Source organism: Bos indicus x Bos taurus, chromosome 2, assembly GCF_003369695.1.
Source record: "Bos indicus x Bos taurus breed Angus x Brahman F1 hybrid chromosome 2, Bos_hybrid_MaternalHap_v2.0, whole genome shotgun sequence".
In the NCBI taxonomy this organism is placed as follows: Eukaryota; Metazoa; Chordata; class Mammalia; order Artiodactyla; family Bovidae; genus Bos; species Bos indicus x Bos taurus.
Genome location: NC_040077.1, coordinates 25,074,746 through 25,344,858, shown reverse-complemented (window position 1 = coordinate 25,344,858; position 270,113 = coordinate 25,074,746). Strand labels below are relative to the sequence as shown.

The 270,113-nt window shown below is 38.0% G+C and overlaps 1 protein-coding gene, 2 long non-coding RNA genes and 1 pseudogene across 5 annotated transcripts; 3 read left to right on the top strand and 1 right to left on the bottom strand.

The window, feature by feature from the left end:
* Nucleotides 1-54,520: 54,520 nt before the first annotated feature.
* LOC113880844 lies at nucleotides 54,521-56,787 on the top strand. Its single transcript, XR_003507849.1, has 4 exons — nucleotides 54,521-54,793; nucleotides 55,193-55,340; nucleotides 56,605-56,659; nucleotides 56,761-56,787. It is a non-coding gene; the product is annotated as an uncharacterized LOC113880844 (long non-coding RNA).
* A 152-nt stretch (nucleotides 56,788-56,939) lies between these two features.
* Nucleotides 56,940-68,123, top strand: LOC113902540. Its single transcript, XR_003513856.1, has 5 exons — nucleotides 56,940-58,017; nucleotides 58,728-58,867; nucleotides 59,462-59,573; nucleotides 65,433-65,641; nucleotides 68,004-68,123. It is a non-coding gene; the product is annotated as an uncharacterized LOC113902540 (long non-coding RNA).
* TLK1 (tousled like kinase 1) lies at nucleotides 61,134-243,462 on the bottom strand. 3 transcript variants are annotated; one of them, XM_027557899.1, is made up of 21 exons: nucleotides 242,754-243,462; nucleotides 174,611-174,729; nucleotides 149,536-149,607; nucleotides 126,954-127,029; nucleotides 123,625-123,671; nucleotides 121,592-121,687; nucleotides 119,526-119,615; nucleotides 118,413-118,505; nucleotides 114,168-114,278; nucleotides 113,744-113,880; nucleotides 110,179-110,367; nucleotides 91,213-91,279; nucleotides 79,348-79,445; nucleotides 77,109-77,190; nucleotides 73,629-73,720; nucleotides 73,456-73,545; nucleotides 73,130-73,299; nucleotides 72,715-72,850; nucleotides 68,169-68,280; nucleotides 66,426-66,533; nucleotides 61,134-64,226 (listed from the first exon to the last, which is right to left on the bottom strand). In XM_027557899.1, exons 1-21 carry the CDS (start codon nucleotides 242,890-242,892, stop codon nucleotides 64,050-64,052), a joined length of 2,301 nt encoding a protein of 766 aa, XP_027413700.1. In that variant the 5' UTR covers nucleotides 242,893-243,462; the 3' UTR covers nucleotides 61,134-64,049. The 3 variants fall into 3 exon arrangements, with proteins under 3 accessions (XP_027413700.1, XP_027413721.1, XP_027413710.1); XM_027557920.1 differs by lacking the exon at nucleotides 123,625-123,671 and adding an exon at nucleotides 148,430-148,498 and having other exon boundaries at nucleotides 242,754-243,046; XM_027557909.1 differs by lacking the exon at nucleotides 123,625-123,671 and having other exon boundaries at nucleotides 62,959-64,226; nucleotides 242,754-243,009.
* LOC113902531 lies at nucleotides 220,153-220,733 on the top strand (annotated as a pseudogene).
* Nucleotides 243,463-270,113: the final 26,651 nt, after the last annotated feature.

Below are 270,113 nucleotides of genomic sequence, written 5' to 3'. Positions count from 1 at the left end.
TTCAGAAGGTGATACTCAGAGGTTTATTCTTTTGCTTATAACAGGTTGGGAGAATTCATAAAACGTCTTAACACTGAGAAAAATAAAAACCTTGAAGTATCTGTACATGTGAGAAACTGGTAGCTCTTTGTTAGCTTAGGAGAATGGAGTGGTGTCTGGAAAGAAATGCATTAGATGGCAATGGCACCCCACTCCAGTACTCTTGCCTGGAAAATCCCATGGACGGAGGAGCCTGGTAGGCTGCAGTCCATGGGGTCACTAAGAGTCGGACGTGACTGAGCGACTTCACTTTCACTTTTCACTTTCATGCATTGGAGAAGGAAATGGCAACCCACTCCAGTGTTCTTGACTGGAGAATCCCAGGGATGGGGGAGCCTGATGGGCTGCCATCTATGGGGTCACACAGAGTCGGACACGACTGAAGCAACTTAGCAGCAGCAGCAGCAGATGAATATTGGCAAAAGTATCAATAACATAATCATGGAGGGATTTAAGTTCATACTTGTAATAAAAATGACTCAAATTATTTGAGTACCTTTTTGGAGAATTACCAGGAAAGATTTTTGTCTTAAGTGATTTCCAATTTTTCACAACTAAGATTTGTTTAGAAGTTTCTCTTGTGAAGAGTCAGGGAGAATGGATATCATTATATCTATGAGCTGCTTCAGATTAGAATTCCCTAAACACCCAGAGTATTGTCAGCTATTATTGTCAATATTCTCAGCTTTCAGCTCAAAGTATGCTTTGGTACATTTGATAATTTGGGGGGTATGACTCTGTCACAGTATTTCATCTCCAAAGTGAAGAGTTTTTAAAGTGTTATTTTAGTTATTTTATACTAGAGTAGCATAGACTTTGACTTTTTTACATACTTCTTTTTATTCTTTTCAGTAGCATTTATCACATTATCTTACCACAATGGAGTTGCACTTTTGTGTGTGTGATCTAGTGTGTTTCCTCTGTTGGATTCTGTGCTCCAGAAGGACACTTTGCTTTCTTCCGTATTGTCAGACTCCAGAGTGTCTGACATGCACTGTATGCTCTGTAAATTCTTATTGAATGAATTAGAAAGGTCTTTGAGGAATTTCTAGACTAGGCTAGATAAGAACCCATTTTGCAGCATCCCTGATGCTTCTGAACTGTGGTGTTGGAGAAGACTCCTGAGAGTACCTTGGACTGCAAGGAGATCCAACCAGTCCATCCTAAAGGAGATCAGTCCTGGGATTTCTTTGGAAGGAATGATGCTAAAGCTGAAACTCCAGTACTTTGGCCACCTCATGCGAAGAGTTGACTCACTGGAAAAGACTCTGATGCTGGGAGGGATTGGGGGCAGGAGGAGAAGGGGACAACAGAGGATGAGATGGCTGGATGGCATCACCGACTTGATGGACGTGAGTCTGAGTAAACTCCGGGAGTTGATGATGGACAGGGAGGCCTGGCATGCTGCGATTCATGGGGTCGCAAAGAGTCAGACACAACTGATCAACTGAACTGAATTGTGTTATTTTCTAAATACTCAAAAAGCATTTGTAAAGGATGGGATTCTCATGTAGTGGTTTATATCATTTGAGAGATATCTTTTCATGGTATAAAATTTTTATGGTCTAAAGGTTTTGAAATCATACAGAGTCTGTTCTCTTATCACTGTGGAATTATGTTCTTAATCAATATAAAAAGATATTTGAAAATAATCCACATATTTTCAAGTGCAATGTGACTTTTAGCAAGACAGATCTTTGGCTTAGCCATTGAAAGCCTCACCAATGTTAAGACTGAAAAAACAAAGGGTAATTGCAGAGAAGAAAGCATTTAAATGAGAAATTAATATCAAACATATTTTTTAAATGTTTCACTTTATTTTATGTTTACAGTGTCACCTTGCTTAAGTCTGTGGGAACTTGAATTTGTATCCTGCTGTTATGTAAAGATTGTATAAATCTTAATTGTGTTAAATTGGTTCATTGTGCCTTTTAGGTCTTCTGCTGTATCCACTGTATCTTCCTGTTTTTCTATCATTCTATTAATTTTTGAGAGTTGGATAATGAAAGTCCAACTAAACTTCATTAAAATAATTGTAGTGGAACTATATGTAACTTTGTTCTGTATTTTCCAAGTCTCCTGTAAATGTGTTACCATACTTCCACAATTTAACAAATAAAAGAGAAAAATAACTTATTTAAAATACCTTGTAAATGATACAAGCTGCAAATCCTTGTTTGACTTACTTGAATTCACTCATGACTGAAACCAACTAGATATGTTAACTTGTCTGATTTTTCCAAGCAACATTTTTGCCTTAAAGAAAAGAATATATGACACTTTGACTTTATATCAAGATGAAAATTGGGGCAAGGTAATATTTAAGATTCAGTTGATATATTAGTTACAAATGTACAATACAATGATTCCATATTTGTACATATTGCAGAGTGACCACCAGTGTCTAGCTAACATCTGACACCATAGTTAGAAATTTTTTTCTTCTGATGAGAACTTTCAAGAGGTACTCTCTTAGCAGCTTTCAGATATGCAATAGTATCAGCTGTAATCATCATGCTGTGGTGTCACCTCCCCTTATTTTTTTTAAAAACTAAAACTTATACCTTTCGACCCTCTTCACACCTTCATTCACTCCTTACCCAGACACCTTTGGCAACCACCAGTTCTCAGTATCTATGAGCATGGTTTTTTCTTCATTGGTTTAGATTCTGTGCATAAATGAAGTCATACAGTGTTTGTCTTTCTCTGTCTGCCTTATTAATAGTTCTGCTGATGCTGCTGCTAAGTCGCTTCAGTCGTGTCCGACTCTGTGTGACTCCATGGACGGCAGCCCACCAGGCTCCCCTGTCCCTGGGATTCTCCAGGCAAGAACATTGGAGTGGGTTGCCATTTCCTTCTCCAATGCATGAAAGTGAAAAGTCAAAGTGAAGTCGCTCAGTCGTGTCCAACTCCTAGCGACCCCGTGGACTGCAGCCTACCAGGCTCCTCTGTCCATGGGATTTGCCAGCCAAGAACACTGGAGTCGGTTGCCATTTCCTTCTCCAATTAATAGTTCGTTAACCATAATTCCCTAAGGTCCATCTATTTGTTGCAGTTGGCAAGATATTATTCTTTTTATGGCTGCATAATATTCAGTTACAGATATATGTATCACATTTTCTTTATCCTTTCATTCAGCTGGGTTGCTTCTGTGTCTTACGTATTGTAAATAATGCTGCAATAAACATCTTGGTGCAAATACCTTTTCCAGTTAGTGTTTTCATGTCCTTTGGATAAATATCTAGAAGCACAATTGCTGGATCATAACAGAGAGTAATTTTTTAACTTTTGGAGGAACCTCCATGCTGTTTTCTATAGTGGCTGCACCAATTTGCAATCCCGCCAACAGGCATGAAGGTTTCCTCTTCTCTACATCTCACCGACACACTTACTGTCTTTTTGTAATTGACACTCTAGAGGTATGAGGTGATACTGCAGTTCTGATTTCCTTTTCCCAATGATTAGGGATGTTGAGCACCTTTTCATGTACTTGTTGGCCATCTGAATGTTTTCCTTGGGAAAAAAAAGTCTATTCAGATCATTTGTACATTTTTTTTTAAACTGGATTTTTTTTTTCTGCTGAGTTTTGAGTTCTTTGTATATTTTGGATACTAACCCCTAATGAGGTATATGACATCTGCAGATATTTTCCCCACTTGGTAGGTTGTCTTTTCGCTTTGTTCATGGTTTCCTTTGCTGTGCAAGAGCTTTTTCATTACATGTAGTCCCACTTGTTCACTTGTGTTGTCAAGTACAGAAAGGTCCTCACCAAGACCTATGCTGAGAAGCTTATCACCTGTTTATTTCTGAGAGTTTTATGATTTCAAGCATGTTCAAGGCTGTCATCCATTTTGAATTACTTTTTGTGTAAGATCTAAATTAGTGGTCCAGTTTCATTCTTGTGTGTGTGGCTGTCTAGTTTTCCCTACATCATATATTAAAGAGATGACTCTTTCCCCATTGCATATTCCTGGCTCCTTTGTCATAAATAAATTGATCATATATGCATGGGGTTATTTATGGGCTCCATATTCTGTTATGGTGTGTGTTTTATGCTAATGCCATACTGTTTTGATTACTAGAGCTTTGAAATATAGCTTAGAGTCACAAAGTATGAAGACTTAAGCTTTGTTCTTTCTCAAGATGGCTTTGGTTCTCTGGGGCTTTTCTGTTTCCATATGAATTTTAGGATTTTTTTCCTCTATTTTTATGAAAAATACCATTGAAATTTTGATAGGGATTCATTGAATCTTTAGATTGCTTTGAATAGTATGGACATTTCAACTCTATTCTTTCAGTCCATGAATGTGAAATATCTTTCCATTTATTTGTGCCGCCTTCAGTTTCTTTCATCAATGTCTTAAGTAGATTTCTGTACATGTTTTTAATTGGTTAAATTTATTCCTAGATGTTTTATTCTTTCTGATGCAACTGTAAATGGTTTTGTTTCCTTAATTTCTCTTTTTGATAGTTTGTTATTATTGAATAGAAACAGTAGATTTTTGCTTATTGTTTTCATATCCTGCAAGTTTACTGAATTTGTAATTCTAACAATTTTGTTTTTGTGAAGTCTTTGGGGTTTCTATATATCCTGTCATCTGCAAATAGTGGGAGTTTTCTTCCTTTTCAATTTAGCTGCCTTTTATTTTTCTTGGCTAAATGCTCAGCCTAGGCCTTCCAAAATTACATTGAGTAAGTGGTGAGAGTGGGCATCCTTGTCTTATGCCTAATTTTAGAGGAAAAGCTTTCAGGTTTTCACTGTTGAGCATGACGTTAGCCATGGACTTCTCATATATGGCCTTTATTATGTTGAAATATGTTCCCTGAAAGCCACTTTGTTGAGATTTTTTAATCATAAGTGGAAATTGTATTTTATCAAATGTTTTTTATGTGTATTGAGACGATCATAAGGTTTTTTATATTTTATTAGAGTCTAGTTAATTTACCGGAGAAGGCAATGGCAATCCACTCCAGTACTCTTGCCTGGAAAATCCCATGGATGGAGGAACCTGGTAGGCTGCAGTCCATGGGGTCGTTAAGAGTTGGGCACAACTGAGCGACTTCAGTTTCATGTTTCACTTTCATACATTGGAGAAGGAAATGGCAAGCCACTTCAGTGTTCTTGCCTGGAGAATCCCAGGGATGGGCGAGCCTGGTGGGCTGCCGTCTATGGTGTCGCACAGAGTCGGACACAGCTGAAGCGACTTAGCAGTTGATTTACAAGATTGTGTTAGCTTCAGGTGTACAGCATAGTGATTCAGTTATTCATATCCATATATCCATCTTTTTCAAATTCTTTTCCCATATAGCTTATTATACTATATTGAGTAGAGTTCCCTATGGTATACAGTAGGTCATTGTTGACTGTCTATTTTATATATAGCAGTGTGTATGTTAATCGCAAACTCCTGATTTTTCCTGCCACACCTTTCCCCATTGATAACCATAAGTTTGTTTGTGAACTGAGTCTTGTTTCTGCTTAGTAAATAAGTTCATTCGTATCTTTTTCAGCTTTCACATATAAGTGATATCATATCTATCACTTGATATGTATCATATTATTTGTTTTTCTCTAATTTACTTCACTTAGTGTGAATCTCTAGGTCCAGCCATGTTGTTCCACATGTTGTGGCCAAGTAATATTCCATTTTATGTGTGTACCACATCTTCTTTATCCATCCATCAGTATTCTTGCCTGAAAAGTGCCATGGACGGAGGAGCTTGGCAGGCTACAGTCAGACATGACTGAGCATACAACACCCGCACACAACATCTTTATCCATTCATCTGTCGATGGACATTTAGGTTACTTCCATGTCCTGGCTATTGTAAATAGTGCTACAGTGAACACTGGAGTGCAGATGTCTTTAGAATTGTGGTTTTTGTAGAATATATGCCCAGCATTGGAATTTCTGGGTCATATAGTAGTTCTATTCTTGATTTTTAAAGGAACCATGTACTGTTCTCCACAGTGGTTCTACCAGTTTTCATTCCCACCAACAGTGCAAGATGTTTCTCTTTTCTCCACACCCTGGCCAACATTTATTGTTTGTAGATTTTTTTTCTTTTTGATGATGGCCATTCTGACTGTTGTGAGGTGATACCTTGTTGTAGTTTTGATTTGCATGTCTCTAATAATAAGCAGTATTGAGCATCTATTTATGTGTTTACTGGCCATCTGTATGTTGTCTTTGGAGAAGTGTCTGTATAGGTCTTCTGTCCATTTTTAGTTTGGATTTAATGCTTTTTTTGGATACTGAGCTACATGAACTGTTTATTCCCTTGTCAGTTGCTTTATTTGCAAATACTTCCTACTGTTCTGAGGGTTGTCTTTGATCTTGCTTATGGTTTCCTTTGCTGTGCAAAAGCTTTTAACTTTAATTAGTTCTATTTGTTTATGTTTGTTTTTAGTTCCATTGCTGTAGGGGGTGGATCCAAAAAGATATTGCTGCAGTTTATGTCAAAGAATCTTCAGCCAATGTTTTACTCTAAGAGTTATGTACTGCCAAAGCATTACATTTAGGTCTTTAATCCATTTGGAGTTTACTTTTCTGTATAGTGTTTGGTAGTATTCTAATTTCATTCTTTTACATGTATGTGTCCAGTTTTCTGAGCACCATTTATTGAAAAGACTGTCTTTTCTCCATTGTATATTCTTGCCTCCTTTGTTGAAGATGAACTGATCATAGGTGTGTAGGTTTATCTCTGGGATTACTATGTTGTCACATTGATCCATATGTCTATTTTTGTGCCAATACCATACTGTTTGATTATTGTAGCTTTGTAATAGAGTTTAAAGCCAGAGAGCCTGATTCCTCCAGCTCCATTTTTCTTTCTCAGGATTGCTTTTGCAGTTTGGGGTCTTTTGAATTTCTGTTCCATTCCATTCCAAAATTTTAAAATATTCTAGTTCTTTGAAAAATGCCATTGTTAATTCAATAGAAATTGCACTGAATATGTAGGTTATCTTGAGTAGTATGGAGAAGGCAATGGCAACCCACTCCAGTACTTGCCTGGAAAATCCCATGGACGGAGGAGCCTGGTGGGCTGTGGTCCCTGGGGTCACTAGGAGTCGGACACGACTGAGTGACTTCACTTTCACTTTTCATTTTCATGCATTAGAGGAGGAAATGGCTACCCACTCCAGTGTTCTTGCCTGGAGAATCCCAGGGATGGGGGAGCCTGGTGGGCTGCCGTCTATGGGGTCTCACAGAGTTGGACATGACTGAAGCTACTTAGCAGCAGCTTGAGTAGTATAGTCATTTTGACAAAATTGATTTTTCTAATTCAAGAACATGATGTGTCTTTCCACCTATTTCTTCATCTTCAAATTCTTTAATCAGAATCTTATAGTTTTCAGAGTATGAGTCTTTTGCCTTCTTCAGTTCAGTTCAGTTGCTCAGTCATGTCTGACTCTTTGTGATCCCATGGACTACAGCACACCAGGCCACCCTGTCCATCACCAACTCCCAGAGTTTACTCAAACTCATGTCCATTGAGTCAGTGATGCCATCCAACCATCTCATCTTCTGTCGTCATCTTCTCTTCCGGCCTTCAATCTTTCCCAGCATCAGGGTCTTTTTGAATGAGTCAGCTCTTCGCATCAGGTGGCGAAAGTATTGAAGTTTCAGCTTCAACATCAGTCCTTCCAATGAACACTCAGGACTGATATCCTTTAGGTTAGACTGGTTGGATCTCCTTGCAGTCCAAGGGACTTTCAAGAGTCTTCTCCAGCACCACAGTTCAAAAGCATCAATTCTTCAGCACTCAGCTTTCTTTATAGTCCAACTCTCACATCCATACATGACCACTGGAAAAACCATAGCCTTGACTAGACGGACCTTTGTTGGCAAAGCAATGTCTCTGCTTTTTAATATGCTGTCTCCGTTGGTCATAATTTTTCTTCCAAGGAGCAAGCGTCTTTTAATTTCATGCTGCAGTCACCGTATGCAGTGATTTTTGGAGCCCAAAAAAATAAAGTCTGCCACTATTTCCCCATCTATTTGCCATGAAGTGATGGGACCAGATGCCATGATCTTCGTTTTCTAAATATTGAGCCTTAAGCCAACTTTTTCACTGTCCTCTTTCACTTTTCATCAAGAGGCTCTTTAGTTCTTCATTTTCTGCCATAAGAGTGGTGTCATCTGCATATCTGAGGTTATTGATATTTCTCCTGGCAATCTTGATTCTTGATTTGCAGTCTTGATTTGCCTTCTTAGGTAGGTTTATTTCTAGGCATTTTATTCTTTTTGATGAAATGGTTAAAGAGTTATTTCCTTAATTTCTCCCTTTGATATTTTGTTATTAGCATATAGAAGTGCAGCAGATTTCTGTATGTTCATTTTCTCACCTGTAACCTTACCAAATTTATTGAAGAGCTCCAGTGGTTTTCTGATAGCATCTTTAGGGTTTTCTATGTATAGTATCATGTCATCTGAGAACAGTGAGAGGTTTACTTCTCTTCCAATTTGAATTTCTTTATTTCTTTTCCTTTGATTGCAATAGTTAGACTTCCAAGACTATGTTGAAAAGTGATAAGAATAGACGTTCTCATCTTGTTCCTGATCTTAGAGGAAATGCTTTCAGTATGGTGTTAGCTCTAGGTTTTTCATATATAGCCTTTATTATGTTGAGTAAGTTTCTGTCTTTGTCCCCTTCTGGAGAGTTTTTATCATAAATAGATGTGAAGTCTGGTAAAAAAAAAAAAAATCTTTGTGTCTACTGAGATGATCATGTGTGTGTTTGGTTTTTTTAACTGGGGTACTGTTGCCTTACAATGTTGTATTGGTTTCTGTTGTACAAGGAAGTCAATCAGCCATATGTGTACATATATCACCTCCCTCTTGGACCTTCCTCCAGCCCCTTCCATCTCACTGATTTAGGTCACCACAGAGCACTGAACTGAACTTCTGTGCTGTATCAGATTCCTACTAGTGATTTATTTTACACATGGTAGTATATGTCAATCCCAATCTTTCAGTTAATCCCAACCCCCTTTCCACCCTCATCCCCATGTCCACATTTCCAGTAACCACTTCTGTATCTCTCTTCTTGCCTTGGAAATAGGTTTATCTGTGCTACTTTCCTAGAGTCCACATACATATGTTAATATTCAATATTTGTTTTTCTCTTTCTGACATAGTTCACCCTGTCTGCCAGATTCTACAGTGAACCAGTTTTGTTCCTTCTTATGGCTAAGTAATGTTCCATTGTATATATGTACTGTATCTTCTTTATCCATTCATCTCTCAATGGACATTTAGGTTGCTTCCATGTCCTGGCTATTATAAATAGTGCTGCAGTGACCATTGGGGTGGGGGCATGCATGTGTCATTTTGAGTTGTTTTTTCAGGTTATGTGTGCAGTGGTGGCATTTCTGGGTCATATGGCAGTTAAATTTTCAATATTTATACTGTTCTCCACAGGGGCTGTACCAATTTAAATCCCACCAATGGTCCAAGAGGTTTGCCTTGGACATGATCCTCTACATAGAAAATCCTAAAGACACCACCAGAAAATTACTAGAGATAATCAGTGAATATAGTGAAGTTGCAGGATATAAAATTAACATGGATAAATCCCTTGAATTCCTATACACTAACAATGAGAAAACAGAAAGAGAAATTAAGGAAACAATCCCATTCACCATTGCAATGAAAAGAATAAAATACTTAGGAATGAATTTACCTAAATAAACAAAAGACCTATATATAGAAAACTATGAAACACTGATGAAAGATATCAAAGATGACACAAATATACCGTGTTCATGGATCAGAAGAATCAATATAGTGAAAATTAGTATACTACCCAAAGCAATCTATAGATTCAGTGCAGTCCCTATTAAGCTACCAATGGTATTTTTCACAAAACTAGAACAAATAATTTCACGATTTGTATGGAAACACAAAAAACCTCGAATAGGCAAAGCGATCTTGAGAAAGAAGAATGAAACTGGAGGAATCAACCTGCCTGAATTCAGACTATAGTACAATGCTACAGTCATTAAGACAGTATAGTACTGGCACAAAGACAGAAATATAGATCAATTGAACAATATATAAAGCCTAGAGATGAATCCATGCACCTATGGACAACTTATCTTTGACAAAGGAGGCAAGAATATACAATGGAGAAAAGATAATCTCTTTAACAAGTGGTGCTGGGACGACTGGTCGCCACTTGTAAAAGAATGAAACTAGAACACTTTCTAACACCATACACACAAATAAGCTCAAAATGGATTAAAGATCTAAATGTAAGACCAGAAACTATAAAACTCCTAGAGGAAAACATAGGCAGAACACTCTGTGACATAAATCACAGCAGGATCCTCTATGACCCACCTCCCAGAGTAAAGGAAATAAAAGCAAAAATAAACAAATGGGACGTAATTAAAAGTAAAAGTTTTGCACAGCGAAGGAAACTATAACCAAGGTGAAAAGGCAGCCTTCAGAACAGGAGAAAATAATAGCAAATGAAACAACTGACAAAGAATTGATTTCCAAAATATACAAGCAGCTCAATACCAGAAAAATAAATGGCCCAATCAAAAAGTTGGCCAAGGAACTAAACAGACATTTCTCTAGAGAAGACATACAGATGGCTAACAAACACATGAAAAGATGCTCAGCATCACTCATTATCAGAGAAATGCAAATCAGAACCACAATGAGGTACCATCTCACACTAGTCAGAATGGCTACCATCAAAAAGTCTACAAGCAATAAATGCTGGAGAGGTTGTGGAGAAAAGAGAACCCTCTTACACTGTTGGTGGGAATGCGAAGTAGTACAGCCACTATGGAGAACAGTGTGGAGATTCCTTAAAAAACTGGAAATAGAACTGCCTTATGACCCAGCAATCCCACTGCTGGGCATACACACTGAGAAAACCAGAATTGAAAGAGACACATGTACCCCAATGTTCATCGCAGCACTGTTTATAATAGCCAGGACATGGAAATAACCTAGATGTCCATCAGCAGATGAATGGATAAGAAAGCTGTGGTACATATACACAATAGAGTATTACTCAGCCATTAAAAAGAATTCATTTGAATCAGTTCTAATGAGGTGGATTAAACTGGAGCTGATTATACAGAGTGAAGTAAGCCAGAAAGAAAAACACCAATACAGTATACTAATGCATATATATGGAATTTAGAAAGATGGTAATGATAACCCTGTATGGGAGACAGCAAAAGAGACACAGATGTATAGAACAGTCTTTTGGACTCTGTGGGAGAGGGCGAGGGTGGGATGATTTGGGAGAATGGCATTGAAACATGTATAATATCATATAAGAAATGAATCACCAGTCCAGGTTTGATGCAGGATACAGGAAGCTTGGGGCTGGTGCACTGGGATGGCCCAGAGGGATGGTATGGGGAGGGAGGTGGGAGGGGAGTTCAGGATTGGGAACACGTGTACACCCGTGGAGGATTCATGTTGATGTATGGCAAAACCAATACAATATTGTAATTAGCCTCTAACTAAAATAAATACATTTAATTAAAAAGTCTACAAACAATAAATGCTGGAGAGGGTGTGGAGAAAAGGGAACCCTCTTACACTGTTGGTAGGAATGCAAACTAGTACAGTCACTATGGAGAACAGAGTGGAGATTCCTTAAAAAACTGGAAATAGAACTGCCATACAACCCAGCAATCCCACTGCTGGGCATACACACTAAGGAAACCAGAATTGAAAGAGACATGCACCCCAGTGTTCACTGCAGCACTGTTTACAATAGCCAGGACACAGAAGCAACTTAGATGTCCATCAGCAGTTGAATGGGTAAGTGGTGGTACATATACACAATGGAATATTACTCAGCTATCAAAAAGAACACATTTGAATCAGTTCTAATGAGGTGGATGAAACTGGAGCCTATTATACAGAGAAGTAAGCCAGAAAGAGAAATACCAATACAGTATATTAACACATATATATATGGAATTTAGAAAGATGGTAATAATGACCCTATATGCAAGACAGCAAAAGAGATACAGATGTAAAGAACAGACTTTTGGACTATGTGGGAGAAGGCAAGGGTGGGATGATTTGACAGAATAGCATTGAAACATGCATATTACCGTATGTAAAATGGATGACCGGTGCAGGTTCCATGCATGAAGTGGTCACTCAAAGCTGGTGCTCTGGGACAACCCAGAGGGGTGGGCTGGGGAGGGAAGTGGTAGGGGGATTCAGGATGGTGGGACACATGTACACCCATGGCTGATTCATGTCGATGTATGGCAAAAAACACCACAATATTGTAATTAGTCTCCAATTAAAATAAAGTAATTTTTAAAAAGAGAAGGAGGTTTGCCTTTTCTCCTTACCCTCTCCAGCATTTACTGTTTGTAGAGGTTTTGATGATGGCCAAAGAGATGGGAATACCAGACCACCTGACCTGCCTCTTGAGAAATCTGTATGCAGGTCAGGAAGCAACAGTTAGAACTGGACATGGAACAACAGACTGATTCCAAATAGGAAAAGGAGTACATCAAGGCTGTATATTGTCACACTACTTATTTAACTTATATGTAGAGTACATCGTGAGAAATCCTGGGCTGGAGGAAGCACAAGCTGGAATCAAGATTGCTGGGAGAAATATCAATAACCTCAGATATGCAGATGATACCACTCTTATGGCAGAAAGTGAAGAAGAACTAAAGAGCCTGTTGATGAAAAGTGAAAGAGGAGAGTGAAAAAGTTGGCTTAAAGCTCAACATTCAGAAAATTAAGATCATGGCATCCAGTCCCCATCACTTCATGGCAAATAGATGGGGAAACAGTGACAGACTTTATTTCTGGGGGCTCCAAAAATCACTGCAGATGGTGAATGCAGCCATGAAATTAAAAGATGCTTACTCCTTGGAAGGAAAGTTATGACCAACCTAGACAGCATATTAAAAAGCAGAGACATTACTTTGCCAACAAAGGTCTGTCTAGTCAAGGCTACGGTTTTTCCAGTGGTCATGTATGGATGTGAGAGTTGGACTATAAAGAAAGCTGAGCACCGAAGAATTGATGCTTCTGAACTGTGGTGTTGGAGAAGACTCTTGAGAGTCCCTTGGACTGCAAGGAGATCCAACCAGTCCATCCTAAAGGAGATCAGTCCTGGGTGTTCATTGGAAGGACTGATGTTGAAGCTAAAACTCCATTACTTTCGCCACCTGATGCGAAGAGCTGACTCATTGGAAAAGACCCTGATGCTGGGAAAGATTGAGGGCAGGAGGAGAAGCGGGTGACAGAGGATGAGATGGCTGGATGGCATCACTGACTCAATGTACATGGGTTTGGGTGGACTCTGGGAGTTGGTGATGGACAGGGAGGCCTGGCGTGCTACAGTCCATGGGGTCGCAAAGAGTCGGACATGACTGAGCAACTGAACTGAACTGAATTCTGACTTGTGTGAGGTAGTAATTGTACTGTAGTTTTGATTTGCATTTCCTAATAATTAGTGATGTCGAGCATCTTTCCAGGTGTTTTTTTGGCCATCAGTATATTATCTTCTGCCCTTTTTTTACTGGGTTGTTCCTTTTTTTTTGGATACTGTGCTACATGAAGTGTTTATATATTTCAGAGATTAAACCCTTGTCGGTCGTTTCGTTTGCATATATTTTCTCCTGTTATGAAGGTTGTCTTTTCTTCTTGTTTATGGTTTCCTTTGTTATGAAAAAGCGTTTAAGTTTAATTAGATCCCATTTGTTTGTTTTTATTTTCATTACTGTAGGAGATGGATCAAGAAGATATTGCTGCAGTTTATCTCCGAGTATTCTGCCTATGTTTTCCTTTAATAGATTTTTAGTGTCTAGTATTACAGTTAGGCCTTTAAACCAGTTTTAGTTTACTTTTGTGTGTGGTGTTTGGTGGTTTGCTAATTTCATTGTTTTATATATGGCTGTCCAGTCTTCTGAGCACCATTTCTTGAAAAGACTCTCTTCTCCATTGTGTATTCTTGCCTCTTTTGTTATAGGTTAATTGATCATAGGGATGTGGGTTTATCTCTGGGTTTTCTATCCTGTCGTATTTGAGATATATATACACACATACACCAGTACCGTACTGTTTTAATTACTATAGCTTTGTATTAGTTTGATGCCAAGGTGCCTGATTCATCCAGCTCAAATTTTTCTTAGGATTGCTTTAGCACTACGGGGTCTTTCGTGTTCTCATACAAATTATAAAAATTTTATTCTAGTTTTGTAAAAAATGCCATTGGTAATCCAATAGGAATTACACTGAATATGTAGATTGCCTTGGATACTATAGTCATTTTGACAACATTGATTTTTCCAATCTAGAAGATTGTTTTTCCATCTATTTCTGTCATCTTCACATTCTTTAATTAGTATTTTATACTTTTCAGAGTACAGGTGTTTTGCCTCCTTAGGTAGGTGTTTACTCCTTGTTGTTTTATGCTTTTTGATGCAATGGTAAATGAGTTATTTCTTTAATTCCTCCTTTTGATCTTTTGATATTAGTCAACTGAAGTGCAGCAGATTTCTATGCTTTAATTTTCTTTCCTGCAACCTTATCAGATTTATTGATGAGCTCTAGTGGTTTTCTGCTTGCATCTTTAGGATTTTCTATGTATAGTGTCTGGTCAGCTGCAAACAGTGACAATTTTTCTTTTACAATTTGAATTCCTTTATTTCTCTTACTTTGATTACTGTGGTTAGGATTTCCAAGATTATGTTGTATAAATGTGCTAAGAGTAGACATTTTTGGGTTGTTTTTGATTTTAGAGGAAATGCTTTCAGCTTTTCACCATTGCATATGATGTTATTTATGGGTTTTTCATATATGGCCATTATTATATTGATGAGGCATCCCTCTTTACCCCTTTCTGGAGAGTTTGTATCATAAATGGATGTAGAGTCTGGTAAAAAGCTTATTATATATCTCGTGATCATAAAATTTTTTATTTGGAGTCCAGTTGCTTTACTATGTTGTATTGGTTTTTGTTGTATAACAAAGTGAATCGGCTATATGTGTACGTATATACCTTCCCTTTCGGACCTTCCTCCAAGCACCCTCCATCTCACCCACCCGGGTCACTGCAAAGCACTGAGCTAAGATCTCTGCTATAGCAGGTTCCCACTAGATACTTATTTTGCATACTATAGTATATGTCAATCCCAGTCTTCCAATTCATTCTACCCCACCTTTCCAACCCCCTGCCCTGGGTCCACATATCCATTCTCTAGGTCTCTGTCTCTGTTCCTGCTTGGAAATAGGTTTATCTGTACCATTTTTCTGGAGACTACATATATCTATTAATATATGACATTTGGTTTTCTTTTTCTGACTTCTCTCTGTATTTCAGACTCTAGATCCATCCACATCTCTACAAATAACCCTGTTTTGTTCCTTTTTATGGGTAATATACCATTGTATATATGTACCACGATTACTTTATCCATTCATCTGTCAGTGAACATTTAGGTTGCTTACTTATCCTGACTGTTGTTACTCATTTGTCCTGCAGTGTACATTGGAGATGTATGTGTCTTTTTGAATTATCATTTTCTCAGGATATGTGACCAGTCATGGGATTACTGGGTTATATGATAATTGTATTTTCAGTTTTTAAGGGAACTTCCTTGCTATTCTCCACAGTGCCTATACCATTTTACATTTCCAAAAGTTCAAGAGGGTTCTTTTTTCTCTTCACCCTCTCCAGCATTTATTTTTGTGGAATTTTGATGTTGGCCATTTTAACAAGTGCGAAGTAAAAATTGTACTGTAGATTCAATTTGCATGTCTAATATTAGTGATGTTAAGCATCTTTTCAGACGTTTCTGGCCATCTGTACATTGTCTTTGGAGATATGTCATCTGCCCCTTTTTTCGATTTGGTTGTTTGATTTTTTGGGATATTGAGCTACATGAAATGTTTTTATATTTTGGAGATTAATCCCTTGTCAGTCACTTCTTTTGGTAATACTTATCCTGATCATTGGAAGGACTGGTGCTAAAGCTGAAACTCCAGTACTTTGGCCACCTCATGTGAAGAGTTGACTCATTGGAAAAGACTCTGATTCTGGGAAGGATTGGGGGCAGGAGGAGAAGGGGACAACAGAGGATGAGATGCCTGGATGGCATCACCAACTCAATGGACATGAGTTTGAGTAAACTCCGGGAGTTGGTGGTGGACAGGGAGGCCTGGCGTGCTGCGATTCATGGGGTCGCAAAGAGTCAGACACAACTGAGTGACTGAACTGAACTGAACTGATCCTGACCTGAGGGTTGTCTTTTTGTCTTGTTTATAGTTCCTGCACTGTGCCACAGCTTTTAATTTTAATTGGGTCCCATTTGTCTGTGTTTATTTTAATTTCATTACTGTAGGAGGTAGATCCAAAAGATATTGCTGGAGTTTATGTCAGACAGTATCCTGCCTGTTTTCCTCTGACAATTTTATAATCTCTAGCATTATATTTGCACATCACCAATGCAATGGACATGAACTTGGGCAAACTTCGGGAGATAGTGAGGGACAGGGAGGCCTGGTGTGCTACAGTCCATGGAGTCACAAAGAGTTGGAGATGACTGGGCAACTGAACAGCAGCAGCATTATATTTAGGTCTTTAATCCTTTTTGAGTTTACTTTTGTGTATGGTGTTTTGTACTGTTCTAGTTTCAATCTTTACATGTAGTTGTGTGGTCTTCTGAGCACCACTTTTTGAAGAGGCTGTCTTTTCTCCATTGTATATTCTTGCCCTCTTTGTTCTAGGCTAATTGATTATAGTGCTGTGAGTTTATCTCTGGGTTTCCTATCCTATTCCATCTATATGTCTATTTGATGCCAATACCATACTGTTTTGACTTCTGTAGCTTTGTAGTATAGTTTGAAGCCAAGGAGCCTGATTTCCTGTAGCTCCATTTTTCTTTCTCTGAATTTCTTTGGTTATTGGGCATCTTTTGTGTTTCCAAACAAATTTTTAAATTTTTTGTTCTAGTTCTGTAAAGAATGTCATTGGTAATTCAATAGTAATTGCGCTGAACATGTAGGTTGCCTTGGTTAGTATAGTCATTTTAGCAATATTGAGTCTTCCAATTCAGGAATGTGGTCTATCTTTCCATGTGTTTGTATCATCTTCAAGTTATTTCATCAGTGTCTTATGGTTTTCAGAGTATAGCTCTTTTGCCTCCCTGGGAAGATTTATTCTAGTATTTTATTCTTTCTGATGCAGTGGTAAAAGAGATGTTTCCTTAATTTCTCTTTTTGATCTTTTTATGTTAGTCTCTAGAAATGCAACAGATTTCTATGTATTAATTTTCTCTACTGCAACCTTATCAAATTTATTGTTGAGTCTAGTGATTTTCTGGTAGCATCTGTAAGTTTTTCTACTTATTGGATTCTGCCATCTGCAAACAGTGACTGTTTTGTTTCTTTTTTTACAATTTGAATTTATTTCTTTTACATTGATTGCTGTGAATAGGACTTCCAATACTATGTTGAATAAAAGTGGTAAGAGTAGACATTCTTGTCTTGATCCTGATCTTATAGGAAATGTTTTCAGCTTTTCACCATTGGGTTGATGTTATCTTTGGGTTTTTCATATAAGGCCTTTATTATGTTGAGGAAGATTTTCTCTATCCCCCTATCATGAGAGTTTTTTTTAATCATAAATAAGTGTGAAATTTAGTCAAAAGTTATTTTTATATCTATTGCCAAGATTATGTGTTTTTTTTTTTAATTGGAGTAAAGTTGCTTGACAATGTATCGGTTTCTGTTATACAACAAAGTGGATCAGCTGTATGTACAATATATTCCTTCCCTCATGGACCATCCTCCAGTGCCCCTCCATCTCGCCAATCTAGGTCATAACATGCACTGAGCTGAGCTCCCTGTGCTACAGCAGGAATCCACTAGCTATTTATTTTACACGTGGTAATGTATGTCATGGAGAAGGAAATGGCAACCCATTCCAGTATTCTTGCCTGGAGAATCCTGTGGTCAGAGAAGCCTGGTGTGTTGCTGTCCATGGGGTCACACACAGGCGGACATGACTGAAGTGACTTAGCAGCAGCAGCAGTGTATGTCAGTCCTAATCTTCCAATTCATCCCACCCTCATTCCCAGCCTCATGTCCAAATATCCATTCTCTAGGTTTGCATTTCTATTCCTACCTTGGAAATAAATTTATCTGTACTGTTTTTCTAGAGTCCTATGTGTGAATATACGATACTTGATTTTCTCTTTTGGACTTACTTTACTATGTATGCTAGACTGTCGGGCCAAATCTCTGCATATGACGCAGTTTCGTTCATTTTTACGGGTAACATGCCATTATAGATATGGGCCGCATCTTCTGTATTTGTTCATCTGTCGATGTGCATCTAGGTTGCTTCATGTCTTGGCTGTTGTAAATATTGCCGCAGTGGCTTTGCAGGTGCACGCGTCTTGCTGAATCATGGTTTTCTCAGATTATGTGTGTGGTGCTTGGATTACTGAGTAATATGATAGTTGTATTTTCAGTTTTCACAGGACCCTCTCTATACTGTTCTCCACAGTGGCTTTAGCAATTTTTATTCCCACCCACAGTCTAAGAGAGTTCACCTTTCTCCATGTCCTCTCCTGCTTTTATTGTTTTTAGATTTTTGATGATGTGCATTCTGACTGGTGTGAGGTGATAATTGTACTGTAGGTTTGACTTGCATTTCTGTAATAATTAGTGATGTTGAGCATCTTTTCATATGTTTTTTGGTCATCTGTACTTTGTCTTTAGTGAAATGTTTATAAAGATACGTCTTCTGTCCGTTTTATTGGGTGTGATTTTTTGAATCCTGAGCTACGTAAACTGTGTGTTTTGGAAACGAATCCCTTGTTGGTTGCTTCAGTTGCTAAAACTTTCTCCTATTCTGAGGGTTGTCTCTTTGTCTTGTTTATGGTTTCCTTTGCTGTGCAAAAACTTTTAAGTTTAATTAGGCCCCTTTTGTTTATTTTTGGTTTTTTTTTTTCAGTACTATAGGAGATGGATCCAAAAACATATTGCTGCAGTTTATGTCAAAGAATGTTCTTTCCGTTTTCCTCTAAGCATTTTATAGTGTCTAGCATCACATTTTTGTCTTTAATACATCCTGAGTTTACTTTTGTGTATAGTGTTTGATAGTGTTCCATTTTCATTATTTAATATATAGTTGTCCAGTCTTCTGAGCATTTCTTCTTGAAGAGACTGTCCTTTCTCCATTGTATATTCTTGCTTCTTTTGTTGCAGGTTAATTGATCACAGGGATGTGGGTTTATTTCATGGTTTTCTATCCTGTCCCATTTGATACATATCTGTTTTTGTACCAATACCATGCTGTTTTGATTACTGTTGTTTTGTTGTTCAGTCACTCAATCATGTCCAACTCTTTGCAGCCCCATGGACTACAGCATGCCAGGCTTCCCTGTCCTTTACTATCTCCTAAGTTTAGCTCTAACTCATGTCCACTGAGTCGATGATGCCATGCAGCCATCTCATCATCTGTGGCCCCCTTCTTCTCCTGTCCTCAATCTTTCCCACCATCAGGGTCTTTTCCAATGAGTCAGCTCTTCGTATCAGGTGGCCAAAGTATTGGAGTTTCAGCATCAGTCCTTCCAATGAATATTCAGGGTTGATTTCCTTTAGGATAGACTGGTTTGATCTCCTTGCTGTCTACGTGATTCTCAAGAGACTCCTCCAGTGCCACAGTTTGAAAACATCAATTTTTAGGCACTCGACCTTCCTTATAGTCCAACCACATAGCTCAGTTGGTAAAGAATCCGCATGCAATGCAGGAGACCCTGGTTCGATTCCTGGGTCAGGATGATCTGCTGGAGAAGGATTAGGCTACCCACTCCAGTATTCTTGGGCTTCCTCTATAGCTTAGCTGATAAAGAATCTGCCTGCAGTGTGGGAGACCTGGGTTCGATCCCTGGATTGGGAAGATCCCCTGGAGAAGGGAAAGGCTACCCCCTCTAGTATTCTGGCCTGGAGAATTCCATGGACTGTATAGTTGATGAGGTCGCAAAGGGTCGGACACAACTGAGTGAGTTTCACTTTCACTCACATCCAAACATGATTACTGGAAAAACCATAGCTTTGCCTATACAGACCATTGTTGGCACAGTGATGTCTCTGCTTTTTAATATGCTGTCTAGGTGTGTCATGGATTTTCTTCCAAGGAGCAAGCGTATTTTAATTTCATGGATGCATACCTGTCTGCAGTGATTTTGGAGCCCAAGAAAATAAAATTGGCCACTATTTCCACTTTTTCCCCATCTATTTGTATGAAGTGACAGGACCCAGTGCCATGGTCTTAGTATTTTGAAAGTTGAGTTTTAAGCCAGCTTTTTCACTTGCTCTTTCACCTTCATCAACAGGCTCTTTAGTTCCTCTTGGCTTTCTGCCATTAGGGTGGTGTCATCTGAATATCTGAAGTTATTGATGTTTCACCAGCCAATCTTGTGATTCATCCAGCCCAGCATTTCACATGATATGCTCTGCATATAAGTTAATTAAGCAGGGTGACAGTATACAGCCTTGATGTACTCCTTTCCCAATTTGGAACCAGTCCATTATTCCATGTCCAGTTCTAACTGTTGCTTCTCAATCTGCATACAGATTTCTGAGGAGGCAGGAAAAGTGGTTTGGTATTCCCATCTTTTGGAAACATTTTCACAGTTTGTTGTGATCTACACAGTCAAAAGGATTTAGCGTAGTCAGTAAAGCAGAAGTGACGTTTTCCTGGAATTCTCTTGCTGTCTCTCTGATCCAATGGATGTTGGCAGTTTGATCTCTGGTTCCTCTGACTTTTCTAAATCGAGTTTGTACATTTGAAAGTTCTCAGTTCACATACTGTTGAAGCCTGACTAGAAGGATTTTGAGTGTAAGCTTGCTAGCATGTAAATGAATGTAATTGTAGGATAGTTTAAACATTCTTTGGCATTGCCCTTCTTGGGATTGGAATGAAATTTGAGCTTTTCCAGTCCTGTGGACACTGCTGTTTTCTAGATTTGCTAGCGTATCGAGTGCAGCACTTTAACAGCCTAATCTCTTAGGATTTTAAATATCTCATCTGAATTCCATCACCTCCACTAACTTTGTTTGTAGTAATGATTTCTGAGGCCCACTTGACTTCACACTCCAGGATGTCTGGCTCTAGGTTTGTGACCTCACCATCGTGGTTATCCGGGTCATTAAGACTTTTTTTTTAAACAGGTCTTCTGTGTATTCTTGCCACCTCTTCTTAATCTCTTCTGCTTCTGTTAGGTCCTTACTGTTTCTGTCCTTTATTTGGCCCATCTTTGCATGAAATATTCCCTTTTGTTATTGTTGTTTGGTCACTCAGTTCAGTTCAGTTGCTCAGTCATGTCCGACTCTTTGTGAGCCCATGAATTGCAGCACGCCAGGCCTTCCTGTCCATCACCAACTCCTGGAGTTCACCCAAACTCATGTCCATCGAGTCAGTGATGCCATCCAGCCATCTCATCCTCTGTCACCTCTTCTCCTGCCCCCAATCCCTCCCAGCATCAGGGTATTTTCCAATGAGTCAACTCTTCACACGAGGTGGCCAAAGTATTGGAGTTTCAGCTTCAACATCAGTCCTTCCAGTGAACACCCAGGACTGATCTCCTTTAGGATGGACTGGTTGGATCTCCTTGCAGTCCAAGGGACTCTGAAGAGTCTTCTCCAACACCACAGTTCAAAAGCATCAATTCTTCGGCACTCAGCTTTCTTTATAGTCCAACTGTCACATCCATACATGACTACTGGAAAAACCATTGCCTTGACTAGACGGACGTTTGTTGGCAAAGTAATGTCTCTGCTTTTTAATATGCTGTCTAGGTTGGTCATAACTTTCCTTCCAAGGAGTAAGCGTCTTTTAATTTCATGGCTGAAATATCTGTAGTGATTTTGGAGCCGCCAAAAATAAAGTCTGTCACTGTTTCCCCATCTATTTCCCATGAAGTGATGGGACCAGATGCCATGATCTTAGTTTTCTGAATGTTGAGCTTTAAGCCAACTTTTTCACTCTCGTCTTTCACTTTCATCAAGAGGCTTTTTAGGTCCTCTTCACTTTCTGCCATAAGGGTTACAGTCACTCAGTTGTGTCCAACTCTTTGCAACACCATAGATTGCAGCATGCCAGGCTTCCCTGTCCTTCACCATCTCCCAGGTCTTGCTCAAACTCATGCCCATTGATTGAGTTGGTGATGTCACCCAACCATCTCATCCTCTGGTATCCCTTGTTTTCTCAAAGAGATGTCTTGTCTTTCCCATTCTATTGTTTTTCTCTATTTCTTTGCATTGTTCCCTTAAAAAGACTTTCTTTTTTTTTTTTTCTAATTTTATTTTTAAACTTTACATAATTGTATTAGTTTTGCCAAATATCAAAATGAATCCGCCACAGGTATACATGTGTTCCCCATCCTGAACCCTCCTCCCTCCCCATACCATCCCTCTGGGTTGTCCCAGTGCACTAGCCCCAAGCATCCAGTATCGTGTATCGAACCTGGACTGGCAACTCGTTTCTCACATGATATTTTACATGTTTCAATGTCATTCTCCCAAATCTTCCCACCCTCTCCCTCTCCCACAGAGTCCATAAGACTGTTCTATACATCAGTGTCTCTTTTGCTGTCTCGTACACCGGGTTATTGTTACCATCTTTCTAAATTCCATATATATGCATTAGTATACTGTAATTATGTTTTTCCTTCTGGCTTACTTCACTCGGTATAATAGGCTCCAGTTTCATCCACCTCATTAGAACTGATTCAAATGTATTCTTTTTAATGGCTGAGTAATACTCCATTGTGTATATGTACCACAGCTTTCTTATCCATTCATCTGCTGATGGACATCTAGGTTGCTTCCATGTCCTGGCTATTATAAACAGTGCTGCGATGAACATTGGGGTACACGTGTCTCTTTCCCTTCTCTTTTTTCTATTCTTTGGAGCTCTGCATTCAGATGGGTGTATCTCTGATTACTATAGCTTTGTATTAGTTTGAAGCCAGGGACCCTGATTCCTTTAGCTCCATTTTTTTCTTCTCAAATTACTTTGTCTATTTGGTGTTTTTTGTGTTTCCATACAAATTTATACAGCTTTTGTTAGAATTCTGTGAAAAATGCCATTGGTAATTCAGTAGGATTTGCATGAGTATGTAGATTGTATTGGTGGTATAGTCATTTTAACAGCGTTGATTGCTCCCATCCAAAAACATGATCTACCCTTCCATTGTGTCATCTTCAGATAGAGTACAGGTCTTTTGCCTCCTTAGATAGGTTTGTTCCTAATTATTTTATTCTTTTTAATGCAGTGGTAAATGAATTGTTTCTTAATTCCTCCTTTTAGTCCTTTGATATTAGTCTGTGGAAGTGCAGCAGATTTCTGTGTATTAATTTTCTCTCCTACAACCTTATCAAATTTATTGGTGAGTTCTAGTGGTTATCTGGTTGCATCTTTAGGATTTTCTATGTATAGTATCCTGTCAACTGCAAACAGTGTCAGTTTTTCTTTTCCAGTGGAATTTCTGTATTTCTTTTCCTTGATTGCTATGTTGAATATGTGGTAAGATACGATCTTCTAGTCTTGTTCCTCATCTTAGAGGAAATGACTTCAGTTTTTCACCATTGAGTATGATGTTAGCTATGGGTTTGTTATATGTGACCTTTAATATGTTGAAGAAGGTGCCCTCTGTACCTCTTTCTGGAGAGTTTCCATCATAAATGGTGTAAAGTCTAGTAGAAGGTCTTTATGTATCTAATGAGATTATCATTTTTTTTCAATTAGGGTACAGTTGCTTTCCAATGTTGTATTGGTTTCTGTTGTACAATGAAGTGAATCAGCCATGAAAGTGAAAATACGTGAAAGCGTTAGTTACTTGGTCATGTCTGACTCTTTGCAACCCCAGGACTGTAGCCTGCCAGGCTCCTCTGTTCATGGAATTCTCTAGGCAAGAGTACTGGAGTGGGTTGCCCTTCTCTTCTGCAGAGGATCTTCCCCACCCATGGATCAAAACTGGATCTCCTACATTGCAGGCAGATTCTTTACCATCTGAGCCACCAGCTAATCAGCTATATGTATACACATATCTCCTCCCTCTTGTAAGTCTCTCCAGCACCCCCTGGATCCCACTGATCTAGGTTACCACAGAGCACTGAGCTGGACTTCCTGAGCTGCAGCAGGTTCCCACTAGCTATTTATTTTACTATTGGTAGTGTATGTCAATCCCAATTTTCTAGTTAATCCCACCCCCCTGCCCAGTATCTACATATCCTTTCTCTAGGTCTGCATCTCTATTCCTGATGTGGAAATAGAGTACCATTGGAAATTTGTACCATTTTTCTAGAGTCCATGTATTTGAATTAATACACGGCATTTGCTTTTCTCTTTCTGACTTTCTTCATTCTGTTTGCCAGATTTTAGATTCCTCCAGCTGTCTACAAATGACCCAGTTTAGTTCCTTTTTATGGCTGAGTAATATTCCATTGTATATATGATCACATCTTTATCCATTCATATATTGATGGATATTTGCTTCCTTGTCTCAGCTTTGTAAGTAATGCTGCAGTGAAAACTGTGGGTACGTTATCTTTTTGCATTATGGTTTTCTCACATTATATGAGCAATAGTTGGATTGCTGGGTCATATGATAGTTGTATTTCCAGTTTTAAGGAAACCTCAACAGTGGCAATACCAATTTCTATGCCCCCCAGTAATCCTAGAAGGTCCTGTTTTCTCCACACCCTCTCCTGCATTTGTTGTTTTTGGATTTTTGGTGATGTCCATTTTAACTACTGTGAATTGATAATTGTATTGTAGATTTGATTTGACTATCTCTAATATTTAATGATGTAGAGCATCTTTTCACATGTTTCTTCATCATCTGAATTTCATATTAGAGAAATAAATGTCTGTATAATTCTTCTGCCATATTTTTGATAGGGTTGTTTGATTTTTTTTGGCTAGTAAGCCAGAAACTGTATGTGTATTTTGGAGACTAATCCCTTGTTGATCACTTCAGTTGCAAATACTCTTCCCTATTCTAAGGGTTGTCTTTTCATCTTGTTTTTTTATTTTCTTTGCTATGCAAAAGCTTTTAAGTTTATTAGGTCCAATGTGTTTATTTTTCTTTTTATTTTCATTACTGTAGGAGATGGATCTAAAAAGATAATTCTGTTCAGTTCAGTCACTCAGTTGTGCCCGACTCTTTGCAACCCTATGGACTGCAGCACGCCAGGCTTGCCTGTCCAATCACCGATTCCCAGAGCTTACTCAAACTCATGTCCATCAAGTCAGTGATGTCATCCAACCATCTGGTCCTCTGTCATCCCCTTCACCTCCTGCCTTCTATCTTTCCCAGCATCAGGGTCTTTTTCAATGAGTCAATTCTTTGCATCAGGTGGCCAAAGTATTGGAGTTTATCAGTCCTTCTAATGAATATTCAGGACTAATTTCATTAGGATAGACTGGTTTGATCTCCTTGCAGTCCAAGAGACTTTCAAGGGTCTTCTCCCACACCACAGTTCAAATACATCAATTCTTCAGTGCTTAGTTTTCTTTATAGTCTGACTCTCACCTCCATACATGACTACGGGAAAAACCATCACTTTGACTGATGGACCTTTGTTGACAAAGTAATGTCTCTGCTTTTTAATATGCTGTCTAGGTTGGTTATAGCTTTTCTTCCAAGGAGTAAGCATTTTTAATTTCATGGCTGCAGTCACCATCTGCAGTAATTTTTGAGCCCGAGAAAATAAAGTCTCTCCCTGTTTCCATTGTTTCCCCATCTATTTGCCATGAAGTGATGAGACCAGATGCCATGATCTTAGTTTTTGAATGTTGAATTTTAAGCCAACTTTTTCACTCTCCTCTTTCACTTTCATCAAGAGGCTCTTTAGTTCTTCTTTGCTTTTTGCCATAAGGGTGGTGTCATCTGGGTATGTGAGGTTATTGATATTTCTCCCACCAATCTTGATTCCAGCTTGTGCTTCATCCAGCCCAGCATTTTGCATGATCTATTCTGCATATAAATTAAATAACAAGGGTGACAATATACAACCTTTCCCAGGTTGGAACTAATCTGTTGTTCCATGTCCAGTTGTAACTGTTGCTTCTTGACCTCCATACAGATTTCTCAAGAGGTAGGTAAGGTGGTCTGGTATTCCCATCTCTTTAAGAATCTTCTAGAGTTTGTTGTGATCCACACAGTCAAAGGCATTGGCATAGTCAGTAAAGCAGAAGTAGATGTTTTTCTGAAACTCTCTATCATAGAAAAACTGCTTTTTCTATGATCCAACAGATGTTGGCAATTTGATCTCTGGTTCCTCTGCCTTTTCTAAATCCAGCTTGAACATCTGGAAGTTCATGGTTCACATACTGTCGAAGCCTAGCTTGGAGAATTTTGAGCTAGCATGTGAGATGCGTGCAATTGTGCAGTAGTTGAGCATTCTTTGGCATTGCCTTTCTTTGGGATTGGAATGAACACTGACCTTTTCTAGTCCTGTGGCCACTACTGGGTTTTGCTGGCATACTGAGTGCAGCACTTGCACAGCATCATCTTTTAGGGTTTGAAATAGCTCAACTGGAATTCCATCACCTCCACCTGCTTTGTTTGTAGTGATGCTTCCTAAGGCTCACTTGACTTCATTTTCCAGGATGTCTGGCTCTAGGTGAGTGATCACACCATCACGGTTATCTGGGTCATGAGATCTTTTTTGTATAGTTCTTCTGTGTATTCGTGCTACCTCTTCTTAATCTCTTCTGCTTCTGTTAGGTCCATACCATTTTTGTACTTTATCGAGTCCATCTTTGCATGAAATGTTACCTTGGCATCTCTAATTTTCTTGAAGAGATCTCTAGTCTTTCCCATTCTATTGTTTTCCTCTGTTTCTTTGCACTGATCACTGAGGAAGGCTTTCTAATCTCTCCTTGCTATTCTTTGAAACTCAGCATTCAAATGGGTATATCTTTCCTTTTCTCCTTTGCCTTTAGCCTCTCTTCTTTTCTCAGCTATTTGTAAGGCCTCCTCAGACAACCATTTTGCCTTTCTGCATTTCTTTTCCTTAGGGATGGTCTTGATCACTGCCTCCTGTACAGTGTCACAAACCTCCGTCTGTAGTTCTTCATGCACTCTATCAGATCTAATCCCTTGAATCTATTTGTCATTTCCACTTACAATCGTAAGGGATTTGACCATACCTGAATGGTCTAGTGGTTTTCCCTACTTTCTTCAGTTTAAGTCTGAATTTGCAATAAGGAGTTCATGATCTGAGCCACAATCAGCTCCTGGTCTTATTTTTGCTGACTGTATCGAGCTTCTCCATCTTTGGCTGCAAAGAATACAATCAGTCTGATTTTGGTATTGACCCATCTGGTGATGTCATGTGTAGAGTCTTCTCTTGTGTTGTTGGAAGACAGTGTTTGCTGTGACCAGTGCTCTTTCCTGGCAAAACTCTGTTAGCCTTTGCCCTGCTTCATTTTGTATTCCAAGGCCAAACTTGCCTGTTACTCCAGGTATCTCTTGACTTCCTACTTTTGCATTCCAGTCCCCTATGATGAAAAGGACATCTTTTTTCAGTGTTACTTCTAGAAGGTCTTGTAAGTCTTCATAGAACCGTTCAACTTCAGCTTCTTCAGCGTTACTGGTTGGGGCATAGACTTGGATTGCTATGATATTGAATGGTTTGCCTTGGAAACGAACAGAGATCATTCTGTCGTTTTTGAGATTGCATCCAAGTACTGCATTTCGGACTCTCTTGTTGACCACGAGGGCTATTCCAGTTCTTCTAAGGGATTTTTGCCCACAGTAGTAGATACAATGGTCATCTGAGTTAAATTCACCCATTCCAGTCCATTTTAGTTCATTGATTCCTAAAATGTCGATGTTCACTTTGCCATCTCCTGTTTGACCGCTTGTAATTTGCCTTGATTCATGGACCTAACATTCCAGGTTCCTATGCAACATTGTTCTTTACAGCTGGAGAACAGCTGAAAAAGATACTGCTGACAAAGGTATTGTTGGAGTTTATGTCAAAGAGTGTTCTGCTTATGTTTTGCTCTAAATTTTTATAGTGTCCAGCATTACACTTAGGTCTTTATCCACTTCAAGTTTATTTTTGTTTGTTTTCTAATTTCCTTGTTTTACATGTTAGGTGTTCAGTCTTCTGAGCACCACTTCTTGAAGAGACTTTTTTTTCCATTGTATATTGTTGCCTCCTCTGTTGTAGGCTGATTTATCACAGGGATTTGGGTGGTTCTTCGGTTTTTCTGTCCTGTCCCATTTCACCTGTGTGTCTATTTTTGTGCCAGTTCTGTACTGTTTAGATTATTGTAACTCTGTATTTGTTTGATGCCAGGCTGCCTGATTTCTCCAGCTCCATATTTCTTGCTCAGAATGTCTTTGGCAATTTTCGGTCTTTTGTGTTTTTATACAAATTTTGAAAATTTTGTTCCAGTTCTGTGAAAAATGCCATTGGTAATTCAATAGAAATTGCTTGAATATGTAGATTATCTTGGATAGTATAGTCATTTTGACAACTTTGATTCTTCTAATCCAAGAAGATCATCTATTTGTGTCATCTTCAAATCCTTTCATTAGTGTCTTATACTTTTCAGAGTACAGGTTTTTTGCCTACTGATGTAGGTGTGCTCCTAGGTGTTTTATTCTTTTGATGCAATGGTGAATAAAATAAGTTTTTTCCTTACTTTCTTTTTCATCTTTTGATATTAGTCTTTTGAAGTGCAGCAGGTTTTTATGTATTAATTTTCTCTTCTATAACCTTATCAATTTATTAATGAGTTCTAGTGATGTTCTGGTAGCATCCTTAGGATTTTCCGTGTATCGTATCTGGTTAACTGCAAACAGTGACAGTTTTACTCCTTCTTACACAATTTGAATTTCTTTATTTCTTTTAATTTGATTACTGTGATTAGGACTTCCAGGATTATGTTGAATAAGAGTTGTGAGAGTAGACATTCTTGTCTTGTTCTTGATTTCAGCTTTTTACCATTGAGTATGATGTTAGCTGTAGGTTTTTCGTATATGGCCATTATAATGTTGATGAAGCTTTCCTCTCTACCCCTTTCTGGAGAGTTTCTATCATAAATGGGTGTGAAGTCTAGTAAAAAGCTTATTATACATCTGTTGAGATCATATATTTCTTCATTGGTGCACAGTTGCTTTATGTGTTGTAGTGCTTTCTGTTGTGTAACAGAGGGAATCAGCTCTATGAATTCCCTCCCTCTTGGACCTCTCTCCATCCACCCTCCAGCTCACCTACCTGGGTCACCGCAGAGGACTGAGGTGAGCTCACTGTGTTATAGCAGATTCCCACTAGCTCTTTATTGTATACATGGAAGTATATGTCAGTCCCAGTCTTCCAACTCATTCCACACACCCTGCCAAACCCTTGTCCTCTACCCGCATATCCATTGTCTAGGTTTCCATCTCTATTCCTGCCCTGGAAATAGGTTTATCTGTACCATTTTTCTAGAGACCACATATATCCATTAATAACCGATATTTGTTTTTCTGTTTCTTGACTTCCCTCTATATTTTAGGTCTAGGTCCATCCACATCTCTACAAATGGCCCAATTTTGTTTCATTTTTACGGGTGGGTAATATACCATTATATGTATGTACCACATCTTCCTTATCCATTTATCTCTCAGTGAACTTTTAGGTTTCTTCCTTGTCCTGGCAGTTGTAAATACTCCTGCAGTGAACATTGAGGGTGTATGTGTCTTTTTGAATTATTATTTTCTCAGGTTATATGACCAATAGTGGGATTACTGGTTTATATGATAATTGTATTTTCAGTTTTTAAGGGAACGTCCATACTGTTCTTCACGGTGGCTGTACCAATTTACATTCTCACCTACAGTCCAAGAGGGTTCTCTTTTCTCTACACCCTCTCCTGCATTTGCTATTGTGGAATTTTTATGATGGCCATTCTAACCTGTGTGGAGTGATGATTGTACTGTAGGTTTGATTTGCATTTCTCTAATATTAGTAATGTTGACCATCTTTTCAGATGTTTCTGGATATCTGTACATTCTTTGAAAAATGTCTATGTAGATATTCTGCCAATTTTTTTGATCGGACTGTTCAGTTTTTTTTTATACTGAGCTATATGAGCTGTTTGTATATTTTGGAGATTAATCCCTTGTTGTCACTTCATTTGGTGATACTTTTCCTACTTTGAGGGTTGTCTTTTGTCTTGTTTATGGTTCCTGGGCTATGCAGAAACTTTAACATTTAATTAGTTCCCGTTACAAAAGCTCTTAATGACCATGTAATTGTGATGGTGTGATCACTCACCTAGAGCCAGACATCCTGGAGTGTGACATCCAGTGGGCCTTAGGAAATATCGCTAAAAACAAAGCTAGTGGAGATGATGCAATTCCAGCTGAATGGTTTCAAATCCTAAAAGATGATGCTGTGAAAGTGCTGCATTCAATATGCCAGCAAATTTGGAAAACTCAGCAGTGGCCACAAGACTGGAAAAAGCCAGTTTTCACTCCAATCCCAAAGAAGGGCAGTGCCAAAGAATGTTCAAACTATTGCACAATTGCACTCATTTCACGTGCTAACAAGGTCATGCTCAAAATCCTCCAAGCTAGGCTTCAACAGTATGTGAACCTAGAACTTCCAGATGTTCAAGCTGGATTTAGAAAAGGCAGGGGAACCAGCAATCAAATTGCCAACATCTGATGGATCATAGAAAAAACAGGAAAATTCCAGAAAAACATCTGCTTCATTGACTACGCTAAAGCCTTTGACTGTGTGGATCACAACAAACTGTGGAAAATTCTTAAAGAGATGGGAATATCAGACCACCTTCTTGCCTCCTGAGAAACCTGTATGCAGGTCAAGAAGCTACAGAACCAAGCATGGAACAATAGACTGATTCAAAATGGGGAAAGGAATATGTCAAGGTTACATATTCTCACTCTGTTGTTTAACTTTTATGCAGAGTACATTATGCGAAATGCTGGACTGGATGAAGCACAAGTTAGAATCAAGATTGCCCAGAGAAATACCAATCACCTCAGATATGCAGACGATTCCACCCTTAGGGCAGAAAGCAAAGAGGAACTAAAGCGCCTCTTTGATGAAGGTAAAAGAAGAGAGTGAAAAAGCTGACTTAAAACTCAACATTCAAAAAACAAAGATCATGGCATCTGGTCCCATTACTTAATGGCATATAGATGGGGAAACAGTGGAAACAGTGACAGATTTTATTTTCTTGGGCTCCAAAGTCACGGCAGATGGTGACTGCAGCCATGAAATTAAGAGATGCTTGCTCCTTAAGAAAAGGAAAGCTATGACCAACCTAGGCAGCATATTAAAAAGCAGAGACATTACTTTGCCAACAAAGGTCCATCTAGTCAAAGCTATGGTTTTTCCAGTAGTCATGTATGGATGTGAGAGTTGGACCATAAAGAAGGCTGAGCACTGAAGAACTGATGCTTCTGAACTGTGTTATTGAAGACCCTTGAGAGTCCTTGGACTGCCAGGAGATTAAACCAGTCAGTCATAAAGGAAATCAACCTTGAATATTCATTGCAAGGACTGATGCTGAAGTTTAAGCTCCAATACTTTGCCCACCTGATGTAAAGAGTTGACTGATTGGAAAAGACCCTGATGCTGGGGAAGATGGAAGGCAGGAGGGAAAGGGGACGACAGAGGGCAAGATGATTGGATGGCATTACCGACTCAATGAACATGAGTTTGAGCAAACTCTGGGAGATAATGAAGGATGGAAGCCTAGCATGCTGCAATCCATGGGGGTCGCAAAGATACATGATTGAGTGACAGAACAATAAGTCCCATTTGTCTATTTTTGTTTTAATTTTATTACTGTAGGAGGTAGATCAAAAAGATACTGCTGAAGTTTATATCAAAGAGTTCTGCCTATGTTTTTGAGAGTTTTATGGTGTCTAGCAATAATTCTAGTTTTTAATCCATTTTGAGTTTACTTTTGCATATGGTGTTTGTTAGTGTTCTAATTTCATTCTTTTATATGTGGCTCTCCAGTCTTCTGGGCACTACGTTTTGAAGAGAGTATCTTTTCTCCATTGTATATTCTTGCATCCTTTGTTGTAGATTAATTGATCATAGGGGTGTGGGTTTATCTCTGGGTTTTCTATCCTGGCCCATTTGATCTATACGTCTATTTTTGTGCCTGTACCATACTGTTTGATTACTGTGGCTTTGTAGTATAGTTTGAAGCCAGGGAGCCTGATTCTTCCAGCTCCATTTTTCTTTCTCCAGATTGTTTTGGCTTTTTCTGATCTTCTGTATTTCCATAAAAATTTTAAAATGCTTTAATTCTGTAAAAAATGACATTGGTAATTCAGTAGCAATTGAACTGAACATGTTGACTGCCTTGTGTAGTAGTCATTTTGACAGTATTGGATCTTGCAATCCAAGAATATGATTTCTTTCCATACATCTGTGTTGTCTTCAAGTTCTTTCATCTGTGTCTTATCATTTTCAGAGTATAGGTTTTTCCCTTCCTACATAGGTTTATTCGTTGGTATTTTATTCTTTTTTATGCAATGATAAGTGAGTTGTTTCTTTAATTTCTCCATTTGATCTGTTGTTATTCATGTATAGATGTGCAACAGATTTCTGTGTATTTTCTCTCCTACAACCTTATCAAATTTATTGATGACGTCTAGTGATTTTCTGGTAGCACCCTTAGGAGTTTCTACATATAGCATTTTGTTATCTGCAAACAGGGACTGTTTTACTTCTTTTACAGTTTGAATTCTGTTTCTTTTACATTGATTAGTGTGACTAGAATTTCAATACTATGTTGAATAAAAATGGTAAGAGTCGACATTCCTGTCTTGTTCCTGATCATATGGGAAATGCTTTCAGTTTTTCACCATTGAGTTGATGTTATCTTTGGGTTTTTCATATATGGCCTTTATTATGCTGAGGAAGGTTTCTCCTTCCCCCTTTCTTGAGAGTTTTTATCATAAATGAATGTGAAATGTAGTCAAGAGTTCTTTCTGTATCTATTCCCAACAATTTTTTTTTAAAGTTGGGATAAAGTTGCTTGATGATGTTGTACTGGTTTCTGTTATACAATGAAATGAATCAGCTATATGTATATGTATATCCCCTTCCTCGTGGGCCACCCTCCAAAGCCCCTCCATCCCACTGATCTAGGTCATGACAGGCCATTGAGCTGAGTTCCCTTTGCCATAGCAGTTCACACTAGCTGTTTATTTCACCAATGGTACTGTATGTCAATCCCAGTCTTTGAGTTCACCCCACCCTCCTTCCCAGCCTCATGTCCAAATATCCATTGTCTAGGTCTGCATTGCTATCCCTGCCTTGGAAATAAGTTCATCTGTGCCATTTTTTTAGAATCCACACATATGTGTGATATATATTTGTCTTTATCTTTTTGAGTTACTTTACTATGTATACCAGACTCTAGGTCCTTCCACATCTCTGCATATGACCTAGTTTCATTCCTCCTCGCGTGTGTGCTAAGTCGATTCTCTCATGTCCAACTCTTTGTGACCCTATGAACTGTATCCCACCAGGCTCCTCAGTCCATGGGATTCTCTAGGCAAGAATACTGAAATGGATTGCAATGCCCTCCTCCAGGAGATCTTCCCAACCCAGGGATTGAATCCGCATCTCTTGCATCTTCTACATTGACAGGTTCTTTAGCACTGGTGCTGGGTGAGTAATATATCATTTTTTATATATGTACCACATGTTTTTCATGCCTTTGCCTGTCAGTGGACATTTAGGTTGCTTCCATCCTAGCTGTTGTAAATACTGCTACAGTGACCTTTGTGGGTGCTTGTGTCTTTTTGAATCATGATTTTCTCAGGTTATATATGCAGTAGTTGGATTGCTGGGTCATATGATAGTTGTATTTTCTGTTTTCAAAGGAACGTCTATACTGTTCTCCACAGTGGCTGTCGCAATTTTTATTCCCACCCACTGTTCAAGAGGGTTCGCTTTTCTCCTGCTTTTATTATTGGTAAGCTTTTTGATAGTGGCCATTCTGACTAGTGTAAGGTGATAATTGTAATAGATTTGATTTGCATTTTATGTAATAATTAGTAATGCTGAGCATCTTTTCATGTGTTTTTTGGCCATCTGTACTTCGTCTTTAGAGATATGTCTATATAGATCTTTTGCCCATTTTTTTTGATTGGATTGTTTGATTTTTTTTGAATACTGAGTTTCATGAACTGTTTGAATATTTTGGAAATTAATCCCTTGTCAGTCATTTCAGTTGCAAATATTTTCTTCTATTCTGAGCCTTGTCTTTTTATCTTGTTTATGGTTTCATTTGCTATGCAAAATGAGGTGGATTCAAAAAGATATTGCTGCAGTTCATGGAATAGTGTTCTGACTATGTTTTCCTCCAGGAGTTTTATAGTATCTAGCATTATATTTAGGTCTTTGGTCCATTTCAACTTTATTTTTGTGTAAGGTGTTTCTTAGTTTTCTATTTTCGTTGTTTTATATGCAACTGTCCAGTCTTCTGAGCACCACTTCTTGTAGAGACTATCTTTTCTACATTGTATATTCTTGCTTCCTTTGTTGTAGTTAATTGATCTTAGGGGTGTGAGTTTATCTCTGGGTTTTCTGTCCTGTCACATTTGATCTATATGTCTATTTTTGTGTGAGTTCCATACTGTTTGATTACTGTAGCTTTGTATTAGTTTAATGCCATGGATTCCTCCAGCTCCATTTTTTTCCTCAGGAGTGCTTTGTCTATTTGGTGTCTTTTGTGTTTACATACAATTTATAAAGTTTTTGTTTTCTGTGAAAAATGCCATTGATAATTCAATAAGAATTGCACTGAATATGTAGATTGCCTTGAGTAGTATATTCATTTTGATAACATTGATTCTTCCAATCCATGAACTTGATCTGTCTTTCCATCTGTTTGTATCATCAAATTCTTTCATCAGTGTCTTAAAGTTTTCAGAGTATAGGTCTTTTTGCCACCTTAAGTATGTAGGTTTATTCCTAAGTATTTTATTCTTTTTGCTGCAATGGTCAATGAATTATTTCCTTCATTTCTTCCTTTTGATCATTCGTAATATTAGTGTATAGATGTTTTGTTATTAGTATATAGATGTGTAACAGGTTTCTGTGTGTTAATTTTCTCTCCTGTAACTTTACCAAATTTATTGATGAACTCTCGTGGTTTTCAGGCTTCCCTGGTTTGCAATGCAGGAGACCCTAGTTTGATCCATGGGTTGGGTAGATCCTTCAGAGAAGGGCCGGGTAGATCCCCCAGAGATGGGTCAGGAAGATCCCCTAGAGAAGGGAATGGCTACCCACTGCAGTATTCTAGGCTGGAGAATTCCATGGACAGAGGAGCCTGACAGGCTACATACAGTCCATGAGGTCGAGAAACACACACTGCCCATCAGTGGCTTTCTGGTATCATCTTTAGAATTTTCTAACATCCTAGTTATATATAGTATAATACATATCGCCATCCTGTAGTCTCCTGTCATCTGCAAACAGTGACAGTTTTACTTTTCCCATGTGAATTCCTTTATTTCTTTTTCTTTGATTATTGTGGCTAGGACTTCCAAGACTAAGTTGAATGAAAGTGGTAAGAGTATGCATTCTTGTCTTCTTCCTTGAGAGGAAATGCTTTCAACCTTTTTGCTGTTGAATATGATGTTAGCTGTGGCCTGTCATGTATGGCCTCTATTGTATTGAGGAAGGTTCCCTCTTTGCCTCTTTCTCTAGAGTTTTTATCATAAATGCATGTCATATCATCAGTCACTCTTTCTGTATCTAGTGAGATGATCATATTTTAAATTGGGGTATAGTTGCTTTCCAGTGTTGTACTGATTTCTGTTGTACAACAAAATGAATCAACCATTTGTATATTTATTTATACATCCCCTTTCTCTTGGACCTCGTCCAACCCACCTCCATCCCACCTATCTCGGCCACCACAAAGCGCTGAGCTGAGCCCTCTCTGCTATAACAGTTTCCCCCTAGCTATCTGTTTTACACATGCTAGTGTCTGCCAGTCCCAATCTTCAGTTCATCCCACCCCAGCTCCCTCGTGTCCACATGTCATTGTGTATGTCTGCATCTACACTCCTGCCTTGAAAATAGGCTTATCTGTACCATTTTCCAGAGTCCACATATATGCATTAATATATGATGTTTGTTTTTCTATTTCTGACTTACCTCAGGATTTCTATGACAGACTCTGAGTCCATTTCTGTCTCTACAAATTTGTAGAGACATATAAATAGAAGAAGCATAAAAATTTGTAGAAACATAAAAATACAGTTTCATTCCTTTTTATGGTTGAGTAAGATATTGTGTATATATGCCTTGTATTTTTTCATTCATCTGTCAACAGACATTTAGGTTGCTTCCACGTCCTGGCTATAACCGGAATTGTGCTGCAGTGAACTGTGGGGTGCTTCTGTCTTTTTGAATTACGAGTTTCTCAGGATATATGCCCAAATGTGGGAATGCTGGGTCATATGGTAGTTCTATTTTCAGGTCTTAAAGGAACCTCTGTACTGTTTTACACAGCGGCTGTACCAATTTATGTTCCATACATTCGTGCAAGAGGGTTCCCTTTTCTCCACACCCTCTACAGCATTTATTTTTCGTAGATTTTTAATGATGTCCATTCTGACTTTGAGAGTGATACTTATTGTAATTTTGATTTGCATTTGCTTAATGATTAGTGATGTTGAGCATCTTTTCATGTGCCTCTTGGCCATCTGTGTATCTTGTTTGGAGAAATGTCCAGATCTTCCACCCATTTTTTGAGTAGGTTGTTTTTGTTTTATATTGAGATGCATTGAGCTGTTTGTATATTTTGGAAATTAATCTTTTATCCTTTTTTTATTTGCAAATATTTTCTCCCATTCTCAGGGTTGGCTTTTCATGTTGTTGATGGTATCTTTTGCTCTGCAAAAGCTTTTAAATTTAATAAGATCCCATTTGTTTATTTTTTATTTTCATTACTCTAGTTGATGAGTGGAAAAAAAAATTATTGCTTCAGTTTATGTCAAAGAATATTCTGCCTATGTTTTCCTCTAAGAGTTTTCCAGTGTCTGGTCTTACACTTAGGTCTTTAATCCATTTTGAGTTTATTCTTGTGTATGATGTTAGGTTTTGTTCTAATTTCATTTTTTTACATGTAGCTATCCAGTTTTCCTAGCTGCTGCTGCTGCTAAGTCGCTTCAGTCATGTCTGACTCTGTGCAACCCCATAGACGGCAGCCCACCAGGCTCCCCCATCCCTGGGATTCTCCAGGCAAGAACACTGGAGTGGGTTGCCGTTTCCTTCTCCAATGCATGAAAGTGAAAAGCTCAGTCAGTCCAAGTTTTCCCAGCACCGCTTATTAAATAAACCGTCGTTTCTCCATTGTATATTTTTGCCTTCTTTGTCAAAGATAAGGTGACTATAGGCGTGTGGGTTTATCTCTGGGATTTATATTCTGTACCAATGATGTTTTTGTACCAATACCATACTGTCTTGATCACTTTAGCTTTGTTGTACAGTTTGAAGCCAGAGAGCCTAATTCTTCCAGCTTCATCTTTCTTCCTCAAGGTTTCTTTTGCTATTCAGGGTTTTTGTGTTTCTATACACATTATAAATAAATTTTGTTCTAATTTTGTAAAGACTGCATTGATAATTTGATAGGAATTACATTGAATATGTAGATTGCTTTGGATAGTATAGTCATTTTCCCAGTGTTGATTCTTTCAGTCTAAGAACATGATATCTCTTCTGTTTGCATCATCATTGATTTCTTTCATCAGTGTTTTATAATTTTCTGAGTACAGGTCCTTTCCCTTCTTAGATGGGTTTATTCTTAAGTTATTTTATTATTTTTCTTTTTTGGCTATGGCATATGGGATTGTTTCCTTAATTTCTCTTTCTGATCTTTTATTTTTAGTGTATAGGAATGCAAGAGATTTCTGTACATTAATTCTGTACCCTTCAACTTTACCAAATGCATTGATTATCTCTGGTAGTTTTCTGATGACATCTTTAAAATTTTCTATGTATAGTATCATGTCTTCTGCAAACAGTGACAGTTTCACTTCTCTATTTCCAATTTGGATTCCTTCTATTTCTTTGATTGCTATCTCTAGGACTTCCAAGATGATGTTGAATAAAAGTGGCAAGATTGGACATTTGTCTTGTTCCTGATCCTAGACCCCACAGAGACTGAGCCAGACCTGCCTTTGAGTGTTAGAGTATCTCCTGTGGAGGTACAGGTCAGCAGTGGCCTGCTGCTGGGTCTCTGGGTACAGCAGACCTGGGTATGGCATAAGCCCTCTTGGAGGAGGTCACCATTAACCCCACCATAGAGCCTACAGAACTTACACAGGATTTGGGAAACAGACTCTTAGAGGGCACAAAGAGAATCTTGTGCACACCAGGACCCAGGAGAAAGGAGCAGTGACCCTACAAGAGCCTGACCCAGACTTGCCATGAGTGTCCAGGAGTCTCCAGTGGAGGCATGGGTCGGCGGTGGCCTGCTGCAGGGTCTGGGGCACTGAGTGAAGCAGTGCATGCATGGGACCTTTTGAAAGGAGGTCACCATTATCTTAATTACTTACACCATATTTTGGCCTCAGGTCAAACAACAGGAAGGGAGTAGAGCCCTGCCCATCAACAGAAAATTGGATTAAAGATTTACTGAGCATGGCCCCGCCCATCAGAACAAGACCCAGTTTCCTCCTCAGTCAGTCTCTCCCATCAGAATCTTCCATAAGCCTCTTATCCTTATCCATCAGAGGGCAGACAGACTGAAAACCACAGTCACAGAAAACTAATCAAACTGATCACATGGATCACAGCCTTGTCTAACTCAATGAAACTGTGAGCCATCCCATGTAGGGCCACCCAAGATGGATGGGTTATGGTGGAGAGTTCTGACAAAACGTGGTCCACTGGAGAAGGGCATGGCAAACCACTTCAGTATTCTTGCCTTGAGAGCCCCATGAACAGTATGAAAAGGCAAAAAGATAAGACACTAAAAGATGAACTCCCCAGGTTGGTAGGTGCACAATATGCTGGTATGTTCTCCAATATGGCAAACAGTGGAGAAATAACTCCAGAAATAATAGAGACAGAGCCAAAGCAAAACAACACCCAGTTGTGGATGTGACAGGTGATGGAAGTAAAGTCCGATGCTGCTGACCTGTACCTCCTAACCTGGAATGTTAGGTCCATGAATCAAGGTAAATTACAAGTGGTCAAACAGGAGATGGCAAGAGTGAACATCGACATTTTAGGAATCAATGAACTAAAATGGACTGGACTGAGTGAATTTAACTCAGATGACCATTGTATCTACTACTGTGGGCAAGAATCCCTTAGAAGAAATGGAGTAGCCCTCATAGTCAACAAGAGAGTCTGAAATGCAGTACTTGACTGCAATCTCAAAAATGACAGAATGATCTCTGTTTGTTTCCAAGGCAAACCATTCAGTATCACAGTAATCAAAGTCTATGCCCCAATCAGTAATGCTGAAGAAGCTGAAGTTGAATGGTTTTATGAAGACTTACAAGAACTTCTAGAGCTAACTGAAAAAAGATGTCCTTTTCATTTAGGGGACTGGAATGCAAAAGTAGGAAGTCAAGAGATACCTGGAGTAACAGGCAAGTTTGGCCTTGGAGTACAAAATGAAGCAGGGCAAGGGCTAACAGAGTTTTGCCAGGAGAACACACTGGTTACAGCAAACACCCTCTTCCAACAATGCAAGAGAAGACTCTACACATGGACATCACCAGATGGGTCAATACCGAAATCAGACTGATTGTATTCTTTGTAGCCAAAGATGGAAAAGCTCTATACAGTCAGCAAAAATAAGACCAGGAGCTGACTGTGGCTCAGATCATCAACTCCTTATTGCCAAATTCAGACTTAAATTGAAGAAAGTAAGGAAAACCACTAGACCATTCAGGTATGACCTAAATCAAATCCCTTATGATTGTACAGTGGAAGTGACAAATAGATTCAAGGGATTAGATCTGATAGAGTGCCTGAAGAACTATGGACGGAGGTTCGTGACATTGTACAGGAGGCAGTGATCAAGACCAGCCCCAAGGAAAAGAAATGCAGAAAGGCAAAATGGCTGTCTGAGGAAGCCTTACAAATAGCTGAGAAAAGAAGAGACGCTAAAGGCAAAGGAGAAAAGGAAAAATATACCCATTTGAATGCTGAGTTTCAAAGAATAGCAAGGAGAGATTAGAAAGCCTTCCTCAGTGATCAGTGCAAAGAAATAGAGGAATACAATAGAATGGGACAGACTAGAGATCTCTTCAAGAAAATTAGAGATACCAAGGGAACGTTTCATGCAAAGATGGGCACAATAAAGGATGGAAATGGTATGGACCTAACAGAAGCAGAAGATAAGAAGAAGAGGTGGAAAGAATACACAAGAAGAACTATACAAAAAAGATCTTCATGACCCAGACAACCACGATGATGTGATCACTTACCTAGATTGAAGGCGGGAGGAGAAGGCGACGACAGAGGATGAGATAATTGGATGTCATCACTGACTCAATGGACATGAGTTTAAGTAAGCTCCAGGAGTTGTTGATGGACAGGGAAGCCTGGCATGCTGCAGTCCATGAGGTCACAAAGAGTTGAACATGACTGAGCAACTGAACTGAATTGATCTGAGAAGAAATACTTTCACTTTTCATTTTTGAGTATGATATTATCTGTGGGTTTGTCATATGTGGCCTTTGTTATGTTTAGGAAGCTTCCTTCTTTGCCCAGTTTCTGGAGTTTTTTTTTTTTTAATTATGTTTTTCAGTCACCCAGTCGTGTCAGACTCTCTGCGCCCCTATGGACTGCAGCATGCCAGGCCTCCCTGTCCCTTACCATCTTCCAGAGTTTGCCCAAGTTCATGTCCATTGCATAGATCATGCCATCCAGCCATCTCACCCTGTGATGCCCTCTTCTCTTCTGCCCTCAGTCTTGCCCAGTGTCAGGTACTTTTCCAATGAGTCACTGTTTGCCTCAGGTGACCAAAATACTGGAACTTCAGCTTCAGCATCAGTCCTTCCAATGAGTATTCATGGTTGATTTCCTTTAACACTGACTGGTTTAATCTTGCTGTCCTAGGGACTCTCAGGAGTCTTCTCCAGCACCACAGTTCAAAGGCATCAAAACTTTGGCGCTCTGCTTTCTTTATGGTCCAGGTCTCACAACCATACGTGACCACTGGAAGGACCATAACCTTGACTCTGTGGACCTTTGTCGGCAGAGTGATGTCTCTCCTTTTCAACACACACTCTATGTTTGTCATAGCTTTCCTGCCGAGAAGCAATCATCTTCTGAGTTCATGGCTGCAGTCATCATCTTCAGTGATATTAGAGCCCATGAAGAGGAAATCTTTCACCACTTCCAACTTTTCCCCTTCTACTTGCCATGAAGTAATGGGACCAGATGCCATGATCTTTTTTTTTTTTTTAAGTTTTAGTTTTAAGCTGGCTTTTTCACTCTCCTTCTTCACCCTCATCAAGAGGTTCTTTAGTTCCTCTTCACTTTCTGCCATTAGAGTGGTGTCATCCACATATCTAAGGTTGTTGATGTTTCTCCCACCTGTTTTGAGTCCAGCTTGTAACTCATCTAGCCCTGCATTTCTCATGATGTGCTTAGCATATAGGTTAAATAAACAGAGTGACAACAGACAGCCCTGTCGTTCTCCTTTCTCAATCCTGTACCAATGAGTTGTTCCATGCAAGGTTCTAACTGTTGCTTCTTGACCTAAATACAGCTTTCTCCGGAGACAGGTTAAGATTGTCTGGTATTCCCATCTCTTTTAAGAGCTTTCCACAGTTTGTTATGATCCATAAAGTCAAAGGCTTTAGTGTAGTTGATGAAACAGAAGTAGATGTTTTTCTGGATTTCCCATGCTTTCTCTATGATCCAGCGAATGCTGGCAATTTGATCTCTGGCTTCTCTTCCTTTTCTAAACCCAGCTTGGATATCTGGAAGTTCTTGGTTCGCATAATGCTGAAGCCTAGCATGCATGATTGTAAGCATGACCTGACTAGCATAGGAGATGCCTGCAATTGTCCGATGGTTTGAACATTCTTTAGTGCTGTCCTCCTTGGGAATTGGGATGAGGATTGACCTTTTCCAGTCCTGTGGCTACTGCTGAGTCTTCCATATTTGCTGACATGTTGAAAGCAACACTCTGATAACATCATCTTTTAGGGTTTTGACTAGCTCTGCTGGAATTCCACTGCATCCACCAGCTGTGTCCACAGCAGTGCTTGCTGTGGCCCACTTCACACTCCACAATGTCTGGCTCTGGGTGACTGACCACACCATCATAGTTATCTGGTTAATTAAGATCTTTTTTTGTACAGTTTTTGTATTCTTTCCATCTCTTCTGAATCTCTTCTGCTTCCACCAGGTCTCTACCATAATTTCTGTCTTTTATTCTGCCCATCTTTGGGTGAAGTATTCCCTTGATATTTCCAGTTTTCCTGAAGAGATCTTTAGTCTTTCCCCTTCTGTTGTATTCCTCTATTTTATGCGTTGTTCATTGAAGAAAGCCTTCCTGTCTCTCCTTATTATTCTTTGGAAATCTCTGTTTAGTTGGATGTGCCTTTCCCTTTCTTCCTTCCTTTTTGCTTCTCTTCTTTCTTCAGCTATTCGTAAAGCCTCCCCTCAGATAACCACTTGGCCTTCTTCCTCTTCTTTCTTTGGGATGGTTTTGTTTGCTGCCTTCTGTACCGTATTATGGACCTCTGTCCATAGTTCTTAAGGCACACTGTTTACTAGATCTAATCCCTTGTATCTATTCATCACCTTCATTGTATATTCATCAGTTCAGTTCAGTTGCTCAGTCGTGTCCAACGTGCAACCCCATGGGCTTTAACCCTCCAGGCCTCCCTGTCATCACCAACTCCTGGAGTTTAGTCAAACTCATGTCCATTGAGTCAGTGATGCCATCCAACCATCTCATCCTCTGTCGTCCTCTTCTCCTCCTGCCTTCAATCTTTTCCAGCATCAGGGTCTTTTCCAGTGAGTCAACTCTTCACATCAGGTGGCCAAAGTATTGGAGTTTCGGATTCAGCATCAGTCCTTCCAGTGAATATTCAGGACTGATTTCCTTTAGGATGGACTGGTTGGATCTCCTTGCAGTCCAAGGGACTCTCAAGAGTCTTCTCCAACACCACAGTTCAGAAGCATCAATTCTTTGGTGCTCAGCTTTCTTTATAGTCCAACTGTCACATCCATACATGACCACTGGAAAAACCATAGCTTTGACTAGATGGACCTTTGTTGGCAAAGTAATGTCTCTGCTTTTTAATATGCTGTCTAGGTTGGTCATAGCTTTTCTTCCTTCCACGGAGCAAGCGTCTTTTTATTTCATGGTGGCTGCAGTCACCATCTGCAGTGATTTTGGAGCCCCCCAAAATAAAGTCTGTCACTGTTTGCATTGTTTCCCCATCTATTTGCCATGAAGTGATAGGACCAGATGCCATGATCTTAGTTTTCTGAATGTTGAGTTTTAAGCCAACTTTTTCACTCTCCTCTTTTACTTTCATCAAGAGGCTCTTTAGTTGTTCGCTTTCTGAGATAAATGTAGTGTCATCTGCATATCTGAGGTTATTGATATTTCTCCTGACAATCTTGATTCCAGCTTGTGCTTCATCCAGCCTGGCATTTCTCATGATGTACTCTGCATATAAGGAAAATAAGCAGGGTGACAATATACAGCCTTGACGTACTCCTTTCCCAATTTGGAACCAGTCTGTTTTTCCATGCCCAGTTCTAACTGTTACTTCTTGACCTGCACACAGATTTCTCAGGAGGCAGGTAAGATGATCTGATGTTCCTATCTCTTTAAGATTTTTCCACAGTTTGTTGTGATTCACACAGTCAAAGGCTTTGGCATAGTCAATAAAGCAGAAATAGATGTTTTTCTGAAACTCTTTTGCTTTTTCTATGATCCAGCAGATGTTGGCAATTTGATCTCTAGTTCCTCTGCCTTTTCTAAATCCAGCTTGAACATCTGGAAGTTCATGGTTCACATACTGTCGAAGCCTGGCATGGAGAATTTTGAGCATTACTTTACTAGCATGTGAGATGAGTGCAATTGTGTGGTAGTTTGAGCATTCTTTGGCATTGCCTTTCTTTGGGACTGGAATGGAAACTGGCATTTTCAAGTCCTGTGGCCACTGCTGAGTTTCCCAAACTGGCTGTCATATTGAGTGCAGCACTTTCACAGCATCATCTTTTAGGATTTGAAATAGCTCAACTGCAATCCCATCACGTCCACTAACTTTTGTTTGTAGTGATGCTTCCTAGGGCCCACTTGACTTTGGATCCCAGGATGTCTGGCTCTAGGTGAGTAATCACACCTTCATGATTATCTGGGTCATGAAGATCTTTTCTGCATAGTTCTTCTGTGTATTCTTGCCATCTCTTCTGCTTCTGTTACCATTTCTTTCCTTTATTGTGTCCATCTTTGCATGAAATAGGGGATTTGATTTAAGTTCTACCTGGCTGGGCTAGTGGTTTTCCCTGTTTTCTTTAGTTTAAGCCTGAATTTTGCTATGAGAAGCTGATGATCTGAGCCACAGTCAGCTCCAGTCTTGTTTTTGCTCACTGTATACAGCTTCTTTAATTTGATTTCGGTATTGATCATTTGGGGATGTCCATGTGTGAAGTCATCTCTTGTGTTGTTGAAAAAGGGTGTTTGCTATGACCAGAGCATTCTCTTGGCAAAATTCAGTTAGCCTTTGCCTTGCTTCATTTTGTACTCCAAGGCCAATCCTGCCTGTTGCTCCAAGAATCTTTTTACTTCCTACCTTTGTATTCCAATCCCCAATGATGAATAGAACGTAATTTTTTTTTTTTTTTTTTTGGTGTGTGTTCTAGGAGGTCTTCTAGGTCTTCTGATCAACTTCAGCCTCTTCAGCATTGGTGGTAGGGGCATAGACCTGAATTACTATCATGTTGAATGACTTGCATTGAGTCATTCTCAAACGAACTGAGATCATTCTGTCATTTTTGAGGTTGCCCCCAAGTACTGCATTCCAGACTCTTTTGTTGATTATGATGGGTACTCCATTTATTCTATGGGAATCTTTACCCACGTAGTAGATACAATGGTCATCTGAATTACTTTGCCCATTCCCGTTCATTTAGTTCACGGATTCCTGAGATGTCAACATTTATTCTTACCATCTTCTGCTTGACCACATCTAATTTACCTTGATTCATGGACCTCACAGAGAAGGCAATGGCACCCCACTCCAGTACTCTTGCCTGGAAAATCCCATGGATGGGGGAGCCTGGCAGGCTGCAGTCCATGGGGTCGCTAGAGTCAGACACGACTGAGTGACTTCACTTCACTTTTCACTTTCATGCATTGGAGAAGGAAATGGCAACCCACTCCAGTGTTCTTGCCTGGAGAATCCCAGGGACGGGGAAGCCTGGTGGGCTGCCATCTATGGGGTTGCACAGAGTCGGACACGACTGAAGTGACTTAGCAGCAGCAGCAGCAGCAGCATGGACCTCACGTTCCGGGTTCCTGTGCAGTACTGTTCTTTGCAGCATTGGAAATCACGTTCATCACCAGACACATCCACAACTGAGCGTTGTTTTCACTTTGGCCCAGCCACTTCATTCTTTCTGGGGCTATTAGTAGTTGCCCTCCACTCTTCCCGAGTGCAATACTGGATACCTTCCGACCTGGGGGACTCGTCTTTTGCTGTCACCTTTTATGTCTTTTTGTACAGTTCATGAGCTCCTCGGCAAGTATACTGGGGTGGTCTGCCTTCCCTCCTCCACTGGATTGCGTTTTGTCAGAACTTTCCAGTATGACCTGTCCATTCTGGGTGGCCCTACATGGTATGGCTCATAGCTTCACTGAGTTATGCACATCACTTTGCCATGACAAGGCAGTAATCCATGAAGGGTTTTGTTTTTTTTTAATCTTCAGTTCAGTTCAGTCGCTCAGTCGTGTCCGACTCTTTGCAACCCCATGAATCGCAGCACGCCAGGCCTCCCTGTCCATCACCATCTCCCGGAGTTCACCCAGACTCACGTCCATCGAGTCGGTGATGCCATCCAGCCATCTCGTCCTCTGTTGTCCCCTTCTCCTCCTGCCCCCAATCCCTCCCAGCATCAGAGTCTTTTCCAATGAGTCAACTCTTCATATGAGGTGGCCAAAGTATTGGAGTTTCAGCTTTAGCATCATTCCTTCCAAAGAAATCCCAGGGCTGATCTCCTTTAGAATGGACTGGTTGGATTTCCTTGCAGTCCAAGGAACTCTCAAGAGTCTTCTCCAACACCACAGTTCAAAAGCATCAATTCTTCGGTGCTCAGCCTTCTTCACAGTCCAACTGTCAAATCCATACATGACCACAAGAAAAACCATAGCCTTGACTAGACGAACCTTTGTTGGCAAAGTAATGTTTCTGCTTTTCAATATGCTATCTAGGTTGGTCATAACTTTCCTTCCAAGGAGTAAGTGTCTTTTAATTTCATGGCTGCAGTCATCATCTGCAGTGATTTTGGAGCCCCCCAAAATAAATTCTGACACTGTTTCCACTGTTTCTCCATCTATTTCCCATGAAGTGATGGGACCAGATGCCATGATCTTAGCTTTCTTCCTCTGCTTCTCTTCCATTCATCTCCAGCTTCTTGGGGTGTGGGGGTGGGGTTCATTTTGCAGGATCCTCAAAACTTTTGCAACAGTATCATGTTTTGTAGCCTGTCTTGTCTTTCCCATTAAATTGTTGTCCTCCAACAGAAAGTTCGATAAAGTAAAGATAGTACTGGAAATGGGTAAAAGTACCTGAGGGGATAAGCACTTCCTCTCATGTTGTAACTGTAGGTGGACTGCATCCAAGAGTAAGGGTTGACAGGCTTACCCATTGGCTTTCCCCCCGAGTTTCACGCACAGTGCACGCAGCTCTACAGTAGGGGTTACGCTTTCTTACAGTGAACTGGACCTTGCTCACACTAAATCTTATACTCAGGCTGAATCTGGTTGAAACGGGCTAACTCATTCACAAGACACATTGGTGCTTTCTCTTTGGGGTGTGCCAGGTTAGAAGGAACTGTCTGTTGTCCCAAGCTTGTCCCCTGGCTGGTGGTCCCGGGTGGCAAAGTGATGGTGAGGGGAAAGAGGGAGAAGGAAGGGATGGTGGGTGGGAAGCAGAGTGTCCTCAGAGGAGACCAGCGCCACCAGGCCTGGGATCAGAGGAAGGTGCAGTCAAGCCAGATGTGGCCACTGCCGGCACAACACCGAAGCTATGAAAGTCTTAAAGTCAGTTTCAATTTCTGTATTTGTGATTGGTTTGTTCATATTTTCTCTCTCTTCCTGGTTCAGTCTTAGAAGATCATATCGTTCTAAGAATTTATCCATTCCTTCTAGGTTGTCCATTTTATTGGCATATAGTTGCTTGTAGTAGTCTCTCATGATCCTTTGTATTTCTGTGTGTCAGTTGTAACTTCCTCTTTTTCGTTCCTAATACTACTGATTTGAGCCCTCTCCCTTTTTTTTTTTCTTGATACTGGCTAAAGGTTTATCAATTTTATTTTTTCTAGGAGCCTGTGTTTAGTTTCATTGATCCTTTCTATTGTTTTCTTCATCTCAGTTTGATTTATTTCTGCTCTGATCATCATGATGTCTTTCCTTCTACTGACTTCAGGTTTTGTTTGTTGTTCTTTCTCTAGGTTGCTTTAGGTGTAAGGTTAGGTTGGTTGGTTGAGGTTTTTCTTGTTTCCTGAAGTAAGGCTGCGGGCAGCGGCCTGGCCGTTCTGCCTCTCCCCTCCAGCCACCCCTTCCTCCTCTGTCCTGCCCTCCTCATTGCTTCAGTCACCCACGGTTACTGGCTGGGAGATGAGCTCGGGGCAGCAGCCATTTCCTTCTAACATGGCACACCCCAAAGAGAAAGCCTCAATGTCTTGTGAATGAGTTATCCCACTTCAGCAGAATTCAACCTGAGCATGAGCTTATAGCCATAGAAGTTTATGGCAGTCTATAAACTTCCATCTTAGAACTGCTTTTGCTGTATCCCATAGATTTTAGATTGTTATATTTTCATTTGTCTCAAGGCATTTTTTTAATTCCCTCTTTGATTTCTTCAGTGATCTATTGATTGTTCAATACCATATTGTTGGCCTTCACATGTTTTTCTTTCACAGTTTTTTTTTTTCTCTTGTAGTTGATGTCTAATGTCATAGCATTGTGGTTGGAGAAGCTGGTTATTTTGGTGTCAGTTTTCTTAAATTTACCCAGGTTTACTTTGTGGCCCAGCCCTGGAGAATGTTCCATGTGCACTTGAGAAGAATGTATATTCTGCCACTTTCAGATGGAATGTTTTGTAAATATCAATTAAGTCCATGATGTTTTTTATGTCATTTAAGGCTTGTATTTCCTTACTGGTTTTCTGTCTGGATGATCTGTCCATTGATGTTAGTGGGGTGGTATCAGTTCAGTTCAGTCGCTCAGTCATGTCCGACTCTTTGTGACCCCATGAATTGCAGCACGCCAGGCCTCCCTGTCCATTACCAATCAATAAACTGTGGAAAATTCTGAAAAAGAGGTGGGGTGGTATAGTCCGCCATTGTTATTATGTTACTCTTGATTTCCCCTTCTACGGCTGCCAACATTTGCCTTCTATATTGAAATGCTCCTTTGTCGGGTGCAAATTCAATAACAATTGTTATATCTTCTTAGATTGATCCCTTGATCATTATGTATTGTCCTTTATCTCTTTTAACAGTCTTATTTTAAACTCTATTTTGTCTGATATGAGTATTCCTACTCCAGCTTTCTTTTGATTTCCATTTGCATGGAATATCTTTTTCCATCCCTTCACTTTCAGTCTATATGTGTCCCTAGATCTGAAGTGAGTCTCTTATACACAACATATATACGGGTCTTGTTTTTGTATCCGTTCAGTCAGTCTGGGTCTTTTGGTTGGAACATTTAATCCATTTACATTTAAGGTAATTATCAACATGTATGTCCTTCAGTTCAGTTCAATTCAGTTCAGTCACTCAGTCATGTCGGACTCTTTGCAACCCCATGAATCACAGCATGCCAGGCCTCCCTGCCCATCACCAACTCCCAGAGATCACTCAAAGTCACCTCCATTGAGTCGGTGATGCCATCCAGCCATCTCATCCTCTGTCGTCCCCTTCTCCTCCTGCCCCCAATCCCTCCCAGCATCAGAGTCTTTTCCAATGAGTCAGCTCTTCGCATGAGGTGGCCAAAGTACTAGAGTTTCAGCTTTAGCATCATTCCTTCCAAAAAACACCCAGGGCTGATCTCCTTTAGGATGGACTGGTTGGATCTCCTTGCAGTCCAAGGGACTCTCAAGAGTCTTCTTCAACACCACAGTTCAAAAGCATCAATTCTTTGGTGCTCAGCTTTCTACACAGTCCAACTCTCACATCCATACATGACCACTGGAAAAACCATAGCCTTGACTAGACGGACCTTTGTTGGCAAAGTAATATCTCTGCTTTTCAATACGCTGTCTAGGTTGGTCATAATTTTTCTTCCAAGGAGTAAGCGTCTTTTAATTTCATGGCTGCAGTCACCATCTGCAGTGATTTTGGAGCCCCCCAAAATAAAATCTGACACTGTTTCCACTGTTTCCCCATCTATTTCCCATGAAGTGATGGGACCAGATGCCCTGATCTTCATTTTCTGAATGTTGAGCTTTAACACAGCCTTTTTCACTTTCCTCTTTCACTTTCATCAAGAGGCTTTTTAGTTCCTCTTCACTTTCTGCCATAAGGGTGGTGTGTCCTTATTGTTTTCTTAATTATTTGGATTTGTTTTTATAGGTCTTTCCCCTTCACTTCCTCTTTTGTTTTCTTCTCTTGTGATATCATGACTATCTTTAGTGTTGTGTTTGGATTGCTTTTTCTTTTTTGTGTGTGTATCTATTACAGATTTTTGGTTTACATGATGTTTTAATATAGCAGTCTATGTATATACAATTTTTTTTAAGTTGCTGGTCTCTTATTTCAAATGCATATGCAATATCCGGCATTTGTATTCTCCTCCCCTCACAGCTGCTGGTTTTGATATTGTATTTGTGTATGCTGATGATTTCCTAGCTTTACTGTATGTTTTATCTTTACTGGTACGCTTTCCCATTAGTAATTTTCTTTGTCTCTAGTTGTGTTCTTTTCCATCAGAGAAGTTCCTTTAGCATTTGTTGTAAAGCTGGTTTGGTAGTGCTAAATTCTCTCTAACTTTTACTTTTTTGTATAACTTTTCATCTCTATGTTGAATCTGAATGAAACCTTACTGAGGTAGTGTATTCTTGGTTGGTTTCTTTTTTTCATCACTTTAAATATATTATGCCACTCTCTTCTGGCCTGCAGCATTTCTGCTGAAAAAATGAGCTGATAAACTTATGGGAATTCCTTTGTATGTTGTTGTTTCTTTCCTTTGTTGCCTTTAATATTTATCTTTGTCTTTAATTTTTGTTAATTTGATTGTCTTAGTGTGTTCCTCCTTGGGCTTATCCTGCATGGGACTCTGCACTTCCTGGACTTGAGTGTCCCTTTCTCATGTTAGGGATGTTTTTTGCTATTATCTCTTCAAATAATTTCTCAGGCCCTTTCTCTCTCTCTCCTCCTTTTGGGACCCCTATAATGTGAATGTCAGTGCATTTAATATTCCAGAGGTCTCTTAGGCTGTCCTCACTTCTTTTCGTTCTTTTTTCTTTATTCTGTTCTCCAGCAGTGATTTCCATCAGTCTGTCTTTCAGCTCACTTATTCATTCATCTGTCTCAATTATTCTGCTATCAATTCATTCTAGTGTATTTTTCAGGTCAGTTATTGTATGGTTTAGCTCTGTTTGTTTTTTAAGGTTCTAGCTCTTCATTAAACATTTCTTGTATCCTCTCAGTCTGTGCCACCATTCTTTTTCCAAAATCTTAGATTACCTTTACTGTCATTACTCTGAATTCTTTCTCAGACAGATTGCCTGTCTCCACTTCATTTAGTTGTTGTTCTGGGATTCTATCTTGTTCCTTCATCTGACACATATTTCTCTGCTGTCTCATTTTGTCTAATTATCTGTATTTGTGGTCTTCATTCCTCAGGTTGCAGGATTGTAACTCTTTGGGTTCTGGTGTTACCTCCATAGTGTGTGCAATTGGTCTTGTGCAGACTTTCTGGTGGGAGAGACTGGTGCCTGCCCACTGGTGGGTGAAGCTGGATCTTAACCCTCTGGTAGGCAGAGCCATGTCAAAGGGTGTCTTTATAGGTAGTTTTTGGCTCAGGGAAACTTCAGGCTGTGAAGAGATACAGCATGTCCAAGGTAAGAGAAACCAAAGTGAGATGGTAGGTGTTTCAAGAGGGCATCAGAGGGCAGACACACTGAAACCATAATCACAGAAAACTAGCCAATCTGATCACATGGACCACAGCCTTGTCTGACTCAATGAAACTAAGCCATGCTTTGTGGGGCCACCCAAGACAGACGGGTCATGGTGGAGAGGTCTGAAATGTGGTCCACTGGAGAAGGGAATAGCAAATCACTTCAGTATTCTTGCTTTGAGAACCCTATGAACAGTATGAAAAGGCAAAATGATAGGATACTGAAAGAGGAACTCCCCAGGTTGATAGGTGCCCAATATGCTACACGAGATCAGTGGAGAAATAACTCCAGAAAGAATGAAGGGATGGAGCCAAAGCAAAAACAATACCCAGTTGTGGATGTGACTGGTGATAGAAGCAAGGTCCAATGCTGTAAAGACCAATATTGCATAGGAACCTGGAATGTCAGGTCCATGAATCAAGGCAAATTGCAAGTGGTCAAACAGGAACTGGCAAGAGTGAACATCAACATTCTAGGAATCAGCGAACTAAAATGGCCTGGAATGGGTGAATTTAACTCAGATGACCATTATATCTACTACCGTGGGCAGGAATCCCTTACAAGAAATGGAGTGGCCATCATGGTCAACAAAGGAGTCCGAAATGCAGTACTTGGATGCAATCTCAAAAACGACAGAATGATCTCTGTTCATTTCCAAGGCAAACCATTCAATATCATGGTGATCTAAGCCTATACCCCAACCAGTAACACTGAAGAAGCTGAACGGTTTATGAAGACCTACAAGACCTTTTAGAACTAACACCCAAAAAAGATGTCCTTTTCATTATAGGGGACTGGAATGCAAAAGTAGGAAGTCAAGAAACACCTGGAGTAACAGGCAAATTTGGCCTTGGAATATGGAATGAAGTAGGGCAAAGGCTAATAGAGTTTTGCTAAGAGAACGCACTGGTCATAGCAAACACCCTCTTCCAACAACACAAGAGAAGACTCTACACATGGGCATCACCAGATGGTCAACTCAACACCGAAATCAGACTGATTATATTCTTTGCAGCCAAAGATGGAGAAGCTCTATACAGTCAGCAAAAACAAGACTGGGAGCTGACTGTGGCTCAGATCATGAGCTCCTTATTGCCAAATTCAGACTTAAATTGAAGAAAGTAGGGAAAACCACTAGACCATTCAGGTATGACCTAAATCAAATCCCTTATGATTATATAGTGGAAGTGAGAAATAGATTTAAGGGACTAGATCTGATAGAGTGCCTGATGAACTACGGACGGAGGTTCATGACATTGTACAGGAGACAGGGATCAAGACCATCCCCATGGAAAAGAAATGCAAAAAAGCAAAATGGCTGTCTGAGGAGGCGTTACAATAGCTGTGAAAAGAACAGAAATGAAAAGCAAAGGAGAAAAGGAAAGATATTCCCATTTGAATGCTGAGTTCCAAAGAATAGCAAGGATAGATTAGGAAGCCTTCCTCAGCGATCAATGCAAATAGAGGAAAACAACAGAATGGGAAAGACTAGAGATCTTTTCAAGAAAGTTAAAGATACCAAGGAAACATTTCATGCAAAGATGGGCTTGATAAAGGACAGAAATGGTATGGACCTAACAGAAGCAGAAGAGATTAAGAAGAGGTGGCAAGAATACACAGAACTGTACAAAAAAGATCTTCATGACCCAGATAATCACGATGTTGTGATCACACACCTAGAGCCAGACATCCTGGAATATGAAGTCAAGTGGGCTTAGTAAGCATCACTACGAACAAAGCTAGTGGATGTGATGGAATTCCAGTTGAGGTATTTCAAACCCTGAAAGATGATGCTGTGAAAGTGCTGCACTCAATATGTCAGGAAACTTGGAAAACTCAGCAGTGGCCACAGGACTGTAAAAGGTCAGTTTTCATTTCAATGCCAAAGAATGCACAAACTACTGCACAATTGCACTCGTCTCACATGCTAGTAATGCTCAAAATTCTCCAAGCCAGGCTTCAGCAAACGTGAACCATGAACTTCCAGATGTTCAAGCTGGATTTAGAAAAGGCAGAGGAACCAGAGATCAAATTACCAACATCTGCTGGATCATCGAAAAAGCAAGAGAGTTCCAAAAAAATATCTATTTCTGCTTTATTGACTATGCCAAAGCCTTTGTGTGGATCACAATAAACTGTGGAAAATTCTGAAAGAGATGAGAATACCAGGCCACCTGACCTGCCTCTTGAGAAACCTATATGCAGGTCAGGAAGCAACAGAACTGGACATGGAAAAACAGACTGCTTCCAAATAGGAAAAGGAGTACATCAAGGGTGTATATTGTCACCCTGCTTATTTAACTTATATGCAGGTACATCATCAGAAACGCTGGGCTGGAAGAAGCACAAGCTGGAATCGAGATTGCCGGGAGAAATATCAGTAACCTCAGATAAGCAGATGACACCACCCTTATGGCAGAAAGTGAAGGGGACCTAAAAAGCCTCTTGATGAGAGTGAAAGAGGAGAGTGAAAAAGTTGGCTTAAAGCTCAACATTCAGAAAACGAAGATCATGGCATCTGGTCCCATCACTTCATGGGATATAGATGGGGAAACAGTGTAAACAGTGGCTGACTTTATTTTTCTGGGCTCCAAAATCAGTGCAGATGGTGACTGCAGCCATGAAATTAAAAGACGCTTACTCTTTGGAAGGAAAGTTATGACCAACCTAGACAGCATATTAAAAAGCAGAGATATTACTTTGCCAACAAAGGTCCATCTAGTCAAGGCTATGGTTTTTCCAGTGGTCATGTATGGATGTGAGAGTTGGACTGTGAAGAAAGCTTAGCGCCGAAGAATTGATGCTTTTGAACTGTGGTGTTGAAGACTCTTGAGAGTCCCTTGGACTGCAAGGAGATCCAACCAGTCCATCCTAAAGGAGACCAGTCCTTAGACCATACTGATGCAGAGGCTGAAACTCCAGTACTTTCGCCACCTCATGCAAAGAGTTGTCTTATTGGAAAAGACCCTGATGCTCGGAGGGATTGGGGGCAGGAGGAGAAGGGGACGACAGAGGATGAGATGGCTGGATGGCATCACTGACTCGATGGATGTGAGTCTTAGTCAACTCTGGGAGTTGGTGATGGACAGGGAGGCCTGGTGTGCTGCAATTCATGGGGTCGCAGAGTTGGACACTGAGGGACTGAACTGGACTGAACTTCAGGCAGCCTGTCTGCTGGTGGGTGGGCCTGTGTTCCTATTCTGTTGGTTGTTTGGCCTGAGGTGTGTCCCAGCACTGGTGCCTGCAGGCTGTTGGGTGGGGCTAGGTCTTGGTTATGCCAATGGATATTCCAAGGCAACCACCAGTGTCTTTGCCTCCACAGTGATCCACAGCTAACCCTCACCTCCCCAGAAGACCCTCCAAGACCCGCAGGTATGTCTGGCTCCATCTCCTATCAAATGACTACTTTGCCCTGAGACCTAGTGCACATGAAAACTTGTGTGCACCTCCAAGAGTGGAGTCTCTGTTGCCTCTAGTCTTGTGGAGCTCCTGTGGAGCTCCTTTGAAGGCCAGCTCAAGCCAACTGGCCTTCATAGCAAAATGCTTTGGGGGCTTCTCCTCCTCCTGATGTTAGACCGCCAGGCTGGGGAGCCTGATGTGGGAGTTCCTTTTGGGAATTCTTGTGGGAGATCCTCTGCAATATAATTATTTTCCAGTTTGTGGGTTGCCCACCTGGCAGATACATTATTTGGTTATATCAGAACAGTGCCCCTCCTACCATCTTGTTGTGGCTTCTTTGTGTTGTAGAATAACTTTTTTTTTTTTTTGTAGATTCAAGTCTATTTTTGTTGATGATTGTTCAGCAGTTAGTTGATTCTGGTGTTTTGTAAAAGGAGGCGAGCTCAAATCCTTCTACTCCACCACTTTGTCTCCAGCTCCTGAATCACTGCACATTCTGGAAATCAACAATGCTAATCTCGTAAGCCCATCTAGAAGTACCTTCAATCATTTTTATTCATTTGGTTAATACTGTGTATTATATTGCATGCAGATGATTTATTCCTTGCATTCCTGAAGTAAATCCCACTTAGTCAAGGTGTATGATTATTTAATGAGTTGTTGAATTAGGTTGGCTAATATTTTGTTGAAGATTTTCATATTTTATGTACATTAGGGATGTTTGCTTGTAATTATTTTTTGTGTCATCATCTGGTTTTGTCATGGGGGTAAGGTTAGCCTTGTAAAAGGAATTTGAAAATATTCTCTCCTGTTCTTTTTGAAAGAGTTTGAGAAAGATTGGTATCATTTCAATATTCAGTAGAATTCAACAGTGAAGTCATCTGTTCCCTTTCATTAGGTTTTTGATACTGATTCAGTCTTCTTACTAGTAATTGGTATGTTCAGATTTCCTATTCATTCGATTCAATCTTGGCCAGTTTTATGTTACTAGGAATTTATCCTTTTCTCTAGGTTGTCCAATTTTTTGGTGTATAATTGTTCATAGCAGTCTCTTATGATCCTTTGTGTTTCTGTGGCATCAGTTTTAACACCAGTTTTTCACTTCTGATTTAGAGTCCTCTTTTTTGTTGGTCAGTCTAGCCAAAAGTTTGTCAATTTTATCGTTTTAAAGAACTGGCTCTTAGTTTCATGTTTTCTTAAGTCTGTTTTATTTCTGATGATTTCATAATTTCCTGTCTTCTCCTAACTTTGGTTTGTTTTGTTTTTCTTGAAGGTAAAGTTGTGTTTGAAATTTTGAGGTCCTTGTGGTATGAAGTTAGTATTTGAAATTTTTCTTGTTTATTGAGGTGTAGGCATTTATCACCACGAGCCCCTCTTAGAACAGCTTTTGATGCATCTCTTTAAGTTTTGCTGTGTTGCATTTTTGTTTTTATTTGCTCAAGATATTTTTAAAACTTATTTTGACTCATTTTTGTTTTTCAGTAGTATCTTATTTAATCTTCACATACTGGTGGATTTTTTTTGGTTTTCTTCTTATAACTGATTTCTAGTTTAAAGCCATTGTGGTTGGAAAAGATGCCTGTTACAATTTCAGTCTTACATTTATTAAGACTTGTTTTGTGACCTAATATGATCTGTCCTGGAGAATGTTGGATGTACAACTTGAAGAATGTGTATTTTGTTGCTTTTGGATGGAATGTTCTGTATACAGTTGATCCTTGAACAACATGGGTTTGACTTGTGTGGGGCACTTATAGATTTTTTTTTTTCAATTATATCTGTAGAACATTGTGCACAAGATGTACTGAAGTGGATAGCCTGTCTTTACATAGACATAAGGTGAGTGGTATTTATTATGAAACCAACGTGTTAGTTTTCTCACTGCTTTATAACTTTGCATTCAAAGAATTATATTACTATACAGTCTACCTCTCTTGCAGAGTAGGAAATAGCAACCCATTCCAGTATTCTTGCCTAGAGACTCCCGTGGACAGAGGAGCCTGGTGGGAGTCGCACAGAGTTGGACAAAGCTGAAGTGCCTTAGCATGCATGCATACATTGGAGAAGGAATTGCCAACCCACTCCATTCTTCTTGCTTGGAGAATCCCAGGGACAGAGGAGCCTGGTGGGCTGCCATCTGTGGGGTTGTACAGAGTTGGACACGACTGAAGCGACTTAGCAGCAGCAGTGGCTACCTCTCTTGTAATTGGAGAAACTGCATAACAGCCTATCATCATAGGTAAATTTTTTTAAAATGTGTAACAGTGTTTCCAATACTATGTTATGAATATGACTACTAGTTTGTGCCAAAAAATTTTCACAATGATTCATTCATAGTGTATAGGCTAGTTAAGTCTTTCTATGAATTACAGACTACCAGAAAGCAGTATTACTGCTTCATTACTGATACATGATTATACCTGTAAATAAATGTTTTTCATTTTTGATGTCTACTGTTGATAATACATGTAATATCTACAGTGTTACACAAAAGACAATATTGATCTAGGTACTGACAGATGATTTGTCTTGTAAACTTGTGTTGACAAATACAGTAGTAAATGTATATATTTTCTCTTAGCATTTCTATAGCTTTATTTTAGGAATACAGTATATAATTAACATACAAAATGTCTTGATCGATTGTTTATTATCAGCAAGGTTTTTTGTCAATACAAGGCTATTAGTAGTTTTGGAGGAGTGAGAAGTTTTGGTGAATTTGACTGCATGGGGGGGATGCTGCCCTGGCCAGTGTTTTTCAGATCTATTAAGTTCATCTGGCCTAACATGTTATTTAAGGCTGATGTTATTCCTTATTTTCTGTCTAGATGATTTACCTATTCATGAAGGTGGATATTAAAATTCCCTGTTATTGTATTACTGTTTCTCAGGTTAGGTCTGCTAATACTTGCTTTATATACTTAGGTGCTTCTATGTTGGCTATATAAATATTTACAAACATTGTATCTTATTGGGTTGATCCTTTTATTATTACATAGTAACAACCTTGTCTGTCTCTTACCACAGCCTTTGTCTTAAAAATCTATTTTGTCTGATACAAGTATAGCTACTCCAGCTTCTTTTTGTTTCCACTTGGATGAGTATCTGTTTTCAGCCCTTCACTTTGAGATGTGTGTCCTTACATCTGAAGTCTCCTGTAGGCAGCATATATTCAGCCACTCTGCATCGTTTGATTGGTAAGCTTAGTCCATTTTCATTAAAAGTAATTGATAGGTATGTAATTATTGCTAATTTTTTTCTATTTGGTAGTTCTTCTCTTCGTGACTTTTATATAGTGGTATGCTTAGATTCCTTTATCTTTTGTATATCTACTGTAGATTTTTGCTTTGTGGTTACCATTAGGAATAAAGGTTTTTTTTTTTTTTTTTTTTAACTAATAACTGCATATGAATATATTATGCATCTCTGGGAAAAGAAGCCCACAGGGATGAAATTCTAAAATATTCCTACTGAAGTTTAAATTGTCAAAAAGTAACAGTAAAATATTTTTTTAAATCACTCCAGCAACCACCAATGACTTTATTTAATACTCAGGGTGGCCTGAACAGAAACAGTCTTGAGATCCAAACAGCATTTCTAAAGTGAAGAAAACAAGAGTTCTGAGAACAAATCGATTAGGCCTCCAACCCACAGCAGTCCTGCACCTAGGATGTGCAACTTCCAAAACGGCTGCGTGTGCTGAAAGGAAGGGGATCGTTCATGGAGCTGCACGTGCTGGAATGAGGGGAATCGTTCATGGAGCCCTGTCTTGTCACTGCTGACACTCAGGCTCATCCTAAGCACTTATGCACAGATTCATGGGTTAAAATACAGAAACAGCTCCATATTGATAAATGGCTGCTGCTTACTGGACTCCTCACCCCAAGTGTTCTTATCCCTTCCTCAGGGTGTCCTACAATTACTCTTGAGCCTCTCAGTGCACTACGGCCAGCATTTGATCTGCTTGGTCAAAGCTCATGCCGTGTTAGTTGGAGGAACTTCCTGCAAGGTGGTACTCTTCATATACACACTTCACAGATATGGAAGGTAAGCCAAGAGAGGCTCTCAGTGACTCCTCTAAGGGCACTCAATTATTAAGGAACAAAGACAAATGCACAGTCAGGTCAGGCTTCAAAACCCATGCTTTCCCTGCTTTTCACTCTTCTGAATACCTCTGTAAAAGGAGGTTATGAATTTTGTTCTAAGCAGACCAAAGTTATAAAGAGATGAAATAGGATCAAAATGAATGATATATATGAGCCATACTCATTCTTTAGATCAGGTAGTTTTAGAATCTTAAGTTTGTCATAGTTTTAGAATCTAAGTTTGTCATATCCTAGAAATAAATCATGATCTCTCATATAAAGTATTTACACCAAATAAACCATATATTAAGAACAGGACAGTGCTGGTCATGCACATCTACTCTTTAGCTTAGGTATCTGGCTATGGGAACAGCCTAAGTTTTCAGATGAAAATGGATCACATAAAGAAAAATTTACATCACAAGCAGGCTTTTAAAAAAATCAAGAGTCACATGAAGTCAGGATTACTCACTTGTGATCATGGCACTGGAGCAGCATTCATGGATAATTTCATTAGATTTGTAAGACTTTCTCAAGTTTTTTACTTAATAATCAGTTTTTCCAGATTTCTTCTGAGACCAGCTGGTACCACTGCAGGGAGAGGAAGGAGAATATACCTTCTACCTTCATGAAAGTTGGCTGAGAATGAGAAAGGTGAACTGATCTCTGTAAGTTATTAACAAATTTAAAATGCAATGAAAAACAAGTGTGAGAATAGGAAAAGGCTTGTAACCCCACTCTCTGCCTTGCCTAGGACGAGTCTGGACAAAAAGCCCTCTCTCAAGTGATTCTCAGCCATCCCGGCTCAGCTCAGACATCATTCCTGATCTAACAACTGAAGAATTCTCTTTATTGCTCTTTCATGGTGACAGTTAGATTTGTATCTGTTCATTTTTGTTATTTTGAACAATCATGATTTAACACACTAATGTGTTCTAATAAAGCAGCAAGATGTTAGCACAGTTAAGTACTTTGCTTTAGAACTCCAGGAGCTGTGCTTTAGTTCTGATGTCATTTACTAGTTAATGTGGTCTTACCAAGTCATTCTTTTCTCCAAATGTTTCTCCTCTGTAAAACTGGTATAATAGTACCTATTCTACCTCAGATGACTTGTACTATCAAGGAAAACCCCCTGGGATGTATGGTAGAATTTGCTCTGATGAAATAGCCTGAATAGTTAGAGTGTGATCCTTTTGGTAACTACAGTTGAGAACGTTACTTTTTGTTGCCACACTCCACCACCTTCCCTTTTCAGGTAGTCTAATTGCTTAAAACAAGTAAAAAAATACTACAGAACTTGTTTCTTAAGGGGGAAATAGTATTTCACAGGAAGCAAAGTGGACTACAAATGTAGGATAGAAACAACAGAGTAACCTTTGAGTCTTAAAGGAGAATAATAGCTTTATACACATGGTATTACAATGAGCTGGGTGTGGTTCCAAGTGCTTTATGCGCATGAACTCATTTATTCCTTGCAACCACTTTGTGTGGTAGGTACTGTTATCCCCATTTTCAGAGGATGAACTTGAAACACAGTGGCAGTAAATGGCAGTCAACATTTAAACCCAAAGAACCTGGTTCTAAACTGGGTTCTTAACCAGCATTCTTGCCATTGCCTTTTAAAAACTGTCATATGTATGTAGGTAATACACATTTCTAGTATGTTAAATGAGTGAGAATTTCCAGGTGAAAATCATGCATCTTGATCCTAATGAAAGATAACTCCTCTGAATTCTCCTCTGGCTCTATGCAGTTGTTTTGAAGTTAGTCGATACACATTTACTCAAATCTTTCCCATTCAAAAATCCAAGAATTCTCAACAAGAAGAATCTTCAAAAAAAGAACAGGGAAATGAAAGCAGGGGAAGGTAAATGGAGATATGTATGTTATAATTCAAATCAACGGAAAGTTGTAGAAATTCTAAGACTTTTACAGCATTCCTGGAACCCAAGAACTAGAATTCTAATAATTTTATTCTAAAGCTAGCTGCAAAAATAATTTTTAAATAATTAAGCCTTAAGAACATTAAAGTTTAGTATATTTGGGAGGAAAATGATCAGGTAACATGTCAAAATTTAAAGTGGGATTATTTTAAGACATGCCCGTGTGATGTTAAAATGTGTGTTAAGTCTGCCTTTTCCACACACAAACAGTAATGTAAGTTAAACTCACAATCTAATAGGACTGGACAGTCTGCACTACTGCTGCAAAACACAGCTAATAACATCTGATGGTAATCAGCATTATTGTATTTAATCAGTAACAACAGCAAAACACACAATATACTCTTTAAATTTGTTTCACTGAAATTCTACCATTTTGGTTTCATGTAATGAGGTATTTGTAGAAGTATTTGTTCACATTTTATGTACCATTTAAATTGAAAATTATTTTTTTAGGAGAAGGGGATGGCAGCCAGTAAGTAAAAAACAGACTTAAAACTTCATTTTTGAAAAACAACCAAGTAGCTACCCAACTCCAGACTTAATAAATTAGTGTGGTTTCTACACTTATTTCCTCTCAGCATGCATGCACTAAAGCTAATTCATATCAGAGAAATATTATAAATTATATGCAAAAACTATACATTTACCTTGCAGTGCTTCTTAAAGGGAGGAGACCTTGGCTACTGTCTAAGGGTAAAGGAAATGCTTTAATTTTGAGGATAGAATTTAGACCAAAAAACAATTTAAGCCTCAAAAGCTAATTAGAGTAAAAGATTATCAGCGTGACTGAAATTAGTGATAAATAGAAGTGTCCCAGGTAAAGGTAACAGTTCTCACTTTGGCTCAGTTAGCTATCTTGTACTTGCTGGGGTAGGGACATACTATCCCAAAGCTGTGTCATTTCTGTCATTTCTTTGGAAAAACTTTAAGAGGAATAGAGGGTCTCAAAGCTGGCTTATCACTCACACACCTTGGATTCTAAACAGATGATTACCTAAGCCCAGGGAAGCAATTTTATTTTATGGCTTATTCTCCTCCTCTTCTGCATTCTGACAGTAGCAGTCACTTCCATTTATTTGAAAATGATATGATAAAGGCCAGTGATCTAAGTCTGTACCTCTTCTTCAATCTCATGTTAGACATACACATCCACTTATATACCTCACTAAAATTTTAAAACTGGGTATTTTAATTGGGGACTTTAAATAACAGTTACTATAATGAACATAGTATTTCAGGATTCAGAAGGATGAAAACTCAAACAACAAAACTGAAAAATTTGCAGACAGCACCTAAAGCACTCAATTAATGCTAACATTCCATTACTATGTCAATAATTTTTAAAATAGGATTTCTATCTTGATCTACAGAGGAACAGGTACAGCCCTTAAGCCATTCCCAATAGGGCTAAGTGTTACTTACCTAGGATTAGCCTTGATAATGGTTATTAGGTATACTTTAACAGCTTGAAACCCCTTCATACTTATCTTGAAGTATACTTCAAGAATTTACTCAGCTGATTCTTAAGTAAAGGAGCCCAGTCAATGTCCTAAGTCTTGAAAGCTCCCTTCAAATGTAATTTCATAGTCTTTAAATTTTAACTGTCATTGTTTATTACTGTTTTGGCTACATTCTCTACAATTTCAGCAGCATCTTAAAGAGACAATGTGTCTATGTACAATGAAAGAACAAAATGGCTTGCAATATCAGAAATTAGAGCCACCATTTAACTGTACAATATTAAGGAGAATCTGTGTTAAACATAGCCTCCTTTTTCAGCAACATGGACAATTTACATGTAAGAATCAGCATTATGAACGTGATGATAAAGAAATTTCTTAAAGGAGTGAAATACAGCATCCTGAAAAATAACGGTTTCTACCATACAAGGCAGTTAGAAAATGTTCACATTTTAACAAATCTGTACAAACCGCAAGAAATTTGTTTAAGGGACTGTCATCCCACCTTGCTGATTAGAACCTGCTAGAAATGTAGAATTACCATGAACAATTTATAAATCTACTACATATGTGCTCCCACAGCCCTAGAAATCAAGAAACTGATTTCAAGAACTCTTTATGTCCAACATGGATCATTTTTACATGCCTTGATTGTTAACAAATGCCTGCTTTTAATAATCTTTCTATGATGTACAGTCAACTTGCACCTTTTAAGGAGGTCATTTGATTTTTTTTTAAGCAAAGAAGCAACACCATTTAGCAGCAATTAAAGCGCCTTCAAGAAGACTTAAAAAAAATACAATATCCAATTAGAAAAGCCATATTTTTAAACATTTGTACAAGAATAAGCTGCTGAAACTTGCTAGTTGAAATATGACATCTGTACAACAATTTACAATAGAGCTAGAAGGGAATTTATCATTATCCTGCATAGAACTGGCCTGCATTTGGTTATATATTGTCACTTGTTTGAATGAACAAGGCCTGGTAACAAAATAAAAATACCTGTTAACAGTTCTAACATGTTGAGAACACTGGAGATACCATAATTTAGTGACTTCAATTGGTTCCAAAATAAGCAGCGCACTTTGTCAGAGGTCTAAAGTATCTAGGAACAGTTCTCCCTTTAACAAAACCAGTGAAAAGAGCAGACATGTGATTTCGAGGTACAACCTGGTACAAGCCAGAATAGGCAAATGACGAAGTCTAACTTTGCCCAAAGATTCTCTCACATCCTGTTACTGTAAAACACAACGGCCACTATCATTCCGTTCTTACTTTGGTTGCAGCAGATAAACTGCTGAATGCTGAATAATGTATCCAGGCACTGTATAGTTCTCGTGTTAGAAATATGTCTCATTTTCCATGTGTTTTTAAATAATGAAAAACTACCCTTCGTATTAGAACTCTCGAGTAACAACCAAATGTACTGAAGTATTATAAACGTTATTTACAGTGTTCCCCTCCCCAACAAAACCCACTTTTCTTCAACATGGTATTCCTGTTTCTGTGCAACAGGCAGTCACCCTTCACTGCTTAGGTTACAGTCAGAAGTGTACATTTATTCAGGGTCCATGATCCACTCTCATACAAACGACTCTATGAAAAACTTCAGTTCACAAACAGTTCTCAACCATATCCTGTGTAAAAAAAAACAACAAAAAACACTCAGAAGCTCTCAAACTCAAGTGTGCATCTGGAAGCAATTCAAAGACATCATGCCGATTTTGGAGGAAAGTCAGTAAGTAAGTATGCTTGAAGAAGGGGGTGTGGGTGATGCTGTCAGCCCAGCCATGTGTAAGTTGCCTGAAGAATTGGATCTTCTCATGTGTGGGAGAAGGTAGGGGTCATTTGCCAGTTGGTGCACATCAAACCTATCTTCTTTTCGGTATGCCAAACAGCGTCTTATAAAGGCCTTAAAAAAAAAATTAAAATCTTTTCTAAGTATTAATAAACTGAATAATACAGATGATGGACACATTTCAGAAAATAGATCTCATTTCACTAGGGAATCAGATTAAAAGAAACCAGCAATAAAATTATTGCAAATCCAACTCTCAATTCTCAGCCTCTAATTGTTCACAGTACTAAATATTATTGCTACCACTTATGGCTGGAAAGCTGTTATTTCTTTTGTTTAAAACAATTTTTATGGAGAATAAAATAAACGTAACATAAAACTGAGCATTTTTAACCCAAGTATACAATTCAGTGACATTAAGCACACTCACACCGCAGTACACCATCACCACTATCCATCTGCAGAACTTTTCATCATCCAGAACTGAAATCTGTACCCATTAGGCAATATCTCCTATTCCTCCTTCCCCCAGCCCTTGGTAACCAGTATGTTCTTTTATGATTCAGCTATTCTAAGCACCTTATGTGAGTGGAATCATACAGCAGTCGTCCTTCTGTGTCTTTCACTTAAGTGTGATGCTTGAGTCATCCATGTCGTAGCATGCATCAGAATTTTGTTCCTTTTTAAGGCTAATATTCCATTGCGTGTATATGCTACATTTTGTTTACCCATTTATCTGTTGGTTGACTTTTCGGTTGTTTTACTTTTAATTATTGTGAAGTTGGTATACAATATCTGAGTCCTTGCTGCCGCGTTTTTTGGTCTACATATTTAATATCATTTTATATATAAAAACCCTTGTCTACCATTAGTGACAGTTTTACTTCTTTCTGATTTATATGCCTCTTATTTCTTTTTCTTGCCTAACTGTTCTGGCTAGGACTTCCAGTACAGGCATACCTTGTTCTATTCCACTTTGCAAATATTGTGTTTTTTGTTTTTTTCAAATTGAAGGTTTGTGGCAACCCTGCGTCAAACAAACCTATTGGCACCATTTTTCGAACAGCATGTGCTCGCTCTGTCACATTTGGTAATCCTAGCAGGTTTTGACTTTGCATCATGATTTATTTGTGGTGGTCATCAGTGACTTGTTACTTCTGTAACTGTTTGGGGGATGCCATGAACTGTGCCCATATAAGACCGCAAGTTTAATTGCTGAAATGCCAATAAAGGATTTAGAATATTAAATAAACTTAGTTTCATAAGGCAGTGGCAGGGTTTGAGAGGACTGACTCAATTTTGAAATCATTTTACTCACAGAAGAACTTCTCTCAAAAGCACTGTACACTACAGAAAAACTATTCCCGAAAGGAAGAGTCCCATCAATGTGAAGCTGCCTGAGCATCACCACCATGCCCAGTCAGCAGCCATCAACAGCAAGGCAAGACCATCCACCAGCAAAAAGACTGGCTGAAGGTTCAGATGACGTCTATTTAGCAGTTTTTAGCAGGCAAGCATTTTAAATTAAGGTATGTACAGTATTTTTTTAGGTATAATGCTACTGCACTAATTAACAGACAACATTACCATGTAAACATAATTTTATGTGCACCAGAAAACCAAAAATTGTGTGTGACTTCCTTTATTGCAATATTCACCTTATTGCAGTGGTATAGAATCAGACCCACGCCATCTCTGGGGTATGCCTGTAAACTGTGTTGAATATGGAATACTGCATTGCTCCCTACAAAACTCCAGAGTCCTCTTTTTCTGAAATTTGTCTTTCGTAAAACAGTCATTCCATTTTCCTGTTAATTTAGTTTAGCCCAGAGAATGATGCCATTTTTTGCTGTAATATTTTCTCCCTAAGGGAGCATACAGCACAAAATGAATGTAGCTATATAACTGGCAAATGAATCAAGAAAAAGAACTTTATCAGAACCACCTAAGACTCTTCATGCCCACCTTTGGTCACGGGCACTGCCTCTGCCCCAGTCTACTGGAGTAATAAGCTATCTGACTTCTAAACACCATAGTTGAGTTTTGTGTCTTTTGAACTTTATGTAAATATAGTAATAGATTATGGTCTCTTTAGCCTGCCTTCTTAAAAGAAATCATGGACTATACTTGGGTCCTTAAAAACTATCACAACCAAAGCAGCTCTTCTCCAGAGCAAATCGCCCACCCCTATTGGACAGACTTGCCTGTGGCTGCAGTCCCTTTTGCTTTACTTATTAATGTTTACTTTGTTTTAACTACAACTTATGAAATAAAAAAATCACTTCACAAAATTTATTTACATAAATTTGGTACCTTTGCTTCACTGCTTACGACAGGTTTTACAGGGAATTGGACATCAGTGGCTTTTAATATCGTATTTTCTTGAAGAATGTCTTGCTGAGATTGATTGTGACCAAATGGCTTTAAAAGAAATGAATAAAATGTTGAAAAATTTATCTCACAAAATATTTAAACAGATGTTATCACTGAATCCCTGCAGTACAAATGATTTGTGTTTTAAAAAATCTTATTCTTAGTTACTTCCAGGTTGGGATGTATTCTCATAGGCTATAATTGATATAGCAGGCTGAGAAAGACCATCTGATCAATCCTCCACATAGCCAAAACACAATAAATAAGCAATTAAGATAAAAACATTAAATATTTTATTCTGTTTAAAATGTTTAAGAACTACTTCTTAGTAGAAGAAACTATAAGGTTACAGCTGGCACCTGCTAGCAGATATAGTTTTGAAAACAGCTAGTGGAGAAGGCAATGGCACCCCACTCCAGTACTCTTGCCTGGAAAATCCCATGGACAGAGGAGCCTGGTAGGCTGCAGTCCATGGGGTCACTGAGGGTCAGACACGACTGAGCGACTTCACTTTGACTTTTCACTTTCATGCATTAGAGAAGTAAATGGCAACCCACTCCAGTGTTCTTGCCTGGAGAATCCCAGGGACGGGGGAGCCTGGTGGGCTGCCGTCTCTGGGGTCACACAGAGTCGGACACGACTGAAGCGACTTAGCAGCAGCAGCAGTGATGTCCTTCAGTTTGATACAGTTCAAACTAGTTTGAAAAGTAGTGGAAACATCTGTGAAAAGTCCAGAGTAAAACACCTTGAGCATGACAAGTTAAATGAAACAGCTCTGGCTTTGGTCCTAACATGCAGTGAATTCCCAGAGAAGTCCCTGGATCACTTTTCACACTGATGAAGGGACTGAATGGGATAAGGATTAAATATCCATGGTAGTTTGTAGTTCTGACTTCAATATAAAAAGAAGTTTGAGAAACATTAGGACTAGGTTTGACAGAATTTCCCTGAAGAAGCACGGGCGAAACATGCTCAGGCCAATGTGTGTGTGTTTTGGGGGGTTGGGGGAGAATGGGGGTAGAGGATGTGAGAAAGTGAAGAAAATAGTTTTGACTCCATTATTTCTAATGCTACAGAAACATTAGCAGTGTTATTAAAGTAATTCCGATCCATAAAAATTTTAGTAAGTGATGATATATTTAAGATCACCTAAAAAAATTAACATGGGTAACCATGGTTCAGGCATCCAAAATGGAGCTGGGTAGCCATTATGGGTGTGGTTTCAGACACATCCCTGCATCACAGAAAACCTGAACTTTCCAAACTGTATCAAACCAAAGGACACTACTAGTTGTTTTCAAAACCAATTAGCCAATGCTAGCTGCAACCTTGCAGTTTAGAAGTCACCCCCATTTTGCAACTATGTGAACAGCACAGCACCCTTACTTCTGGCCAGCTCCAATCCTAATTCTTAACAATTTATGTAACCTTGCAGTTTTTTTGCCTATAAGCACCCCTCCCTCCTTTGTGTAGAGCTGCAACACAGTTCAAGTGCTTTCTTGGATTATTGCTTTCCAGGCTGTTCCTAACCCCAATGGTTATTTGGGGTTTGTTGTTGCTGTTGTTCCTGCCTTAACCAGGTCTCCATTCTTGACTAAACTGACTTCAAATTAATGAAACTTCAAGAAGAAGAGAAAATTCAACTTCTCTCCGTATGGCTGAATCTGCTATACTTTAACTTACCTTTCTACCATAAAGACATTGAAAGAAGATGACTCCAACTGACCACACGTCAACCTTGTTGGAAATCTTTGGCGGTTCCTTTCCAACTACGAAACATTCGGGAGGTAAATACCTAGTTTGGGATGGGGGGAGGCGGGGAGACAGAAAAAAGGAAAGGATATTAACAATTTATAACTTGTAAATGTAAAATCTTAGAACTTTCGTTTTATCCATACATTGAAGGATGTCCTAAACTTTTAAAGCATTTGTATCATCTGACTCTAGCGCCAAAACAAACAACTTTGTGATAAAGTGTGTAAGATACAGTTAACCCTTTAACAACACAGGTTAGAACTGCATGGGTCCACTTGCATGAGGATTTTTTTTTTAATAGTAAATACTACATACAGCACTACACAATCCCTGGTTGGGTGAATTTCGGGCCTTTGGAGGAACCATGTATATGAAGGGCAACTCTTTAAGCTACTCTCAGATTTTTGACTGTGTAGAGGGCTGGTGCCTCTCATCCCTGCATTGTTTAAGGGTCAATTATAAATGTGTATTATCTATAGAAATGACAAATTATTGTTAAAACTACAGTGTTCTGAGTAAGTATCCACTAGGATGAAAAAACTCTTCCTATCCCCCTCTTCACCAGTGTTCAAACTCTTCCTAAAACATACATCTGATCAGCCAGTTCTTTTGTTTAAAGAACCTCAACATCACTGGCTAGCAAGGTAAGACCTTGTATCTCTTGCTTGTAACAAACAACCTGTCTTAGTCTAGCAGCAACTTAAATTTCCAAAATCTCTTCCCCTGACCCCCGCAAACTGGCTGCTGCTAAGTCACTTCAATCGTGTCCTACTCTGTGCGACCCCATGGACTGCAGCCTACCAGGCTCCTCTGTCCATGGGATTTTCCAGGCAAGAGTACTGGAGTGGGGTGCCATTGCCTTCTCCGCTCAAACTGGCTAGGCAAAGCCAATTCATTTGGTCCCACACTGTGCTTCCCCACATGCTTCTGAATATGCTTTTTATGCTTTTATGAATACCTTTTACGCTTGCTTTTACCCCAGTTTGGGCTTCCCCAGGGGCTCTGAGGTTAAAGAATCCGCCTGCAATGCAGGAGATGGGGGGGTTCAAACCCTGGATTGGGAAAATTCTCTGGAGAAGGGCATGGCAACCCACTCCAGTATTCTTGCCTGGAGAATCCCATGTACAAAGGAGCCTGGCAGGCTATAGTCTATAGGGTCACAAGGAGTTAGGACTGAAGCGACTTATCATACTCATTTGACATGGTAGCCACCCTTTCTTCAAAATCTGCCTAACTATCACAAGCCTTCTCTGCTTCCCTCCAGGGACCTCTGTTACATTAATTCATTAATCTTTGTGCAGTTTTGAATGGTTGCAGCAACAGAAATATATGGAGCATTCAAAAATACTATCTTTTTAATTTATAAAGTCATAATTTTAGACAAAAGGTAAAAATAGATTGTAATATTTACTTTTACCTTTTAAATAAATTTAAACAGCTCCACCAGGACGCAAGCATCTCCCCCCATCTAAAATTTGGATAAACTACAAAGTCCTTAAAAGCAATAATACAGCTAAATGGGAATCTATGGTTTTTTTGTTTTATACTCACTACACTAATAATCACTTAAATTTCAGCAGAACGTTCACAGATGACCAATAGCTTGTATGTGATGTAATCCTTTCCTACCTTCCAAATCAAGTAAAAAGCCAGGTTTGTTCTATGAAAAGTATGTGTTTTCTGTAGGTTTATGTGTGTGTGTGTAACTGAAAACAAGAATGCCTCTCAAACACTATGCTATACTGTCCCTCAAGGTAAAAGGGTGTAAGCAAGGAGAGAAAGTATAGGAATAGATACCAAAGCTTTTCAGGAAAAATGACCAACAGGATTTAGTGAATGCTTGTATTTGAGACCTGAGAGGCAAGAAGAAATAAAACTCACTTTCTTCTAAGTGATACTGACAGGGGATGAAAGGCAATTTGTAAAGGCACCATGACACATATTTTAAAAGTTTGTATAGGACATTGTTTACCAAATACATATCTTAAAAAACTAATGATTAGAAACTAACCATTTTGGGAAACATTGTTTCTATAAGAAGTGTAATTCCAGGTTCCTAACATGGAAATGCCATGACTTTACCACAGAGTACCCTAAACATAAGCGTCCCTGCTGCCCATCTGCCAGGGAAATTCCATTGCCTTGCCCTACACTAGGGAAACCGGAGTGAGAGGAAAACGGCATGTGGGAATCTCTGCAAAGGATTATCTATTATATAGAACATGGTTTCAAGCTGTTTTCCACAGAATTTAGGGTTCTACCAAGCAACTAGGATTCTAAGATTTTGTGGTGAAAAAAGGAGTCTTGTTGCTAAAAGAAGAAAGACTCAAGATTACTTACTGATTGAGGGTTCCGACCTTCAAGGAGTTACCAGTTTGAATGATAATTTTCTTTAAACATGTATTTTAAAAATCTATGACATACTGTATTATATTCCTTAAAAAATGCCACAAGCATAATTTTAAAGCTCTAAAATGGCTTTACATGAATACATGGATATGACTAATCCCTATTCTGAAAAGTAAAAATGCATACAAACTTGTAGCATTTTCTATTGCCCAGGCTAACTATATTCTAGAAACCCTAAAGTCACATGTATGTTTGTAATCACCATCCTGCTCAGTGAGGCTGAGTACAGCTATCTCCCTTCCAATTAAGATTTCACTCCTTTTGCTAAATTCATTCATTCTGAAAACTAAATTTTTTTTGAAAATTCACAATGAAGTAATTTTTGTCAACACCTAGGTAACTGTGAAGGAATGGCATTCATTTAGACTCATGTCCAAAAGATCAAGATTGTACCAAATTTCTCTTCTCATTCATGATCAACAAAACATCCATCTCAAACAAAAACTGTAACCACAAAACCTGTACAGAGAGGGCTTAATACTTACTGCTTTTAATAGCTAAGATGTTATATTAAGTATTATTATTCATAGTAAAGTAATGCTCAAAATTCTCCAAGCCAGGCTTCAGTAATATGTGAACTGTGAACTTCCAGATGTTCAAGCTGGTTTTAGAAAAGGCAGAGGAACCAGAGATCAAATTGCCAACATCCACTGGATCATGGAAAAAGCAAGAGAGTTCCAGAAAAACATCTATTTCTGCTTTATCGACTATGCCAAAGCCTTTGACTGAGTGGATCATAATAAACTGTGGAAAATTCTGAAAGAGATGGGAATACCAGACCACCTGACCTGCCTCTTCAGAAACCTATATGCAGGTCAGGAAGCAAGAGTTAGAACTGGATATGGAACAACAGACTGGTTCCAAATAGGAAAAGGAGTACATCAAGGCTGTATATTGTCACCCTGCTTATTTAACTTATATGCAGAGTACATCATGAGAAACGCTGGGCTGGAGGAAGCACAAGCTGGAATCAAGACTGCTGGGAGAAATCTCAATAACCTCAGATACGCAGATGACACCACCCTTATGACAGAAAGTGAAGAGGAACTAAAGAGCCTCTTGATGAAAGTGAAAGAGGAGAGTGAAAAAGTTGGCTTAAAGCTCAACATTTAGAAAACTAAGATCATGGCATCTGGTCCCCATCACTTCATGGCAAATAGATGGGGAAACAGTGGCAGACTATTTTTGGGGGCTCCAAAATCACTGCAGATGGTGACTGCAGCCATGAAATTAAAAGACGCTTGCTCCTTGGAAGAAAAGTTATGACCAACCTAGACAGCATGTTAGAAAGCAGAGGTGTTACTTTGCCAACAAAGGCCCATCTAGTCAAGGCAATGGTTTTTCCAGTGGTCATGTATGGATGTGAGAGTTGGACTATAAAGAAAGCTGAGCGCTGAAGAATTGATGCTTTTGAACTGTGGTGCTGGAGAAGACTCTTGAGAGTCCCTTGGACTGCAAGGAGATCCAACCAGTCCATCCTAAAGGAGATCAGTCCTGAGTGTTCACTGGAAGGACTGATGTTGAAGCTAAAACTCCAATATTTTGGCCACCGGATGAGAAGAGCTGACTCAATGGAAAAGACCCTGATGCTGGGAAAGATTGAGGGCAGGAGGAGAAGGGGACGACAGAGGATGAGATGGTTGGATGGCATCACCGACTCAATGGACATGAGTTTGAGTAAATTCCAGGAGTTGGTGATGGATAGGTAGGCTTGGCGTGCTGCAGTCCATGGGGTCACGAAGAGTCAGACACAACTAAGCAACTGAACTGATTCAAAATAAACATCACTCACTCTAACATTACAGAACAAGATTCACAAATTCTTCACATTAGGAATTTCTGGCTGGTAGTCACTGATGCCAAATTTCTCTTCCTCCAGTTTCCTGATACTTACAGTTAAGGCAGGATGAGAAAAGAGGGCTGATGCCAGTAGTCTCAACTCAGAGACTTCGTATCACCACCCTTATCACACCATAGTACTCTCAAAGGCACACGAAAATAAACTCTCTTTGAAAAGACTGGGCACTGACCTAGATAATTTTGGTGTTTTTAATAATATACTTACCAGTATGTGCCTGCCCCCTGGGATGTTAGATCCATTCCATCTACACCATAGCTGTCATCATCCATGATCTTGGACAGACCAAAATCCGTGATTTTTATTTCTCCACATGCTGTTCCATCTACCAGGAGGATGTTTCCTAAAACAAAGTTTATTTAATGATACAAAGATGAAAAACATTATGTTTACTACGAAAGCTGATTTGGGGGAAATAAATAATACATTTAGTATACATATGTAAAATTTTTAATTAAAATACACATTTAAAATATAATTGCAAAATATAGCAATGTTATTTTAAAAACACTTCAGGTTCTATTAGTATGCCACTGTCTCTTAAAAACTACATCACAAAGCATATTTTCAGATAATTATATTCTTTAAAGCTTAAAAACTTAAGACAAATTTTATTAATTACCTGGCTTAAGATCATAATGTATAATAGGGGGTTTTATTTCATTGAGATATCTTAGTGCATTTACAATTTGCATTACAATAGACCTAGCTTCTTTCTCTGACATTAACTTATGTTGCTTCAGATAGAAATCCAAGTCATTGCCTTCACAGTATTCTAACACTGTACAAAACCTACAATGGAGAAAAGAAAAAAATCAGACACAAAATATTAGCCAATACTTCAGAGTCACAATGGACAAATGAGTATTTGTATCATCACTACAGAATAGGGGAAGCAAATGCCAACATGTCTTTTCTTAAAAACTAAGTCTGTTTACATTCACTTACGTATCTGTATCCAAGGAGAAATAGTCATAGAGTTTAACTATTCTGGGGTGATCCAGTTCTTTGTGTATTCTATACTCTCTGCAGGCATGTCTACGAGAAGGAGAGTGTATTAATTCTCCATGGCCATTAAATGTATTTTCAAAATTGATAAAAATCAAAGAATTAATATTTACTTGTGGTAGTTTTCCTTCTTCTCATCCCTCCAGCTTTTATTAAGCTGGTGGATCTTCACAGCAGCATATCTTTGTTCATAAAGGTCAAAAGCCTAGGATTAAAGGAACAGAGAAGACTTTGAACCAAAGACCAACTGAAGAGCTCACTTTTTTGGGGGGGTAATAATTTTGCAGTAATATGGAACTAGAATATACACTTTTATACTATAAAATATACTACTTTTGGTAGTCATCTCTGCTAAGATTATAGTTCAGTGGCACATTTATTATCAGAAACAAGATACAAATTTCATGATGTTAAATCAGAGTAAACCTTAATATGAATTTTCATGTTCAAGTTTTATAAATGCCAATATACTGAATTAAGATAAAACAATAAAGCTTTTTTTAAAAAAAAAGAAAACATAGAGCTTCTCCTCTATACCAGCAGCAGCAGTAAGCAGCCAGGAAAACAGGTGACTTTAATACTTTTTTGGTGGATTGGATGAAGTAAACTTTTTCCTCTATCTTTTCCTACAGACTCCATGTTTTTTCCCCACTTGTTTGAAAATTAGTTTATTAAAGTTCTAAACTTTTATTACAAAATTAAACATAACCATATATAATTATACCATATCAGCAATTATTCCTTAATCTCATCTCAAGATACGTTTTTATACTGGTTTGTTCAAATTATCAGCCTATTTCTTAAGAATGAATGATCAATATTTTTTAAGGCTTCAGGTGACTTTTTCTTTTTTTCTAAAAAACACTGCATATCATGAAAAATTTAATAGTTTAGGTTCTACTGTAACTTATATACAAAAAGTGCTCCTTTAAGAAAACACTTAAATAGCTTACATATTTATTAAGAAGAAGGTTCATAGCTTCCACTCCCTCTATCAATTTAACCTTAAAATAAGCAGGGGGGTAAACTGCTTGTCACAAAATTATAAAAGCATGAGATCTGAAATCACAAAGGATGCAGTAATTAAGAATATTCACTTTGGAGTCAGATAAACTTATTATTAGATGTGTTACTTTGTGCTAACATCTCAAAGTTTGGATTGTTGAAGAGAATTAAATGGGGTGAAACATATAAAGTGTTTAGAATAATACATGATTCACAATAAATACCCAATAGACATTAGCTAAGTTTTAAACAACAGAAAAGAAAAAAAGTTCAGGTAGGAGAAAGCAAAAAGAACATAATAAGTTTATTAAAGAACTTACAAGCAATCACAGTAAGAAGAAAAAAAGTAAAAAATGAAATTCTAAAGTTATCATTAGTGTATACTGATTATAATGTAAGACACATCTTTCAAAGTATACCTTCCCATAAAGCTAAGATGGTAATCACTAAGCAACTGATTCAATATTTTCCACAAAGTCTATTTTTTGATTTACAATCTGCTGCTTTGTTTCCCAAGGGACATGGCAAGAAAGAAAGGACTTTGAAGGGGTCAGAGGCAGCTGTCATTAGTATTTAAATCAACAATAGGGATTTAAGACATTAGGGCCCCAACAATCTGCATTTTCTAATTTCTATGTAAGATTTTCTTCAAGAGAAAAGTCTCTTTTAGCCCCTATCTGTGAGACTAAAAACAGTGGAAATACTACTGGGCAGTGGCGGAAGACCGCCATGAAAGCTATTAGAAGCAACAGAGACTGGGCTACTTTTAGGATAAGCCAGTGCTAGCTATGGTGATTTTAGACCCACCATGAGCTATTATGATCTTCTTTTTTCTACCTTGTGGCCTGGGTAAGACTACTCAACACTTAAGTGCCCAGATAAACTACCATTCGAATCAAAGAAACAAGAACTGGAAGAGGGCTCACAAATCACTCTTGATGGGTGATACTAATGCTTATCCAAGTTAACAAAACAAAAACTAGTTCATGGTTGAACCAAGATCAGAAATTAGTTCTCTGAATCCAAATCCCATCATTTCTCCAGAGTCAGAACTGGATACAGGTTGTCTCTTGAACAGAGAGGATTTCTAATAACACTTTGATAAGCTTACATTTACTCAACACCAAAATTCTATGTGATTTACCTGATAGTTCATTTAATCATTACAATGATCCCATGATGTACGTAACTGTTAAACAGTCCCAGATGAAGACAGGATGATAAAGCAATAAGCCAAAGTTTAGACAGCTGGTAAACAGCAATCAGAATTAGGATTCAAACTCAGCCTGTTTGGCTTCAGAACCCGAGGTCTTAATCACTGATTATACCAATACATAATGAAGCTCGAAGTGTTACAAAGAGCTTATAAAAGGCAGATTAATAGGGAAGCCAATAGGAACTAAAGTTTAAGGTGAGACTATTACCTTCATTATGACTTCATCCTAACTAAGAGCAAATGGGAAAGCCACTGGGGCTTATAAGGCAGGGGAGTGAGATGATCAGACTGCATTTTCTAACAAGGCCATTCTAGCTGCAGCATACACACAAATGGACTGGAGAAACTCAATGTCCAGCAAGAGGTGATTGGCTAGGAGATTAGAGCAGCAAAGCAAACAAGAGACAATGAGGCTTTGAGCTGAGATAGAGAAGGGTCCTTGCTGGATTTAAGAGAGCTTAATGACACTAGTAATGACATACACCAGAGACTGGTTATGCTGGAGGAAGGGGGTTAGGGGAAAGATGTAGTGAAAAACGGCTTTCATTCAAGTTTTTCAGGGAAGGAACTGGGTAGATAAAAGGCAGTGCTGTGTATTAAAGTGGGGAGCGGTGTTTTTTTTTTTTTTTTTTAAGGGAGGACGGTGTGGGAGGAGAGGAAGATAAGCTTCTATTTCACATGTGAGTTTGCAGTACTTAGGAAGCATCCACATGAGGTCATGTAAATCCGCAGGTATGGGGCTCAGAAAGAAGTGTGGGTAGATAGCTACATATATACTTATGTATACATATGTATCTATATCTGAAACCAAATAGGTGATAACTCAGTGAAGAGGAGGGGGATATATTTGAAAAGGAGATTAAGAATGATAAAGAAATTTGGGAACACAGTATTTAAAGGTTGGTCAGAAAGACAATACAGAGCAAAAAAAAAAAAGGTATAAAGTATTAAATGTGATGAATAAAAATTTCTGCATTCATATATATTTGAGAAACACTGGCCTTGAAATAGGTAGAACTTAGGGTAAATCCAGGAAATATAAGGACTTGTAACACATGTTTAAGGGATATAACCTTATCATATATGTACTATATTAAATGGCTACCTGCCCATCTTGATTCTAATGGCTGTTATTATTTGTATCAGGTTGGTCAGTGGTAATCAGCTACCAAATATCAGAGGGTCTGTAAAGGCACAAGGATAGTTTATAGACTCTCGAGATAACATAAGCCATCACAGACTCTTTTTGCAATGAGAAGACATAATTTCCCAGTCAAAAAATCATAAAAACAATAAACATGTACTTCTTAACCACATACTCCTATATCTTTGCTATATTAGTGTGAAGAACAGAAAAAAATATGTACATTACCTTATATACTTCACTAAAGCCACCTCTACCAAGCAGATGGAGCAATAAATATCTTTCATTTAACGTTGGGTGATCTTTGAACCTTAAGGGTGGGGAAAAAAACACTCATGCACATGAAAACACACACGAAAAGGTCCTGTCCACAGCACAGCTGTGCTCTACCCTACTCCTGGCTCTCTTCCCTGCTATTCTGAATTCTATTCCATACTTCTTTCTCTACCTGCATGACTATCACCCATCTCAGCGCTTTGGTGTTCACGAAGCCCAACATTCAGCTCTTAAGCTGAATATTCAAGTTCAATGACCAATTATAGCACTGTGATAAAGACCTACCAACTACTGTATTACTAAGAGCTTTATAAAATCCTGTATCTATTCATCAGGAAATACTTCCCTTATGAAAACATACTTTTATCTGGGAGTTTTAATTAAGTTTTATAGTACTGACAGAGGATTAAAAATAATTATAAGCTGACTTTCATTCATGGTTAAATTTTATAGTCTTTGCCTTCTACAAATAAAATTTTAATTCCCAATCAAAAAAGAAATGCTTAAAAAAAAAAATAAAACCCACCACAAATAAAATGATTTAAGGTTTATCACACCTGCTACACACTAAGCACTCACATGTATTATCTCATTTGGTTCTTAACTAACCCTCTGAAGTAGGCCCTGCTACTACCTCTCTTTTACAGATGAGGGCACTACTGCACAGAAAGGTTAAGTAACTGTCCAGGGTCAACAGCTAATACATGGCAGGGTTTCACAGAAAAACATGGTTCCAAAATGTACACTCTTGATTCTTAAACGGGAGGGGGAAAAGTCAATGACAGTTTTATAGTCTCAGATACAAAATATACATGGTATTTTATTCAATGTCAACACAACTTTGACAATTTAAGTTTTTCTTGAGAATTATTAGAGATTTCTGTTTAGTTTTAAAGCAAAATGTAGGAAATTTCCTGGTAGTCCAGTGGTTAGGACTCAGTGTTTTCACTGCCGTGGCCCATGTTCAATCTCTAGTTGGGGAACTAGAATCCCACAAGCCATGTAGCCAAAAAAAAAAAAAAAAAAAAGAAAGGGAAATATAACAATTCATTTAATTTTCATCAAGTGGATTAAGTTATATCCACAAACAAGCTTGGGCATAATTTTCAGAACAGTCAACTATAAATTAGCTTTGACTTATCTGCTTTATTAGAATTTATCTGGTATAATTAAGTATATTCCATAACTATGTTATTTCATTTACCTTATATATTGGAATGATTATGTTCATAAACAGGCCTTCTTTTAAGCAAGATATTTCATGGCAGAAATAGGCCACTTCCAATTCTGACACTCATTTAGGTCATGAAGATTTAAATTATATAAATCTGAAAGTGTAAATAAGACATCCTTCCTGTCCTCGACATAGACTACATCCAATTAATGCCTTTCTTTATTTCTGTCTTCCTCATAAAGCTCCCACCTGTCCACAGGCATTTTCTCTTTGAATTCCTTTAGCGTTTAAATAAATTTGATTAGGGATTAAGGACAGAGACTATAATTTAAACTGCTCTTCTATTTCTTCTTTACACAATGCTGGATACACGGTTTAATGAAATCCCTTTAGCTGAAACGATTTCTTCTTCACTACTGTAACACTAACTTTGGTATTTAGTCAACAAATATTTATTCTGTGCCTACCATACGCCAGAAACAGGTTTAGGTTTGGGGGATATAGCAAGAACAAAACTAAATCCCTGCTCTCATGTAGCTTACATTCCAGTGAAGGAAACAGATAAAAGAACTGGAAAAAAAATGTAATTCCAAATACTGATAAATGCCAAGAATAAAAAGCAAGGTAAGGATACTGAGAGAGGTGATGGAGTAACGCCAGGACTGATATTTTAGACAGGGTGGCCTTTCTAGTGACCACCTGGAGTGAAATAAGTAAGCCACTCATATGTCTAGAGGAAGAATATTTCAGGCAGAGAAAATGGAGAACAGAAGAGCCTTGAGATACGAATGACATGTGATCAAGGGAGCCAGTGTATATATGACACATAAGTGAGAGGCAGATGAGAGAGGTGGGGTGGTGAGGTGCCTGAGACCGGATCATACAAGGCCTTCTGAGTCATGGGAAGGACTTTATTTCTATGATGAAGTCCCTCAACAAGGAAATACTGTGTTTATGATCTCCAAGGGGAGATAATCTTTTATCATGTAATCCTGTAAAATACAAATAATGACTTACTGTGAATTATCTTCATTATTTATTCTTTTGAGCTCTCGAATATGAAGATTTCTGACTCTTTCCAAACGTTCAAGTTCTGCCTGGATTTCTGCCTCTTCCTGAAAATGAAAAGAGGGGACTATAACAAGCTCAATCTATTGGTGATATAAAAAAGATGTTTTTACTCATGCACCAATTTTTTTTTTAACAGTGATGGAAAGAATAGTGTATTATAAAGTACCACTGAGTTAAAAGATCGAAGTGCTCTTTTCAATGCCTGAAAGATAAGAAAGAGATAAGGCAAAAGCCTATTTCAAGAAACCAACCTCCACATGAAAATCTCTGTACTACAAGAAATCTATTTTTATAATGTCTAAACTAAAAATGACTGCAAGGTAGTCTGAAACTGACTTATAACACAAAATGAGCTTAAGTTTTATTTCTGATACGTTCAAATTTTAATTTATGAGGGAATAATTTACTAATACAAAATAAATGAAGATATTTCACAATAGATAAAAGAGGAAGAAAGGTAAAACACAAAACTACTGATTATTCAGAGACCTCACAACATTTGGAATACACAAACACACACGTACAATCAGACCAATCACTTTGGATAAATTCCACTACAATTTTAAAGAGCCTCTTAAAACAAAAATTATGTGACTAGCTGTGATTTAGATCCTTAGTCATCAGAGCACACCTAGGCAAATCCTAAAGGAATTTACTTTAACATTCATTAATCTAAAAATTCTGATATTTTCATGTCTCAATATATACAATTTTTAGAACATTTAAAAGATACCAAAACAAACAAAACCACCCATTACACACACCTCTTTGTCAATATAAATACTATTAAGACAAGAACATAACCAAATTTCAGTGAAAAGTTCTAGAAATGCCCATTTTATAATATTTTTGAAGAACTATTAAGTAAACACAGACTGCCTTGGCCTAAATGTATAACCATTATAAATCTATATACAACATGGAATAGGGATCATTTCTGAATATTATACTTAAATATTTCTGCTTTTCATTAGCACTGTCTCATAATGATTTATCTTCTAAAATTAAAAAAAATCCTTTGTCTCAAAAAATCAACAATTCTGAAATTTACTCTGAAAGTATATTTCATTGTAAGGCAAGATAACAGAGGTATAAAGTCTATTACGCCATTATCTATAGTCTCAGTGTCATAAAGAAAAACAAATGTTCACAGATTAAAAAACTAAGTATGTTTATATTCTACTTGACCTTAAGATTATATTAGTTATTTAAAAATGAAACGCAACCCCTACTTGTTGCAGATATTTAATGTAAATTAGGCATTAGATAATACATGCTGCTGCTGCTAAGTCGCTTCAGTCGTGTCCGACTCTGTGTGACCCCATAGACGGCAGTCCAACCAGGCTTCTCTGTCTCTCGGATGCTCCAGGCAATACTGGAGTGGGTTGCCATTTCCTTCTCCAATGCATGCATACATGCTAAGTCGCTTCAGTTGTGTCCGACTCTGTGCAACCCTATGGACAGCAGCCCACTAAGCTCCTCTGTCCAGGGGATTCTCTAGGCAAGAATACTGGAGTGGGTTGCCATTTCCTTCTCCATAGATAATACACAGAAACCACTGAAGATGAACTTTTCTAAAATTTGTGGGAGAGTTCTCTAAAATACACTAAATTCTCTGAAATTTCCTCATTTAGTGTAGCTTCAGTCACAAATATTTCTAATTTTAATGAAAATAAGAAAAAAAGGTAAGATAATGTTCCAGGGGATTAAATAGTTTCATTATAAGGACAGGAAATAGATTCAAAAGCTTTGCAACAATAAAGTCAAACCATAGTTCAGTTATCTCAATTCAGTTACATAAAGCAGAATAAGAAACTGGCTATATAGGTGTGTCCATAAATATGAAAAAATTCAAATTCAATTATATCACAGAACACAGAAAGAGGTAACTTACTTTTTTCAGATTACTAACATTTGCTGCCTTAACATTTGCTGTTAATTTCTTACACATGTATGAAGCTACTAAACACTTAGTAAACTGGTATAATTTTAAATAATCTGATAAAACGGTGAAATGCTTATTAGAATTGCCAGCAAAAATACTTGTTTCAACTTTTACTTGAAATTGTGGTATGGGGATACTTATTTGAAAAGTGAATTTATAGAAATTCTATTATAAATATATAATTTTGAGACAACTAGATTGTTCACACATAATTACATTTGTTTTATAATTTTTGGTAATCTTCAAATGTTTATACAATGGCAGTAATCAATATTACGAAACAGTTACTAAAGAAAATAAAATACATGTATGTGCCAGTTAAACAAGCTTTTATTCCCCTATAAAACATGCCAAGTATGGGCTTCCCTAGAGGCTTATATGGTAAAGACTCTGCCTGCAATGCAGGAGACCAGTCTGATCCTTGGATCAGGAAGATCCCCTGGAGAAGGGAATGGCTACCCACACCAGTGTTCTTGCCTGGAGAATCCCATGGACAGAGAAGCCTGGCAGGTTCCATGGGGTTACAGAGTCAGATAAGACTGAGCGACTAAGCACACACATACACATGCCCCATAAGATCTTGTAATACAAAAGGACAGGCAAGCTTCATTCAGTCTGAACTGTAAAATTTACAGGAAAAAAACCCCCAAATGTCAGGAGGACTAGTTAAAACAAACAGCTGGATCCTAGCTGTTTAAGAGGAAAGGTCAAGGGAAGGAACTATAACTGATTATATGCAGATACACGTAAATCTTCCATAGTCATCAGTAAATATATTTACATATTCCATATTGTAATTCAGTATTTATTCCAGTATCTTGGATCTCAAAACAAACTGACATATTTCTAGGGGAAAGATAATTCAGCAACTCTAAGTACCTTCTCTCAAATCCCACTGAGTAAAAGTATATATTCTGTTATGGATTGAAGGCTTTGTGTTCCTCCCAAATTGTGTATGTCTAAGCCCTAACCCCCCAGTGTGATGGTATTTGGAGAAGGGGACTCTGTAAGTTAAGCGTTAGCTTAGGTAATGAGACTGGAGCCCTCTTGATGAAATCTAGTGGCTTTTTGAGTAGGAAGAAAGAGATCTCTCCTCCCAACCCCACCACCTCTTTGTGGCAGCACAGAGAAAAGTCACATGAGGATGTGAGAAGATGACCATCTACAAACTAGGAAGAAAGCTACAGAAACTAAACCCGAGGCTCCCCTGGTAAAGAATCTGACTGCCAATGCAGGAGACACAGGTTCGACCCCTGATCCAGGAAGATCGCACATGCGGCAGAGCAATTAACCCTATGCGCAGCAATTATTCAGCCTGTGTTCTAAAGCCAAGGAGCCGCAACTACTGGAAGCCTGCATGCCCTAGAGCCCACAAGCCACAACGAGAAGCCACCGCAAGGAGAAGCTCACAAAGCAACAAAGACCCAGCACAGCCAAAAGTAAATGAATGATTAAAGAAAAAAAAGAAACTAAACCCCAAGGGACCTTGATCTTGGATTTCCAGCCTCTAGAACTATGAGAAATAAGTTTCTGTTGTTGGTATTCTGTTACAACAGCCTGAGCCTGTTACTTATTCTCTCCTTATAGAAGGGAATTCCATTATGGAATGGAATCCTCAAACACATGGGAAAGGTAGGTCAAATTACTAAAATAAAAGAGAGGTAGTCCAGAATGGAGATCATGCTTAGTAAGAACACTAAAGTTCAATACTCTAGTCAGCCACTAGCTAAGCAATTTACAGCAGAAAAGGTCTAAGAAGAAACAGCATCTCTGGAAAAGAATTGGTCTCTGTAGGCAATTATGGTGTTGAAGGAACACGAATAAGAAAAGATCCTACTAGAGAGAGGGAGGTAGGTTTGGTAATCACATACAATAAAAGGACACCGTTCTTTCCCGGTTTAGACAAAAAGATATGGCAATAAACCTTAACAGTACATACTACAGCTATTTTAACGGTATTTTAAAATAAGATCTAATATCTGAATTACTTGAATATATATTTTTAAAAACCCAGGTTAGACAAGTATACAATGACCTCAATATTGCCTCATTTAAGTAACCTGCAAAACATAGCACCTTCCAAAATTTTTAACTTTAAAAATTTATATGCAAAGTAAAACCAGTTTGTCCCTCAATAGATATTTAGCATACAAATACTTTCTATTTGTACTCAAGAGTCCCTTCCGGCAACTTAATATCCCCTTGGCTCAACATTCTAAGCTAAAAGTATGCTACAGCAATGTAGAATCTTCGTAAAATGCCAAGTTAAATAAAATGCAGGTTAAAACTGCTAGGCAGACTTGGGGTATTTTTTGAGCATTTCTCTTAATGGCAGTTTTTAAAAGGGCAATTATTTTCTTTTAAAGTAGGGGTGTGTAGGCATTAAACTATAAAACTTACAAGTTATATAGTAATGCATTTTACCAGTAAAGCTAATGCATTTCCTGTAAAAGTTGAACATACTATTGAATAGTTTAAACTTCTTTAGCAAATCTTTAATATATTACATGTTAGCCCCACAAAAACCCCTCAATTTTGAAAAGCTGCCTTTCTATAAAAGATAAGATAGAATTTGAGAATCTGAGAATTTCTGATGTATCATTCTCAGCTTGCCTATAATCCATGTGAGTTGGGAGAAGAAAAGAGTTTGTGTGGTATATTATGAAGATAGTGGAAACAGGGAAAAGCTTATCATTTACAATAGTATATTTGGGAGCACCATAACAACATTAGTCCGTTTGAGAAAACTATTAATAGTTCAGAATGAGGTTTCAACATATTTAATACCAAATTAATTTCAGTAATGTAATGATACAATCAAGTTAGTATCTCCAAGTCCTCAAATAAGTTTTAATTTCATAAAATATTTATAATGTCATTCTGAAAGTCTATCACTAGGAAAGTGAAAGGTGAAATTAACAAAAGGCGCTATTAAAAGCTAACAGAAAGGGCAGTGCAGAAAAGAATTAAGAAAATTATTACCAATTTACTTCAAATTTGTAATTTTTCTCTATTATATTCTTTTATATATCCTACATATGGATATAAGAGACACGAACCATTGGAAATATGAACCAATAAAAAAACTACATTGAACGTATAGAGATCAGTTTTGAAACTACTGCCCGTAATACTCTCTTTGCTCAAGTATGACCGTACAGATCGAGGGAGTAGGGTAGGAAGAGGAAAAAGGACAAATACTGTGAAATTCCTGGTGGGGGACTCTTTCCTAACTATGTATATGATGTCTCTGTCGATCCTGAGTCGCTGAGCTGGATATTACCGAGGGGAACGTACTGGGTCTCCCTCAAGTGTGTTTAACTGGCTTAGATAATTACTTTAGAACTTTAATGTTTTCCTCTCTCTATTTCATTTCCTTCTTTGGTGGGCTGGGGGTCATTCGCCTCTCCTTGATGAATAAACACACACATCAAAAACCCTAAATGGGAGTAAGTGTTAAAATGGACAATGGGATTGTCAGTTCCCCCATTCTATTTAAACAAACCAAACCCTATATTCTCAGCAGCAAATAAATATAACAGTTCAACTGACTGGCAAATTATAAATATCCAGTACACTTCCTGAAAAAGAAATCACAGCTTCTGTATTAAGGGGATGAAATTTCTTGATGTTGAAACTAGCTAAGATGCTGACACCAAACCCTAGCACCTACAGGTACGATGCCTTACTACATTTTCTTCCAGCTTTCTGCCTCCTTTTAACCTTTTGCAGGGTTCTGGTGGATTCCATATTTTTTAAAAGTATGGAAAGGTTTAACATTCTATACAATAATGAGAAGAGCCTAATCTTCTAGACTCTATGTATATGCATATAAACAGCATGGAGTTACAGTTTTTGGCCACTGGCCAAACAACTGCCTTCTCTTTTTTGTGAAATTATGACCTCTAAACTGAATTTACAAACCTGAATAAACTCTGCCCAATGGTTAACATGACTTCTAAGATTCTTTCCAAAATTCAAAGAATACCATTGCTTACACAACTGGATTAATATAAAAATCTACAAACGTGAAATACATTTTATCACTAAATTTTCACTCTGGTAAGTGAACACCATCTATTACCGGGTAAAGATGTGTAACTACAGATGGGGTGAGCCAGAACTATGCTTGCAGGTTCACAAGGAGAGCAGGACGCAGAGTACACACACCAGTAGCTTTCCTATCTACAGCTAGTGACGTGCTCTCTCAGGCATCGCTTTCACAGACTAGCACTCGTTTTTAAACAGAGGCAGAACTATGCACAAGGTGTCAAGTTTAGAATTCCAACACTCTTGGCACTTTTCTTGCCCACACATACCAAGAACTTGGGAACCTCGTATATTCTTTGTGGGCTTAACGGTGACTTTTTCTAGCGTAATGAATGCATTTTCGCTAGACTTCACTGAAAACTACTTCCTACACAAGTAGCGTCTTGTGTATTGTTCTAGAGAAATGTAACATACAATGTGGTTGGCTTTGAGAGAAAATTTTCTTGAATATAGAGGTGCACATGCAGTTTAAGCCCTCTAGCATTAACTATTTTCACATTTTTATTCATACCTAAAGTGACAAGAGGTGTCACATACACAAACGTATTCTTTGTGGTCATACTAAGGATTTGATAAATCAGATGACAATGGTATTCTAGAAAGAAAGACCAAAGGAGATATCAAACTTCAAGAATATTTGGGGATTAATTCACCTAAAACCAATGCCCTGTATTCTCCACTGTTCAAAAGGCTTGCAGACAATCCATTGTCTTCCATTTCAACTAGTTGCATGGTCCACTGTGAAGGAGTGAGAAAAGAGCTGTGTGCTTGTTCTTGACCTGTAAAGATTTCATCATGGAAGATTAATACTGATGCTGCTGCTGCCTGTTACTGGTTGTTTCTCTTTGCAGGTGCCAATATCGGTCAGAGAACAGGATTTCAGTGGCAGAGTTGTTGCTATACTGTTATCTCTTCAGAACGGAGGCACAAGGAGAGATGAATGCCACATCGCAAGGAGCAAAGGAGAAAGAGAGAAAGAAATGGTGTCAGGTGGCATGTTGGATGCGATTTTTGTTTTAGTAGAGATTGAGATGACCGTAATTGTTTAGCTGATTCCTTCGGTCTGCAAAGATACACTTGTGTTGGTGCTGATGGTTCTTGACTAATCCTGTTTCAATTACAAGTTGGTTATGTTTTTCCTAAAAGCTTGTGGTATTTAAATTCAGGGTTTATAACTCTCTCTCTCACACACACACCCCAAAACACATACATTAAAGTCAATCCCTACTACACTATCTAATATTCCATACTGAGACGTCAAATCTTCTATATGCATTCTCTCCAACTAATCAAATATTTTAAATCCAGAAGACCAAAAATTCGAACACTAGAATAAACACCTCCACACGCTGTTCACATCACAAACTTGGGTCAAACAGCAGTGGTGTGATGTAGTTATTGGTCCTGATAACTTTCAAAATTCTTACTTTCTCTTTATTTTGGGGTATTATGATTGGTAATTTATATTTTTAAAATAATATTATGACTAGAGAGAATCTATTACAAGGAAGATGGTTTACCAGGGATTTTTTAAAAAGTTGTTTATGTTAGTTTAGTAATAATCCTTGGAAAGCACATCCACATAGTTTTGTTCAATTCTAGAATTAAGATTGGAGTTATACAAACAACCACCTAGTAGAACTCCTCAAATTACAAAGATAAACGACTTTCTCATAACTAGAATTTATCAAGACCGGTATCAAAACAGGATCAACTATAAAAGCTAACTGGTACACAGCTTATTAGTTTTTCTTAAAGCCAGAGATGCCACATGTGGCACAGGTACATTATCGGATTTAGTTGCTCTACCTTAAAGAAACAAAATTTTAAACATAGGAAATTATTCTCATTACAACTATAAGCTTATAAGCGATAATCAAAGAAGTTTATGCATAATGACTAGTAGCAAAAAGTTATTTTGTGTAAGTTTCAGGAGTAATCTGTATAATATACATATATTTGACTATATACTTCCTTTACGTTCTAGTAAATCTTTAGCTGTATAAAGGTAAAATTACACTAGAGAGTATTTACACATTTTACCTCCCAAAACATGCTTTTCCTCTTGACCTTTAAAGATAAATTTATAATGAAAAACAGTGAACCAATTAATAATAAAGAAATATTCTAGTTGATAGAATAGTCACTAACAGGCTACCCAAGGAAAGTAATATATGAGAGAAAGAGAGAAAGAAATACGTGTGTGAAAAATTTAATTGCTCTACTTTATCTGTGATGAAAATAAAACAGTCTATTTCTGGGGGAAAAAAGGAAAGCAAACATTCCTACTACTCTAAGAAAAATGCAAAGCTACAAAGGAATCAATTCTGAATACAGAAGGATCAACCTGCTCTCCATCTACAACTAGAGAATTGTAGGAATAAAGTGTAAGGATACTTCCACTGAAGTAGCAGTGAGAAAAGGTTCAAGTCTTGGCTTTGCTAGTTACTAGCTATATTAATTTAGACAAAGCAAACAGAGAAGAGCTTGGCATTCAAATTTAACATTAATGTTCACTCTAGAATGGTTAAAAATTCAAAGTGTATAAAATGTAATATTATGTAATTCTCCTGAAATGTGGAAATAAATCACTTAGTGAATGAGTGAGCAATAATTTCATAAACTGATAACTAAAACAATATTAATTCTTAATATATTAAAAAAGATGATGCTGAACAATAATTTTCCTAATTTCAGAAGACAGTAAGCCCTTAAGTAAGTTTACATTTACTATTTGGTGGTAACAGGAATGAGAATTTATTTTAGCCATGGACTTACTGCTGAACTCTCATTTGTTACTCTATCACACTAACAGATTCACTGGATTTGGATCATTATGTTTCTAGCCCTACAGAATATGAACTGAACTTTATGATTTACTCAGTGGTAAATACTTTTTCATATTTCGGTTTACCTATTCAGTTATGATGATTATCTTTATAAAATACAATGTATATCATAAATTATCTCAAGAAAAAGTTAACTAGGCCTTCTAGTCTTCTATGTCCAAATGGTATGGGCTTCAGCAATGATGGAAGTTTTTTCCTTTGGTGCCAACAAATTTAATAACTCTATCTAACTTCAAGAGTTTTTACTGAAGGGAGAGTGAAAGTCACCTTTGGTAATGCAGGAGGTATACTGGGCTCCACATCTAAACCCTAATCTGATGTAGGTCACATGATTAATTCCTGCACAGGTTACATGGACATCAAATATTTACAGATCAGATCCAGCCTATGGTAGAAACTATATAGTTACATGTCGGGGTATGGTTCATGTTGGCTTAAGATAGAGGTGATGAAGTGTTCAATCTACTTGTGTTTTAGAAACCAGAATGACCTATTTTTAATGACCTACTTTCCAACTATGCTTTAGAATGCCAAATAACTTATTTTTAACACATGTAACTGAATGCCTATTATTCTTAAACTGTACAACTAAAAAAAATAATACCCAGTGGAAAGCAGACTACTACTATTCATTTGTACTCTAAGGTGACACTACTTACTCAATTTTGTTCTCTGTATGTACTACTAGCAACTTTCTTCATAATGCATTCATTCTTCTCAACCAAAAAAGTCAGAAGTAAATGTGAGAATTCAAAACATGAGAGTATATTTCAGCATTAATTCATCAATTCTTCCAAAATATTCCATGATGGAGATCAAAGAAAAGTAATGTTGTAAATTGGTTAAGAAGAAGATAAAGTTAGAAATATAAAACTGCTCAGTAAATTTGATAAAAGCTGAAACAATAAAACAGGAAAAGGATTATGGATGGGACAATTATTAGAATGAGTAAATACAAAAATGGAGAAGTCAAACACTGGGAAAAAAGATAATATGGAAGTTAGAATAGAAGGTGTAGTAAACTACAAAAGCTTACAACTGTTTATATAATATCTAGACATTTAAGTATATGTACCTTACTTTATAAAATAGAAATGTTTCAGAGAAATAAAATATTTTCAATGTACCAGGAAAGCTTTAAAATCAACCAACCACCCACCAATCAAAAAATAAAAACAAACCACCCTCTGAATCCTTTTAAGTATTTTTGTGATACAAACAGCCGATTCCTAATTTAACTACTTTATCATTTCAGATTTTATAACAGGTTTCCATAAGACATGTAAAACTCATCATTAGAAAGAGTAATCTGAAATTTACTATTATGTGTGAAAATTATAATCCTCCAGTTGACTATACACTTTAGCATCCCATTATCATGAAAGGCTGGTCAGAAAATAATTGATAAATCTTTCTTTTTATGGAACATCAAACACAGGTCTCTATCAAAATAGCTTAGGTGGGCAGACAAATACTTGTATGAATTCTGAACTTCAAAATCCCCACTTCCCTTCTATAGTCCCGTTACAACTCCATCAGTTACAAAACAGGTTGAAGTTGTCTACTTATATCAAAGGACAAGAGAAATATCAATAATTACAACAGAACAGAAAACAGAACAAAACAGATCAGAATAAATTCATTTTAGAATTTACTGTTCAAGTAGTTGGGCTGAAACTTTTCTGAACAGGGGCACAGTAAAGAACACTAATACAAATTACATGTATATGTATGTGTCTATATATACACACATATACACAAAAGTGAGGTGAAAGTCGCTCAGTTGTGTCCGACTCTTTGCGACCCCATGGCTCCTCTGTCCATGGAATTCTACAGGCAAGAATACTGGAGTGGGTTGCCATTCCCTTCTCCAATATACAAATATGTATGTATATAAAATATAATTTTTTTCTGTTCCCTGTACCTAAATGGCAGGACTCTGAAGCATGTTGATAGCATTCCAAAAATAAGCACATCTATAATGAGATGGTGGCTGCTACAAGAATGGGTTTCTCTGACATACCTCACCCTACCCCAGGGAGATGACTTGATAGATACTATCCTCAATTAGTTCACTAACTTAGTTTTAGCTATTACTCAGCCTATTTAAACAATGTAAGTAATGTGATAAGCAGACCAGACAATTTAAAAACTGGATCAAAGAAAAAGAATTTTACAGCTGTCAGTAATTTCATTTTGAGGGGGAAAATCTATTATTTCTCTGAAATGGTTTGAATTAAAAATATGAACTAAAAAACAATGAACTGAATATAATTTCAGAGTTTACAAACAAGTACACAGTTTACATTATAAAACTTACTAAAATATAACAATGTTTTTCTGAATTATATCACTTCATATTATTACCGATGATCAGGCTCTTCTAAATTTGCCAATGTATATGTTTTAACTGAAACATTTAATCAGGTATTTGGTAACTTTAAAGTTAAGTCAAAAAAACCTGTTATTAATTTACAATTGTTTCAATTTGTTATGAAATGGACACAACAACATAGAATATTACATTTTATCTTAAAAATAAAGCTTTTTTTTTTTAAAAAAAACAGTATTTAACAGTAATCTTAAAAACCTGGAGTTCTGTCCAGGATCATTCCTCCACTATAGGGACATGGGTTTTTGTTTTTTAACTTTTTGACCACACACGTCATGTGGGATCTTACTCCCCAGACCAGGGATCGAATCAGCATCCCCCTGCATTGAGAAGTCCCAGGGACACGGTATTATCAGCATCTGAAATGTTTGTAAATTACCACAAGGTAAAGGAACGTTATTTTAATGTATTCAACATAAAAATGCAACTTTTATGCCCCTCTTTTATTTTTTGGTCTGAAGTTTTAAATTTGGGTCCTTTTTCTCTGTAAGTTTTGCCTTCTTTAATAAGAAACGGAAAACACAACTTTCCACAACCTCTGGTAAAATGAAATGGCCAGCATATGCTTCACGTACCTTTTTGAGATGTCCTAGTCTAAGTTTGAAAATTTCTTCCTGTTCATGATATTCTGCCAAAGTCAACCTGTCAAAATGAAATTGTAATTCTAGATATTAAGATTAATACTTATTGTTTCTTATTAACAACCAGCAAAATAAAATTAATCAAATAAAAATACTAAAAATGTTGACAAATTTCAGCCCCGAACACATAAGCCTAAAGTGCCTGAAGGTATTCTTCAGAGTATATCTAATACAGATGGAAAAACTGACTGACTTATAAATTCAACAACTATTTAATCAGTACCACGAATTTAGATCCTAAGGATGCAATGAAAAGGACAGTTTCTCAATATACTCTGGTTTGAACTTACACTTCATAGTGGGAGTATAGGGGGTAAGGAAGCAGAAGAGAAACAATTTAGTCCAGAAATGAAACAATCCCAAGTAACAGTACGTTTTATAAAGGGAATCAGAAAGGCTGGTGTGATAATAACTGTCTGTACTACACTAATTTGCACCAAGTTTTAGGGAGATAGTCTTGATCTGAATGTCAAAAGGACAGCCACAAGAGGACCTAGGGGAGTACGTTCTAGACACAGGTTAAAGCAGGTACAAAGACACCAAGATGGAAATAGACTGATACTGAGAAGAGGAAAAAAAAAAAACACAAGTATCAGAATATAGTCAAAGAGGCTGTCAGCAAAAGAGATAAAGCAGGGGCACAGCATCTAAAAGCAGGATGGATTTTAGACCAAGAAATGAATTTCATTTTACTTTAAGAGTACTGGGAAATCACTGCAAAGGTAATTGGTCCAATTTGGGCACTGGTTTAAGAAAGAAAGAAATGAAGACATTTTTCTCTTCTCTGCTTCCATGTGCTAGTGAATAAGTGAGACAGGGCTGCCAAAACCCACCAAATTATTAATAAATACAAACATATACACACGTGAGAGTACTTTATGGTTGTGGTATTATTAATTTCAAATATTCTCCTGTAAATTAGAAAAAATCACTGCAGCTGACCCTTGAATAACAAGGGTTTGAACTGCACAGGTCCACATACATGAAGATTTTTAAAATAAACACGTATTACAGTACACTACATAGTCTGGAGTTGGTTGACTCTGTGGAGGTGGAACTGCAGATACAGAGGCCAGCTGTGAAGTTATATGCAAATTTTCAACTGTAGGGAGGGTTAGAGTCCCAAACCCTCATGTTGTTTAGGGTTCAACTGTAGTTTAATGTATGTAGAACTTTAGTAGGATATGTACCTATTATAATATTTCATAAGAAAACATGATTCTGTATCAATAAAGTGAAAGAGGAAAACACACACACACACAGACACCCCCCCCCACAACAAAACAACTTCCATTCATACCTATTACTGAAAGAACTGCTTTTATCTATCATATTTAGGCCCTTGTTTACTTATGTATTCTGGGTTTATTTGGTTAAGCTCCAAACCCCAAGGACAACTTATTTATGCTTGGTTTATATCCCTCGGCAACATTCAGTATAAATGCTATTTCCCTTAAGCTAGATGGTAATTAAAATATTAATATCATAGAAAGGGCATTCAAATGAAATAATCAAAAACCTCCAAGAAATTCAGTTAGTATTCCACTAGAAATATCTTAAGAGTAAAAAACAAACATTTAAAATTAACTCTCTCTACCCAGTCTTAGGTTAACATAACCATTGGATTTTATTATACTGAATATAGCAATATAGTTCCAGCAGTTGCCTAACATAAATTTAGAGAACTAAACACTGCACTGTGAATGTGAAACATGTATGCAGATGCAATGAAACAAGAAGAGGGAAACATGGTATTTTTTTAAAAAAGAGGTTTGGAAACTAAAGCTGATAATATCTCAACTAGTTCACTAAAATAAAGCCATAGGAATTTTGGCAAATAGTTTCTGGATATGCATATATGCCATCAATGGAAATTACCTGTATAACAATATAGTAATTTACTACTCTTAAAATAAGGTTTTAGGCCCACCAGTAGACCATAGGATGGGCTCAGAACTAATTTTTTTAAATATGTAAATATTTTGTTTGTTTCTGTATAGGAATAAAATACAGTTCTATACTTTGGTTTTTATTGAGTTAAAATGCAGCTAAATTTACTATTCATAAGGTAAAATTAGTATGGCTAAAATTTAGTTTACTAAAATTTTTGACTGTCTTAAGTTGGCAGTAGTTTTCAATAGCTATTGTTCTTCTGAGTTAATAATAAATCAGTGTCAATTAGTTCCATGGTATCTTAGTCTGTTGAATACTGCATGGTATACATTTTATAATGTAATACATATTGGCTATTAACTAGCATTCAGTTCCAGTTGTTAATATGTTTGTGTTGTGGCTCAAATATACATCATCTACATACCTTTAATAAAAGCAAATACACACAAATAGTCCCTTCCCTAAATTTACTTAGTATAATGATACCTCATTGATTTCAAAAGCTTTGACCCCAGAGCATTATTTTATAGGTCTAATCCTAATATGAAACACATGCAATTCTCAGTAAAGATTAATGGTAACTTTCGGCAGCAACAGAACTTTGCTTTCTTTACTGCATTTGATTACTACCACTATAAAGCTCCAAATAAACAGCAAAATACATACATACTAATTTCTCTCTGCTGGGTTTGAAGCATCAATAAACAAATGTACAGATAGTACTAAATACTAGGCTACTGACTTTCTTGGACAGTGAAAGTGAAAGAAAGTCGCTCAGTCGTGTCCAACTCTTTGCGGCCCCATGGACTGTAGCCTACCAGGCTCTTCCGTCCATGGGATTTTCCAGACAAGGATACTGGAGTGGGTTGCCATTTCCTTCTCCAGGAGATCTTCCCAACCCAGGGATTGAACCCAGGTCTCCTGCATTATAGGCAGACGCTTTACCATCTGAGCCACCAGGGAAGTTCTTGGACAGTAATTCTTACCATTTTATGATCATGGTATCCAATTTCACATATACGTAACTTTGCGGTTCAAACAGCAGTTTAAGAATTCCTATTCCTGTCTCACAAAATAGAATGCAAACCACCAAACAGCAAAAGACATTTCTTACATTTCTTTGCACTTCCTTATCAGAAAGCACCTGACATATATTAGCACTTTAGAAATTGAAAAGTGAAGTTGCTCAGTTGTGTCCGACTCTTTGCGACCCCATGGGCCATTTAGCACTTTAGATATCTGCTATTTATTTCCACTGAAAAATACTTATAGATTAAATTTATTTAGATAAAATTAATTGGATCTTACTTAAAGAAATTGGATTTTATTTTATATATGGAAAGAGGTAAGCTAGGAAAATACTAATTTTGATGACTTTTAATTGCCACATCAATTAATTTTATGATGTGCTTTTTAAGATGCTTAAAAAACATCCACCCTCTTAAGCAAGTCAATTGCTTAAATTACTTAGCAAATCTCTTGTTCACAGAATGCAAAGTCCAATTTCTCCCTTTATGAATCATATCTCATATTATAGATTGAATATTAACTTTATTACACATTTATGTATATATATTTAGGAGAAGCTAAAAATCATAAAAACTGTTCAGGAGGTTAACACAAAATTATTCAAAAAGCCAAGAAATTTAAAACTCAAACATAAAACTTAACCACTGATAACCTTTCACAGTGAGTATGAATGAATAAAGAAAGCTGAGTGCTGAACAATTGATGCTTTTGAATTGTGGAGTTTGAGAAGATTCTTGAGAGTCCCTTGCACTGCAAGGAGATCCAACCAGTCCATCCTAAAGGAGATCAGCCCTGAGTGTTCACTGGAAGGACTGATGTTGAAGCTGAAACTCCAATACTTTGGCCACCTCATGAGAAGAGCTGACTCATTTGAAAAGATCCTGATGCTAGGAAGAAAGATTGAGGGCAGGAGGAGAAGGGGATAACAGAAGATGAGATGGTTGGATGGCATCACCAACTCAATGGACACGAGTTTGGGTGAACTCCAGGAGTTGGTGATGGATAGGGAGGCCTGGTGTGCCATGGTTCATGGGGTTGCAAAGAGTCGGACACGACTGAGTGACTGAATTGAACTGAATGAATGAATGAGAATTTTATTTTTAATTCAAAAATTGTTTTCCAAGAGTTTAATAGAAATGTAGGGTATCTGCAGAAAACAGAGATTACTCATTTCAAAGAAACTGATATCCAATTTTTTAAGGGTATTCTGTTTAAGCAGGAAACTAATCTGAAGTCTCAGAGTTAAGGAATACAAGATCTGGTAAACAGAATGTTAAAGGCACTTAAGAAAAAAAATATCAAGCCGGTTTTTGGGCACAATTTAGCAAACCTTTACAGAATACTGAACTAAGTCACACATTGAGGAGTAGACTTTTTTAAATGAGGGAGGAAATAGATGAGACTACTCTGCCTTTGAAGAGCCCTAAAAAGACACTAGAAATAGAAAAAAAAATGTCCTTAACATGGTAAAGGGCATTTATTTAAAAAACCATAACTAACATCATACTCAATGGTGAAAGAGTAAAAACTTTCCCCTTAAGGCCAGGAACAATTTTCACCCCTGCTGTTCAATATTGTACTGGAAGTCCTCTCAGAGGATTTAAAAAAAAAAAATACACTGAAATTGGAAAGGAAGAAGTAAAACTATTTCTAGTCACAGATGACTTAACTCTACATGTAGAAAATCTCTAAAAATGAACAAGAGCTAAAAAGTTCAGCAAAGTTGCAGGGCATGAGATCGACACACAAAAATCAAATGTGTTTGTATACATCAGCAATGAACAATGTAAAAACAATACTAAGAATACAATTCAATTAATAATAGAACTGAAAACAGTAATATACATAGGATCAAGTTACTCAGGAAGTGACTTGGATGCTAAAAACTACAAAATATAGCTGAAGAAATGAAAGCATACTAATTAAATGAAAGAACATCAGTGCTCATGTCCTTAAGATTAGCAGACTCACTATTGTTAAGAGGGCAATTCTTCCCCAAAGTGACCCACAGACCCAACATAATCCTGATCAAAATTATCAACGATTTTGCTGAAACAGGAAAGCTGATTCTTTAGTAAAATGCAATGTGCAAGGGTCCTCAAATAAACAAAACAATATTGAAAAAGAAGGACTCATACTTCCTATTTAAAAAATTAATACAGTTATGGTTATCAAAAGAGTGTGGTACTGCCTTAAGGACAGACATCTACTGTATGATTCTCTTTAATGCACTATCCAGAAGAGGCAAATACATAGAGAAAGGAGATTATTTGTTACCAGGAGGATGCAGGGAGGCAGGAATGGGGAGTGATTAATTAACGGGCATTAGGTGTTCTGGATGAATAAAATGTTCCAAAACTAAAGGGAGGTCTTGGCTGCACAACACTGCACAGCACTGTGAATGCACCAAGTGCCACTGAACTGTATGCTTTTCAATGGCTAACTGTATGTTATGCAAATTTAACCTAATTTTTTTTCTTTTTAAGTACCACTGGGAAAAAGAAATGGGGGAATATGGGAAGGATGAAACTAGTTTCCTCTGAAGAGCCCAGGATTCAATATACAAAAAAAAAAAAAGAGGACTAATGACTTATGCCAAGTGCTGGTATGATGTGTAGAATAATGGCCTCATAAAGATGTCTACATCCTAATTCCTGGAGATGTGAGTATGCTAAGTTACACAGCAAAGGAGAATTAAACTAGCAGATGGAATTAAAGCTGTTAATTAGCTTACTTTAAAATAGGGATTTATTCTGGATTACCCTTTGTGGACGCAATGTAATCACAAGAAGCCTTAAAATGCGAGGAGATGGGCAAAGGTGTTGGAATCACAGTGACATGACACGACAAGGGCTTGACTTGCTTCTGCTGGCTTGCAGTTGGAAGGGGATCATGAACCAAGGAATGTGGACAGGCTCTAGAAGCTGGAAAAAGCAAGGATTGTTTTCTAGAGCCACCATGAGTAATGCACCCCTGACAATACCCTGATTTTAGCCCAGTGAGATCCATTTTGGATTTGTGATCTCCAAAAATATAAGATAATAAATTTGTGTTGTTTTAACTCACTGAATTTGTGGCAATTTGTTACAGCAGCAGTATGAAATTACTATAGATCCTGGTACCTAGAAAGGGGATATTTCCATAACAAATACCTAAAAATATACAAGTGACTTTGGAAGTGGGCAGTGAGCTTGGAAGTGGGCAGTGAGCAAGAGGCTAGGAGAATTCAGAGGAGCATGATTTTAAAATAACCTTAGGCTGCCTTGAATAGGCTATTAGCAGAAATATGAATATTAACAACTCTGCCAAGTGAGGATTCGAGGAATTCCACAAGGAACACAGTGTGGAAAACCTATTGCCTTAAGAGAACACCTAAATTGTCATGAATGGATCATCTGGTAGATAGGAGAGGTGCAACTGGTGAAAACTCAGAAGGAAATGAAAAATATGTTATAGAAAACTGGAGGAATCCTTGTTACAATGGAAGAAAGCTTAGCAAAACTGTATCCTGTAGTTATACAGAAAGCCAAGTATGTAAGAAATGAACTCTGCAGATTTCCAAACAGTGTTCAAAGTCTGGACTGGTTTCTTCTCACTGTTTACACTAAAATGTGAGGAAAGATAAATCAAAGGTAAGAAATAAGAAATGTTCAACCAAAAATTTAATGGGTTTAATCCAACCAAGATTTAATGGTTTAAGAAATTTTCATTTTATTCAGAGTGCAAAATACACCAAAATTGAGATTCATGGTCAAAGCTCCTCTTAAAAAGGAAGGTGTAGTTGAACAACCTTTTGCTAATATTCCAGAGAAGCCAGAGTATTCCTCACATAAAGTCTTTAAAAAGATGAAGTGTGTGACTCACAGATCCCTTCAGCCTTCTTAGCAGAAGTCAAAAATAGTGATAAAATTATCTAGGGAAAAAAAAAAAAAAAAAACCTGGAGGAGCCCCTTGTCTAATGGAATGAATGCTTGTGTCACACATGAGAGACCCACAAGATTCTTGAGAACTTTATACCAACAAAAACACTGCCAGCTTGGATTTTAAGGGACACAGACAGCACAAAGTGAAAGGCTGTCAAAGAGTCAAAACTCTACAAACAAGAAACTGGTTGTAAAGCTACTCAGCAGCAAATACATGCTAACCTTCACGAAAAAGAAATCTTTATAAAAAAATGGACAGAAGCTTGAAAAGTCACAAGCTACAGAAAAATTATTACCAGATCTTGAAACCTGAGTTTGCCTGGATGGATTCTGAAACTGCCAGGATCAGTGACACCTTTAATCTTTTTCTGTTTGAAAGGAAATGTCTATAACTCTTATCCTATGGCTGTCCCCATCACTGTATTTTGGAAAGAGGTAGTAACTTGTCTCTTGATGTTCACAGGTTCATAGGTTAAGAGGAATTATTTTCAGGGCAGATTATACAAAAGTCTCACTCATAATTTATTTAGGTAACAAAATTTAGAATCTCTAAGTTGATGAGATTTAGGTAAGGTTTTTTAACGTGGAGTTAAGGCTATAATGAGGTTGACAAGACTTTGCAGATAGGATAAATGAATTTTGCATGTGGGAAAGAAGTGAATCTTAGGTCAGAGGGGAGGCTGTGTAGGTAGAATAATGACTTTCCAAAAATGCCACATTTTAATCCTCAGGACTTATGAATGTGCTCAACAGAAAGGATAAAATGGGATTAATATCACTAATTAGCTGACCTTAAAATACAGTGATTATCTTGGATGATACAGCTATGAGTACACAGTGTAAAGAAAAACAACTTTTATCGGAAGGAAACTGGGAAAAGGCACGTAAGTGGTAATATCTGAACCGGTTTAACAGAAGCAACAGAAAGCAGCCAGGAGGAAGAAACAGGGCACACAAGGACATGGTGACCCATAAACACAGCATGTAGACATGCAAGCCAAAAGAAAACTGGATGTATACTGCACATTAAGGAAATTATCTTTTATCAGTTGCTTGCTAAGAGTTTAGACAGATCGATGCTGAATTTTACCTATTATTTTTTATTTTGGAATCTATTAAGATAACCATATAATCTTTCTCTTCATGTGAAAATTACACTGATTTTTCTTATTTTAAACCAAGCTATCATACCTAAAATAAATCCAAACTGGTCTTGATAAATTCTCATTTTTATGTATTATATGTGGGGTTGCTAATATTTTATTTAATATTTTTGCATTTACTTTATAAATGATATTAGACTATCATTTATCAATAGGGCTTCCCTGGCAGCTCAGTGGTAATAGATCTGCCTGCTAAAGCAAGAGGTATGGGTTCGATTCCTGGGTCAGAAAGATACTCTGGAGAAGGAAATGGCAATCCACTCCAGTATTTTTGCCTGGGAAATCCCATGGACAGAGAAGCTTGGCAGGCTACAGTCCATGGGGTTGCAGAAGAGTTGGACACAACTTAGGCTTCAGCAATATGTGAACCGTGAACTTCGAGATGTTCAAGCTGGTTTTAGGAAAGGCAGAGGAACCAGACATCAAATTGTCAACATCTGCTGGATCATCGAAAAAGCAAGAGGGTTCCAGAAAAACATCTATTTCTGCTTTATTGACTATGCCAAAGCCTTTGACTGTGTGGATCCCAATAAACTGTGGAAAATTCTGAAAGAGATGGGAATACAAGACCTGACTTGCCTCTTGAGAAACCTATATGCAAGTCAGGAAGCAACAGTTAGAACTGGACATGGAACAACAGACTGGTTGCAAATAGGAAAAGGAGTACGTCAAGGCTGTATATTGTCACCCTGCTTATTTAATATATATGCAGAGTACATCATGAGAAACGCTGGGCTGGAGGAAGCACATGCTGGAATCAAGATTGCTTGGAGAAATATGAACAACCTTAAGATATGCAGATGACACCACCCTTATGGCAGAAAAGTGAAGAAGAATTAAAGAGCCTCTTGATGAAAGTGAAAGTGGAGAGTGAAAAAGTTGCCTTAAAGCTCAACATACAGAAAACTAAGATCATGGCATCTGGTCCCATCACTTCATGGCAAATAGATAGGGAAACAGTGGAAAACAGTGGCTGATTTTATTTTTGGGGGCTCCAAAATCACTACAGATGGTGACTGCAGCCATGAAATTAAAAGACGCTTGCTCCTTGTAAGGAAAGTTATGACCAACCTAGACAGCATATTAAAAAGCAGAGACATTGCTTTACCAACAAAGATCCATCTAGTCAAGGCTATGGTTTTTCCAGTAGTCATGTACAGATGTGAGAGTTTTACTATAAAGAAAGCTGAGGGCCAAAGAATTGATGCTTTTGAACTGTGGTGCTGGAGAAGACTCTTGAGAGTCCCTTGAACTGCAAGGAGATCCAACCAGTCCATCCTAAAGGAGATCAGTCCTGGGTGTTCATTGGAAGGACTGATGCTAAAGCTGAAACTCCAATACTTTGGCCACCTGATGCGAAGAGCTGACTCACTGGAAAAGACCATGATGCTCGGAAAGACTGAGGACAGGGGAAGGGGGCGACAGAGGATGAGATGGTTGGATGGCATCACCAACTCAGTGGACATGGGTTTGAGTAGACTCTGGGAGTTGGTGATGGATAGGGAGGCCTGGCATGCTGCGATTCATGGGGTCGCAAAGAGTCGGACACTGATGAACAACTGAACTGAACTGAACTAGCCACTAAACAACACCATGACAAATTAGGCTATAACTTTCCTTTCCGGTATGGTCTTTCTTGAATTTCAACACAACTGCTGGCCTAAAATTAAGTTGAAAGTATTTCTCCCTTAGCTGTTCTTCAAAAGGTTTTGAAAGACTGGCACTATTTCTTCCTTAAATGGCTAGTGGAATTCATAGATGAAATCATCTGTACCTGAGTTTTTTATGATCAAAGATTTTAATTATAGATTCAATTTTTTTAACGTTACAGAACTATCTGATTTTGTTTGTTCTAGTGTCAATTTTGGTAACTTGTATTTTTCTAGAAATTTATCCATTTCACAAAAATTTTAAATTCAAGTCATTTATAATATTTTTTTCTTTAAGTATGTGTACATTCTATAATAACATTGTTTCTTTCATTCCTGATGATGATTCTTTTCTCTCTTTCTTGTTTTCAATTTTATTAGTCCTTCCTCACCCACATAAAACCCATAGACATCCCTTTTGGACTGGCTGATGCTCTGTATTTTATGATTATTTCCTGTATCAAAATTTCTGCTCTTATTTTTCTCTTCCTCCTTTTCTTGGTTAATTCTGCTCATTCTCTGATAAAAGTTTTACCTCAATAATTTTTGCCATGTAGCACTTTCACCATCATTCATCTAAAAATATCTTCTCATTTCCGATGAGACTTTTGCACTATCTTTGTTTCTGATTTCTAGTTTAATTCCACTGTGATGAGAGAACATATTTTATATGATTTCAATCCATTAAGTTTCACCCATGAGTCCTATCTAACATTTAAAGGAAGAAACAATGTCAGTCTTACATAAAACTCTTTCAATCCTTTGAACTTTGCTTAGACCTGTTCTACGACTCGACAAGGTCAATTTTTATAAAAGTCCATTTTTAAAAAGAACATATATTCTATAAATGTTAGGGGGTAACATGCTCATTAAGTCAAGCCTGTCAATCCCACTGAAATTTTCTATACTCATGCTGTGTTTCTATTTTATATTGTTTTATTTTTATCTATATGTTCTATTACTAAAAAATGTATGTGTTGAATTCTCCCATTATAATTTGTGTATATGTCCATATATCCTTAAAATACTGTCAATTTTTTATCTTGAGGGCATGTTGTTATGCATACAAATTTAGAATTATTGTATGTTTTGGTGATTTTAAACTTTTATAGTTATGAAATAATCACTATTTCTTATAATTTTTTGGTTTAAATTTTACTGTATCTGCTATAAATATGGTTTTCTTTCAATTGCCATCTGTCTAGAATGTTTTTTCCCTTAATTTTTACATTTAATATTTTTTTCTTTTGGTGGCCCCCTTTTTTTTTTTGCTGTGCCTCATGGCCTGTCAGATCTTAGTTCCCTAATCACCTAACCAGGGATCAAAACTGCATTCCCTGCAGTGGAAGCAGAGTCTAAACCACTGGAAGTCCCCCTGTTTGGCCGCTTTTGAGAATTTTTTCTCTTTTCCTTGATTTTCTGAAATTTCATTATGATGTGTTTGAGTACTTCTTTTTATTCATCCTACTTGGAATTCTCTGGCCTTCATGAATCTATAGACTGATCTTGCTCATTTATTTAAAATATTCTCAGTTACCTAATCTCCAAATATTGCTTCTGCTCCATTTAAGATCATTTTCTACAGAGTCATCTGACTCGTCAATAGTAGTAATTTAAGTTAGAAGACAGTAAGATTCTATCTTCAAATAACCACCAACCTAAAAGCAGTAAAAATATTTCAAGAATGAAGGCAAAAGAGTTATTTTCAGACCAACCAAAACTGAGAGACATCACTACCAATAGACCCACACTAAAAGGAAATTACTAAAGGGTATTCTTAGGCAAAAAGATCTCACTAGAGGTAAAAATCAGAGATCCAGGATCAATGAAACAAAGGGAGAAAAATCAAATCAATAAAATTAGAAACGAAAATGGAGAGATCACAACAGACAACACAGAAATACAAAGGATCATAAGAGACTACTATCAACAATTATATGCCAATAAAATGGACAACGTGGAAGAAATGGACAAATTCTTAGAAAAGTACAACTTTCCAAAACTGAACCAGGAAGAAATAGAAAATCTTAACAGACCCATCACAAGCATGGAAATTGAAACTGTAATCAAAAATCTTCCAGCAAACAAAAGCCCAGGTCCAGACGGCTTCACAGCTGAATTCTACCAAAAATTTAGAGAAGAGCTAACACCTATCCTGCTCAAACTCTTCCAGAAAATTGCAGAGGAAGGTAAACTTCCAAACTCATTCTATGAGGCCACCATCACCCTAATACCAAAACCTGACAAAGATCCCACAAAAAAAAGAAAACTACAGGCCAATATCACTGATGAACATAGATGCAAAAATCCTTAACAAAATTCTAGCAATCAGAATCCAACAACACATTAAAAAGATCATACACCATGACCAAGTGGGCTTTATCCCAGGGATGCAAGGATTCTTCAATATCTGCAAATCAATCAATGTAATACACCACATTAACAAATTGAAAAATAAAAACCATATGATTATCTCAATAGATGCAGAGAAAGCCTTTGACAAAATTCAACACCCATTTATGATAAAAACTCTCCAGAAAGCAGGAATAGAAGGAACATACCTCAACATAATAAAAGCTATATATGACAAACCCACAGCAAACATTATCCTCAATGGTGAAAAATTGAAAGCATTTCCTCTAAAGTCAGGAACAAGACAAGGGTGCCCACTTTCACCATTACTATTCAACATAGTTTTGGAAGTTTTGGCCACAGCAATCAGAGCAGAAAAAGAAATAAAAGGAATCCAAATTGGAAAAGAAGAAGTAAAACTCTATTTGCAGATGACATGATCCTCTACATAGAAAACCTAAAGACTCCACCAGAAAATTACTAGAACTAATCAATGACTATAGTAAAGTTGCAGGATATAAAATCAACACACAGAAATCCCTTGCATTCCTATACACTAATAATGAGAAAACAGAAAGAGAAATTAAGGAAACAATTCCATTCACCATTGCAACGGAAAGAATAAAATACTTGGGAATATATCTACCTAAAGAAACTAAAGACCTATATATAGAAAACTATAAAACACTGGTGAAAGAAATCAAAGAGGACACTAATAGATGGAGAAATATACCATGTTCATGGATTGGAAGAATCAATATAGTGAAAATGAGTATACTACCCAAAGCAATTTATAGATTCAATGCAATCCCTATCAAGCTACCAACAGTATTCTTCACAGAGCTAGAACAAATAATTTCACAATTTGTACGGAAATACAAAAAACCTCGAATAGCCAAAGCGATCCTGAGAAAGAAGAATGGAACTGGAGGAATCAACCTACCTGACTTCAGGTTCTATTACAAAGCCACAGTTATCAAGACAGTATGGTACTGGCACAAAGACAGAAATATAGATCAATGGAACAAAACAGAAAGCCCAGAGATAAATCCACGCACATATGGACACCTTATCTTTGACAAAGGAGGCAAGAATATACAATGGATTAAAGACAATCTCTTTAACAAGTGGTGCTGGGAAATCTGGTCAACCACTTGTAAAAGAATGAAACTAGAACACTTTCTAACACCATACACAAAAATAAACTCAAAATGGATTAAAGATCTAAATGTAAGACCAGAAACTATAAAACTCTAGAGGAGAACATAGGCAAAACACTCTCTGACATACATCACAGCAGGATCCTCTATGACCCACCTCCCAGAATATTGGAAATAAAAGCAAAAATAAACAAATGGGACCTAATTAACCTTAAAAGCTTCTGCACATCAAAGGAAACTATTAGCAAGGTGAAAAGACAGCCTTCAGAATGGGAGAAAATAATAGCAAATGAAGCAACTGACAAACAACTAATCTCAAAAATATACAAGCAACTCCTACAGCTCAACTCCAGAAAAATAAATGACCCAATCAAAAAATGGGCCAAAGAACTAAATAGACATTTCTCCAAAGAAGACATACAGATGGCTAACAAACACATGAAAAGATGCTCAACATCACTCATTATCAGAGAAATGCAAATCAAAACCACAATGAGGTACCATTTCACACCAGTCAGAATGGCTGCGATCCAAAAGTCTACAAATAATAAATGCTGGAGAGGGTGTGGAGAAAAGGGAACCCTCTTACACTGTTGGTGGGAATACAAACTAGTACAGCCACTATGGAGAACAGTGTGGAGATTCCTTAAAAAACTGGAAATAGAACTGCCTTATGATCCAGCAATCCCACTGCTAGGCATACACACTGAGGAAACCAGAAGGGAAAGAGACACGTGTACCCCAATGTTCATTGTGGCACTGTTTATAATAGCCAGGACATGGAAGCAACCTAGATGCCCATCAGCAGATGAATGGATAAGAAAGCTGTGGTACATATACACAATGGAGTATTACTCAGCCATTAAAAAGAATACATTTGAATCAGTTCTAATGAGGTGGATGAAACTGAAGCCTATTATACAGAGTGAAGTAAGCCAGAAGGAAAAACACCAATACAGTATACTAACGCATATATATGGAATTTAGAAAGATGGTAACAATAACCCTGTGTATGAGACAGCAAAAGAGACAGTATTGTATAGAACAGTCTTATGGACTCTGTGGGAGAGGGAGAGGGTGGGAAGATTTGAGAGAATGGCATTGAAACATGTAAAATATCATGTATGAAACGAGATGCCAGTCCAGGTTCGATGCACGATACTGGATGCTTGGGGATAGTGCACTGGGACGACCCAGAGGGATGGTATGGGGAGGGAGGAGGGTTCAGGATGGGGAACACATGTATACCTGTGGTGGATTCATTTTGATATTTGGCAAAACTAATACAATTATGTAAAGTTTAAAAATTAAATAAAATTTAAAAAAAAAATTAGTTAAGAACCAGGAACCATGCAAGTACTATATAAGCTTCATCTCATTTCATCTTTTCAACATTATGACATAGGTACTTTCACAAGGAAGTGGAGGCTCTAAGACATAAAACAGTTTACCAAAAAATAAAAAATAAAACTGGAAAAGTCAAGGTTGGATTCCACATCTGACTAAAGAGCTTAAAATCCTAAGCACTACACAGCAGTAACCTTCTTTAATAGTACTTACTTTCTGGCTGCACTGGGGCTTTGTTGCTGTGCAGGCTTTCTCTAGCTGCAGTGAGCAGGGGCTACTCTCTAGTTGTGGTGTGCAGGCTTCTCACTGCGGTGGCTTCTCTGTTGCAGAGCATGGGCTCTAGAGTGCACAGGCTCAGGAGCTGTGACACACGGGCTTAGCTGCCCTGTGGCTAACTGCCCTTAGTCGAATCTTCCTCGACTAGAGGCTGAACATTGGCAGGCGGATTCTTAACCACTGGACTACCAGGGAAGTCCTATTTTCTACTTTAATTTCTTGATAAAGAAATAATGAAAGATTCATGACCTCTATTCTAATTACTTTACTAGATGTTCTGCACAAACAGATATAAAAGAAGTTTTAGAAGACTACTGCAATGCATGGCTGATAAAATCAAATTAATATATATGAATCAAAGTGTTTCTGTCACTTTTTTCCTTATTTAAATCTGTACTTATGTAAGGATGCAATACAACTGCTATGTTGTATTACTTCATCTGCCACTCTAAGAACACAGCAGTATAACTTCAGAGTTAGTTCTAAGTCAACATATGCAATTAACTGAGATGGAAGTGAGATAATCTACGACTAATAAACTACTGTTAGAGCTAGAGAAGCAAAACACCTGTGGCAAACTAGAAAAATGGTCTTTTGAGAAGGAGAAAATGAAATTCAATCATATGCTTATGTACTATAATTTAGTATTTACTGACCATTTTCTATATGCCAGGCACTGTACTAGATACTGGGGGCATAGAGAGAAGATGGAGAGATAAGAGCTCCACTACTGACAGGCGCAGGTACAAAAGGTACCTAACTCGAGGGGAAATGGGGAAGAAACTAGGACGAAAAAAGGTCAAAAAGGATTTACTACTGGAACTGACATACAAGGCAAGTCATAAAGGATAAATACAAAATGGAACAGGTAAAGAAAGGCAAAGAACAAGATATACAAAGGTGCAGAAACAAGTAAAGCAGAGTCCATTTAAAGCACTGAAAGAATTTAATGCAGATGCCTAAGGAAGACACTGGAGGAGAGAAATCAGAAGGCCTATAAAGGGTCTTCATGAGAGTGAATTTTATCTTAAACGCTGGTGAAGGAGGTTAGACATGAAAAAGACATCAGGTGAAAGGTAAGAAACAGTAACTGATGTTAAAAAAGAGAGAGAGCAGCAGTCGTACAGTAAGATAGTGGTAGTGAAGATGGACAAGATACAAAAACGTTATGTAAACAGACACAGAGAACAAGGAAAAGGCAAACATCTAGGATGTTTCCAGTGTCATTAACTGAGTGGATGATGATGCTGTGACTGAATACAGAGGTATGAGTATCAGGTTATCACTGAATACCTCAAGTGATAACTGAGTCCTATCCTTCAAGGGTCAAGGAGAAGCTTTCAAGAGGAATCAGTATTTAGTATGGGATTTAAAAGATGAACAGAAATTATGACAATGGGCTGGAGTTTAAAAGTTGGTGGTGAATGGGAGGCACTGGTCAATGATAAAAGATGAGGCAAGAGAGGTCAGAAGCTGCCAGGTCAAAAGTACTTTCTGGACTATATTATCCAAGCAATGTAGAATTATGTTAGGTTTACAGGGAAGAAAAAGAAAGGATTGTATTTTTATTTTGGAAAAAAAAGGACTCTGACTATAAGATGACCTAGACCAAAGTTGAAAGATGTCAGAGTGGGTGGGGGTGGGAAGAAAGAACCCAAGTGAGAAATGGCAGTGGACACATTTGAGTGAAGACTGGATGTCTATGGGGTGGAATTAAGCTTACACACCACCTTCTGTATAATTGCTCACCTATCCATCCACTCTTTTAAAAGCAACAAATTTACCCATCTTTGAAAATGAAGTCATGTTATTTTTTTAAAATATCAATAGCCAAAGGATTTAATTGCAAGTCACAACCACCCCCTCCCCATCCTTGCCCAAATCAGGAAGGACTTAAAAGATGGAAGCACATTTTGGACTTTAAAATATAAGATTATCACCACTTATTTATTAACTAAAAGATAATAAAAATGGATTAAGAAAAATAAATGGAATCCTGATTTAAAACCTGTAACAACCAAAATTCTGGTATGTGGAATTGAGAGGATGGTGGTACCATTTACTAACTAAGAAAACAGGAGGAGGCAAGGAGTGTGTGTATGTGTGTGCATAGAGAGAAAAGAGAAAAAGAGAGGGGGGGGGAAAGGGGGTTGGGGAGGACAGAAATGGGAAAGATAATAATAAATACCATTTTTGTTTTGTGTGTTTAGTAAATACAGTTTTGAACAGGCTGCCATTAGAGGCACTTGTGAGGCATTTAAGTACCAATACCAATTAAGCAAGGATATGACATTCAAGACTGAGATATAAACATTTGACACTCAAGAGAGAAAAGTAGGCTGGAGACAGAAGTTTAGGTGTCAGCAGCATAAACAGGGCAACTGAAACCCTAGGAGTAGCTAATACTCATGGAGAATACACAGAGCAAGTGGTAAGATGGCCTAGGACAGAGCCTTAAAAATCCTATGCTTTACAAATTGATAATGTAAATGATGTCCACAGAAGAGACTTAAAAGATGTAGTCAGATTAAGTTAAAATGAAAATCAGAAAAAAAGGTTCTCAAAAACTATGGCAAGAAAGTGTCTTTCCAGAAAAAATAAGTAGTCAACAATATCCAATGTTGCCAAGTTAAAGACTCAAATGTCTGTGGCATTTAGTATCAAGGACATAATCTTTAAAAGAACAATTTCAGTCAATAAAAGAGAGAATGGAAAGTGAGGTAGCAGAGACTATAAGCAACGGAAAGTCTTTCAGGAAACCTAGTTATAAAGATGACAATATGGAGACTGGAGAGATTTCTAATTGATAGAGAGTTTTTTGTTTTGTTTCCTAAAAGGAAGGAACCAGTGGACAGCACAAGGGTGAAGATATACGATAAAGGAGGTATCAACAGAAGAGGTCCCTGATGTGGCAGGGGATGGGCTTCAAAGCACAGATGAAACAGTATCTTTCAACAAAGGAGAAGCATATTAAAACATAAAGCAGAGGGTGTGTGTATGTATTTTCCACTCACATAAACTTATATAAAGTCTTATAAAACAGAAAAACTATATAAATTAGGTTGCATCTATATACAGAAAGTATAACAATGGTGTTTTTTCCAGTGGTCATGTATGGATGTGAGAGTTGGACTATAAAGGAAGCTGAGTGCCAAAGAATTGATGCTTTTGAACTGTGGTTTTGGACAAGATTCTTGAGAGTCCCATGGACTGCAAGGAGATCCAAACAGTCTATCCTAAAGGAGATCAGTCCTGGTGTTCATTGGAAGGACTGATGTTGAAACTGAAACTCCAATACTTTGGCCACCTGATGCGAAGAGCTGACTCATTGGAAAAGACCCTGATGCTGGGAAAGATTGAGGGCAGGAGGAGAAGGGGACGAGAGAGGATGAGATGGTTGGATGGCATCACCAACTCGATGGACAAGGGTTTGGGTTGACTCTGGGAGTTGGTGATGGACAGGGAGGCCTGGCGTGCTGTGGTTCATGGGGTCGCAAGGCATTGGACACGACTGAGTGACTGAACTGAATTGTTCTCTGTGAGATAGGATCATGGTCTTTACTGTTTTATTGTTTTTTCATATTTTTCAAATTTCCTATGATAAGCATATAATTATTTTTTAAATGTCTCCAACTTCTGAATTATAAAAAGTAGTTCACCATTAAAGCAGGAAACCTAGAAACTAAAGCAGGAAGGGGAAAAACAATACCTATAACCTCTGAATGTGCTGCCTTCATAGGTTGACAAAAATATGTCAGCTTACTTAAGCCAACAGTTTCTCAGAAAAAGGAACATTAAGAGGAATACTGAACTAGAATAATCAAAATTGACAAGTGACTCTACTTCATTCACAGACACAGAAGAAAAAGTGAACTCTAGCTTCCTCTTAGCTACCCAAGTCTCCATTTTAAAACAGGATTACTAAATCTCCACTTAGGTAGAATTCAGATTTGGAGGCTTATTATTCATTTAGAAGTAAATTTTTGCAATACTGTTTTCCTTCCTGGCCATGATGATTTTTACTATTTAATTATTAATAACACCCACTACTAACATTCATGCTCACTGGCAACACTTAAAAAAAAAGAAATTAAAAATGCAAACTTACAGTTGTGGTAAATTTGGTCTAACGAAGGGATCATTTTCTGCTCCATTGACTGCTTTGTTTTTCCTTTGTTTTGATTCAGAATTGGTAGAGGGTGCCTGAGAATTATTAGCTGTGGGAGGTTTGCGTTTGGCTAGAAGTTTCCTTTGCCTTTCAATATCTTCCCTTTGCTGATTCACCCATTCTTGTTGCCTACATAAAAATAAATGTGGAAAAAAATTAACCTTCCTTTACTTTTCACATTTAAAACATGAAAATACATTAGTAAACATGAAAAATCACATAATATAAACATGTAACGTTATGGTCCCACTCTTGTTAACCAACACCTTCTCACTGTCCTTTTCTCATTGGGAACATACATTTTTAAATGAGGTCTTCCCTAAACCCCCTGGATGAGAAAGATGTGTTGCCACATATAACTTCACAGTACCTTGTAGCTCCCCATCTTCTCTTTTCTAACACATATATCTATGGACACTTGATCTCAATATGTGTGGTTAGACTAAATCACTCCATGAGAAGACAATTATTTTATACCCTATTGTACCCTAAGTGCCCAGCACAGTGACTGGCACATGCTAGGCATTCAATAAATATTTCTTGAATAAAATAAATCAACTATTGAAAAAAAGAAATAACAGAATTAAGGAGGTTTTATACATTCATCTCACCACTGTTTAAAGAAAAACTTATAAAAGACAAATGTGAATTTATTAATAAAGTGTTATTTTCTAAATGTATCTGTTAAATTTCAGGGAAGGCTAAGTGGTATATTGAAATGAAACAAAAACTGACCTTAGAAATTTAGGAAGAAAGAAGGAATTTTGACACTTTAAAGAGAGAAAACACCAAGAAAAATTTAGATGGCATTGAAAAATGGGCAACTAATTTAACTAAAAATATTACTGTTTCCAATTGAAGCTTTTAAAAACCATCCTCTCATACAACATCTTAAGCCTGTTCTAATATAATTATCTTCCCTCTTAGGTCACCTTACCACACTAGGAAAAATTTTTAAAAAACTAAACGGTGATTGTGACAGGATGTGGAATTTTGTCTAATTCTTTAATTGTATCGAGATGATTTTGTTTTCCTTCATTGTATTAGGTGACATATCACACTGATTTTTTCTGCTGACCCATTCTCAAACCAGGAATAAATCCCACTTTGTCACAGTGTATAATTCTTTTAATGTAAAAAAAAAAAAAAAAAAAAAAAACCCAAAACACATAACCTCCATGGTGATGGTACTCAGATTTAGAATAAGTCAAAAATTTCAGTTCCTCACTCCTTCACCCCTATTCAGACCAGGACTAGAGAACTTCCACTCTACCGACAAAGACTTGTTTTACACATGTTTCAAAGTCCCATGATCCCAGTTAAGGCAATGCAGAACAGGAAAGAAGGGAAGGAATGAAGGAGCACCCAAGTAAAAGAGCAAAATGTTGGAGAAAAGTCTCAAGAAGAGCAAGGTTAGAATGTGACTTTAATCCAGTTTTCTACTGGAAGTAGGAATAATTTCAGTTTATTTAAAAAATTAGTTTTAAAGCTAGTTTAGGGTACAATCAAGATTAATAAAAATAAGCAGCAATAATCCTACTGAAATAATGAAAGAATTACTCTAATGGATATATACATATACACACACACATATATATATAGTGACTGATTATTCAGTAATGACCATACAGTTTAGAGATTATTAATTTAGTATTACTAATTTTTATTTCTCTTCTTATCCTCCAACTATTTTGGGTTATATCACAGCTTAAAAAATATACACTGATTAACCGTTTGATACTAAATATATATGTAACAACATACAGTAGGCCCTCAGTAAATGCTTATTAGTAAGAAAAATATACAAGCAATTCCTTAAAACTGGGTTATTGCTTTATTATAAAAGGATATAGCTCAGAAACAGCTCCAGTACTCTTGCCGGAAAATTCCACGGACGGAGGAGCCTGGTAGGCTGCAGTCCATGGGGTCGCTAAGAGTCAGACACAACTGAGCGACTTCACTTTCACTTTCATGCGTTGGAGAGGGAAATGGCAACCCACTCCAGGATTCTTGCCTGGAGAGTTCCAGGGACGGAGGAGCCTGGTGGGCTGCCGTCTATGGGGTCGCACAGAGTCGGCCACGACTGAAGCAACTTAGCAGCAGCAGCAGTCGCCACCAGATGGAAGAGCTGCACAGGGCGAGGTATGGGGGAAGAGACACGGAGCTTCCATACCCTCTCTGAGCCTGATAACCTTCCCAGATCTCCACACATTCACCAATCCATAAGCTCCCATTTTACTCTCTGACAGCTTAATGGAGAAATTTTAACAATTGGCAGCATTTGTATTTTAGTTTATATTTAATCTTATACTATGTAACCTTCTTTTATTCATTACCAGGACAACTGTAGATCTGGGTTTAGCAGCTCAGAAAAACACTAAAAATTTTTAAGTTGTATCTCAACTCTCTTACTTTCTACTTCTACTGTTAATATTTTAGCTCAAGCCTAATCACCTTTCATTTGGATGCTTCTCCATCTAAATTGTCAACAATTTATGTTCTTTTAAGTATTATTCCCACATTACTATCAGTTATCTTTCAAAAACTCAAATTTGACCCCACACTATATAAAACTTTAACAGCTCCCTTTTATCAACAGAATTAAAATCCAAACTTCCTACCATCACAAAGACACTGTCCTTCAATACCTAACACCCAGAAACAGTTCTGTTGAACATAAGCTGGGTAAATCAACCGAGATAGGTACAAGACCATTCTATACTTAAGTCCTAGGAACTAATGTTTGAAACAGCAATGTTTATGTGATACTATGTGAAATAAAGCTTTGCCTACATTCTCCATTTAACTGGACTGACTCTGGGAAAGCTGATTTAGATGCTGGCACTACTCTTGCTTTGCAGGTTTTTATGTTTTCCAGCAAAAAAAGAGGGGTAGGGGCAGCAATAGATCCTGGCTCCTTAACACAGAAATAGTCAACCTACCCTTTCCTACCACCAACTTGAGAAAATGGATTTCTCCATTTTAAAGTTTACCTCAGAAGTGCTAAAGCCACATACATGTTCAGTTCAACTGACTTTTGAGTTATTATGTTTGACACTGGAGAGAAAACATGTCTCTCTTTCCCACAAGAATAATGAGCAGACAAATGCCAAAGGAAGGACTGAAGAATGGGAGAGGGGAGGGAAAAAAACCCAAAAAACTAAGCAGAAAACCCCAAGATACACAGATACAAATCTTGCAATTAAAGTTAAAAGTTTTAACAATTTCCCTCTCAACTGACCTACAAAAGCTAGGTCAGTTTATGTTTTGGAAAGTCATATTTAAAATAATACATCATACTATACAGATGAATACTAACTAATCAAGGAGTGTGCTAAAGCTAAAACTGTAATGCCTCTTTTATGTTCCTTTCAAATGTATTAAGTTCTATGATTTCAAAGAGTAGTGAGGAGTAGATATAGAACATAATTTCAAATCTATAATCTTTGAAAATAACAAACACCCAAAGGAATACTAAATCTTTCAAAATGTAAGAGTGACTAACTTTACAAGATTCTGAAATGCAAAACCATCTGTCCATTGTTCAGTAAATGAAGCACCATGTCTAACTGTTGTGAAATGCCCAAGGCGTAATCTGTCTTGCATGCTCTTCTCTCGGCTTGACAGTTTTTCTTGTGTACTCTGAAAAAAAAGGGGGGGAAAATCATCATTCAACTTTATTCATTTAAATTTTAAAAACATAGGACTAGTGAAAGGAGAGGGAAAATTTATTGAACTTTTTTTTTTTGACATGGACTTTTTTTAAGCCTTTACTGAATTTGTTACAATACCGTTTCTGTTTTACCTTTTGGTTTTTTGACCACGAGGCATGTGGGGTATGTGAGGATCTTAGCTTCCCAACCAGGATCAAACCCACACTCTTGCATTGGAAGGTGAAGTCTTAATCACCGGACTGCCAGGGAACTCACCTTTTCAATAAGCAGTTTCTTGCTCATTGATATGCACTTATTTAATCGCTCTTTGTATTTTTCAAGTAGCTTTTGTTGCTCATCTATCTGCCGTCTGAGATCACAATTAGCCTACAATATAAGTAGATAATGAAAAAGGTCTAGAATTTGTGTATATGAGACATTTAAGAATATTTATACATTTTGAAAAATTTCATAAAGAGAAGGATTAATAAGATTAAGTATTTGAATGTGATACTAAAAAAAAATGTTAAAACACTTACTTACCATGAGAATAACTACACTGTTACATGCTGCTTAGTTGTATAGTGAAAAGTACATGGAACATGTATCATACTCCATAGGTTCAAATCTACACTCTAGGTTATATAATCTGGGCTAAGTTTAATAAATTATTTGAACCTTATTTCTAAAGTTGTCTTAAAGGTCTGCTCTATTATCTTATTTCTAAAACAGAGCAACATCATTCTATCTCATTTGAAATAACTGAAATACAAAGTGTCTAACACTTAGAAATGAATGTGAGTTCTCCATCTTTTGTAATAAAACATCTCCATTCAACACGTGGGTAACACTGCAGATGCCTATCCAATAGCTAACTGTTCTCACCATCTTTCTCAGCCACATGAATACAAATTTTGTTAACTCTGTAGGCAGTCATATGCTCAGTCCCTCTTTCTAAGCTCAGAAGATGAGTCTGATTAGTCTAGTACAGTCACCAGGAAGTAACCTGGAGAGCTTGTTGGAACACAGATTACGGGAATCCATTCCCAGTTTCTGAATAAGTAGCTCTGGAGTAGAGTCTGAAACTTGATTTCTAATAAGTCCGCTAGTAAGGTTGATGCTTACTGGTCTGGGGATCATTCTTTGAAAACCGTAGGTCTATGCCAATCACAGTATGAGCCAAAAGAGAGCAGTATAATAAATAAAAAATGCTGGGAGAAAAATACAGCTGCCAATCTAAAAGTATGTATCTAACAAAAAGCTGTTTTCCAAGGAAAAGGGTAAAATAAAATAGTTTCAGAGGAACATATATGAAATTTAGCATCAGACCCTTATCATTATGTGCAAGTCGAACAGAAACCCAACAAATTGTGTATGTGTGAGTTGAAAATCTAACACTAGCTAGTGTATTTCCCATCTCCTTGCAGCTAATGATGGTCAGTGAAATGTAAGCAGAAGTTGTTCAATGGAATACTCAAGAACACTATGCAGAAAACTTTTGTATTTTTAATTTCCTTCCTCTTCTGCTTAAGAACACAGATACCATAACTGTGACTCTGATAAATATTTTGTACCTTGATATAATCTTCAAGATGAAGGCCATGTACTAAGGGGAGGGAGCAGAAAAACTGAGGGAGACAAGATTCCATATGACACCTGGGCTACCTCTTTCTGTTCTTCTCTTAAAAAATAATATTGTATTTCATTTAAAGTACTGTTGTTTATGGAAACCTGTCCAGATGCCTATGGCCTGCATAGCTCAGTCGTCTCTACTTGCTAGCAAAGCTCTGCCTGGCTGGAAATAAAGCAGGACGGATAAAATTGCATTTTCACAAAACTTACCATCTTCCATTCAAAGGCCTATGGCCTCTTAGGCTTTGTCCAGGGTGGCAACAGCCCAATTGCACACGTGTAGACATTGCTGTCTAGATAGATGAACAGTCTCCAGGGCCTCCTCAGTCACATCTGGGATGAATGGTCAGTGTGGCATCAGGAGCCACAACTGCAGGGTCCTGCCTAGCCTCCATCACTAGCTTGGGGGTCAGGGAAACACTCGGTCCCTTGTCCCCTCAGAGGTGAGCAGTATGCAGAGAAAAGAAAAACCTATCTCAGATATGTTAGTGAGGGGCACTGTGTTCCATGGGTTATCTCAGCACCATTTCCTTCTGGGCCTGCTATGGAAGGACTGGGCTCCACCCCCAACTGGATTTAGTGTGGGGCAAGTAACTCAGTGGGCAGGAAGACACTGCACCCTCAAGCTCTGACTTGGAACACCCCCCGCCTTTCTGTTCTTCTCTCAAAAAGTAATCCTGTATATTATTTAAAGGACTATTGTTTATGTTCTCTGTTACTAACAACCAAAGACAACAGCTAAATGATAAAAAGATGCTGTAGCACCAGTATAGGAATACACAAAGAGAACACGGTACTTATGAAATGAGATTATAAAAATGAGATTGTATGATGGAGCTGGCAGTAGAGAGCAGACTTAATTACATGGTCTAGATAACTGGTTCTCTATATAGAAATTAAAATGAAACCTTATTTCACATCATACCCCAAAATGAATTCCAGTGAGATTTATAACTTGTATTGAAAAAGCAGACTATAAAATTTTTTTAAAGAAGATACAGACGAACATTTTTATGGTCTTAGGGACAAAAACAATGAGTTATTTTGGTATACCCTTGATAATAATTTGGAACAAACTATAAACAAAGAGATCACTCAGTCATGTTCGACTCTTTGCAACTCCATAGACAGTAGCCTGTCAGGCTCCTCTGTCCATGGGATTCTCCAGGCAAGAATACTGGAGTGGACTGTCACGTCCTTCTCCAGAGAATCTTCCCGACCCAGGGATCAAACCCAGGTCTCCTGCACTGTGGGCAGATTCTTTACAATCTGAGACACCAGGGAAACCCATAAAAAAAGACATGTAATCACATAAATTTTAAACGATCTAATCAAAAGATAGTGCAAAGAAATAAAAAAGACAATTTACACACTGGGAGAAAAATCAATATATATGGTCAACAAAAAAACTGATACAATTTTTAAAAAGACAGCAAGTCATTAAGAAAAATGAGCAAAAAAAATGATTATTTACTTCACAGAAATACAGTTAATAAATATTTTACATGATATTCAAAAAATAAAGTGAATGCATAATAACTAATACCTTGTTATATCCATTAAACTGAACCCCCAAATTAAATATGATTCTAATAAGCTTTGTCAAGGATGATGAGCAATAAGATTATTCTCTGCTTATAGTTAGTGGAATGTAAACTGATCCAACCACCTTGGGGAAAATTTGCTTTTATAGAGTGGAGATGTATGCCCTGTACTCTAGCCATGTCTCTCTAAGCATATACCACAGAGAAATTCTCCATGTGTGCCGCAGAAGACATGTACAAGAGTGTGTCTTAGCAGAACTGTTCATACTAGGAAAAAGTAGAAATAAAACGTCCAGCAAGACCAGGAAAGATAAATTACAGTATATTCATTTACGCCTTACTATACTGCAGTGAAATGAAAATGACAATCCCACATATAATGTTTAGTGAAAACAAGCGGGGCATACAGTATAATTTTGTAATTTAAAGTTCAAAAACAGTGAAATAATATGTTGTTAAGAATGTTTAAGATACATATAAGATAACTATAAGAAACACAAAGGCGAAGAAACAGATACAAAATTTACAACAGTGGTCAATGGTAAAGGGATGTAAGAGAGTGAATAGGATGGGAACGGGAGAGGCACACTAGATGTTTTAGAGGTATCGGTAATTATGGGATGATCATAGATGATGGTTTCACTGAGTTTCTACACCAACAGTTCTGTTAGCTAAATTATAATCATTTGGAGAAGGTTTTTATTTTTCCCCCTTAATTTATTTATCTGGTTGAGCTGGATCCTAGGTGCAACATGTGCGATCTAGGTCCCTGACCAGAGATCAAACCTGGGCCCCCTTCATTGGGAGCATGGAGTCTTAGCCTCTGGACCATGTAGGAGCTTTTAAAACTACCAACGCCCAAGCCCTACGTCACACCAATAGAATCAGAATTCCTCAGGGTAAAGTATAATCATTGTTACTTTTATAAAGTACCTCCCATATTTTCCATCCAGTGATTCAATGAGCAGCAAGGGGTGAGAACAACTACTTCATCTCTTACTAACATATAAGGCATACTTTTTGATGTGTCTCTTTAATAAGTTTCCATTAAAAGGTTTATAACAAAATCAAGTAACTTTAAAACCACCATGAAATGGATATCTGTCTTAGGATAGCTGATCAAGTAAAAATAAAATTTTATAAACTTCTATTTCTCCAACTGCTTTTCAGTTCAAATTTAAAGAGCTAATAAAAGCTTTTTCTTTAAATGGTTGATATTTTCAATTATGTCCTTAACATTAAAAGATTTAATTTCTCCCAATAATAGAAAAATTTTTAAATGGTAAGTATTTTCTCAACTGTTTTACTATTGCCAAATACTTGGCAATGACGACTTCTTACTTACCCTGAGCAAGTCATCTATGCGACCTTCCTTCTTTTCCAGGTCCTGGTTTTTATTACTTTCTAATGCTGCTAATTTCAGCATCGTAAGATCAGTCTAAATAAAAGAAAGCTATTTTATTATTCCATTCTATATATCACTGCATGTAAACATAAAATTAGATTTAATTCTGATTCTAAAAATCATAGCACTGGAGTTTGTGTATGTAAAGGGTATCCCAAAAGGTCTTAGTGTAGTTTTAAGTTTTATTATCTCCAGAAATGTAAGTGCTACACAGACTTAAAAAAATTATTTTCAAAGGTTAATCATTTAAATTTTTAGAATATTGATATGTTTGTTCTTCATTAAAATTCAGTATAATCACTGTTATATGATATCAACTCTAGCTGATTTTTGAACAGGGCAAAAACATTCACAAGCTGTTCACTGACTCAAAGCAATGTACTTGTAAATCCTGGTCTAAAGATTATCCAAAGAAAGAAGTTTTGATGCATTCACAGAGTCTGGCCATGACCTGACAGGAAGAGTGTAACGGCAATAAACTGCACAATTAAGGTGGCAAGCAAGAAGACCTACTTTTTCAATCCTTGGTTTCAGACACTCCTTCAAAAGCTGTCACATGTATATAAAGTTAAAACGAAAACTCCAATACTCAAAATTCATAAAACAAAGTAACTGCAAAAGATGTCTGATTTTCAAATAATTTTCAATTGTGTGGCATATATGATACACAAAAATACAGACATGTAAAACAAACTGCTTTAATATCCACTTATAACAAATATAACACCTTCAAGAAGGTATCAATTATATGTACTTGGATGTTAAGTTAAAAAAGAATCAGTAAGCAGAACTGACATGTTATGGTTGTTTTGGTTATTTAATTTGCTTAAAATATATATTTAACCAGTGTAACAAAGGACAGACTGACAATAAACTGGGTTTTAATTTCTCTCTCTACGAATTTTTTTTGTTGTTATTCAGTAATTAGCTTTCTTGATATTGAATTTTACTTTATGATTATGTTTAAAAGAGAAGACATCTTAATTGTGTGCACAAACTGGTCACTGGTTTTTTATCCCTAAGTCATACAAAGAAATCTCAATTACTATTTACCTGAGTAATTTTAAAGGATAACTGCTTTGGCTGTACAATAGGGTGGTCCCCAAAAGCTAACGCAGTAGGAGAAGGGCTATTCGGTCGAACCTTAACAAAATATTAAATTTTACATTAGCAAAAATACAATAGAAAGATTCTTCTTGATGTTTGCCAGAAAACAACAAAATTCTGTAAAGCAATTTTCCTTCAATTAAAAAATGAATAAATTTTAAAAAAAGAATTAAAAATAGATTTATGCTTAACAACAACTAAATATTTCTTACGTGTTTATTAGGATAATAACTCAAAACATAACTGAATTTTAAAAACTTTTTATCATTGTTTATTTAATAAGGATTCATTGAGTACCTCCCTCTTACAAAGCCCAGTAAAAGAAACAACCAGCCATTTGATAGATAGATAAAATAGACAGACAGGTATGAGCCTTGGTCTCAGAAACTCATCCAAAAACTGTCACATGTATAAACTTTATAATATATATATATATATGCCTTGCCCTCAAGGAGTTTACAATCTGGTCCCATAAAAGAAAACTGAATGCTTTCAATCTGTTAAATATAACAATGTCAAATACATCATTTTAAAACAAAATTATCAAAAACAGCTTATGACGGTTCAAAAAGTAAAACTGAAAGACTTTAATATATCAGTAGAATTCTTTTAGAACTAGGGACAACAATGCATGCCCATGTTGTTGCTGTTATGTTACTTGCTCAGTCGTGTCTGACTCTGCATGACCCCATGGACTCTAGCTTGCCAGGTTCCTCTGTCCATGGAATTCTCCAGGCAAGAATATTGGAGAGGGTAGCCATTCCTTCTCCAGGGGATCTTCCCAACCCAGGGGTCAAAATCAGTCTCCTGCACCGTGGTGGATTTTTTACCATCTGAGTCATCAGGGAAGCCCTAATGCATGCCCATGTGTAGTATAAAATGAATTTACTGATAAGTTGCACAGTTTAGTCACTAGTTTTAAAATACATTTGCTGAAAACAGTCAATTACATCATGTACCAATGCTATCACTACAATTCCAAGCTATTTTTGAGTTTTACACTTTACTTGGTATATGGCAATAGGATGTCCTCCAAGATACAAAATGAGTAAGACATTAAAAAGTATGTATCTACAGAAAGGACTAGAAAGCAACACTGGAAGTTACAACAGTGTAACTGAATAAATGACATACTCTAATTTTTAAAAATTCTTAATTCATCTTTAAATTACTGAAAGCCAACACTGCTATTATGGTTATACAATGAACTTTCACATAATGAAAGTTAAAAAACAGTAAATAAAATCCAATATGTAGAGCAATGCATACCTGGATCTTAAAAACGTTAGAAACAAACTAAAAAGTTTTAAGTGAATTTTTAGATCCAAGATCCTTTTCTTACCCCAAACTATATTATCCAAGACTGACAGCTGCCTACTCTTTTCTCAAGGATTCCCAGAAAGGAATTATTTAACTGATAAGATCCCTGACCAATGATGGAACTCTGGCCCCGGCAATAAAAAGTTCTGAGACCTATCCAATGGACTACCAAGGAATTCCCAATCCTATCATTCTTTTATAGAAACATTACTTCTTGGAACTAATTAACTCAGAAAATCTTTAAGAATCTCACTTTCAGAAATAAAGTTTTAACAGCATCAAATCATTGAAAAGAATTCAACTCACCTCAATAGAATGAAAGACTTTTTAAAAAAGGTAAATGCTAATATATATATATATATATATATATATACACACACACATATATATATACACACACACACACACACATATATATATATATATATATACACATATATATATATATATTTGATCCCTGAGTTGGGAAGATCCCCTGAAGGAAGCCATAGCAACCCACTCCAGTACTGTTGCCTGGAGAATCCCCACGGACAGAGGAGCCTGGCCAGCTACATCCATGGGGTCGCAAAGAGTCAGACACGACTGAGTGACTAAGCACATATATATAAAAGGCCTCAATAAAGACAAATTGTAAAAATTATTCATTCAGTACATATAACCTCTGAGACATAAAAACACATGGAAAAACTTACAGATGAAGAAGGCGTGGAATGTGAATGTGAATTCTGAGGCGAACGGATTGCAGGAGGTATGCCTCTTACTGGACTTGAGCCATTTCCACCTTGGTACTGAGGGTAAAAGGAAACACCACTATATATATATATATACACACATATAAAACCAAAGTTTAGAAAGATGTTTTAGACATGGCATTACGAATTAATTTAAATATATATTATTTTTGTGGCAGACTCAAAGACAAATTTCCCCAAAGCAAAGAACATGTCTTATTTTTCCTTCAAATTTTAGCAGTTCCCTTATGCTTGTGAAGCCAGCAGGAGCTCTAATCCCAAGAAACTTTAATCTCTTTACAAGTAGATATGTAGATGTTAATCAACTATCTTAAGACAGAACTGTCATTCCCAAGATCTGTTAAGTATCCAAATGTTCATAGCACTATAAAAGAACTACTGGACCAAGCCCCTTCTTAACAGCACAAAGTCTAATACAAATTGATTCTTTCTTACATGCATTATAGTGAATGACTTAATCACATATGAAGAGAAGCCACCTATCTGTTCCATAGCTTTCTCAAGTCTCATGTTTCTGAACCAAGAATGGAAGGCAAAAATAATTTGCTGCTAATGGCTTCATCTTTGGGTATTAGGTATGAACAGCAGAAAAGGAGACTTCCTAGTGTGTTCATTAAACAACTTCCTACAACTAAAGAACTTATTCTAGATTTTTAATCTACAGTGCCTAGCATAATGCTCAGCACATAGTACGCATTCAAGACACCTGAGATGTGTTTATTTGAACAGACCCTACCTTTGGCAAAGATTTTTAATGACATTAACACTAAGGGACTGACAGCAACTAAAGAGCTTTAGGTGTATTTTATAGTCTGCAACTGTTTTAACTTAGATTCTGTAAACTCAAAAAAGAAAAACAATGGAGGATATATACATATATATATATGTGTGTGTATATATATATATATATATATATATATATATATATGAGTGAAAGAGAGCGACTGTGTTAGTCACTCAGTCATATTCAACTCAGTGCAACCCCATGGAGAAGAGCCCACCAAGCTCTTCCCTCCATGGGATTCTCCAGGCAAGAATACTGGAGTGGGTTGCTATGTCCTTCTGCGAGGGATCTTCTCAACTCAGCATTTATATATATATACATATAAAAAATACAGCCCTTCTCCCAACGAGCAAATTCTGCTCTCTCAAGTAAATATAAATATTTTTCAACAGACTAGATTATTATTTTACTAATCACACTAATATTTTATAATTAATCACATTAATATCATAATGGTAGGTAAAAGTGTTTCTGTGTACAGGCAAAGAAACATTTCAGATAGGGTAAAAATTTAAATTTACCACTGTTTATTATTTTCAGGGACTCTTTAGATTCACATCTCTATCATTATTTAATCTCCATCCACAGGCCTCAGCTGTTGCTTTGGTATAATAAAATCTTGACTGACAGTACAAAGAATTCTAGAGGCTCTTCCATTTAAAATTTGCCTTTAGGTAGGATACTTTATGCGGCTTCCCAGGTGGCTCAGTGGTAAAGAGTACACCTGCCAGTGCAGGAAACTAGAGTTTAATCCCTGGGTCAGGAAGATCCCCTGGAGAAGGAGATGGCACCCCAATTCAGTATTCTTGCCTGGGAAATCCCATGGACAGAGGGCCTTGGCGAGCTACAGTCTACAGGGTCACAAAAGAGTCAGACACAGCTGCATGACCAAACAACAAGGCTACTTTAACATCTCTGGTTCTCAGGTTCTTCACCTAAAACAGGAATACTAATACCTGCTTTGACCATCTCCTGACCTATTACAAGAAAATATGGGAGAAAATCCTTTGAAAATTATGATGTGCCATACCAAAGTAAAAGTAAACTTTAATGTTCCTAGGAAGACAGGACATCACATAGTACCTAAGTTCTGCTTTAATCAAGTAGATCAACAAAAGCAGACTTGGTGGTTCAAACAGCCTATGGCAGAATTATATTAAGAACTGAAGATATTCCTCAATGAACTTACTTCAAAATAGTCGCTAATTTTGTGGCCACGTCCCCCAATACTTTTTCCTAAAATATAAAAGTAAAAAATTTTACAGATTTAAAGTCAGTCGTGACTATCTATCACATATTATATGAGAAAGAGAATGTGCCAAACTTAATTCCCCTAATACACACAAAAATAATGTTAAGAATATGATATTCTAGTTGGGTGGTGATGGGCATTAAAAGAATACTAAGATTCCTCAGAGGGTCAGATGCCAACTTCACAATTCCAAAAATCAAATGATATTCCAATAGATACATGTCAATTTTAAAAGTCTCAACTATGGGAAAATCAGAAAAATAAATCATATTAAAAGACTGCCTGCTTTTAAAACAACATTATTCATATTGCTTCATGGTTAATAACTTGAGAAAAGTGTATCAATGAAAAATATATCAATTAAAAAAGACTAGTGGCAGCTGTATAACTGACAAACCAATTTATATCTATAAATAATAAAAAAGCTCGGTCAACACAAACCATAACAAACTGACAATAACATGCTTTAATATGAACACTATTTTGTAAAATACTTGATTTTCTAAAAGGTATTTTCAAATTAATAGGATTTTTTTCAAAAATAAACTAGATTTTAAATATTGTGCTTACATGGCCACTTTGATAAAGTGGTCAAAATTATCATTAAAAGTTTTGCTCCAAAATGGACTTTTAAAAAAACAAAAAGCAAATAAGATGAATTTTTTCATCAATTTTATAAATACTAAACTGAGAAGCTGCTAAGAAATATAGCATTTTGGATGGGAGTTATCCATCCTTCATTAGAATTACACTGAATACATCATTTCTTCAAGTTACAAAAGAAAAACTAATGATAGCATGGAGTCAAAAGCATTGGATAATATAAACATTTATCAATTCAATACTGACACATCATCCATTCACTTATTTTATTCAACAAACATTTCTTGAGTGGTTACTATTTGCCAGGCATTACCAAGATGAACAAACAATACATTTAAAGGTTCAACAACCTCAGATTCCTTCCTGGAACAAGGTAGGGGGCATTAAAAAAAAAAAAAAAAAAAAACTAAGAAGTAATACAACCTAGAAATTTTCAATAGTTTTGTATAGGTTTATTCAGAGGTCAGAGAGGACTGTAAGGTTTTAAATACCAAAGGAATTTTCCTTCTGCCTATAACAACTTTCTTGCAGATTCTGAAGTGGTGCCATCTTTTAATGAAGACAGAGACATTTTTTGGTTGCCTACCAGAAACTATTTCCCCAGTTCTTTTTCCCTGATTGAATCCAAATTTTATTCTGTTAACGTTCTCTCCCCTGCATAGACCATATAATTTCAGTTCAGTTCAGTTGCTCAGTCGTATCCACTCTTTGCAACCCCATGGACTGCAGCACGCCAAGCTTAGCTGTCCATCACCAACTCCCTCAGCTTGCTCAAACTCATGTCCATTGAGTCGGTGATGCCATCCAACCATCTCATCTGGTCGTCCCCTTCTCCTCCTACTTTCAATCTTTCCCGGCATCAAAGTCTTTTCTAATGAGTCAGTTCTTCACATCAGGTGGCCTAAGTATTGGAGTTTCAGCTTCAGCATCAATCCTTCCAATGAATATTCAGGAATGACTTCCTTTACGATGGACTGGTTGGATCTCTTTGCTGTCCAAGGGACTCTCAAGAGTACTTCTCCAATACCACAGTTCAAGAGCATCAAGTCTTTGGCACTCAGCTTTCTTTATGGTCCAGCTCTCACATCCATAGCTTTGACGAGATGGACCTTTGTCTGTAAAGTATTGCCTCTGCTTTTTAATATGCTGTCTAGGTTGGTCATAGCTTTTCTTCCCAGGCTGTTTCCTATTTGGCCTCCATTCCTAGTTCCCTATCTCTCCTCCTTCTAATCAGAAATTCAGTTTTTCTCAGGTATCACGCTTTCTGCACAAGATCTATATTTCTAAGGGGAATGTTACCACATTTTCAATTTCAGAGACAGGCCTGATTTTAAGGGCAATAATACCTCTCATGGACATAATTGGTTTTGGAATGGACACAGAACCAAATTCTGACCAAGAAGATGACAGGAGAGGTTTGCTATGAACTTAAATAACCTACATCAAAGAGAGGTAAAAAAAAGAAAAGCACATAGAAAACCAGCCTCTCTCTAAAGCAAATACAAGTGTGGAGGATGAAACGAGGAGATACAATTTAAAATGGCCACAGTCCTAAAATCATAAAAGAAAAAAAGCAGACAATTCTGTAGATGGCAGATCACAGAGAAAATGATGTGGCTTCCTAAAGACATAAGTTGGCTCAACCAATCCAGAAGTCCCACACTATATTGAAACCTGCTTTTAAGTGAGCTTTAAAATTTAATGTTAAAACTATCATAACTAATATAACTAAATAAATCCAAGTTCACTAAACACAGATGAGGAAACTACACTAAGATCAAAAAGGACCTCAGGCCAGGCTGAAATACAAAATAGCACAAACTTAGAGAAAGGCGCTAGAGTGACCCAACTTACCCTTTCCACAAAGACAGCTGCTGCAAATCTATTTCTTGACCCCAGTGCCACATGTAAATACTAGTAAGCCATGGGTTCATAGCTCTAGACTTTGTAGCTAAAAATGGCTCCAAAACACATAATATATGCATAAAATCAACATTACATATGATTCAAGAGTCCAATTTATTGTGTTTAATCTTGAAAAACCAAATTAAATGATAATACTATCTTATCCATTATAAGAAGTTTTGTAGTCTAATGAAAGTAATTTCCTTACTAGTTTATAATATAAAATGTAGAAAAAAAGATGAAGAAAGGATATGGAAAGAAAGCAAAAACGGATGAAGAAAAGGTATGGAAAGAAAAAGATGATGTTTTAATGAAGCTCCTCAATCATTTTTATATAATCTTTTTTTCAACAAAAAGGATGAGTAAATTTAGGTATTTGTTTCAAAGCAAGATATAAAATTCTTATCCAAAAACAAGAAGTCATTCCAACACCATATTTCATATAAAGAGAGAACAGAGAAAGGTGATAAAGGTAATGCATATCAGGTTTGGACATGACACTTTCTAATTCTCAAAAAAATAAAGGAAATGTTAAAAAGAGTAACCATAAGCAAACTACCTGTGGTACAAAAAGACTCCAACTTCATAATATTTTTTACACAAAGTATATGTAAGCTATTATTAATGCAGATATTACACGGTATCTATAGAAATCACAAGAACAGAAAACTTTAAAACAAATTATTAATTGATTAAAAACCAGAATAATTAATTGCAAATACCTCTTTGGGTATGAAGGAGGATTTTGCTTCACTTACCCTGACTACTTTCATTCTGGTTTTCTGCTTTTCTTTTTCTTCCTCTGGATGATTCTGATTGTTTCTTCTCTGGTGTCTACGGAAAGCAAGTTAACAGAGTTTTATAGTTTCAACAAACAAAATGTTATAATCACTATAAATGTCATTTTTATTTTCTAATTAAGAAATTTTGCTAAATAGCATTCATGCAATGTGAATGTCTAATTACTTACATACAATTTCTTTAAAAGATAAACTTCCATAGCTATTGTATAAATTTTTAAAATTCAAAATGTAGAAGGCCTTGCACATATTACTTGAAATTTATAGAATGTGATTTGAGGTGGATGAGAAATCTGAGAGTAATCAGCCTTAAAAGATGTCCTTCAAATTCTTAAAAAACCTCCACACAGTAACAACAAATCATCATTTGTTTTTCCCATTAGTTTTCTACTATTAACATATATTCTATAAAGTATTTATATATATATATATAAAACATATATTCTATAAACTTGGGCAAGAAAAAAAGAGCAGAACATAAATCCTAACATATATAATCCCTACATGCTTGAAATCACCTAAATGCTTGAAAATTATCCAACAACAACAGCAAATTCATAGATTATATCCTAAATCAGGCATCTGCAAACTAACAGTCAGCTGGCCAAATCTGGCTAGCCACCTGTTTTTCTCAAGGCCCATTTTTTAATGACTGAAAAATATAAAAACAAAACAAGACTATTTTATCATATGAAAATTGTAAGAAATTCAAATTTCAGTGTTCATAAATTTGGTTTTATTGGAACACAGTCACACTCCTTCATTTATGTACTGTCTATAATTCCCTTCACACCGCAACAGCAGAGTTGAGTAGTTCTGTCAGAAACTGTATGGCACATAAAGCCTAAAATATCTGGCCCTTTAAAAAAAAGGTTCACAGAGCTCTGTACTACTCGATGGCTTGTTCTTAAATTACAGGTTTGTTCTTTTAACTGATAGGAAGTACTTTCATCAGGCTAAAACAACAATTTTTGTGGAGTCTGACAGAATGTTGTGTTTAGTGAAAAATTAAAACCAAATGTGCAAAAGGCAATGGCACAGGGCCCTCAAATTCTAGAAGCCTGGCAAATATATCTGATGCCAGAACACAGAATATCTGAATGAATGAAACATCAGGCAACTTAAAGTAATTCTCTAAAGGCAATGGAGTCCTCCAACAAGGAAGGGACTTAACCCACATTTTGATGTCTCTTGTGGGTAGTTCTGTGATTAAATAGTACGAATGACAAAATACAATGACAGATAATACCTTGAGGTATAATACCTTGAGGTTTATATAGGTGCTCAATATCAACCTAACTCATATTGAACCTCTTTGGTTCCTCAAGGTATTATTATCTGGGGAATTTTAAGTTCTCTCATTGCCATTTTGCCAACAACATAACAAATTTAGAGAGGTTTAAGTGAATGCTACTGATATATGAATTCTTTAAAGACAGAAGTTACATCTTCTCCCCACCACCTCCTCCCACCCTTCATGCCTAGCATAGTTACTTAATATTATCTTATAAATATATGAATATGAAATAACTTACTCAAGGTAACCAGGATTCAAATCAGATTCAATTCTGTGTATTTCCAAGCCCTAAATATGCTTTTCCCCTCCTTCTATGTGTCATGATTATGTGTCCTACATCAAGAAGTAACTGAATATATCAACTATACAAAAATACTTCAAAATTGTCATTAAGTTCATAAATAAAATTTATTATGTCCAATAAACTGCCCATATGTTTTCACATGATAAATTAAGAGATTAAAGAGAGCCACTCTAACTAAAAATCTACTCAGGAGACAGACTGACATACACGCAATTTAGGATAAACAGTTTATTACTTGACTTAAATGATAACTAATCTTCTATTTCTGTTGGAATAAAAATATCATCAGAAAAATTCTAAGTTAACAGTTTTATAAGGAATCCTATAATGGATTTTAAAACAAAGGAGGCATCCCAAATAATAATTTATTCATATCCTTCCCAATTTAATCTATGTAAAAATATAAGGTCAAGGAAATATGGTTTTTCAGAACAGTTTCTGAAAATGCTTCTAAGAACCATTAAAATGCTAGCATTCACTGGCTACCTCCAAGTGGGGATGGAATGGAAAGATACGGTATAGGTAGGTATTCTCAAACTTATTTGGGATAACATTCATTGAATACTTTACTGGATATAGACTTCAAGACATTTAAGGTCCTTTTTTTTCTTTTTTTAAAAGACATATAGGGTAACTGAGTAAAATCTTTCTCTCCAAGGCAAAATTTCCCTGAATTAAAATTTTTTCTGGAATAGGGAAGTGGGACAGTTTTGGGAGAAATGTCATTCTGTTTATCAGAACAAACAAACCCTCAAATGCATAATGATTACAGTAAAGAAAAAAAGGCAACAGGCTTCCCTCCTTTAAATCAGAGAAGAATTTGAGGAAGGAGAATGAAGGGAAAAAAGGATGACAGGACTAAAATTAATTTTAAGACTGTAATCTAAGACTAATGTGGGTAAGCAGCTGGAAATAGCTAGTAACTGAAAAGCAGAGCAAAGCAAAAGATGAGAAAGGGAAACCTAGATATACCTAAATTTGCTTGTAAAGTAAACACAGGCATTATAAACACACCATTTTGCCTTCCCATGAACTTTTTGCACCCACATCCTAGTATGTAGGATATACCTACATCCTAGTGGGTATATACCTAGTATATACCCACATCCACTACCTAGTGCTGACCTATGACTTCATTCTCACCTCTGTCAGCCCAATAGACCATAATTTTCTCAGAAGAAAAGTACCATGGATCTCTGAAAACACACAGACTAAGAATCTAACTCTGGGTCTACTATTTACCATAATTTTCAGCATGTTCCTTAACCAAGACTCAATTTTCTCATCAATTTTAAATGTGATAACAGGGGCATAAAAGGACTGTGGGGACTAAATCAGAAACATAACTAAAATAACATCTAGAACAGTGTATAGTATGTATCAGTAAGCTGTGCTTATCTGAATGGCTATCCTATTACTCTAAATATCTGTGCACTTGTATGTTTCAAGACTTCAGTCAAATGTCATTCATTAAATGATTAGCAGCTTTTGACCTAATAGTTTACAAATTACTTGTAGGGTTTGCAAAATAAACAATGTTTCTTCTTTAAGGTCCCCAGTCAACTCTGATATCAACTATAGGCCAATTAAGGCCTTCAGTCTAGGACCTAAAGATTACATCACTAACTCTAAGACAAATGTACTTTAAACAGTTTTCTGGTTTTGAATTTAAATAATCTGAGCAACACGTATATTAAACAAAACAGAAACTCTCAATGAAGCCTAATGCTGCCAATTTTCCTAGGTCATTCTTTGTGTATGGACTTATTTTGAGATTTCGAACCTTGAGGATTTAGGATAGGCAGAAACTCAGCAAGTATTTAACCTCTAAAATGGCTAATCACTGAAAAAAAGTTCAGAATACTATCAGCGACTTTCACATTGTACTCCAGGAACACCTCAGGGGAAAGGAGGTTGTGTCTCCAAAGTTACTGAAGGAAAGGAAGGAGCAGGTGGCTGAGCTGAGGCTCCAGCCACCAGTGAGTGCGTGTGTGCTCAGTCACTTCAGTCTTGTCCAACTCTTTGCGATCCCATGGACTATAGCCCACCAGTCTCCTCTGTCCATGGGATTCTCCAGGAAAGAATACTGGAGTGGGTTGCCATTCCCGTCTCCAGTGTCTAGCCACTAGACACATCCTATCCCATACCCTATCCCTTGGAACACAGAGTATATCTTAAGATCAATACTGTATACCAGATTTACTTCAAAGAAAGAGATCAATGACTTCAAAAATGTTTAAAAACCCCTGATCTTGACCAAACATCAGTTTCCTAGAAAATCTAAGGGACATCAATCAGGTCACCACTGTTAATTTTGTAAGGTATAAAACTTGTATACATTGAGCATTTTATACAGAACACTTTCAAACTTGTTACTGCTCTAACACTGTCATTCTTTCCTCTATTTTTTCTCAGTTACTGCGCTACAATTGAGCACAATGGGAAGGATCATTATGGAAGGCAAAATAGTATGACTTGGCTTTAAAGTAAAGATGGAAAGACTACAGTAATTATAAAAAGTCAAAGAATTCTGGCATTCAGTGGAACAGTGGTTAGGAGAATATGATGAAAGGAGAAATTGGTATTCTTCAAATCCATTTAGTTTTAAAAGTTCTAGTTTGTAATCATACCAAAACCTGAATGATTACTCTGGCATTTAAATGTTCCAAGATATTAGGGTGAGTTTATACAGCATTTTCTAGAGTTAGAAGTAAATTAAAAAAAACAAACAAACAAACAAAAAAAAACAGATAAATCTAAAGGACTCAAGGGGCAATAGTGATCTATCTAATGTTCTATTTCATCTGAAATTTAAGTCAATGATTATTAAACAAGGTTTTTATATCTAATCATGTGGCCTCTCGATTTATCTTAAAAATAAATCTGCTTTCATCAATGCAAATAAGACCAAATATAAGAAAATAAGAACCTTAATGCTATCACAGAGTGAGGGAGGGAAAGCAACATGGATTGTTGAAAATTGATCACCACCTCTACAAGCCTCCGACTAGAGTGAAAGTCACTCAGTCGTGTTCAACTCTTTGCGACCCCATGGACTATACAGTCCATGGAATTCTCCAGGCCAGAGTACTGGAGTGGGTAGCCTTTCCCTGCTCCAGGGGATCTTCCCAACCCAGGGATAGAACCCAGGTCTCCCTGGGTAAAGAGGTATTTTAAAATCACTGGAATAAATGCATGACAGAAAATTTTAACAGTTTGTGGAAAGATATTATAATATCAATAAAAGAGGAGTGGGTATTAAAATTTATTCTTCACCTCTACCTTAGGTAGAGATCATAAGCTCCAACTGAATGGAACAAAAACAAAAGTCAGACAGCATCACATATAATAAAATTATTGAGTTAACGGACACAAATATTTTTAATTTCTTTCTGTTAAATGAGAAAATAAGGTAGAAAGAAAAGTTGCTCTAATATTAAGTAATATCTGTATAATAAAATATTCAACCCTCAAACTTGTCAGAATGAATTTTTTCTGACTGATTCACTTACTAAAGACTGATTTAAAAAATACAACTCATTAGCTACTTCAATGATTCATATAGTTACTGAGGTACCAAATTCAAGGTCATTATACTTTGGACAAATGGCACTTAAACCTTTTTGCCCACAGCTGGTAATAACAATGTTTCATTCACATTTCTAGGCAAAATCTTTCAAATTAGTTTTGAGACAGAAGAAATCTTTGATATTTTATAGCACATACCAAAACAGCACTGAACTAAAAGGGACATCTAGAGCCTTATAACAATAATCAATGTAAAATAGATGTTCCAGTCAAGAATATCAAATGTACAAGAAACTATTTCTTCCAACCTTTGCTGTAAAGATTAGGTTAGAATAATGCCCTATATGAAAAATGAAATTCTGTAGTGAGAACTTCCTTGCAGCTTTGTATCCGATTTACATTTAGATAAAATCTATCACAAAACATGTATACCCTAATTCCAGGATGATTTTGAGTTAGCATGACCTGAAAAATTCTCAGTCTTTCTCTGCCCAAGAGTCAAACTTTAATACTAACAATTATATATAAATCTTTGCTTGAATCTCTGACACCCAAAAGATCTACGTTATACTGCAGAATTCAATATAAAAAATATGAAAAGTTTATATATGCAACATTTTGGGATCTTATCACCAAATAAAAGCTGTTCACCAAATAAAAGCTGTTTCCTTGCTGTTCAAAGGAAATCCAATCAACATATCAGCAATTTTGAGTGTAGCCTATTCTGCTGTATTGCCTTTATCATTTAATAATATGTAATGTCAAAGATGGTAGACAGCCAAAAAGAAATTAGGCAACCCTCAACTAAAATGTATGCTGCCTTAAGTTAACTTAAAGTGCACCAGCTCACAACATTTTTAAGAGCCTGAAGGATTTTGACTCCCTCCACAAACATACAGCATCCATAACCATTTCAATACCTAAAAATATATAATATTTAATCTCATTTTCAATTTTTAAAAGCTACTTTATACCTACCATCCTCACAGCTGTATTAGGTTGGTACAAAAGTAACTGTGGTTTCAGACCATGAATTTTAAATCACTGTAACTAGGCTCAAACATGTCTTTATTAATCAAAATAGGAACCATTACAGTCAACATATTTTTGCCAAAGAGAAGTTTATTTCTACAGTGTAAAATTCAGGCCTCAGGATTCGACAAATTTTTGGAAACCATTCTCTGTGTCCTGTAGAGGTGTTTCAAGAAGTGGTAGTCAGTTGGATAGAGGTCAGGTTTTGGAAACCATTCTCTGTGTCCTGTAGAGGTGTTTGAAGAAGTGGTAGTCAGTTGGCGAGAGGTAAGGTGAGCACGGCAGATGAGGCAAAACTTCATAGACCAATTCATTCAACTTTTGAAACGCTGGTTGTACATCATGTGGCCGGGCGTTGTCATGGAGAAGAACTGGGCCCTTTCTGTTGACCTATGCTGGCGGCAGGTGTGTTCAGTTTTTGGTGCATCTCATCGATTTGCCGAGCATACTTCTCAGATGTAATGGTTTTGCCAGAATTCAGAAAACTCTAGATCACCAAAATTCAGCAGCAGATCACCAGTGACCATGACCTTTTTTGGGTTGCAAGTTTGGCTTTTGGAAGTGCTCTGCGGCTTCTTCTTGGTTCAACCACTGAGCTGGTCGCCACTGATTGTCATACAAAATCTACTTTTTGTCGCACATCACAATCCAATTGAGAAATGGTTCACTGTTGCTGCACAAAATGAGAAGACCACACTTCAAAATGATTTTTTTTTGATTTGCAGTCAGCTCATGAGGCACCCGCCTATCACGTTTTTTCACCCTTCCAATTTGCTTCAAATGCTGAATGGTCAACATTGAGTTCTTCAGCAAAACTTTCTGTAGTTTTAAGAGGATCAGCTTTGATGATCCTCTCAATTGGTCCTTGTCACCTTCCAATGGCAGACCACTGTGCTCCTCTATCTTCAAGGCTCTCATCTCTGTGGCAAAAATTCTTGAAGCACCACTGCACTGTATGTTCGTTATTAGTTCCTGGGTCAAATGTGTTGATGTTGTGAGTCGTTTTTGCTGCTTTATGACCCATTTTGAACTCAAACGAAAGAAATTTGCTTTTTGACTAACATCATTTCCATAGTCTTAAATATAAACAGCAAGTAGTAAGTCATTGGCAAAAAAACAAAGCGAGAAATGTGCATTAAAATGATGTGTAACATAACCACATTTATTAAAGAATGCATTCCAATATCAAAAGGCAAAGATCAACAATGCAAACTGCAATTACTTTTGCACCAACCTAATACTTCTTACAAGGCTGTATATTGTCACACTGCTTATTTAACTTATATGCAGAGTACATCATGAGAAACGCTGGACTGGAAGAAACACAAGCTGGAATCAAGACTGCCGGGAGAAATATCAATAACCTCAGATATGCAGATGACACCACCCTTATGGCAGAAAGTGAAGAGGAACTAAAAAGCCTCTTGATGAAAGTGAAAGAGGAGAGTGAAAAAGTTCGCTTAAAGCTCAACATTCAGAAAACGAAATTCATGGCATCTAGTCCCATCACTTCATGGGAAATAGATGGGGAAACAGTAGAAACAGTGTCAGACTTTATTTTGGGGGGCTCCAAAATCACTGCAGATGGTGACTGCAGCCATGAAATTAAAAGACACTTACTCCTTGGAAGGAAAGTTATGACCAACCTAGATAGCATATTCAAAAGCAGAGACATTACTTTGCCAACAAAGGTCCGTCTAGTCAAGGCTATGGTTTTTCCTGTGGTCATGTATGCATGTGAGAGTTGGACTGTGAAGAAGGCTGAGCGCCGAAGAATTGATGCCTTTGAACTGTGGTGTTGGAGAAGACTCTTGAGAGTCCCTTGGACTGCAAGGAGATCCAAGCAGTCCATTCTGAAGGAGATCAGCCCTAGGATTTCTTTGGAAGGAAGGATGCTAAAGCTGAAACTCCAGTACTTTGGCCACCTCATGCGAAGAGTTGACTCATTGGAAAAGACTCTGAAGCTGGGAGGGATTGGGGGCAGAAGGAGAAGGGGACGACAGAAGATGAGATGGCTTGATGGCATCACTGACTTGATGGACGTGAGTCTGGGTAAGCTCCGGGAGTTGGTGATGGACAGGGAGGCCTGGCGTGCTGCGATTCATGGGGTCGCAAAGAGTCAGACAAGACTGAGCGACTAAACTGAACTGAACTGAATACTTCTTATGCTCCTATTACCTGGACCTATTTTAATTTATATTCACATTTGCTTAAAAGGAACATATTACATCTTTGATACCGATAAAGTACAGTTTTGTTTGCCATTTTCTTCTCATTCACATGGCATAACTATTTCTTGGCATTTTCTCTTCTGGCTTTCTGTTTGACTTAAGGCTTTATTTACTAAATACTATAAACCATAAAATTAGAATCAAGTTGGACCTTCTCCTCTGTTCATATGATCTGAAAAGTAGTTTTAAAATCATACAATCTGGATAAAACAGCCACAGGGAGCAAATACTATGGGAGGAAAAGCAAATCTTCAAGATACTGTAGTCTGAGAATGTTGACATTTTGAGAATGCCTGTTACAAATACTATCATTATAATACAAAATACTATTATAAATACTAAATTCAGAAAGTTAACTACCTGACTTTTTAAAAGTGATATTTCATTGTTATTATTTTCTGTCTAGCAGTACTACTGCACTATAACCAGAAAAAAAAAAAATCCTTTTCTTTTAGTCTATTTTTTAAAAGAAATTGTTCTATAATTTATCTATTAGCACCAATTCTCAATGTTGACTATATTTCATAATCACAAAGCTGTTATTTAAAGCTCATGCTGGCATCCCCATCCCAAATTTAAACATCTATTAAAGGATATCAAAGAAATCTGTATGTTTTTAAAAGCTCCACAAGTGATGCTAATACATCATCAGGATTAGCAATAGTCAATCTAATATATAGTAACACAGCATGTATTTCCTGCACATTCCACTTTAGAGAATCTCTAAAATTAGTTGTTATTCTTTATATACTCTTCCATTAAAAATTACAGACCAAAATTGTGACATACAGCAGAAACTTCATTAGGATATGAGAAGTCCAAGGGGTTGTTATGGTTACTCAGTTATTTTAGAAAATGAGAATTATTCTTAAAGAAAATTAGTAAAATACTATGTTCTGACATAAAAACACATCCAATACTTTAAAAATTGTACTATAGTACAAGCATAGCTCATTTTATTGAGCTCTGCTTTACTGCACACTTTGCAGATGTAACATTTTTTACAAATTGAAGGTTTCTGGCAATCTTGATCTAGCAAGTCTTTTGATCCCATTTTCCCAACAGCATTTGCTTACTTTCTCTCTGTGGATCACATTTTAGTAATTCTTACAATATTTAAAACTTCTTCATTATTATATTTGTTATGGTGATCTGTGATCCATGATCTTTGATGTTACTACTGTAATTGTGTTGGGGTGGCACAAACTGTGACCATATGACAGTGCTCTTAATTGATAAAATGTTGTGTGTCTTCTGACTGCTCCACTGACCAGCCATTCTCTCCCTCTCCTCGCACTTCTCTATTCTCTGCTACTGCTGCTAAGTCACTTCAGTCATGACCGACTCTGTGCGACCCCATAGACGGCAGCCCACCAAGCTCCCCTGTCCCTGGGATTCTCCAGGCAAGAACACTGGAGTGGGTTGCCATTTCCTTCTCCAATGCATGAAAGTGAAAAGTGAAAGGGAAGTCGCTCAGTCATGTCCAACTCTTAGTGACCCCATGGACTGCAGCCTACCAGGCTCCTCCATCCATGGGATTTTCCAGGCAAGAGTACTGGAGTGGGGTGCCACTGCCTTCTCTATTCTCTAAGACACCACAATACTGAGATTAGGCCAACTAGTAACCCTACAATGGCCTCTGAGAGTCCAAATGAAAGGAAGAGTTCTACATCTCTGACTTTCACCAAAAGCTAGAAAGGATATAGCCTAGTGAGGAAGGTATGCTGAAAGCTAAGGGACAAGCTGAAAGCTAGGCCTCCTGAGCCAGTTAGTCAGGTTGTAAATGCAAAGAAAAAGTTCTTGAAGGAAATTAAAAGTACTACTACAGTAAACACACAAACTGTAAGAAAGCAAAACACCCTTACTGGGGATATGGAGAACATTTGAGTGGTCTGGACAGAAGATAAAACCAATTACAACATCCCCTTAAGCCAAAGACTAATCCAGAGCAACTCAATGAAGGCTGAGAGAGGTGAGGAAGAGTAGAAGTGTGAAGACGTAGAGGTTGGTCCATGAGGTTTATGGAAAAAAGCTGTTTCCTTAACAATGAAAGTACAAGGTGAAACAGCAAGTACTGATGTAGAGGCTGCAATGAGTCATCCAACAGACCAGCTGAGATAATTACTGAAAGTGGCAACAGTAAACAACAGGTCAATGTAAACAAATCAATCTTCTATTGGAAGAAGATGCCACCTAGGACTTTCGTAGCTCAAGAGAAGTCAGTGCCTGGGTTCAAAGCTTCAAAAGACAGGCTGACTCACTTGTTAGGGGCTTTTACAATTGGTGACTTGAAGTTACAGCCAATGCTCATTTACCATTCCGAAAATCCTAGGACCCTTAAGAATTATTACTAAATCTACTCTGCCTGTATTCTGTCTGAATATTCATTGGAAGGATGATGTTGAAGCTAAAGCTCCAATTCTTTGGCCACCTGATATGAAAAATCAACTCAGTGGAAAAGATCCTGATGCTGGAAAAAACTCAGGTCAGCAGAAGAGGGTGACAGAGGATTAGATGGTTGGATGGCATCACCAACTCAATGGACATGAGTTTGAGCAAACCTGTGAAGGACAGGGAAGCCTGGCGTGCTTCAATCCATGGGGTCGCAGAGTCGGCTATGACTTATCGACTGAACAACTAATACTACGACTCTGCCTGTGCTCTATAAACGGACAACAAAACCTGGATGATCACACATCTGTTTACAACATGGTTTACTAAATATTTTAAGCCCCCTGTTGAGTCCCAGTGCTCAGAAACAAAGAGATTCCTTTCAAAATATTACTGCTCACTGACAATGTACCTGATCATCCAAGAGCTCTGATGGAGATGTTCAAGATTAATGTTGTTTTCATTCTTGCCAACAAAACATCCATTCTACAGCCCACAGGTCAAGGAGTAATTTCAACTTACAAGTTTTATTATCTAAGAAATACATTTTGTAAGGCTATAAGCCACCTGTGGCCTTCCCAGATGGCACCAGTGATAACCTGCCTGCCGATGCAGGAGATGAAAAAGATGTGGGTTCGATCCGTGGGTTGTGAAGATCCCCTGGAAAAGGAAATGGCATTCCACTCCAGTATTCTTGCCTGGAAAATTCCATGGGCAGAGGAGCCTGGCGAGCTACAGCCCATGGAGTTACAAAGAGTCAGACACAACTGAGCGCCTGAGCACATAAAATACAGCTGCCATAAAACTCCTTCGATGTAATTCCTTTGATAGATCTAGGCAAAGTAAACTGAAAACTTTCTGGAAAGGATTCACTATTCTAGAGCTATTAAGAACATCTGGGATTCATGGGAAAAGGTCAAAATATTAACAGGAATGTGGAAGAGATAGATTTCAACCCTCATGGATGACTTTGAGGGGGTTAAAGCTTCAGTGGAGGAAGTAACCACAGATGTGATGGACAGCAAGATAACTAAAAGTAGAAATGGAGCCTAAAGATGTGACTGAACTGCTGCAATCTCATGATAAAATTTCATGCTCAGTGGTAAAGAATCCACCTGCCAATGCAAGAGATGCACATGTGGGTTTGATCCCTGAGTTGGGAAGATCTCCTTGAGTAGGAAATGGCAACCCCCTCCAGTATTCTTGCCTGGAAAATCCCATGGACAAAGGAGTCTGGTAGGTTACAGTTCATGGAGTTCTAAAGAGTTGGACAGAACTGAGTAGCATTACTACTACAGAGAAATCAATGGCAAAAAGAAGAGTCAATTAATGTGCAAACATCATTGTTGTTTTAGAAATGGCCAGAGCCTCCTTCCAGCAACCATCACCCTGACTCATCAGTATTGAAGCAAGACACTCCACCAGCAAAAAGATTATGACTTGCTGAAGGCTTAAAAGATGGTGAGCATTTTTTAAGTGGTATTTAAAAATTAAAGCATGTACACTGCTTTTTCAGATATAAGGCCACTGCACACTTAACAGATTATGGTATAAATATAACTTTTATACACACTGTGAAACCAAAAACTTCATGTGACTCGCTTTATTTTGGTATTTGCTTTACTGTGGTGGTATGGAACTAAACCGGCAGTATCTTTGAGGTATATGCCTGTATAAGATACTAAAACCAAATTTCTCAGTATTGTCAACTGGTGCTGAATGTACTTAAGTGTGAAAACATATTTGTCAGAAAAAAAACATTTGTGAAGTTCTGTCAGTCCAGCATATCCTGGATTGGCAAATTTGATGAATATGATAAATCATCTTAAAACTAAATATTTCCAAAAAAGAATACCACTCTTTTTCAAAAGACTAACTAGGGTCATTAACTTATAAGTAATATACCACTTTAGTTATACAGAGAGAGCACAGAACAATAGTTGAAAGCTTCACTTTCAAATAAGACGCTGGAGAATTTTAACAATTAACTTACTATATGTAGCAAATTAACCTCTCTGGGCTTCTGTTTTCACAGAAGAGAGGTGAAACTTAAACAGAAATGTCATCTAGCTCCACATGTAACATGCTAAAACTTTATTTTCCCTCCTTCATTAATGGGGTGGTTCCCAACCAGAGGACATTTGCCTCTACCCCAAAGGATACGTGGCAATATCCAGAGACATTTTCGGTTGCCACGACTCGGGGTGGGGGCCGGGGGATGGGCTACAGATATCTAATGTATCATGTAGAGATGCTGCTAAGTATCCTATGTTACACATGACAACTCTCTCCCCACCCCCAAAGTCAATAATGTTTAGAAACCTTGGTTTGATGAATACATTAGAATTATATGTTGACACAAAAACTGCTTGTGTATTATGTGACAACTAAAGGCTGTTATCAAATTTATTTATTCAACAAATACTTACTATGCCTCTATGATGCTTAAGTGCTATACCAGAGTCCACTTTAAAGTATGTCTTCATTGTTAAAGTGACCTGGAATTTTTCTCTTCAAATATTGTTTTCATTTATCAGCTTAGAATTTTCTTGCTCTAAAAATCACCCACCCCCACTAAAAATGTACTTTTTTAAAAAAGGGAAACACTAAAAAAAAGGGGTGGGGGGACCTTTAACAGCTGTTTGTTTTCTAAATAAACTGCTAACTGCTATGTCACTTCAGTCATGTCCGACTCTGTGCGACCCCATAGACGGCAGCCCACCAGGCTCCCCCGTCCCTGGGATTCTTCAGGCAAGAACACTGGAGTGGGTTGCCATTTCCTTCTCCAATGCATGAAAGTGAAAAGTGAAAGTGAAGTCGCTCAGTTGTGTCCGACTCTCAGTGACTCCATGGACTGCAGCCTACCAGGCTCCTTTGTCCATGGGATTTTCCAGGCAAGAGTACTGGAGTGGGGTGCCATTGCCTTCTCCAACTAAATAACTGGCCTACAGAATCAAGATTTATTGATTTACAAGAAATCAAAAATAATCTAGACAGAGTATATCAGAGTTTCTAAGAAGGGAGCCTAAGTGTGTTTATTTTGGAAAGGTGATTCTGACACACACAGTCCTCCACCTTTATGGAAACAGGAACACAGAGCCAGTCAGTATTGGGCCAACATTTGACTTCCAGTGTTTTTCCTTCCAAGACACTAAGGACATATAGTCAACCAGGATAGACCACATCCTTTGCTGTGAACTCGTCATATAACATATTTTAGCACTGGATACTCCATAACTCTAACTGAATATACTTCCTGTAAGAACATGTCCTTTAGGGACTTCCACCACCCTTCACTGGAGTGGCGTGGGTTCAATCCATGGTCAGGGAACTAACTCCCACATGCCATGGGATGAGGTCAAAGAAGAAAAAACCATGTTCTTTCATGTTTAGTGGTAGACTATTTGAATACAGTTTTTTCTTTTTAAATAAAAGGAAATTCCAAGTAATTCCAAGTATTTCACAGAAACTATAATTTCAAAGTTTGACTATTAGTCTTAATAGAGAAAAAAACACATTTATTCCCCTACTGAGAAAATGTCTTTATTGGTGATACAAAATCCTACTAATCTCACCAAGTACTATAGTAAGAAGTCCGTGAGAAAATACTGCCAGTGGAAGATAAGTAAAGAAGACAGAGGAACTAAATCAAACAGAACACCACAAAGGTCATTAATCAGGCTAAAACATTTCAGAAAATAATGCAGGTTACAGGACACAAAGAATATTTCTTAAAGTTGATGAGGACAGTAAAACTAGATATCTAACAATCTTTAGAAACTGAGTAGGTTTAAACAGAATAAAGTAAAAAACAAAGTAATTCATTTAGGGAGAAACAGGTATAAAAATCTAACTTTCATTGACATTTAACTATACACCACTAAATTAATTTTTCAAGTTTTCTTTCTTACTGGGTCCTCAAACTAGGACATTAAAGAAAAGGTCTGTCCAGGTTATAACGTGTATGTGTGTGTGTGTGTAGGGAGAGAGAGAAGTAAAACTTAAATGAATTTTAAAGAAAAGGTCTGTCCAGGTTATAACGTGTGTGTGTGTGTGTGTGTGTGTGTGTGTGTGTGTGTGTGTGTGTGTGTGTGTGTGTGTGTAGGGAGAGAGAGAAGTAAAACTTAAATGAATTTTAAAGAAAAGGTCTGTCCAGGTTATAACGTGTGTGTGTGTGTGTGTGTGTGTGTGTGTGTGTGTAGGGAGAGAGAGAAGTAAAACTTAAATGAATTTTAAAGAAAAGGTCTGTCCAGGTTATAACGTGTGTGTGTGTGTGTGTGTGTGTGTGTGTGTGTGTGTGTGTGTGTAGGGAGAGAGAGAAGTAAAACTTAAATGAATTTTAAAGAAAAGGTCTGTCCAGGTTATAACGTGTGTGTGTGTGTGTGTGTGTAGGGAGAGAGAGAAGTAAAACTTAAATGAATTTTAAAGAAAAGGTCTGTCCAGGTTATAACGTGTGTATGTGTGTGTGTGTGTAGGGAGAGAGAGAAGTAAAACTTAAATGAATTTTAAAGAAAAGGTCTGTCCAGGTTATAATGTGTGTTTGTGTAGGTATGTATGTATATAGGAAGAGAGAGAAGTAAAACTTATATGAATTTTAAAAATCAATCTAAAACCTGAAACTCAAGGCCAGTGTTACCTCTGCTGCCAAGTCGCTTCAGTCATGTCCGACTCTGTGCAACCCCACGGACTGCAGCCTACCAGGCTTCTCCGTCCATGGAATTATCCAGGCAAGAACACTGGAGTGGGTTGCCATTTCCTTCTCCAAGTATTACCTCTACTTTCAAATAAAATCATAACTTCCAATCAATCTAAGGTCACTAAGTGTTCATGGAGGAAACATTTCAGCTAAAGAATATGTAGAGGACAAAAGGAAATATAAAAACGTAGAGATGGGGATGTACATTAAAACAAAGGTAAAAACAGAAAATGCTCTCCTAATCCAGGCAATTCACAAATACCAGGGAATCAATTTATATATTTAATCAATCATACCATTTAATCAATTCATATATGGCTATGCATAATTTAATACGAAAAAGGAGATTTTTAAATTAAAAAACTATTAAAGAACTATATAAATAATATGACTTGTTCTAAACATGAAAATAATGCACCCCTAAAGCCAAGTGGCACCCCACTCCAGTACTCTTGCCTGGAAAATCCCATGGGCGGAGGAGCCTGGGAAGCTGCAGTCCACGGGGTCGCTAAGAGTCGGACACGACTGAGTGACTTCACTTTCACTTTTCACTTTCATGCATTGGAGAAGGAAATGGCAACCCACTCCAGTGTTCTTGCCTGGAGAATCCCAGGGACGGGGGAGCCTGGTGGGCTGCTGTCTATGAGGTCGCACAGAGTCGGACACGACTGAAGCGACTTAGCAGCAGCAGCAGCAGCAAAACCAAGTAAGGTTGTTTTAGTTCTGACTCCCTAGTGTTCTTGATTTCTACTTCCTCCAAAATATGAAAGTAAGAACACACACAACGTGGCCTTTTAAAAATTATTTTTAGAAAAGAATAAAACTAAGCATTAATGCTTCAAAGTGTCTTCAACACCGTAACTTCATTTCAAATAAGGAGGGGGAAAATTTGGATTTAAATATCACGACTATTTCTAGAAATTAAATTCAAATGAGAAAGTTAATTAGATCTTCTTTCATAAAATGGCTTTCATTAATCACCATTAGTTCCTCTTCGCTTTCTGTCACTAGAGTGGTATCATCTACATATCGGAGGTTGTTGACACTTCTCTGAAGACAATCAAGGCAATGTATCTATACCATATTCCTCTCTCATTACAATCATTACAATTCTGAAAGTGCACCAAAGTTTAAATGTTTAGATGCAACAACTGTTCCAGCTTCTGTGTATCTGTAACTTAAAAATCCTTAATCCTAAATAAATCAAATATCCCCCCAAATGCACTTGGATCAAAAAATAAACAATAATTCAATGCCAGTGGATACATGGTAAAAGAACTGATAATTACCCAGAAGGAAGGGGAGAAAAAAGTTTAGTTCTAGAAAAGGATAGTATGTATTTTAAACTGTTCAACTATGATTCAGGTTATAAAGAAGTTGTATAAAAGGAGACAAAAGGATCCTGCAAGGAGAATGGCAAATGGGTGGAAAACACTGATAAAAGGAAACATGGGCTCCTTATCTAATCCTCATAAAATAATCTGTACTTTCTGCCAGAAATAATAATTATCTGCCAGGAGGTAAGGCACACAGACCATGTCTCTAATTCCTTCAGGTATCCTAAGACACTTAAGTAAGGTGAGTGACTCCTCTCCCCTGTAAGCTCCTTCCTTGTCTCTCCCATAAATTTTTTTTTTATTATTCTCCTCACACCCACAATCCACTCAAGATTCTCTCCTTCAGTTGATATTCTCTATTTTCATTCTGAAAAAAGAGAAAGGTTATCAGGTATGGAAGTTCACTGATCAGAGGAAAGATTGTTCCTAGTCAGTCCTATCCACAACTAACCCTGTCCACTGAGTCTGTAACTTCATACCACCTCTGGGCAAAGTTTACTTTAGTTCCTCCTCTCTCTTCAGCACTTTGCTTGTCCCTGTCCCATCAAAGGTCTGCTATGATCCTCTCCCTAGCACATAATAAGTCAAGTCTGTTAAGACTCTGGATACCACCTCCCTTTCTTCACAGTCAAGGTTCTTCCAGGAGCAGTCAATATTTGCTCACTGTCCAATTGTTCCTTAATCAACTACTATCTGGCATCTTGCTCTCATTAGGCTACTAACACTAAGCCTAAGTGACAAATTCTTAGTCACTTTTTAGTTGTTATCTTAGTTGACTTTCATGACATTTAATCCTCCTTGTTATTCTCCTTCTCTGCTGGCTCCTCTTGTATCCACCCCTTTACCTTCTCCTACTCTTTCTCCAGCACACCCATCTTGCCTGCTCACATTTCCTAGCATTACATATACTATGAGTTCATCTTTAAAAGCGGTTTTTAAACTTCTGGGTCTCAAAACCTGTCTACAAACTTAAAAATTGTTGAGGACCCCAAAGAGTCTTTGTTTATGTGGGATATAACTATCGTTTTAACATTTTAGTAGTTAAAACTAAAAACACCAGAACACACAAGTACACAATCAATAAATCATCAGTAATGATGTCATCACAAATCTTACAGCCTTTGGAAATTTTCACTGTAAACTCATGATGAAATGAAAATTTACAAGCCAAATATGTTTTAGCGATACTATAAAAAAGGCAAATAATGTCTTTGCACTATTGTGTGCCAAAACCCACTAAGTCTTCATCTTCAATCTAACCTCCTTCTGGAGCTCCAGATAGCTTCCTCTGCTTTGGCCATTTCACAGGTATTCAAACTCAGCACTGTCCAGAATCTAATGTGTTACCTTTTATGCTAACCCATTCATCTTCCTTCTGTGTTGTCTATCTCACTCAAAGACATTATCATTCATCTGAGGCTGCTGCTGCTGCTGCTAAATCACTTCAGTCGTGTCTGACTCTGTGCGACCCCAGAGATGGCAGCCCACCAGGCTCCCCAGTCCCTGGGATTCTCCAGGCAAGAACACTGGAGTGGGTTGCCATTTCCTTCTAAAATGCATGAAAGTGAAAAGTGAAAGTGAAGTCGCTCAGTCGTGTCCAACCCTCAGCAACCCCATGGACTGCAGCCCACCAGGCTCCTTTGTCCATGGGATTTTCCAGGCTAACTACCTATAAATAATCTGAGGTTCCTCCCTCTCCTTCTCTACCCTCATTCAGTCATCAAAACCTACTTTTATTTATTTATTTTTTTTACATACACATGGAAATTTATTTTAATTATGTAAAACATTATATAGTAGCAGACTCATTCACTTAAATATAAACTTTTTTGATTTCACAGTCATAAGTCAAGTATATCACACCACTGGCACAATTAATATACTATAGGAAATAGTTATACAGAAATATATACGTTGTCAATGCTCTTTGGAAAACTACATAGTACAATACATATGGTCTTTTTTTTTTCTCCCAAATCTTCCCACCCTCTCCCTCTCCCACAGAGTCCATAAGCCTGTTCTTTTAAAATCTAGTGGAATCTGAGAGCTTGTTAGAAATGCAAACACCCACTCCAGATCTGTAAGAACCCTTGGTAATTCACTTGCACATTAAAGTCTGAGCAGCATGGGCCTGGGTGGTTATAGTATCAATAGTTGAGAGAATCCGAAGAAGGCAGAGTCCAAAACACAAACTTGAGAGCACTGTAATTAGAACTCCCACTTGAAATTTTCTCTCTGGTTAAGCCTGGAGTTTTGTAAAGGCAACAGCATTCCTTAACTAAATGATCTTCCCAACTTGGGTTTCATCGTCCTCTCATTTCATCCTATTCACTGCCCCCTTAAGGAGCCTTCTTCATCTCTACTTGTCTTGTTTCCCTTCTTGTCATCTTCTAGAAATGAAATATAAGGCCACTCAAACTCTGACTTTGCCTATCTTTCAGCATTTTTGCATTATCTTCTCTACATAAGAAGTCGGAAAACCAGGTGAATCACCTAGGCAGCTTGTTTTTGTTTTTTCCCCCAAGCTCCTCAGATGAGCTAAAGGACAGTTAGGACTGATAATCACGGCCCTACATCTTGAACAAAACCATGCTGTCGTTGTTCAATCGCCCAGTCATGTCCGACTCTGCGAGCCCATGGACTGCAGCCTGCCATGCGCCATACTTCCACGCAAAAGCACACCCTAGTACCGCTGCCTGCTTTCTTCTCATTCTTTGTCCTTGTCCTCTGAGATGAGCCCACAGGCTTTCCTAGGGACTCAACTATCATCTCTTCTTTGAGGGAAGACCTCTCTTTCCTCTTTCCCTACCTCTCCCCTGCAGGCAGATGGAATTAGAGGTTTCTTGCTCTTTCCTCCCATAGTACCTCGTGCTTGCATCTGTTGTAGCACAGCCCACACTGGTTATGGAACTGTTTGTCCTACTAGACACTGATCTCATGTGAAAGCAAGAACTGTGTCCTACTCATTTTTATATTCTCTGTGCTTAGACATAGAGGTTAGAAGATAACAGATATGTAATAAATGCTTACTGAAACTACATTTTTAGAGTCTGCTGAACAGCCCCAGAGTGATGTAAAATAAAGCAAAACAAGACTGATGCAATTTCTTTCATCCAAGACTGGACAATTTCATTAAAAGACAACCCTTTTTGTTTTACAATTTTACATTTAGAAATAAAAGGCAAGCTCATGCATGAAGTGATTCACATATAAACTACAATGAAAATTTCAGCTGAAGTAATCAACCTAACAGTGAATATCAGATGTTTTTCACTTTTAATAGTAAAAGGATAGATGAAAACAAGAGGTTCTTAGTGTCTGAAAAACAGTACTGGGAAGAGGTTAGAAACCAGGGGGATATTATTAGTAGGCTAAAATCTTCATAAATACTAAAAGGAAGTAAAATGCCCAATCAATGAACCAAAAATGCAAGATATGCATAATATTTATATTATAATGTGGAAATAAATAGCAGGAAGAAAAGCTAAGAGAATGGAGATCAGGGTGAGGTAGGGGTGGATGGTAGAGAATGCTATTAAAAAAATTAATAAACCTTCTACTGCTGTCTATAAAAACAAAAACTATTATCTTAAAAAATAAAAAATGTTATGGTTCAGGGGATGGATTACCAAAAGAATAAAATGACATCAGCAGACAATGGAATACTACATAAACTTTACTATTACGTGTACTGGGGAAAAAAGAAGTATTTCTATCCTGTAGCTCTTTGCTCTCAACAACTTTACTTCATGACCTATGAGAATCTGTTCTGTGATGTATATGAAGTATCACCCCAAGGGAAATCATTAATTGAGCCATCTCATAGTGAAACAAAGTCTTCCAGACAAATCACTTCTTAAAAGACAAACCCCTGCCCCCAAATTTCCTTCTTCAAATTTTAAGGAAAACATATAATCTGTAGTCATTTCCAAAATATTATGCCACTTAACCATTATTTTGTAAAAATTCCAGATGCTGAACACAAAACAGCAAGAGCCAAAAGATTTTGAAAATTTTCTACTGTGACCCCAAATGTCAAAAGAAAGCCAAGTACATCCAACGGTTAACCAAATTGTATTTCAGTGCAAATACCATTAAGGTCTTAAAAAAACTTTTTTTTAACATAAAAATATAGCCAAAAGTGAGCCTTAGAATTCTTTGGTTATTTTCTTTCAAACTGATTCTTTTGGAAGAATTCAAATATTGCATCTACAACTTATTTGGGAATATGGGTACCTAAAAGGAAGACATAAATATATAACCATTACAGGTGATCTAACTTTTCCTGTTTTTCTATTAAAAAAAAAAAAGAAAAATCTATCAAAAACACCAGGTTTAGTGAACATAAAAGAGAAATATCTAAAATTATTTTATTATCCTTCATAACATAAAACCCTATGAAAGAGGAGGCATGTGAAATTACTACATAGACCCAAACCTGTGGAAATATCAAGAAATGTTCCAAAATCCAAGAAACATTCTTGATATGGTTTTTGAAAAAATGTACTTTGACAAGATCTAAACCTACAATTCTTCAGGACTCAGTGTGTATTAATTTGGAAAAAAAAAAAAAGCTAAACTGTGATAATCTGGTGCTACAGGGGCTACTAACGCTTACCTCAAGGGAACCTACTGCAGATAAAGTCCCGTCACTTGCACAGTCCTTTCAGCTGCCTGCCAGTTGTCTCTGTGGAAGGGAAAGCCTGATGAGTGAGAGCCCTATGCCACACTCCTTTGGAGTGTCAGGGTGCCTGCACAGAACTCCACAAAACTGTCTACCTAGAGATTCCTAGATGCTTTCAATACAACAGGGCTTAAAAAGATGCCGCTGCTAATATTCTCCTTCCACTGAACACCACACTAAATGGCTAAGAGTGTGCTAATGACCTATTGGTATTATTATCATGTGATAAATCTACACTAAACCAAGCAGAAAAAAGACTAAAATGGGTCAAACAGAAATAAGTTAACACTGACAGGGGAAATATACATACACACACACACACAAATGTTGAAAAGTAAGTGACAGAACTCTGTAATCTGAGAAGAAGTATTACAGACTTTTATTTGCAAAAAGTGAAGTTGTAGCATCAACAAATGAATGCTAATACTCAAAGAACCTCCTGTCTAAATATTTTTTAAAATGCCATCAAGAACATCATGCTCAACGTGAACTATACCATGGATCCAAATACCTACTTATAAAATTCCATGTATTTTCTTAGTGGGAAGAGTAAGTGGGTGGGAAAGGAAGGAATTTTTCAGATATTTTTAACCATGTAAAGTGAAAACCAATAGCATGAAATCCCACAAGAAATTTCAAAAAGAAAACAAAAAACGTGTATCTGTATCTCAAAAAGTAAACAAACCTTTACTCAGGACCAAACTAAGAGGGAAGTATAACAAGAAATAGTAGAAAACGGTGAAAAACAACATATTACAAAAATCACGTTCATCTCTTAGAATCATGAATGGCTAGCAACTGAAGAACATCTATACCATTAATATAAAAGTTCATCTACATAACCAAAGAAATTACATTTTCTTTCTAATGTCAAATAGTCTTCAGTCTAATGTTATGCTTCTAAAACAGAATAAAATGCTCCTATAAAAAACAAAGATTAACATTTAGCACAAGTATTAAAGGAGGAAAAAAATTAATTTTAAAAAAGGTGATTCCAACTTTTCCTTCAATAGCAACATATTTAAAATGAAGTTACTCACCTCTGATTCTTTGTCACTCAAAGATCCCAAGCTTCCAAAACTGTGATTAGAGCTTTCATTATTTGTTGAGGCCTGTGAAAGATTTTTTAAAGGTAAAAATTAGGAGTAATTTTAAATGGAACATATTACAAAGTAAACAATCTATCTTTAGAATTAAAAACCTAATTCCTTTAAATAAGGAAGACAAATGAAGTAAAAATAAGAAACATTAAAAAAAAAAAACACCAACGTCATAACAATATAGCTTAGAATGTTTTATTAAATCAATAAAGTTCTATCGTGTTTCAGGAACTGACTTCTTAGCTGATTTTTTAGATTATCAGATTCAGGAGCAAAAGAAGTGAGACGTTATTAGGATAAAAAGAGCCTTAAAATTACTTCCCAATAAAAACTAATCTAATGCTTCCTTTAACTAAAAGTATTATTTGTGTTCCTTAATTCCCACCACAATCTTAGCAAATTCTATCATATCTCATCCTCACCCCTTTGCCTCTTCATATAAACAAATTGGTCAATCTTCAGTTTCTCTTTGTTTGGGATTAGTCTTTCAAAAGAATCTTTTATTAATTTGACCATGTTAACTGCTTCACTGAAGAGTTTCTAAATTTCTTTTACAATATTTTGGACTGTGACAGTAATGAGCTATCTCTGTCAAATAACATTTTCTATGTTACTATATGTTTCTATGATGCTTATTATTTTGTGGACTTTTTGGAAATATTAGTACATTAGATCGATATCTTGCAGGAATGTTTAGACCAGACTAGAGCATATATGCCAAAGAGGACATATGAATGAACTTCCTGGACAGGTCGGCCAGCTGATAGCTCTATGTTTCCCTTCAATCTGTAAGAGTAACTATTAATCCTACCATTACGAGGTTGCAAATTAGCCTATAATTACGCTAGACTGACAAATTTCCAATTGATGACTGATAGGACATATTGCATATATGTCCAGGGCTATGCTGTAAAGGCTATTTTTAACACAAAACAGTACTTGAACTAAGATTCAAGCACTATTTAAGAGGAATTTATAATCTAATTAAGACAAGATTATCAAATTAGAAACAGGCAACACCATAAACAGAAATTAAAGAGTGATAAATTAGAAAGATTCAGGGCAATGGAAGCAGTGACAATGTTTCTGAGCATCCCTAAACCCCCAAACCTATGTTTACAACAAAACCAGGTGACAAGGAATCTCCATAAATCTCCCTAAAATAGTACGTGGGAACAAATCACCAACAGAACCTGCACTGTATGAGAAGAAGCAGAAGGAAACAGAGTGTCTGACACATCTGAGAAGAGAGACTCCCCAAATAGCTATAACTGGAAGGATTTCTGCATCTACTTGAAGTCTAAAGCTGGAGCAGTTAGCCTCTATGGTAAACTGATCTCTCACTAACAGCGTCCCAATGAGCATAAACTACTGAGCATGCAATCGGAATTGAGCACATTAAGTATAATGAATATAAAGAAATAAGAACAGTGGGGAAGAGAGCAAAGCCTTAGAAATCTTAGAAAGCAAATGCCACACTTCTGAAGAGTTCCCAAAAACAACAGCAGAGGGAGCTCTGTAAGAAATGCCACCCTAAACCAAAGCAAGAAAATGATGTAGATCAATCACATGAAATTATAAGGGGGAAAAAAGCAAAAGACACAGAATTACATCCTGATAATAAAAGCATACCAGGAAAATACACCCACTAAAGAGATGAATTTATAACCAACCATTTCAAAATGAGCTAGGAAAATGACTCAAGACATGAAATAATAACACAAATCAGATGTCAAAAAACTAAGAAGGTAATGGAATTCAGGAAAGTATCAGAAATTGAAAAAAAAAAAAAAATTTTTTTTTTTTTTTTCAAAAATAAAGATTAAACCTGAATGAACCCAAGAGAAAATACATACAACAGATAATGCTTTAAAAGAACAAGAAGGTAAAAAGGAGGAACAGTTTTGGAATCAAATGAACTGAAGAGATTAAAAGGGTGAGAGAAAGCAATCACTTAATAAAGTAATAAGGATCCAACATTCCAGTAACAGAAGTCTTTAAAAAACACCACTACAAGAGAACAAATTAGTAAAGATTGCAATTTGAAAAAACTTTTTTGAAAACAGAAACCAAAATCTGAAACTACTGACTGAAGGAGCACCACGAACACTTAAGAATTCAGCCAGAAGGCCAACATCTGATTTTCCAAAGGCAACACTTTACTTTTGTCTGAAGAAAACCGAGCAACATATTTCAGCTATTCAAGGAAAAAACTATGAATAAAGTATATTATGTTTGGTAAAATTGATTTCTCATCACATGGAAGACACAGATAAACTTATCAAAATGCCAAAAATTGGGAAACACTGCTCCCATGATGGCAAGCAGTAACATTCTTGCTGACACAGATTAGATAAGAAGTACATGGAATAGAGTATAAAATTTAATGGCTAAATGTATACAAAATGTTTTGAAAACTATGGTATGGAAATTCATGGAAAGCACAAGCAAATTTTTACACTATTTTCAATAATCTCTGTGGTCATTGTGATAGTACACACATTGTTGAGACTGCTGTGTGTGAGATACAGAAAGGAGGAAATAAATACATAAATTAATTAAATTATTTTAAAAACATGAGATTTTTACCTTTCAAAAAAAACACACACCCCACAGACCCTGCCATGAGTAATAACTCAATATCTCTTATCAGAACAACATTCACACAGATAACAATAAATTCCAGAAAAAAAGTATATAAAACAACTACCTAAAGGCACTTGAGCAATCAAAAACAGGCAGAATCTGGTTAGAAGACAATATTTGGAAGGAAAAAACAGAATTGGATGGGTTTCCTATTTCTACAGCTTTTGCCTGAGAGAAGGCCCCTAGATTGAGCTGCACAGAGCAGCTGAAATTTGAATCAAAAGATACAGTCTTACTGGCTTGAAAATTGGGAGTTTGAAGCTGCCACAGTAATGGAAAGTGAGAAGATACATACTGGAAAATAAAGAACCACAAAGAGAGAGAGAACCACAAAGAACTGTACCCATATTTCTGGCTGGTCACTGACCTATGCAAGAGTGGAACAGATTCTAAGCATCCAGTAAGATCTGCCATCCTCTTCAGGGAGGCACAGTTTAGATTTCAGTTCAGCCAAATTAACTGCTTGCAAATACAAATAATAACCAAAATACTAACTCTCTCCATAAAAACACACTAAATCCCAGAGTTACTACAATGTATCATTACAGTATGCAGGATATAATACAAAATTTCTTAGCATATGAAGAAACAAGAAAATGAGACCCATACTCAAGAGAAAAGACAATCAATAGAGAACAACCACAAGGCAACCCAGATATTAAAATTAGCAAAGATCTTAAAGCAGCCACCTGTAAATACGCTCAAGGCAAGAAGGGAAAATAAACTTGTAACTAAATGAACAAGTTGGAAATTTCAGCAGAGAAATAAAAATATCAAAAAGAGCCAAATGGAAATACCAAACTGAAAAATTCACTTTCTAAAATAAAAATTCACAGTATGGGTTTAACAGAGAATGGATAAAGTATTGAAGACAGATCAAAAATTAGTCCAACTAAGAAACAGAGAAAAATACTGAAAAGCAGTTATCTGCTAGACACTATTAAGTAGTCTAACACATGAATTTGGAGTCACAGAAGGAGAGAAAAGGACAAAAAAAAATTTTTTTAAGAAATAGGCAGAAACTTCTAAACATTGGTGAGACATAAATTTACACACTGATGATCCCAAGCAAGATAAGTACAAAGAAAATCATATATAGCTATATCACAGTCAAACTGCTGAAAAACAAAGTAAAAAAATCTTACCACAATGAGGTATTACCTCATATTTATTAGGGTGGCCATCATCAAAAAGACAAGAAATAACAAGTGCTGGTGAGGATGTGGAGACGAGAACTCTCCTACACTGCTGGTTGGAATGTAAACTGGTGCAGCCACTAGGGAAAACACTGTGGGGTATCCTCAAAAAAGCACAGAACTACCACGCGCATGTGTGCACACTCAGTCATGTCTGACTCTTTGTGACCCCAGAGTAGCCTACCAGGCTTCTCTGTCCATGAGATTCTCCAGGGAGAAATATTCAAGTGGGTTGCCATTTCCTCCTCTAGGGGATCTTCCTGACCCAGAGATAGAACCCACATCTCCTGTATTAGCATGCAGATTTTTTTTTACCACTGATCCACCTGGAAAGCCTCCATATCCTTGCCAAGAACTACCATATGTTTTAGGAATTCCATTTCTGCATGTTTATCTGAAGAAAATAAAAACAGTAACTCAAAATTATATCTGCACCTCAATGTTCACTGTAGCATTGTTTACAACAGACAAGACATGGAAGCAACCTAAGTGTCTATCAATTGATGAGTGGGTAAGGAAAATGTGGTGTGTGTATGTATATATATGTATATAAGAACACTATTCAGCCATTAAGAAAAAGGGAAATCTTTCCATTTGTGGCAACATAGAACCTGAAGACACTATGCTAAGGGAAATATGTCAGAGAAAGACAAATACCTTCTGATCGCACTTTTGTGTGGAATCTTAAAAAAACAATAAAAATTTAAAAGCCCAAGCTCAAAGATATAGAGAAGAGATTGGTGGTTTCCAGAGACAAGTGGGGGATGGGGGAGAAATGGATAAATGGGGTCAAAAAGTACAAACTTCCAGTTATAAAATAAATAAGTCTTGGGGATATAATGTACAGCATGGCAACAACAGTTAATAATATTATATTTGCATATTTGAAAGTTGCTGAGAAAGTACATCTTAAAAATCCTCATCACAAGGAAAACAATTGTAACCATGTATGGTGATGTTAACTAGACTGTGATGATCACTTTGCAACATACACAAATATGGAATCATTATATTGTATACATGTGATCTAATCTAAATGTAATCTTAAACATCACTTATACTTCAAAAAAAAAAACCTTACAATTAAAAAAAAATAAAATCTTGAAAGCAGCCAGGGAAAGAACACATATTACATTCATGAGAACAAAAAAGGATATGACTGACAGCTAGCTTGTCACAATTGGTACTGGAGGTCAGACTTCATCTCTGGAAATGGAAGCCAGGGGAACTCTGTACTGAGACACGTAAGGCGCAGATGAGGAAAGAGAGGCCTTGGGTGCACAGCTACACACTACATGAAGACACTCGGCACCTTTCTGTGCTAAACTAGAAAGGCGGCAGCCAAACTTAAACTCTTCAGGCTGAAGATTACAGAATTTCTCTCTAGGAAAACAAAACATGGTTTAAGAGACAAGACTTACAGACACCAAGAATCAAAAATCTCTCAGAAGAAGGACCCAGTCAACTCATCCTACTGAAGTAAATCCTGCCTACTCAAACAACACTTCCAGTAAGTGTTCCAGTACCTAACGTACAGATATGAAGAAGGCCCCATATCACCAGATATCGGAAGAATATAAACAAAAAAAAATTTTTTAAGCCCACAGGCAAAAGACAACCCAGGAAGCAGAAAAAAAAACTTCATACAAAATAAAACTATCACTCATCTCACACGCTAGTAAAGTAATGCTCAAAATTCTCCAAGCCAGGCTTCAGCAATACATGAACCATAAACTTCCAGATGTTCAAGCTGATTTTAGAAAAGGCAGAGGAACCAGACATCAAATTGCCAACATCCGCTGGATCATGGAAAAAGCAAGAGGGTTCCAGAAAAACATCTATTTCTGCTTTACTGACTATGCCAAAGCCTTTGACTGTGTGGATCACAATAAACTGTGGAAAATTTTGAAAGAGATGGGAATACCAGACCACCTGACCTGCCTCTTGAGAAACCTATATGCAGGTCAGGAAGCAACAGTTACAACTGGACATGGAACAACAGACTGGTTCCAAATAGGAAAAGGAGTACATCAAGGCTGTATATTGTCACCCTGCTTATTTAACTTATATGCAGAGTACATCATGAGAAATGCTGGACTGGAAGAAGCACAAGCTGGAATCAAGATTGCCGGGAGAAATATCAATAACCTCAGATACGCAGATGACACCACCCTTATGGCAGAAAGTGAAGAGGAACTAAAGAGCCTCTTGATGAAAGTGAAAGAGGAGAGTGAAAAAGTTGGCTTAAAGCTCAACATTCAGAAAACGAAGATCATGGCATCTGGTCCCATCAGTTCATGGGAAATAGACTGGGAAACAGTGGAAACAGTGGCTGACTTTATTTTTTGGGACTCCAAAATCACTGCAGATGGTGACTGCAGCCATGAAATTAAAAGACGCTTACTCCTTGGAAGGAATGTTATAACCAACCCAGATAGCATATTAAAAAGCAGAGACATTATTTTGCCAACAAAGGTCCGTCTAGTCAAGGCTATGGTTTTTCCTGTGGTCATGTATGGATGTGAGAGTTGGACTGTGAAGAAAGCTGAGGGCCGAAGAATTGATGCTTTTGAACTGTGGTGCTAGAGAAGACTCTTTAGAGTCCCTTGGACTGCACGGAGATCCAACCAGTCCATCCTAAAGGAGATCAGTCCTGGGTGTTCATTGGAAGGACTGATACTGAGGCTGAAACTCCAATACTTTGACCACCTCATGCAAAGAGTGACTCATTGGAAAAGACTCTGATGCTGGGAGGGATTAGGGGCAGGAGAAGGGGACGACAGAGGATGAGATGGCTGGATGGCATCACCGACTCGATGGACATGAGTTTGGGTGAACTCCGGGAGTTGGTGATGGACAGGGAGGCCTGGCATGCTGCAATTTATGGGGTCGAAGAGTCGGACACGACTGAGCGACTGAGCTGAACTGAATACCCTAGTAACAGCAAACTACGAAAATGAAACATTTTAAGAACAATCCTAAAGGACTTTCCCTGGCTGTCCAGCAGTTAATACGCCACACTTCCACTGCATGGGAAGCCAGTTTCATCCCTGGTTGGAGTCTAAGATCCTGCATGCTGCACAGTGTGGTCAAAATCAAATAAATAAATAAATAACTTTTAAGTTAAAAAAAAGGAGAGAGTGAACACCCACCCACCCCCACTCCTCCCTTCCCCCTAAAAAAACCCAAAATACCACTCCTGGAAATTAAAAATATGATAGCAGAAACACACAGAAAATAAACTGGATGAATTCAAAGATAAAGCTGAAGAAACCTTCCCAGGAAGAGAAAAAAATAAAAAGAAAAAAAGAAAACTAGAGAATCTGTCCAAGAGGTACTGTTCCAAAAAAAGAGTTCCAGAAAAAAGAAAGAAATCTAATGAGGTAAAATTATCAAAGAAATAATTGAAGAAACTTTTAAAGAACAAGTAAACATTAGTTTCTGGATTGGAAGGATACACTTCTGAATCACACTGGTTCAAGGAAAATCTATACCAACACACATTATAATAAATTTAAATACCAAGGATGTGAAGCTTCTAGAGAAGAATAAACAGGAAAATCTACATTGATCAGGAATAAGAGCAGCACTGGAGTGCTCAGGAGTAACACTGGAAGCTAGAAGGCAATGGAATAATGCCTTCAAAACTCTGTTAAAATGATTTCCAACCTAGAATCCTACACCCAAACTAACAGCTAAGTGAGAAGATGACAATACCCAAGGTCTCACATATCTGACTACCCATTTACCTTTTCTTAGGAAATGACTAGAAAATCTGCACCAACAAACAAAAGAATAAACCAAGAATGATGAAAATAGGGCATTTAAGAAACGAGCTCAAACATGGGACAGACACAGAATGAATCCCTATGATGAAAAATAAGAGTGATTCCAGGATGACAGGCACCCAGAAGACACAGAGAGTAACTAGTCTAGATTTCAGAGGCTGTAAGTAAGTAGGTAATAAGTTGCTCAGTCGTGCCCAACTCTTTGCGACCCCACGGACTGCAGCCCACCAGGTTCCTGTGTCCATGAGATTTTCCAGGCAAGGATACTGGAGTGGGTTGCCATTTCCTTCTCCAAGGGATATTCCTGACCCAATGATCGAACCTGGGTCTCCTGCATCATGGGCAGATTCTTTACCTACTGAGCTAGGTCTTTACTTACTGACCTACTGGGTCAAAGGCTATGCCAACAGAAAAATAAGATGAAAACAGGTAAATAAACATATTTGAAAAAAAGACTGATAATATCTGCTAGAGATTATATGGATGCTTACATGAATACTAATAAACTAAAGAAATAAGTCAACTCTAGGAAAAACAAAAAGTTGTACAAAAGTATTAACAGAAACATAATTATGGAATCTCAAAGCTGTGAATAAAATTTAGTCATAATATAAACAATGAAATAATGATCTAACCAAAAACTAAAATATATCTAAATTAGGATAGGGTTGTAGAAGCTTGAGGGTTGGATAATGTTAAGTGTTACACTGCATCTTTTATAAAAGGAAGTCAATAAATACCAAAAAAACTGAAAAAAACCCACAAAGAACTGTAATAATCTTATTTAGAAATATAAACATAAAAAGGTAAAACATATGTGGTATAATAAAAAACTACAGGTGAGAAGTACTGCCTCTATGAAGAATGAATGTAGGGTTAAAAGAATGGGGCATGCTTCATCTAATTTTCCTTACGGCTTTTAAAGCTCTGACCCTTGTGTGTCTTTTTCCTTCCTGAGCTGTAGGAATTCTTTACATATTCTGGGTATGAATCCTCTATGATTTTCCCTTCCACTCATATACTGGTATCATTTGAACATAGCTGCATTTATCAAATGATTTCCTTTATGACTACAGCCTTTTGTGACCCATTTATGAATCTGTCATTATTCTTATTAAAGCTTTACTGTTTTTATTTTTCATATTCAGATCTACAAATCACTTGGAATTGATTTTTCTATGATGGCAAGGAGTGATGATCTGAGTCATTTTCTTTCCCATGTGGATATTCAACTGATCCAGCATTACCTATTCTAAAAGACCACACTTTCCCCACTGCACTGCAGTATCACCTTTGTCATATATTAAGTTAGTATATATGAATGGCTCTGCTACTGGAGCCTATTCTCTTCCACTCGTCTATTTTCTTTCCTATGTCACTATCATAATGCTGTAATTACATTCCTTGGTATATACCTAAGAGAACTGAAAACATATGTCTACACGAAAACTTGTATCAGAATATTCACAGCAGCATTATTCCTGTAAAAAAAAAATAAAAACAACCTAAATGTCCACCAACTGCGAATGAATATACAAAATGTGAAACACATCAATATAATGAAACACCCAGTAATAAAAAGAAATGAGTACTAACACATACTACAATATTCATGAACCTTGAAAATACTCAACTAGGTGAAAAAACCTGCCACAGACGTTAAACGCAATGTTCTGTATGACTGATTCGATTTATGTGAAACATTCAGAAGGGGCAAATCCATAGAGATAGAAAGTAGACCAGTGGTTTCCAGGGGACAAAGAGCAGGGGAAGAAAGCAGGAAAATGAGGAATTGCTGTAAATTTTTATAGGGTTTCCTTTGAGGGTGATAAAAATATTCTGGAATTAGTGGTGACGGCTGAACAACCTTGTGATATACTAGATATCACTGAAAAATACACTTTCATAGAGTCAGTTTTACAGTCTATGAATTATATTGCAATACAAAAAGTTTCAAGTTGTTAAGGAAAAGAGTGTGGGGGTGAAAGCTTAACAGAATCTATAAATGATTATGTAATTATTATACATTCAGATATACAGTAAGCACACATGTAAGCACAAACTCACAGACTTTTGAAGTCTTCAAAGCAGAAAAAAATTTTTGCAAATATTCACAAGATGGTTTTTAAAACATACAAGTAACACAAGCACACAGAAAAAATTTCATTATAGAAATGTAAATTTTCCCCTCCCTGATCAGTCCTACTATACTGACAGGAAAAATATACCCATTTGAATGTAGAGTTCCAAAGAACAGCAAGGAAAGATTAGAAAGCTTTCCTAAGTGATCAGTGCAAAGAAATAGAAGTAAACAATAAAATGGGAAAGACTAGAGATCTCTTCAGGAAAATTAGAGATACCAAGGGAAATTTTCATGCAAAGATGGGCTCAATAAAGGACAGAAATGGTATGGACCTAATGGAAACAAAAGATATTAAGAAAAGGTGGCAAGAATATACAGAACTATACAAAAAAGATCTTTATGACCCAGAAAATCACAATGCTGTGATTACTCACCTAGTGTCAGACATCCTGAAATGCGAAGTTAAATGGGCCTTAGGAAGCATCACTACGAACAAAGCTAGTGGAGGTGATGGAATTCCAGTTGAGCTATTTCAAATCCTATAAGATGATGCTATTAAGTGCTGCGTTCAATACAATATGCCAGAAAATTTGAAAAACTCAGCAGTGGTCACAGGACTGGAAAAGGTCAGTTTTCATTCCAATCCCAAAGAAAGGCAATGCCAAAGAATGTTCAGACTACCATACAATTGCACTCATCTCACATGCTAGTAAAGTAATGCTCAACATTCTCCAAGCCAGGCTTCAACAGTACATAAACCATGAACTTCCAGATGCTCCAGCTGGATTTAGAAAAGGCAGAGGAACCAGAGATCAAATTGCCAGTATCCACTGGATCATCAAAAAAGCAAGGGAGTTCCAGAAAAACATCTATTTCTGCTTTATTGACTATGCCAAAGCCTTTGACTGTGTGGATCACAATAAACTGTGGAAAATTCTGAAAGAGATGGGAATACCAGACCAACTGACCTGCCTCCTGAGAAATCTGTATGCAGGTCAAGAAACAACAGTTAGAACTGGACATGGAACAATGGACTGGTTCCAAATGGGGAAAGGAGTACATCAATGCTGTATATTGTCACCCTGCTTATTTACCTTCTATGCAGAGTACATCATGAGAAACACCGGGCTGGATGAAGCACAAGCCAGTATCAAGATTGCCAGGAGAAATATCAATAACCTCAGATATGCAGATGACACCACCCTTACGGCAGAAAGCGAAGAAGAACTGAAGAGCCTCTCAATGAAAAGTGAAGAGGAGAGTAAAAAAGTTGGCTTAAAACTCAACATTCAGAAAACTAAGATCATGGCAGCCGGTCCCATCACTTCATGGCAAATAGATGGGGAAACAGTGGAAACAGCAACAGACTTTATTTTTGGGGGCTCCAAAATGACTGCAGATGGTGACTGCAGCCATGAAATTAAAAGATGCTTACTCCTCGGAAGAAAAGCTATGACCAACCTAGATAGCATATTAAAAAGCAGAGATATTACTTTGCCAACAAAGGTCCATATAGTCAAGGCTATGGTTTTTCCAGTAGTCAGGTATGGATATGAGAGCACTGAAGAACTGATGCTTCTGAACTGTGGTACTGAAGACCCTTCAGAGTCTCTTGGACTGCAAGGAGATCCAACCAGTCCATTCTAAAGGAAATCAGTCCTGAATATTCATTGGAAGGACTGATGCTGAAGCTGAAACTCCAGTACTCTGGCCACCTGATGTGAAGAGCTGACCCATTAGAAAAGACCCTGATCCTGGGAAAGATTGAGAGCAGGAGGAGAAGGGAATGACAGAGGATGAGATGGTTGGATGGCATCACTGACTTGATGGACATGAGTTTGAGTAAACTCTGGGAGCTGGTGGATGGACAGGAAGGCCTGGCGTGCTGCAGTCCACGGGATAGCAAAGAGTCAGACATGACTGAGCGACTAAACTGAACTGAAGAAACCAGTAAGTACTTCTTAAAAACTAAGTGGAGGAAGGAAGAATGGTATAGGAATATCATACACAGAGCATCATAGAATGCCTATATAAAGAGGTGACATTTGAGCAGAAACCTGAAGTTAGGTAAGTGTATTTGAGACAACTGGCAAATAAACCAGTTTGAGTGCAGTATCGGGACAGTCAAATAGGGTAGTCTAGAGCTAGATCAGAAGATCTACTATGACCATTTCATTTTAACTGTGATGGTAAGTCTTCGGAAGGGTCTGAAGTTGAGGAGATACTAATCTCAAATTTGTATTTGATTTTACTGTCTTTTACTTCATGATTATCTGAAATATTTTCTTTCCGGTTAATTCCAGTCTTTGTCATTTTGGGGGTATGTTTCCTGTCAACTGCCTAAAGATAAGATTCTCATTTTTTTATCATAATATACACTTGGCTTTACTTCTACTATATTGTATAAAAGCAGGTAAAAATGTTTCCTCTTTCTTCCTCATATTTATTAGACTAAGTTTCTTTTTGTTCTTCCTCCTATACCCCATCATAGTAAAAGTTCTATGTATAGTATCTCTGCTCTTCTGCTTACTACTTTCTTACTTTCAGCAAACATATAACCCTAAAAATCAAATCTTAATGAACTATTCTATATTCCTAGATGATTTTCTTATCTTTCTCCCTCATTCCTCTTCTCTCAGAGCATGATCATTATCAGAAATTTGATTCTTCAAATGAGTTTATTTCCACATTACAAACTCCTGGTGTTGCTATTATTAAAATCTGACTCATATTAACAATGCATTTCACAGGCACGTTATCACTATCAATTCAAATAAAAAACACTGTAAGAGTCATTGCTCACCACTATCTGACATCCTGTAAGGTTCTGTTGTTTGTTATTGTCTATTTGCTAAGCCGTGTCCGACTCTTTTGATACCCCATGGACTGTAGCCTGCCAGGCTCCTCTGTCCATGCAAAATCCCAGGTAAGAATACTGGAGTGGGTTGCCATTTTCTCCTCCAGGGGATCTTCCTAACCCAGGCATCGAATCCACATCTCCTGCAATGGCAGGCGGGTTCTTCACCACTGAGCCACCAGAGAAGCCCTCTCTAATCTTTATCTGTACTATTAAATTTAAGTAAGTATTTTTATAATACAAGCTTATCCCCCAAAGAACAACAAAACCAACATTAGTACAGTATCATCATCCAACATACACTCCACACTCAAATTTTCCCTGTTGTCTCAAAAATGTCCTTTAAAATTGTTTTTCTCCCAATCCAGGAAGAAATCAGGATCTAGAGTCACACACTGCATTTGGGTGATAAGTCTTTTTTGTCTCATCCGACTTAGAATGGTCCCTCTACTTCTGTTTGCTCTTCATGGCACCAGCCACCAGGATGCCCCAGGGGTATTTCCTCATGATTAAATTCAAAGCAATGAAAACTAGAAGTGATCAGTGTTATTCTTATTACATCACCCTCGAGATGCGCATATCAAGCTCTCTGTGACATGACTAGTGCAAAGCTTAACCTTATTTACTATGGTGGTAATCAACACATCTCTCTACTTTAAAGGCACATTTGCTCTTTTATAATTAATAACTAATCTATAGGGTGGAGAAGGGAATGAAAAACCACTTCAGTATTCTTGCACTGAGAACCCCATGAACAGTATAAAAAGGCAGAAAGATATTACACAGAAAGATGAGCCCCCCAGGATGACAGATGTCCAATATGCTACCGGGAAAGACTACAGAAATAGTTCCAAAGAATGAAGAGGCTGGGCCAAAGCAGAAAGGATGCCCAGCTGTGGATGTGACTGGGGGTAAAAGTAAAGTCTGATGCTATAAAGAACAATATCGCATAGGTACCTGGAATGTTAGGTCCATGAATCAAGGTAAATTGGAAGTGGTCAAACAGGAGATGGCAAGAGTGAGCATCAACATTTTAGGAATCAGTGAACTAAAAAGGATGGAAACGGGTAAATTTTATTTAGATGACCATTATATCTACTACTGTGGGCAAGAATCGCTTAGAAGGAATGGAGTAGCCTCACAGCCAACAAAAGAGTCCAAAATGCAGTACTTAGTGCAATCTCAAAAATGACAGAATGATCTCAGTTCGTTTCAAAGGCAAACCATTCAGCATCACAGTAATCCAAGTCTATGCCCCAAAAACTAATGCCAAAGAAGCTGAAGTTGAACGATTCTATAAAGACCTATGAGACCTTCTAGAACCAATGCCCAGAATGTTCTTTTCATGATAAGGGACTGGAATGCAAAACTAGGAAGTCAAGAGATACCTGGAGTACCAGGCAAGTTTGGCCTTGGAGTACAAAATGAAGCAGGGCAAAGGCTAACAGAGTTTTGCCAAGAAAACACACTGGTCATAGCAAACACCCTCTTCCAACAACACAAGAGATGACTCTACACATCGACATCACCAGATGGTCAATACTGAAACCAGATTGATTATATTCTTTGCAGCCAAAGGTGGAGAAGCTCTATACAGTCAGCAAAGACAAGACTTGGAGCAGACTGTGGCTCAGATCATCAGCTCCTTATTACAAAATTCAGGCTCACATTGAAGAAAGTAGGAAAAACCACTAGGCTACTCAGGTATGATCTAAATCAAATCCTGTATGATTACAGTGGAGATGATGAATAGATTCAAGGGATTAGATCTGGTAGACAGAATCCCTGAAGAACTATGGACAGGTTTGTAACACTGCACAGGAGGCAGTGATCAAAACCATCCCCAAGAAAAAGAAATGCAAGAAGACAAAGTGGTTGCCTGAGGAGGCCTTACAAATAGATGAGAAAAGAAGAAAAAAAAATAGGCAAAGGAGAAAGAGAAAGATAAACCCAACTGAATGCTGAGTTCCAAAGAATAGCAAGGAGAGATGAGAAAGCAGCCTTAAGTAAACAATTCAAAGAAAGAGAGAAAAACAGCAGAATGGGAAAGACTAGAGATTTCTTCAAGAAAAAGAGATACGAAAGGAACATTTCATTTAAAGATGGGCACAATAAAGGACAGAAACAGCAAGGACCTAACAGAAGCAGAAGAGATTAAGAAGAGTTGGCAAGAATACACAGAAGAACTACACAAAAAAAGGTGTTAATGACCCAGATAACCACAATGGTGGTCACTCACCTACAGCCAGACATCCTACAGTGTAAAGTCAAGTGGGCCTTAGGAAGCATTATTACAAACAAAGCTAGTGGAGGTGATGGAATGCCAGTTGAGCTACTTCAAATCCTAAAAGATGATTCTATTAAAGTGCCGTACTCAATACACTAGCAAATTTGGAAAACTCAGCAGTGACCACAGGATTGGAAAAGGTCAGTTTTCATTCCAGTCCCAAAGAAAGATAACACCAAAGAATGTTCAAATTACCATACAATTGCATTCATTTAACATGCTAGCAAGATTATGCTCAAAATCCTTCAAGCTAGGCTTCAGCAGTATGTCAATCAAGAACTTTCAGATGTACAAGCTGGGTTTAGAAAAGGCAGAGGAACCAGAGATCAAACTGCCAACATCTGAAGGATTACAGAAAAAACAAGGGAGTTTCAGAAAAACATCTACTTCTGCTTCACTGACTATACTAAAGCATTTGACTGTGTGGATCACAACAAACTGGAAAATTCTTCAAGAGTTGGCAACAGCTGACCATCTTACTTGCCTCCTGAGAAACCTGCATGCAGGACAAGAACCAACAGTTAGTACTGGACATGGAACAAAGGGCTGGTTCAAAATTGAGGAAAACAGCATGTCAAGGCTGTATATTGTTATCCGGCTTATTTCACGTCTATGCAGAGTATGTCATGTGAAATGCCAGGCTGGATGAATCAAGCTGGAATCAAGATTGCCAAAAGAAATAACAACGATCTCAGATACGCAGATGATACCACTCTAATGGCAGAAAGTGAAGAGGAACAGAAGAGCCCCTTGATGAAGGCGAAACAGGAGAGTGAAAAAGCTGGCTTAAAATTCAACATTCAAAAAACGAAGATAATGGCATCAGGTCCCATCACTTCATGGCAAATAGATGGGGAAAATGGAAACAGTGACAGATTTTATTCTCTTGAGCTCTAAAATCACTGCACATGATGACTGTGATCATGAAATTAAAAGACGCTTGCTCCTGGGAAGAGAAGCAATGACAAACCTAGACAGCATATTAAAAGGCAGAGGCAAAGGTCCGTATAGTCAAAGCTATGGTTCCTCCAACAGTCATATAACAATGTGAGAGCTGGACCATAAAGAAGGCTGAGCGCTGAAGAACTAATGTTTTTGAACTGGTGCTAGAGAAGACTCGAGAGTCCTTTGGACTGCAAGATCAAACCAGTCAATCATAAAGGAAATCAGTCCTGCATATTCAATGGAAGGACTGATGCTGAAGCTCCAATACTTTGACTACCTGATGCGAACAGATGATTCACTGGCAAAGTCCCTGTCTGTGAAAGACTGAGGGCAGGAGAAAGGGGCAACAGACAGTAGGATGGTTGGACTGGATGGCATAAGTAATTCAATGAATGTGAGTTTGAGCAAACTCTGGGAAATAGTGAAGGACCGGGAAGCCAGGTTGCTACAGTTCATGAGATCACAGAGAGTTCTGACAGGACTTGGCAACTAACAATAGGGTGAAACTTTGAAACCCTGTAAAACACTGTTCTCCAAAACGTTTTACTAAATGGTTTTAGCATCCATTGATGATCCTTAACTTAATCAGTACTGGGAAACACTATGTTGATTTTCTGAGTCTATATTCTTCCTACATTAGCTGACACTCTTCTAAGAGATTGCCACATAACATTAAGCATACCTAGCTTGGTTCCTCGGAGTAGGCAATGGCACCCCACTCCAGTACTCTTGACTGGCAAATCCCATGGACGGAGGAGCCTGGTGGGCTGCAGTCCATGGGGTCGCACAGAGTCGGACACGACTGAGCAACTTCACCTTCACTTTTCACTTTCATGCATTGGAGAAGGAAATAGCAACCCACTCCAGTGTTCTTGCCTGGAGAATCCCAGGGACGGGGGAGCCTGGTGGGCTGCCGTCTCTGGGGTCGCACAGAGTCGGACACGACTGAAGCGACTTAGCAGCAGCAGCAGCAGCAGCTTGGTTCCTAAGTCCTAGTCCCCACTAAAGTGAATAAGGTTCCTTGAAAAGGTCTGTTTACAGTTTGGGGGGTTTTTTTTAATCGAAGAAAAACTGCTTTACAGTGTTAAGTTTCTACTAAACAGCAACATGAATCAGCCATAGGTCTGTTCACATTTATCACAGAGACGATACTTGAAAGAGATGATGGAGATGTGTATACACTCATGAACACAAAATTGACAAAAATGCTTATATTTCTTAAATCTAGATAAAGAGTATAGAAGTATTCTTGTAAAATATTTCCAATTTTTCTATAAGTATAGTATTACTTTTCAAAGTAAAAAGTTGTTTCAAAAAGGTGGGGGAGGGGGGTGGGCAGAGGCGACCATGCAGGAATGCATAAATACCAGTTAGAGAGAGAACAGAAATAAATGACTAAAGAGTTTCATCATAAAACTAAAAACAGAACATGTAACTTTTTTTTTAAACATATAACCTTTAAAACATCAGGAAAAACTGCATCTGTCCAATGGAAAGCAAGGAGTGGAAGGGAATGAAAGTCAAGAAGATATCAATTAGAAGGTATCAACCAATAGATGGCAGAACCAAGTCAGAAAATAAAAATAATTATAATAGGTGTAACAGACTGAATCCACCATTTGAGAAAAATGCTCATTTTCCGTCCAAAAGAGGAGACATACTGTCTATAAGAAACACAATTAAAAATAATAAAAATAAAGGAACAGAAAAACATACCTAAGACAAATATGAACCAAAACAAAGCCAAGGACAGTACTTAAGATCTAAAAAAACAAGTATTTTCTAAAAAATAATTATGTAGCCATGAAAAGAACCAAAAAAGATATATGCATGTAAAAAGGTAGCATCAAAATACATCAAGCCAAAACTGATAAACAACAAGCTGAAATGCATACCTCAATAATCACAATTAAAGATTTAAAAATACGACAATACAAGGAGATCTCCAAGATCTGAACTAATACAACTAGAAGCTATTAGATATGAAATGTTTATAAAACAGGGCACATTTCAGCACTGATGTCACACAAACTGTATTTTCAAAAAACAATGCAAAAAATTTAATTCTATAACAAAAGAAGAGCTCAAAATAACTAAACTTAAGAGGAGTGAACATACAAATGTTTATAGTAAGTGTATTTGTAATCCTTAAAATACTTAAAATAACCTAGATGCTCTTTATCTAGTAGAAATGGATTTTTAAAAAAATTGTGGTTTATTTTTACACACTACAGTATAAAAAACAGATAACCAACAAGGACCTACTCTATAGCAGAGGGAACTATACTCAGTATCTTGTATGGAAATGAATCTAAAGAAAATATATATATATGTATGCATGTATAACTGAATTCACTTTGCTGTACACCTGACACACAACACTGTAAATCAACTATATTTTAATAAAAATTTAAAAAACAAATGTATCAATATTTTATACAATAGAACACTATTTAACAATAAAAATTAACTATTGATAATATTACAACAATGGATGAATCTCAAAGGAATGCATTTTTCTAAGATAAAAGAAGTCAGAATCTAAGGTTACATATTTATAATACTGACTCCATTTGTATGACAGGCTTGCAAAGACAAAACTATAAAAACAGTAAATAAATCAGTGGTTACCAGAGGCAACCTAAAGGACAGAGTACAAAAGGGCATGGGGGAATATTCTGAGAACTATATTACATCCTAATTGTGGTGGAGGTTACACAATTTTATGCATTCACAAAACTTACAGCACAAGTCACTTAAAATCCATACATTTTACTGTATATTAATTATGTTGCCATATAAATAATCTAACTCATTCAACTCAACAGCTGGAAGAAGAGCCACAGAGCAAATCCAACAAGTAAATTATGATGACAGAAATCAATGAGGAAAATAAACTGAAACAGATTAAAACCAAATTCTTTGAAACAGTTACTTAATTAGAGCTCTGGCAGGAATGAACAGAAAAGCAGAATCTGAAAGAATAAACAGAAATGAATAAGAATTGAGATTTTTTTTCATGTGTTATAACTATCCACTAATAAGTCTGAAAAGCTTAACTGAAATAGATTAATTAAACTAACTAATATTAATGAAATTTAAATGATAATGAAAGACCTTTCTTCACAACAAACCCCAGGACAAGACAGTTTTACAGGTAAACGTCTACTCATCTTCCCATGAACATTTTCTACCATATATACGATGTTGAAAAAATTAAAAACAGCAAGAAAATAGTTCACTTTATGGGGCTAGTGTGATACTGTTTTATAAAACAGACAAGGTGGTGTGATGAAAATGTTCTATATCTTAAAAAGATGTGGATTCCTACAAGTGTATACATTTGTCAAAACTCACTAAAATATTACTCTTCAGGTCAGTGCATCTATTTCTTTTACAACCATACAAGTACAAATCCTAACTAAAATAGCTAGTCATGTATTAAATCTAATAAATTTTTAAAATAGTATATCATGACGAAGTTGGGTTTATCCCAGAAATGCAAAGTTCAATGTTTTTTAAAATTTGTTACACTTACTATTTTTAAGACAAATGAACAAAAAAATTCTTAACTAACCAGGAATGGAAAAGTTCTTCTGCTATGTGGTCATGGTTATATACACATAACCTACAGCAAACATTATACTTAATAGACAAACTTTGGATGATTCCTCTTGAACAGGACAAGACATAGTACTGAAGCTCATCACCAACACACACACACACATACACACACACACAAACATGAAGTATAAGAAATAAAACTGTAATTTGGGGAAAATAACTATTTCTCTTGGACAAATCTAAATAATCAACAAAGTAGTATAACCAATAAAAGAGACCTAAGTAAGACTACTAAATACAACACCAGTCCATAAAAATAAAAAACCTCCTAGGTCACCAAGAGCTAACTAGAAAATATAAAAAATACTTCACCCACAAAAACTTTCAAGTATCCAGAAATAAGCCCAAAAAATTCATAAAAATAGCCAAAAATTCTGTATAACTCTACAGAGAGAACTGAACAAATGGAGAGACATTTCAGGTACTTAGATGGGACAACCTAATCTTACAAACATTTCAATACTCCAAAAATCAATCTGCATTTAGGACAAAAATTCCATTTGATCTTTAAAGGAAAAAGATACAAATGAGTTATTAAAGAAGAATCATCCCCAAGTGCTAACAACTAAAGACATGCTCAAATTTTACATGAGGGAATAAAGATCCATAAATAATTGAGTCAATCTTACAAAAGAAGATTAAAGGAGAGACTTGCTTTACCACAGAAACAAGACAAACCAAAACACAACCATATTCTTTACGTGATACTGACAGAAGAACACAGAAAGACCACCGGAACATAAGGTAAATTTCAGACAGCTCAGAATATACACATGGCAAATCAACACATAATACAGGTGCATCACACATCAGTGGGAAAACATGGATGCTTTAAGAAGTGGAGAAAACTGGTTTACTATGTGGAGAAAAATAAAACCTGATCTTTACCAATATTATATAAAAGATGAGGCCTCAATGGGCTAAAGAATAAATATAAAAGTAAAACTATAAAACAGAAGCAATTGTATTTGTGCCTCACGGGTGGGAAAGAAGAATTTCACTTTTAGAATACCATCAGAGTCCACTGGACCCAACTTTAGCTTTCTGGCTTCTTTTTCAAGTCAGTTTGTAATAATTAATATTTCAGGACTTTTATTCTTTGAGACCATCCACAGAATAAAAATAGGAATTTATTTTTAATAGAATATAACACATTCTACCTTGCAATTAATTACCAGATGTCCACTGGCTTTCATAAATCCAAAATACATTATGGGATCTTACTGATCTTATCTTTCCTATATTTTGTTATTATATCATAAAAGGAAGTCATTACTTATCATTGTTCATCAATTATTCAAGTATGCTGAAACAAAGAGAAGCCTCTAAAATAAAACGGAAGAATGATTATATGATAGGCAGAATATTGGCTCCCCATTGATGTCTATGCCCTAAACACCAGAATGTTATTGTATACGGCAAAAGGGACTCTGCAGATGTGATTAAGGATGAGAATTTTAAAATGGGGAAATTATACCAGATTATCCAGATTGAGGTGGGCCCAATCTAATCATATTAGCAATTATAAGTGAAGAGCCCTTCTAGGCTATGGTCCATTACATGTGATGTCAAAGATTAAGAGAGATGCAACACTGCTGGCTCTGAACATGCAGGAAGGACACCATCAGCCAAGAAATGCAGGCAGCCTCTCACAGCTGGAAAAGGCATGGCAAATCAATTCTCCTTCAAGACCCCAGAAAGACATGCAGCAATGCAGACAGCTTGATTTTAGCCCAGTGAGACTTGGGTCAGACTTCAGATGCTACAGAATTATAAGATGATAAATGTGTACTGTCTTGAGCAACTTCGTGATAATTTATAGTAGAAATAGAAAAACAGTACAGATTTAATGACTAAAAGGATGATGTAATAGTGAATAAATTATAAAATAAATTTATAAATAAATTATAAAGTTGTTTTCTTTACCTCAAAGTACTGCATCATCTTTCAAAAACATATAAATGACTAAGAAACTATCTTTGGAGTCTGATTTTAGCTTTTATCAACTCCAGCTAATAAAAAATTTTCATTTTCTACTTAAGACGATCAGGAAAAGAAAATGACAGATGATAATTTACATCTATTAAACAAATCAGAAAATAAATATAAAGAGGTAACAGCACCTAAAACTGATGATGGTGACAATAAACATATAAATAAAATCTGAGTCTTCAAATGACAGTATCTTAGATGAATTTTCTCAAATTCAAGAATCAATGAACTGGACAATACATTTCTAAGAGGAGGAAAAAGGGAAACACTGTATTCTCATCCACTAATTCATTCAACTGAAGGACTTGATCATACAATGTTCTGCAACAAGAACCTGGGCCATTTTTAAGCTCAAAGGATGCACAACAATATCCTTCATCTTTTATGATGCTTGTGCACCAAGATTTACTTGATACAAAGAGATTTTTAAGTATGTTTAAATTCATATTAAAATTTCTAATAAAGTTGCTATTATATTTTTTATTGCTGAAAATTAGTAAAATAACAAAATATAAACATAGCAAAAAAGATATAGATCTAGATCATTTGACCTAGATGGTTACTGGTGACAACTGTTTTTCTTAGTAAAACCAAAAGTTGGTATACTAAGGTATAGACCATAAAGCAAAAAAAATTAGTGAGTTTGAATATAACAACATTAAAGAGTTCTGTACCATATTTATGGTGGATATGATGGATACTATAAAAAAGCTAACAGACATGACAAAATGAAAGAAGTTATCTGCACTGTATGTAATCAACATGGAATATACAGAATATACAAGGGACATATGAAAAACAGTGGCTCTGATGGTAAACAATACAGGAGACAAAAGAGACATGGGCTCAATCCCTGGGTGGAGAAAATCCCCTGGCAACCTACTCCAGTATCCTTGCCCAGAAAACTCCATGGACAGAGAAGTCTTGTGGGTTACATGGGGTAGGAAAGAGTCAGACATGATAAAGTGACTTAGCGCAGCACAGCAGCCCAGCAAGACACACAGCACAGCAAAATATACCTTCTGGGCTATCAAACATGAGGAATCTGGATGATGCCAAGGGTTTCTTGGATACAGAGATACAGAAATACTCATGCACTCTGCTGAATGCAAATAAGTTTTATACAACCGTTATAAACAGCACACACTATTTATTCAATTTAAATCTATACATGTCCTATGCTCTATCAATTCTGCTGTTAGGAATATATTTTTTAAAAATGTTTACTAAGTCACAAAAGAGAACAGTTACAAGAAATTCACCACAATGTGAGGTAGCGGGGAGTTGGAGACACCCTGAGATTGATCACTGGAAGCCATAACAGATACACTATTCATTTTATGCAGGAGGTAGCAGCAGTGGACTACTGTACAGATAGGAACATATATAACAGCAACATGAGTTACAGGGGCAAAGAAGAAACAAAAAGGATAAGGAAAGGTGAAAATTATGTAATGGGAAAAAGACAGTACATCTAACAAATTCATTTCTACTCTTGAAACCTATTATGCTATATTACAACATAAATACTCAAAATATAGTATCAGTTCAGTCACTCAGTCGTATCTGACTCTTTGAGACCCCACAGACTGCAGCACGCCAGGCTCCCCTGTCCATCAACAAATCCCTCAGCTTGCTCAAACTCATGCCCATCCAATCAGTGATGGCATCCAAACATCTTATCCTCTGTCATCCTCTTCTCCTGTCTTCAATCTTTCCCAGCATCAGGGTCTTTTCCAATGAGTCACTTCTTTGCATCAGCTGGCCAAAGTATTGGAGTTTTAATTTCAGCATCAGTCCTTCCAATGAACACCAAGGACTGATTTCCTTTAGGATTGACTGGTTTGATCTCCTTTCAGTCCAAAGGACTCTCAAGGGTCTTTTCGAACACCACATTCTTCAGCGTTCACCTTTCTTTATGGTCCAACTCTCACATCCATACCTGACTACTGGAAAAACCATAGCTTTGACTAGATGGACCTTTGTTGGCAAAGTAATGTCTCTGCTTTTTAATATGCTATCTAGGTTGGTCATAGCTTTTCTTCTAAGGAATAAGTGTCTTTTAATTTCATGGCTACTGTCACCATCTGCAGTGATTTTGGAGCCCCAAAAAATAAAGTCTGTCACTGTTTCCATTGTTTCCCTAAGTATTTGTGATGAAGTGATGGGACCAGATGCCATGATCTTAGTTTTCTGAATGTTGAGTTTTAAGTCAACTTTTTCACTCTCCTCTTTCATCAAGAGGCTCTTTGGTTCTTTGCTTTCTGCCATACATGTAATGTCATTTGTATATCTGAGGTTATTGATATTTTCCCCCAAAATCTTGACTCCAGCTTGTGCTTCATCCAGCCTGGCATTTCTCATGATGTACTCTGTATATAAGGTAAATAAGCAGGGTGACAATATACAGCATTGATGTACTCCTTTCCCCATTTGGAACCAGTCCATTGTTCCATGTCCAGTTCTAACTGTTGCTTCTTGACCTGCATACAGATTTCACAGAAGGCAGGTAAGGTGGTCTGATAGTCCCATCTCTTTAAGAATTTTACACAGTTTGTTGTGATCCACACAGTCAAAGGCTTTGACATAGTCAATAAAACAGAATTAGGTATTTTTCTGGAACTCTCTTGCTTTTTCTATGATCTAACAGATGTTGGCAATTTGATCTCTGGTTCCTCTGCCTTTTCTAAATCCAGCTTGAACATCAGGAAGTTCACGGTTCACATACTGTCGAAGCCTGACTTGCAGAATTTTGAGCATTTCTTTGCTAGCGTGTGAAATGAGTGCAACTGTGCAGTAGTTTGAGCATTCTTTGGCATTGCCTTTCTTTGGGATTGGAATGAAAACTGACCTTTTCCAGTCCTGTGGCTCCTGCTGAGTTTTCCAAATTTGCTGGCGTATCGAGTGCAACACTTCCACAGCATCATCTTTTAGGATCTGAAATAGCTCAACTGGAATTCTGTCAGCTCCGCTAGCTTTGTTTGTAGTGATGCTTCCTAAGGCCCACTTGACTTCGCATTCTATGACTTCTGGCTCTAGGTGAGTGATTGCACCATCATGGTTATCTGGGGTCATGAAGATCTCTTTTGTATAGTTCTGTGTATTCTTGCCACCTCTTCTTAATATCTTCTGCTTCTGTTAGGTCCACACCATTTCTGTCCTTTATTGAGCCCATCTTTGCATGCAATGTTCCCTTGGTGTCTCTAACTTTCTTGAAGAGATCTCTAGTCTTTCCCATTCTATCGTTTCCCTCTATTTCTTTGCATTGATCACTGAGGAAGGCTTTCTTATCTCTCCTTGCTATTCTTTGGAACTCTGCATTCAGATGGGTATATCTTTGCTTTTCACTTTCACTTTCTTTTCTTTTTTTCAGCTATTTGTAAGGCCTCCTCAGAGAACCATTTTGCCTTTTTGTAAAATGGTATGCAAAATATAGTATGCTATACTAGAAATCAGGTATAAAAACATTGGACTTTTTCCTATACATTATAAAAATAATAGTAAGTACTAACTTGTTGTTAAATATAAATCCTTTACAAAATACGCATACTTTAATACAAAGAAAAAATGTCAAATAAAGATTACAATTTTACTCACTTTAGCTCCAACACTGCAACTGCCCGTGCTCCCCGTGCTCCCACTTGCAACTCCTGTAAATCTAGCTTCCAATAATTCTTGCCTTCTTGGATCCAGACTATGAAGCTCATCCATTGCACCTATTAAGACCAAAAAAAAAAAAAAAAGCACACTTACATATGTATTTATATACTTACATCTAAAATATATTTATGTAATTAGCTATGACAAACCTAAACAGCGTATTAAAAAGCAGAGACATCACTTTTCCGACAAAGATCCATATAGTCAAAGCTATAGTTTTTCCAGTAGTCATGTATGGATGTGAGATTTGGATCATAAAAAAGGCTGAGTGCTGAAGAACTGAAGCTTTTGAGAAGATTCTTGAGAGTCTCTTGGACTGCAAGGAGATCAAATCAGAAATCATCCCTGCATATTCACTGGAAGGACTGATACTGGGCTGAAGCCCCAATACTTTGGCCACCTGATGTGAAGAGCCGACTCTTGGAAAAGACCCTGATGCTGGGCAGGAAGAGAAGTGGCAACAGAGGATGAGATGGTTGGATGGCATCATGAACTCAATGGACATGAATTTGAGAAAACTCCGAGGGATAGTGAAGGATAGGGAAGCCTGGTGTGCTGCAGCCCATCTGGTCGCAAAGAGTCAAGACACGACTGAACAACAACAATTAGTTGAAATGTAAACATAAACTTAACGAATCTAAAAGCAGATGAATGTAAGGACTTTAAAGGTTTTTATAATGTCCACAATTATTTATCAAAATAACCTATGATGGATTTCCAACACTTTTTGACTGCAATCCACAGTAACAAATATATTTTCACCCAAATCAACACATACATACATACATTTTATATTAAAAGTTCCACAACTGTTTATTACTATATGCTGCAAGCTCCAATATTTTCTAGTTTATTCTAATCCATTAAAAAGGAAAAAATGCTGTTTGTGAGCTATTAAATTAATTTGATGAGCCATTAGTGGACCCAAGTCCACTTCTCATAATATAATCACCCTACTCTGAGCTTTACGGAATTTTGCACTAAGTGGTATTACTACTTAAATATTTTGCTTATATATAATTCATGACTTGGTTGTTTTGTTGTTATTTAGTTGCTAGGTCACGGTTTGACTCTTTTGCAACCCCAACTCTTTTGCAGCCCGCCAGGCTCTCTGTCCATGGTATTTCCCAAGCAAGAATATTGAAGTAGGTTGCCATTTCCTTCTCCAGGAGATCTTTCCAATCCAGGGATCAAATCCATGTCTCCTGCTTGGCAGGCGGATTCTTTATCATTAAGCCACCTGGGAAGCACTCAATTTATGACTAAGTGTATTTGAAACTGGGAAGACTCTTATTACTGTCATGTCCAAAGATTTTTTTGTACAGTGTTTTCAGTTTCTAGCAGGCAGACACAAACACACACAAATATCAAGCAGATCACTGAGATATCATCTATTATTAAACAACAACCCTAAGAATTAAAGAGGGGAAAATGAACTCCCTCGTGTAATTTCAACGAAGCAGACTAAAGCACCACAAATTCTAGTTAAAGTTCAACTAAACTCTTAAAAATCCTCTCCTCCATGTCTGCTAATTCTCTACTGATAAAACTTTAGGAGTGACCTAAGTGAGTCAAAGGGAGCTGGAGGATATTATCAGAATCCAAAACCACATGTGAAACATATTCAAACTACACTAGACCCCTTTCACACACCGTAATGTTTTTCTTCTAAAACTTAAGAGCTATTCCTATAGTCCTTAACCCTTTAAAGTTTCCTCATTATCTTCCACCTTCATCTGGATGGAGGGCTAGAGAGATAATGGCCACCCTTTCATGTTTATTAGCGTTTCTCTGCCTGTATGTATCTGCCCTGTCCATTCTTCATTCTTCCATCTTAGACAAAAAGGTAGCTAAGTCCAAAAACCTAAAGCCTTCATTTCTTGTTTTTGATCCTATTCCTTCTTAATATTCAAGAAATCTTGCATCTGCATGTGTCCCTGCTCTCTTGTGCATCTCTCCCCTCCCTCCCTCCTTCTGTCTCACATATGCCTTTAAAAAAAATAAAACTGAAGCTTGAATTTTGTGCAATTAATATCAGAAAATTTAATTATTTCCTTACACTGGTGATTTATAACCCTAACTAGTTTTAGGTCCCTAGAATCTAGTTTCTATCATAAGTATACTCCTGACAATGTACTTTCAAGTATCACTGCTGCTAAGTCGCTTCAGTCGTGTCCGACTCTGTGTGACCCCATAGACGGCGGCCCACCAGGCTCCCCTGTCCCTGGGATTCTCCAGGCAAGAACACTGGAGTGGGCTGCCATTTCCTTCTCCAATGCATGAAAGTGAAAAGTCAAAGTGAAGTCGCTCAGTTGTGTCCGACTCTTAGTGACCTCATGGACTGCAGCCTACTAGGCTCCTCTGTCCATGGGATTTTCCAGGCAAGAGTACTGGAGTGGGGTGCCACTGCCTTCTCCGTCAAGTATCACTAGTACTTCCTATTTCCATGGTCATCCAGTGGTTAAGAATCCACCTTGCATTGTGATACACCAGTTCAATCCCTGGTCCAGGAAGATCCCAGATGCCACGGAGCAACTAAGCCCGTGTGCCACAACCAGCCAGTCAGCGTTCTACAGCCTACGAGCTGCAACTACTGGGCCAACATGCAGCAACTCTGAAGTCCGCATGCCTAGAGCCTGAGCTCCACAACAGCAGCAAGCACTGCGACAGAAGCCTGCCCCCTGAACCAAGAGCAGCCCCTACCGCCCCAACTAGAGAAGGCCTGTGTACAGCAATGAGGACACGCTGCAACCAAAACATAAAATACATCTTAAAAAAAAAAAAACTGTCAGTTGGTTGACAGACAGGAAAAACATTTTCTGTAAGTCTTTGATTTTTATCCATTTTCTTCATAATGATTTGAGAAGAGGAAATGTTTAATTTTGAAGTGAAAATATCTAATTTTTCTATTTATGGTTATTATCTTTCTATTACCAAGAAAACTTTGCATGTCCCAAAGTGAAAAAACAATCTTTTTAAGTTTTATGTTTTTCCACTTAGGTCTATGATTTATCCTAAATTAATATTTGTGTATGGTAGGGGGTCAGAATTTTTTCCCATATGCTTTTCCTGTTTTATTCATCACCACTTATCAAAAAACAGAAGCAGCAAAATTCTGCATTCACCAATAGTTTTGGTGGGTTTCTCAGGAGCAAAAATATATATATATATATTATATACAGTACTAATATAAAGACAAACATGTAAACCAATGGAATAAAATAGAGAGCCCAGAAATAAGAATGCTGAGACCATTCCATGGGGGGGGAAACAGTCTTTTCAACAAACAGCACTGGAAAGACTGGATATCCACACGCAAAAATGTTAAGTTGAACACTTCCCTAACATCAAATACAAAAATTAACTCAAAATGGATCAAATGCTTAAATATAAAGACCTGAAACTGTAAAACTCATAGAAGAAAAACAAGGGAAAATCTTCAGACACTGGATCTGGCAATGATTTCTTGGATATAAAAACAAAAGCTCAGCAACACAAGAAAATATATGTAACTGGACTTTATCAAAATTAACTTCCCTGGTGGTCCAGTGGCTAATGTTCTAAGCTCCCAATGCAGGAGACCAGGGTTAAATCCTTGGTCAGGGAACTAGATCCCACATCCAAACTTGAAGCCTGTGCTACAAAGGCTTCAAGACCTTTGGAGGAGAGGATTTCAATCCGGGGCCAGAGACGAGGCTTGACACTCAGAGCTTTTTATGTAACAATTTTATTAAAGGTAAAATAGATACAGAAAGCTTCTGACAGACATTAGAAGGGGGCAGAAAGAATGCCCCACTGTAGTTTTTAGCAAGGCATATGTCTGTTAGCAAGCTGCTAATCAGATAAGAGAGAAACGTCAAGGTTGAGGGAATTTCACCAGGCCCCTGTCCCACAACATGCATTTTTAAGATAGAATACCAAAGGTGTGTCATTCTCCACCCCTCCCCCCCAAAAATGACCTGAATACTGGCTTGTTTAGCCATTATCAGCCCAGGTTTGAGAAAAGAAAAGAAAAGAAAAAAAAAAAAGTTAGTCTTAGGCTGAACCAATTTGAAGAAAGGCAGACTGCAAAGCAAATACATAGTTTCAGTAATACAGCTTAAGGAAAACATTTACATAAGAAAAACCCATTGGTTAGCTCAAGGTTTGAGAAAAGTTAAGTTGAGGCAGAACCAGGTAACCTCAACAGAGAAGGGGAAAAGCCTGCCACTTGTAGTGTATTTCCTCCTGCCACCTGGGAACTTCTGGTCTTCCTACCTGTTAACCCTCTTAAAAGTGAAAGTGAAGTCGCTCAGTTGTGTCCGACTCTTTGTGACCCCATGGACGGTAGCCTACCAGGCTCCGCAATCCATGGGATTTTCCAGACAAAAATACTGGAGTGGGCTGTAAATGGGAGAAAACATCTGCAAGTCCTACGTCTCATAACGGATTGCTATCTAGAGATTGCAATGCGAGAGACCTGGGTTGAATCCCTAGGTTGGGAAGATCCACTGGAGAAGGGAAAGGTTACCCACTCCAGTATCCTGGCCTGGAGAATTCCATAGACTCTAGTCCATGGATCGTGAAGATCTTTTTTGTACAGTTCTTCTGTGTATTCCTTCCACCTCTTCTTAACATCTTCTGCTTCCGTTAGGTCCCTACCATTTCTGTCCTTTATTGAGCCCATCTTCCCATGAAATGTTCCCTTGGTATCTCTAATTTTCTTGAAGAGATCTCTAGTCTTTCCCATTCTATTGTTTTCCTCTATTTCTTTGCATTGATCACTGAGGAAGGCTTTCTATCTCTCCTTGTTATTCTTTGGAACTCTGCATTGAAATGGGTATATCTTTCCTTTTCTCCTTTGCTTTTCACAGCTATTTGTAAGGCCTCCTTAGACAGCCATTTTGCTTTTTTGCAAAATTCTTTTTCCTGGGGATGGTCTTGATTCCGGTCTCCTGTACAATGTCACAAACCTCCGTCCATAGTTCATCAGGCACTCTGTCTATCAGATCTAGTCCCTTAAATCTATTTCTCACTTCCACTGTATAGTCATAAGGGATTTGATTCAGGTCATACCTGAATGATCTAGTGGTTTTCTCCACTTTCTTCAATTTCAGTCTGAATTTGGCAATAAGGAGCTCATAATCTGAGTCACAGTCAGCTCCTGGTCTTGTTTTTGCTGACTGTATAGAGCTTCTCCATCTTTGGCTGCAAAGAATATAATCAATCTGATTTTGGTGCTGAACATCTGGTCATGTCCATCTGTAGAGTTTTCCCTTGTGTTGTTGGAAGAGGGTGTTTGCTATGACCAGTGCGTTCTCTTGGCAAAACTCTATTAATCTTTGCCCTGCTTCATTCCGTATCCCAAGGCCAAATTTGCCCGTTACTCCAGGTGTTTCTTGACTTCCTACTTTTGCCTTCCAGTCCTCTATAATGAAAAGGACATCTTTTTTTCAGTGTTAGTTCTAGAAGTTCTTGTAGGTCTTCATAGAACTGTTCAACTTCAGCTTCTTCAGCATTACTCGTTGGGGCAGAGACTTGGATTACTGTGATATTGAATGGTTTGCCTTGGAAACGAACAGAGATCATTCTGTCGTTTTGGAGATTGCATCCAAGTACTGCATTTCGGACTCTTTTGTTGACTATGATGGCTACTCCATAATAATCACAATAGTGTGATCACTCACCTAGAGCCAGACATCCTGGAATGTGAAGTCAAGTGGGCTTTAGGAAGCATCACTATGAACAAAGTTATTGGAAGTGATGCAATTCCAGTTGAGCTATTTCAAATCCTAAAGGATGATGCTGTGATGATGCTGCACTCAATATGCCAGCAAATTTGGAATACTCAGCAGTGGCCACAGGACTAGAAAAGGTCAGTTTTCATTCCAATCCCAAAGAAAGGCAATGCCAAAGAATGCACAAACTACCGCACACTTGCACTCATCTCACACACTAGTGAAATAATGCTTAAAACTCTCCAAGCCAGGCTTCAGCAATACGTGAACCGTGAAATTCCAGACATTCAAGCTGGTTTTAGAAAAGGCAGAGGAACCACAGATCAAATTGCCAACATCCGCTGGATCATCGAAAAAGCAAGAGAGTTCCGGAAAAACATCTATTTCTGCTTTATTGACCATGCCAAAGCCTTTGACGGTGTGGATCACAATAAACTGTGGAAAATTCTGCAAGAGATGGGAATACCAGACCACCTGACCTGCCTCTTGAGAAATCTGTATGCAGGTCAGGAAGCAACAGTTAGAATTGGACATGGAACAACAGACTGGTTCCAAATAGGAAAAGGAGTACATCAAGGCTGCATATTGTCACCCTGCTTATTTAACTTATATGCAGAGTACATCATGAGAAACGCTGGGCTGGAGGAAGCACAAGCTGGAATCAAGATTGCCAGAAGAAATATCAATAACCTCAGATATGCAGATGACACCACCCTTACGGCAGAAAGTGAAGAAGTACTAAAGAGCTTCTTGATGAAAGTGAAAGAGGAGAGTGAAAAAGTTGGCTTAAAGCTCAACATTCAGAAAACTAAGATCACGGCATCCGGTCCCATCACTTCATGGCAAATAGATGGGGTAACAGTGGCTGACTTTATTTTTGGGGGCTCCAAAATCACTGTAGATGGTGACTGCAGCCATGAAATTAAAAGACGCTTACTCCTTGGAAGGACAGTTATGACCAACCTAGATAGCATATTCAAAAGCAGAGACATTACTTTTTCAACAAAGGTCCGCCTAGTCAAGGCTATGTTTTTCCCAGTGGTCATGTATGGATGTGAGAGTTGGACTGTGAAGAAAGCTGAGCACATAAGAATTGATGCTTTTGAACTGTGGTGCTGGAGAAGACTCTTGAGAGTCCCTTGGACTGCAAGGAGATCCAACCAGTCCATCCTAAAGGAGATCAGTCCTGGGTGTTCACTGGAAGGACTGATGTAGAAGCTACAACTCCAATACGTAGGCTACCTGATATGAAGAGCTGACTCATTGAAAAGACCCTGATGCTGGGAAAGATTGAGGTCAGGAGGAGAAGGGGATGACAGAGGATGAAATGGATGGAATCACTGACTCAACGGACATGGGTTTCAGTGATCTCCGGAAGTTGGTGATGGACAGGGAGGCCTGGCGTGCTGCAGTTCATGGGGTCGCAAAGAGTCGGACATGACTGAAAAACTTTGTTTCACTTTTCATCTAGAATATATAAAGACATCCTACAATTCAACAACAAAAACAATCCAATTAAAAAAATGGACAAAGAACTTGAACAGACACTTCTCCAAAGAAGACATACAGCTGCCCAACAGATTAAAGAAATGGACATCAAAATCACAATGAGATACAATTTCATATGCATTAGGATAGCTATAGTCAAAAAAAAAAAAAAAAACAAAATAACAACTGTTAGCAAGGATGTGGATAAGTTTGAACTCTTGCGTGTTGCTGGTGGGAATGCAAACTGGGGCAGTCACTATGGAAAATGGTATAGCAGTTCCTCAGAAAATTAAAAACATAATTATTACATGATCCAGAAAGTTTCTCCTCTAAGTGTGTGGAGGTAGGTGTGAGTGAGCTTCACTCCCAAAGGAAGTAAAAGCAAAGACTCAAATAGATATTTGTACATCCATATTGATAGAATTATTATTAACAGCCAAAAGGTAAGAGCACTCATAGTGTCCATCAAAGAATGAATGAATGAATAAAACGTTGTATATACATAAAGTGAAATTAAATATTATTTGGTGTGAAAAATGAAGGAAATTTACTTTCTATAGTTAAAGGAAATTTAGGCTAGAACATAAATAAGCTCCGAAGACATTATGCTAAGTGAAATATGTGAGACATAAAAAGACAAATACTGTATGATTTTGTTTACACAAGATTCCTAGAGTAGTCAAATTCATAGAGACAGAAAGTAGAATGGTGGATGCCAAGGGATGAGGGGCATGGGGGAATATGGAAGTAGTGTTTAATGGGTACAAAGGTTTGCTTGGGGAAGACAAAGAAAGCTCTGGAGATGGTAGTCACTGAACTATATATCTTAAAATGGTTAAAACGGTCAATCTTATTTATGTATATTTTACAACTCTTAAAAATAAAACAGAAAAAATAAATTGGACTTGTCAAAAATTTGAATTGGCTAGCTTAAAAAAATTATAAAAAAGGCAAGCAAGAGATTGAGGGAAAATGTTTACAAAATATGTATGTGCTATACATACTATGGAGTTCCCTGTGGCTCAAATGGTAAAGAATCACCCTGCAATACAGGAGACCTGGGTTTGATCCCTGGGTTGGGAAGATCCCCTGCAGAAGAGAATGGCTACCCACTCCAGTAGTCTTGTCTGGAGAATCCCATGGACAGAGGTGCCTGGCGGACCACAGTCCATAGACTGGCAAAGAGTCGGACATGACTGAGCAACTAACATTTTCACTTTACTCATACTATGTCTACTCTTTGGCTTGGAAACTGGTTGCTGACCCCGTGGAATTTAGCAGGGAAGAGGACATCAGTCCCTACTATCGTACCAGCCACCAATGCAGTATTTTGCTTCCCACTGTTTCTGTTTCTTAAGATGTATAGCTTCCTCTCCCCTTCACGAGGTGCTGCTGCTGCTGTTGCCAAATCGCGTCAAACTCTGTGCGACCCCATAGATGGCAGTCCACCAGGCTCCCATGTCCCTGGGATTCTCCAGGCAAGAACACTGGAGTGGGTTGCCATTTCCTTCTCCAATGCACGAAAGTGAAAAGTGAAAGTGAAGTCGCTCTGTTGTGTCCAACTCTTAGTGACCCCATGGACTACAGCCCACCAGGCTCCTCCATCCATGGGATTTTCCAAGCAAGAGTACTGGAGTGGTGTGCCATCACCTTCTCCATCATGAGGTGCTTGAGGAAGCTAATCAATCAAGGGAAAACAAAACAATTAGTTTCTAATTCAAAACCCTTACTGGGCTTCCCTGATTAAAAAATCCACCTGCCATGTGGGAGACCTGGGCTCGATCCCTGGGTTGGGAAGATCCCCTGAAGGAGGGCATGACAACCCACTCCAGTGTTCTTGCCTGGAGAATCCCCATGGACAAAGGAGCCTGGCGGGCTACAGTCCATGGGGTTGCAAAGAGTTGGACACAACTGAGTGAATAAACACACAGAAAACCCTTGCTAGAGTTCCCAACCTCACTGCAGTCCTTAATACCTTCTAACAAGTTTCTGTGACATTTTAAAGAGTCAGTATGTCCAAAAGCCCCTGGTATAACTCCTGGCACATAACATATGCTTAACAAATATTAGAATACCTGTATAAAAATCTAACAAACTTGACTACTAGAGCTTTCCTTCTCAAAATGCAGTCCATTGATACCAACACCTGTTATCACCTCAGATGCATAAGAAAGGCAAACCTTGGGTTCCACCCCAGACCTACCAAATCAGAATCCATATTTTAAGAAGATCCTCAAAAAATTATGTACATCCAAGTTTGAGAAGCACTGCTATACAACAGGGGATACCACAACTGTTATAAAGAGCTTGATCACAAGGTATTTTGGTCCTTGCAGGCCACTGGGCAAAATTTATGAAGAGACTTATGTAACAAGAGAGAAAAGCCTCCTACATATTTTCTAATGATAAAATGTAAGGTATAATGATATCTGTATATGGTATTTTATAACAGATCAGTCTGCTAATGGAATGGACTTGGTGGGGGGGAGGGGAGCAGCAAAGGAACATTCCGCCTAATTCAAGTTTCCTATCATCAAAATATAAGTACTCCTCTGATAATGATGATCAGATTTTAAGGATTTATCTTTGAAAAAAATCTTTTCTGAAAAATAAGTACTGCCATATGCTGATATTAACCCGGAAGCACATGATTTTAATTAGCATATTCATTATTTCAAAGGCAGTTAGAGAAGTCTATTAGATTATTCTTGTGATATTTGCCTTTCGCTCTGTCATTACAGTGCAGATTAATCACTTCCAATTGAAGGTTAGATAGAGTTCCTCAAGTGCACAATTAAATTGATTCTGAATTATGGAAACATTCTTTGTGCTTGCATCAGTGTCTGAAAAAATGCTGCTGGAACTGTAGTTTGGGGTTGGAAAATATATTCAAGCAAATTCATGTGGGAATGAAGTTCTCATTTTGACAGGATGAGAACTGTATAAAGCAGCTTGATGTTACTTGTAATTCAAACATCAGTTACCACTCAAAGACTTTACTGCAGCTAAATTTCATAAATGAATGCTCTTATGCCTTGTAATTTTACATTAAATTCATTTAAAAATATTTTCAACTCCATATAAAAAGTTAGTTTCCAAAACCAATCAGTATTTGATAATAGTGATTGAGGGCTGCCTCTTTGTTCAGAAAAATCTCAAACTCAGTCCTAAAATCAAAAAACTGCAATAAAATGTTACCACTGCTAAGCCAGTCAGGATATTCAGCTTCAAACAAAAATGTGTACAGCTGGTGCTAGTTAAGTCCATGAGAACAAATCGAGTTCACTGTTGACCATACTGATTCTGTAACACGTAATAAATTCACATAATTTCAGCAAAGTACCTGCTGATGAATTGTACAACGTATAACAGTAGGCTCTGAACACCTCACATTTTTACAAGCTTTGTAGATGTGTCTAACTAAGCCTCTTTCTCTTTCACACGTATTTTTACCATTATCAGTTGTAGCACATCTTACCAGATTCCACTTCAGATTGTACTTAGTGTTTTCTCAACTGTGAAAATATTTTTACCTGAAGTTGTTCCACACAGATTATTCACAGAAGCTAATTTTTCTGCCACTTCAAACTTGGTATTGATGCCTTAAATCAACAACTGAGTAACATCAATAAAATCTGTGGATTCATCAAGACAAGGAAAACCATTCTAAATCTTTCGCCTTGTTTTTAAACTGACTATTGATATTGCTTCAAATGTCCTCAACTCTTAAATCAACTGTTCTTGCCAAAAAGTTAATAGTCTAAAACAGATTTATTTTCTCTGGACACATTTCTTTGACTGCTGCAATCAAACACAATTTAATTAACTCACCATCAGTAAACAGCTTTCTTTGCTTGGCTAATGAATGAGTTGCTCAGAAACTTATTTTGGTGGCAGCCTCATTTTCAACTTTTTATGAAGTTACACTGTAATGAAATGTTCCATTTTAAATGGACTGTTACTTTAAAAATTTGAGAGTTAAGAATACTGTGATGTATGCTTAGTCTAGTAATGTCAATATATACTTTATTCTTCTACCACAGCTACAGTGTCACTGCAAAAGATAAGAACAATTTTTTGCTATCTAACTCAATAATAAAATAATACATGCTCCAACTGTGCCTTAAAAAGCACACCACTCAGAGTTCATTGTTCTCTATTTTTCTTGTTCTGACATGATGTATATGCATATATAAATATTGAAAATTTTATTTAAAAAAACTAAATATTACAGACTGGAAATACACATGACATTCAAAATACTGTCAAGGTGTAACTGCAGCACTGAAATTCGTAGTGAACCAAAGCAGTAGGAAGTGAAGAGAATGCCATACAGGAGCTCTGTCACAACTACTCAGCTTTGCCATTATAAAGCAAAAGCAGCTGTTGTCCCAATAAAACTTTATTCATAGGTACTAAAATCTGAATTTCACATGTCACAAAATGTTGTCTTTTGATTATTTTTTAAATCAGGAGTCAGGTCATTTGCTGACTCCTGTTATAGCTAACACACTTCTGATACATCCAAAATTTGGATCCTTAATTATAAGAAGTGAGATTTTTCTTAAGAATAGGTAATTTTACCATGATCCATTAAATTCTTCAATATACAATAATGGTTTATATTTTTGAAAAAGAAAAAATTACAGAAGACACTATAAAGACCACATCATCCTTACAAGAAAACCCCATCCCAAAATACAACCACCTATCTCCTAGCTATGCTACTATTCTTACTAAACTGCCCCCCACAATCTACCATAAACCCATAAACCCATAAACTTCACATAAAACATAAAACAAGAGACGTCACTACTCAAATTAGAGCTCAATCACATCCTATTTTATGAAGAACAACTTTAAGAAAACAACAAAAATAAAACCACAATTTGACCCACTAGAGTCTGTCATGGTCCCTTCTAGTAGGTTTTCTCTCTCTCCCCCTCTCTTTCATACATACATTCCCAAACTCACTCATTAAATGTTAACTATAAAAATATGGTCTCCCAAGGTGGTCATTCTGAAACAAGATACCATTATTTGAACATATTAGCAGCTCTGGTTGGTCAATATTACTTTACTTAGCACCTATTTTTAGACGGTGAATCAATTTTTCATTATGCCATTTTTAAATTACCTGAACTCTTCATCTTCCTTAGCAGATGGTCAAAAAAAAAAAAATCTAGAAAGCATGTTTTCAAAAGGTTAAAACCAGAACACTAGTTAACAAAAAGTAAAGAAATGAGTTTGTTCAGTAAGACACTTTTAATATTAGAGTCAACTGCTACTCAGCTATTACTTCACATTTTTTTAATTCAAAACTTCCTTTACTCTAAAAATATTTTAATTCATTCTAGATTTTGTTACTTTTCACATTACATATGATAAACTGATTTATACAGAACAGTAAAGTCTTTCTTCAATTAATACTTTTCACATTATGCCTTACAAGGCAGAGAACTGTAGATTAGAAATATAATAAAGTTAGAAAATTTTTCAACAAGATAAAATATTCCAATTAAATAATTCCTTTTCATTAGTTTTTAAAATGCATTTGAAAGTACAGGAAACAAAAAGAATTCAACAAGTTTACACTGTTGAACACTCTAGAATTACTTTTGACTCATCTTTAAACATCTACTCTAGCACTGCTAATAAACAGAACATACCTATTTTCATATACAGTATTTTGTATCATGTATTCAATGGATATACTTATTATTTTTGTTGAATACACTGCATTCTATCATTTATTCCACTGTCTGATCCTCTATTTAAAATCAAATCTTCTAATTTTTTGGCAGTTAAATAAACATGTTAAATGAGCTATCACAAGAGTAGCCCAATTTATTTCCTAATAAACTTTCTCTCCCAGGAATCCAATGAAAATATCACCTACATTTTTATAATGATTTAAAATATTAACATTTGGACATTTAATCCATTTAAAATTTAACTATATATATCTAGAATTTTTTTCAACAGTTAATAATTTCTCACAAATTCAACATTTCCTCACTGATTTGAAATACCTCTTTAGTCAAGTATCACATTCCAATATAAACATGGATGTATTTCTGTACTTAATTCAATTCTGTTTCCCTGAACTATTTCTGAACCATATATATCTCCATCCTATCTCTCCACACAAATATTTGTGTATTGTATATATACACGTAAATATTTCACCTACAATGACTGAAAAAAAGTAAGCATACAAAGCCAGATTCCTGAATCTATTCTATTGATATACATTCAGTAAGATAAGCCTGTGATAAAGAGAAAACAGATCTGATCTAGAATCACTCCAAATCAGATTAAAATGCTTAAAGATAAGGGGTGAGATATTAAACACTTTAATTTATAACACTTCCAGCAAAGGATTCACACAACCCTAGACCAAATTTTAATATATGTACTGTGCATCAGAAGTAAGGCACAAGAGTTTTCATTTAAGCTTCAATTTTAATTTAAGAATTTAATTTCAATTTTATTCTTATAAATAAAAAAAGAGTCTGAGCTAATTTTTCTTTCATCAAAAATAAAAACACACACACAGACAGACAAGTTGTACACACACACAGGAGGCCAAGTTCCTTTCCCTCTCCATGTTTCAGCTTCTTTATGTATAAAATGGCGATAATATAAGTATATACCTTATAGTTGCTAAAGTAAAACAAGTTAATATGAAGAGTTTTGAACTATACCTGACACTAAGCAGTCAATAATGTAAACATCTATGTATGCTAAAATACAAGTGCTAAGTAAACACTGCCATGTATAATGTATATAAGCTCTCTTCTAGCTTTCCCCCTTAAGTCAGAAGTTCCTGGTAGGTAGAATGGCATAATACTTCAATGCCTAATTTCTTTCATGTATTAATAACATAACTAACTCCTTTCCCTCTAGCTTAAAATAATTTACTTTAAAAATCAATCTCTGAATAGCATTGAAACATGTATATTATCACACGTGAAATAGATCGCCAGTCCAGGTTCGATGCATGAGACAGGGTGCTCAGGGCTGGTGCACTGGGATGACCCTGAGGGATGGGATGGGGAGGGAGGTAGGAGGGAGGGTCAGGATGGGGAACACATGTACACCCATGGCTGATTCATGTGAATGTATGGTAAAAACCACCACTATATGTATTGTAAAGTAATTAGCCTCCAATTAAAATAAATTTAAAAAAATACATGCTAAAAAAAAATAAAAATCAATCTCTGCTTCCATTTATACACACACACATATATATAATCTTAATACTAGTCTATTTTTCTATTTTACCATATACTATGAGCTTCCCTGGTGGCTCAGAGGTTAAAGTGTCTGCCTGCAATACAGGAGACCTGGGTTCGATCCCTGGGTCGGGAAGATTCCCTGGAGAAGGAAATGGCAACCCACTCCAGTATTCTTGCCGGGAGAATCCAATGGACAGAGGAGCCTGGTGGGCTACAGACCAGGGGGTCGAAAAGAGTCGGACACGACTGAGCAACTTTACTTTCACTTTCTTTAAAAAATAAGGAGACTGAGACAATAAGAGGTTAATGCCTTTTGTTAGAACTTACACCCACTCAACTAAGCATCCGTGTTCCAAAAAGAACAATCCAAAAGGAGGGGGTAAGGGTATGAGTGAGAAAGAGTGCATGCAGAGACAGCACGTGATTGCACATGTAAGAAGGAATACTCTCTAAAATTACATCAATCTACCATAATAATATAATACATGTATGTATTTTAATAAAATTTAAATTTCTTAACAAACTTAACTTCAACTTTTATGCTAAAATTGATGAGTACTGAAGCTGCCTAACGGGTACATTAAGGTTCACTGCAATATTCACTCTACTTCAATAAATTAGATTTTTCTCATAATAAAAAAGTAACTTTTATATTTTTCCACAGGTTTGTGAAGAAATTTGTGTTTTAAGGGCATTTGCAAATTTAAGAATCAGAAAGTTATCTGGGGCTTCCCTGGGGGTACAGTGGTTAGGAATCCGCCTGCCAATGCAAGGGATGCAGGTTCGAATCCTGGTCTGGGAAGATTCCACATGCCCCCAGGACAACTAAGCCTGTGTGCCACAACTACTGAAGCCCTTGAGCCCTAGAGCCTATACTCCATGGGAGAAGCCACTGCAACAAGAGGCCCAAGCACCAAAACTACGGAGTATCCCCCGCTTTCTGCAACGAGAGAAAGCCTACAAACAGCAACAAAGACCGAGCATGGCCAAAAATAAATAAATAGTTAAAACAAAAAAGAAACAAAGTTACTTGGCACCCACTACTACCATCAAGACCATACACTACTTCCTGTTCTTTTATATTTTCTTGTTCTTTCTTACTCTCTCTCTCCCTTCTTCCCTTTTTTCATTGTTTCCTTCTTAAATAGATGATGCTCTAAGTTCAAGCAAAACCTGGGGGTCTAGGACATTACACATCAGGGAGCACGGCACTTTCAGCTTGCGTTCAGTCGCGTTCGGTTCTTTGTGACCCCCATGCACTGCAGCCTGCCAGGCTCCTGTGCCTGTGGTATTCTCCAGGCATGAGGACTGGAGTAGGTTGCCATTTCCTGCTCCAGGGGATCTTCCTGACCCAGGGATCAAACCCATGTCTCTTGTGCCTCCTGCACCTCGGGCAGATTCTTTCACCACTGTACCACCTGGGAAGCCCAAGACACTACACTGCTTACTGCTCTCTACCCTGTGTTCTTCCAGTCATACAAAAACAATCTGCCACATTATTATGTTTTCATGAACATAATTTTCATGGCTACCTAACATTCCATTAAAAGGATGTACATTAATGTTTAATTATCCTATTATTGATGACTCAAATGGTTTCTAATATTTTGTTATTAAAAATAGTGCTACAACAAACACCATCCTACCTAAAATGTTTGTCTGAACCTAGGATTATTTCCTTAAAACAATGACTCTTAAAGCATGATAGGAAAGACAATTGTAAATATTTATTATCTCTTTCCAGACTCACCCCAGCTATCTCCATCCACACTAAGTAACTATGCAGAAAAAGATTAACACAGTGGACCTGAGGATGCTATCCCAGCAAAGAAATTCTCACCTTTCTGTAACTAATAAGGGTGGCTCACAGTGCTGAAATTATACAATGTACCATAGCTAGGAAGCAGATGCTCCAGTAAAAACCTTCAAGTGCAGGGTAGTCTCCAGTGGACTTCCCTCGACAGACACACTGCACACAGGTTGCTCAAACTTCACTGCTGGGGGAAGTGTGTTCACTCTCTGCACCCTCTCTTATAGGGGAGAGAACACAGGGAAGCCTAAATATGGATCCCAACAGGCTCTACCTACTCTTTTTCCCCTTATGATCCAATTGTTCATCTTTACTATGTCACCATAATATATCTCAACTATGAATACAACTATAGTGTAAGCCCACTAGTCTATCAAAACTGACACAGTATCTGAAGCCCAAAGACAACTCCAAGACAGGCTGAAAGGACACCTGGTCACTAGTGAAGCCCCAGGTTCATAGCTCTAGGCAAGAACTGGCAATTATCCTACTTTTTGAGGTTACGGAGAACCCTGGAAGTAAGGTAACCTTACGTATCTCCTCCCATGCCAAGACACATTTAATGCTTCTTAGTTCTGAAGCTCCTTGGCAGACAAGTCATTCTGAGTCTGCAGCTGCATCAAAGAGTGGGTTATCATCCTCCTCTCCCAAGAATACAGCTCCAGAGGAAGAGCAGTGGGAAGGGGGCAGCTGAACAGATCTAGATCTGTTCTCTGAAATATCCAGATCTATTAAAGAATGACCAACATGTAGAAGACTCTCAGTAAGTATTTGTTGAATGAATAAATGAATATTCTCAGTTATGCTATTACAAAATCCTCAAATTCAAGAAACCTAGTCAACAACTAAATTCGTATCTCAGTTCCACCACCTAGTAATTCTCAACTTGTTCTCTCATTCATAAAATGAAATAGCCATCTAACTTGCACTTTGAAGATGAATGTAATACTACGTATGGATAAGCTCCATATAGCATAGGAACAGACAAATGACGTGACAGATTATATTTAGAAAAGCAAGGAACTATAATTTCCTAGAGATAAGTGGGTTGTTACTGTTGTTCAGCAGTGTCTACTCTTTGCAACCCCATGGACTGCAGCACGCCAGGCTTTCCTGTCCTTCAACAATTCCCAGATTGCTCAAACTCATCTCCATTGAGTCAGCGATGCCACCAACCATCTCATCCTCTGTCCTCCCCTCCTGCCTTCAATCTTTCCCAGCTTCAGGGTTGTTTCTAATGAGTCAGCTCTTTGCATCAAGGAGCCAAAATATTGAGCTTCAGCTTCAGCATCATTCCTTCAAATGAATATTCAGGACTGATTTCCTTTAGGATTGACTGGTTTGATTTCCGTGCTGTCCAAGGGACTTTTAAAAGTCTTCTCCAACACAACAGTTCAAAAGCATCAATTCTTAGGCACTCAGCCTTCTTTAAGATCCAGTTCCTATATCGACAGAGATAGCTTTGACTAGATAGACCTTTGTCTATAAAGTAATGTCTCTGCTTTTTAATATGCTGTCTAGGTTGGTCTAACTTTTCTTCCAGGAGCAAGCGTCTTTTAATTTCATGGCTTCAGTCATCAAATGCAGTGATTTTTGGACCATAACAAAATAGTCTATCACTGTTTCCATTGTTTCACATCTGTCTGGCATAAAGTGATAAGAGTGTATGAATTTTGAGTTTTAAGCCAGCTTTCCCACTCTCTTCTTTCATCTTCATCACAAAGCTCTTTAGTTCCTCTTCAATTTCTGCCATGAGGGTGGTGTCATCTGCCTATCTGAGGTTATTGATATTTCTCCCAGAAATCTTGATTCCAGCTTGTGTTTCATCCAGCCCAGCATTTTACATGATGTACTCTGCATGTAAGTTAAGCAAGCACGGTGATAATATACAGTCTTGCTGCTAAGTCACTGCAGTCGTGTCCGACTCTGTGCAACCCCATAGACGGCAGCCCACCAGGCTCCCCCGTCCCTGGGATTCTCCAGACAAGAACACTGGAGTGGGTTGCCATTTCCTTCTCCAATGCATGAAAGTGAAAAGTGAAAGTGAAGTCGCTCAGTCATGTCTGACTCTTAGCGACCCCATGGACTGCAGCCCACCAGGCTCCTCCGTCCATGGGATTTTCCAGGCAAGAGTACTGGAGTGGGGTACTCCTTTTTCTATTTGGAACCAACCTGTTGTTCCATGTCCAGTTCTAACTGTTGCTTCTTGACCTGCATACAGATTTCTTAAGAGTAAGGTCAGGTGGTCTGGTATTCCCATCTCTTGAAGGATTTTCCACAGTTTATTGTGATCAACACAGTCAAAGGCTTTGGTATAGTCAATAAAGCAGAAATAGATGTTTTTCTGGAACCCTCTTGCATTTTCAATGATCCAGCAGATCTTGGCAATTTGATCTCTGATTCCTCTGCCTTTTCTAAATCCAGCTTGAATATATGGAAGTTCATGGTTCAAGTATTGTTGAAGCCTGGCTTGAAGAATTTTAGCATTACTTTACTAGTGTGTGAGATGAGTGCAAGTGTGCAGTAGTTGGATCATTCTTTGGGAATGGAATGAAAACTGACCTTTTCCAGTCCTGTGGCCACTGCTGAGTATTCCAAATTTGCTGGCATATTGACTGCAGCATCATCACAGTATCATCTTATAGGATTTGAAATAGCTCAACTGGAATTCCATCACCTCCACTAGCTTTGTTCGTAGTGATGCTTCCTAAGGCCCATTTAACTTCGCATTCCAGGATGTCTGGCTCTAGGTGAGTGATCACACCATTATGATTATCTGGGTTATGAAGATCTTTTTTGTACAGTTCTTCTGTATATTCTCGCCACCACTTCTTAATATCTTCTGCTTCTGTTAGGTCCATACCATTTCTGTCCTTTATTGAGCCAATCTTTGCATGAAAGGGACTTAGCAGAAGCAGTAGCGGTTGCATGAAATGTTCCCTTGGTGTCTCTAACTTTCTTGAAGAGATTTCTAAGTCTTTCCCATTCTATTGTTTTCCTCTATTTCTTTGCACTGATCACTGAGGAAGGCTTTCTAATCTCTCCTTGCTATCCTTTGGAACTTGGCATTCAAATGGGTATATCTTTCCTTTTCTCCTTAGCTTTTTGCATCTCTTCTTTCCACAGCTATTTGTAAGGCCTCCTCAGAGAGCCATTTTGCTTTTTTCCCTTTCTTTTTCTTGGGAATGGTCTCGCTCCTTGTCTCCTGTACAATGTTATGAACCTCCATCCATAGTTCATCAGGCACTCTATCAGATCTAGTCCCTTAAATCTATTTCTCACTTCCACTGTATAATCGTTAGGGATTTGATTTAGGTCATACCTGAATGATCTAGTCATTTTCCCTGCTTTCTTCAATTTAGGTCTGAATCTGGCAATAAGGAGTTCATGATCTGAGCCACAGTCAGCTCCCGGTCTTGTTTTTGCTGACTGTATAGAGCTTCTCCATCTTTGGCTGCAAAGAATATATAATCAGTCTGATTTCAGTGTTGATCATCTGGTGATATCCACATGTAGAGTCTTCTCCTGTGTTGTTGGAGAGGGTGTTTGCTATGACCAGTGTGTTCTCTTGGCAAAACTCTGTTAGCCTTTGCCCTGCTTCATTCTGTACATCAAGGCCAAATTTGCCTGTTACTCCAGGTGTTTCTTGACTTCCTACTTTTGCATTCCAGTCCCCTATAATGAAAAGGACATCTTTTTTCGGTGTTAGTTCCAGAAGGTCTTGTAGGTCTTCACAGAACTGTTCAACTTCAGCTTCTCCAGCATTTTTGGTCAGGGCACAGATTGGATTACTATGATACTGAATGGTTTGCCTTGGTAACAAATAAAGATCATTCTGTTGTTTATGAGATGGCATCCAAGTACTGCATTTCAGACTCTCTTGTTAACTATGATGGCTACGCCATTTCTTCTAAAGGATTCTTGCCCACAGTAGTAGCTATAATGGTCATCTGAGTTAAGTTCACCCCATTCCAGGCCATTTTAGTTCAATGATTCCTAAAATGTTGATGTTCACTCTTGCCGTCTCCTGTTTGGCCACTTCCAATTTGCCTTGATTCACGGACCTAACATTCCAGGTGCCTATGCAATATTGCTCTTTACAGGATAGGACCTTGCTTCTATCACCAGTCACATCCACAGCTGGGTATTGTTTCTTGCCTTGGCTCCATCCCTTCCTTCTTTCTGGAGTTATTTCTCCACTGATCTCCAGTAGCATACTGGGCACCTGCCGACCTGTGGAATTCATCTTTCAGTATCCTATCTTTTTGTCTTTTCATACTGTTCATGGGGTTCTCAAGGCCAGAATACTGAAGTGGTTTGCAATTCCCTTCTCCAGTGGACCACATTTTGTCAGAACTCTCCACCATGACCCGTCAGTCTTCGTGGCCCTACACGGCATGGCTTGTAGTTTCACTGAGTTAGACATGGCTGTGGTCCATGTGATGAGATTGGCTAGTTGTCTGTGATTGGGTTTTTCATTCTGTCTGCCCTATGATGGAGAAGGATAAGAGGCTTATGGAAGCTTCCTGATGGGAGAGACTGACTGGGGTGAAACTGGGTCGTCTTCTGATGGGTGGGGCCATGCTGTATAAATCTTTAATCCACTTTTCTGTTGACGGTCAGAGCTGTGTTGCCTCCCCTGTTGTTTGACTTAAGGCCAAACTATGGTGGTGGTAATGAAGATAATGGTGACCTCCTTCAAAAGGTCCCATGCAGGCACTGCTACACTCAGTGCCCCCCAAACCTGCACCAGCCACTGCCGACTCACACCTCCACCAGAGACTCCTGGACACTCATGGGCAAGTCTGGGTCAATCTCTTGTGGGGTCACTGCTCCTTTCTCCTGGATCCTGGTGCACACAAGGTTTTGTTTGTGCTCTCCAAGAGTCTGTTTCCCCAGTCATGTAAGTTCTGGTAGCTCTATAGTGGGGTTAATGGCGCACCTCCTCCAAGAGGGCTTATGCCATACCCAGAGCCCCTGCCCTTGCAACAGTCCACTGCTGACCTGTACCTCTGCAGGAGACACTCAAACACAGTTCTGGCTCAGTCTCTATGGGATCTCTGGGTCCTGGTGTACATAAGGCTTGTTTCAGCCCCCTGAGTGTTTCAGGCCAGTATGGTGTTTGATTCTAAATGCAATGTCACCCTTGCTATGGTCTTGCTGGGGTTTCTTCTTTGTCCTTGGATGTGGGGTATCTTTTTTTGGTGGGATCCAACATTCTCCTGTTGATGGTTGTTCAGCAGTGAGTTGTAATTTTGGAGTTTTTGCAGAAGATGAGTGCACATCCTTCTACTCTGCCATCTTGGAATCAAAGTTATTTATATCTTGTACAAATTTAGAAAGGTATCCTTAAATAATAGTTAAAATATGTAATAAAACTGCTCAGAACTTAATAAATGAAAAGTTTGCATCAACTATATCACTTTCTTGCTAAAAACAAGTTCAATGGGGTATGGGTGGAGGTTGTCATTAATCATGTTAACTATAATGATAACTAAAATGCTTCAAACATCAAATTTTTGACAGTCTTCTATACATCCAAGTATCTATGTTTTAGTTGATAACTCATTTATAGAAAATTTAAAACAACAACATCTGGGAATTCCCTAGTGGTGTGGTGGTGAGGACTAAATGCCCAAGTTCAATCCCTGGTAAAGGAACTAAGATATCACAAGCCACAGGACATAGTCAAAAAAAGTTGTTAAAACTTAAAATACTTCAGAGGCTTCCCTAGTGGCTGAGATGGTAAAGAATCTGCCTGCAATACAGGAGACCTGGGTTCAATTCCTGTGTTGGGAAGATCCCCTCAAGAAAGGAATAACTACCCTTTCTAGTATTCTTGCCTGGAGAATTCCATGGACAGAAGAGGCTGGTGGGCTACACCCCACAGGGCTACAAAGAGTGGGACATGACCGAATGGACTTAAAACAACATACTTAATATATTTATTTTGGATTCAGAAAGTAAAGAGTAAGTAACTACTAAAAATTGATTCCAGCAAGGAGACCATCATACTATGGCATACTGATCTAAAAAAATCTCTATTTCAAATCTTCAAATTTCAGACGTCAGTGTTTTGGGAACAAGCTGAGATATTTTACACCCACTTAAAACTCCTGATCATTTTTTCCCTCTGCTGTTGCCTAATGTAAAAAACTAAATGAGACAATGCACATAAATGCAAGTAATTTTTACTTATGAACTACACAATCCTTGTAGTCAATAAATACCATAGTAAAAGCAAACTTTTGCAGTAATAAGCTAAAATAAAGGGTCCATAATATCAAAGATATGACCTCAGCTAATTAACTTTGCTCTCTCCTAAAAAGACACACTGACCTAAATTTTATGACCAAACAATTCAAAATGTCATTCCTCACAGTAAATTTTAAGAAACTTGAACAATCCTTAAAACACATTACAAAGAGAAAATGTGATAAAAACATTGACAAACTGCTTATATTCTTGGTAATTAAACATATACAAGTAAAACAACCTGGAATTCCACTTAAAAAATCTGATACTTGTAAAATATAATAAAACTAGAGCAGTGATGGTCCAGTAAACTGGTTCATATGTGTTGCTGATGGTACTGTAAACAGGTACAACTCTTATAATACAGTAACATCCAGAAAGAAATTCACATTTTTTTTTTTTTTTTTTACAAAATAGCTTGAACTGAAATAAGTACAATGTATCAGGCCTGATAAAAGCATCTTAAGTATTGTATTTAACAACTCTAGAAGTCTATTTCTGAGGCCGTAACAGTTCTTTATAATAAGCTGTTGTTTATAGCTTAATATGATAATCTAAAAGTAAAGTAACAAAACAAAGGCATGTGTCACATTTTTTACCTATAGTGGAAAGAACTAAAAACAGAGAACTGAGAAAACAGCCAACCTTAAAGGAACAGCAAGTACATCCATCAACAAAATGAGCCAAGACTTATTTGAGATGGCAGAGTAGTAAAAGGACATGCACATATCTTCCGCTGCCAGAGCACCAAAATCGCAACTGGCTGGCGAACAACCGTCAACATGAAGACACTGAAACCCACCAAAAGAAGATACCCCACATCCAAGGAAAATGAAGAAGCCACAATGAAACAGTAAGAGGGGCACAATTATGATAAAATTAAATCCTATGCCCACTGGGTGTGCAACTCACAAAGTGGAGAACAATACCAAAGAAGTTCTCACACTGTTGTGAAGCTTGTAGGCTCCACATCAGGCTCCCCAGCCTGGAGATCTGGTGAAGGGACTGAGAATCCCCAAGGATTCTGACTTTGAAGGCCAACAGATTTGACTACACAGCTTCCATTGGACTGGAGGAAACAGAGACTCTCGGAGGGCACAAATAAAGTCTTGCGTGCACCAGGACCCAGGGAAAAGGAGCAATGACCCCTACAGAGACTGTGCCTGACCTACCTGTAAATGTGTGAGGGTCTCCTGCAGTGACAAGGGTCAGCACTGGCCTACCAAGAGGACACGGGTACAGGAAGCAACAATCCTGGGAGATGTGTCTTGGCATAAGTCCTTTTGGAGATCACCAATAGCCCTACTTTAGCAGCCTATAAACTCCAGGACTGGGTCTCAAGGCAAACTAACAGGGAGGGAGCACAGCCCCACCCATCAGCAGAAAATTGGATTAAAGTTGTAGAGAGCTCTACCCTGTGGGACTTCCCTGGTGGCTCAGATGGTAAAGCCTCTACCTACCATGAAGGAGACCTGGGTTCGATTCCTGGATCGGGAAGATCTCCTGGAGAAGGAAATGGCAACCCACACCAGTACTCTTGCCTGGAAAATCCCAAGGACAGAGGAGCCTGGTAGGCTACAGTCCATGGGGTCGCAAAGAGTCGGACACGACTGAGCCGCTTCACTTCACTTCACTCTGTGCACCAGAACAAGACACAATTTTCCCCACAGCTAATCCCTTTCATTAGAAGCTTGCACAAGCCTCTTATCCTCATCTACCAGAGCAGCAGACAGAAGAAATAAGAACTAAAATCCCATCAGCCTCCAGAACTAATACCACAATCACAGAGGGCTACTCAAAATGAAAAGAAAGGATTATGTCCCAAATGAAGGGACAAGATAAATTTCCAGAAAAACAACTAAATCAAGTGGAGACAGGCAACCTCCCCCAAAAAGAATTCAGAACAATGACAGTGAACATGAGTCATGACCTTGGAAAAAGAATGGAGAAAAACGTTTAGAAGATGCAAGAAATGTTTTTCTATTTTATTGACTATTACAAAGACTTATTATTAGACTGTGTGGATCACAACAAACTGGAAAATTCTGAAAGAGATGGGAATACCAGACCACCTGACCTGTCTCTTAAGAAATCTGTATGCAGGTCAGGAAGCAACAGTTAGAACTGGACATGGAACAACAGATTGGTTCCAAATAGGAAAAGGAGTACATCAAGGCTGTATATTGTCACCTGCTTATTTAACTTCTATGCAGAGTACATCATGAGAAATGCTGGACTGGAAGAAACACAAGCTGGAATCAAGACTGCCGGGAGAAATATCAATAACCTCAGATATGCAGATGACACCACCCTTATGGCAGAAAGTGAAGAGGAACTAAAGAGCCTCTTGATGAAAGTAAAAGAGGAGAGTGAAAAAGTTGGCTTAAAACTCAACATTCAGAAAACTAAGATCATGGCATCTGGTCCCATCACTTCATGGCAAATAGATGGGGAAACAATGGAAACAGTGACCGACTTTATTTTTGGGGGCTCCAAAAGCACTGCAGATGGTGACTGAGGCCATAAAATTAAAAGACGCTTGCTCCTTGGAATAAAAGTTATGACTAACCTAGACAGAATATTAAAAAGCAGAGACATCACTTTGCCAACAAAGGTCCATCTAGTCAAGGCTATGGTTTTTCCAGTAGTCGTGTATGGATGTGAGAGTTGGATTGTAAAGAAAGCTAAGAGCCGAAGAATTGATGCTTTTGAACCATGGTGTTGGAGAACACTCTTGAGAGTCCCCTGGACTGCAAGGAGATCCAACCAGTCAATCCTAAAGAAAATCAGTCCTGGGTGTTCATTGGAAGGACTGATGCTGAAGCTGAAACTCCAATACTTTGGCCACCTGATGCAAAGAACGGACGCATTGGAAAAGACCCTGATGCTGGGAAAGACTGAAGGCAGGACAAGGGGACAACAGAGGATGAGATGGCTGGATGGCATCACCAACTCAATGCACATGAGTCTGAGTAAACTCCAGGAGTTGGTAATGGACAGGGAGGCCTGGCGTGCTGTAGTCCATGGGGTCACAGAGTCAGACATGACTGAGCGACTGAACTGACCTGAACTGCAAAGAACTAAACAAACAAACAGAGATGAACAATACACTAGAATCAACAGCACAATAACTGAGCAAAAAGAGCTGATAAGTGACTTGGAAGATAGAATGCAAAAAATCAATGCTGCAAAACAGAACAGAGATAAAAACAATGAGAAGAAATTAAGACAGCCTAACAGACCTCTGGGACAACATTAAATGTACCAATATTCACATTATAGAGGAATCCAAAGGAGGAGGGAGAAAGGATCTCAGAAAATATTTGAAGAGAAAATAGCTAAAAACTTCCCCAACATTGGAAAGTAAACAGTCAACCAAGTCCCAGAAGCACAGAGCATCCCCAGCAGGATAAATCCAAGGAGGAACACACTGAGACACTTGGTAATCAAACTGACAAAAATTAAAAACAAAGATAAATTATTAAAAGCAGCGAGGAAAAAAAAGACAAACAACATATAAGGAAAAAACCCGTAAGATTATTGGCAGATTTCTGAACAGAAACTCTAACAAGCCAGAAAGGAATGGCATGATATATTCCAAGTCATTAAAGGGAAGAACCCACAACCAAGAATTCTCTACCCAGCAAGACTCTCATCCAGATTTGATGCAGCTATCAAAACCTTTGAGACAAGCAAAAGTTAAGAGAATTCAGCACCACTAAACCAGTTATACAACAAATGCTAAAGGAACTTCTCTAGGCAGGAAATACAAAAGAACAATAAGATCTATAAAAAATAAACCCAAAACAATTCACTGTGGAGGGTGACTGCAGCCATGAAATTAAAGGATGCTTGCTCCTTGGAAGAAAAGCTATCACCAACCTAGACAGCATGTTAAAAAGCAGAGACATTAATTTACCAACAAAGGTCTGTCTAGTCAAAACTATGGTTTTTCCAGTAGTCATTAATGGATGTGAGAATTGAACCACAAAGAAAGCTGAGCGCCAAAGAGTTGATGCTTTTCAACTGTGGTGCTGGAGAAGACTCGTGAGTCCCTTGGCCCGCAAGGAGATCCAACCAGTCAATCCTAAAGAAAATCAGTCCTGAATATTCATTGGAAGGACTGATGCTGAAGCTGAAACACCAATACTCTGGCCACCTGATGTGAAGAACCGACTCATTGGCAAAGACCCTGATGCTGGGAAAGATTGAGGGCAGGAGGAAAAGGGGATGACAGAGGATGAGACGGTTGGATGGCATCACTGACGCGATGGACCTGAGTTTGAGTAGGCTCCAGGAGTTGGTGATGGACAGGGAAGCCTGGCGTGCTGCATTACATGGGGTCACAAAGAGTTGGACACAAATTAACAAAATGGTAATAGGATCACACATATTAATAATTACCTTAAAAGTAAATGGATTAAATGCACCAACCAAAAGACAGACTGGGTGGGTAGATAACAAAAACAAGATCATATATATGTTGTCTTGGGCTTTTCTGCTGGCTCAGCCAGTAAAGAATTGGCCTCAACACAAGAGATCTGGGTTCAATCCGTGGGTTGGGAAGATCCCCGGAAATAACAAATGGCAACCAACTCCAGTATTCTGCCTGGAGAATCCCATGGACAGAGGAGCCTGGCAGGCTACGTCCATGGGGTCACAAAGAGTCAGATATGACTGAGCGACGTAGCACAGCACACACATACATGTTGTCTACAGGATACACACTTCAAACCTATGGACACTTACAGACTGAAAGTTAGGGGATGGGAGCAAGTATTTCTCACAAATGGAAATCATAAAAAACTAGAGTAGCAATACTCATATCAGAAAAAAATAGACTTTAAAACAAAGACTGTTATTAAGATTCAAAGTACACTACATAACCATCAATGGTTCAATCCAAGAAGATATAACAATTATAAATATATATGCACCCAACATAGGAGCACCTCAATATGTAAGCAAATACTAACAAACATAAAGGGAGAAGTTGACAGTCACACAATAATAGACAGTCACACAATAATTAAAACACTGTAATACCCACTGTCATCAATGGACATATCATCCAGACAGAAAACCAATAAGGAAACGTAGGCCTTAAATAACATTTTAGACATAATTATTACTTATAGAGCATTCCATCCAAAAGCAGTTGACTACACATTTTCCTCAAGCGCACATGGAACATTCTCCAGGACTCACCACAAGCTGGGCGACAAAAGCAAGCCTGGTAAATTTAAGAACACAGATATCATATCAAGCATTTTTTTCTGATTACAACGGTATGGGTTTAGAGTTAAACTAGAATAAAAAACTCTAAAACACAAACATGTGGTGGCTAAACAACATGTTACTAATCATTGGATCACCGAAGGAAAAAAAAATAACCTAGAGACAAATGAAAGCACAACAGTCCAAAACTTAAGGGATGTAGCAAAGGCACTTCTCAGATGGAAGTTTATATCAATACAATCTTAACTCACGATATAACAAAAATCTCAAATAAACAACCTAACCTTACACCTAAAACAATTAGAGAAAGAAGAACAAACAAAACCTGAAGTTAATACAAAAAAGGAAATCATAAGATCAGAGCAGACATAAATGAAACAAAGACAAAGAAAATAATCACCAAGATCGATGAAACTAAAAGGTTCTTTGAAAAGATAAACAAGATGGATAAACCTGTAGCCAGACTTATCAAGAAAAAAAGGGGACTAAAATCAGTAAAATTAGAAATGAAAAGGAGAAGTTACAACCAACTCCACAGAAATACCAAAAACCATACAAGACCACTATGAACAACTGTATGCCAATAAAATGGACAACCTGGAAGAAACAGACAAATTCTTAGAAAGATACAGTCTCACTAGACTGAACCAGGAAGAAAAGAGAAAATGTGAACAGACCAATCACAAGCATGAAATTGAAACCATGATTAAAAACCTCCCAACAAATACAAGTCCAGGACCTGATGGCTTCACAGGCAAATTTTATTAAACATTTAGAAAAGAGTTAACTCTTATCCTTCTGAAACTGTTCCAAAAAGTCACAGAGGAAGGAAAACTTCCCAACTTATTTTATGAGGCCACCATTATGCTGATACCAAAATCAGACAAAGATACCACAAAAAAATTACAGTCCATATCACTGATGAACATAGATGCAAAAATCCTCAACAAAATACTAGCAATCCATATCTAACAATGTTAAAAAGATCGTACACTGTGATTAAGTGGGATTCATCCCAGGGAAGCAAGGATTTTTCAACATCCACAAATGTGATACATCATATCAACCAAGTGAAGAATGGAAACGATATGATCATCTCAATAGATGCAGAAAAGACTTTTGACAAAATTCAGCACCCATTTATGATAAAAACTCTCCAGAAAGTGGGCAAAGAGGGTACATACCTCAACATAAGAAAGGTCATATATGACAAACCTACAGCTAGCATAATACTCAATGGAGAAAAGCTGAAAGCAAGTCCTTTAAGATCAGCAACAAGACAAGGGTATCTACTCTCTCCACTTTTATTCAACATAGTTTTGGAAGTCCTAGTTACAGCAATCAGACATGAAAAAGAAGTAAATGGAATCCAAATTGGAAAGAAGTTGTTAAACTGTCATTGTTTGCAGATGACACACTACTATACATGGAAGAGCCTCAAACCACTATCAGGAAACTGCTAGAACTCAACAATGAATTTGGTAAAGTTGCAAGTTACAAAATTAATACACATTAGTCTGTTGCATTCCTATACACTAACAACTAAAGATCAGAAAGAGAAATTCAAGAAGCAATTCCATTTACCACTGCATCAAAAAGAATAAAATACCTAGGAATAAACCTAAGGAGACAAAAGACCTATACTCCGAAAACTGTAATATGCTGATGAAAGTAATCAAAGAAGACATAAACAGATGGAAAGATATACCACATTCATGGTGTCAAAATGACTATACTACCCAAGGAAATCTACAGAGTCGGTGCTGCTGCTGCTGCTGCTAAGTTGCTTCAGTCATGTCCGACCCTGTGCAACCCCATAGACGGCAGCCCAGCAGGCTCCCCCATCCCTGGGATTTTCCAGGCAAGAACACTGGAGTGGGTTGCCATTTCCTTCTCCAGTGCATGAAAGTGAAAAAATAAAGTGAAGTCGCTCAGTCATGTCCAACTCCTAGCAACCCCATGGACTGCAGCCCACCAGGCCCCTCCGTCCATGGGATTTTCCAGGCAAGAGTACTGGAGTGGGGTGCCATTGCCTTCTCCGACAGATTCTATGCAGTCTCTATTAAATTGCCAATGGCGTTCGGCAATTTAAATTGCCAAAAAACTCAAAATGTGCACGGGGACACAAAAGACCCCAAATAGCCAAAGCAGTCATGAAAAAGAAAAACGGAGCTGGAGGAATCAGGCTCCCCAACTTCAGACTATACTACAATGCTACAGTCATCAAAACAGTATGGTACTGGCACAAAAATAAAAAAACATAGATCAACAGAGCAAGACAGAAAACTCAGAAATAAGCCCATGTACCAACAGTCAATTAATCTATGACAAAGGAGACAAGATTACATAATGACTGAAAGACAGTCTCTTCAACAAATGGTGCTGGGAAAACTGGACAGCCACATGTAAAAAAAAGAAGTTAGATCATTCCTTAACTACAGACACAAAAATAAGCTGAAACTGGATTAAAGACCTAAATGTTACACCAGACACTGTAAAACTCTTAGAAGAAAACATAGGCAAAACACTCTCCGACATATTTCACAGCAACATCTTTTTTCATAAATCTCCCAGAATAATGGAAATAAAAGCAAAAACAAACGGGACCTACTTGACCTCAAATAATAAGCAAAAGGGAAAAAACCCACAGATTTGGAGAAAATATTTGGAAATGATGTGACTGATAAGGGAGTAGTCTCCAAAATTTACAAACAGCTTATGACACTTAACAGCATCAAAACAAATAACTCACTCAAAAAACGGGCAGAAGACCTGAATAAATATTTCTCTAAAGAGGACATACAGATGGCCAATAAGCACAAGGTGTTCAACATCACTAGTTATTAGAGAAATGCAAATCAAAACTACAATTAGCTATCATCTCACACTGGTCAGAATGGCTAACATCAAAAAAATCCACAAACAAATGATGGAGAGGTGTGGAGACAAGGAAACATTGCTGCACTGTCGGTGGGAATGAAACTGGTACGGCCACTATGGAGAACAGTACGGAGGATCCTTAAAAAACTAAAAGTAGAGCTACCAGTAGTCCCAGTCTTGGGCATATATCCAGAGAAAAACATGGCCTGAAAAGACACATGCACCTCAATGTTCACTGCAACACTGTTTATAATAGCCAAAATATGGAAACAAACTAAATGTCCATCCACTTAAGAGTGGAAAAGGAAGATGTGGCATGTATGTGTTATGTATGTATGTGTATACATATATATGATATATAATGGAATATTACCCAGCCATTAAAAAGAATGAAATAAGGCTACCTGCATCAACATGGATGGACCTAGGCAGTGTTATACCGAGTGAAAATAAACCAGACAGAGATGGAGAAATATCATATGACATCCTTTATATGTGGAATCTAAAAAAGAAATGATACTAATGAATGAACTTACAAAACAGAGACTCACAGGCTTAGAAAATGAACTCATTATTGCCAGGGGGAAGGGATAGTTAAGGACTTTGGGAAGGTCATATACCCACTGCTATATTTAAAATGGATAACCAACAAAAACCTACTGTACAGCACAGAGAACTCTGCTCAATGTTATGTGCCAACCTGGATGGGAGGGGTGTTTGGGGGAGAATGGATACATATGTATGTCTGAGTCCCTTCACTGTTCACCTGAAACTATTACAGCATTGTTAATCAGCTATACACCAATACAAATGTCTTGGGTGCTAAAAATAAACAAATGAAAATTAAAGAAAACAAAAATGACCCTAGTTACTGAATTATGAAAGGTACAATCATTAACTATGGCTTCTTTAAACCAGATTCCTAAACCAGACACGACTCCATTTCATCAAACATAATTCATTAGAAAACAGTCTTTTCCAGGATCAAAAAGCTGTATTTGAGTAATAGGATTATACACCACATGTTATTTTTGAATTTTATCAATATATTGTTCCTTGCTAATAATAAGAAAATAGTAGTACCAGACATCATTTACTCAACTGTACATTCATTATCACTCTTTGATGATTAACAAATTAAGTCAGTAACTATAATGTCTGAAAATTTTCCAAAGGCCAAGAAGGTGAAAGAGTTAATTCTTAGGTTGATAAGGAGTCCAGGGCCTTCAAGAAGGAGAAAGGGACAAATATTTTTTTCTACACTGCTTTCTGTTAGTTACAAAAAAAGTATTTTGTTAAATTGAGTTGTTATGACAACAATCTTTAGGACTAACTTTAAGCCCAGAGCTAATAATTACACAACAAAACAACTCATCTTGCGCAACGGTATATTTTACTGTAAGCTCTGTACTAATGATTATATAACAACAATGTATCTTGCATTGCAGGACATGTCTCTCCTTCTCAACAATAACTTTCTGACTAATCTTGTTATCTTAAGATATATGTTGTGGGAGTGGGTCTGGTAAAAGTAAGGCCTTGATAAGATAGCAAGCGGGGCACTCTCCACCCTTCGGATGTCTATGTCAGAAGCTTTCTCTGTCCCTTCTTCACTTTAATAGAACTCTGACACACAAAAGTTCTGAGTGATTAAGCCTGGTTGCAAAGCTAAATCTTCTTTCTTGGAGATCATGAATAAGACATCGTTCACCATAAGCTATCAAAGGCTCAGGCTGTTTCTGGGATTAAACAGCATTGGGCATTAAATTACCCTCAGTTCAGTTCAGTTCAGTCGCTCAGTCGTGTCCGACTCTTTGCGACCCCATGAATCACAGCACGCCAGGCCTCCTTGTCCATCACCAACTCCCAGAGTTCACTCAGACTCACGTCCATCAAGTCAGTGATGCCATCCGGCCATCATCCTCTGTCGTCCCCTTCTCCTCCTGCCCCCAATCCCTCCCAGCATCCGAGTTTTTTCCAATGAGTCAACTCTTTGCATGAGGTGACCAAAGTACTGCAGTTTCAGCTTAAGCATCATTCCTTCTAAAGAAATCCAAGGGCTGATCTTCAGAATGGACTGGTTGGATCTCCTTGCAGTCCAAGGGACTCTCAAGAGTCTTCTCCAACACCACAGTTCAAAAGCATCAATTCTTCAGCGCTCAGCCTTCTTCACAGTCCAACTCTCACATCCATACATGACCACAGGAAAAACCATAGCCTTGACTAGATGGACCTCTGTTGGCAAAGTAACGTCTCTGCTTTTGAATATGCTATCTAGGTTGGTCATAACTTTCCTTCCAAGGAGTAAGCGTCTTTTAATTTCATGGCTGCAGTCACCATCTGTAGTGATTTTGGAGCCTAAAAAAATAAAGTCTGACACTGTTTCCACTGTCTCCCCATCTATTTCCCATGAAGTGATGGGACCAGATGCCGTGATCTTCGTTTTCTAAATGTTGAGCTTTAAGCTAACTTTTTCACTCTCCTCTTTCACTTTCATCAAGAAGCTTTTTATTTCCGCTTCACTTTCTGCCATAAGGGTGGTGTCATCTGCATATCTGAGTTTATTGATATTTTTCCCGGCAATCTTGATTCCAGCTTGTGTTTCTTCCAGTCCAGCATTTCTCATGATGTACTCTGCACAGAAGTTAAATAAGCAGGGTGACAATATACAGCCTTGACGTACTCCTTTCCCTATTTGGAACCAGTCTGTTGTTCCGTGTCCAGTTCTAACTGTTGCTTCTTGACCTGCATACAGATTTCTCAAGAGGCAGGTCAGGTGGCCTGGTATTCCCATCTCTTTCAGAATTTTCCACAGTTTATTGTGATCCACACAGTCAAAGGCTTTGGCATAGTCAATAAAGCAGAAATAGATGTTTTTCTGGAACTCCCCTGCTTTTTCCATGATCCAGCGGATGTTGGCAACTTGATCTCTGGTTCCTCTGCCTTTTCTAAAACCAGCTTGAACATCAGGAAGTTCACGGTTCACATATTGCTGAAGCCTGGCATGGAGAATTTTGAGCATTACTTTCCTAGCATGTGAGATGAGTGCAACTGTGTGGTAGTTTGAGCATTCTTTGGCATTGCCTTTCTTTGGGATCGGAATGAAAACTGACCTTTTCCAGTCCTGTGGCCACTGCTGAGTTTTCCAGATTTGCTGGCATATTGAGTGCAGCACTTAATAGCATCATCTTATAGGATTTGAAATAGCTCAACTGGAATTCCATCACCTCCACTAGCTTTGTTCGTAGTGATGCTTCCTAAGGCCCACCTGACTTCACATTCCAGGATGTCTGGCTCTAGGTCAGTAATCACACCATCGTGATTATCTGGGTCATGAAGATCTTTTTGTACAGTTCTTCTGTGTATTCTTGCCACCTCTTCTTAATCTCTTCTGCTTCTGCTGGATCCATACCATTTCTGTCCTTTATCGAGCCCATCTTTGCATGAAATGTTCCCTTGGTATCATAATTTTCTTGAAGAGATCTCTAGTCTTTCCCATTCTGTTGTTTTCCTCTATTTCCTTGCATTGATTGCTGAGGAAAGCTTTCTTATCTCTTCTTGCTATTCTTTGGAATTCTGCATTCAGATGCTTATATCTTTCCTTTTCTCCTTTGCTTTTCGCTTCTCTTCTTTTCAGAGCTATTTGTAAGGCTTCCCCAGACAGCCATTTTGCTTTTTTGCATTTCTTTTCCATGGGGATGGTCTTGATCCCTGTCTCCTGTACAGTGTCACGAACCTCAGTCCATAGTTCATCAGGCACTCTGCCTATCAGATCTAGGCCCTTAAATCTATTTCTCACTTCCACTGTATAATCATAAGGGATTTGATTTAGGTCATACCTGAATGGTCTAGTGGTTTTCCCTACTTTCTTCAGTTTAAGTCTGAATTTGGCAATAAGCAGTTCACGGTCTGAGCCACAGTCAGCTCCTGGTCTTGTTTTTGCTGACTGTATAGAGCTTCTCCATTTTGGCTGCAAAGAATATAATCAATCTGATTTCAGTGTTGACCATCTGGTGATGTCCATGTGTAGAGTCTTCTCTTGTGTTGTTGGAAGAGGGTGTTTGCTATGACCAGTGCATTTTCTTGGCAAAACTCTATTAGTCTTTGCCCTGCTTCATTCTGTATTCCAAGGCCAAATTTGCCTGTTACTCCAGGTGTTTCTTGACTTCCTACTTTTGCATTCCAGTCCCCTATAATGAAAAGGACATCTTTTTTGGGTGTTAGTTCTAAAAGGTCTTGTAGGTCTTCATAGAACCGTTCAAGGGTGAAAAGAGCGGTAAGAAGGATACACTGGGAGATTGGACTGACATATACACACCACTATACACAAAAAAAGAAAAGTCAAAGTGAAGTCGCTCAGTCACATCTGACTTTTTGCAACCCCATGGACTATAGCCTGCTAGGCTCCTTCGTCCATGGGATTCTCCAGGCAAGAATACTGGAGTGGGCTGCCATTTCCTTCTCCAGGGGATCTTCCCAACACAGGGATCGAAGCTGGGTACCCACACTGCAGGCAAACTCTTTACCTTCTAAACCACAATAAAACAGATAACTAATAAGAACCTACCATATAGCACAGGAAGTCTCTACTCAAAACTCTGTAATGACCAACACAGGACTAAAATCTAGAAGAGTGGATATAACTAATTCACTTCATTTTACAGCAGAAACTAACACAACACTGTAAATCAAGTACACTGTAATAAACATTAAACTTAAAAAATTATAGAAAAAGAGAACTTTCTGTTTCTAGTCATGATTAGGTACATCACACCAATCTTCTGACTGAGGAAACCTGAAAAACTGGACTAAATTTTAAAAAGAAAAGTCTGCTTATAGACATAAGGCAGTAAAGAACATCAGTCCAAAATTCAGGAAACGACATTCCAGAGAGATTTGGTATATAGGCTTTCCTGCCTCTGGAGGCATCTGTTGATTCCAAAATTAGTGACTTAGATGCTGAGAATCTAAACAAAACTCTGCCAGCATCATTGAGCTTGTTGTTGTTTAGTCACTAAGTCATGTCCAACTCTTTCTGACTCCATGGACTGCAGCCTTACCAGGCTCCTCTGTCCATGGGGTTTCCCAGGCAAGAACAGTGGAGTGGGTTGCTGTTTCTTCTCCAGGAGATTTTTCTGACCCCGGGATCAAACTCACATCTTCTGCACAGTCAGGCAGATTCTTTACCACTGAGCCATCAGGAAAGTCCTATCACTGAGCTAGCCAGAGAAAAAATGAAATGCAGAGCACCTCCAAACTTTGAACTGGTATCCCAATCTTGGAGCAAGAATGACTGGGATTAAATGAAGTTCAGCTTCTAATCTTAATCCTTAAAAGTAGATCAAGAAACCTGAGATTTATAATGCCCCTATATTTTTGCCAAAATTAAATGACTTATAAATTCTCTGTCACAGAAGATTGCTATCATTCTATTAAAAGGCCCCAAAATAGTTCTATAGTTCCCAATTTAAAAAAAAGAGAGAGAAACCCAAAAAAATAACATAACTGAAAAGCAAATGAAGCATGACCCAAAGGGATCTAGATAATTAAGTTATCAGACACAGAGTTTTAAATAACTGTGCTGAAGAGTAAGACTGAGAACTCTGGCAGAGAGCCTGAAACTAGAAAGAAAACCAAACTGGCTCCTAGAACTAACAAGCAAAAGAACCTAAACCAACTCAGTTGACAAGCTTGATGCATATTAGATATAGCTTTAGAGAATTAATGAACTAGGAAATAGCTCAGAAATACAATTTTAAAAACACACACAAGAATATGATGATGAAAATACAGGAAAGGGCATAAGAAACAGAGGATGCAAGATAAGAAGGTCTAACACATGTAAACTGGAGTCCCAAAAGAGAAGACAACAGGACAGGAACACTATGGGAAGTGATATGGGATGAGAATTTTACAAAACTTTAGAAAGCCCCTCAACAGTGCTGTTCAAGAAAACTTTCAGCAACGATGGATATGTCATCCACCTGCCAATAAGGCAGCCAATAACCGCATGTGGCTACTGAGAACCTGAAATGTGAATAAATGGATTTTTAACTAATAGTTAATGTTTAACTACTGATAATCAGTTCAACTAATGATAATTAAATAAACAGCCACACATGGCTAGTGGCACTGATAGTGCAGTCCCAAGTCACAGACCTAAGAAGTCATACAAACACCAAGGAGAACAAGGGAGAGTGTACCTAGATATATCCCAGTAAAACTGCTTGAAAACCAAAAATCAGATCAGATCAGATCAGTCACTCAGTCGTGTTCGACTCTTTGCAACCCCATGAATCGCAGCACGCCAGGCCTCCCTGTCCATCACCAACTCCTGGAGTTCACTCAGACTCACGTCCATTGAGTCAGTGATGCCATCCAGCCATCTCATCCTCTGTCGTCCCCTTCTCCTCCTGCCCCCAATCAGAGTCTTTTCCAATGAGTCAACTCTTAGCATGAGGTGATCAAAATATTGGAGTTTCAGTTTTACCATCAGTCCTTCCAATGAACATCCAGGACTGATCTCCTTCAGAATGGACTGGTTGGATCTCCTTGCAGTCCAAGGGACTCTGAAGAGTCTTCTCCAACACCACAGTTCAAAAGCATCAATTCTTTGGCACTCAGCCTTCTTCACAGTCCAACTCTCACATCCATACATGACCACTGGAAAAACCATAGCCTTGACTAGACGGACCTTTGTTGGCAAAGTAATGTCTCTGCTTTTGAATATGCTATCTAGGTTGGTCATAACTTTCCTTCCAAGGAGTAAGCATCTTTTACTTTCATGGCTGCAGTCACCATCTGCAGTGATAAACCCCCCAAAACCTGAGGGGCAAAGACACTACAAGCAGGATTCCATCAAAGCAGCAACAACAGGACTGACAGTTGATCTCTGAACACAAACAATGGAAACCAGGTCTCAATGGTGTAACACTCAACGTGCTAAATGAAAATATTGGGGTAGCCAAAAAGCTCCTTTAGGTTTTTAAGTAAAAATAAAAGACATATTTTTCACTTTCACCAAGAACTTTATTGAACAACATATTTAACAACATTCACTGTTTTGTTCTGCTACCTTCTGCCATTTTTGAGGCAACTTAATAATTCATCTTCCCAAAACTTTTTATCTTTTGAGCAAAGAACTGTTTCATGTGCCTTTTACAATCTTCCATTAAGAAAATTCTATACAGACCAAAATAAATGAACATCCAAAGGTGCAATATCTGGTAAATATGGTGGATGAATCAGAACTTCTCAGTCAGCCTGTAACAGATTTTGTCTGCTCCTCATCTTGTGTTACTCTGATAGAAGGTTATGCATTTTCTGTTGACTAATTCCAGACACTTTCTGTTGAGTGCTGCTTTCAGTTTGCCTAATTGGGAGCAGTACTTGTTGGAATTAAACATTTGGTTTTCCTGAAGGAGCTCATAACAGAGTCCTCCCTTCCAATCCTACCACATACACAACACCACGTTCAAGACCAGTCTTCACTGTGGTTGGTGGAGATTCATTTTGCTTGCCCCACGATCTCTTCCATTCCACATTTTTGTACAGCTTACACTTTCAGCATCTGTCACAATTTGTTTTAAAACCAGAACATTTTCGTTATGTTTAAGTTGAGAATCATAAGCACAAATATGGTCAAGGAGGTTCCCGTTCCTGCACCCCCTTAACTTATGTGGAACCCAAACATCAAAGGGATTAACATAACCAAGCTGGTGCAAATGATTTTCAATGGTTGGTTGATTTGAATGTTTTGAGTCTGTTGGCTATTCCAGCATGGTATAACGTTGACTGTTCTCAATTAATGTCCCAATTTGATCACTATCAACTTCAACTGGTCTACTCAATGGAGGCGCATCATCAAGCAAGAAATCTCTAGCACAAAAGTTTGCAAACCACTTTTGATGTGCTCCATCAGTCATAGCACCTTCTCCACACACTACATAAATCTTTTTTTCAGTGTTGCATTTTCACTTTTCTTTAAATATAAAGCACAACATGCCAAAAATGTTGTCTTTCTTCCATCTTCAATACTAAAAAGGCTATACAAAAATTCACCAATTCTGATAAGGCTTTTTTAAAAAATGAGCACTGATAGGACAGCTGTTACAACACAATCTAACAAAATTGCTACTAGAACCATCGTACAGCAAACACCAAACAAACTTTTTGGCCAAACCAACTAACTCCCTACCTAGATTCCCCATGTCCAGCCAAAAAAACAACAAACAAAAACACTTTCAAGAATCAACATGGAAAAAAGACATTATCAGAGAAGCAATCCCAAACAATTCCTCACCAGACAGACTCCAAAATTATAAGAGTATTCTTTAGGAAAACAGAAAATCAATTCAGCTAAAAAAAAAAAAAAAAAGTAAACACAAAGAAAATAAAAACTCAACGTAACTATATAAAACACTAATATCTTTTGGGTGCTCAAAAGCGTACATGGAACTAAACTACAGAGCGGTAAACAGCATATAGTCCACGAGAGGGAAGGGCACAGTTAATATCTTCTGAAGTTGCTATGCTGATGAAGAAGAAAATGTACTGAGACATATAATACTTTAACAAATCAAGAAAGCATTTTCAATTTCTAGGACAACCACTTAAATACATAAAACCACCAAGAATCAGCCAACCAATAAACAAACAAAGAAAAACAGATTAGGATATTATTAAGCCAATTGTGGGAGATAACTTTGCCCTCCCAATGCATGGAGCTTGACTCTGTTCCTTGGTCAAGGAAGTAATATCTCACAGTGACAAAATATTCATCATCATCATCATCATCATCATCATCATCATCATCATCCAAAGGCAGAAAAGGAGAATGAAAGAAAGTTCAAAGAAACAGTATAACTAGAAATCACTTATTAGAAATATCTATTTAAACTCAAGTATATCAGTAAGTATAATGAATGTAAACTTACTAAATGTTCCAATTAAAACATAAACATGGTCAAGCCCATTTTTTAAAAAGAACTTATGCTACTTACAAGAGACTTACAATTTCTATAACCAAAAGTCGCAAATAATAGGATAGAAAAAGATATACCATGCAAACATTTAAGACCTGAAGCTAACATTATCTGTCACAACACTAGACTGTTGTTTAGTCGCCAAGTCATATACGACTTTTTTGTGACTCCATGGACTGTAGCACAGCAGGTTCCTCTAGCCATAGGATTTCCTAGGCAAGAATACTGGACTGGGTTCCCATTTCCTTCTCCAGTGGATCTTACCAACCCAGGGATCGAACCCATGTCTCCTGCATTGGCAGGCGGATTTGTTACCACTGACCCACCAGGGAAACCCCTTAATAAAGTACTCTATTAGGAAATATGCATTATTATTGTTATCAGACATTTCCTGTTAATAAAAGGTTTGTTTTAGCAGGTAGAAACAAAAATGCTTAATTTCTAAGCACCTATGTAACATATTTGAAATATATAAAGCAAATGACAGAAACTATACAGAGAAACAGACAAAGCTACAATTGTTTTCTGGACATTTTAACAAACTTTTCTCTGAATAAGAGCAAATTCAAAAAGTAATGATAACCATTTTAAAAAGCAACAAACTGGATATAACTGATACACATATTACATGGCATCTAGTAACCACAGCCAATAAAAAAAAAAATCTTAGCCCTATATAAGGAATATTTACCAAGACAGACTATATCTCTGCCATAAAGTTAAGTCTCAAATTTTTAAAAATTGAAATCTTATAGATTTACTTCTTACTATGATGGAGTTGATAGAAATTAGTAAGAAAAAAACATTTAGAAATACCTCATGTTTAAAGATTAAGCAAGATACTTCTGAATAAACCATAGCCCAGTGAACAAACTAAAAGACGGTTCCACGTAAAGGCATAAACTGGTAAGATGGATCAAGAAGACAGACAAGACACAGACAGTGACCATCTGGAATGAAAAAGACATCACAATAGACTCTAGACAAAGAAAGATCACGAGAGTATTATTTACAATTTTATGCAGACACATTTGAAATTTTACATAAAATGAAGGGATTCCTAGAAGACACAATTTACCAAAACTGATGTGAAAATTAAAATTCTAAAGAGCATTATGACATTATAGAAACTGAAGCCATCTACTTAAAATTTCACAGAGAAAATTCCAAGTCTAGGATGCTTCAGTGAATTCTACCAAGTATTTTAATGATGCTCTAACACCCTTCTTATATAAATTACTTGAGAAAATGGTAAAAGAAAAGGTACTTCCCAACTCATTTTTATAAAGCCAATGTTACCTTGATATAAAACCTAACATTTTCAGAAATGAAAATTAAGCCTGAATGAATCCAAGAAAAAAGATAATGCTTTAAGGAAATAAGAAAAAGGAGCAACATTTCTGAAATCAAAAGAAATGAAGAGATTAAAAAGATAAGACAAAGCAACTACTTAATGAGGTAACAGGGATCCAACATTCAGAAAACAAGTCTTTAAAGAGCACTACCATACCAGAATAAATAGTAAAAACCACAATTCAAGAAAGCTTTCTTAAAAGTTAAAAAAAATAAAACTGCTTACTGAAAGAGCACCATGTACACTTAAGAATTCAGCCCAGAAGGCCAACATCTAATTTTCAAAGGCAATAGTTTATGCCACAAGAAAACAGAGTAACATATTCCAGATAATCAAGGTAGGAAAGTATAAGGTGTCTTATAGTCAGTAAAATTTATTTTTAGCACATGAAAGACACAACCTGTTATCAAAATGCCCCAAATTGGGAAATACAGCTCCCATGAGCTGTTCCAAAATCTAGAGAACAAATCTGTAAGAAGTAATAGACCTATCTCATTCATGAACATAGGTGAAAAATACTAAACAAAGATCAGTAAATTAATTTGTAGAAAAATAAGAGCTCAAAACTACATTGGGTTTAGTCCAGGAAAACAAGGTTGGTTTAACACTTCAAGAGCAATAAAATAATATCCATCACATTAAAAAAAAAAAAAAACCTGGAAAAAAATTAGATTGTCCAAAAAGATGCAGAAAAAGCATCTGATAAAATTTAATATCCATTTGTGATTTAAACAAACAACAACAACAAAAAACTAGTAACTAGTAATAGAAAGGAATTTCCTTGATCTGAAAAAGGGCAGATCCAAAATACCCATATAATAAATTGTGAAATACTGAAAAATTCTCCCCCCTACTTCTAAAATTAGTAACAATACAAGTATTCCCATAATAACCAATCTATTCAACACCGTACTAGAAGTCGTAGTCACCACAAGGCTGTAAAAAACAAATACATATAAGGATTGGAAAAGATGAAATGAAATTATCATTCATAGGCCATATGTTTATAGAAAACAAATCTAGCTAAGATAAATTATCAGAATTATAACCAAAGTTGGTCGTTATCAAGTCAAATGCAAAAATTAACTGAATTTCCACATATCATCAATAAACAAAGAATAATAAAACTAAAATAGGTATCTTATTTACAATAACATCAAAAAGTAAAAATACCTAGAAATGCAACAATAATTATGCAAGTTTATTACAGAGAAAACTATAAAACATTATTAAGATGGCAGGAATACACTACAGGCATAAATTATTTTGTTCAGTCACTAACCTGTGTCCCACTGTTTGAAACCCCATGGACTGCAGCACACTAGGCTTCCCTGTCCTTCACTATCTCCTGGAGTTTGCTCAAACTCATGTCCATTGAATCAGTGATGCTTATCTAACCATCTCAACCTCTGCCACCCACTTCTCTTGCCTGCACTTTTTCCAGCATCAAAGTGGAATGAGTCAGCTTTTCACACGAGGTGGCCAAAGTACAGGAGCTTTAGCATCAGTCCTTCCAATCAATACTCAGGACTGATTTCCTTTAGGATTGACTGGTTTGATCTCCATGCTGTCCAAGTGACTCTCAAGAGTCTTCTCCAGCACAATTCTAAAGCATCGATTCTTTAGTGCTCAGTCTTCTTTATGGTCCAATGCTCATATCTGTACATGACTACTAGAAAAACCCTAGCTTTGACTATACGAACTTTGGCTGTCAAATTGAGGTCTCTGCTTTTTAATACACTATCTAGGTTTGTCATTGCTTTTCACCAAGGAGTAAGTGTTGTTTTAATTTCATGGCTGCAGTCACATCTGCAGTGATTTTGGCACCCAAGAAAATAAAACTTGACACTGTTTCCACATTTTCCCCCATCTATTTGCCATGAATGATGGGACTGGATGCCATGATCTTAGTTTTTTGAACAGAGTTTTAAACTAGCTTTTTCACTCTCCTCTTTCACCTTCAATCAAGAGGCTCTTTAATTCCTCTTCACTTTCTGCCATTAGAGTGGTATCATCTGCATATCTGAGATTGCTGATATTTCTCACAACAATCTTGATTCCAGCTTGTTATTCATCCAGCCTGGCATTTCGCATGATGTACTTGGCATAGAAGTTATGCATACATAACTTCTGAACATTCTCTGGCATTCTCTGAACATTCTCTGGCATTGCCTTTTGTAACACTCATTATTGTAAAGATATAATCAATATATTCAGTGTTATCTCAATGAAAGTCCCAACAGATGGGTGTTTGATTTTTTAACTTAGCCAAAAACAGCCAAAGCAATTTTGAAGAAAATCTAAAATAAAGTGTCCACTGCTGTCCTAACAAGTTAACTATACACTTATCAGCTTAAAGCACCCATTTATTATCTCCAAGTTCTATGGGTCAGATATCTTGGCACATCACAGCTCAGCTGGTTCTCTCCTTCGAGTTTCACAAGAATGAATCAAGGTATCAGCCAAGCTGTGTCCCTGTCCAGACACTCTAGGAGAGAATATATTTCCAGGTTTGTTTAGGATGGTCCAGGTTGACAACAATCAGTGCCAAGCAGATGCAGGACAGAGGCCCCATTCCCCTGCTACCCCTCAAGTGGGGTTTGGCCTCAGTTTCTAGAGACTGCCTACACTCCCTGACCCATGATCACCGCCTTTCAAAGGCAGTAACAGCAGGTTAAGTCCTATTCAATGCTTCTGAGTAAATCCCTCTGATCTCTCCTTCTGCCCCTTCTCTTTTGCTTCCCTCTTCTGTCTTCTTTGCTTCTGACTCTTCTATTTTTAAGGGCTTGTCTGATTATACAGGACCCAACCAAATAATCCAAAATAATCTATTTTAAGGTCTGTTGATTAGTAACTTTAATTACACCTGCAAAATCCCTTCACATCACTTTCTAGATTAGCAGTTCACTGAATAATTGAGATGGAAATGTTGGAAAAATATCTTTAAAATTCCACCTATCAAAAAGCAGCAAAAGTATTTTATTGACTATCAACCTAATTATAAAACTATAGTAATAATAAAACATGATACCAGCACACACACAAAAAAGACAAACATAATATAGAATATAAAGCCTAGACACAGACCTGTTGCTGGGCATAGACATTTGACTTACAAAAAAAAGGAAAACAGTGTGAAAGAACAATTCTTTTCAGTAAATTGTGCTCTGATATCAGGACAGTCATAGGAAAATGAAAACTATTTCAATCCAACACCACACAGAAAAAAATCAACTTCCTAATGATTACAGACCTAAATATGAAAAGCATAACAAAAAAGCTGAAAGATAACATGGGAGAGTGAGACTTCAAGAATAGTGGCATGATGAGCTAGGTGGACCATTTCTCTAGTAAAACATTACTTTGGCAACAAAAGTCCGTCTAGTCAAAGCTATGGTTTTTCCAGTAGTCATGTATAAGATGTGAGAGTTGGACCATCAAGAAAGCTGAGGGCCAAAGAATTGATGCTTTTGAACTGTGGTGTTGGAGAAGACTCTTGAGAGGCCCTTGGACTGCAAGGAAATCCAACCAGTCCATCCTAAAGGAGATCAGTCCCGAATATTCATTGGAAGGACGGACTGATGCTGAAGCTGAAACTCCAATACTTTGGCCACCTGATGTGAAGAACTGACTCACTGGAAAAGACCTTGATGCTAGGAAAGACTGAAGGTGAGAGAAGGAAACAACAGAGGATAAGATGGTTAGAAGGCATCACCAACTCGATGGACATGAGTTTGAACAAGTTCTGGGAGTTGTTGATGGACAGGCAAGCCTGGTGTGCTGCGGTCCATGGGGTCGCTAAGAGTCGGACATGACTGAGTGACTGAATTGACTGAACTAAACTGGTAGAAAGAAAATTTTTAAAGTCAACCATTTAATGTCTCTGAAAATTGTCTCAAGGACACATAGCAAATAAAAAAAAGAACATTTATTCAAGAAAACATTAAACAGAGGTGAGAACAGCAAGTATCCATGACATATGAGCCATAAACCACTTCCAATTACACCCCACAACTCAGGATAACTCCAATGTTCTACACCAAACAGGTGCTGCAGGAGCTCCCACATTCCAGCCTAGGAATGAATTTCACCCTTGGAGGGGAACGCTGCTGGCATCTCCCACCTGCCCCACTCCCCCACCTCCATGCTGCAGAAACGCTATGCCAGGCAGGCCCACGTAAGAAGAGTAAAAGAGTCCCTTCACCCAACCAGCGCCCACGTATAAGGCAGAAAAGCTCTTTTTCCAGTGTAGTAAGCCAAAAGTATTAAGTCCCAATCGCACTCCTAAAACAGAGGTTCTTTACCAGAAGGGGCAAGTTAAAAGTACGTGCTCTACTCTGAGAGCAGTGTCCCTTCAAAGTGAAGTGATCTCTTTGCCTCTGACCCTAATTTCACTAAGGCAAGGTAGAGGGTCCTCCCAGGGGAAAAGGTAGACAGTTAAGAACAGAAAGCTCTGTCCTCCACCTAATGGAATTACTTTACTTGGAACAGACTGTGGGAAAATTCATTTTAAAGGGCAACGTCCGGGCGGAGGCTGGGCTTGTGGGGTGACCGGAGTAAGGGTTCGGATCCCGGCCGCGAGGTTTCTGATCAGGATTGCTACAATGAGTCTGTGGAAGCAAACGCCCAGTGACTTCCTGAAGCAGATCATTGGGCGACCAGTTGTGGTGAAGCTAAATTCGGGAGTGGATTATCGAGGGGTCCTGGCTTGCCTGGATGGCTACATGAATATAGTCTTGGAGCAGACAGAGGAGTATGTAAATGGACAGCTGAAGAATACGTACGGGGATGCATTTATCCAAGGAAACAATGTGTTGTATATAAGTACGCAGAAGAGGAGGATGTGAAGACACCAAGACACAGTACTTTTCATACCGAGATATATTTTTTATCAAGTTTTTTGTTTCTTCTGTCATATAATTTTTCCTGTTTTGAAATAGTTGGTGATTTTTCACTGACACGTGATTGAGATACATGTGTAAACTTGTGGATTTAATTGTAAAGAGTTCTTTCATATTTAAGTTGCAGTCATTTTCTTTTACCTCTATGTCAGTGTGCAGAAAGCAAAAAGATTTTTTTTTAAAGTGGAAAGAAAATTTTTTTCTCCCTACACGGAAGTTTTCAAGCAACACCATTGGATCTGACTGCTTGGTCTGTGGGACTGACTGAAATGATGGGCGTGAGGCTAATAAAACACTGTAGAGACGGCAAAAAAAATAAATAAAGGGCAACGTCCAAAACTATGGAGATCTTGGGAGTGAATAACTAAAAGAAAGCTGGTAGTTCCATGACAGTAGTAACATGCAAAACTGCAAACCAGCTAAAAGTTTAACGGAGGGAACTAGACAAAGAAAAAGGCAGGAAGATTCCTCAGGGTAATAAGCCCAAGTCTCAAAGGCTGGCAATTTAGCAAACTTGTTAGCGTCTATAGAGATCTGACTTACTGTGATCATGCCCTGGGATATTGGTGAAAACAATAGAGCAATCAGTTAGCAGTTAGTGGAGGCTGACAGCTAGGTATGACAGCTATAGAGGCAGACCAGCCAAAAGTTTATGTGGAGATCAGGGAAAGAGGCAAAGAGAACAAGGTGAAAACCAGTCATCGCTGGTAGACTGCACATGACTTTGAGAGGGTCCAGATGTTGGATTCATCAGACAAAGAGTTCAAAGCAGCTATTATAAATATATTCAAAGAACTAAAGAAAATCATGTTTAAATAATTCAGTTCAGTTCAGTCGCTCAGTCGTGTCCGACTCTCTGCGACTCCATGAATTGCAGCACGCCAGGCCTCCCTGTCCATCACCAGCTCCCAGAGTTCACTAAAACTTATGTCCATTGAGTCGGTGATGCCATCCAGCCATCTCATCCTCTGTCGTCCCCTTTTCCTCCTGCCCCCAATCCCTCCCAGCATCAGAGTCTTTTCCAATGAGTCAACTCTTAGCATGAGGTGACCAAAGTATTGGAGTTTCAGCTTTACCATCAGTCCTTCCAATGAACATCCAGGACTGATCTCCTTTAGAATGGACTGGTTGGATCTCCTTGCAGTCCAAAGGACTCTCAAGAGTCTTCTCCAACACCAGAGTTCAAAAGGATCAATTCTTCGGCACTCAGCTTTCTTCACAGTCCAACTCTCACATCCATACACGACCACTGGAAAAACCATAGTCCTGACTAGACGTGGTCCACTGGAGAAGGGAATGGCAAACCACTTCAGTACTCTTGCCTTGAGAACCCCATGAACAGTATGAAAAGGCAAAATGATATGATACTGAAAGAGGAACTCCCCAGGTCGGTAGGTACCCAATATGCTACTGGAGATCAGTAGAGAAATAACTCCAGAAAGAATGAAGGGACGGAGCCAAAGCAAAAACAATACCCAGTTGTGGATGTGACTGGTGACAGAAGCAAGGTCTAATGCTGTAAAGACCAATATTGCATAGGAAGCTGGAATGTTAGATCCATGAATCAAGGCAAATTGGAAGTAGACAAACAGGAAATGGCAAGATTGAACATCGACATTCTAGGAATCAGCAAACTCAAATGGACTGGAATGGGTGAATTTAACTCAGATGACCATTATATCTACTACTGTGGGCAGGAATCCCTTAGAAGAAATGGAGTGGCCATCATGGTCAACAAGAGAGTCCAAAATGCAGTACTTGGATGCAATCTCAAAAACAACAGAATGATCTCTGTTCGCTTCCAAGGCAAACCATTCAATATCACGGTAATCCAAGCCTTTGCCCTAACCAGTAACACTGAAGAAGCTGAAGTTTAAATAATTAAAGGAAGGTATTACTATAAGGACTCGTCAAATACAGAATATCAATGAAAAATAAGGAATTATAAAAAATAAGCAAATGAGAAAACATGTATGCTAATAAAGAGAACATAACTGCATATTTCTTCTCTCACCTAATTTTAAAAGCAACTGCACAATAAATAAATAAATAAAAGCAACTACACATACAACATAAATGCAAATGCATGGTGAGATATAACATACAGAATATGCAATATATCTGACAATAACAGCACAAGGACAGTTGGAAAAAAATTACTGAAGTAAGGAAATAACATCATATGTTATAAATCAAATCTACATGAGGAAACAGAGAACCAGATATAATAAGGTTAGTACAAAAACTATAAATATGTTTTCTTATCTCAGTTTCTTTAAAAAAGACTTTAAATTACATAAAGTAATTGTAACAATTTATTCTGGAGTTTATATCTACTACTGTGGGCAAGAATCCCTTAGAAGAAATGGAGTAGCCATCATAGTTAATAAAATTGAGTCCAAAATGCAGTACCTGGATGCAATCTCAAAAATGAGAGAATGATCTCTGTTCATTTCCAAGGCAAACCATTCTATATCATAGTAATCCAAGTCTATGCCCCAACCAGTAATGCTGAAGAAGCTGAAGTTGAACGGTTCTATGAAGACCTACAAGACCTTCTAGAACTAACACTCAAAAAGGATGTCCTTTTCAATATAGGGGACTGGATTGCAAAAGTAGGAAGTCAAGAAACACCTGGAGTAACAGGAAATTTGGCTCTGCAGACGGAATGAAGCAGGGCAAAGGCTAATAGAGTTTTGCCAAGAGAACACACTGGTCATAGCAAACACCCTCTTCCAACAACACAAGAGAAAACTCTACATGTGGACATCACCAGATAGTCAACATTGAAATCAGACTGATTATATATTCTTTGCAGCCAAAGATGGAGAAGCTCTATACAGTCAGCAAAAACAAGACCGGAGCTGACTGTGGCTCAGATCATGAACTCCTTATTGCCACATTCAGACAAATTGAAGAAAATGGGGAAAACGACTAGACCATTCAGGTATGACCTAAATCAAATCCCTAACAATTATACAGTGGAAGTGACAAATAGATTTAAGGGACTAGATCTGATAGAGTGCTTGATGAACAATGGACGGAGGTTCGTGACATTGTACAGGAGACAGGGAGCAAGACCATCCCAAAGAAAAAGAAATGCAAAAAAGTGAAATGGCTCTCTGAGGAGGCCTTACAAATAGCTGTGAAAAGAAAGAGATGCAAAAAACAAAGGAGAAAAGGAAAGATATACCCATTTGAATGCCAAGTTCCAAAGGATAGCAAGAAGAGATTAGAAAGCCTTCCTCAGTGATCAGTGCAAAGAAATAGAGGAAAACAATACAATGAGAAGACTAGAGATCTCTTCAAGAAAGTTCCCTTGGAACATTTCATGCAAAGATGGGCTCAATAAAGGACAGAAAGGGTATGCACCTAACAGAAGCAGAACAGATTAAGAAGAGGTGGAAAGAATACACAGAAGAACTGTACAAAAAAGATCTTCACCACCTAGATAATCATGATGGTGTGAACACTCACCTAGAGCCAGACATCCTGGAATGTGAAGTCAGGTGGGCCTTAGGAAGCATCACTACAAACAAAGCTAGTGGAGGTGATGGAACTCCAGTTGAGCTATTTCAATCCTGAAAGATGATGCTGTTAAGTGCTGCACTCAATATGGCAGCAAATTTGGAAAACTCAGCGGTGGCCACAGGACTGGAAAAGGTCAGTTTTCATTCCAACCCCAAAGAAAGGCAATGCCAAAGAATGCTCAAACTACAACACACTTGCACTCATCTCACATGCTAGGAAAGTAATGCTCAAAATTCTCCAAGCCAGGCTTCAGCAATATGTGAACTGTGAACTTCCTGATGTTCAAGCTGGTTTTAGAAAAGGCAGAGGAACCAGAGATCAAATTGTCAACATCCGCTGGATCATGGAAAAAGCAAGAGAGTTCCAGAAAAACATCTATTTCTGCTTTATTGACTATGCCAAAACCACTGACTATGTGGATCACAATAAACTGTGGAAAATTCTGAAAGAGATGGGAATACCAGACCACCTGACCTTACTCTTAAGAAATCTGTATGCAGGTCAAGAAGCAACAGTTAGAACTGGACATGGAACAACAGACTGGTTCCAAATAGGAAAAGGACAAATACGTCAAGGCTGTATATTGTCACTCTGCTTATTTAACTAATATGCAGAGTACATCATGAGAAACACGGGGCTGGAAGAAGCACAAGCTGAAATCAAAGATTGCCGGAAGAAATATCAATAACCTCAGATATGCAGATGACACCAATTTTATGGCAGAAAGTGAAGAAGAAATAAAGAGCCTCTTGATGAAAGTGAAAGAGGAGAGTGAAAAAGCTGGGTTAAAACTCAACATTCAGAAAACAAAGATCATGGCATCTGGTCCCATCACTTCATCACAGATAGATCGGGAAACAGTGGCAGACTTTATTTTTGGGGGTTCCAAAAATCACTGCAGATGGTGACTGCAGCTATGAAATTAAAAGACACTTGATTCTTGGAAGAGAAGTTCAGATGAACCTAGACAGCATATTAAAAATCAGAGAGGTACCATTTCACGCCAGTCAGAATGGCTGCGATCCAAAAGTCTACAAGCAATAAATGCTGGAGAGGGTGTGGAGAAAAGGGAACCCTCTTACACTGTTGGTGGGAATGCAAACTAGTACAGCCACTATGGAGAACAGTGTGGCGATTCCTTAAAAAACTGGAAATAGAACTGCCTTATGACCCAGCAATCCCATGCTGGGCATACACACCAAGGAAACCAGAATTGAAAGAGACACATGTACCCCAATGTTCATCACAGCACTGTTTATAATAGCTAGGACATGGAAGCAACCTAGATGTCCATCAGCAGATGAATGGGTAAGAAAGCTGTGGTACATACACACAATGGAGTGTTACTCAGCCATTAAAAAGAATGCATCTGAATCAGTTCTAATGAGGTGGATGAAACTTGAGCCTATTATACAGAGTGAAGTAAGCCAGAAAGAAAAACACCAATACAGTATACTAACGCATATATATGGAATTTAGAAAGATGGTAACGGTAACCCTGAGACAGCAAAAGAGACACAGATGTATAGAACAGTCTTTTGGACTCTGTGGGAGAGGGAGAGGGTGGGATGATTTGGGAGAATGGCATTGAAACATGTATAATATCATATATGAAATGAATTGCCAGTCCAGGTTCAATGCATGATACAGGATGCTCGGGGCTGGTGCACTGGGATGACCAAGAGGGATGGTACAGGGAGGAAAGGGGGAGGGAGGAGGGAGACGGGTTCCGGATGGGGAACACGTGTACACCCGTGGCGGATTCATGTTGATATATGGCAAAACCAATACAATATTGTAAAGTAATTAACCTCCAATTAAAATAAATAAATTTATTGAAAAATAAATAAATAAATGCATAAAAATAAAATAAAAATCAGAGACATTTCTTTGCCAACAAAGGTAGGTCCGTCTAGTCAAGGCTACGGTTTTTCAAGTAGTCGTGTATGACTGTGAGAGTTGGACTGTGAAGAAAGCTGAGCACCGAAGAATTAATGCTTTTGAACTGTGGTGTTGGAGAAGACTCTTGAGAGTCCCTTGGACTGCAAGGAGATCCAACCAGTCCATCCTAAAGGAAATCAGTCCTGAATATTCATTGGAAGGACTGATGCTGAAGTTGAAACTCCAATACTTTGGTTGCCTGATGCAAAGAGCTGATTCATTGGAAAAGACCCTGATGCTGGGAATGATTGAAGGCAGGAGGAGAAGGGGACGACAGAGGATGAGATGGTTGATGGCATCACCAACTCAGTGGGCATGAGTTTGAGTAAATTCTCGGAGTTGGTGCTGGACAGGGAGGCCTGGCGTGGTACAGTCCACGGGGTTACAAAGATTCAGACACAACTAAGCAACCGAACTGAACTGCACCCAGCAACATGTATAACCAAAACAGAGAAGAATGGAGTAGAGCTATATAGGAGCAAAGTTTCTATATAATGTTGGAATTAAGTTAATGTAAATCTGAAGTCAATTCTGATAAGACTATAATGTAAACCTTAAGAGAATAACAAAAGAAGATAAAAATCATGAAAGGAATTAAAACATTACCCTAGGAAATAATGGAAAGAAAATAGAAATGCAGGTACAGAAGGACAGAGACATGAGACAGAGAGAAAACAAAATGCAAAATGGCAGACATAAATCCAACCATACCCAAAAAACATTTACTGTGAATGCATTAAGCAATATAATCAAGAGGCAGGGACTGTAGGAGTCAATCAAAAAAGAACAAGATCAAATTAAATGCTGTCTACAGAAGACACACTTTAGATCCAAAAACACAAATAGGATAAAAATAAGTGGATAGAAAAAGACACTGTGCAAAGAACTACCACAGAAAAACTGAAGCAGATACACTAATATCAGACAACTTCTAAAATGGTTTTAGAAATGAAGAGGGATGTCTTATAACAATAAAAGGGTCAGTTCATCAGTAAGATAAAAAAATTATAGACACAGAGGTTTCCCTGGTGGTTCAGTGGTTAAGAATCCACCTTGCAATGCAGGGGACATGGGTTCGACCCCTGGTCCAGGACAATTCCACATGCCACAGGGCAGCTAAGCCAGCCCATGCACCAGTCGCTGAGCCTGTGCTCAGGAACCCAAGAGCCCCAACTACTGAGGCTGATATGCCACGACTACTGAGGGGCACACACCCGGAGCCTGTGCTCTGCAACACAGGAGGCCACTGCAGAAGCAGCTCGCACACTGCAACTGGAGAGTGGGCCCGGTCTCTGCAGCTGGAGAGCCCATGCACAGCAACGCAGACCCAGTGCAACCAAAACAAATCAACAGACTTTTGTAAAAATCAATCAATCAATAAATAAATGGCATGTCCACAGACATTTTAAAAGAATTGTAAACATACATATGTACCTTATAACAGGGCTTCAAAATACATGAAACAAAACTGACAGAAACAAAGGGAGAAAAACACTATTCAACACTAGTTGGAATATTTCAACGCTTCACCTTTAATAACAAACAGAACTAAGCAGAACATAACAAAGAAACATAAACACAATATACCAACTATACCTAACAGACATCTAGAGAATATTCCATTCAACAGTAGAATACACGTTCTTCTAAAGTACACATGAAACACTCTCTAAGACAGACCATATGCTAGGCCACAAAACAAGCATCAGCAAATTTAAAAGGACTGCAAGCACACACATATGTCCTCTGACCAAAATGAAACAAAATTAGAAATCAGTTACAGAAGGAAATTTAGGAAATTCACAAATATAGGAAATTAACATACTCCTAAATCAATAATAGACCAAAAGAACAAATCAAAAGGAAAATCAGAAAACACTTGAGATGAGTAAAATCAAAAACACAACATATCAAAACTTAACGGGATCAATCAACTGCGTGCTTGCAGGGAAATTTACACTTGTAAATGTCCATATTAAGATAAGAAAGGGAAAACATTTTGTATGAATTTGAGATACTTCTTAAACACAATAAAGGGGGGCAGGAGGCCAAAGAAACCTCTGGGGGAGGTAATAAAAAAAAAGAGTACCTATCCAAAATACAAAAAGAATTCCTTCAATTAATTTTAGTTTTTGTGAAGAGAACACAAAGGAAAACTGATCAAAAGATGTGAATAAGCACTTCACAAGAGATATCCAAAAGTCAATAAACTTATGAAAAAATGGTAAACCTTTTAACTCACCGGGAAAATGAAAACCAAAAATACCACCTCACATCAGAACACCAGAAATAAATAACAATCCAATTGTCAGTGAGGATACAGAGCAATGGGAACTCTCATACACTGTTCATGGGAATGTGAATTGTTATAACCACTTTGGGAAACTGGCAGTATCTATTAATACTATATTAGGCCTATAATCCAGCAAATCTGCTATTAGGTCTAAACTCAATAGAAATTAATACTATATGAACAGACAGGTACAAATATGTTCACACAGCATTATTAGTGATAATCAAGAAGTAGAAACGATCCACATCTATCAACAGACTGTATAAACAAAATGTGGTAAATGAATACAAGTAATATTACAGAGCAATGAAAGTGAACTACGGTTAAGGAATTAACATGGATAAAACTCAAAAACATGTGAAGCAAAAGCAGCTACAAACAAAATACATATTGCATGAGTCCATTTATATTAAGTTCAAAAACAAGCATATTAAGTCAGAATAGTGTTTGGTGGGCTACAGCCCACGGGGTCGCTAAGAGTCAGACACGACTAAATGACTAAGCACAGCACAGCACAGCGACAGCTCTGGAGGGAGGCAGAAGGTAGTAAAGGACTGATGAGAGCGGAAGAGAGCTCTCAAATGCTGCTAGTGTTCCTCTTCTTGACTGAGTGAGTGGTAGTTACACACACCATGGTTTACAGTAGCTCGCTGAGCATCAATTTGTCTGTGTGTGTTTTCTGCATTAATATTATTCTTCAATAATGAAAACTAAAGCACCACATAACATTAAAAAATAAAATCAATTGAATCATAGTAAAATTAGAGTGCTTGAACCTTAGACGGTAATAATTTTTTGAAGACTGAGCTTTTGATATAAATATTAAGTTCAATCTCACAAGCAATCAAGACTTATCAACTGAAACAAGATGATACCATTTGAAAATAGTTAAAGTGGAGGAAACCTAGCTAATTCCCTTCTCTAGGGAATACTCTGTTCACACCTACTGATAGAAATACAATTACCTTCCTTCTCACTTTTCATTTTCAAGAAACCTTCCTTTACAGTCCTAGAAAGGGTTGCTCTACGATCCACAGAACAGTGCGACCATGGTCCCTGAATTTCCAGTTCAGTCCCCTGAAGTCTAACTAGGTTCTAAGAGATACTCAGCCCTATATCCTTCTAATAATAAATCTGTATTGCTAAAGTTTGTTCCTAGAAATCAAATGACCAATGGATATAACACCGTGATATAGGATATGTTACAACCATGTTATATAATAGTTCTATTTACATCAGAAGTTGAAAATTGGCAACTTACAGACTGTTTTATCTGATCCACAAAGTATTTTTTTTAAGTATAAATTACATGTTATGAATTACAGTCTTCCTCACTAGACTTTGGCCAAACTCCTAGGAGGCAAGTACTGGGTTGCCATTCCCTTCTCCAGGAGATCTTCCCGACCCAGGGATCGAACCTGGGTCTCCCACATTGCAGGCAGATTCTTAACCATCTGAGCTACCAGGGAAGCCCCATTATACAAGAGTTCTGTTTATATCAGAAGTTAAAAATTGGCAACTCATGAACTGTTTCATCTGATCCACAAAGTGGTTTTTAAGTATAAATTACATGTTATGAATTACAGTCTTCCTCACTAGACTTTGGCCACGCTCCTAGGAGGCAAGGACTATTATTTTACATATCTTTGTTTTTCCCAGTGCTAGGCTCTAGGTCCAAAAATACATGCAGAATGATTAAACAAACTATGCCAATAGGTTTCTATAAAATTCTAGAACTCTGACAACTGATTAATTTCTGAGAAACTAAATAACAAACTTTAAAATCCTAGTTATTCAATAGGGAAAACAATAATGACAATACACATTAAATGATATTTTAAAAAATCATGTGCTTTTGTACAGTAAAACAAATCTTTAAAATGTAAAATAAAGAAATCAAAGGAAGAAAAATTTTATGTAAAATAAATGCCATAATATTATATAGTGAAAAGAAATGAGATTAACAACTATAATTATCACTTAAAATCTGCCTCTGTCATATACAACCCTGCTAAAATTCTTCAACAAGCCATGGAGACAATCTATGTCAAGTGTGCTCTGGCCAAAAGATCTCAATGTAGATAGGTCCTGTTCCCTATTCTTGATATTTTAAAAAGGAGAAAAATTTTTAATTCTAAAGTATCCTTGTATCTAAATATAATAGTAATAGTTAACATATTGGAGAAGGCAATGGCACCCCACTCCAGTACTCTTGCCTGGAAAATCCCAAGGACGGAGGAGCCTGGTAGGCTACAGTCCATGGGGTCACGTAGAGTCAGACACAACTGAGCGACTTCACTTTCACTTTTCACTTTCATGCACTGGAGAAGGAAATGGCAACCCACTCCAGTGTTCTTGCCTGGAGAGTCCCAGGGATGGAGGAGCCTGGTGGGCTGCCATCTATGGGATCGCAGAGTCGGACACGACTGAAGCAACTTAGCAGCAGCAGCAGTTAACATATACTGACTTGTTCAGTTCAGTTCAGTCGCTCAGTCGTGTCTGACTCTTTGCGACCCCATGAATCGCAGCACACCAGGCCTCCCTGTCCATCACCAACTCCTGGAGTTCGCTCAGAGTCACGTCCATCGAGTCGGTGATGCCATCCAGCCATCTCATCCTCTGTCGTCCCCTTCTCCTCCTGCCCCCAATCCCTCCCAGCATCAGAGTCTTTTCCAATGAGTCAACTCTTCGCACGAGGTAGCCAAAGTACTGGAGTTTCAGCTTTAGCATCAGTCCTTCCAAAGAACATCCAGGACTGATCTCCCTTAGAATGGACTGGTTGGATCTCCTTGCAGTCCAAGGGACTCTCAAGTCTTCTCCAACACCACAGTTCAAAAGCATCAATTCTTTGGCACTCAGCTTTCTTCACAGTTCAACTTTCACATCCATACATGACCACTGGAAAAACCATAGCCTTGACTAGATGGACCTTTGTTGGCAAAGTAATGTCTCTGCTTTTGAATATGCTATCTAGGTTGGTCATAACATTCCTTCCATGCCACAAATTTCACATTTAATTCTCACAACCTTATGAAACACTTACTATTTCTTATTCCACCCTACAATCAAGAAAATCTAGGAATTCCCTGGCAGTCCAGTGTTTAGGACTCACTTCCACTGCACGGGGCATGGCGTGGATCCTGGATGGAGGAACCAGGATCCTGAAAGCCTCAGCAACCTCATGGACTGCAGCATGCCAGGCTCCCCTGTCCTTTACTGTCTCCTGGACCTTGTTCAAATTTATGTCCATTGAGTCAGTGATGCTATTTTACCATCTCATCCTCTACCATCTCCTTCTCCTTTTGCCTTCAATCTTTCCCAGCATCAGGGTCTTTTCCAATGAATCAGCTCTTCATATCAGGTGGCCAAAGTATTGGAGATTCACCATCAGTCCTTCCAATGAATATTCAGGGTTGATTTCCTTTAGGATTGACTGGTTTGATCTCCTTGCAGTCCAAGGGACTCTCAAGAGTTTTCTCCAACACCACAATTCTAAAGCATGTTCTTCAGTGCTCAGCCTTCTTTATGGTCCAATTCTCACATCTGGACATGACTACTGGAAAAACCATAGCCTTGACTATATGGACCTTTACTGGCAAAGTGACGTCTCTGCTCTTTAATATGCTGTCTAGGGTGGTCATAGCTTTCCTTTCAAGGAGCAACCATCTTTCAATTTTGAAGATTTTTAAATAGTGAGAATGAAAAATAATAAAGCATTTGATAAATTGGATTAGACATATGTTCAGTGTGAGGATCTCAATCCTTTTGTTAACTAAAAAGCATGTGTTAGTCAGTCGCTCAGTTGTGTCTGACTCTTTGCGACCCCATGGACTGTGGCTCACCAGGCTCCTCTGTCCATGGGATTCTCCAGGCAAGAATACTGGAGTGGGTTGCCATTTCCTTCTCCAGGGGATCTTCCTGACCCAGCGATCAAACCTGGGTCTCCTGTATTGGAGGCAGACTCTTTACTCTCTTAGCCATCAGGGAAACTTTTGTTAACTGAAAGGCATTGTGTTAACAATATTTAAGCCTAGCAATCCCCAGGATGAGTTGAACCTTCCCTGGTTCAAAAAGACATGCCTAACTCATATGTCAGTACTATACGAGCTGAATACAATTCTTTAAATAATAATTTGGTAATAGTTATCAAAAGCCCTTAACTGTTTTACACTTTTTGCCCTGATATTCCATGACTGAGAATCATGTTAGGGGTTGGGGGAAACTTTTACTCAGAGATATTCACTATATTAATATCTATTATAGCCAAAAGGGAGAAGGCAATGGCACCCCACTCCAGTACTCTTGCCTGGAAAATCCCATGGACGGAGGAGCCTGGTGGGCTGCAGTCCATGGGGTTGCTAAGAGTCAGACACGACTGAGCGACTTCACTTTCACTTTTCACTTTCATGCACTGGAGGAGGAAATGGCAACCCACTCCAGTGTTCTTGCCTGGAGAATCCCAGGGACAGCGGGGCCTGATGGGCTGCCATCTATGGGGTCGCACAGAGTCAGACACGACTGAAGAGACTTAGCAGTAGCAGCATAGCCAAAAAGAAAAGAAATAACCTAAACAACTAATACAGTAGTTAAGATGTTTTTGTTCACCATGATCCACTATTCAGGAAAACTATCACTCACCTAATCTGTGATCTTCAGGCATCTGTTAATCATGGCTTTCTGTGGATTCCCCAACTCATCCTATCTACAGCCATGGTGGCCACTTTGCTGTACTTCATCTCCCAGCTACCAATGACTGGTTAAGGAATTGATGATCACAATACATCGGCATCAACCCAGATGGCATGTGGACATCAGGAAAAAGTTAGTCTTTCAAGTATAGTTGCTAAGCCAAAGAGTATGTGACTGAGGCTCCAGAAGCAAGAGGCTAGAAAAACCCAGATATGGAGTCAAAGAGGCTCAGTGACATCATTTGAGACTTTGGAGCTAAGCTGCTTCCAAAGCTATTCCATCCTTCTCCATATTTACTATTCTCAATTATGTGAACCAGTAAATTATTTACCTTTACCAAAGCTTGTGATAAGTTTTTATCACAGGTAAGCAAAAGAATCATGATTAACACACTACCAAAAGAAGAATGGTTAAATAAAATACACTGAGTACACCTATTCGGTATCTTTGTGGATAAAATTCAATGGAATAATGCTGACAGAATAGCATAAACTGTTAAAGAGATGCATTCAGGAGCCTAGTCTGAATCTTGACTCTACTACAGATTCTCATGTGTCCCTGGCTAAACTAGTTAACCTCTGTGCTTCCATTTCCTCATCTGTAAAACAGGGACTCAATAATACCTACTGCATGATCATTAGAAGTAAATGAGTTACAATTTACAAAGTTCCTAAAACAAGTCCTACCATTAAGTATATGTATCTTTTAAATAAATGAGTTTATATACATACATACATATACATGGGCTTCCCTGGTGGCTCAGATGGTAAAGAATCCGTATGCAATGCAGGAGACCTGGGTTTGGTCCCTGAGATGGGAAGATCCCCTGGAGAAGGGAATGGCTACACAGTCCAGTATTCTTGCCTGGAGAATTTCACAGACAAGAGGAGCCATGTGATCACAAAGAGTCAGACACGACTGAGTAACACTTTCACTTTCATATATATATATGATATAAAATAATATATATACAAAGTAATTCACTGATTTTTTTTAAAATCTGTGCACAGAAATAGGAAAAACTATGTTTTTTTTTTAAAAAAGGCAGAAATACCCTATTTGTCAAAAAAGAAGAAAAAACAAGAAACATGCCTCAGGTCTTATGAAAGACAGGATGACTCTGATTGGCTTCATACAAATCCCCTGACATTCTCCAGAGGCACCATAGCTGTATTTACCATCAGACAGGAAGCACATACATAGTGGCGAGGGCAGAGCTAACACAATGTATGCCATTTAACAATAACAGCAAGTACCAGGTTAAAGCTTAATTTAAACCTAGAAGAATGTCATTTCACCAACTAAACTAGTTTCCCAGGAAAGATACAAACTTATGAGCACAACAAACACTTAACGCGTGTGTGTGTGTGTGTGCTCAGCTGTGTCCAATCCTTTGGGACCCAATGGACTGTAGCCCCCTGGGCTCCTCTGTCCATGGGATTCTCCTGGCAAGAATACTGAGGTGAGTTGCTGTGCCCTCCTCGAGGGATCTTTCTAACCTAGGGATCAAACCCACGTCTCCTACACTGCAGGCAGACTCTTTACTGTCTGAGCCATCTGGGAAGCCCCATGTCATCCCCTAAAACTGCTCATATTTGGCTTTATACTGCATCTTGTAGAATACAAGCCTTTTAACTTAAATAGAGGTATATAACCTGTCGTCTTTAAATTCACAAATTTCAAATCTAATAATGAAGCCACATTGAGAAGATTTGTTTCACAACCCACACTTGTTTCAGCTCTGCATCTTTCTACATTATGCTTTAAATTCCTATCAAACCATTCAAATTCTGTCGCTCGTTAGATACACTAAGTAATACATGTTATGAAGAGATCTGTTTTGTATGAAATAAAGTAATTAAAGCTTTAAGTGTTTTAAAAAAACACTTCTTGTAAGATGAACCAGGTTGAGAGTCAAGCCTCCTTTCCCTTCCATAATGAACACTAAATCATCTGCCACTAAAGCATCTCAATTTTGTTGAGCACCTCATGCACCAGGTTAAAATCCTTCACAATAAGTGGACTTCGAAAATTCTCCATTCAAATTCTAATGTTTATTTGTTACAACTGTAGTGAGTTTATGAGGCCAAAATATTAAGATAAACAGCATTCTACTTTAATTATTAAACATGAAAATAAGATTTTTCATTAGTATACTTCTAACATTTTTCATAAAATTTAAGATTTGCACAAACTGATTTTGAATTTTTCGTTTTTTTAATCCTATCTCCATACACATACAAAATTCATGCCAAAAAAAGAAAAAAAGTTTATCAGTAAACTGAATGAGCCAAAATGACTGATTAGTAAATTAAAATTTGTTAAGGAAAAACTAAGAAATTACTCAAAATGAAATTTCTTTATCTTGGGCAATATATCCGAGTGGTTAAAATGCAGACGATTAAAATCTCAGCTCTAACATTTACTACTGTGTGTCATACTGGGCAAGTTTCTTCACTTCTCTGGGCTTTGGCTCCTCATAGGCAAAATGAGAATAACTGTATATACCTCAAAGAGTTAATGAGAATTAAATGAATTAACATGTACAAACACTAAACTTCAGCTATTACTGTTACTATTATGACTCTCTAAAATATAACTTTGGCCACCTCATGCGAAGAGTTGACTCACTGGAAAAAGACTCTGATGCTGGGAGGGATTGGGGGCAAGAGGAGAAGGGGACGCAGAGGATGATGGCTGGATGGCATCACTGACTAGATGGACGTGAGTCTGAGTGAACTCCAGGAGTTGGTGATGGACAGGGAGGCCTGGTGTGCTGCGATTCATGGGGTCGCAAAGAGTCGGACACGACTGAGTGACTGAACTGAACTGAAAATACAACTTGCCTATAAAATACTAAAATGAGTGTCTTCCTGGGTCTCAAATATGTATATATTAAGTATAAAATCATTCAGTTTAAAAAAAAAAAACAGTCCTTTGACAAAACATTCTGTTAGATGCCAACTCTATAGAGGACATCCTACTATGCAATGAGAATATGGAAATGAACAAAAGAAAGTCTCTGAATTCAAGACCTTTCTGTAGAGTAGGTAAAAAAAAAAAAAAAAGTCTATAATAAAAGGTATGACAACAGAGGTGCTATGAAACAGACAAGAATTGTCTGCAGGACACTACGGAACACTATGCTTCCCAGGTGGCGCTAGCGGTAAAGAACCCGCATGCCAACACAGAAGACATGAGAGACGCAAGTTCGATCCCTAGGTGGGCAAGATCCCTTGGCGGGAACAGTAACCCACTCCAATATTCCTGCCTGGAGAATCCCATGGACAGAGAAGTCTTGTCAGCTAGGGGCCACAGGCTTGCAGAGAGTCATACAAGACTGAAGCGACTTAGCACACATGCACAAACAGAACACTAAGGAACAGAGGCATCTAACCAGGGGGAGCAGGGGAGACACCCTAGAAAGAATTTCTGAGAAACAATCACCTAGTTTCCTCCACTTCAGGACACCACATTGCTATTTACATAATTTACACAGCTTTTAACATATTCGTAATAGCGTTTTAGAATGCAGATCAATAAAAAGACAAGATCACCTAGTACACTACTACTTAACTATGCTCATAAACAAACTTAAAAATCTTTTGGTAATAATGAAGATGACTATCTTAACAAATTATAACATAACCTTGAAAGAGTCACACTGCTTCCTCAAAAAAACATTTATTTTACCAATAAATAAAAGCTACAAACTTTCCTCCAGTAAATTATAATGAAACTGATGTCAAAGAATATTTTTCAGCTGTTAAAGACCTCTGAAGGATTTGAATTCAACCCCGCCACTTTACAGATTTAGAGGAGCCACAAAGTATAATGGGAAAGCAGTAAGTTGAAAATCAGAAAACCGCATCTTGGTCCCAACTCTCCTAGAGTGAAAGTCTGGGCAAAGTTTCCTCATCGGTAAAATAAGAAGTTTGAATTCAATAGCTTCCAGGGTCCCTTTCAGCTCTATAATTCTCATGTTATGAAACTGAAGCAGATAAGCAACTTGCCCAAACATCACCCATCTAGTTAAGGGCAAAGTAGGGACACTTGTTTTCCAATTATCAATGCACTTTCTCTTTTGCAGCATACTGCTTCTCCCACTTCATAACACCGTTCCTCTAAATTATTCTAAGATATGTGGAAATTATTAAAGAGAACGAAGGAGTTTACAAAACTAAATTACTTATTCCTATAGTTCTTCTATAGAAAATGAGCTTTAAATCTAAATGAAACAAATACATGAACTCTCAAGCTCTGTGTCACTTACTTCACTAAAACTGACCTCAGGAAAGTTAAAGGAGTTTATCCTTAAACTTCCAAGTACCTAAAATCTAACCTTTCAATACATTTCACAGAAGAGACTATGTTCCATAGTAAATTAAAATATGAATTGTTATAGATAATCATAACTATTACATACATACTTCTCTGAATAAGATGAGAATTAAAATTCTTTTTATGTTCTGGTTATAATATGCACTTTTTTATTCAAGACAGATCAATTTAAACACTTACTTTTCCTTTAGCTATCCTTTTTTCAGACTCTCTAGCTTTTAAACCATTAGATTAAGCACATTACCTCTGAAATCACATAAACAATTAAAAATAAAAGACTATACAGAATGCTGATAGTTTCTCTTTTAAAACTGAAAATCAGCCCCCAGAAGTGCAACTCTACTAAACTATATCATAAGCAGCATCTGATTCCCTAAAATGTCTTCAAAGCTTATTATATTTTGCAGGGAATTTATCAAGATTTCAGGAAGACTGACAGTGTTGATTCCAGAAAATACAGGAAAAACTGCAGAAGCACAATAAAAACGCAAAACAGCAATAAAGTCAACAGCAGTTTCATACTACTGAAATTTGAGGATTTTCAAAAACATTCATGGATATATAAGTAGTTTAACTACATTTACAAATTTTCAAAGAATCACAGAATGTTTGCATTTTTTAATTGGATGGGACCTTAAGTCACTTAATCCAATACCACACAAAATAAGAATTTATTGAATTTATCTCCACCCCACCCCAAAAGTCCATGTACATGCACGTGCTCAGTCATGCCCAGCTCTTTGTAACCCTATACACTGTATGTAGCTCGCCAGGATCCTCTGTCCATGGGATTCTCCAGGCAAGAATACTGGAGTAGGTTGTCATTTCCTTCTCCAGGGGATCTTCAGGGATCGAACCCATGTCTCTTATGTCTTCTGCACCAGCAGTGTAGTTTGCTTTAAATTCTCATAGTTAAATATTTCAAGAGACTGGTCTTTCCATTGCTGGTCAAGTCTAGTTGTTACATGGTTCTTACAGCCTTGTCAAAAAAAAAAAAAAAAAAAATACAGAATTCATTCTATGCCTTTGCACCTTTCACCTGTTAGTTTATCTTCTGTAACAGCATAATAAATACATTCTCTTCTATTTGTTTTTGAAATATCTGAAAACAGCTATACTCTTCCCCACCCTTCAACTAGTCTCTTGCTGAATCTAAATGTATGGTCCACAGATTTCTTGTGTGTCCTGAAGACACTTCTGGGATAAAATGTACTTCCACATTGCAAGTAACCTTTAAAAACAACAGCCAACTGTTGAATTTTGGTGTAATATCAAAGAATAACTTCCCAAAAGGCTAGTAAAATAGTTCTAAGTACATATCTATGTGAAATTGGGTTCTCAACACATGCCTCAAAATATATCTCAACAGACGGAAAGAAGAAAATCCAGCTACCTTCTAGTATGCCAGAAATTAAAGTGGTCTGTAAAAATATAAAACAATTCCACTAGTCTCACTGAAGTTTTTATTTTAGCATATTTATTTATCATTTTAAAATTCGTTAACATGTAATCAAATTGTTTTTAGATAAATAAATGTTTCTGAAGTTATTTCATTACAAATATAGTAAATACCAAGACATAACCCACATAAACAAAATCTCTTTAGAGACCTGAATAATTAAGGAGTAAAGGGGGTCCAGAGACCAAAAAGGCTAAAACATAACCTATTTCTCAAGGGCAGATTCCCAGGCTTCTATCTTGAATTTCCCTTTCTCCTCTAATACATAAAAATGCCTCTGTAAGGGAGGCGCCTACCACATATCTATGCATTCACGAGCTAGAATCCTTAAACATACAACTCGGTCTTGCTGCAGCAGGTGACTTCAAAAAATTAAAGTGCCATCTGATGCATAACTTTTAACATCTTCCTACAGGTATTATGCAATCATCTGGAATCAAATACTTTTAACTCTTCCGTCTAAAGATGCAGTCTGTAAATACAGAAACAGAGCAAGTTTATGACTATGATATTATCTTTTTGGCCAAACTATTTTTGCTATTTATATAAAAGTAAAAAGCAAATTATTTATATCTGGAAAAATGGAATAAAAAAGACAAGTCTTTTGTATAACCATTTATTTGACTCACAGCAGTAACCCATTCAAAAGTACTTATGTACTGATATGAAGAAAAAAAAAAATCTATTCATCTAGCCAACACATTCCTAGGCCTCAGCAAACAAAACTGACCTTATCTGAAAATTTCTTAACTTCTCACATCCTTATTCACAGAATTATTAGAAGATAAAGTGGGATAGAGAATTTAGCCACAGGTTTAAAAGATCTACTGTGAAACCTAGAGCTACACTGCTGAGCACCTCTCAGAGAATTTTAAGACTGATAAAGGAAAAGCTTTGGAACTCCAAGGAAAGAAATTATTAATAGTCTGTGTGTGTTAGTCACTCAGTCGTGTCCGACTCTTCACGACCCCATGGACTGTAGCCCACCAGGCTCTTTGGTCCATAGAATTCTCCAGGCAAGAATACTGGAGTGGCTTGCCATTTCCTTCTCCAATTAATAGTCTACACTCTACCATACAAATTCCTGAATTCCAATAAATTCCTAAATCTTATGATTTAGGCTTATGGATAAGATACTTATGGCTTATCTTTAAAAATAGCCCATTTTCAAAGTTAAGTTTGCTTAAAAGGAGTTCATCACATATATAACTTTATATATGTACATATACGTGTGTATCTCTTTTAAGTTTAAAATTTTATATTCTCTATTACATTAAGTTGGCTCAATTTTTCAAGAAACAAAGTTTGTTCTCTCCTCGATACGTACACTCAAGTTCCATTAATAGTAATGCTTTTCACTAGCTATCAGTCACCAGCAATTAAAGCTATCAAATTTGGATTTCCCTGGTGGCTCAGTATCCTCCTGCCAATGCAGGGGACATGGTTCAATCCCTGGTCCAGGAAGATCCCACATCCTGCAAAGCAGCTAAACCCAAGCACTAACCCCATGCTCTGTAACAAGAGAAGCCACAGCAATGAGAAGCCTGTGGACCCCAACCAAGAGTAGCACCAGCTCATGGAAACCAGAAAAAAGCCCGCACAGCAATAAAGACCCCACATAGCCAAAAATAATTTTTTTAAAAAAGCTGTTAATTTACATCAATTTATACAACAGACTAATATGTTACCTGGAAAAGATGCCAAGCACTTGTTAAAATAAAAACTGGGATCCCACTCAATAGACAATGGTAACACCTTGATTCCTAGGGCTTCATATATGCAATTAGTGTTCGCATTAGTGAAATCTGAAACAATAGCTTCAAGATGAATACATAACCCTACAGAGCATTAAAAGTTTTAATTTATTTCCTGGTTGGTCAAAAAAAAGCAATATACCACTGTCACCATACAGGTATTTGGGTGTGAAGTATAACTTACACAACAGCATGTCTTGTTATTTCATAAATTGAGACTAGGTTACATAAAAATCCAAACTGCTGGAAAAAATTTGCCTTATTTGGAAGTTCAAGCTAAATTATTCCAATCTTTCAAAATTTTAAAACATCAGGAAAAGTGCAGAATAGTACACAAGTTTTTTAATGAGTTGAAGTAACCTCTGAAGTTCACAAAATCTAGATTCTACAGACCCAAAATTACTAACACTGATTACAGATGTTAACAGATGAACAATTCAACACTAAGTCCTCATTAACAAGTACGTGCTTGGCTCACACAAAATGTCTCAATAAATATTTAAGAAATGAATAATTTAAAAAAAGGTATAGACTTAAAAAAAGTCTTTCCCAAGACATCACTGAATATCACTCATTATACTATCATTCCTAACACTGCCATTTAGCATCTTAATGAAAGTATAGACAAAAGTAAAAGCATGCTAAAAGCACCAACTGCCGTTCTCAAAATAGATTTTAAGACACTCATTTACAAATTTTCAAGTGAAGAAAGAAAAATCACCAGGTGTACTAAATTCGAGTTAGTCAATAAATAAACTTTTATCTTCTAATAATCAGAACTCAGGGTTGGGGGTGAGATGGAAAGAGGAAATGTCTGTCAAAGTATTCAGAACGCTTAATGGATGCCATAAATCAAATCTTCCCGTGAATTTTCCAGAGCAAATTCATGCCAATCTTTGAGCCTATTGTCACTTTCACACATGCTCACAGGAACAAAATGACAAAGAACGCTATGCCTGAACCACTGGATTCAGGGCACAAACCACTTGACTAACAAATGTCAAGACTCTGAGTCATAAATACTGATAGCTATTTTCAAAATAAATTAATCCCACCGACTCCTACATAAATCAAAGCTCTTGGTATCTTTAAAGGATTCACTAGACTACTGGACTTCCCGACGTTTTTTCGAAAATGTGGCTACAATCTTCCTGTGTGACACAACTGGCCGTGAACACCCCATTTACCAATTGCTCATGAATACCGCTGAACGTTTTCCAGACAAAAGAACGTTAAACGCGATTCTACACACATTTATTCTTCCCCCATAAATATGTGTTCTCCTAAATTTAATTTTACGTCGTATACTTAAAGTTAAATACAGCAAGTTAAAATTTTAGTCAAAAGCACTCCGGTGTCTTACTAGCTGTGTAACTGCTACATCTGGTGGCAGCACACTTGCATGCAGGAAGCCAGAAAACTTAGAAAACAATTGTAACCGATCTGGTGAATGTTTGCAGTAACCTTTACGCAGCGATTTCCCACAAAACCCACGACCCTGTCGGAGAAGAATAGTAGCCTACTTGTAACAGAGAGGTAACACACAAATATGCAGGAGGTGATGGCGAAGCAAAGTTGCAACCATCTGGGTGGTTTTAAAAGCCTGCCCACGAATCGGTCTCTAGTTTAAACTGCTCCGGGTGGGGGTGGCGGGGCAGGCCAGGGATCAAAGTCGGCTTTGATAATTTCAGCGGCTCTCCCCAAAAGGCAGAGATCTTGCCAGTGAGGGGCATCCTTCAGGTCCCGGGCAGCAAAGCTCGCAGAGCGGGGACCGCCTCTAGGGGAGGAGTGCGCGAGGGAAGGGGAGGGGGCTCGAGGATGAATGCTTCACCGAGAGGGAAAACCCACCAGAGACCGGAGGCCGGGAGGTTAAGAGTACTGAGAGTACTAGCAAATGGAGCAGAAAGGGGCTCGCGTCCGGGGTCAGGCTTCCCACCCTAGCCAGGACTGCCTCTTAGGAACCCCAAGCGAGTCTGTGCGCCGCGCCTCGCCCCGTCCCCTCCAGCGCGCACCCCTTCGTCCGTCTTCGCCACCCGCGAACCACCACCCACAACCGGAGCACTACCTCCCCTGGGCCGGGCGGCCTCGCGTCCACCTCGTCCCCCTCCCCCACCCCGGGGTCGCGGGAAGGAGACCCGGGGGCGCGCGGGCCGCGGCGCGGGGAAGGGAGGCCAGCGAGCGGGCGCGGGCGCGACGGCACTTACCTTCCCTGGGCCTCCCGGATGGCGGCGTGTGATTCAGCAGGGACCTGGCCGCCGCCGCCGAGCCCGGGGTTGGAGACGTGGAGAGCTGGGACCAAGATGGCGGCCCCTCCAAACTTCCACTGCTACTTTGGACACTCATCAAGCTACTTTCTGGGAACCCGACTCCCCCCCTGCGACGGCAGCGGCGGCAACGGCACCGGCACCCGCCTCCGTCATGGCGGGGGCCGCGCTGAGGGCGAGCAGGAGAGCGAGGGCAGGGAGGGGAGAGTCAAGGGGATGGGGGAGGAAACCAAGAAGGGGGGAGGTGGGGAGGGTAGAGGTGAGGGGAGGAGAGGGGACGGGGAGGAGGAAAAGCGGGAGAAGTAAGGGAGCCGGCGGGCGCGCCGGGGAAGAGGCGGAGGGAAGGAGCGCCGCGGCGGAGGCGTCGAGGGGGCGCCCGCTGGGGCCGGGGTCGGAGCGCGGGCGGAGCGCGGGCTGCGCCAGCCGAGAAGACTTCCGCGGGCGGAACCTGCCGGCACCTCTGCAGTGCGTCGGCCCCCGGCGTCGCCCGGGTGGCGGCGGCGGCGGGCGGTGGGTGGCGGCTGAGGCGGCGGGGTAACCTCTGCATCAGTTACGGGCGGCGGCGGCGTCACGCGCCGCCTGTGCAAACACTATCGCGAGGCTCCTGCGCCTCCGGTAGCGGCGGCGGCGGCGGCGGCCGCGGGACCAGGCTTGGGGGAGGGACCTGCCAGGGGTTGGGGGCGGGGGGGATTGGGGAGGGAACGAGCGCGCGAGGGAGGAGACGCGGGCGCTGGGCGCTCCGGGCGCACCCGCGGATCGCTGCTCGGCGCGGGAGCCCGGGGCCGGCGGACTGGCGTGCGCCGGGGGCGGCCTCCCGGAGCCGGCCGGAGGGAGGCGCGCCCCGCACGCGCCCCCGCCGCGCTGCACCGGCTCCCGCTCCCGCTCCGCTGCCACCTGACTCCCCCTTTCTCCCGCGGAAGCGCGCCTGCCTCCCGACCCACACCCAGCCTGGGGAGAAATGCTTCTGCTCTCTCTGGGCTGTCGTTTCTCAGGAGTTCGATGTGATCATTTCTCAAAATGGAACTGCAAAGTTGAGAGTTGCTTTTTTTTCCTCTCTCTACTGTGTAAAAAAAAAAAAAACAAACCGGTGTGCGCCTCCCCGTTCGGGAGTGGTTATCGAATAAAAGAGCTAACAAAATAAGTTGGGTGGAAATAAAACTTTACAAATGTTTTCCAACAAGAAAGACAATCTTTACTGGTGTATGCACTGTATGTGTGGTCTGGCAGTTCTTTGTTTTAAAACAGTAGGTGGAAAGTCTGAATAGAAAAATTTGATCACCGAGTTCACATTTTTAGGGTATGAAGAGGGTATGGTTTCTAGAAAGTTCCAGTGACTGCCACTGCTGAGTCGTGACTACAAAATATTGAAGCGAACTACAGCATCTGTTAAAATTTATGGTTACAATGTAACTTTCTACACACCCACACAGGGACAGACACATCAGGGATTGGGCATCTTGTACATAAAAGAGCCTTCTAATAGTTCAGGAAAAATACAACGAAGTTATTGCTCTCTTTTTTGTGTACAAAAAAAAAAAAAACAAATTGAATAGAACACTAAAAAGATTATGATATAGAGTAACTGTACAGGCATGAGGAAATGGCATTGCCAGGGGAACAAAAATGTCACTTCTATTTTTTATTTTTATGACTCTGCGCTTCTCATAGTAATGTTTTGTTCAGATAAACTATCATATTAAAATAGAACCTTGGTTGTCAGTTATCTCCAGAAGTAATTTTAGTTTTCTTGTGCTTCAGATTCTTCAGTGAGTTTTTAGTTATGTTCTGCTTTTCATACTTGGGGTAATCTCAAATTAAACAACTTCAGTGAGGTATAATTAACATGCAATAAACTGCACATATTTAAAGTGTGCAATTTGATGTTTTCATGTGTATACAACCCTGAAACCATTTCTACAATCAAGATAGTGAATATATCCATCTGCCTCCAAAATTTCCTCTACCCCTTTCTGATTCCTCTTTCCCTACACCCCCATCCCCAGGTAACCACAGAACTGCTTTCTGTCACTTAGTTTACATTTCCCAGAACTTTAGATAAAAGGAATTGTACAATTTGAACTCTTTTGTCTGACTTCTTTTACTCAATGTAATTATTTTGAGATTGATCTACATTGTTGGATTTATCAATAGTTCATTTCTTTTTCTTTCTGAGTATTCCATTGTGTGAATATACCACACTTTGTTTTTTCATTCACCTGTTGATGGAATTTGGATTGTTTCCACTGTTTTACTAATGTGAATAATGCTAGTATGAACATTTGTGTACAAGTCTTTGTGTGGACATATGCTTTCCTTTCTCTTGGATACATATCTAGAACCTTACATTAGATTTTTATACCAAAGTGCATACACCCTAAGGCAAAACAAGAGTTCCTGTAAGATAGGTAATAGGTAGCTGTATGCTCTCAGTATTTTAAAAGAGAAAGCTTAGTCAGCTGATTGTGGTGAAAAGGACAGAAAAGAAGTCAAGAGACCTGGATATTAGTCTCAGCAGGTAGCAATCCTTCTTGATTTAATTTCCTCATCTGTGAAAAAGAGGTTAGAGTCACTCGGTGATCTCTAAAGCTCCTACCAGTTTCAAGATTTTACCCAGAGCTCAGCTCCTCTGGAGAGTAGTAAACAAAACCCAACCAGAGATTTGATAGGTTATCTGCCTCCCAATCCTCCCAAGAGCCTCAGGATACCTGTACACCAACACCAGTTACATTTTATGCAGACTGACTCCTTGTATTTTAAATGGTAACTAGAGGATCACAACAAATCCAAATACATAATACAATTTCTTTCGGTTTGTTTTTGTTATGAGTGCTGCCTTGGAAAGACAATTAAATGACTGATTCCTACTTTCTTGCAGCTTATGATAAAGATAGTCAACATGACTGACTTGCAGAGAGGCTACTGCCAGCAACAAGGAACTACTTAAATAAACCGTGGCTTAGCCTGAAAATAGAATGTTATGCTATCACTTAAAATCATGTCTTTGAAAAATACTTAAAAAGATGATAAAAAATTCCCTTGTATATTGTAAGTGAAAGCACGGGTATGATCCCAATCCGTTTGTAAGTATGAAAAGCAAAGGACTGCAAGGATGCACCCCCAAAAGTGGATAGCTAGCCTTGGGTTGTAAGACTGCATAATTATTCCTTTCTGCTCTTCCAAATGTTATACAATGAATCTCGTATTAAGTAATTTAAGCATAAAAAGGATATGGACACAAGTTGTGCAAAAACATAATTTTATTGAATTATTGTAAAAACTTTTAAATAGTGAGTAGAGGCTCCCGCATACCTTGTACACCGGCAAGGACACGGGCATTTGAATAATGTTTGATAGAGACAGATGGAATGGTTAGAGTGATAGCTTGCCCAATAGAACAAGATATAGGAAAGTCAGGAGAGTCTAGGTTCGGCCACTCTGGGAGAGGAGAAATATCAAGAAAAGCAAGGAAAGATCATTGGAAGGGGGTTACAGCAAGATGGAAGCACAGGAATGAACTAAGCAAGTAAAAGGAGAATGCAGTAAGACTGCCTACAAAGAATCAGGCAGAGTGTTCTTTCTGTGAATTGAGAGCGCCATGAAGACAGAGACTAAAGCCCATTATACAATGCCTGACACAGAACCAAGGGCTCTGTCAATGTTTGCGGAATGGATGATGAGGAATGGAGCAGTTCAGAAGTCTTCAAGGGTCTTCTGATATAAGATCATATACAAAAAGGGAGATCTTAGCCCTGATCTATAGGCTAGTCATAATTTACAACTACGTTTATGAGACTCTTCTATTTATATAACAGTAAAAAAAATTTTTCCAAAGCATCCAATATTATATATATATATAATAAATGCTAATACCTCTTAGCATTTGATTCCCTCTAAATTTGAGGAGATAATTAATCTCTAAATCCCGTTCCCCCAAACCAATCAGAAAAGAGCCCAGAAATTGGATGAAAGGTCCTTTCTAAGTACTGTTCCAGACAGTGGCCTGCTGGAGCCAGTTCATACAGCCCAGAGAGCAGATTGTAAAAGTCTCTCCCTCAACTCAGAGTTCAATGCCCCCCACACTGGTAGCTTGAAACTGGCCATGGTAAGAGTATTTACAACTCCAAAGTCAGCAAAATCTGCATATCAAGGCTTCTTTGCCAACACACCACTGCTCCCACAGTACATAGATCATTGCCTTATTATCTTCCATTTCCCCACCCTGGCTAAAATCCTAGTGAGGGCAAGGACCTTGTCTGTCATGTTTACAGTTATACTCCCAACATCTAGCACCTGCTTGGCATACAGCTGGTGCTGATACGTATTTGTTGAGCTGATCAATTACCCACATAGCTGATTAGCAAGCACCTGAGCCCCCTGGGCTAATCTGCTGGTAAACAACTGTGTTGGCCACGCTAGGTGAGGAAGAAAAGGCCAAATATTCCCCCACCCCCTCACACTTACACTTCATTGGCCAATGACTGTGATTTGGTAAAGTTCACTGACCTTGTTAGGGTTGCCGGATGAAATACAAATTTTGCATGGGCCATACTTACACTAAAAAGGTTTTCGTTGTCTGTATAAAATTCAACTGTAACTGCTGCTAAGTCGCTTCAGTCGTGTCCGACTCTGTGCAACCCCATAGACGGCAGCCCACCAGGCTCCCCTGTCCCTGGGATTCTCCAGGCAAGAATACTGGAGTGGGTTGCCATTTCCTTCTCCAATGCATGAAAGTGAAAAGTGAAAGTGAAGTTGCTCAGTCCTGTCCAACTCTGAGCGACCCCATGGACTGCAGCCTACCGGGCTCCTCCGTCCATGGGATTTTCCAGGCAAGAGTACTGGAGTGGGGTGCCATTGCCTTCTCCGCAAATGTAACTGAGAATCCTGTATTTTCATTTGCTACAGCTGGCAACCCTAGCCCTTTTTAACTAAGCCAAAAAAAAGTTGATGAAGTATTACCTAGTAAAATTGAAGATGCTACGACCCAGCAATTGCATTCCAAAAACTGTATCTTGAAGTAGTTCTTGTTTATGTGCACCAGGAGAAAGAACAAGCATGTCCATAACACTACTGTTAACAGCAGCCAAACACTGGAAACCACCCAAATTTTGCTAACAAGAAAATAGATTAATAAATAGAGTTGTGTATATTCACACAATAGGATACTATACATACAGTTAAAATTCTCACAGGCATGATGCTGATTTACCTGACCAAATTAAAGAAAGATGAAGTCAGTTTGATTCATTTATAAAACATTCAAACCTAAATAACATAGTGTTCAGGAATATATAAGTATGTGTGGCAAAACTAGAAAGAAAAAAGAAAAAGGAATGAGAAGCCAAAATCAGAGTCGCTAGTTCCATCCAGGAAAAGGCAGGATGTGACCGTGGAGGACTCACAGGGACTTCAAAAGCATCAGTAAACGCACTGCTGTTAAGTTGGGTGGGAGTGTAGACGTATGATTTTCTTACTCTTTTTCTTTAAGCTATTTATATATATCAGAATCTGCTCTCATATGTATGAAATATTCCATTACAAATGTTTAGGAAATGGAGCGTGCTGGGCCTTTTCATTAGAATGAACTGAAACACCCAGCCTGTCTCCTCTTGCCTGGACTCACCGCCAGATTTGATTTCCTTCTTTGTCTGAACATATGCACACAGACAAGAGTTCTCAAGATACCTGCCCTACCTTCGTGACTTGCCACCTTAGTAGTATCCTTTCTGGTAGAGGCTTAGACAAATGACTCCATTGCATTGGATTATGAGGAATTCTATTTTCACTGAGTTTGTTCTACCTGTCCTGCACAATTCACAGAGCGGCTGCTTGAAGATGATGATTTCCAAATCCCTGTAGTGATAGCTTCAGGGTTTTGTGGGTAATAGGCTAGGTTACTCTTCCTCTGATCTCTTTAGCTGTGAAAGTGGTTTCCTTCAGGTTTGTCAATTCATTGGGGGAGGCTCGTCTTGATCCATACATCACCGAAACTGGAATTACTAGATTCTCAAAACTGATTCATTTAGCCTGAGGTTAAAAAATTACAATCAGCTTCAAACAATATTACCTCCCCCAAAGTGCACTAGAGGCAATCTTCCAAGGGCATGAGTATTATGAAATGTTTACAAAAACAAAGTACAACAAGCAAACAGTGCTCATAGCAGATTTTAAATCAACAGTGTACCTCTTAATAAAGCAGTCCACTGAGAAATGATTGAGAAAACATGTCAAATCAATTGTAATCTAGTGTTCCACTTCACTTAGATCCTAAGTCTTACTAATTGAACTGAAATATAAATTCATCGCTATAGAGGGAAGAACAAAGACTTCCAAAACCTTATTTACCCTGGACTTGGTTTCTGCAGTAGGAATTTGTTTTTTGGTTGCACCACATGGCATATGGGATCCTAGTTCCCCCACCAGGGATCGAACTTGCATCCCCTGCATTGGAAGCAGGGAATCTAAATCACTGAACCACCAGAGAAGTCCTGCAAATTATTTTGTAGGCAAAGAAATTGATGTTCCTTTTCATAAACATCAAATATCCTTGATTTTTGACAATATCTTTCCAACTGTATGGTTTCAAGACTTTCAAAATCACTTAATCCAAGCAAAAATCACTAAATGCTTTCCTAACAAATAAAAAATACAAATCTTCCTTAGATACATGACAAAAATAATGTGAGATGTATATAACCTCATACATTTTAGAAACTTTGAAACAATACAAAAACATCAAATATTGATGAAAATTTCTCCCCCTTCCCTCCCAAAGTCAAAAAATCACCATGAAAAAAAGTCATCATGAAGCAAGAAGAGGGGTTTCAGAGATGAAAGTAATATTCTGTTCCTTAATCCAGGCACTGGTTAGAAGCAAGTGTCTCGTTTGTGAAAATTACACTGCACACTTATGATAAAAAATTAGAAAAAAATTTTAGCAAAAATAACCTAGCATTTGTGATTCTAAGTATTTACACACACACACATACACACGAACACATTCTAATGGGATTTGTTGTTTAATGAGAAAATAAAAGGGAGTATTTTTTTTAATGTAACATTGCTAATGTGAGGGGAGATGAAGAAAACAGTATCTTAAAATCAATAAATACACAATGAAATTTCCAAAACTGCCACTGTGAAAAAGTCCTCAGGTAAATATTTATCTACTTAACTGTTGCTCACTTTGAGCACTTAATAAAGTTATTTGGGAATGGTTTATAATCTGTATATCCATTGGTTCTGAAAACAGTTACCAACTGATAAGCATTGGTTTCAGGAATTATTTGTTGAACACCTATCTAGGATAAAGCAATTTGCCAGGTGCTGTGAAAGCACAGAGGTGAGTCACACATGTAACGTGGAGGTAATGATCAAAGAGTAGTCTGGCAAATTACTATCCAAAGCAGAAAATGATGCATTTTCTAGAAAAATGGGAGAATTTGGAGGCAGGAGAGATCACATTTGAGGTGTCTAAATGAGGAGCAATTTTAGCTGGGCCTTGTAGTGCATCAAAGTGATCTAAATTATTTCCTTTTCAAGATTCAAAACTTATCCATCAGAGTCGGGATCTATTCCATACACCAACTTAAGACTCTATTCTATTTTTTATTGTGTCTTCAATTTAGGATAGTCTTGAGCACCTAGTTAAATCTTTGCTTATTTGCCCCTTTTTCCCTGTTTAGAGGCCTCGACACATTTTTCCAACCCCTCCTAGAATTGCATCTTTCAACTTACCATAGGCTTGGGCTTCTCTGGTGGCTCAGGTGGTAAAGAATCAGCCTGCAGTGCAGGAGACCTGGGTTTGATCCCTGCGTTGGGACGAACTCCTGGAGAAGGGAACACCCACCCTCTCCAGTATTCTGGCCTGGAGAATTCCATGGACTGTATAGTTCATGGGGTCACAAAGAGTCAGATACGACTGAGCGACTTTCACTTTCACTTCCTTCATTTTCCCCTTGCTCTATGGATTGGGATGGGTTGGAAAGGACACAGCTAGTGTCATAAAGTAATTTTGGGAATTTCCTGGTGGTCCAGGGGTTGGGAATCTGCCTGCTAATACAGGGGACACGGATCAGTCCCTGGTCTGGGAAGATCCCACCTGCTGTGGGGCAGCTTGGCTTGTGTGCCACAACCAGTGAGCTCAAGCGCTTAGAGCCCATGCTCCAAAACAAGAGAAGCCACTGCAATGAGAAACCATACACCACAGCGAGAGAGTAGCCCCTGCTGACTGCAGCTAGAGAAAGCCCGTGTGCAGCAATGAAGACCCAGAACAGCCAAAAATACATAATTTTTTTTAACTTAAAAATAATAATAATTTTCCTAAGTGGAAATAAGTCACCTGCTATGCAATATGCAGAAACGAAACCAAATTAAGTTACATAAAGCATTGACTTAATTGGTAATCAACAACAAAAAAAACACACATTCTTCCATGTATTTGATGCAATTTGATGAATCATAAAATGAGTCACTGAATCATAAAAAGAACTCATGATTTGGAAGATAGGGGTTGGAAAGAATTGGTGGAAATGCCCAAAACAGACTTTAGTTATAGTATAAGTTAATATAAACACCAATAATGAGAAATGAATTGATGCTAAGTCTGAAATGCTAAAAGAACTATAGCAACAATATAGCTATATTGAGATTTCATTTATAATGATGCAATTTCTTTGTGGAAGCAATTTAGCAATATGAACCAAAAATCCTTAAAAAAATATATTCATTTTGGGACTTCCCTGATGGTCCAATGGTTAAGACTCCCTGCTCCCAAGACCCAGGACATGGGTACAACCCCTGGTAGGGGAGCTAAGATTCTGCATGCTGTACAGCATGATCGAAAAAAAAAAAAGGTAGTCCTTTGACCTACTAATTTTATTCTGGAAATCTGTCCTAATGAAATAATCCTAAATTAGACAAAAAGTGTGCTTTTTCCCCTTTTGCACAAAGATAATTCTATTCAACATTATTTATGATAATTAGAAGCTAAAAATAATCTAAATGTACAATAATGATATGGTAATAACTTATGGCTCATCTAATATGATAAGGTCTTCAAAATGATTGTGAAGTTTTTATATAACCAAAAACAACTAGTTGCTAATAAAAACATTTCAGTGAAAAAAGCAGCATATAAAATCATATATACAATATAATCTCAATCATATAAAATGTATATAGTAAAAAGTTTGAAGGGAAATATGCTAAAATATTAACAGCCGTTGTCTTTGTGTGGTAAAATGATGGCAGATTTTGTTGCTGCCCTTTGTACTTTAGGGTATTGTCCTAATGTTTTATAGGAAGAGCAATTAGTTTATGAGGGAAAAAAACTATTTTTTCAAATGACTTAGTTTACTACCCCAGATTAGATAGTTAACACAAACAAAAGATAAGATTAACAGGGGATAGGGAAATAAAAAATGTTTGATGCCTCCTTTTCCATAGTTCCTAAAGGTTATTATTTGACTTATTACTTTTACAATTAAACAAACAAAGATTTTTTTAAAGTATTTGTGGAAAGCTCTCAGGAACCCACTAGCAAAATCAGAGGAATGTCTACTTTCAAAACATCACAGTAAAGAATAAGAGCAAACAACACCAAATCTTCAGCGCAAATGACAAAACTGAAAAGAAACAGAACACATATATGATGAAAACAAAGGCACAAAAACATGGCAATCCTGAGACTAAGCGTGATCAGTTCACTTATTAAATTTAGATCCCCTATTAATAGAAAAAGCCTCGCACATTGTGTTGAAAATCAGAATCTTTGCTGCTTATAAAAAGTACATCTAAATAAAATAACATAAAAAGTCTAGAGAAAAGGTTGAGTGAAATGTGGTAAGCAAGCTTGTAATAAATTAGAGAAGCATTAAAGCAAGAAATCTTAAAAGTTATTTCAATTTAATATACACGTTAGATACCCCAAATAAATAGTGTTGCTGCTGCTAAGTCACTTCAGTCGTGTCCGACTCTGTGCGACCCCATAGACGGCAGCCCACCAGGCCCCCCCGTCCCTGGGATTCTCCAGGCAAGAACACTGGAGTGGGTTGCCATTTCCTTCTCCAATGTATGAAAGTGAAAAGTCAAAGTGAAGTTGCTCAGTCGTGTCTGACCCTCAGCGACCCCATGGACTGCAGCCTACCAGGCTCCTCCATCCATAGGATTTTCCAGGCAAGAGTACTGGAGTGGGGTGCCATTGCCTTCTCTGATAAATAGTGTTAATAGACACAAAAGTGTTAATAGACACAATCCATTTGCACAGTGGAAAATATGACTAGTTAGTCAAGGGAATGTGGTGGGATCACCGTCTCTCTGGTATCTGTCTTTCCTCTCCACCCTGGGCACACGGGAAAACTATACTTCCCAGGCTCCCTTCAGGGAGGTGAGGCCACGTTAACAGATGCAGACAACAGAACGTAAGCTGAAATTGGGTGTCTCCCAACCAGGCCAAGAATTCAAGAGTCAAAGTGCCACCATCACGCTCTCTTCTCTTCTAGCAGATTGTAGAGACCACCTACTACTGTGAAGTCCCAAGATGGAAGAGACCTAGATCTCTCAGTCATTGCAGGGAGACCGGCTGCCTTATAAACTGGCCAACTGGCAACTGGACTTTGGAAAACTAAAGCCATGTTATTTTAAGCCTCTAAAATTTGGTGCTTCATTTGCTACTGCAGCAGAATCTGTCCTGTCTTAATACAATAGAGAAATGGCAAATTGCCCAAATAATCAATAAATGAGTTAAACAATGAGGCCTCACTCTCCATGTGTTAAACTGAAGAGAAAAAAAAAAACCCTTAAATAAACATCTATTTCTGCTTTATTGACTATGCCAAAGCCTTTGACTGTGTGGATCACAATAAACTGTGGAAAATTCTGAAAGAGATGGGAATACCAGACCACCTGATCTGCCTCTTGACAAACCTATATGCAGGTCAGGAAGCAACAGTTAGAACTGGACATGGAACAACAGACTGGTTCCATATAGGAAAAGGAGTTCGTCAAGGGTGTATATTGTCACCCTGTTTATTTAACTTATATGCAGAGTACATCATGAGAAACGCTGGACTGGAAGAAACACAAATTGGAATCAAGATTGCCGGGAGAAATATCAATAACCTCAGATATGCAGATGACACCACCCTTATGGCAGAAAGTGAAGAGGAACTAAAGAGCCTCTTGATGAAAGTGAAAGAGGAGAGTGAAAAAGTTAGCTTAAAGCTCAACATTCAGAAAACGAAGATCATGGCATCCGGTCCCACCACTTCATGGGAAATAGATGGGGAAACAGTGGAAACAGTGTCAGACTTTATTTTTCTGGGCTCCAAAATCACTACAGATGGTGACTGCAGCCATGAAATTAAAAGACACTTACTCCTTGGAAGGAAAGTTATGACCAACCTAGATAGCATATTGAAAAGCAGAGACATTACTTTGCCAACAAAGGTTCGTCTAGTCAAGGCTATGGTTTTTCCAGTGGTCATGTATGGATGTGAGAGTTGGACTGTGAAGAAGGCTGAGCGCTGAAGAATTGATGCTTTTGAACTGTGGTGTTGGAGAAGACTCTTGAGAGTCCCTTGGACTGCAAGGAGATCCAACCAGTCCATTCTGAAGGAGATCAGCCCTGGGATTTCTTTGGAAGGAATGATGCTAAAGCTGAAACTCCAGTACTTTGGCCACCTCATGCGAAGAGTTGACTCATTGGAAAAGATTCTGATGCTGGGAGGGATTGGGGGCAGGAGGAGAAGGGGACGACAGAGGATGAGATGGCTGGATGGCATCACTGACTCGATGGATGTGAGTCTGGGTGAACTCCGGGAGTTGGTGATGGACAGGAAGGCCTGGCGTGCTGTGATTCATGGGGTCACAAAGAGTCGGACACGACTGAGTGACTGATCTGATCTGACCTGAATAATATTCAGTGCAGTGGGGGAAAGGATAATCTTTGCAATAAATTAGACTGTGTCAAATAGATATCCATATAGAAAAATATGCATTTTGACCCCTACCTTACACAAAATACAAAAATACATTTCAAATGGGTTGCAGATCTAAATATGAAAATAAAAGATAAAGCATTTAAAAGAAAACATAGAGAAATATCTTCATGACTTACAGGTGGGCAAAGATTTCTTAAACAGAACATAAAATGTGCTAACCATATGGAAGAATAGACAGGTTGAACTACATTAAGATTAAAAACTTCTAATCATGGGAAGATGTTCTTCAGTGAAAGCAAACATGGAGTGGGAAAACACTTGCAAGACATATACCTGATAAAGGACTCATATTCAGAACATGTAAAATAGCAACATAACAACAATAATAACCTCTTACAAATCAATAAGGAAAAGAGAATACAGCAGAAAAGTAGACAGCTTGAACAGCAACTTCACAAAACAACATATCCAAATGGCTAAAAAATTTATGAAAAGATGGTTAACACTTTTGGTTAACAAGGATATCCAAATTGAAGCCAAATAAGACACCATTTATGAGAAGACTAAAATGAAAAAGACAAAATGTTAGACGGCATGTAGAGCACCAGGAACTCTCATATACTGGAGGAAGTGCAAAGTGGTACCCTGGGAAAACAGGGCAGTAACTACCAAAGCTGAAAACAAACACGTTATGATCCATCATTTCATTCCTAAGTCATTCCCCATAGAAATGCATACATGTATTCATCAAGGGATATAACAAAAATGTTCATAAACCAGTGCTGTTTATAATAGCCCCAAACCAGAAACTACCCTAATGCTTACCAGAACAAGTACATTGTAGAACATTCACACGGTAGAATACCATACAGAAATGAGAACGAACCACAGATAACCCAGTGACATGACGAACTGCACAAACATAATGCTAAACAAAAGAAGACAGACACAAAAGATTACACACTATGTGATTCTATTTATCGAAAGTTCAAAAACAGCTCAAACTGTCCTATAACGTCAAAAATCAAGATAGTGGTTGTACCTTTGAGGGATAGATATATGAGAGGGAATTCTGAGATGCTGATAATGCTCTGTTTCTTGATTTAGGTTCAGATTATATAGTATGTTCACTCTGAAAATTCATCAGGCTATACGATTAGATATGTATACTTTGTTGTATGTTTATCTTACTGCAATGTATATAATAAAAATATCAGTTCAGTTCAGTTGCTCAGTCATGTCAAATTCTTTGCGACCCCATGGATTGCAGCAAGCCAGGCTTCCGTGTCCATCACCAACTCTCGGAGCTTGCTCAAACTCATGTCCATAGAGTCAGTGACACCATCCAACCATCTCATCCTCCGTCGTCCCTTCTCCTCCTGCTTCAATCTTTCCCAGCTTCAGGGTCTTTTCCAATGAGTCAACTCTTCGCATGAGGTGGCCAAAGTATTGGAGTTTCAGCTTTGGCATCAGTCCTTCCAATGAACACACAGGACTGATCTCCTTTAGGATGGACTGGTTGTATCTCCTTGCAGTCCAAGGGACTCTCAAGAGTCTTCTCCAACACCACAGTTCAAAAGCATCAATTCTTCGGCGCTCAGCTTTCTTTATAGTCCAACTCACACATCCATACATGACTACTAGAAAAACCGTAGCTTTGAAGATACGAACCTTTGTTGACAAAGTAATGTCTCTGCTTTTTAATGTGCTGCCTAGGTTGGTCATAGCTTTTCTTCCAAGGAGGAAGCGTCTGGAGCCCAAGAAAGTAAAGTCTGAACTTTACTTCCATTGTTTCCCCATCTATTTTCCATGAAGTGATGCGACCGGATTTCATGATCTTAGTTTTTTGAATGTTGAGTTTTAAGCCAGCTTTTAAACTTTCCTCTTTCAATTTCATCAAGAGGCTTTTTAGTTCCTCTTCACTTTCTGCCATAAGGGTGGTGGTATCTGCATATTGATATTTCTCCCAGCAATCTTGATTCCAGCTTGTGCTTCTTCCAGCCAGCATTTCACATGATGTACTCTGCAGATAAGTTAAATAAGCAGAGTGACAATATACAGCCTTGACGTACTCCTTTCCCAACTTGGAGCCAGTCTATTGTTCTATGTCCAGTTCTAACGGTTGCTTCTTGACCTGCATACAGATTTCTCAGGAGGCAGGTGAGATGGTGTGGTATTCCCATCTCTTTCAGAATTTTCCACAGTTTATTGTGATCCACACAGTCAAAGGCTTTGGCATAGTCAATAAACCAGAAGTAGATGTTTTTCTGGAACTCCCTTGCTTTTTTGATGATCCAGTGGATGTTGGCAATTTGATCTTTGGTTCCTTGCCTTTTCTAATCCAACTTGAACATCTGGAAGTTCATGGTTCACGTACCGTTGAAGCCTGTCTTGAAGAACTTTGAGCACTACTTTGCTAGCGTGTGAGATGACCACTGCTGAGTTTTCCAAATTTGCTGGCATATTGAGTGCAGCACTTTCACAGCATCATCTTTTAGGATTTGAAATAGCTCAACTGGAATGCCATTGCCTCCACTAGCTTTGTCATAGTGTGCTTCCTAAGGCCCACTTGACTTCAGAATCCAGGACGTCTATACACATTCCACAAATCCTATATCCTGCGCGTGTGCTCAGTTGTGTCCTACTCTGCAGCCCATGGACTGTAAGCTGCCAGGCTCCGTTTTCCATGGAGTTTTCCAGGCAAGAATACTGGAGTCGGTTGCCATTTCCCACAGATGAACCCAAGTCTCCTGTGTCTCTTGCATTGATGAGTGAGTCTTTAGCACTGTGCCACCTGGGAAGCCCCATTCGATAAATACATAATACCAAATTATAGCAAGTACCTAATTAAATTTGTATCTTCATACATTGTTGGTATTAAGGAGAAACTGTACAACCATTTCGGAAAATAATTTGGATGTATACGTGCAACAAACATTAAATATAGAACAACATACATATATTCTCATTTCTGAGAATCTTGCCTAAGGAAAAAATCCAAAACATGGGAGAAAAACTATGAACAGAAATTTTTATCACAGAGATAAGCTCAACTATAACTATAGCATATCCTCTTGGTATATTTTTATTCAGCCACAGTTTTGACTGTTTTGAAAACTCTAGTGCAACATAAGAAAAACTTTTGTTATAATGTGAGTTGAAAAAGGAAATTGCATAATCTAATTACATCCGCTGGATCATGGAAAAAGCAAGAGAGTTCCAGAAAAACATCTATTTCTGCTTTATTGACTATGCCAAAGCCTTTGACTGTGTGGATCACAATAAACTGTGGAAAATTCTGGAAGAGATGGGAATACCAGACCACCTGACCTGCCTCTTGACAAACCTATATGCAGGTCAGGAAGCAACAGTTAGAACTGGACATGGAACAACAGACTGGTTCCAAATAGGAAAAGGAGTACGTCAAGGCTGTATATTGTCACTCTGCTTATTTAACTTATATGCAGAGTACATCATGAGAAACGCTGGGCTGGAAGAAGCACAAGCTGGAATCAAGATTGCCGGGAGAAATATCAATAACCTCAGATATGCAGATGACACCACCCTTATGGCAGAAAATGAAGAACTAAAGAGCCTCTTGATGAAAGTGAAAGAGGAGAGTAAAAAAGTTGGCTTAAAGCTCAACATTCAGAAAACGAAGATCATGGCATCCAGTCCCATCACTTCATGGGAAATAGATGGGGAAACAGTGTCAGACTTTATTTTTGGGGGCTCCAAAATCACTGCAGATGGTGACTGCAGCCATGAAATTAAAAGACGCTTACTCCTTGGAAGAAAAGTTATGACCAACCTAGATAGCATATTGAAAAGCAGAGACATTACTTTGCCAACAAAAGTCCGTCTAGTCAAGGCTATGGTTTTTCCAGTGGTCATGTATGGATGTGAGAGTTGGACTGTGAAGAAGGCTGAGCGCCAAAGAATTGATGCTTTTGAACTGTGGTGTTGGAGAAGACTCTTGAGAATCCCTTGGACTGCAAGGAGATCCAACCAGTCCATTCTGAAGGAGATCAGCCCTGGGATTTCTTTGGAAGGAATGATGCTAAAGCTGAAACTCCAGTACTTTGGCCACCTCATGCGAAGAGTTGACTCATTGGAAAAGATTCTGATGCTGGGAGGGATTGGGGGCAGGAGGAGAAGGGGACGACAGAGGATGAGATGGCTGGATGGCATCACTGACTCGATGGACGTGAGTCTGGGTGAACTCCGGGAGTTGGTGATGGACAGGGAGGCCTGGGGTGATGCAATTCATGGGGTCGCAAAGAGTCAGACACGACTGAGCGACTGAACTGAACTGAACTGACTGAATTATTAAAATTAAATGAGGATATAATTTAGAATAAAATGACTAGAAAGGAAAGCACACAAAGGCATGTATACAACATCCTTGCTCAGTCTCAATCACTCCACAAATCACATAGGTAATGAGGCCTCTTAAATCAGTATCTCTAGCCCACATATCTCTTTTGAGCTCCAGGATATTCAAACTCATCAGTCTTCCCTTGGATGTTCCACAGGTCCCTCAATTTTACTCCTATATTTTTTTGTCTTGGTTGAAACTCAGCTGAGAATAAGAACAGGGATAATTATCTAAATCAGAGATCTGAGAATCTTTCTTCTTTTCCTTCACTCCACATTCCTAATGCTCCCATCCCTTACCATTCCCTAAGTCTACTCAGTCTCCTAAAGAGTCCTTTCCATTCATCCCTATCTGTCCATCCATCCTTCTGCTCTTGTCTTTATTAATTAATATTTCCCACCTAGATTACTGAAAGACCTCTCTAACTAGTCTTCCTGCTTTCAGCCTCTTTCAGTTGAGCTGCTGTGGTCATAGTTGTAATATCAAATCTGAGTGTGTTTTCTACTTTAAAATTCTTCCGTGGCTACTCATAAGTGACTGAATAAAGTTCAAACTCTCTACACAGCCTGTGTGATTCTTTTTTATCTTGTTATCACCTGCCTGTCTTTCCAGTTTTAAGTCTGGTTACTCCCTCACTGGCAACCCACACTCCAACAACACTAAAGTTATTACAGTGGCCAAACAGGTTGTACACTCTGTCTCACTTGCTTTCTTCCAGCTCAGAATTCTCTTCTTTCTTCCACCTTTTCCTGACCTTATTTACCTGGCCCACCATTCAAGTCTCAGTTCAAGATTTTTCTTGACTGGGAAAGTTTCAGGGATCATATTTTTATATGATTGTAATCATGGGGTACACTCAATTTTCCATCTTGTTTCTATCACTAACATTAAAGCATGAGCAATTTTCTAGTTTGTCAAGGTGCTGTTCATAATCATCATTCAACATGCAATAAGTTCTCTGTCTTCTTTGCTCCCACCATCTGCTCTATATAACTTTTATTACATCACTTATCACTTTGTTTTGTAGCCATTTTTCATGTGTTCACCTCCCCAAAGAGGCCCTGAATTACTTAAGGGCAGAGATTTTTGTGGTGCTGATTTCTACATCCCCAGCATAGAGTCTGCTGCAGAGTAGGAATTCACTAAATAAAACTGAATGCATGCTAAATAATGTTTAGCACAAGAGAATGTGCGACTGAGCGACTAACACACACATACACACAATGAAGAAAGACTAGAGGAGCAGTTGTTATCACTTGCTTTATTTGCAACACACTTCTTTGTACCTAATTAATAGTTAATACTCAGTCCTTATCTTATTAATCCTTCTAGTAGTATTTGACTCATCTGATTACTCCATCCTCCTTGAACTCCTGTATTTCTTTGACCTCTGGGACATTCTCCTGGTTTCCCTCCTAACTTAACACCTTCTTTTGATCAGTCCTGTTGCTGGACCCTCTGCTTTCTCTTCTGATCCACTAAATGCTGGAGCCCACCAAGGCTTCAATCTATGAGTCCCCTCTTTTCTCTCTTATAACCAGCTACCTGAGTCCCTTTCTCCCTGGTTCTCAAGCTTGGCTACACATTAGAATCATCGGAGACGCTTCTAAAAAGAAACACCAAATCCCTTTTCTACCATAACTTCTGGGGGCAGAGCTATGATTTTATAGGTTTTAAAGCACCCCAAGTGATTCTAATGTGGGACCAGTGTTGAGGATCACATTGAATGGATTTAAATAACATGTACATAGATTAGTTCAAAATATGTGTCTCCAGCTCTGACCTCTCTTTGAGACCCGACCTCAAATATCCAGTTAGTCTTCAACAGCTTCTCTTGTGCTGTCTAATAACTACTGTGTCCAAAACTAAGTGTTTGATTTTTGCCCTCAAACCTGCTCTTTTCCTAGTCTTCCCATCTCTGCAAATGGTCCCATCATTTAGTAGTTGCTGCCACCAAAATCCTGAGAATCACCTTTTAATCCACATCCCTCTCACTTCTCACTTTCACATAATTCAGTCCTGATCTACTGTGCACTAAATATATTTTCCAAATTTTACCATTTCCCCTCTCCTCCAAAGCTATTGCCCTAACCTAGGCCAGCATCATCTCTCATAGAGCTAAAGCAATATCTATAATTAGGTAGGCTTCCTGCTTCCACTCCTGCATTCCTATCCTCCATTTTTTTTTCTCCTTGTGATGGGAACTTTAAGGATCTACTATTAGTAACTTTTATATATATCCATGGCATGTGTTAGTCACTCAGTCATGTCTGACTCTATGCGACTCCATGGATTGTAGCCTGCAGGCTCCTCTGTCCATGGAATTCTCCAGGCAAGAATACTGGAGTGGGTTTCCATTCCCTTTTCCAGGTATATATATGCCAGACAGCAGTGTTAACTAAAGTCATCATGTTGTAAATTATATCATCAATACTTATTTATCTTATAATTTGAAGTTTGTACCTTTTGACCCCCTTATTCCAATTCCTCCATCCCCCACCAATAGTCGATGTATTTCAGACTGAATGAAATATGGTAGTAAGTAGTCAGTAAATAGAGCTTCCCAGGGGGCACTAGTGGTAAAGAACCTGCCTATCAATGCAGGAGAAGCAGTAGGTCAGGAAGATCTGCTGGAGGAGAGCATGGCAACCCACTCCAGTATTCTTGCCTGGAGAATCCCATGGACAGAGGAGCCTGGCGGGCTACAGTCCATGGGATCACAAAGAGGCAGACATGACTGAAATGGCTTAGCATGCATGCACTCTATAAATAAAAATAATGAGTTGGGGGAACTGAATAAACATATAAGTAATTAGAATAAATGTTATAGATCTGGGTCAAAAGAATTATATCCTGGTTAACACATATCATCATGGAAGGTGACTGCAGCCATGAAATTAAAAGACACTTGCTCCACGGAAGGAAAGCTATGACAAACCTAGACAACAGCAGGCTGAAAAACCAGAGACACCACTTTGCCAACAAAGGTCCATAAAGTCAAAGCTATGGTTTTTCCAGGAGTCAGGTATGAATGTGAGAGTTGGACCATAAAAAAGGCTGAGTGCCAAAGAGTTGATGCTTTTGAACTGTGGTATTGGAAAAGACTCTTGAAAGTCCCTTGGACTGCAAGGAGATCAAACCAGTCAATCCTAAAGGTAATCAACCCTGAATAGTCATGGGAAGGACTTATGCTGAAGCCAAAGCTCCAATACTTTGGCCACCTGAGGCGAAGAGCTGACTCACTGGAAAAGACTCTGATGCTGGGAAAGATTGAAGGCAAAAGGAGAAGCGGGTGGCAGAGAATGAGATGGTTAGATAGCATCACCAACTCAATGAACATGAATCTGACTCCAGGAGATAGTGAAGGACAGGGGAGCCTGGCATGCTGCAGTCCGTGCAGTTGCAAAGTTTTGGACACAACTTAGCAACTGAACAATGAAAACAATAATGCATATAAGGTGGAAATGAACCAAAGAAATAGGAAATTTTCATCATTCTCAGAGGGACAGAAAACCCTGGGTTGCACCTCAAACACTGCTGTAGGAGTCCTTGGCATGCAGAACTGTCAGTGTCTCGAGGGCAGAGGGAGAGTCACTGGAAAGAGAAATCAAACTTGAAACAGAACAGCTCAAAGAAAAAGAACCATCAGAGATATTGGACAGAAGTTTGTTCAGAAACTGTCTCTTCTCAAATACCAAAGTGATGCAAGTATAAATTTTTTTTGGTTCAAAGTCATTGCTGAATAAGGCCCCCAAAGGATATGGAAGCATCCTCAAGGGTTTAGTGAATTTTTTTAAACAAATATGTTTTTATATTAATAGCATCAATGTTTTATTAGCTAGCATTTTTAAATGCTTATCATATGCCAAATACCACTTGGAGTGTTTATATGCATTATCTAATTTGATTCTAACAATAAACTCTATGAGACAGGTATTACTGTTATCCTTATTTTGCAAATGAGAAAGCTGAGGCTTAGAGAGATTAGGGAGCTTGTCCAAAGTAATGCAGGTATTAAGGGAAGAAACCAGACTTGAAACCCAGGGCGGCTTGAGGCCAAAGTCTATTCTCTAGACCGCTCTGGATAGTGCCTTTTATATATTTCCATCCCCAAAGACTATGCTTTTAAATTTCTGAATGTCATGGAGCCTTTTAATTACAGACTGGAGCTGAAAGGAAGTGTACTTTTTAGCTTTTTACCCTTTCCTTCTTCCTGACCTTCTTGCTTGAAGAAGAAATATAAGATAAACAGGCTTGAATGTAGGCATACTTTTTGACAATAGAGGTAATAAAATCTATAGAATAGTTAAAACCACAGTAGAAAGAAAACTCCAAGCTTAAGGATCAAAGCAACCAGACATAGTTAAGCAAAGTGTTAGCTGAAATTGATTGAAAATCAATCAGCTAATAAGGAAAACTACAGAGAAGCTTAAGATCTTACTTCCTAAATAGATTCAAATAAAGCTGCTATAATGTATATCACTCTTATTCTCTTTGTTAAACATTTATATGCTTATTAAACTGAAGAAATATAAGTGTGAGTTAGGCTTTGTACCACTTTTCTAGTTTGGGGTATCAATTTAACATTATCAAAATAGTCTTAATTTTCAAGTATTATAGCTTTTTACATTGATGACTATTCAATTTTATATATACTTTTATTGCATTGGACAGTTCAGAGTATTTTCAGTGCTATAATTTTGAATGACTCTTTCCATGGTTCTGAGGTAGCTTGCACCTGCTCTAGCTACAGCTTTTTATAGCCTCAACTAATAATGGATTTGAAGACTATTCTAATATTTATTGTTACACCAGAATAGGTCTTATATTCCATATAAGAAGGTATAGAATAGCAATTACCAACTGTAAAGGGAAATTGGCAATGTTACTGTGATGACAAGCACAGTTGTAGTGGTATGACCGATTTATTCATTTCCTTAATAACCTTCATAGTTGTAATGAGTCATCCCTGTCTCTTCTAAATTATAGGGCACCCGTTTATTCCCAAATCAAATGAATATACATGATGACATTTTTTTCTTTCTTGTTCTCATTTGAAAGACCTAATTTTTCATAATCTGCCGTTAAGAGCATCGGACAGACGTGACTTGGAATCCTGGCTAGGAGGAATAAAAGGTTAGAGAAGGCAAGGGTTTCTCTGCTGCCCCCAACTTGTCCTCTAGACGTCTTTCAGAGGCTTTGAAATGTGGTCAGGCTCTTTGTTGCTGTGAGACTGACATTTAAGCAGGTAGTCCATTCCATTCCTTTTATGAAAAAGGAAGAAGGAAGAAAGATGAGAGAAGGAAATCATTTTTGGTTTGACAATCAAGCAGACAGTATTTGCTCTATATATCAATGTCATTATTTACTAATAAGGAATTTTTAAAGGAGCCATTAAAGAAAAGTCATCTGAGGGCATACAGAAAATGGAATCCTCCTACACTGTTGGTGAGAATGTAAATTGGTACAGCCACTATGGAGAACAGTATAGAAGTTCCTTAAGAAACTAAAAATAGAACTAATATGTGATCCAGCAATCCCACTCCTGGGCACATATCCAAAGAATAACATGGCTTGAAAGATATATGCTCCGCAATGTTCATTGCAGCACTGTTTACGATACCCAGGACACGGAAACAACCTAACTGTCCATCGATGACAGATGAATGCATAAAGATGTGGTGTGTACATGCGTGCTCAGTTGTATCTGACTCTTTACGACCCCATGGACTGTAGCCCACCAGGCTCCTCTGTCCATGGAATTTTCCAGGCAAGAATACTGGAGTAGGTCGCCATGCCCTCCTCCAGGGGTTCTTCCCGACCCAGGGATCGAACCCACATCACCTGCGTGTCCTGCATTGCAGGCAGGTTCTTTATCCACTGAGCCACTGGGGAAACCACAAAGACGTGGTACATATATACAATAGAATATTACTCAGCCATTAAAAAAATTTAAAAATGCCATTCGCAGCAATATGGATGGACCTAGAGATTATCATACTAAGTGAAGTCAGACCAAGACAAATATCATATGATATCCCTTATATGTAGAAAGTTAAAGGAATGATACAAATAAACTTATTTACAAAACGGAAACAGGCTTACAGACAGAGAAAGATTTTATGGGTGTGGGGAGGGAGGGAGGTGAGGGAGGGATAGATTGAGAGTTTGGGACTGACACATACACGCTACTATATTTAAAACAGATAACCAATAAGGACCTACTACATAGCACAGGTAGCTCTGCTTAACACTCTGTAATAACCTAAATGGAAAGATAATTTGAAAAAGGAACAGATAGACGTATAACTGAATCACCTGTTGTACACCTGAAACTAACACATTGTTAACCAATATAAAATAAAAATTGGAAGAAAGGAAGAAAAAGAAAGATGAGTCATCTGAGAAGGCAGAGGAACACATCTGCCCTCCAGGTCCTAGCGTGTTGGTAGGTGGTGTTTGTCATATGAAATCTAGCTGAGCTGATGAGAAAGCAAGCCTTAGCATACTTCTAGTTGTTTTATTCATATTGTATTCTTTCTCCCGGAGTGCGGATAATTGAAATCACAGGTTAGCAACATAGCAGTGCTGCAAACTAAGAAGACCAATTGTTTTCGCCTACCATTCCTGGAAACAGAGGAGGAACTGTCTGAGCAGAGAAGACTGCAACATGTTTTAACTTGTTGCTTCAGCAGTACACGAGGCTTTTCTACACTGGCTTAAAAATGAATGATTATTATTGAGACAAAGATTAGAAACCAAATTTTCAGACACGTAAATTCTGCAAATGAGTCACTCTACACGTTAGGAGTACAAGGCATGAAAACAACAAGAGGAAGTATTTTTTACTATAACATAAAGTTCAAAGTGAGAGAAGATGCCACTCATAAGATATGAAACTAGGCCTAATTAAAATGTTTTAAAGTTCAGAGATGATTAACTCTGGTATTGATGATTGAGGAGTTGTATTTAGATGAAGGAACATATTAATTCTGTAAGAAACCTTGAACACAAGAAAGTTTCTCTTTGGATTACGAACAAGAACAATTAAGGTCTGCCATTTGTTCTCATCTTTCAACAGAATCTGGAAAAATTAATGTCTCATTAAGGCAAATAGTAGCTGAAAAAAAATATGGTGCTTCTTTTAAGAAATGGAAAGAAAATATCAAAGTGTAAAACTCTAACATCACCAAGACCTCCAAACTGTCATACTCACAAGTGAAGGCAATGTTGATTTTTTTTTTACTCCCATAAGTATGGATCATTCCATGTGCTTGAGCAGTGAGATGGAAAGACTCTAAAGCATTACTGAACATCTGAGAAATCCAAAATAAAAAGCCATGCCAACACTTAAACCCAAGTGCTCGAATGTTTTATCTTGTCTCCAGAGCTGCCCTTCAACATGTTAACATCACCAAGGTTCTGTGCTCTATCTCTTCCTAATCTGTCAGTTCCCTCTGGCTTTACTTTCTGCCTTATCCAGTCAGACCCCACAGTCCTCTTCAACCCCATTCTTGCCAAGACCATTAATTTCCTTACTCTTTTAAACTTCATTCATTGAACTCACTCTGCATCAATCCAACCTCTGGCTTCTCCCTCTTATACCTGAATGTCTAGAAAAATAAGAATCATCGAACTATCAAAAATTAATACTGGAGATCATTTTGTAATATATTCTATATAATATCAAATTGCTATGTTATATACCTGGAAGCTGGAGAAGGCAATGGCACCCCACTCCAGGACTCTTGCCTGGAAAATCCCATGGACGGAGGAGCCTGGTAGGCTGCAGACCATGGGGTCACGAAGAGTCGGACACGACTGAGTGACTTCACTTTCACTTTTCCCTTTCATGCATTGGAGAAGGAAATGGCAACCCACTCCAGTGTTCTTGCCTGGAGAATCCCAGGGACGGGGGAGCCTGGTGGGCCGCCGTCTATGGGGTCGCACAGAGTCGGACACAACTGAAGCGACTTAGCAGTAGCAGGAGCAGCATACCTGGAAGTAACCTGGTGTTGTAGGTTATTTATACTTCAATTACTACAAAAAAAGATGTTAGTAATGGCTATCTCTGAGAATATAGGGAAATTTCACTCTCTGTGCTAATACATGTAGAAGGAATGATGGAATTAGAAAATCACTTCTTGGCAATCCACATAGTAACAATTCAGGTAAAGGGGACACCAATGGATGCTAATGCTAAAGTGTGAAAGAGGAATAAGGAACAGAGTTTTATACAGTCGCAAAGTATTTCCTTCAAATACCCATTAATAACAAAAAGGTAAAGGAGTAATTTTTCAGTTGAGAAACCTGTCAGAAACCATCTTAAGCAACTAATCAAACTAATGCCACTGGAAATGGGACAGACTGACATCATAGGCTACACACTGGGATTGAATAAGAAGAATCCAGTTTCAGTTCTATGGTGTTCCTGGATGATCTTGGTCTAATCATAAGGAAACTTCAAGTAAACAGACACTGAGAGGTATTCTACAAAATTACTGGCCTACAGTCTTCAAAAATGTCAAGGTCATGGAAGTCAAGGAAAGACTGAAGAACTGTTTCAGGGTGAAAGAGACTAGAGAAATATGACAACTGCCTACAGCACATAAAAAATATGTGCTTTTGCAGCATCACCAAGCAGTTAATTCTGATATCATCTACCTGGAGACAGCATCAGATCCCTCAGATTAAGGGCTCAGTCCAACAAGACTGCCTCCCCTACTTCAGTTACCAATCACAAATCCAGGTTGTTATTTGTACTGCTGACCAACTGGCTATCAATCAGAAGTTTTCACAACCTTCTCCTTGGGTTCAACTAATTTGCTAGACTAGTTCGCAGAACTCAGAGAAACATTTGCTTATGTACACCAGTTTATTATCAAAGGATATAATGCAGTAGCAGCAAGGTGGAGAAGATGTCTAGGATAAGGGACATGGTAAGGAGTGAAGAGTTCTTCATGCTCTCTAGGTATGCCATTCTTCCCACATCTCCATGTGTACACCAGCTGAACTCTGTCCTTTGGAGTTTTCTAGCAGTGGAAATGATTAATTAAATCATCGGTAATTGATTCAATCTCCAGTCTCTCCCTCATGGAAGTCAGGGGGTAGGTCTGAAATTTCCAACCTTCTTTCGCATGGTTCATTCCCCTACTACCATCCCCCTTCCTTCTAGGCTTTCCAACTCACTTCATTAACATAATCTTGAATACAATCGAAAGGTGATTCTTATAAATATCAAGATACCTTTATGGCTTAGAAAATTCCAAGGGTTTTAGGACCTTTGTGCCAAACAATGGGATGAAGATCAAATATATCTTTCTTATTATAAATTACAGTATCACAAACACATGAAACTAGACTAAACCCTTTTGCTATAAAAAATATTATTGGGGCAATTGCCAAACTTATATGGGGCTTCTGGACAAAGGATATATGGCAGTTCTTTGCACATTCTTGCAATTAACTGTAAGTCTGAAATTATTTCAAATAAGTTGTTTCAAAATAAAAAGTAAAAAACAAATCTGCTTTCCCATTTTTTAAATTATGAATCATTGGATGTGTATTGCGCGCTCAGTCTCTCAGTCGTATCTGATCCCATGATACATACACACAAAAAATAAGTATAATTTACAAGTAAGTTATGACATTTAAAAATAAAAATGAATGCCTATGAATTTAACACTCAATTTGAGAAATTAGATATTAATCAATAATGTTAAAGTTTCCAGTGTGCTCCCCTCCACCTTAACCCCACCCCCCACCCCAAAAATATTATCCTGAATATATTTTATCATTCCCTTGCTTTTCTTTGAGGATTTACCAGATATATAGAAATTCCTAAATAATATTTTCTAATAACTAAAGACATTTAGCTTCCCACCTCCTTTGTTTATTGGTTACTTTGATTTCTTCTTTAAATCATCTTTTTTATCCTTTGCCCATTTTTCTATCTGATTGAGTTTCTTCCTTATTGGTTTGTAAATACTCTTCATATACTATGGATATTTTCTTTGTCTGTTATACACCTGGCCAAATTTTTTCCTAATTTGATGCTTTTCTTTTAACTGTCATTTTTTTGTGTGTTGCTTTTCATTTTATAGCCTTTTTGAGTATTTATTGTGCCAAGTATGTTGATAGCTTTATTTATAACAACATCTGGATTTCTTATCCTGTCCAGGAAAGTCTTCCTTATTTAAAGATATCCTCCTGTGGTTTCTCCTATTACTTTGGTAGTTTTGTTTATTTTTGTATTTAGATCTTTAATCCATAAGTAACTTATTTTTTCTTTATGGTGTAAAGTAGAGATCTCAATTGACATTTTTCACCTGTGATAGGCAGAATAATGGCCCATAAGATGTCTATACCCTAAACTCTAGAACCTGTAAATGTCACCTGACACAGCAAAAGAGATTTTGCAGATGTGATTAAGGTTATGGATTGAAATGAGGAGATTATCCTGGATTCATTGTATGAGTCCTTAAAATTGGAAAACCTTTCCTGGCTGTGGTCAGAGAGAAATTTGACTGTATAGAGAGGAATGATTAGAGAAACGCATTGTTGCTGGCTTTGGAGATGGAAGGGAGGCCCAGAACCCAGGAATGAGGGTGGTTTCTAGAAATGGAAAAGGCAAGGAAATAAATTCTCACCTACAGTCTCCAGAACAGAATACAGTCTTGCCAACACCTTGATTTTAGCCTAGTGAGCCCCACGTCAGACTTCTGAGCTACAGAACTATAAAATAATGAGTTTGTAGTGTTTAAGCCACCAGGTTTTTGGTAATTTGTTAATTGTAAAACCAATATATGCCTCTAACCAACACTTTTTAAAATATTTCATCCTGTTCCTACTAATGCTGGTTTCTGAACTCTATTATGATCCGTTGACAATGGATCTCTTTTCCTGATCTGTAACCTTATTGTTTAATTTCTGTTACTTTATAATTTTTTAAAAAATCTGAAATCCTTCCTCTCCTTTAAATCC

Coding starts and splice junctions, on each gene's coding strand:
- TLK1 (XM_027557899.1), bottom strand. CDS start 242,892: ATGAGTGTCCAAAGTAGCAGTGGAAGTTTGGAGGGGCCGCCATCTTGG. Junction 119,616..121,591: donor ATTCCACGCCTTCTTCATCT/GTAAGTTTTTCC, acceptor TATTTTGTTAAG/GTTCGACCGAATAGCCCTTC. Junction 79,446..91,212: donor GACTAGGACATCTCAAAAAG/GTACGTGAAGCA, acceptor TTTCATTTTCAG/GAAGAGGCAGAAATCCAGGC.